Genomic DNA, 224,016 nt, shown 5'->3' with positions numbered 1-224,016 from the left:
ACAACCTCCCCTCTCTCTCTTTCTTCACCCTCTTCCCCTCTCTATCTATCTCACTCTCTATCTCTCTCTCTCCCACTCATCTCTCTTCCCTCCTGCTTCATTCAGCTCTGATGTCTGTGTCCAGTCAGTATTGGTGGAGGGCTTATTTCATAGTGCATACCGCTACTGCTGCTACTGCTCAGAGCTTCGGATGCACAGACACATGAATACTGTGATTTTACCCGTTGAAAATGAGACGTAAAGCATATAAACGGTAAGCAGAGGAGATTGAGGGAAGCATACGTTCATGAGTGGGTGTGCGTGTGAGAGAAAAAGCTGCCATACCATTTACACGTAGTGATTGGGAATTCTTTGCTGTGGGTCTTATTGCGTGCTTTGTGGTGCTTTGCCTTGTTGCTAATCTGACTCTCTGTGAAAGAACCAGTGATGAGATGATGAGGGGAAATTGCCGGGCATTCAAAGAGCTCCAAATTATATGTTTGTATGCAGTACAGGAAGTGGACTGGCATGTGTATTTGTCTGTGCTGTGCGTTACTGAGAGATCTCCCAGTTAGTTGGATAATGGATATGGTTATTAGAGGTATGTTAACAATTATTTTTCTCTTTGCCCATTGAGTTCATTTGTATCGTGAATGAGATTACGCTGGGAATTATATAATAGGCTAAGCATGTTATCTGTCATTCAGTGACACCTCTGTAGCTTTACAAAAATGGTACCAAGAGAGACCATGAGGGAGGAATGTGTGACATGAAACAAAGTTGTTATTATCTTCACCTGAATCATTCCTCTTTTCATGTGTCCAAACTCATGACGACAATATTTTTGACGGAACATGGGAGATTGGTTAATATTTTATTTTGCAAAACGCTGAGTGAATTAGAACGCTATTTCCAGCTCTCCATCAAATTTACAATGTTGTCTTCAGCACATTGTGACCATAACATCTTAGGAGTTAATTGTCTTCACCTCAAGAATTAACTTTGAGGTGGGAAATTGATTGATTGAGATGATGTCCATTTGCCACTAGTAAATTAAATGGGCAATCTTCAGTTACTACATCGATTTCTGAATGATATATACCCATTGATTCTTGAAGAATATAATGTACAATGCTTCATGATCTTAATTCAAAATGTCGTAACACATCAGAAACCAAAATATAAGCTTGTTTTACTCCAATGTTTGTAAACAACGTAAATGTAAACAAACACCGTACGGCCTCCAGACATGGTTAAAACTATCATTGTGATATCATGAATGCATCCATGGCTCTGTCTATGAATTGATGGGTGGTAACAGCAGTTCCATTTCTCCAGCACCATCTGTTTACCAAAACAGTGGCTGGGTGTTCGCTTTTGTTGTTGTTTCTACCACAGATTGCCCCTTTACAACAAAAAGCACCTTTGCATGGATTGAATCCAGAGGGATATTTGGAATCTCTGAAGTGTTTCACCAACAGCCCGAGGTGATGCATCTAATTTATCCACTCAAACAGGGAAACAGCGTTGACCTCACTGTGATGTTCCTAGTGCCATGACAAAGGTAGTTGACACCAAGGTGAAGGCTCAAAATGTAAGCGGTGTGTTCAGTGCGACCGAACTGTGTTTAAAGTTTCATTCAATGGAAACGGTACTGTACCGAACGACCAGTTGAATAGTGGTGTGATTATGGTGGTCCAGAAAGCGATTGTGTACAGCACGAGATTTGCGATTTCAAATGGTCACACCCACATTGATCAAGCAACACCTCGCCAGACGCCACGCCCACCAAGCGGGAACAAACGTACCTCAAAGGCTGTTTAATAAGAACGGAGAACCGGGCACACCATTTTGTGGAAATGTGTTGTTCAGTACAAACTGCACGTAACATAGCAAACACTGTACTGAACGCACCACAGAACCACTGTATTACTGCAGTGCTCCACTACCTGAATAGTGAAGGAGGAGATTAACAGTACACCACATCTATTAGCTCTCCCTATCATATGATGTTAGTGTCCCGAGTCGTCGATACACACCGTACACATTTTCTAACAACAACAATAACAACACTGGCGTTGTATGAACTGCCCCCGAGTGGGTGAGGGCCCCCCCCCCCCTTAAATGATTTAGATGCACTATTGTAAAGTGGCTGTTCCACTGGATGTCAGAAGGTGAATTCACCAATTTGTAAGTCGCTCTGGATAAGAGCGTCTGCTAAATGACTTAAATGTAAATGTAAATGTGTCTTACCACATTCTCTTCATTAGATGTTCACATCAGCCACAGGACAGTAAACTGTAGTTCTATTCTCCTGAGACTAAGGCCTCACACCAACAGTTGCGCTCCGAGGCCAAGTTAAGCCAGGCTTCTTTTATTTAGACTTTGAGATATATGCTTGTGTATTGTTGTGGGTACAGTACACTGTTAGTCTTTCCACTTGAACAGTGTGAGGAGTAGCATTAAGCTAGGGGGTTGGTGTTTACCTAGCCTGGAGCAGTGTACTGAATGTACTGAATGGTACAACCTCCTCTCACTCTCACTCTCTCTCTCTCTCTCTCTCTCTCTCTCTCTCTCTCTCTCTCTCTCTCTCTCTCTCTCTCTCTCTCTCTCTCTCTCTAACAATATGTCTCTCTAACACTCTCAATTCAATTCCAGGGGCTTTATTGGCATGGGAAACACATGTTAACATTGCCAAAGCAAGTGAGGTAGATAATATACAAATGTGCAATAAACAATACAAATGAACAGTAAACATTACACTCACAGAAGTTCCAAAAGAATAAAGACATTTCAAATGTTATATTATACATATATATATATATATATATATATATATATATATATATATATATATATATATATATATATACAGTGTTGTAACGATGTACAAATGGTTAAAGTTGCTCTCACTCTCTGTCTAACTCTCCCTCTCTAACACTCGCTCTGTCTAATTCTCTTTCGCTCTATCTAACCCTCCCTCTCTATCTCTGTCTAACACTCTCCCTCTCTACCTCTGTCTAACACTCTCTATGTCTAACAGTCTACTCTCTCTCTTTCTCTGTCTAACACTCTTTCTCTCTCTCTCTCTCTCTCTCTCTCTCTCTCAATTCAATTCATATCAATTCAAGGCATTTTATTGGCATGGGAAACATGTGTTAACATTGCCAAAGGAAGTGAGGTAGATAATATACAGAGGTGAAATAAACAATAAAAATTAACAGTAAGCATTACAAATACAGAAGTTTCAAAACAATAAAGACATTGCAAATGTAATATTATATATATATATATATATATATATATATATATATATATATATATATATATATATATATATATACAGTGTTGTAACAATGTACAAATGGTTAAGGGTACACAAGGGAAAATAAATAAGCATAAATATGGGTTGTATTTACAATGGTGTGTGTTCTTCACTGGTTGCCCTTTTCTCGTGGCAACAGGTCACAAATCTTGCTGCTATGATGGCACACTGTGGAATTCCACCCAGTAGGTATGGGAGTTTATCTAAATTGGATTTGTTTTCAAATTCTTTGTGGATCTGTGTAATCTGAGGGAAATATGTCTCTCTAATATGGTCATACATTGGGCAGGAGGTTAGGAAGTGTAGCTCAGTTTCCACCTCATTTTTGGGCAGTGTGCACATAGCCTGTCTTCTCTTGAGAGCCATGTCTGCCTACGGTGGCCTTTCTCAATAGCAAGGCTATGCTCACCGAGTCTGTACATAGTCAAAGCCTTCCTTTGGGTTTGGGTCAGTCACAGTGGTCAGGTATTCTGCCACTGTGTACTCTCTGTTGAGTGCCAAATAGCATTCTAGTTTGCTCTGTTTTTTGTTAATTCTTTCCAATGTGTCAAGTAATTATCTTTTTGTTTTCTCATGAATTGGTTGGGTCTAATTGTGTTGCTGTCCTGGGGCTCTGTGGGGAGTGCTTGTGTTTGTGAACAGATCCCCAGGACCAGCTTGCTTAGGGGACTCTTCTCCAGGTTCATCTCTCTGTAGGTGATGGATTTGTTATGGTAGTTTTGGGAATCGCTTCCTTTTAGGTGGTTTTAGAATTTAACGGCTATTTTCTGGATTTTGATAATTAGTGGGTATCGGCCTAATTCTGCTCTGTATGCATTATTTGGTGTTCTACGTTGTACACGAAGGATATTTTTGCAGAATTCTGCATGTAGAGGCTCAATTTGGTGTTTGTCCCATTTTGTGAAGTCTTGGTTGGTGAGCGGACCCCAGATCTCACAACCATAAAGGGCAATGGTCTCTATGACTGATTCAAGTATTTTTAGCCAGATCCTAATTGGTATGTTGAATTTTATGTTCCTTTTGATGGCATAGAATGCCCTTCTTGCCTTGTCTCTCAGATCGTTCACAGCTTTGTGGAAGTTACCTGTGGCGCTGATGTTTAGGCCAAGGTATGTATCGTTTTTTGTGTGCTCTAGGGAAACAGTGTCTAGATGGAATTTGTATTTGTGGTCCTGGCAACTGGACCTTTTTTGGAACACCATTATTTTGGTCTTACTGAGATTTACTGTCAGGGCCCAGTTCTGACAGAATCTGTGCAGAAGATCTAGGTGCTGCTGTAGGCCCTCCTTGGTTGGTGACAGAAGCACCAGATCATCAGCAAACTGTAGACATTTGACTTCGGATTCTAGTAGGGTGAGGCCGGGTGCTGCAGACTTTTCTAGTGCCCGCGCCAATTCGTTGATATATATGTTGAAGAGGGTGGGGCTTAAGCTGCATCCTTGTCTCACCCCACAGCCCTGTGTGAAGAAATGTGTGTTTTTTGCCAATTTTTACAGCACACTTGTTGTTTGTGTACATGGATTTTATAATGTTGTATGTTTTTCCCCCAACACCACTTTCCATCCATTTGTATAGCAGACCCTCATGCCAAATTTAAGGCATTTTTGTTTGGTTGTCAATTAAGGTGTGCAGGGTGAATACATGGTCTGTTGTACGGTAATTTGGTAAAAAGCCAATTTGACATCTGCTCAGTACGTTGTTTTCATTGAGGAAATGTACGAGTCTGCTGTTAATGATAATGCAGAGGATTTTCTCAAGGTTACTGTTGATGCATATCCCACGGTAGTTATTGGGGTCAAATTTGTCTCCACTTTTGTGGATTGGGGTGATCAGTCCTTGGTTCCAAGTATTGGGGAAGATGCAAGAGCTAAGGATGATGTAAAGAGTTTTAGTATAGCCAATTGGAATTTGTTGTCTGTATATTTTATAATTTCATTAAGGATACCATCAACACCACAGGCCTTTTTGGGTTGGAGGGTTTTTATTTTGTCCTGTAACTCATTCAAGGTAATTGGAGAATCCAGTGGGTTCTGGTAGTCTTTAATAGTTGATTCTAAGATTTGTATTTGATAATGTATATGTTTTTGCTCTTTCTTCTTTGTTATAGAGCCAAAAAGATTGGAGAAGTGGTTTACCCATACATCTCCATTTTGGATAGATAATTCTTCATGTTGTTGCTTGTTTAGTGTTTTCCGATTTTCCCAGAATTGGTTAGAGTCTATGGATGCTTCAATTACATTGAGCTGATTTCTGACATGCTGTTCCTTCATCAAACCATTTGTCATTGTTGTTCATTTTCTTCGGTTTTCTATTTGAGATTTTTTTATTTGATAGGGAAGCTGAGAGGTCAAATATATTGTTCAGATTTTCTACTGACAAGTTTACACCTTCACTATTACAGTAGAACGTTTTACCCAGGAAATTGTCTAAAAGGGATTGAATTAGCTGTTGCCTAATTGATTTTTGGTAGATTTCCAAACTGCATTCCTTCCATCTATAGCATTTCCTAATGTTACTCAGTTCCTTTGGCTTTGATGCCTCATGAATGAGTATTGCTCTGTAACTCTCTCTCTCTCTCTCTCTCTCTCTCTCTCTCTCTCTCACACACTCTCCCTCTCTCTCTCTCTCCCTCGCTCTCTCTCTCTAACACTCTCTCACTCTTATTATTTCCAATTGGATGAGATCTGATGTTTATAAAAGCAATTTGTGTGGTCTGGCATCTGGAGGAGGTTGATGAGAAAAAATTGGACTCGGAACTCCAGGGTTATGGTTTGGTTACACATCCCATCGAATCTGGTGAGAGTTACTAAACAAATCAATTTCTATTTATTGAGGATTTGTCTGACAGGTACAATACATCTAGTCTGGCTTTCTCACTCAACCACCCACGCACAGCCACGCACAGCCACACACAGCCACACACAGCCACACACAGCCACACACAGCCACACACAGCCCCAGAGTTCCGCCCCCTTCCATTACAGCTGTTTGATCCAAACAAAGAGAGGTCTCTACCCCCCAGGAAAAAAATTAATTTGAGTGAACCAATTTTCGGAGTGAATATTGCATTTACAAAGGCCTCTTGTCCAGACCAGTGTGACACAGCTCTCTCTGCACTGTAAGTCACACATTCCAAAATGTCATTTTAACTAAGGGCTCACAGTATTTGCCATTGACAGGAATCCCATAAAGTAAGTTTATTAACCTTAACACGTATTGACATTTGTGAATTAATGGGTTGCCAGATTTGAATAAATTCTGAGCCCCCGTTAGGAATGAGCCAGTCAGTAGTCTTTGGAATTACAAATACAGTTGAAGTCGGTCAGTTAGGATCACCTCTTTATTTTAAGAATGTGAAATGTCAGAATAATAGTAGAGAGAATGATTTATTTCAGCTTTTATTTATTTCATCACATTCCCAGTGGGTCAGTTTACATTTCAGTTTACAATTAGTATTTGGTTTCATTGTCTTTAAATTGTTTAACTTGGTTAAACATTTTTGGTAGCCTTCCACAAGCTTCCCACAATAAGTTGGGTGAATTTTGGGCCCATTCCTCCTGACAGAGCTGGTGTAACTGAGTCAGGTTTGTAGGCCTCCTTGCTCACACACACTTTTTCAGTTCTGCCCACACATTTTCTATAGGATTGAGGTCAGGACTTTGTGATGGCCACTCCAATGACTCTAACCTAAGTGTTTGTAAACTTCCGACTTCAACTGTAAATGCCCAGTCCCTCCTCCTCCATCTCATCTCCATCCCATACTACCTGTGCTCCTGTTAACTGCCTACATGTCAGTCCTAGGACAAATATAGCCAATTGGAAATGTGTCCAACTGTCACAGAGCCATTTGACCAGCATGTCAGAGAGCAGATAGGAAGCAGGGGAACCAGAACACCCTAGCAAAGCCTGACATCTCTGGATAGCTGGTTCTCTCTCTCTCTCTCTCTCTCTCTCTCTCTCTCTCTCTCTCTCTCTCTCTCTCTCTCTCTCTCTCTCTCTCTCTCTAAGGGAATGCTGACTCCTCCAAAGACAGAGGTACAGAGGCTTCCCTCCACCCCCTTTCCCAGCCCAGCACAGGGCTTTTGTAGGGGAAATATATACAGCTGTGGATTCACGACCTCTGGATTGGGCTGATGAAGTGAAAAGGGTTTTTGAATGTAAAAGCCTTTGCTGAAGAGCCAAATGTGAATGTCACGCTCCTCCGCTGTGCTGCACTGTGCAGAGGAGATACAGGATACCCCCACTGCTGGTTGTAAACTAAAACATGCATATCCGTCATTCTTTAGGTTTTCAGTAACTTCCTTGTCTTATTGGTGCTCAGTATATGTAATTGCTAGCAACAATGCATGCTGAATTTGGGTGGTCTGTTCACAGTTTGTGAAAGTCTACCCACCCTTTTGCACAGTCTTTACATTTTGCTGCCTTTAAATTACATCTACACATTGTGTTCCTACCTTTTTGAGTATGTCCTCACATCCCAAAGTTATTACTTGTGTAATTTTGACGAATAAAAATGGATAAATGTTGCCCTGTGCAAAGTTGGTAGAATCTAATTCACAAGATTTACAGCTGTAATGGCTGCCTTCCCCATCAAGTATTAACTCTGGGATGTGAAGACACACGCAATCACACGCAATCTTTTATTTGTATTCATTTGGAAGATTTCTTTATTTTTCTTTCACTTTCAAAATGTAGAGTAGGTTGTGTAGATAGGTAGGGTAAAAATCTAATGTATTATATTGTTAGATACATTAAGAGTGCAAGGGGTGTGTAGACTTTCCCTAGTGACTGGTGTTGTCTTGGCAACCTCAGGATCAGTAAGGATTTTACACAGTATCAAATCAGATTCCTCTCGGGTTAGGCAGCATGCAGAGACGAGTTCAATTATTTTCACCTTTCTCCAAACCAGGGTTTGCAATGAATCACAATATTATACAGACAATATGGTGATGGATACCTGGGTTCAATCTTGGTTAACTTAGATGTTGTCTTTTGAAGCAACAGAGACAGAGACAGAGACAGAGACAGAGACAGAGACAGAGACAGAGAGAGAGAGAGAGAGAGAGAGAGAGAGAGAGAGAGAGAATTCGACTCAACCAAATCATGAGAAAACAAATATGTTTTCAAATATGAGAAACAAATATATATATATATACAGTACCAGTCAAAAAGTTGGACAAACCTACTCATTCCAGGGTTTTTCTTTATTTTTTTACTATTTTCTACATTGTGGAAATTAGTGAAGATATCAAAACTATGAAATAACACATATAGAATAATGTAGTAACCCAAAAGTTATTAAACAAATCTAAATATATTTTATATTTGAGACTCTTCAGAGTAGCCACCCTTTCTCTTCCAGCTTCACCTGGAATGTTTTTCCAACAGTCTTGAAGAAGTTCCCACATATGCTGAGCACTTGTTGGCTGCTTTTCCTTCATTCTGCGGTCCAACTCATCCCATCTCAATTGGGTTGAAGTCTTGAAATTGTGGAGGCCAGGTCATCCATCACTCTCCTTCTTGGTTAAATAACCCTTACACGGCCTGGAGGTGTGTTGGGTCATTGTCCTGTTAAAAAACAAATGATAGTCCCACTAAGCCCAAACCAGATGGGAAGTACCGCTGTAGGCATGCTGGTTAAGTGTCCCTTGAGTTCTAAATAAATCACTGACAGTGTCATCAGAAAAACACCCCCACACCATTACACCTCCTCCTCCATGCTTGATGGTGGGAATCACACATGCGGAGATCATCCGTTCATCCACTCTGCATCTCACATAGACACGAAGGTTGGAACCAAAAATAAACAATTTGTACTCATCAGACAAAAGGACAGATTTCCACCGGTCTATGTCCATTGTTCGTGTTTCTTGGCCCAAACAAGTCTCTTCTTCTTATTGGTGTCCTTCAGGAGTGGTTTCTTTGCAGCAATTCGATCATGAAGGCCTGATTCACGCAGTCTCCTCTGAACAGTTGATGTTGAGATGTGTCTGTTACTTGAACTCTGTGAAGCATTTATTTGGGCTGCCATTTCTGAGGCTGGTAACTCTACTGAGCTTGTCCTCTGCAGCAGAGCTAACTCTGGGTCTTCCTTTCCTGTGGAGCCAATTTCATCATAAAGCTTGATGGTTTTTGCGACTGCACTTGAAGAAACTTTCAAAGTTCTTGAAATGTTCTGGATTGACTGAACTTTATGTCTTAAAGTAATGATAGACTGGCATTTCTTTTTGCTTATTTGAGCTGTTCTTGACATAATATGGACTTGATATTTTACATGATTCCATGTGTTATTTCATAGTTTTGATGTCTTCACTATTATTCCACAATGTAGAAAATAGTAAAAATAAAGAAAAACCCTGGAATGAGTAGGTTTCACTGTTTTCCCTCTTTTTAATTTCCAGAGCCATCCTGACAGATAAGAGCAGTCAGGAACGTCAGGACTCAGGAGGGAGAGAAAGTTTAGCCCTCCTGACAGATAAGAGCAGTCAGGAACGTCAGGACTCGGGAGGGAGAGAAAGTTTAGCCCTCCTGACAGATAAGAGAAAGCTCATGCTGCTTTGGATCCTTTCCCAGCAGAGCATCTCTTCTCTCCTTTAGCCCTACAGTAGATGGTTCAACTTCCTCCCTTCTTACTCTCTCTAGCCTAGACTTCCTCTCTGCTGAATATCTGTGTTTCTACAGATCTTGAAGGAAGTTGGTTATACTTCATCAGCAGAGAACAAATGGAGCAGGAGAGAGGAAGAAGGCAGATTAGGTCTGTAAAGCACTCCATGTCATATTGTTCACGAGAAATGTGAGGCAGGGCTGAAGTGCCTGTCCTAGCTAAACCTACTTGGTTCTGGAGGCTGTTGATAGTTTCAAAGCTTTTTCTTCCTGTATCGGAAACACTGTTAATTGAAATCAATTTCAAGGATTGTCGTCTCAGTCTAGCAGAATAATAATACAGAGTGTTTATATAATCCTGTTTCACTGTATGACGTGGCTAACCAGTACTAACCAGTACTAACCAGTACTAACCAGTACTAACCAGTATGGGTATGAGGTGGGCATATCCCACTGGGGTCACAGCCAGGGGATCAGCCATTATTGATTGCTACCCTGGAGCAATTAGGGTTAATTGCCTTGCTCAAGGGCACAACTGCAGATTTCTTTCCTTGTGGCTCAGGGATTCTATCCAGCAACCTTTCGGTAACTGGCCCAACATATTTAAATATTTATTTGACCTTTATTTAACTAGGCAAGTCAGTTAAGAACATTTTTTCCCTTGTGGCTCAGGGATTCTATCCAGCAACCTTTCGGTAACTGGCCCAACATATTTAAATATCTATTTATTTATTTTACCTTTATTTAACCAGGCAAGTCAGTTAAGAACAAATTCTTATTTTCAATGACGGCCTGGGAACAGTTAACTGCCTGTTCAGGGGCAGAACGACAGATTTGTACCTTGTCAGCTCGGTAACCTTCCGTTTACTAGTCCAACGCTCTAACCACTAGGCTACCCTGCCGCCCTCTGTCTGTGTTGTACAGCCAATTCTTATGGTCACATAGCAATAACAATAACCATTGGAGTTGACTATACTGCACAAACAAATCTGGAATCAGACTGTGTTAATCGGTGTTGTTGCTGGGCAACAGGATAATAAGGATGGAGGATATGAACAGTTGGTGTTCAACTTTCCAGATGGTCATTGACTGGAAAGACTGGCCGTCCTCATAAGTTTCCCCACAATTCACAACCTTAATTTGTCTGGTTAATGACTCCTGTGATATTTTTTATTGCTGCAAATTTGAATCTTATCTTTTTATGTGGTATTTCAAACATCGTTATAATGTCTTTAACAACTTTTTCATTGTGATGAAATTTGGCGATTTTGTCAAAACTTTGTTCTAACTAATTAGTGAAGCTATTCTTTTCAAATTGTGCTTCAATATGTCTAAGATCCTGTGCCAGATATTGTAAAGGGACAGATGCTATGCAGAAACCAGTGTAGAGGACATCACTGAATACACAGCATGACAAAGTGATTTTAAATTGGACTGTGTGAACCAACAGTATAGAGCTGCAAGTAGAAAACCACACACCTCTTAGACAGGAGCCAAGTACTTCCTGTAATTTCCATCCATTTAAAGCGCCTCCCTCCAAGGCTCAACACTCAATCTGTGCCTAGCCATATGGAGATGGTTCCTCGAGGCAAGATGTTCAATTTTGCCATGGCATGAATGGCAGGGCCGCAGGGCAAACTGGTCTTGATGCTGTTAGAACGTTGACTCTTCATTGGAGACCTCTCCAGAGGGAGCATGTGGCTCAGTGAGATTGATTAGATTGGTTTTCCTTTAAGGTTTTCCAATCTAACCAATCTCATAGAGCCACATGCTTCCTCTGGAGAGGTGTCAGAGACTGATCCAGTTCTCGATGTGCTTGTCACAACTCTACACACTGACACCTCTACACACTGACACCTCTACACAATGACACCTCGACATACTGACACCTCTACACACTGACACCTCTACACAATGACACCTCTACATACTGACACCTCTACACACTGACACCTCTACACACTGACACCTCTACACACTGACACCTCTACACAATGACACCTCTACACACTGACAACTCTACACAATGACACATCTACACAATGACACCTCTACACACTGACACCTCTACACAATGACACCTCTACACACTGACACCTCTACACACTGACACTGACACCTCTACATACTGACACCTCTACACACTGACACCTCTACACACGGACACCTCTTACTACACAGGGCGGTAGTCATTTAGGCAGGTTACCTTTGATTTCTTGAGCACAGGGACTATGGTGGTCTGCTTGAAACATGTAGCTATTACAGACTTGGTCCGGGAGAGGTTGAAAATGTCAGTGAAGACACTTGTCAGTTGGTCCAGGCATTCTCTGAGTACTGCCTTGATCAGCCTGTTGCATGATGACGAGGAACATCATGGCCCGGTCCTAGATGACTTTGTAGAGTGGTGTGAGGAATTACACTTGGTCCTTAATACCAACAATACAACTTCAGGAAGTGCACAACACCTACCTCTGCAACATCTACAAGAGGTCAGAATATAGAGATTGTAGAGGAATACAAATACCTGGGTGTCCTCTTGGACAATAAGCTTCAGTGGAGTAAATGTTCAGACCTGATCCACAGAAAGAGCTAACAGAGACTGTACTTTCTCAAAAGCTGGGATCTTTTAATGTAGACTGTACTATACTGACTGTGTTTTACAAATCTTTCATTGAGATTATTTTGAACTTTTTGTATTGTTTGTTGGTTAGGCAATGCCACTGTCAGCCATAGAAATATGCTGAGAAGGATTATCACCACAGCAAGCAAGGTACTTGGAGTCAAACAGATAGGCCTGGATGAGATCTTTAAGGTCAGGGCCCTCCGTAAGGCTCACAAAGTCATTTTAGACCCATGCCACCCCCTGTACTCAAACTTTGAACTACTCCCCTCTGGGCGTAGGTATAGGGCACCCCTCAGCAGGAAAAACAGAACTAGAAAATAATTTGTGCCAGGTGTGATATCCCTTCTAAATAGCTCGGGCTGATGTTCCTATCGACTCAGTAAGGCCAGCAGGCTGATGTTCCTATCGACTCAGTAAGACCAGCAGGCTAATGTTCCTATCGACTCAGTAAGGCCAGCATGCTAGTCTTTAAAAAAGAAATATTGGTATGTAACTGCTATGAAAGTTGTATTGTCAATTTTGTTTTGTATTTAAATGCCACTTTAAATGTGTACATGACACTGCAACAACATTTCCCAATGGGGACAATAAAGTCAGTAAGTAAGTAAGTACACGTCCTGGTAATAAAGTTTTAAAGGTCTTGCTTTCATCGGCTACGGAGAGAGTGATCACACAGTCATCCGGAACAGGTGGTGCTCTCATGCATGCTTCAGTGTTGCTTGCCTTGAAGCGAGCATAAAAGGCAATAAGCCCGTCTGGTAGGCTTGCGTAACTAGGCAGCTGACGGCTGGCTTTCCCTTTTTGTAGTCGGTGTAGTTGGATTCAATCTTAGTCGTGCATTGTTGCTTTGCCGAAGTGTCCGGATTAGTGTCCCGCTCCTTGAAAGCTGAAGCTCTAGCCTTTAGCTCGGTGAGGATGTTGCCTATAATTCATAGCTTCTGGTTGGTATAAGTACGTATGGTCCCTGTTTGGACAACGTCATCGATGCACTTATTGCTGAAGCCTGTGACTGAGGTGGTATACTCCTCAATGGCATTGGATGAATCTTGGAACACAGCCATGTGTTCTGGGATTACTCAGGGTCAGCCATAGTAGTACTCAAGGTCAGCCATAGTAGTACTCAGGGTAAGCCATAGTAGTACTCAGGGTCATCCAGAGTAGTACTCAGGGTCAGCCATAGTAGTACTCAGGGTCAGCCATAGTAGTACTCAGGGTCAGCCATAGTAGTACTCAGGGTCCGCCATAGTAGTACTCAGGGTCAGCCATAGTAGTACTCAGGGTCAGCCATAGTAGTACTCAGGGTAAGCCATAGTAGTACTCAGGGTCAGCCATAGTAGTACTCAGGTAGTACTCAGGGTCAGCCATAGTAGTACTCAGGGTAAGCCATAGTAGTACATAGTAGTACTCAGGGTAAGCCATAGTAGTACTCAGGGTCAGCCATAGTAGTACTCAGGGTCAGCCATAGTAGTACTCAGGGTCAGCCATAGTAGTACTCAGGGTAAGCCATAGTAGTACTCAGGGTCAGCCATAGTAGTACTCAGGGTAAGCCATAGTAGTACTCAGGGTCAGCCATAGTAGTACTCAGGGTAAGCCATAGTAGTACTTAGGGTAAGCCATAGTAGTACTTAGGGGCAGCCATTGTAGCACTTAAGCCCCCCAGACAATCACATACACAACAAACACACAAACACACACTTACCCTTGGCCTCTTTGTGACAGGCATGCAGTTTCAAAGGCAGGGATGAGGCATGAGGGAGTATTAGTGAGTTTAGTGAGTTTAGCGATGAGTCACCACAGCACGGGAGAACTATTTATTATGAACAATTTCCTCCCAATGAGCTTCAAGTGTTACAATAACACAATGTGAGGGATTCCCTCCTCGTTATGGTAGACCTCTATGGTTTATCTCTATAATGCAGATGCTCATCAAGCATCATCATCCTCCACCTGATCCACAAGTAACTAAATTCAAACATGGCCGATACACTTGTGTTTCTTAAACAATATACCAGACCTGGGTTCAAGTAGTATTTTAAATATTTCTAATACCTTGATGAACGTTTGGTTAAACCTGCCTGGAGTGACAGATTGGGATGGTTGTGCACTTTTGGAACTATGCCTTTGGGTTCCATTGCATTTGACAAATTGATTTTTAAATACTAGTTGAACCCAGGTATACAACTTGCAATTCAAGGACTATGATCAAATTAAACAGATGATGTGGGCTGCTTGTCGTGGCTACTCACAACATCATTAATGTTCTTCTTCTCGTGGATAGAGCTTGCTGTGAGGATGTGGTTTCTTCAGAGAACATTCGAAAAATAGAGAACATGAAAAAATGCAGATACTGTATGTATATTGCATGCATTATTTGACAATTAAAATAATAAAAATACAACCACACATGTGCATGTAAAAATAATTTGAGGACAACAGAAAAAACTTCAGATAACATATTTCCATTGTGGTCCTCAATGGAACATCAGATACTCCACTTTGGGATGTGAACATTGAGTTGTATTTTTCCCCAGGCATTGCACAATTCCCTAGTCTCATATTGTCAATTTTTATTCATTTAACTAGGCAAGTCAGTTAACAACAAATTCTTATTTTCAATAACAGCCTAGGAACAGTGGGTTAACAGGCTGTTCAGGGGCAGAACGACAGTTTCGTACCTTGTCAGCTCGGGGATTTGAACTTGCAACCTTCCAGTTACTGATCCACCACTCTAACCACTAGGCTACCCTGCCGATTAGTAACGACTCTGCTGACAAGATCCACCTTGTCAGCTCGGGGGAATACGATTTGGGGGAATACATGGGGGAATACACGGGGAATACAAATACCTTCCATGTTACTAAATCCAAGTACATGGGGGAATACACTACATGGTGAACCACTAGGTGAAGTACATGGGGGAATACCCTGGGGGAATACACGGGGGAATACATAATACACGGGGGAATACACGGGGAATACTCTGCTGACAAGATCCACGGGGAATGGGGGAATTGGTTATTGCCTTACACGGGGGGAATGAATACACGGGGAATACGGGGAATACGGGGGGAATACACGGGGAATACGGGGGAATACATGGTGGGGAAGTACACGGGGGAATACACGGGGGAATACATGGTGAAGTACATGGGGGAATACGCGGGGGAATACACGGGGGAATACACGGGGGAATACACGGGGGAATACGCGGGGGAATACACGGGGAATACATGGAATACACGGAATACACGGGGAATACACACGGGGGAATACACGGGGAATACACGGGGGAATACGCGGGGGAATACACGGGGGAATACACGGGGGAATACATGGGGGAATACACGGGGGAATACATGGTGAAGTACACGGGGGAATACACGGGGGAATACACGGGGGAATACACGGGGAATACATGGGGGAATACATGGGGGAATACGCGGGGGAATACACGGGGGAATACACGGGGGAATACACGGGGGAATACATGGGGGAATACACGGGGGAATACATGGGGGAATACACAAGAGAAACGTACTGGAGTTTTGCATCACAATCCACTTCTGTGCTTTGCCCACAGAAAATATTGAAAAAAGTTGGACGAAAACTTTTTTAAATTCATGCAATTCGTACAGCCAACATTTCATAATGTTGTTTTCACATTGATATACATATACACAGTTTTTGCATTGATTTACAGCAGGTGCATGTACTCATTTTTGGTTTGTTCTCATACTTACACCAGTGTCCTTACAATGTAAGTACTGTAGATATTATTACCTAGTACAAGGGTTGGCAACAGGCAACCTGCAGGCCGAGTTCAGCCCGCAAGTGCAAAAAATGTGCTTCATTTTAGGAAATCTGTTCCTAAGTCGTCCCACAAACTAACAAAAAAGATAGATTTTTGATCATGTCTCAATGTAATCAAGGTATGAAATTATTGTTATTTTCAAATACAATCTCTATTTTTAATAATTATGTCCCCCCCCCGCCCCCGACTATTCGCTCCGACAGAAATTGGCCCGCGCTGAACCCAGTTGACCTCTGACCTTGTACCTACAACTGTTATACTCCATCATGTAAAGTGGGATGGCTACTCAGCCAGTACGTTTTGTGGTCGTTATGAAGTCAATCTGGTTCCTTGAATAAGATTTGAACTGTTTTCGATGAAAGGCCCACACACTCTCTAGGCTATAAAGAGTGATTACATTGTGGGCATTAACATTTCAGGCGTCCATTTGATCATTTATAAATATATCTGGGAGGTAGCTCGATCTCACCTCCCATGACTCATAGACACCAAATAACCTCCTGACGCTGGCACCAGGCACCACACTTAGATGGATGGCGCATTGCAGACCAGTGCATCTGAATTAAACAGTGTTTATATTTCATTAACACAAAGAGCCACGAGAGCTGCTCTCTCTGAGAATAGAATGAGAACGTTATGATTTTACAAATGTCACAATGGTGGACACACAGGGAGGGAGTCACAATAGGGGCCACACAGCGAGGGAGTCACAATGGCGGACACACAGGGAGGGCGTCACAATAGCGCACACACAGCGAGGGAGTCACAATAGCGCACACACAGCGAGGGAGTCACAATGGCGGACACACAGGGAGGGAGTCACAATAGGGGACACACAGCGAGGGAGTCACAATGGCGGACACACAGGGAGGGCGTCACAATAGGGGACACACAGGGAGGGAGTCACAATAGGGGACACACAGGGAGGGAGTCACAATAGCGGACACACAGGGAGGGAGTCACAATAGCAGACACACAGGGAGGGAGTCACAATAGCGGACACACAGGGAGGGAGTCACAATGGCGGACACACAGGGAGGGCGTCACAATAGCGGACACACAGGGAGGGAGTCACAATGGCGGACACACAGGGAGGGCGTCACAATAGCGCACACACAGGGAGGGAGTCACAATAGCGGACACACAGGGAGGGAGTCACAATGGCGGACACACAGGGAGGGAGTCACAATAGCACTGGGGAGTAAAGGGGAATGAGGGGGGGGCGGGTAGCTACAAGCACAACTGCTTACTCCAGCAACTACATAGTTCCGACCTCTCACACTGCAGCTGACAGATAAGCCACAGCTAGCGTCCGTATTCAGCCTCTATCCCAGCTCCTCTTTGTCTTCTACCCGGCAGTGTCAAAGCGAGATTAAAATACAATAAGTAGTGGCGTCTTTGGAGCGAATGAGGCAGGCGACAAACATTAATTTTGCCTCGGTGTTCTGCCAGGCCCCGATAAAGTTTTACTGCAGCCCTGTTAATATTTACACTGAGGCTTTGGCTCTTTAAGCACAGTGATAACACTTTCCCAGGGATATGTAGAACTTCTTTGTCATGATATTATCAGGTTAATAGGTGCCTGTTGTTGGCCGGAGTATCGTTTATCGGGTGAATTGCTAGACATTTACAGTATCTAGGCCTATTTTGTTTGTGCTGTTATTTCAATAAGATACTATCTGAGTGATGGGGAGTACTAAGTGGAGTCACAAATTTACACTTGACGTTTGTTTCGAAATTCCCTCTTGTATTTCAACTTCGTTTATGCCTTCAACCTCTTGAAATCTTGAAAAGAGACCATTAGTGGAGAGATTTGGTTTACTAACTGTCAAAAGCACACAATGGCGGAAGGTTCCTTTTGACAAATCACTCACTGTAGTCCAGATCCTGGAGTTGGGACGAGCATTAAGACTGGTGTCATTGTGAATTATCTACAGCCTGAAGTTTCTCTTTCATTTTTGAAATTTGAATTAACCGAATTAGAGTGAATTAGAGTTGGTACTGATCCATCACATTCAGAGAAACCAGTGTTGAATAAATCTGTGTTGAAAAAATAATAATATGTGAACGAAATCTGTTTAAAAAACATCTGTGTTAACTTAATAGAAAATTACTCAAGTTCAAGTGAAAATAATAATTGAAAAAAAGTCTAAAAGTATTTGGTTTTAAATATACTTAAGTATCAAAAGTAAATGGAATTGCTCAAATATACTTAAGTATCAAATTAAATCAAATGAATTTATATAGCCCTTCGTACATCAACTGATATCTCAAAGTGCTGTACAGAAACCCAGCCTAAAACCCCAAACAGCAAGCAATGCAGGTGTAGAAGCACGGATCAAAGTAAAAGTAGAAATCATTTCTTATATTAAGCAAACCAGAAGGCACACACTCCAACACGTACTTGACAAACAAAGCGTTTGTTTTTAGTGAGGCCGCCAGATCAGAGGCAGTGGGGACAACCAGGGATGTTCCCTTGATAAGTGCTTGAATTGTCTTTCTAAGCATTCAAAACGTAAAGAGTACCTTTGGGTGTAAGGGAAAATTAATGAAATTAAAAATCCATCATTTTCTTTAGGAAAAAAAAAGACTACATAAGTAGTACTTCAAAGTATTTTTTACTTAAGTACTTTATACCACTGGAAATGAGTGATAGAGGATTCAGTGTTAGAGAAATGAGTGATAGAGGAATCAGTGTTAGAGAAATGAGTGATAGAGGATTCAGTGTTAGAGAAATGAGTGATAGAGGAATCAGTGTTAAAGAAATGAGTGATAGAGGAATCAGTGTTAGAGAAATGAGTGATAGAGGAATCAGTGTTAGAGAAATGAGTGATAGAGGAATCAGTGTTAGAGACATGAGTGATAGAGGAATCAGTGTTAGAGAAATGAGTGATAGAGGAATCAGTGTTAGAGAAATGGGTGATAGAGGAATCAGTGTTAGAGAAATGAGTGATAGAGGAATCAGTGTTAGAGAAATGAGTGATAGAGGATTCAGTGTTAGAGAAATGAGTGATAGAGGAATCAGTGTTAGAGAAATGAGTGATAGAGGAATCAGTGTTAGAGAAATGAGTGATAGAGGAATCAGTGTTAGAGAAATGAGTGATAGAGGAATCAGTGTTAGAGAAAATTAATGATAGAGGAAAATGAGTCAGTGTTAGAGAAATGAGTGATAGAGGAATCAGTGTTAGAGAAATGAGTGATAGAGGAATCAGTGTTAGAGAAATGAGTGATAGAGGAATCAGTGTTAGAGAAATGAGTGATAGAGGAATCAGTGTTAGAGAAATGAGTGATAGAGGAATCAGTGTTAGAGAAATGAGTGATAGAGGAATCAGTGTTAGAGAAATGAGTGATAGAGGAATCAGTGTTAGAGAAATGAGTGATAGAGGAATCAGTGTTAGAGAAATGAGTGATAGAGGAATCAGTGTTAGAGAAATGAGTGATAGAGGAATCAGTGTTAGAGAAATGAGTGATAGAGGAATCAGTGTTAGAGAAATGAGTGATAGAGGAATCAGTGTTAGAGAAATGAGTGATAGAGGAATCAGTGTTAGAGAAATGAGTGATAGAGGAATCAGTGTTAGAGAAATGAGTGATAGAGGAATCAGTGTTAGAGAAATGAGTGATAGAGGAATCAGTGTTAGAGAAATGAGTGATAGAGGAATCAGTGTTAGAGAAATGAGTGATAGAGGAATCAGTGTTAGAGAAATGAGTGATAGAGGAATCAGTGTTAGAGAAATGAGTGATAGAGGAATCAGTGTTAGAGAAATGAGTGATAGAGGAATCAGTGTTAGAGAAATGAGTGATAGAGGAATCAGTGTTAGAGAAATGAGTGATAGAGGAATCAGTGTTAGAGAAATGAGTGATAGAGGAATCAGTGTTAGAGAAATGAGTGATAGAGGAATCAGTGTTAGAGAAATGAGTGATAGAGGAATCAGTGTTAGAGAAATGAGTGATAGAGGAATCAGTGTTAGAGAAATGAGTGATAGAGGAATCAGTGTTAGAGAAATGAGTGATAGAGGAATCAGTGTTAGAGAAATGAGTGATAGAGGAATCAGTGTTAGAGAAATGAGTGATAGAGGAATCAGTGTTAGAGAAATGAGTGATAGAGGAATCAGTGTTAGAGAAATGAGTGATAGAGGAATCAGTGTTAGAGAAATGAGTGATAGAGGAATCAGTGTTAGAGAAATGAGTGATAGAGGAATCAGTGTTAGAGAAATGAGTGATAGAGGAATCAGTGTTAGAGAAATGAGATGATAGTGTTAGAGAAATGAGTGTTAGAGAAATGAGTGATAGAGGAATCAGTGTTAGAGAAATGAGTGATAGAGGAATCAGTGTTAGAGAAATGAGTGATAGAGGAATCAGTGGAAATAAGATGTCTGATCACCTCCCACCCTTCAAGCTCCTCTTTGTCCTGTGTTAGTATCATCTCGTAAACCATGCAGTCAATACTGCCAACATTAGCCTAGCAGCAAAGCAGCAGGCCATCTCTACTTTCATTTACCTCCATCTCACAGTTAGTCAACCAGACCTTTCCCTACTACTCTGCATTTCCAGGGAGACAGTGACAAGGTTATAAATGCTAGCTAGCTCCTCCACTGATATAACAGTCAGCCCTGGTGGACCGTGATGAATAGACACACAATACAAGTAGGTTCTGTCAGCTCTGTAATGCTGATTTATAGGGGAATAACCTGCCAGGCCATTTAATCGATGCTTCATAGGATTTAGCTGTTTGTGGATGCGTTCTGTTGATGATTACGAATTGGACAAAGGGAGAGATATGAAAGGGGAACTCATCAAGTGGCACATCGGAGCCTTTGGAGGAAGTACTAATCTTACCTTTGACCTTCATAGAGATCATCTGTGAAGAATGTGAGCTTGTTCAAAAAAGAGCAAATGAATGCATGAGTTCACAGCACCTAAAAGCTAGTCGTAGTAATGTATAACATATACAATTTAATCTGTGACTGCAGCGCTGTTTCTGTGATCTGTTGGCAGGGTCAACACAGATAGACAACTGCTATCTGACTCCACAGGCAAGACTTATGGCCTGAGTGGTTGAGGTTAGACGTCACACTCTGCATCAGCATTATTGGGAATCGACTAGGAAACACATGAAAGTGAATGCAGAGCGAAGAATATGAAAAAGATATATATTGGGAAAACAGCACTCAAAGCCGGGAGAAATGGTTGCAAGCATCAGAAAAGAAGGTAAGATGGAAGTTTCCACTTTTAAAAGCCACCCTTTTCATTTCATTCGATCATATCCACTTCAAGACAAGAATCCACTTCATTCATTTTATTTATTAAACCCATAAACTATGTAAAATGCTGTGGTAGAAAAAGTACCCAATTGTCATACTTGAGTAAAAGTAAAGATACCTTAACATAATTGTGATAGTCACTCAGTAAAATACTACTTGAGTAAAAGTCTAAAAGTATTTGATTTTAAATATACTTAAGTATTAAAAGTAAATGTAATTTTAAAAATGTACTTAAATATCAAAAGTAAAAGTATAAATTATTTCAAATTCCTTAAATATTGACGATTTTCTTGCTTTTTAAATTTACGGATAGTCAGGGGCACACTCCAACACTCAGAAATAGTTTTTCAAATTAAGCATTCGTGTTTAGTGAGTCGGGCAAATCAAAGGCAGTAGAGATGAGCAGGGATGTTCTCTTCATGAGTGCGTAAGTTGGACCATTGTCACGCCCTGGTCGAAGTATTTTGTGTTTGTCTTCATTTATTTGGTCAGGCCAGGGTGTGGCATGGGTTTTTGTATGTGGTGTGTTTTGTATTGGGATTGTAGCTTAGTGGGGTGTTCTAGATACGTCTATGGCTGTCTGAAGTGGTTCTCAATCAGAGGCAGGTGTTTATCGTTGTCTCTGATTGGGAACCATATTTAGGCAGCCATATTCTTTGAGTGTTTCGTGGGTGATTGTCCTTAGTGTCCTGATGTCCCTGGTCTGTGTTTATTTACACTAGTATAGGCTGTTTTCGTTACGTTTGTTGTTTTGTAATTTAGTCGTGTTCACGTCAGTTTATTAAACATGGATTGCAATCTACACGACGCATTTTTGGTCCAACTCTCCTTCACACCTAGAAAACCGTAACAACCATTTTCCTGTCTTGCTAAGCATTCAAAATGTAACAAGTACTTATGGATGTCAGGGAAAATGCATGGAATAGAAAATACATAATTTTCTTCAGGGACATAGTGAAGTAAAGGTAAAGGTGGTCAAATATAAATAGTAAAGTAAAGATACCCAAAAAAACCTACTTAAGTAGTACTTTAAAGTATTTAAGTAGTAATATAAAGTACTTATGTACTTTAGACCACTGTTCAAATTTAATCTCAATTAAAAGCCCTTGTCATGGTACCAATTTCATTACATCAGTCTCTTATTCATTTAACACCTTATTTCTGTGTCAACTATTCAGATAATGAAAACAAGCAACCTTGAAAAGCTGATGTTGTGCTATATGTTACCAAATACAGTCTATGATGTTTCCCAATGTCAGTATACTAATTAGTGTTTTATGCCACAGAAATCAATGCAATGTGCATACTGTGCCTGCCAATCACTTACTGCTTTCAGTGACAGTCTTGTAAAGACTTTGTTGGAAATGCAAGGGCTAGCCTAGCATGCCAGAGTCTGGGTTTAACCCACAACTTCAGTCCCCAAGACACCTATCATAAGGTCCAGACTGGCAGGCATAACGTGCTTACAGTAGACTTAAAGCTGCAATATGTGACCCAACTAAATTCACATAGAAATGTGGGTTATAGATCTGTCATTCTCATTGAAAGCAAGTCTAAGAAGTGGTAGATATGTTGCTATTTCTATTCTCTTCCCGTTCTTAAGTTTCATTTTTGTACTCCAGCTTCAAACAGTTGAAAGTACAATCTTTTTGTTTCTGGGACATATATTTCACAGCGGTTTAGATGGTACAGTGATTCTCTACACTCTACTTGCTTGTGTTGTCATATAAACTCATATTAGGCAAACTATTTTAATTTTTGCAACCAGGAAATGGCGGAGCGATTCCTGCATAGCGCATCTTTCACGGACGTATTTCCTACAACCTCACTGCAGTTTTGAATACCATGCATCAATAATTTGTAAGCAGACAGAGTCAAGCCTTTGTCCTACATCATTCTAATGCACTGTAATGTCCTTAATCTTTCAAGCTGGTTAGGCGTGTCAATCTATTTCTGCAATAGCCAACCAGGCTGTGAGAGAGTCACATGATCCCTTAAAAGGGTCCGTCCTCTGAGTTTGGCGCTGGACTGCTGTGACATGAGACCAGTGTGGCACTGGCAGTGTGATAGTGAACCTCTCCAGGAGTATTGTCTCTGAGCCAGAATCTAAATCCCCAGAGAAAACTGCCCCCTGTTCTTCATTCCCTTTCCCACCTACTTCATTCCCAGCCTCTCTTTTTCTTTGTCTGTGTATGTCTTTGTCTCTCACTCAAGCACACACACACACACACACACACACACACACACATTCTCTCTCTCATTTACCATAGAAGGTCAGAGAAACTCATTACGTCAGAGAAACTTATTAACTCATGCACTCTCCAGATAGAAATTCTCAGTATTCTCCTATAGATACATACTGTACACAATCTATATAAAACCAAACATATTCACCAACCAAGCCCCATAACTCCATTCACATCCTTCCTCCTACACACACAAATCCCTCATGGTGCTGATAGAATCAGAATCTCTTCCTGGTTTGCCAGTGATTTCATGCTGGAGAGGTGTGTAACGGGAGTGACCCATTACAGAATTGTGAACTGGTTCCTGCTCCCTGGCTGTCAGTGGAAAATCATTAGCGCTCTAGCTTCCATCCATCAATACATACCCACAGGCCTTCCTTGGCTGGGTATTTTCACACCAGCTGAATTAGATTTCACCTCCATTTCATGCCTCTCTCTTTCGCTCTTATCTAAGTCCGATTGTGTTTTTATTTTTACCCTTTATTTAACTAAGTCAGTTCTGAACAAATTCATGTCATGCAACCATACTGTAAACAATTAATACCTTTTGAGAATGTCAAATGTATATTTTTAATCACACTTCAGAAGACAGTCAATATGTAGATGACATATTGTATAATTATCAATACATGTGCGGAAACATTTTGTTTAGGTCATGAATATCTAACGTATGTTATGTCTAGTCATGAACTTGAATTTGTACATAAAGAATATTTAGCATTGCTCACATCCATGGTTGTGGAGTAATTGATTACAGTTACATGCGTGAAAAAATACATAATAACACTTTTCTGTTTTATCAATTATAATTAATTCAACATTGAAAAAATGCGGTAGTTTAAATTTGTTCGACCTTAGCGAGCCTGACCACAAGTCCGAGACCACTATGATGTCAGAGACCACTATGATGTCAGAGACCACTATGATGTCAGAGACCACTATGATGTCAGAGACTAGTATGATGTCAGAGACCACTATGATGACACACCAAATGCATTTGATGGATCTTTTTTGTTTTCTTCTAATGCCTCTTAAGGGGAAAGTAATCCAAAAGCAACTGAAAGTAATCAGATTACATGACTGATTTTGGGTAATCCAAAAGTTAGGTTACTGATTACAATTTCGGACATGTAACTAGTAACTAACAGATTACATTTAGAATATAACCTCCCCAACCCTGCTCACAGCCTGAATTAAGACCTAATGATACCATGAGCTGTTTTGACCTCGTTGTCTGTCTGCCTGTCACTCTACTTCCTGCCTAGTTCTCTACATGATCACAAGGATGATCTTCGCAAGCGTCTGTCTTACACCACCCACAAACTAGAGATGGTGGAGTCTGAGTTTGACTCCACCCGTCAGTACCTGGAGACGGAACTCCGTCGAGCCCAGGAAGAGTTGGAGAAATTCACTGACAAACTACGCAGGTATGTCAGTCCCATTACACTATGTCATTCCTGTTACACCATGTCAGTCCCGTTACACCATTTCAGTCCTGTTACACCATGTCATTCCTGTTACACCATCTCAGTCCTGTTACAACATGTCAGTCCTGTTACAACGTGTCATTCCTGTTACACCATGTCAGTCCCATTACAACATGTCAGTCCTGTTACACCATCTCAGTCCCATTACAACATGTCAGTCCTGTTACAACGTGTCATTCCTGTTACACCATGTCAGTCCTGTTACAACATGTCAGTCCTGTTACACCATCTCAGTCCCGTAACAACATGTCAGTCCTGTTACACCATCTCAGTCCTGTTACAACATGTCAGTCCTGTTACAACATCTCAGTCCTGTTACAACATCTCAGTCCTGTTACAACATCTCAGTCCTGTTACACCATGTCAGTCCTGTTACAACATGTCAGTCCTGTTACACCATCTCAGTCCCGTAACAACATGTCAGTCCTGTTACACCATCTCAGTCCTGTTACACCATCTCAGTCCCATTACAACATGTCAGTCCTGTTACAACGTGTCAGTCCTGTTACAACATGTCAGTCCTGTTACACCATCTCAGTCCTGTTACACCATCTCAGTCCCATTACAACATGTCAGTCCTGTTACAACGTGTCAGTCCTGTTACAACATGTCAGTCCTGTTACAACATCTTTAGTATCTTACCACAGCTGTTGTGTCTAACAAATCGGGACTGTGTCATCGTTCATCTTAACTCAATGAGTCAATGTATTTACACATCTACTAATTCAACTGAATCTGCATTGGGAATAATCTAATGCAAGGTTCTCCAACTATTGTCTGTGATTCCTCCCTGCAGTAACATACCTTGATTCAACTAATCAATGTCTTCAGTCCAGACCATAATTAGCTAAATCATCTGTGTTACTGCAGAGCTGAATCAAAAGCCAGTAACTATGAAAGGTAAAGCAATTTACAACCAAATTACTTATGTAGCCAGTGGCTTTTCATTTCCCTAAATTACCCCTCATTTGAGCTAGATACAGAGAAAAAATATGTTTTGATTTGGAAGTTACCATAGTTACTTAAAGTAATAAACATAACAAATTACTTAGGGCAGACGGGGACAATTCTAACACATTTTGGAGTTGTTTAAAATAAAATATGTATTTACAATAAAATTTCACACAAACAATTTACATTTCTCTGCAAATTTTTAGAGACCTGTGTAAAATGTGGATTCTTCACAATTATATCTTTAAGACCCAAAGTCAGAAAATGTCCTGATGTTACAATTAACCCCAATAGCACGGTTAGCTGTAACAGTATATGGGACAGTTGTACAAACGTCTTCAATTGTCAAAATGACGTGTAGTATAACAATTCCACTGATATTTGGATGAAATTACACTACATTTAATTTTTTTAAATGTACTTTGATCTTTTAGGGATGCCATAGTTTAATATTATATTCTGTATTAGTTGTCAAAATGTTCTTAGTTGCACTGCCAAAGTTGCCATAAAGCAGTGGAAATGTGCTATAAATATATGAATGTATCTCTATATTATATAATTCTAGATGAGAGTAAGTTGCGTTAACACTGCGTTAAAACCAACCCCAAGCATAGGAGCCTTTACTTATTAATTAAAGTCAATACTAATCAAAAGATCATATCTTATTGATAAAAATGATATATGTTTAGATACGTGGAGAATGTTCCACAGATCAAAAATCCAAAAAGAGAAATAACCTTATTGATTAATTTGAAAAAATTCTTCATAGACATGTGGAGACACTAATCAAGCATTGGCACATTGAATAAAACCTTTTGTTTCTAATTTGAGTTATTTAACCTGTTACAACTAACCTGTGTTACAATTGTCCAATGTATCCCCCTGCAATAGCAATATCAATTGAACTTGTGACAGTGAACAAATGAAGCATACAGAACATGTTCTGAGAGAAATCATTGTTGACGTAACCTCCAGGCCCACTTCAGTTCTAAAGCGACGTCATTTCTTCTATAACATACGTTTTTTTTTTTACAATGGATCTCCACAGCTGCTTCGTTAATGGGGTCAAAAATGTTACAATGTATCCAAACCCCCCATGAGACCAGGGCCAGTGATAATGGATCTCCACAGCTGCTTCGTCAATGGGGTCAAAAATGTTACAATGTATCCAAACCCCCATGAGACCAGGGCCAGTGATAATGGATCTCCACAGCTGCTTCATCAATGGGGTCAAAAATGTTACAATGTATCCAAACCCCCATGAGACCAGGGCCAGTGATAATGGATCTCCACAGCTGATAATGGATCTTCGTCAATGGGGTCAAAAATGTTACAATGTATCCAAACCCCCCATGAGACCAGGGCCAGTGATAATGGATCTCCACAGCTGCTTCGTCAATGGGGTCAAAAATGTTACAATGTATAATGGATCTCCAAACCCCCATGAGACCAGGGCCAGTGATAATGGATCTCCACAGCTGCTTGGGGTCAAAAATGTTACAATGTATCCAAACCCCCATGAGACCAGGGCCAGTGATAATGGATCTCCACAGCTCAAATGGGGTCAAAAATGTTACAATGTATCCAAACCCCCATGAGACCAGGGCCAGTGATAATGGATCTCCACAGCTGCTTCGTCAATGGGGTCAAAAATGTTACAATGTATCCAAACCCCCATGAGACCAGGGCCAGTGATAATGGATCTCCACAGCTGCTTCGTCAATGGGGTCAAAAATGTTACAATGTATCCAAACCCCCATGAGACCAGGGCCAGTGATAATGGATCTCCACAGCTGCTTCGTCAATGGGGTCAAAAATGTTACAATGTATCCAAACCCCCATGAGACCAGGGCCAGTGATAATGGATCTCCACAGCTGCTTCGTCAATGGGGTCAAAAATGTTACAATGTATCCAAACCCCCCATGAGACCAGGGCCAGTGATAATGGATCTCCACAGCTGCTTCGTCAATGGGGTCAAAAATGTTACAATGTATCCAAACCCCCATGAGACCAGGGCCAGTGATAATGGATCTCCACAGCTGCTTCGTCAATGGGGTCAAAAATGTTACAATGTATCCAAACCCCCCATGAGACCAGGGCCAGTGATAATGGCATGCAGCACTGTGTGGTTTAAAAAAAGAGATAGTAGCCTAATGCTGGTAATGATTGAACTAATGGAAAGTGGAGATGGAAGAGCAGCTTATTCCAAAACCCACTAATGTTTTGGAAGCCGACCAGAAACAGTGTTTTGTGCAAGGAAATACACCTCGCGCTGAAACGTTGCCAAAATTCCTCCGCTCATTCATGAGTCATGCGTCAGTCCTATGGGTTTGATTATGCATTCTTCATCGGCTTTTCTCCCCCCTCCCCCACCCACACAAAAAAAAAAGCGAAAGGAATTCAAAATTCTGCTTTGATCACATGAAATTGTTTTTTCCATGCTTCCTTTGTGAGGCTAGGATTCTCGTCCAAAAATAATTACTGTACAGTATAAATAGTGCAGTACAGACAACCAGAGATATCCATTGAATAATTTTAAAATCCAAATCCATTGCTTTGGATTTTCATATTCATCATCTTTAAAAAAAAAGTCAATGAATACTTGGTTTTGAAAGCATGTTCATTCTCTGACTTACATTGCCAATGTTTCACCAATATGTACTCTTTCCTGTCATGCAGGATCCAGAGCAGTTATGCAGCTCAACAGAGGATCAATCAAGACCTGGAGGACAAGGTGCACAGGACGGTAAGACACCTGTTTCAGCAATACTGTACACCACACTGCTTTAGCCATACACCACACTGCTACAGCCATACACCACACTGCTTTAGCCGTACATCACACTGGTTCAGCCATACACTACACTGCTACAGCCATACACTACACTGCTTCAGCCATACACTACACTGCTACAGCCATACACTACACTGCTACAGCCATACACTACACTGCTACAGCCATACACTACACTGCTTCAGCCATACACTACACTGCTACAGCCATACACTACACTGCTACAGCCATACACTACACTGCTACAGCCATACACCACACTGCTACAGCCATACACTACACTGCTACAGCCATACACCACACTGCTACAGCCATACACCACACTGCTACAGCCATACACCACACTGCTTCAGCCATACACTACACTGCTACAACCATACACTACACTGCTTCAGCCATACACCACACTGCTTCAGCCATACACTACACTGCTTCAGCCATACACTACACTGCTACATACACTACACTGCTACAGCCATACACCACACTGCTTCAGCCATACACTACACTGCTACAGCCATACACTACACTGCTTCAGCCATACACTACACTGCTACAGCCATACACTACACTGCTTCAGCCATACACCACACTGCTACAGCCATACACTACACTGCTTCAGCCATACACCACACTGCTACAGCCATACACCACACTGCTACAGCCATACACCACACTGCTACAGCTATACACCACACTGCTACAACCATACTGTACACCACACTGCTACAGCTATACACCACACTGCTTCAGCCATACACTACACTGCTACAACCATACACTACACTGCTTCAGCCATACACCACACTGCTACAGCCATACACCACACTGCTACAGCCATACACCACACTGCTACAGCTATACACCACACTGCTACAACCATACTGTACACCACACTGCTACAGCTATACACCACACTGCTTCAGCCATACACTACACTGCTACAGCCATACACTACACTGCTTCAGCCATACACTACACTGCTTCAGCCATACACCACACTGCTACAGCCATACACTACACTGCTACAGCCATACACCACACTGCTACAGCCATACACCACACTGCTACAGCCATACACCACACTGCTACAGCTATACACCACACTGCTTCAGCCATACACCACACTGCTTCAGACATACATTGAAGCCCACTCCTATACCACACAGTCAGTGGAAGCTAGTGGGAGGAGCTATAGAGGGACAGGCTCATTGTAATGGCTGGAATTATTTAAATGGAACGGAGTCAAACATGTGGTTTCCATATATTTGATGTGTTTGATACCATTCCATTCCAGCCATTACAATGAGCCCGTCCTCCTATAGCTCCTCCTACCAGCTTCCTCTGCACACCGTGTTGGCACCTTTGGGACTTTTCGATTGGTTCCGCCAGTCAAACTCAATCATGCAGAACTAAAGTAACATCAACCTTCCCATTTGACATCATTGAGCTGATATGCATTGGGTACTGACCTAAAATCAACTCTATTGTTGCTGTCAGTTTGTTGCAAGTTGCCAGCAGCATGGTGTCAGCCTCTGACACTCTATGCTGGTGTCAACGAAACAGCTCAGATACACCATCTCATCTTAGTTCTCCTGGAAACAGACATCCAAGACCAGCCTACATCCGACAGTGTGGGTTGCCAATGGCTCTCCTACAGCCCTTTCCTAACTTATAGGCTATTGAACTAAAGTGCATTCCATTTAGCCAGAATTGTGAAGGACTAGTCTTGTTTATACCAGAAAGACAATTTGAATTGGCAACATTCCGACCTTAATTGGCATTCCGACCTTAATTGGCATTCCAACCTTAATTGGCATTCCGACCTTAATTGGCATTCCGACCTTAAAGTTACTGTGCGTTGCATCACCTTATGCGCCCATAAAGTCCTGTTGCTTAAGCAGCCACTTCTTTACCCCATCTCTTCACAGCTGGGATGGAGGGGCATTAATGAGATGCTGGTATTGACAATACTGGGATAGATTTGTTGTGTCCTAATGATCCCTGTAAGTACCTCAGCTCTCACTCACTTTGTTCTCATAAATAATGTAGGAGGTGTACAGAGGCTTGCTCTGCTCTCCCCGTCAGCCATTCCAGTCGTTCCCTGGGGTCCTGCAGCTCGTCACGTCAATAAAGCATCTAAGGAATAAGAGATCTATAAAGCAGCTGGCCAGGAATATCTTTATAAGGCAGCTGGACAGGCAGCTCTCTATAAGACAGCTTTCCATAAGACAGTCAGTCAAGTAGCTCTCTATAAGACAGCTGTCTATAAGACAGTCGATCAGGCAGCTTGCAATAAGACAGTTCTCTATAAAACAGCTCTCTATAAGACAGTTGGTCAGGCAGCTCTCTATGAGACAGGTCTCTACCAGATAGCTCTCTATAAGGCAGCTCTTTAAAATGCAGCTCTCTATAAGACAGTTCTCTATAAGACAGCGCTCTAAAATCTAGCTCTCTATAAAACAACTCTCTGTAAGACAGCTCTCAATAAGATAGCTTTATAAAACAGCTCTCTAATAGGCAGTCAATCAGACTGCTCTCTACAACACAGCTCTCAATAAGACAGCTCTCTATAAGACAGCTCTCTATAAGACAGCTCTCTAAGATAGCGCTCTAAAATACAGCTCTCTATAAAACAGCTCTCTATAAGACATCTCTCAATAAGACAGCCCTCTAAAATACAGCTCTCTATAAAACAGCTCTCTATAAAACAGCTCTCTATAAAACAGCTCTCTATAAAACAGCTCTCTATAATACAGCTCTCTATAAAACAGCTCTCTATAAAACAGCTCTCTATAAAACAGCTCTCTATAAGACATCTCTCAATAAGACAGCTCTCTAAAATACAGCTCTCTATAAAACAGCTCTCTATAAAACAGCTCTCTATAAAACAGCTCTCTATAAGACAGTTCTCAATAAGATAGCTCTATAAAACAGCTTTCTAATAGGCAGTCGATCAGACAGCTCTCTATAACACAGCTCTCTATAACACAGCTCTCCAAGAGGCAGTCGTTCAGGCAGTTCTCTATAAGACAGTGGGTCAGGCAGCTCGCAATAAGACAGCTCTCTATAAGACAGTTATCCATAAGACAGGTTTCTATAAGCTAGTCGGTAAGGCAGATCTCTATAGGACAGTCCTCTACAAGGCGGCTCTCTGTAAGACTGTCCTCTATAAGAAAGCTCTCTATAAGACAGCTCTCTATAATGCAGCTCTCTAAAATACAGCTCTCTATAAGAAAGCTCTATAAAAGAGCTCTCTATTAGAAGGTTCTCTATAAGACAGTGTTCTATAAGGCAGCTCTCTAAAATACAGCTCTCTGTAAGACTGCTCTCTATAAGACAGCTCTCTATAAGACAGCTCTCTATAAGATAGCGCTCTAAAATACAGCTCTCTATAAAACAGCTCTCTATAAGACAGCTCTCTAAAATACAGCTCTCTATAAAACAGCTCTATAAAACAGCTCTCTATAAAACAGCTCTCTATAAGACATCTCTCAATAAGACAGCTCTCTAAAATACAGCTCTCTGTAAGACTGCTCTCTATAAGACAATTCTCTATAAAGCAGCTCTCTAAGAGGCAGTCGGTCAGGCAGCTCTCTATACGGCAGCTCTCTAAAGTACACTTCCCTGTGTGGCAGCTCTCTATAAGACAGTTCTCTATGAAACAGTTCTCTATAAGACAGTTCTCTTTGAAACAGTTCTCTATAAGACAGTTCTCTTTGAAACAGTTCTCTATAAGACAGTTCTCTTTGAAACAGTTCTCTATAAGACAGTTCTCTTTGAAACAGTTCTCTATAAGATTGCTTTCCAAGAGGCCGTCATTCAGGCAGCTCTCTATAAGACATCTCTGTTTAGGACAGTTTTCTACAAACCAGCTCTCTATAAGACAGCTCTCTATGAGACATCTCTGTTTAGGACAGTTTTCTATAAACCAGCTCTCTATAAGACAGCTCTCTATGAGACATCTCTGTTTAGGACAGTTTTCTATAAACCAGCTCTCTATAAGACAGCTCTCTATAAGACATCTCTGTTTAGGACAGTTTTCTATAAACCAGCTCTCTATAAGACAGCTCTCTATGAGACATCTCTGTTTAGGACAGTTTTCTATAAACCAGCTCTCTATAAGACAGCTCTCTATAAGACATCTCTGTTTAGGACAGTTTTCTATAAACCAGCTCTCTATAAGACAGCTCTCTATAAGACATCTCTGTTTAGGACAGTTTTCTATAAACCAGCTCTCTATAAGACAGCTCTCTATGAGACATCTCTGTTTAGGACAGTTTTCTATAAACCAGCTCTCTATAAGACAGCTCTCTATAAGACATCTCTGTTTAGGACAGTTTTCTATAAACCAGCTCTCTATAAGACAGCTCTCTATGAGACAGTTCTCTATAAAATAGTTCTCTATTAAATAGCTCTCTATAAGTCAGTCGGTCAGACAGCTCTCTATAGAACAGCGCTCTATAAGGCAGTTCTCTATTAAACAGCTCTCTATAAGTCAGTCGGTCAGACAGCTCTCTATAGGACAGCGCTCTATCAGGCAGCTCTCTATAAGACAGCTCTCTATACAGCTGCTCTATAAGACAGCTCTCTATACAACTGCTCTCTATAAGGCAGCTCTCTATAAGACAGCTGTCTATACAGCTGCTCTCTATAAGGCAGTTCTCTATACAGCTGCTCTCTATAAGACAGCTCTCTATAAGACAGTCCCCAGGCATCTCTCTATATGACAGCTCTCTTTAAGGCAGCTCTCCATAAGACAGTTCTCTATAAGGCAGCTCTCTATAAGACAGTCCCCAGGCATCTCTCTATATGACAGCTCTCTTTAAGGCAGCTCTCCATAAGACAGTTCTCTATAAGGCAGCTCTCTATAAGACAGTCCGCAGGCATATCTCTATATGACAGCTCTCTTTAAGGCAGCTCTCCATAAGACAGTTCTCTATAAGACAGCTCTTTATAATACAGGCGGTCAGGCAGCTCTCTATATGCATCACACCCTAGTGAGTCGAGAAATCGTGTTTACCTCCCCTCTCACCATTCCAATTAGATTTAAATTCCGCTTGGTAAATAAACAAGTCGATGGCTTGATAGTTATTGGTTCACAGGTCTCCACGGCCTTATGTGACATTTACAATGGAGTTCTTTGAATATTTTATAGCGTTTAAACACAAAAAGGCTATCAAATATTAATGTTGATGATGAGGCTGACCTGTTTCTCAGGGTCAAGCACGAGTGCATTAAAAAAAGGGACAGCTCCATCTCTGTCTCACTGAGCAACACACAGAGCATAGAGAACACCACACACACCCTAATCTCTCGTGGACAGACTACATAACATAAATGGTATCTTTAACGTCAGTCAAAAGATTGCTGGACGTGACAACTAACGAGCGACAGTAGTTCTAGTGCTTTGATCTTCCGTCACTGGTTATTTGGATGTATAAGGTTTGTTGGAGGTGGTGGGTGCGGAGTTTCAAGCAGAACGTTTTTGGAAAGGGGGTGGGGCTTTGGCTGAGTTTCTGTTTTAGGCTAGTGGAGACTTAGCTAATCTCATTAGTGTATTTTCTCATGCATCTTCTCCGGAACCTAATCGAGCACCTGATGTAATTACGCAAGATTTTTGGGGTGGTTTCCGAGATTACACACACTCAACCACCCGTCACACACTCAACCACCCGTCACACACTCAACCACCCGTCTCACTCACTCTCACACACACACACACACACACACACACACACACACACACACACACACACACACACACACACACACACACACACACACACACACACACACACACACACACACACACACACACACACACACACACACACACACACACACACACACACACACACACACACACACACACACACACACACAAATCATCTATAAGCATGTCACAATGGTGTCAAACGGGTGACATAACAATTACCACAGTATAGCGAATTGTCAAAATGTGACATAATGCACTATGTATGTTTATACCCCATTTATAGAGTGTGACTTACGCTCACTAGATGATTTGTGAAGCATTCATGTAGTGCTTATGAAGCCTTTATGTATGCTATATAAAATCATTATAAGGTGTACTTTGTTTAAAGTAGGACCCATTATAACATAGGCATAAACAACCAACAACAACTATCATGTAAAAAAAAAACTATCCCAAAAATGTATGAGGAAAATGATAAGAGTAAAAACACCTGAGAAGGGTTTAATGATTATTCCATACTCCTGCTGAATTGAGGTGGGGCGGTCTCTCTCAGTGATTGGCTACTGTATGTGGTCTTTGGTGTGAGATCTTAGATGAGAACTCCGGTATAAATCGATCGAAACACACGCAGTCTCATGGGGAGAGGCCCCTCTCTTGCCACTCTCAAAGTAGTTACATGATCAGAGACACAGCACAATCAATGCCCAAAGTGATTGACCTGCCATGGAACCTTGTTAGAAAACTATTACTCCCCCTGTCTCCCCAGTCGAGAGCTCCCCTTTCCCATCCGTTCCTCCTTCAGACACCGAAGACAATGTCATTACTGTTCAAGATGAGTCCGGGGCCACGCTACAGGTCCATATTTAAGACGTATCATGATTAAAACTATATATTTTTTTTTTATCTCATCAGAACAGAAATTTGAGTCACCATGGCTCCCTATCTGTGAGGACGTTTTAATAGAAGACGACCGTGTGTGAAATTCATTTAGTTTCCCAATCACCTCTTCTTTCCTCAGGCAACTGTTCATACAGGAGATAGTGATTTGACTAGTTCCAAAAGTATGGCCATCAAAGCACAACCAACGCGCAACATTGTCTCAACGTTGATTCCAGCCATCCCTATTTGTGGGCTACATGTTTTGTATTCTATCCATTGGTGCTGAGGTATAAGACGACATGACCGATTTTGAACATTGATCTAAGAAAACTCTATAATTTACACCAATTCTATAGTGTTTGTGTATTAGTCGTTGTTTCTTCACCCATCGCTTAGCCGGGATTTTTGTAAGGTCTGAGTAATCCTCATTGCATTGTCATACGGAGAAAAGACAAGGGCCGAAAAATGAATCACAAATCATATTCTGTCACGCACACTTCTTTTGTATTCCAGTTGTGAAATTATTGGTGGTTGGCTTTTCAAAATAATAGTCTGTCTAGCGACCTTGGTGTAACTAATCACTAGTAAAGGAAATAGTAAAGGATTTTGTCACTGGTTCACACCTCAGCTCTTTTGGGCTTTCCTTGTGGCCGCGGACCCCGGCATCGTCGCTGTCCTCCCTTCTCTCCTTACGTCTCCCGCCAAGGAAGGTGATCCTGTCCTGCCAGGATTTCTTCCCAAGTCCAGGATCCCTTCCCGTCCAGAATCTCCTCCCAAGTCCATGTTACTCTCTTCTCCTGGGCACGCTGCTTGGTCATGTTGAGAAGGAATATTCTGTTACGTTTGCTAGAATAAATGTCTGACCAAGGCACAGCAGATGTTGAGTTCCACATTATTTAATAGAAAGTGAAACTAAGCAAAGACAAAAACAAATAAAAAATAAACTAACAACGAACCGAGACAACAGAGATGCTATGTGCACTAACTCAAAACAATATCCCATAAACACAGGTGGAAAAAACAGCTACTTAAATATGATACCCAATTAGAGACAACAATTACGAGCTGCCTCTAATTGGGAATCATACACAATAACCGACATAGAAAAACAAACCTAGAACCCCACATAGAAATAATAAACTAGTGTTGTGTCTTTGGCTATGCCGGATTAAGTGATATGACATGCTATTCTATAAAATAATGTCTCCATAATTAATATTACCTGATTGAGCTAATCATGTAAATGTAATTAACTAGAGAGTCGGGCACCACAAAATAATATTTATAGAGATCTTCCGAATAAACTCTTAAAGACCTGGTAATATTTTACATCAATAGCAGTCTATAGCAGTCAATCTGAAAGTTGTAAATTCTTGGTTATCTGCACGAATCCTGGCTCACAAGTTGAATCAGCAATACAAAATTGGGTTTAATTATTTATTTACTAAATACCTAACTAATCACAAAGAATTACACATACACGTAATTAAATCATAACTTGATTACAAATTACATCATAAAGGAAAACGTCCCTAGCGGGTGGAACAGATATGACAGTTGGTTACACAAAAGAAAAGGGGCTGGGTTTGAGTGAAAGAGCGGGAAGACTGAGGAACAAAGGGCGAAGCTGTGCTATCGTAAATACAGTATCTCATGCATTCTAAATTACCGCCCATTTGGAAAAGGAAAATGCAATAAATATTTACTCTGAGCTGCGCTTCTGTAGGTTGGTGGTAGATGGAAGGCCGTGTTGCCCAACCGTGTCCTTTGAAGAATGTCTCTGCTGGTAAATTGGATACGTTGTAGTAACGTTGTTGTGAGTCCTGTGTGGCTCAGTTGGTAGAGCATGGCGCTTGCAACGCCAAGCGTCGTGGGTTCGATTCCCACTGGGGCCACCCATATGTAAAAGTAGTGGCCCCAGCCGACTTGTAAGTCGCTTTGGACAAAAGCGTCTGCTAAATGGGATATATTATTATATTAGGTAGACGGGATACTCTGTATGTTCCTCCCTAACCCTCGTTTGCAGCGGCTGTTGCTAACTCAATGGCTAGGAGGTATCACTTCTGTAGTGAATAAGAGTTCAAAGTTCATACCATTCGCAACCAGTTCACTCTGATGTTGGCTTTGTTCTGTAGTTATTATCTGAACCATTCTGACATAGGACCGTCGTCCTCACGTCCTCGGAACAGGAGGTTATATTGTCGTTAAGGGCTTATATAGGAAGGGAGAGGAGGGCGCGTTTGAAAAGTTTTATAGCCCATGTCCCTTCACAGGACCGGGCCACTGATTGAGCAGAGCCCTATCTTATGAAAACCCAAATCTCACATTTTAGAAGCTAAAATCACATTTCATCCCGAATAATAATTAATAATAAATAATCACGAATAATTTCATATTCAAACATTTAAATTGAACAACAATTCCATGTGAATCCAATAACTCTGATATGTAGACTTTCCACTGTAGAGTTTATGTCATCTTATCATTGATGAGAATGTCTCAGATATCAACCGAACTAACATCATATTCATTAACCTCTCTGGCCCACCCGGGACGCAACCGCACCCCTGCCGACAATAAATGCAAATGCGCTACGCCAAATGCTAATAGTACTCGTTAAAACTCAAACGTTCATTAAAATTCACATACAGGGTAGTCAATGCAAGCTACACTCGTTGTGAATCAAGCCAACGAGTCAGATTTGTAAAATGCTTTTCGGCGAAAGCATGAGTAGCTATTATCTGATAGCAGGCAACACGCCGAAATAACGGAAGGGACGTAAACAAAGGAATTAGCGTAGCCGGCGCTACACAAAACGCAGAAATAAAATATAAAACATTCATTACCTTTGACGAGATTCTTTGTTGGCACTCCTATATGTCCCATAAACATCACAATTGGGTCTTTTTTTCGATTAAATCGGTCCTTGTGTACCCAAAATGTCAATTTATGAACACCGTCATAAAAAGTTGCCTATAAACTTTGACAAAACACTTCAAACTACTTCTGCAATCCAACTTTAGGTATTACTAAACGTTAATAAACGATCAAATTGATCACGGAGCGATTTGTATTCAATAAGCACGAGTTTGGGTAACGTAACTAACTTTTCCGGTTCCATTGTTTACAGCTGTGGACTTGACAACCGGATGTGGCTATTACTCAGATGACCAAGGATTTAGTTAAATCGAAATCACAACACTGGCGACATTGTGTGGAAGCAGTAGGAACTGTAATCTCACTCTTAATTATTTTTCCTTCCAATAGACAATACATGGGCTGGCGGATTGATTTTTTCTTCGTCGATTTAGTGACCAGGTTTTCTGGCGATTTTGACCACGGAACTCGTTCTGTTATAGTCACAGACACCATTGAACCAGGTCTAGAAACTTCAGAGTGTTTTCTATGCACACATACTAATCATATGCATATACTATATTCCTGGCATGAGTAGCAGGACGTTGAAATGTTGCGCGATCTTTAACAGAATGTTGAAAAAAGTAGCCCGATCTCTAAGAGACCACCTCATATGTTCAATTGGTCGGATTACCAGAATATAATTAATTTTCCCCCACCTTCTGATGTTCCCAAAATCTCTATGTTAACCAAGGGTTTTACAAATGTAACATCAGTAGGGTAGAGAGAGGAAAGAGGGGGGAAAGAGGTATTTATGACTGTCATAAACCTACTCCCAGGCCAATGTCATGACACTAGACTAACCCCCCAGTCACGCCCTGACCTACTCTACCATAGAAAATAAGGATGGTCAGGATGTGACAGCATGTGAATCTATGATATAAATGATGGAGAAATCTGATTATTTTGATGCACAGTCAAAAAGGAACAACATTGCTGTGGACAGAATTGCAGAATCTCCACATGGACGGAGTCTGAGGACAAAGTGAGGGAAATTATCTCTGAGAAACTGAAGAGGTAGAGCGCTCCCACAGGACTGGTAAACCCACCACCTGCCTAGGTGACAGGCCCAGGCTGATAGTGGTCAAGTTCCTGAGGTTCAAGGACAAGGAAGCGGAACGTACATCTTCCTCAACCAGGACTATCCTGAAACTCCAAACGAGGAAAGAACTCACCAGTGAAAGCTTCCAGAGTGCTTGGGGACATTGCTTACATCTGCTATGACAGCCTCATAGTCCACCCTCCTTCCCAAAAGCCAGGAAGGGATGAGAGACCCGAGCCTTATGGGTTCGTAGCTTCAACCCAAAAGCACACACACACACACACACTTACGCACACTTACAACTGATTAATGGACTGCTGAATGTTTGTTTTTTATCTTTCCTGGTTTGCTCTTTACCATATTACTTCAATCTCTGAGAAGCTTCAAAGGAAAGGGCTAAAAATAGCCCATAGTAATATACAGTATGTAGCCTTAGAAATAAGGTTCATGAAATCAATAACTTGCTAACATCAGATAACACTAGTACATTAACCATTTCTGAGACTCATTTACATAATCCCTTTGATGATACAGCAGAAGCAATACAAGGATATAACATCTAAAGAAGAGACAGTAATGCTTATGGGAAGGTGTCTCTGTATATATTCAGAGCCATATCCCTGTAATGCTTAGAGAAGATCTCATGTCAAGCATTATCAAATTGTTGTGGTTGCAGGTTCACCTGCCTCATCTAAAGCCTATTATTTTGGAGTGCTGCCATAGGCCACCAAATGCTAACAGTCAGTATTTAAATAATGTGTGTGAAATGCTTGATAGTATATGTGATGTAAACAGAGAGGTCTACTTTCTAGCTGTCCGCTCAAGAGGAAGCTTCTCACTGTAACCAGTGCCTGTAATCTGGAACAGGTTATTAATCAACCTACAGTTAAAGTCAGAAGTTTACAAACACCTTAGCCAAATACATTTAAACTCCGTTTTTCACAATTCCTGACAATTAATCCTAGTAAACTATTCCCATTTTAGGTCAGTTATAATCATCACTTTATTTTAAGAATGTGAAATGTCAGAATATTAGGAGAGATAATTTTATTTCAGCATTTATTTCTTTCATCACATTCCCAGTGGGTCAGATGTTTACATACACTCAATTAGTATTGGATAGCATTGCCTTTAAATTGTTTACCTTGGGTCAAAAGTTTCAGGTAGCCTTCCACAACCTTCCACCAATAAATTAATTTTGGCCCATTCCACTTGACAGAGCTGGTGTAACTGAGTCAGGTTTGTAGGCCTCCTTGCACGCACACTCTTTTTCAGTTCTGCCCACACATTTTCTATAGGATTGAGATCAGGGTTTTGTGATGGACACTCCAATACCTTGACTTTGTTGTCCTTAAGCCATTTTGCCACAACTTTGTAAGTATGCTTGTGGTCAATGTCAATTTGGAAGACCCATTTGCGACCAAGATTTAACTTCCTGACTGATGTCTTGAGATGTTGCTTCAGTATATCCACATAATTTTCCTGCTTCATGATGCCATCTATTTTGTGAAGTGCACCAGTCCCTCCTGCAGCAAAGCACCCCCACAACATGATGCTGCCACCCCCGTGCTGAACGGTTGGAATGATGATCTTCAGCTTGCAAGCCTCCCCATTCTCCTCCAAACATAACGATGGTCATTATGGCCAAACAGTTATATTTTTGTTTCATCAGACCAGAGGACATTTCTCAAAAAAAGTAAAATCTTTGTCCCCATGTGCAGTTGCAAACCGTAGTCTGGCTTTTTTTATGGTGGTTTTGGAGCAGTGGCTTCTTCCTTGCTGAGCGGCCATTCAGGTTATATCGATATAGGACTCGTTTTACTGTGGTTATAGATACTTTTGTACCTGTTTAGTCCAGCATCATCACAAGGTGCTGTTGTTCTGGGATTGATTTGCACTTTTCACACCAAAGTATGTTCATCTCTAGGAGACAGAATCGTCTCCTTCCTGAGCGGTAGGACGGCTGCGTGGTCCCATGGTGTTTATACTTGCGTACTATTGTTTGTACAGATGAACGTGGTACCTTCAGGCATTTGGAAATTGCTCCCAAGGATAAACCAGACTTGTGGAGGTCTACAATGTTTTGTCTGAGGTCTTGGCTGATTTCTTTTGACTTTCCCATGATATCAAGCAATTGGGCACTGAGTTTGAAGGTAGGCCTTGAAATACATTCACAGGTAAACCTCCAATTGACTCAAAGCATGTCAATTAGCCTATCAGAAGCTTCTAAAGCCATGACAACATTTTCTGGAATTTTCCAAGCTGTTTAAAGGCACAGTCAATTTTGTGCATGTAAACCTCTTACCCACTGGAATTGTGATACAGTGAATTATAAGTGAAATAATCTGTCTGTAAACAATTGTTGGAAAAATCCCTTCTGTCATGCACAAAGTAGATGTCCTAACCGACTTGCTAAAACTATAAATTGTTAACAAGAAATTTGTGGAGTGGTTGAAAAACTAGTTTTAATGACTCCAACCTAAGTGTATGTCAACTTCCGACTTCAACTGTACCAGGTTGTTTACAAACACTACAGGAACAAGATCATCCATGTGTATTGATCACATTTTTACTAATACTGTAAAACTTTGTTCTAAAACTGTATCCATACCCATTGGATACAGTGATCACAATATAGTGGCTATATCCAGAAAAGACAAAGTTCCCAAAAATATTTTTCTGTGACTCTTATGTGGATTATGTTAAACATATTTGTTGGTCTGATGCTAGTAATAAGGAGCATCTAGACAACTGCACTTTGTGAATTTATGATATTGCTTCTTTCAATTATTGATAAACATGCACCTTTTAATTAATAAACTCGCTGTTAGAACTGTTAAGGCTCCATGGATTGATGAGGAATTGAACAATTGTATGGCTGCACATCTTACTGCAAATTGAGAAATTATGTGACAACAAAAAGAAAAAGAAACTGTATTATGAAGCCAACATCAATGATATAAAGAATGAGGGAAAACTATTTTGGAGTACTTTAAATGAAATTATGGGCAGAAAGACAAATTTAACTCCATCGTTCATAGAATCAGATGGCTTATTTTAATCATTACTTAATTGGCAAAGTGGACAAACTTAGGCAGGAAATGTCAACAACGAATAATGAGCGATCATATTAATGCATTAAAAAGGTAAAAAATGAAAGATAGGCATTATAATTCTGAATATTCTAAAGTAGTGTGGGAAAGGTGGATAAATTGATATTGAACAATAATGACGAACCTGGCATTGACAACTTAGATGGAAAGCTAATGAGGATGGTAGCTGATTCTATAGCCACTCCTATCTATCATATCTTTAATCTGAGCCTGGAGGAAAGTGTTTGTCCTCAGGCCTGGGGGGAAGCCAAAGTCATTCCGCTACCCAAAGCGGCCTTTACTGATTTTAACAGCAGACCTATTCACTTGCTAACAGCTCTTAGCAAACTGTTGGAAAAAATGTGTTTAACCAAATACAATGCTATTTCTCGATAAACAAATTAACAACAGACTTTCAGCATGCTTATAGAGAAGGGCATTCAACATGTACTGCACTGACACATATGACTGATGATTGGTTGAAAGAAATTGATAATAAGAGGATGGTGGGAGCTGTACTGTTAGATTTCAGTGTAGCCTTTGAAATTATTGACCATAACCCGTTGTTGAGAAAAATTACACTACCAGTCAAAAGTTTCAGAACACCTACTCATTCGAGGGATTTTCTTTACTTGCACTATTTTCTACATTGTAGAATAATAGTGAAGACATCAAACGATGAAATAACACATATGGAGTCATGTAGTATCCAAAAACATATTAATTAAACAAATCAAAATATATGTTATATTTTAGATTGTTCAAATAGCCACCCTTTTTCTTTATGACTGCTTTGCACATGCTTGATTGGAGTCCACCTGTGGTAAATTCAATTGATTGGACATGATTAGGAAAGGCACACACCTGTCTATATAAGGTCACACAGTTGACAGTGCATATCAGAGCAAAAACCAAGTCATAAGGTTGAAGGAATTGTACGTAGAGCTCCGAGACAGGATTGTGTCAAGGCACAGATCTGAGGAAGGTTACCTATTTATTTATGCAACATTGAAGGTCCCCAAGAACAGAGTGGCCTCAATCATTCTTAAATGGAAGAAGTTTGGAACCACCAAGACTCTTCTTAGAGCTGGCTGCCAGCCAAACTGAGCAATCAGGGGAGAAGGGCCTTGGTCAGGGAGGTGACCAAGATCCCGATGGTCACTCTGACAGAGCTCCAGAGTTCCTCTGTGGAGTTTTGAGAACATTCCAGAAGGACAACCATCTCTGAATCACTGAGTGCCCAGACGGAAGCCACTCCTCAGTAAAAGGCACATGACAGCCTGCTTGGAGTTTGCCAAAAAGGCACATAAAGGACAATCAGACCATGAGAAACAAGATTCTCTGGTCTGATGAAACCAAGATTGAACTCTTTGGCCTGAATGCCAAGCGTCACCTCTGGTGGAAACCTGTCACCATCTCTACAGTGAAGCATGGTGGTGGCAGCGTCATGCTGTGGGGATGTTTTTCAGCTGCAGGGACTGGGAGACTAGTCAGGTTTGAGGCTGAAAGGGAAAGAAAAAATATTTAAGTGCCTTTGAACAGGGTATGGTAGTAGGTGCCAGGCGCAACGGTTTGTGTCAAGAACTGCAAAGCTGTTGGGTTTATCATGCTCAGCAGTTTGCCGAAAAGATATCCAGCCAACTTGACACAGCAGTGTTCCAACAGTTGTCTCAAGTTGGCTGGTTGGCTGGTACTCACAAAAAATCATTCTTTAACCTGTCTCTTCTCCTTCATCTACACTGATTGAAGTGGATTTTACAAGTGACTTCATTGGAGTCAATATAGGCCAGCATCCCTGTGGAATGCTTTCGACACCTTGTAAAGTCCATGCCCCGATGGCATTGAGGCTGTTCTGATTAAGGGTGTGTGTGTGTGCTTTCCTAGACCTCGACTAAGCAGGCAGCTCCCGGCCCTACTCACACTGCAGTGGATGGTTCAGAGACACTTCATCCATAATAACAGTTCTCATCAGTGTGTGTTGCATTTCTGCCATGCTCACTAGTATGCCAGAAGTGCATGTTTTCTGAGTCACAGATTTCTCAAGGTGCCATTCACTGTGTTCTCATTAGTCAAAGCTTTTCAATGAAAACAAAGCATCATTATGATTTGTTCAGCGAAAAAAGTCACATGCTAGTTGAGTTTCCATTGTATTGATGTTGCTACTCGAGGTGCCAAAAATATCAGAGAGGATTTGATGATATGCTGAAATGTTTGACTTGATCTTCTTAAATCATCCCGTTGTTTTTTTCCCCCGAGCCTCTTGCTCGCCGTCTTCACATTTGACTTACCAGAATGCGTTACCCCTCATCCATTAACTGGGCTTGTCGTCGATTGATGGACATATCTCAAACAGCTATCAAACTGGACCTAGATAAAGATATGAACTTCTTCAACAAATACTGTCTCTCAACCTAAGAATTGAAATTGTGCCAAAAGGGGAAAAGAAAATCTAATGTTCAGTTGAAGCACATCAAACTTTAAATTAAATTGATTTTATGTCACATATGGCCTCTCCTTTAGGGACTTGTAGATATTTCACAAAATATTTTACCGATTGAGCATTTAAAACTTTAGGGCAGGTGGTTATTTATGAGACGCTTGGAAATCCTTTTTCTTAAGGTTAGAAATTGTATTTTTTCCACAGAAGCCTATATAACCTTGTGTGTTTCTCTCCCCTTTCCCAACTTGGGGTGGCAGGTAGCCTAGTGGTTAGAGCGTAGAGGCGGCAGGTAGCCAAGTGGTTAGAGCGTAGAGGCGGCAGGTAGCCAAGTGGTTAGAGCGTAGAGGTGGCAGGTAGCCTAGTGGTTAGAGCGTAGAGGTGGCAGGTAGCCTAGTGGTTAGAGCGTAGAGGTGGCAGGTAGCCAAGTGGTTAGAGCGTAGAGGTGGCAGGTAGCCTAGTGGTTAGAGCGTAGAGGCGGCAGGTAGCCTAGTGGTTAGAGCGTAGAGGTGGCAGGTAGCCAAGTGGTTAGAGCGTAGAGGCGGCAGGTAGCCTAGTGGTTAGAGCGTAGAGGTGGCAGGTAGCCAAGTGGTTAGAGCGTAGAGGTGGCAGGTAGCCAAGTGGTTAGAGCGTAGAGGCGGCAGGTAGCCTAGTGGTTAGAGCGTAGAGGTGGCAGGTAGCCAAGTGGTTAGAGCGTAGAGGTGGCAGGTAGCCAAGTGGTTAGAGCGTAGAGGCGGCAGGTAGCCTAGTGGTTAGAGCGTAGAGGTGGCAGGTAGCCAAGTGGTTAGAGCGTAGAGGCGGCAGGTAGCCTAGTGGTTAGAGCGTAGAGGTGGCAGGTAGCCTAGTGGTTAGAGCGTAGAGGTGGCAGGTAGCCAAGTGGTTAGAGCGTAGAGGTGGCAGGTAGCCTAGTGGTTAGAGCGTAGAGGCGGCAGGTAGCCTAGTGGTTAGAGCGTAGAGGTGGCAGGTAGCCAAGTGGTTAGAGCGTAGAGGCGGCAGGTAGCCTAGTGGTTAGAGCGTAGAGAGGGCAGGTAGCCAAGTGGTTAGAGCGTAGAGGTGGCAGGTAGCCAAGTGGTTAGAGCGTAGAGGTGGCAGGTAGCCAAGTGGTTAGAGCGTAGAGGTGGCAGGTAGCCAAGTGGTTAGAGAGTAGAGGTGGCAGGTAGCCTAGTGGTTAGAGCGTAGAGAGGGCAGGTAGCCAAGTGGTTAGAGCGTAGAGCGTAGAGGTGGCAGGTAGCCAAGTGGTTAGAGCGTAGAGGTGGCAGGTAGCCAAGTGGTTAGAGCGTAGAGGCGGCAGGTTGCCAAGTGGTTAGAGCGTAGAGGTGGCAGGTAGCCAAGTGGTTAGAGCGTAGAGGCGGCAGGTAGCCAAGTGGTTAGAGCGTAGAGGCGGCAGGTAGCCAAGTGGTTAGAGCGTAGAGGTGGCAGGTAGCCAAGTGGTTAGAGCGTAGAGGCGGCAGGTAGCCAAGTGGTTAGAGCGTAGAGGTGGCAGGTAGCCAAGTGGTTAGAGCGTAGAGGCGGCAGGTAGCCAAGTGGTTAGAGCGTAGAGGCGGCAGGTAGCCAAGTGGTTAGAGCGTAGAGGCGGCAGGTAGCCAAGTGGTTAGAGCGTAGAGGCGGCAGGTAGCCAAGTGGTTAGAGCGTAGAGGCGGCAGGTAGCCAAGTGGTTAGAGCGTAGAGGTGGCAGGTAGCCAAGTGGTTAGAGCGTAGAGGCGGCAGGTAGCCTAGTGGTTAGAGCGTAGAGGTGGCAGGTAGCCAAGTGGTTAGAGCGTAGAGGTGGCAGGTAGCCAAGTGGTTAGAGCGTAGAGGTGGCAGGTAGCCAAGTGGTTAGAGCGTAGAGGCGGCAGGTAGCCTGTGGTTAGAGCGTAGAGGTGGCAGGTAGCCAAGTGGTTAGAGCGTAGAGGCGGCAGGTAGCCAAGTGGTTAGAGCGTAGAGGCGGCAGGTAGCCAAGTGGTTAGAGCGTAGAGGTGGCAGGTAGCCAAGTGGTTAGAGCGTAGAGGTGGCAGGTAGCCAAGTGGTTAGAGCGTAGAGGCGGCAGGTAGCCAAGTGGTTAGAGCGTAGAGGCGGCAGGTAGCCAAGTGGTTAGAGCGTAGAGGCGGCAGGTAGCCAAGTGGTTAGAGCGTAGAGGCGGCAGGTAGCCAAGTGGTTAGAGCGTAGAGGCGGCAGGTAGCCAAGTGGTTAGAGCGTAGAGGTGGCAGGTAGCCAAGTGGTTAGAGCGTAGAGGTGGCAGGTAGCCAAGTGGTTAGAGCGTAGAGGTGGCAGGTAGCCAAGTGGTTAGAGCGTAGAGGTGGCAGGTAGCCAAGTGGTTAGAGAGTAGAGGTGGCAGGTAGCCTAGTGGTTAGAGCGTAGAGAGGGCAGGTAGCCAAGTGGTTAGAGCGTAGAGGTGGCAGGTAGCCAAGTGGTTAGAGCGTAGAGGTGGCAGGTAGCCAAGTGGTTAGAGCGTAGAGGCGGCAGGTTGCCAAGTGGTTAGAGCGTAGAGGTGGCAGGTAGCCAAGTGGTTAGAGCGTAGAGGCGGCAGGTAGCCAAGTGGTTAGAGCGTAGAGGCGGCAGGTAGCCAAGTGGTTAGAGCGTAGAGGTGGCAGGTAGCCAAGTGGTTAGAGCGTAGAGGTGGCAGGTAGCCAAGTGGTTAGAGCGTAGAGGTGGCAGGTAGCCAAGTGGTTAGAGCGTAGAGGCGGCAGGTAGCCTAGTGGTTAGAGCGTAGAGGTGGCAGGTAGCCAAGTGGTTAGAGCGTAGAGGCGGCAGGTAGCCAAGTGGTTAGAGCGTAGAGGCGGCAGGTAGCCTAGTGGTTAGAGCGTAGAGGCGGCAGGTAGCCTAGTGGTTAGAGCGTAGAGGCGGCAGGTAGCCTAGTGGTTAGAGCGTAGAGGCGGCAGGTAGCCTAGTGGTTAGAGCGTAGAGGCGGCAGGTAGCCTAGTGGTTAGAGCGTAGAGGCGGCAGGTAGCCAAGTGGTTAGAGCGTAGAGGTGGCAGGTAGCCAAGTGGTTAGAGCGTAGAGGCGGCAGGTAGCCAAGTGGTTAGAGCGTAGAGGCGGCAGGTAGCCAAGTGGTTAGAGCGTAGAGGTGGCAGGTAGCCTAGTGGTTAGAGCGTAGAGGCGGCAGGTAGCCAAGTGGTTAGAGCGTAGAGGTGGCAGGTAGCCAAGTGGTTAGAGCGTAGAGGTGGCAGGTAGCCAAGTGGTTAGAGCGTAGAGGCGGCAGGTAGCCAAGTGTTTAGAGCGTAGAGGCGGCAGGTAGCCAAGTGGTTAGAGCGTAGAGGCGGCAGGTAGCCAAGTGGTTAGAGCGTAGAGGCGGCAGGTAGCCAAGTGGTTAGAGCGTAGAGGCGGCAGGTAGCCAAGTGGTTAGAGCGTAGAGGCGGCAGTTAGCCAAGTGGTTAGAGCGTAGAGGCGGCAGGTAGCCAAGTGGTTAGAGCGTAGAGGCGGCAGGTAGCCAAGTGGTTAGAGCGTAGAGGCGGCAGGTAGCCAAGTGGTTAGAGCGTAGAGGCGGCAGGTAGCCTAGTGGTTAGAGCGTAGAGGCGGCAGGTAGCCAAGTGGTTAGAGCGTAGAGGTGGCAGGTAGCCAAGTGGTTAGAGCGTAGAGGCGGCAGGTAGCCTAGTGGTTAGAGCATTGGGCCAGTAATCAAAAGGTTGCTAGATTAAACCCTCAACTGACAAGGTAAAAATAGGTTGTTCTGCCCCTGAACAAGGCAGTTAACCCACTGTTCCGAGGCCATCATTGTAAATAAGAATTTGTTCTTAACTGGCTTGCCTAGTTAAATAAACTTGTAAGTCGCTTTGGACAAAAGCGTCTGCTAAATGGGATATATTATTATATTATTATATTATAAACAAAAAATGTTTTCTCCCCTCCCCCAACTTCAGTGTTTGTTGGCCTGGAGAAGATAGCAGTTCAACGGTGACAGACAGACAGCCTAAACGGCATGTGGAAATCACAATACCGCAGTCATTCACAAAACAGGTTCTTTCTCACCCAACACACATTTGTACTTATTTCGACCCTCTCCTCTCAAAATCATTACAGGAAAACAGAACCTGGAAGTCAGACCTTGTTTATCTTACTATTAAATCATTACAGGAAAACAGAACCTGGAAGTCAGACCTTGTTTATCTTACTATTAAATCATTACAGGAAAACAGAACCTGGAAGTCAGACCTTGTTTATCTTACTATTCAATCATTACAGGAAAACAGAACCTGGAAGTCAGACCTTGTTTATCTTACTATTCAATCATTACAGGAAAACAGAACCTGGAAGTCAGACCTTGTTTATCTTACTATTAAATCATTACAGGAAAACAGAACCTGGAAGTCAGACCTTGTTTATCTTACTATTCAATCATTACAGGAAAACAGAACCTGGAAGTCAGACCTTGTTTATCTTACTATTAAATCATTACAGGAAAACAGAACCTGGAAGTCAGACCTTGTTTATCTTACTATTTCATTAGAATGTTACATCATACGGCGAGAGGAATCAATATCTGTTGGGTTTGTGCAAAACAGGGTACCATTTTGATTTGAAAGGTTGTCATGGAAACCACTTCGCCCAATCCTGCGGCAGTGGTTGGATGGGAAGGTGAGGGGAAATGTCTAATTGCCCTGTGCTCTGACCCTAATAACAGTCAGTCACAATTCGTGTCAATGTGACCTTCGGCATCGTTATATTGTACAGTAGGAAATGGAGCAGGACACGACTCAATCTAGGAGTAATTCTCGCTTCATTGTCACCCACGGAGCGTTCTATTCAGCAGAGAGGACAAAATGTAACCTTGGTCATTACAAATTGTTTGGTTGTTACCTTAGTCTATACAGAGCCAATCTGGATGTAGATACAATAGCAATTTACGAGTGAGGTTGGTGTTATCTATTCTCATCATGTTTCCTCATCTCACGGTTTACGCAAGGAATGGCTGACTCAGATTTGATTAAAATGACGGTGCATGAGCCATTTGTCAATCTGATGTCAAGAGATAAAAGTTTTCATTGTTCCCTTGGGATTGTAATATATAAATAAACCCACTGAAAAACACAGTTTAGCTACAAATTGACAAGAATATCACAAGTGAGGGAGATAGATTACATCTGCATGTCAGAATACAATCTTTCGATATTCATCTATAAACCCAGTAGTCTTCTGGATTTGTCATATATGGGGGATTCCAAGGCAGCGGGAGTGGAAAGTATTTTGGGGTATCAGGTTGTTTTGGCAACTTTCACAAAAAAACTTAATTGGGAGGAAGGATGTTTGAAAAGCTTTTAAGATTTGTATGACAAATCAATTTTGAGAAAATCATGATGAAAGTGGACATTTTAGGCCCTTTTTAGATACAGTACATGCCTCCTGTAAGACCATATGATCTTTGAACTGTACATGAAACAGACAACATCTTGGTGTCCAGACTCCTTATAGTGTGCTCTAAAATATGGACTATGTCTTGATTATTAAATACAATTTCCCACATTCCTTTATTAAACATGAACCCTTTACACTCGTGGGAATTGGTCTATATGGATAGGGCTACATGGAAAGGTTTCTTCCAGAGGAACTATGGAAAGCATATGCATACCCATGGTAGCAATCAAAAGACAAAGGTTTGAAGGTTACAGCAATGAATGTTATTTTTACTGTGCTTTTCGACACATTTGTTTATTACTAAATCTGAAAATACTCTGGATACATTCAGTAACATGCTAAGAATATTCTTGGGAAATTTGGGGTAGATGAAACACAAGACAATAAAATGACAAGGGTTTGAGTGAGAGGTCTAACAGGAGTCTTCAAGTGGCCACACAACTCTCCAAAGTGTGCACAGTTTCTGTGTAATTTCAATATGCAATTTTATGACTCAAAGAAGAGTCTTCAACTGTAAGGTGCTATTTTTTTCTTAGCTGTGCCATTGAGGAACTAGATAAAGCAAGCACACTTGAAGTAGTTTTCTTTTGAAAACAGCCCTGCATCCCCACTTTCACACAATGTTTACACATTCCAAAAATGGTCCATTATAAATCGCAATCAGCGGGTGGACATCATTTGAAAGCATGTTCTATTGCCAACATGGAAGTTACAAGATAGGATCTCAAAGTGTTAGGCAATTCAGAGAAGCAGATCGTCATTTTAGTGCACATAGAATAGTCACGACTTGTGCATGCAGATGTGTGTTCCCGCCAAATTTCTCACAATACAACAAACATAGACTCATTCTGTTCAGAACAACCCAGGGTATGACGCTGTGTCATATTGAAACGCTATTTAGCGTGCACCAGCGCTAGCTATTTCACATCCGTTACACTTGTATGACATCAAAGCAGTATTTATTGTAATCATTAACGTTTCATCTTTCAAAATAATCATCTTTATTTACAGCATTTCCCTCACTCAGACAACAAATAATGTGCCAAAGTTGCCCGTTAGCAGGAGGGAGGGAGGCATCTTGTCGCAAGCGGTGTTCAAGTTCAGAACAGCTACCAGTCAAAACCAATACTATGCTGTGAAGCGGTTGTTTTAAGACGTACTGTTTGTAAAACCACAGTGAATGGGAAAGTGGATTCAAAGGGAACTCGCAATCCTAAAGAAGGGCTGTGATTTGTTGTTAATTTATTCAACATGGTTATTATTTTTTTGTCTCATCAACAATGTCTAATATTTTAGACATTGTTCGTAACAATATACTCTTCTAAAACGTCAGAGTGAGCTCTCTGGTACTTTTAAATGATATGACACATTTGATATGGAAATTGACATTACAGGTCATTATCTGGTAAAAGATAATACAAAGAAAAAAACAATGCATTTCTGTTCAAAATGTTGTATCAGGACTGCCCGAATGTAACTAATTTGTTTATTAATAACTTTTCATGATCAGAATTGTGTGCTCTCCTCAAACAATAGCTTAGTATTCTTTCACTGTAATAGCTACTGTAAATTGGGCAGTGCAGTTAGATTAACAAGAATTTAAGCTTTCTGCCAATATCTTGTTACTTACAACCTCATGCTAATTACATTAGCCTACGTTAGTTTAACCGTGCCGCGGACAGGACACAGATCCTGAAGAAGTTTTAAACTCTTAGAGGTTCATGTGAAAATGTGCATTTTAGAATCTAGACATATTCCATATGTTAGAGTACACGATAAGGAGGATAATGACACCAAGATGTTGTCTGTATCATGTACGGTCATACAGGAGGCATGTATAGGTCTAAAAAGGGCCTACAATTGCCAATTTCATCCCGATTTTCTCAACAATGCAGTAGTTTGTGATGGGCTTCGGGGGACACATACAAGGTAATGAGCAGTCTTTCTCACTGCAACATTCTAACATTATATTAATACATTTCAGATACGCTAAAAAATATATATATTTGGTTGTGTTTATGAAGGCCTTGGGTAACAGAATATGATTTGTATTTTATTTTATATAACACAATAGCATTTTCATTCATTTACGTTACTGTAGGCTGCATGTAAAAACAAAACAAAAAAAACAATTCAAGGGTTCAATCAATTTTATTTGTGGAGTGTCTTTGTTAGAATTATGAAACCGAATGCATATGTTTGGAACACGGAAACTACTCCTTTTTAAAACAACAAAAAATCTAAATAAATATCCCAACCACCAAGACGCACGGTCAAGACACGTGTTCAAATTATGAAAACATCAGTAGCCTAAACAACATTATAAGCGCCAAGTGGTCTTGATAAATAGTGAAACTCAGCACGAAATCAATAACGGCATTATGATGAATATACAGTTGGTATAGAAAGTCAAAATGTTCACCATTTGTTGCCTAACAGCCCGAAATGAAAACACATAAAATTATTATTTTCTCGGCATTATTTACACACAGCGCGCCCTGTTCTTCATTCACAATTGAGGATTGCAAAATAAGGCTTCCATCACTCATCAACTCACCCATATTCTCCCCATTCATTTATTTCATCTGTTGCTTTACAGTGCCTTAGGAAAGTATTCAGACTCCTTGACTTTTTACACATTTTGATACATTACAGGCTTATTCTAATGGATTCTACACAATCAGAGAGTCTACACAATCTATACATAATGACAAAGTGATAAACCATTTTGTAGAAATGTTTGCAAATGTATTAAAAGTATTAAATAAGGCAAATGTAAAAAGAAATACCTTATTTACATAAGGCAAATGTATTAAAAGTAAAGAAGTACTTATTTACATAAGGCAAATGTATTTAAAGAAATACCTTATTTACATAAGTATTTGGACCCTTTGCATTGAGACTCGAAATTGAGCTCAGGTGCATCCTGTTGCCATTGATCATCCTTGAGATGTTTCTACAACTTGATTAGAGTCCACCTGTGGTAAATTCAATTGATTGGACATGATTTGGAAAGGCACACACCTGTCTATATAAGGTCCCACAGTTGACAGTGCATGTCAGAGTAAAAACCAAGCCATGCGGTAGAAGGATTTGTCTGTAGAGCTCCGAGACGGGATTGTGTTGAGGCACAGATCAGGGGAAGGGTACCAAATTCTTAATTGGAAGTAGTTTGGAACCATCAAGAATCTTCCTAGAGCTAGCCGCCCGGCCAAACTAAGCAATAGGGAGATGACCAAGAATTCGATGGAGCTCCGAGACACGTCTGGAAGAAACCTGTCACCATTCCTACGGTGAAGCATGGTAGTGGAAGCATCATGCTGTGGGGATGTTTTTCAGCAACACGGACTGGAAGACTAATCAGGATTGAGGGAAAGATGAACAGAGCAAAGTATAGAGAGATCACTGATGGGAACCGGACCTCAGACCGGGGTGAAGGTTCACCTTCCCACAGGACAGCGACCCAAAGCACACAACCAAGACACACAACCAAGACAACGCAGGAGTGGCTTCGGGACAAGTCTCTGAATGTCCTTGAGTGGCCCAGCCAGAGCCCGGACTTAACCCCAATTAACCCCTGAAAATAGCTGTGCAGCAACGCTCCCCATCCAACCTGACAAAGCTTGAGAGGATCTGCAGAGTAGAATGAGATAAACTCTCCAAATACAGGTGTGCCAAGCTTGTAGCCTCATTCCCAAGAAGACTCGATGCTGTAATCACTGCCAAAGGTGCTTCAACAAAAGTACTGAGTAAAGGATCTGAATACTTATGTAATATTTCAGTTTATTTTTTATTTTTTATAAATAAGCCAAAAATGATAAAAACCTGTTTTTGCTTTGTCATTAAAAAAACAATTGAATCCATTTCTGAAAAACAGCTGTAATGTAACAAAATGTGGAAAAAGTCAAGGGGTCTGAATACTTTTGGAAGGCACTGTATGTGTGAAATTAGTTTCGATATAGTTTATGTTCACTTTCGAGGCAATTATCGGGGAAATTATTACCTGTACACTGCACTTTCAACTGTCGGAAGAATGAGCGGAGCAAGCCCCACTGTCGGGAGAAGGAGGGGCAACAGGGGAAAACCATTAGAAAAATGACATGCACTCCTGAAACTGCTTATAACTCCCGTTCTGTTTGTGAAATTAAGATTCTAACACTGACCGTGTGTTATACAGACTTATTTGGGAAAAGTCAAGGAAATGGCAGAGTAATAAAAAATAAAAAATGATGACCAGTCAAAATGACTGCTTTGGCCGTTCTAGTGTTAAGTTCCTTTTGAGAGTTGGACTGAATGAGACTGCCAAAGACTATCCAGAGTGAAGATTACATCCAGAGGAATGAATGATAAAGACTATCCAGAGTGAAATATGATTACAATGTGAAACGTCATGATTATGATTAATGTGGAACGTCATAGGAATGAATGAGACTGCCAAAGACCAACCAGAGTGAAATATGATGACAATGTGGTACATCATAGGAATGAATGAGACTGCCAAAGACCAACCAGAGTGAAATATGATGACAATGTGGTACATGAAAATATGATGACAATGTGGAACATCATAGGAATGAATGAGACTGCCAAAGACTATCCAGAGTGAAATATGATTGCAATGTGGAACATCATAGGAATGAATGAGACTGCCAAAGACTATCCAGAGTGAAATATGATTACAATGTGGAACGTCATAGGAATGAATTGAGACTGCCAAAGACCATCCAGAGTGAAATATGATTGCAATGTGGAACGTCATAGGAATGAATTGAGACTGCCAAAGACCATCCAGAGTGAAATATGATTACAATGTGGAACAACATCCCAGAACATCCCAGAGCTGATTAATAAGAGGCTTACAGAATGGATTTGGATATCAATACCAACCTATTGCTCAAACTGACATTAATTGACTTGTATTTAATTTATCTTCCACCCCTGAATTTCAAAACAATTATGACTATTGTGCGTCGGGGACTTGATGATGCATCTTTTGTCAAATCCTGCCACACAACAGGATGTTGAAAATGATTGAGTGAGGGGAGAAAGCATCTAGTAACCGTTTCTTGTTTTAGGCTAAATCACAGGAAATATTAAGGTGTCAGGTTTCGGGGCAAAAAATGACAGTCGCTGCAACCGCAATACAAGAAGCTTTAATTTCTCAGGGCTCCAAGATTGCTACTTTCTCTCACCCTGGCAGCGTAATTGATTTGATATGGGCGCTGGCCAATGTAATCTTCCTTTAATTACGACCTGCTACTGGCAGAGAAAGAGCGTGAACCCCTGACTGACTGCTCTCCACCTCTTCTCTCATTCGTTTTCCCCTGCTTTCCTTTGACTTTCTCTTCCTCTCCTTTCACTTCCCCTTCTCCCTCTTCTTGGTCTCTCAATTCCTAATTTCCTCTCTTTCTCTCCTCTTTCCACCTCTCCTCTGTGATTTAGTCCCAGCACCATGAGGATGAGAAAAGAGCGCTGAGTCGAGAGATTATTGTCCTCAACAATCACCTCATGGAGGCCAAGATCACCATTGAAAAGCTCAGAGAGGACAATGTGAGTATATAGCCAGCCATTGCGCAAAATCCTTACTTCATGAGTTTTTGAAGGGATTCACTGAAAAAACTACACACCCAATTAGACCAAAGCCTGGTGATGGCCTTGCCTACCATGCCAACTCTAACATTAACATCAAAATCTCAGTACATTTTCATCATCACAACTTCTTCATTCTTTAAATTGCTAGAGTAAGATGTACAGTAGTGACCCTCAAATCAACAGGGCCTGATCAGCACAGTTTTCTCTGGGCGGATGAATTTGTTCGGTAATCGATAGTGTGTTCGTTCCTTTGATTGTGTTCTCCCTAAGTGGAGGCTTGCCTTGTGAGACCCTCAACTTTAAATGGAAGTCAACTTTTGGGTTGTCACAAGAGACTCGAGAGAGAGAAGAACAGATAAAGACTAGTAGTCAATTTGTAATATCATTTTTGAGGACACTATTTTTTGTTTGTCGAGCATTGGTGTGTACGCAAATGCCACACGCTGAAATTACTGTTTGGTCCCATTCTACTCTGATGTACAAATACCATGAAATGACATGGAATTTACATTTATTTGTACATTTAATATAACTGCAAAGCAATTATTGTAGTAACCCATTTTAAATAGATTTAGGTCAGTTACTCCCATTACAATTAATACTGTTCTTAAGTTTGCATGGCACCCCAACCTATGACTCAACAACAGTGTCTATCTTTCCCATGCTAGGACCTGTACAGAAAGGACTGTAACCTGGCAGCACAGCTCCTACAGTGCTCCAAGTCACACCACAGAGCCCACAAGCTATCTGAGGTGAGTTCTGATCTGCTGTACACTCACTCACTGCTAACAAACAGCCCCGTCTCAAATGCTGTTCTGTCAGGCTCTTGATGGCCACTTAATTCTCCCCCTGTTGATTTGACCATACAACTGAGCACAACAGAGGACACACTGTCTCCAACAACATCTAGTCCACACAAAGGGGAAGTAAGAAGTGAAGCATGAGCGAAAATCCTCATCAATTCCCTTAGAAATGCCTCACAGACATGGGACGATTTCTTCAACGTAATGACAAGCATATATGGGCCAAGTAGCAAAGCTGCTACAGAATGAAATTGAAGGAGTTACTGAAATACAGTAAGATAACAGGGACCACAGCGGTTGTTATCGATTGACACATTCAGCTGTCAATAACAGGGATTGTTTTTTGAAAGCACATCCCTCTGAGTCAACTGAAAGTGAGACACAGCAATAGTAATGAATGTCAATGACCAATTCCCGGAGAATTGACTAATCCGTTAAAAAATGCAGCGGTGAATATAGCTGAGCGCGATCAAAGGGATGCTGCATGATTCTCATTGGGACTTAACTCTGCTAATTACCAGCCAGATAAATTGATCGGTGTGCAGATGAGCCCCTCAGGAAAGCTGCTGAACACGGCATGTTGGAGGCGCTAGTTAACCCTGCAGTCTCACCTGCTTCCCCACTCAATTCTCAATGGGGTAGGCAGGCTGCTAAAAATACAGCTGAAGTCGGTTGGAGTTTACATACACTTAGGTTGGAGTCATTAAAACCAGTTTACATACACTTAGGTTGGAGTCATTAAAACTAGTTTACATACACTTAGTTGGAGTCATTAAAACTAGTTTACATACACTTAGGTTGGAGTCATTAAAACTCATTTTTCAACCACTCCACAAATTTCTTGTTAACAAACTATAGTTTGGGCAAGTTGGTTAGGACATCTACTTTGACCATGACACAAGTCATTTTTCCAACAATTGTTTACAGACATATTATTTCACTTCTAACTCACTGTATCACAATTCCAGTGGGTCAGAAGTTTGCATACACTAAGTTGACTGTGCCTTTAAACAGCTTGGAAAATTCCAGAAAATGATGTCATGGCTTTAGAAGCTTCTGATAGGCTAATAGACATCCTTTGAGTCAATTGGAGGTGTACCTGTGAATGTATTTTAAGGCCTACCTTCAAACTCAGTGCTTCTTTGCTTGACATCATAGGAAAATCAAAAGAAATCAGCCAAGACCTCAGAAAAAAATGGTGGACCTTCACAAGTATGGTTCATCCTTGGGAGCAATTTCCAAACACCTGAAGAAACCACGTTCATCTGTACAAACAATAGTACACAAGTATAAACACCATGGGACCACGCAGCCATCATACCACTCAGGAAGAAGACGCGTTCTGTCTCCTAGAGATGAACGTACTTCAACAGTTGCTCCGTACTTTTAAAACAATAATGTTATTTTCCTGCCGAGCGTCTATTGTCAACCAAAAAGCAACATTGGGTACATCATATTTTTCTCTCTTTTTTTAACCTGTAGCTCTATGTTTGATAGTGGAGGGAAGGGAAGCGACAGGAGACCCAGAGAGCGGGGGAGAGGAGACACAGAGAGCGGGGGAGAGGAGACACAGAGAGCGGGGGAGAGGAGACGCAGAGAGCGGGGGAGAGGAGACACAGAGAGCGGGGGAGAGGAGACACAGAGAGCGGGGAGAGGAGACACAGAGAGCAGGGGAGAGGAGACACAGAGAGTGGGGGAGAGGAGACACAGAGAGCGGGGAGAGGAGACACAGAGAGAGGGGGGAGAGGAGACACAGAGTGTGGGGGAGAGGAGACACAGAGAGGGGGAGAGGAGACACAGAGAGCGGGGGAGAGGAGACACAGAGAGCGGGGGAGAGGAGACACAGAGAGCGGGGGGAGAGGAGACACAGAGAGCGGGGGAGAGGAGACACAGAGAGGGGGAGAAGAGACACAGAGAGCGGGGGAGAGGAGACACAGAGAGCGGGGAGAAGAGACACAGAGAGCGGGGGAGAGGAGACACAGAGAGGGGGGGAGAAGAGACACAGAGAGCGGGGGAGAGGAGACACAGAGAGCGGGGGAGAAGAGACACAGAGAGGGGGAGAGGAGACACAGAGAGGGGGGAGAGGAGACACAGAGAGGGGGAGAGGAGACACAGAGAGCAGGGAGAGGAGACACAGAGGGGGAGAGGAGACACAGAGAGCGGGGAGAGGAGACACAGAGAGCGGGGGAGAGGAGACACAGAGAGGGGGAGAAGAGACACAGAGAGCGGGGGAGAGGAGACACAGAGAGCGGGGAGAGGAGACACAGAGAGTGGGGGAGAGGAGACACAGAGAGCGGGGGAGAGGAGACACAGAGAGCGGGGAAGAGGAGACACAGAGAGGGGGAGAGGAGACACAGAGAGCGGGGGAGAGGAGGAGACACAGAGAGCGGGGGAGGGAGACACAGAGAGCGGGGAGAGGACACACAGAGAGCAGGGAGAGGAGACACAGAGCGGGGGAGAGGAGACACAGAGGCAGGGGAGAGGAGACACAGAGAGCAGGGAGACACAGAGAGGGGGGAGAAGAGAGAGAGCGGGGGAGGGGACAAATAGAGCGGGGGAGAGGAGACACAGAGAGCGGGGGAGAGGAGACACAGAGAGCACAGGGGGGGGGAGAGGAGACACAGAGAGCGGGGGAGAGGAGACACAGAGGAGAGGAGACACAGAGAGCGGGGGAGAGGAGACACAGAGAGCGGGGGGAGAGGAGACACAGAGAGCAGGGGGAGGGAGACACAGAGAGCGGGGAGAGGGAGACACAGAGAGAGAGGAGACACAGAGAGCGGGGGAGAGGAGACACAGAGAGCGGGGGAGAGGAGACACAGAGAGCAGGGGGAGGGGAGACACAGAGAGCGGGGAGAGGAGACACAGAGAGCGGGGGAGAGGAGACACAGAGAGCGGGGGGAGAGGAGACACAGAGAGCGGGGGAGAGGAGACACAGAGAGCGGGGGAGAGGAGACACAGAGGGCAGGGGGAGAGGAGACACAGAGAGCGGGGGAGAGGAGACACAGAGAGCGGGGGAGAGGAGACACAGAGAGCAGGGGAGAGGAGACACAGAGAGCGGGGTAGAGGAGACACAGAGAGCGGGGGAGAGGAGACACAGAGAGCGGGGGAGAGGAGACACAGAGAGTGGGGGAGAGGAGACACAGAGTGTGGGAGAGGAGACACAGAGAGCGGGGGAGAGGAGACACAGAGAGCGGGGGGAGAGGAGACACAGAGAGCGGGGAGAGGAGACACAGAGAGCGGGGGAGGGGACACAGAGAGGGGGGAGAAGAGACACAGAGAGCGGGGGAGAGGAGACACAGAGAGCGGGGGAGAAGAGACACAGAGAGGGGGGAGAGGAGACACAGAGAGGGGGGGAGGGGAGAGGTGGGGGAGACACAGAGAGCGGGGAGAGGAGACACAGAGAGCGGGGAGAAGAGACACAGAGACACAGAGAGGAGACACAGGGGGGGAGAGGAGACACAGAGAGGGGGAGAGGAGACACAGAGAGCAGGGGAGAGGAGACACAGAGAGCGGGGGAGAGGAGACACAGAGAGCAGGGGAGAGGAGACACAGAGAGCGGGGAGGGAGACACAGAGAGAGAAGAGACACAGAGAGCGGGGGAGAGGAGACACAGAGAGCGGGGGAGAGGAGACACAGAGAGTGGGGGAGAGGAGACACAGAGAGCGGGGAGAGGAGACACAGAGAGCGGGGGAAGAGGAGACACAGAGAGGGGGGAGAGGAGACACAGAGAGCGGGGAGAGGAGACACAGAGAGGGGGGAGAAGAGACACAGAGAGCGGGGGAGAGGAGACACAGAGAGCGGGGAGAGGAGACACAGAGAGCAGGGGAGAGGAGACACAGAGAGCGGGGGAGAGGAGACACAGAGAGCAGGGGAGAGGAGACACAGAGAGCGGGGGAGAGGAGACACAGAGAGAGAAGAGACACAGAGAGCGGGGGAGAGGAGACACATAGAGCGGGGGAGAGGAGACACAGAGAGCGGGGAGAGGAGACACAGAGAGCGGGGGAGAGGAGACACAGAGAGGGGGAGAGGAGACACAGAGAGCGGGGGAGGGAGACAGAGGTGGGAGACACAGAGAGCGGGGAGAGGAGACACAGAGAGTGGGGAGAGGAGACACAGAGAGCGGGGGAGGGGAGACACAGAGAGAGAGGAGACAGAGAGGCGGGGGAGAGGAGACACAGAGAGCGGGGGGAGAGGAGACACAGAGAGCGGGGAGAGGAGACACAGAGAGCAGGGGAGAGGAGACACAGAGAGCGGGGGAGAGGAGACACAGAGAGCGGGGAGAGGAGACACAGAGAGCGGGGAGAGGAGACACAGAGAGCGGGGGAGAGGAGACACAGAGAGCGGGGAGAGGAGACACAGAGAGCGGGGAGAGGAGACACAGAGAGCGAGGGAGAGGAGACACAGAGAGCGGGGAGAGGAGACACAGAGAGCGGGGGAGAAGAGACACAGAGAGCGGGGGAGAGGAGACACAGAGAGCGGGGGAGAGGAGACACAGAGAGTGGGGGAGAGGAGACACAGAGTGTGGGAGTAGGAGACACAGAGAGCGGGGAGTTGCACAGAGGTTAGGGAGAGGGAGACACAGGGCGGGGAGAGGAGTTCACAGAGTAGCTGGGGAGAGGAGACACAGAGGGACAGTTGACACAGAGAGCGGGGGGAGAGGAGACACAGTTAGCGGGGGAGAGGAGACACAGAGAGCGGGGAGAGGAGACACAGAGAGCATGGGAGAGGTTAGCACAGAGGGGGGGACAGTTGACACAGAGAGCGGGGGAGAGGAGACACAGAGGGGACAGTTGCAGACAAGAGAGCAGAGGGACAGTTGCGGGGGAAGGTTACAGAGGGCAGGGGACAGTTGCACAGAGAGTTAGAGAGACACAGTTGCGGGGAGAAGTTAGACACAGAGGCGGGGGAGAGGACACAGAGAGCGGGGGAGATGAAGAGACACAGAGAGCGGGGAGAGGAGACACAGAGGGGGGGAGAGGAGACACAGAGAGCGGGGGAGAGGAGACACAGAGAGCGGGGAGAGGAGACACAGAGGGCAGGGGGAGGGAGACAGAGAGTGTGGGAGAGGAGACACAGAGAGAGGGAGACACAGAGAGCGGGGAGAGCACAGTTGGGAGAGGGGACACAGAGAGTGGGGGAGAGGAGACACTGTTAGCAGAGGAGACAGAGAGCGGGGGAGAGGAGACACAGAGTTAGGGAGAGGAGACACAGAGAGCGGGGAGAGGAGACACAGAGAGCAGGGAGAGGAGACAGAGAGCGGGGGAGAGTATGAGCGGGGGTTACACAGAGAGCAGGGAGGGAGACAGTCGGGGGATGGAGACACAGTTAGCAGGGAGGGGACACAGTCAGATGGAGACACAGTTAGCGGGGAGAGGGACACAGAGAGCAGATGTACACAGAGAGCGGGGGAGAAGGACAGTTGAGGAGACAGTTAGCAGAGGGACACAGTCGTATGCAGAGGAGACTGAGAGCAGGGAGGGGACACAGAGAGCGGGGGATGTAATGAGAGCAGAGAGGACAGTCAGAGAGCGGGGGGAGTAGATGAGAGCGGGGGAGAGGTACACAGAGAGCGGGGAGAGGAGACACAGAGGGGACAGTCATACAGAGACTGTTAGCAGAGGGACAGTCGGGGAGATGAGACACAGAGAGCAGGGAGGGAGACACAGAGGGCAGGGGGAGAGGAGACAGAGGGGGGGACAGGAGACCCAGAGAGCGGGGGGAGAGGAGACACAGTTGTAGAGGAGACACTGAGAGCGGGGGAGAGGGACAGAGAGCGGGGGATGAGACACTGTTAGCAGGGGGAGGGAGACAGTCATATGCACACAGTTAGCAGAGGGGACACAGAGATGCGGGGGAGGGAGACAGTCGGGGGAGAGGAGACACAGAGAGCGGGGAGAGGGGGGCACAGTCACAGGGAGCGGGGGAGAGGAGACTGTTAGAGGAGACACAGAGGGCAGGGGAGAGGAGACACAGAGAGCGGGGGAGAGGAGACACAGAGAGCGGGGAGAAGAGACACAGAGATGCAGAGGAGACACAGAGAGTGGGGGAGAGGGACAGAGAGCGGGGAGAAGAGACACAGAGAGCGGGGGAGAGGAGACAGAGAGGGGGGACAGTCACAGAGAGCTGGGGAGAAGAGACACAGAGACAGTCAGACACAGAGAGCAGAGGGGACAGAGAGCGGGGGAGAAGAGACTGTTAGCAGGGGAGGGAGACACAGAGAGCGGGGGAGAGGAGACTGAGGGCAGGGGGAGAGGAGACACAGGGAGCGGGGAGAAACTGTTAGAGGAGACAGAAGGGGGACAGGAGACACAGAGACTGGGGAGAGGAGACACAGAGTGTGGGAGAGGAGACACAGAGAGCGGGGAGAGGAGACACAGTTAGCAGGGGAGAGGAGACACAGAGGGCAGGGGAGAAGAGACTGAGAGCGGGGGAGAGGGACAGAGAGCGGGGGAGAGGAGACACAGAGGGCAGGGGGAGAGGAGACAGAGAGTGTGGGAGAGGAGACACAGAGGGGGAGAGGAGACACAGAGAGCGGGGGAGAGGAGACTGAGTGTGGGAGAGGAGACACAGACAGTCACAGAGAGCGGGGGAGAGTTAGACACAGAGGGCAGGGACAGAGACACAGAGAGCGGGGGGAGAGGAGACACAGAGAGCGGGGGAGAGTTAGGGCAGGGGGAGAGGAGACAGTCAGTGTGGGAGTTAGACACAGAGGAGGAGACACAGAGAGCGGGGGAGCACAGTTAGCAGGGGGAGGGGACAGAGAGTGTGGGAGAGGAGACACAGAGAGCATGGGAGAGGAGACACAGAGAGTGGGTGAAGAGAAGAGAGACACCCCCCCCTTCATTAGAATGAAGACCAGCCTAAACTTTTGTTCTTTTTGTGGCTGTCCAGTGAATACAAGGGGAGTTCTATGTACTGTTAGCAAAGGGGACAGTCATATGTACTGTTAGCAGAGGAGACAGTTGCATGTAAGGTTAGCAGAGGGGACAGTTGCATGTAAGGTTAGCAGAGGGGACAGTTGTATGTAATGTTAGCAGAGGGGACAGTTGCATGTAATGTTAGCAGAGGGGACAGTTGCATGTAATGTTAGCAGAGGGGACAGTCGTATGCACTGTTAGCAGAGGGGACAGTCGTATGCACTGTTAGCAGAGCGAATAGTTGTATGCACTGTTAGCAGAGGGGACAGTTGCATGTAATGTTAGCAGAGGGGACAGTTGCATGTAAGGTTAGCAGAGGGGACAGTCAGATGTAATGTTAGCAGAGGGGACAGTTGTACAAACTGTTAGCAGAGGGGACAGTCGTATGCACTGTTAGCAGAGGGGACAGGTGCATGTAATGTTAGCAGAGGGGACAGTTGCATGTAATGTTAGCAGAGGGGACAGTCAGATGTAATGTTAGCAGAGGGGACAGTCAGATGTAATGTTAGCAGAGGGGACAGTTGTACAGACTGTTAGCAGAGGGGACAGTCGTATGCACTGTTAGCAGAGGGGACAGTTGCATGTAATGATAGCAGAGGGGACAGTCAGATGTAATGTTAGAAGAGGGGACAGTTGTACAAACTGTTAGTAGAGGGGACAGTCATATGTACTGTTAGCAGAGGGGACAGTCGTATGCACTGTTAGCAGAGGGGACAGTTGCATGTAATGTTAGCAGAGGGGACAGTTGCATGTAAGGTTAGCAGAGGGGACAGTCAGATGTAATGTTAGCAGAGGGGACAGTTGTACAAACTGTTAGCAGAGGGGACAGTCGTATGCACTGTTAGCAGAGGGGACAGTTGCATGTAATGTTAGCAGAGGGGACAGTCAGATGTAATGTTAGCAGAGGGGACAGTCAGATGTAATTTTAGAAGAGGGGACAGTTGTACAAACTGTTAGTAGAGGGGACAGTCATATGTACTGTTAGCAGAGGGGACAGTCGTATGCACTGTTAGCAGAGGGGACAGTTGCATGTAATGTTAGCAGAGGGGACAGTCAGATGTAATGTTAGCAGAGGGGACAGTCAGATGTAATGTTAGCAGAGGGGACAGTTGTACAGACTGTTAGCAGAGGGGACAGTCGTATGCACTGTTATCAGAGGGGACAGATGCATGTAATGATAGCAGAGGGGACAGTCAGATGTAATGTTAGAAGAGGGGACAGTTGTACAAACTGTTAGTAGAGGGGACAGTCATATGCACTGTTAGCAGAGGGGACAGTCATATGCACTGTTAGCAGAGGGGACAGTCGTATGCACTGTTAGCAGAGGGGACAGTCGTATGCACTGTTAGCAGAGGGGACAGTCATATGCACTGTTAGCAGAGGGGACAGTCATATGCACTGTTAGCAGAAGGGACAGTCATATGTACTGTTAGCAGAGGGGACAGTCGTACAAACTGTTAGCAGAAGGGACAGTCATATGCACTGTTAGCAGAGGGGACAGTCGTACAAACTGTTAGCAGAAGGGACAGTCATATGCACTGTTAGCAGAGGGGACAGTCGTACAAACTGTTAGCAGAGGGGACAGTCGTATGCACTGTTAGCAGAGGGGACAGTCGTATGCACTGTTAGCAGAGGGGACAGTCGTATGCACTGTTAGCAGAAGGGACAGTCATATGTACTGTTAGCAGAGGGGACAGTCGTACAAACTGTTAGCAGAAGGGACAGTCATATGCACTGTTAGCAGAGGGGACAGTCGTACAAACTGTTAGCAGAAGGGACAGTCATATGCACTGTTAGCAGAGGGGACAGTCATATGCACTGTTAGCAGAGGGGACAGTCATATGCACTGTTAGCAGAGGGGACAGTCGTATGCACTGTTAGCAGAGGGGACAGTCATATGTACTGTTAGCAGAGGGGACAGTCGTACAAACTGTTAGCAGAAGGGACAGTCATATGCACTGTTAGCAGAGGGGACAGTCGTATGCACTGTTAGCAGAGGGGACAGTTGTATGCACTGTTAGCAGAGGGGACAGTCGTATGCACTGTTAGCAGAGTGGACAGTCGTACAAACTGTTAGCAGAGGGGACAGTCGTATGCACTGTTAGCAGAGGGGACAGTCGTACAAACTGTTAACAGAAGGGACAGTCATATGCACTGTTAGCAGAGGGGACAGTCATATGTACTGTTGGCAGAGGGGACAGTCGTACAAACTGTTAGCAGAAGGGACAGTCATATGCACTGTTAGCAGAGGGGACAGTCGTACAAACTGTTAGCAGAAGGGACAGTCATATGCACTGTTAGCAGAGGGGACAGTCGTATGCACTGTTAGCAGAGGGGACAGTCGTACAAACTGTTAGCAGAAGGGACAGTCATATGCACTGTTAGCAGAGGGGACAGTCGTATGCACTGTTAGCAGAGGGGACAGTTGTATGCACTGTTAGCAGAGGGGACAGTCGTATGCACTGTTAGCAGAGTGGACAGTCGTATGTACAAACTGTTAGCAGAGGGGACAGTCGTATGCACTGTTAGCAGAGGGGACAGTCATATGTAAACTGTTAACAGAAGGGACAGTCATATGCACTGTTAGCAGAGGGGACAGTCATATGTACTGTTGGCAGAGGGGACAGTCGTACAAACTGTTAGCAGAAGGGACAGTCATATGCACTGTTAGCAGAGGGGACAGTCATATGTACTGTTAGCAGAAGGGACAGTCATATGCACTGTTAGCAGAGGGGACAGTCATATGTACTGTTAGCAGAAGGGACAGTCATATGTACTGTTAGCAGAGGGGACAGTCATATGTACTGTTAGCAGAGGGGACAGTCGTATGTACTGTTAGCAAAGGGGACAGTCGTATGCACTGTTAGCAGAGGGGACAGTCGTATGCACTGTTAGCAGAGGGGACAGTCGTATGTACTGTTAGCAGAGGGGACAGTCGTACAAACTGTTAGCAGAAGGGACAGTCATACAAACTGTTAGCAGAGGGGACAGTCGTATGCACTGTTAGCAGAGGGGACAGTCGTACAAACTGTTAGCAGAAGGGACAGTCATATGCACTGTTAGCAGAGGGGACAGTCGTATGCACTGTTAGCAGAGGGGACAGTTGTATGCACTGTTAGCAGAGGGGACAGTTGTATGCACTGTTAGCAGAGGGGACAGTCGTACAAACTGTTAGCAGAAGGGACAGTCATATGTACTGTTAGCAGAGGGGACAGTCGTATGTACTGTTAGCAGAGGGGACAGTCGTATGCACTGTTAGCAGAGGGGACAGTCGTACAAACTGTTAGCAGAAGGGACAGTCATATGCACTGTTAGCAGAGGGGACAGTCGTATGCACTGTTTGCAGAGGGGACAGTCGTATGCACTGTTAGCAGAGGGGACAGTCGTATGCACTGTTAGCAGAGGGGACAGTCGTACAAACTGTTAGCAGAAGGGACAGTCGTATGTACTGTTAGCAGAGGGGACAGTCGTATGCACTGTTAGCAGAGGGGACAGTTGTATGCACTGCTAGCAGAGGGAACAGTTGTATGTAATGTTCTCAGAGGAGAGAGTTGTGTGTGTGTGTGTGTGTGTGTGTGCGTGAGTGCGTGCGTGTGTGTGTGTGTTGATGTACCTGTGTCCATGCTGGTGGATGTAACCTCAAACTCAGCGACGTTAACAACTGAGGTATAAGAAGACAAGCTCCTTAATAAAGCCCAGGAGTGGAGGGGTTGTGAAAGTCCCACCGGGTCTCTGAGCTGGACTGAGTAAACACGAGAATAAATTACTTCTCTAAACTCTAGATTGGAGCCTAGGGAACAGCGTTGATAAAACAGCTGTGCGGATGTGGTGAGCATTCCATAACAGCAAGTTTGTGAATATGTATGGGGAGATATGATAGTGGTTGTCAGACAGCATGGTCAATTAAGGAATATTTTGTTGGTCGATAAAGATTCGCTGGAAAAATCTTTAAAACATTACTTTGTTAGAGTAGTAAGTCCTCCTTTATGTTATTTATTGCTGTAATTTCTGAATCAACTTCTCTTCAATGAACTCCCATTTATTCATGTTTGTCTATCCATGTCTTTCTCCTTTCTGTCGTTTAATATTTCTCCTCAACGCCCCTTTCTACTTCTCTCTCTCCAGCTGCCCATTGACTTCCAGGAGCGGGTGAGCTCCCACATGGAGAAGCAAGGCCGGGGTGTCACCATGGCGCTGTGCCACTCGCCCTACTCCGACGCTGTGCCCACCGCCGTCATTGCCAAGGTGCTAGAGAAGCCGGAGCCGGGCAGCAGCATCCCCAACACCCGTTCACCCAGCCCCCAGCCATTGGAGGATGAGGGCCATGACCATAACTTTGTGCCCGCTAGCGCGGGCGGCGGCACCGAAAGCCTCCGGCGCCGCACAGCTTACCGCACATCGGACCTGTACTGCAGCGACACAGCCCTCTACTGCCCCGAGCGCTGGCAGGAGCGCAGACAGAGCGTGGATGTCCATGCCCGCCCCATGGGTCTCCTCCTCCAGTCCCAGAACTCCACAGACTCCAACCCCGAGGAGGAAGCCTTCCATTCGGGTAACTTCTCCCATCACGGGGCCCACTCTTTCCATGGAGAGTTTGCTGCGGGCTCCTTGAGGGCCTCTAGCTCCTACTCCAGCTTCAGCCAGGCATCGGAAGACGAGAAGGGCGGGGAAGGCTGCGGCGGTGGCCCCAGTAGCACCATGTCCTCCTCCCACCATGGGCTCTACATGGACTGGCGGGATGGAGGTTACGGCGAGCGAAAGAGCACCTCATCCTATGAGAAGGACAGCCCTCCTGGCCACAGTGTCTTCCCCAAATCCCACAGCTTCCAGCACATGGCAATGCCACCTTCCCCCAGCCCTGCGAAAGGCGGCGGTGGCTCTTCACCGGCTTACGTATGCACAGCATCCTGCGGCTACAGTGAGCCATACCACTCGCCGCTCATCGCATCGTCACACAGTGTGGGCTCAGCCCAGGGAGGAGGACCCCGGGGTGTGGAGCGCTCCGATAGTCAGGCCAGCATGGTCAGCATGGGTGTCCCCACCGAGGAGGAACTGACTGGACGCTGGAGGCAGCTGAGCGTAGAGGACATCAACTCGTACTCCTTCAACCGCAACCCTGGCCGTGTGTCTCCCTACAGCTTCTCCGAGCAGCACTTTGCCATGGGCCCGGCCAAGATTAAACTGGGGCCTCTCTACAGCAGCTTCCATGAGGGGGACGACAACGTCTTCCTCCACAGCCATGTGCTGGACCAGTGCTTGGCTGCTGCTGCCAGTGGTGGCCTCTCACCCAGCCCCAGTCCCAGTCCCAAACACCCCAGCCTGGGCCTGCGGGGCAAGCCGGACAATCCCCCGCCCCTGTACAGAGCCACGGTAGACAGCCAGGACTCAGAGTGCAGCCTGCAGTTCCTCTCAGGGAGCCTTAAGGATAAGGAGAGCGGGGCTGCTGGAGCGGCAGGGGGGAGCATGAACAAGGAATACGTGGGCGTGAGCCCCAACAGCTCAGCTGAGTCCTTACATCACCAAAGCTCCCTGGAAGCCTCCAGTCTGCAGCACTGCCAGAGGGAGAGAATGAGGCCCAGCCCGGCACTTCCCAAAAAGAGTTCTCAACAATACCAAACATTTGGAAGCACAGGAACAGGACTGAGCAGGAAGGACAGTCTGACCAAGGCCCAGCTGTACGGCACCCTCCTGAATTGAACCGCTCGGTAACACTTTAATTGGACCTGACAGGTATAATGCATCATGATGTGGTTATAATGCATTGTAAGACTTGTCATAAGCACGTATGACCCCCCTTAGAAATTCTTAATATTATCTCAATGACAAGATGATAGCAATTTTGAAAATGTGTTTCATGAAAGGACATAACAAACTGTAAACCTTGTAATAAGACATGAAAGCTCATACGTGCTTACAACAAGTAATGAAGCATTATACCTGCCGGCTTTAAGTAGTGTAACCAACAGCTTCTCCTCTTATGCATGATGATTGTGTAGGTCTCCATGTTTCTGGTGGCAAACACACAGTTGGTGTGGATGTGAGATGTTCTTGTAATCCGGCGAAGGCACGTTTCAGGCTGTATGAGAAGCTATACAGCTGTTGTTGTTGTTTTTGGCTGTTTGTTTATGTCATGATACGGTGTAGTTATCAGAGATAACAGCCACTAGATTTCCGTACCTGTTACTATAATTTAATTATGCCAATGTGCTTTCATCAATTGAAAGCCCTTAATCTATTTTATGAGAATTTGTAAGATTTCTTGTTTGCATAAAATAGACACAGACCAGTCTTTCAATAATAGGTAATAGAATTTATTCTCGGAGCGCGCTACCACTTAAACACGTACAGCAGTTTATATACAGATCATGACGCCATTTTACTGCTTTAACAGAATCCCCTCCTCTCGACCGGGACAAAGTAAGGTTGAAAAGTTCATTCTAACTTACTAACACACTCCCAGATAACTTTTGACCCCTCAACATTATCGATCACCACTGAACTGACAGTTATAATTAAAAGAAAACCTAGGAATGCACTCACTGCCTTATCTAAAAACCCCAGAGCTAGGTTTCAGTTGGGTCAACCATAGGCTAACGACCTTATGTGTTTACACAGTTCACAACCCATTTGTTCCTGCCTAGTTGGAATGGTGTTCATTAACTTTTTATTACTCCTTGTCCTGTCACACAATTCCTTCTTATGAACTCATTTTGTCAATCACTTATAAAACAGTATAAGTTTACCTAGATACAATTCTATTTAAAATGGGGATATTGTTTATCCATTTATCCATAATAAATCCATAATAAATTCAACAGTACCGTTTCTTACAGTATATCATCCCTTAGTCTCTCAGACAGCCATTCAACAAGCTCAGAGCTATTTTGTGGAAGGCTCATAAGTCAAATGATCCCTTAACCTTAACAATGACAGCATTGAGGCAGTAACTACTGTACATGCACTATTAGCATTTGAAGTCTGTCAGTAAAACATGCCATTTAGTACCAAGCACATTGGTATCCTTTAGTACAGAGCCCATTGGTATCCTTTAGTACCAAGCACATTGGTATCCTTTAGTAGACTGACTATTAGAACTTCATTAGCATGGCATAACCCCAACTAAAGGCTATCCATTATGTATATGATGTCCTGCTTCCATGGCCTCATTTTCTCATCGACAAACTGCATGTTAATTATGCATATATGAATGGACTGGTTCTTCTAGGCAGAAAGTCATGGATATCTCCTGAACATTAGAGAGGCACTACAGAAATAAATGTTTATTTCTCTCACTCAATTAGCATATTAATACTCAGGAGGAACAGGTCTGAAAAATAAATTCGGTGTGTATTGGAATTAGATAAATCAAAGACAGATTTAAAATACATATACTGTCGGTAACACAATATCAAAGACATTGTAAATACAACAACTGTAAAGTTGGTGGCGCAGTATGGGATATTTTCCTGCCGATAATACTAACAATATAAAAAGGTATAAATGTAATATAAATATAATATATTTACAATATGATTGGCAGGAATGTACCCCCACAGAGCAGACATTGACAAGAGATAAATGATTTAAAAAGCTGCACAGCAGGTTGTCCAATATTCCATGTATCCAGGCTAGTGTTACTCTGTATGAATATTACATGTAGGAATTTGGCCCAAAGCACCCAACGTTTTAATGCCCAAATTGAAAAAAAAGCATGAATTCAAATGCTGTTGCTTGAATTTATGAATACCCAACAACTAGTAAGTACATTTTGCCTTAATTCTGTTCAGTAGCTAGTCTAGTCCTTTACTACAAGTCTGACAGTGGTATTTGTGTGTGTGTGTATCTACAGTATATCACAAAAGTGAGTACACCCCTCACTTTTTTTGCCAGCGGTTTAGACATTAATGGCTGTGTGTTGAGTTATTTTGAGGGGACAGCAAATTTACACTGTTATACAAGCTGTACACTCACTACTTTACATTGTAGCAGAGTGTCATTTCTTCAGTGTTGTCACATGAAAAGGTATACGCCAATATTTGCAAAAATGTGAGGGGTGTACTCACTTTTGTGATATACTGTATATATATATATATATATATATGTGTGTGTGTGTGTGTATATATGTATGTGTGTGTGTGTATATATATTTATGAATGTTTGTGTGTGTATATATATATATGTGTGTGTGTATGTATGTATATGTATACAGTGCCTATAGAAATTCTACAACCCCCTTTGGATTTCATCACATTTTATTGTCTTACAAAGTGGCATTAAAAAATGATTTAATTGTATTTATTTGGTCAACAATCCACACAAAATACTCTCAGCTCAGTTTTGTTGTTGTTGATTAATGGGGGAGGAAAAAAAACACTAATATACCTTGATTGATAAGTATTCACTCCCCCCCCCCACCTGAGTCAATACGTGATAGAATAACCTTTGGCAGTGATTACAGTTGTGAGTCTTCTTGGGTTAGTCTCATAAGAGCATTGCATACCAGGATTGTGCAATATTTGCACATTTTCCTTTTCAAAATCTTTCAAGCCCTGTTATGGTGTGGGGTATCATTGCTGGACAACCATTTTCAAGTCTTGCCATAGATTTTCCAAAACTATATTCCTTCGCTGTGTTTTTGTTGTTGTTGCAATATTACTTTAGTGCCTTGTTGCATATATATGCATGTATTGGAACATTTTTATTCTGTATATTTGTATTCTTCTTTTTACTCTTTCATTTAGAGTTGAAATCTGAAGTTTACATAAACTTAGGTTGGAGTCATTAAAACTCGTTTTTCAACCACTCCACAAATCTCTTGTTAACAAACTATAGTTTTGGCAAGTCGGTTAGGACATCTACTTTGTGCATGACACGAGTGATTTTTCCAACAATTGTTTACAGACAGATTATTTCACTTATAATTCACTTTATCACAATTCCAGTGGGTCAGAAGTTGACTGTGCCTATAAACAGCTTGGAAAATTCCAGAAAATGATGTCATGGCTTTAGAAGCTTCTGATTGAAATCATTTGAGCCAATTGGAGGTGAATACACCTGTGGGTGTATTTCAAGGCCTACCTTCAAACTCAGTGCCACTTTGCTTGACATCATGGGAAAATCCAAAGAAATCAGCCAAGACCTCATAAAACAATTGTAGACCTCCACAAGTCTGTTTCATCCTTGGGAGCAATTTCCAAACACCTGAAGGTACCACTTCTGTACAAACAATAGTACGCAAGTATAAACACCATGGGACCAGGCAGCTGTCATACCGCTCAGGAAGGAGACGCATTCTGTCTCCTAGAGATGAAGGTACGAAAAATGGTGCGAGAAGTGCAAATCAATCCCAGAACAACAGCAAATGACCTTGTGAAGATGCTGGAAGAAACGGGCACAAAAGTATCTATATCCACAGGAAAACGAGTCCTATATCGACATAACTTGAAAGGCCGCTCAGCAATGAAGAAGCAACTGCTCCAAAACCGCCATAAACTAGCCAGACTACGGTTTGCAACTGCACATGGGGACAAAGATTGTACTTTCTTGTGAAATGTCCTCTGGTCTGATGAAACAAAAATATAACTGTTTGGCCATAATGACCATTGATATGTTTGGAGGAAAATGGGGAGGCTTGCAAGCCGAAGAACACCATCCCAACCATGAAGCACAGGGATGGCAGCATCATGTTGTGGGGGTGCTTTGCTGCAGGAGGGACTGGTGCACTTGACAAAATAGATGGCATCATGAAGATGAAAAATTATGTGGATACCTTGAAGAAACATCTCAAGACATCAGTCAGGAAGTTAAAGCTTGGTCACAAATGTGTCTTCCAAATGGAAAATGATCCCAAGCATACTTCCAAAATTGTGGCAAAATGGCTTAAGGACAACAAAGTCAAGGTACTGGAGTGGCCATCACAAAGCTCTGACCTCAACCCTATAGACAATCTGTGGGCAGAACTGAAAAAGCACATGCGAGCAAGGAGGCCTACAAACCTGACTCAGTTACACCAGCTCTGTCAGGGGGAATGGGCCAAAATTCACCCAACTTATTGTGGGAAGCTTGTGGAAGGCTACACAAAACGTTTGACCCAAGTGAAACAATTTAAAGGCAATGCTACCAAGTACTAATTGAGTGTATGTAAACTTCTGACCCACTGGGAATGTGATGAAAGAAATAAAAGCTGAAATAAATAATTCCCTCTCCTATTACTCTGACATTTCACATTCTTAAAATAAAGTGGTTATCCTAACTGACCAAAGACAGGGAATTTTTACTAGGAGTAAATGTCAGGAATTGTGAAAAAATGAGTTTCAATGTATTTGGCTAAGGTGTATGTAAACCTCTGACTTCAACTGTAGGTCATTATTGTGGAGTCACTCCATTGTTGTTGCGCCATCGTCAGTTTTCTTCCATCACAACCATTGAACTCTGTAGCTGTTATAAAATCACCAATGGCCTCATGGTAACATCCCTAAGCAGTTTCCTTCCTGTCCTGCAGCTCAGTTCAAAAGGACGACTGCATCGTTGATGTGTCTGGGTGGTTTAATACATCATCCACTAAATAGTTATTAACTTGACCATGCTTGAAGATATATTCAATGTCTGATTTGTTATTGCTACCCATCTACCAATCACTGTGCTTTTTATGAGGCTTTCAAAAAGCTCCTTGGTCTTAGGAGTTGAATCTGTGCTTGAAATTCCATACTTGACTAAGGAACCTTACAGATGTTATATGGGGGACAGAGGGAGGGGTTGTCATTTAAAAATCATGTCAACCCCTATCATCTCACACAGAGTGAGTCCATACAACTTATGATTTGTTAAGCCACATTTTATTTCTGAACTAATTAAGGCTTGCCTAAACAAAGGGGTTGAATACTTATGCAATGACTATATTTTAGTTCAGTTATTGCATATTATTATTGGTAAAAAAAAAATGTAGAATCAAATGTTAACTTTGACATTTTGGAGTATTTTGTGTAGCTCAATTACAAAACATTACAATTAAATCTATTTCAATCGCACTTTGTGACGCAACAAAATGTGAAAAAAGTTCAAGGGGGTGTACACTTTCATTAGGCCCTATATGTTGTTAATAATATTTCAAACAGACCATTAATATAGCAGACAGATTTTCTACTCTACAATCTTGAACATTGTCGGCAGCAGCCACATTGATCTCTAACCAAAACAAAGCACTTCTTGCTCTGACAAGTCCTTTCACTGTGGCGATTTATTTTGGGAATTAACTTCCCCCAAAACTTTATGACCGAGATACATTGTTCATGCCCTGGTCTCAGGATACCATCTGGGGGACGTGAAGACCCCCAAAATAGTGCTGAAGCCAGGGACAGAGAGGGCAAAGAGGCGATGCCTCCCCTCTATGCCCTGGCGTCACTGTAGCTCTTCCACCAGGCGTCCATTTTGGTTCTTTGTGTCCATTTTCGCAGAGGTGACATTGTGAACAGACCTGATGATTTCCCTAAAGAGCAACAGTACTTCAATCTTAACTGCTGTACAGAAGGGTACGAGATTCTGACCCCGATAGACAGAGTATTTTTGTTGTGGATGTAACATAAGAAAATATAAATAATATATGTCATTATTACTATTGATATTTTTATCCCGGTTAAGTCGATGCTCTATAAATAAATAAATATCCACCTGGTCTGTTCTACCTCAAACTCCGTACGACAAATTACTTTTCAAGGAACAACAGGGCAGCTGGTTGTTTGATGCATGTTTCTATATTTTTGTTGTATGTTTATTTACCTAATAAAGAGGAGTATTGGACTGACACTTTGTGATCACCTATCATAATTATACACTGAGTGTACACAACATTAAGAACACCTTCCTACTATTGAGTTGCCCTCAAAAAACATCTACAAGGTGTCGAAAGCTCTCCACAGAGATGTGTTGAATCCAGTGCTTCCCAAAGGTGTGTCAAGTTGGCTTGATGTCCTTGGGGTGGTGGACCATACTTGAAACACACTGGAAACTGTTGAGCGTGAAAAACCCAGAAGCATTGCAGTTCTTGATACAAACCGATACGCCTGGCACCTACTACCAGTGGTTTAAAGTACTTAAGTAAAAATACTTTAAAGTACTACTTAAGTAGTTTTGTGGGGTATCTGTACTTTACTATTTATATTTTTGACTACTTTTTCTTGACTACATTCCTAAAGAAAATAATGTACTTTTTACTCCATACATTTTCCTTGACACCCAAATGTACTTGTTACATCTTGAATGCTAAGCAGGACAGGAAAGTGGTCCAATTCACACACTTATCAACAGAACATCCCTGGTCATCCCTACTGCCTCTGATCTGGAGAACTCACTAAACACACATGTTTCATTTGTAAATTATGTTGGAGTGTTGGAGTGTGCCCCCAGCTATCTGTAAATTTAAAAAAAACAAGAAAATGGTGCCTTACCGTTTGCTTAATATAAGGAATAACAAATTATTTATACTTTTACTTTGATACTTAAGTATATTTTATTTTAGTAATTATATTTACTTTTGATACTATATTTTAAACCAAATACTTTTAGACTTTTACTCAAGTAGAATTTTACAGGGTGACTTGCTTTTACTTGAATCATTTTCTATTAAGGTATTTTTACTTTTACTCAAATATGATAATTGTGTACTTTTTCCACCACTGTCTACTATCATACCCCCTTCAAAGACACATACATTTTCTGTCTTGCACACTCACCCTCTGAATGGCACACATACACAATCCATGTCTCAATTGTCTCAAGGCTTAAAAATCCATCTTTAACCCGTCTCCTCCCCTTCATCTACACTGATTGAAGTGGATTTAACAAGTGACATCAATCACCAATAATACACCTGCAGATGTAATCAATGCCACCTGGTACAGAATCTCTGGCCTTTAGGAATATTTCTTCAGATTGACAAATTGGACTGTGACAGGCATTGACATTCTTTTGATACGTGTCTCTTTAATATTCTACCTGTAGCCGGGCGGGTAGGAGCGTTGGCCCAGTAACCCGAAAGGTTGCTGGATTGAATCCCAGAGCTGACAAGGTAAAAATCTGTTGTTCTGCCCCCTGAACAAGAAAGTTAACCCACTGTTCCCCAGGCACCGAAGACATGGATGTCGGTTAAGGCAGCCCCCGCACCTCTCTGATTCAGAGGCTGGGTTAAATGTGGAAGACACATTTCAGTTGAATGCATTCAGTTGAATACATTCAGTTGTACAACTGACTAGGTATCCCCCCTTTCTTTCTCATACAAAGCTTTTTTGTTGTGTTGGAGCCAGGCGCTTTACTTGCAGGGGGGACATGACCCCAATATTAGAAACGGGCTAATTTGACTCCCTCCCCCTAAGTAAAATCCCCACTGTAAGTGCCAGGCAACTACTGGCTTTGCACCGCATTGACTCAGCACCAAATTTTCAGTTGCGCTCGGTCACCCAGAGCTCGTTTGTGATAAAGGGAAAAAGAGCTGAGCACGGCTTGTAAGGAGAACAAAGAAACAAGCAATTTCTCCTCTCTTTCCCATTTCATCGGTCTGCAATGTTTTTGCTTTGGTCTGCAGTTAGTTTAGCAGCTTCACACCACATGCTCTCTTTCTTTCTTTTTGTGGTGTGAGAAGTACGTGGTGGAGAAGTAGCTAGCTATATTCACGAGCTCTCCAATGTATAAATGTTTTTAAAGTGTATAACATGTAACCATTTCATAAATGTATTCCTTTGTTGTTGTGTAACTAGCGAACTATAGGTGATATTGTGTAAAAAGAAGTGTTTTATACAGAGTGATGCAATGCTAGGTTGGCTATTTTAGCGAGGCTAACATTAGCTAGCTAGCTAAGCTAGCACCAAACCTAGCACAGTATCTGAGTCTTCCCCTTTTCTACTTCACTTTCAGATGAGCTGCACTCAGTGAGTCAGTGGTCACCCTTAGTGAAAAAGAAGCTAGTGCCCTTAATGTAGGTACCAATGCCAAAGAGGAGAAAAGACAGAAGATCTAGCTGGTCTGTCATAATATAATAGAAACAGTAGATCTAACTTATATGTTGTAAAATAATAAAGACAGATGTAGCTGGTCTGTAGTAATATAATAGAAACAGTAGATCTAGCTTGTCTGGCATAATATAATTGACAGGACATGAGATTTCTTTAGAGGGAGTGCCGAGGACTAAGTAAATGAGTAAATGTCTACATAGCTAGCTAGCTTGCTATGTTCACTCCAGGGCCTGAAACTCCCAGCGACGATTGAACATCCACTAAGAAAAGTCAGCAAAAATTTAAAAACAACATCAATGGAGAAGTCAACATACAAGTGTAAGTAAAAACTAATCCAATTCAGTTAGAAATTGTGCTACTAATGCACATGACGGCACAAACGTGTCTCGTAAAAAGTAAATATGTTTTTGTTTGGTTATCTTTTGAAAATTGTTGAAATAAAAGATCTTCCTTCTTCAGAATTTCCAGCTAGGCAGGCTAACGTTAGTTAGCTAATTTTCTAGCTATCATACAGTAAGCGTATATTAAAATAAGTAGACGTGCACTCATAATTGACTGTAGCGCATATAAAAGCACAGAGAGAGAGAGAGAGAGAGAGAGAGAGAGAGAGAGAGAGAGCTGCCAGGATTGCCATTTTAGTGGTTTTCCCTCCAAATTGGGCTACTTTGAAAATTACATTGTGGGTGAAAATGTATTGGTCACGGTTTAAGGATTTTTGGGCTACTTCTAAGTTCCACTGTGGCCGGTGTGGCATTTCTCTTTTATATTTCACTGTGACCTGCTGCTGCTGACTATCAGGCAGTGAGGCCGGCTGTTGCTGAGTGAGTGGTGTGGAGGGCCGGAGAGGTGTGTGTTGAGAGAGCACTGCAGCATAGTCCACTATTGGCTGACTCACATGAGTGAGAGGAGACCGAGCAGCACAAGCTGTGAACTTTTTACCAGTTGTAGGTAGGCTAATTCACTTCTCATTATGCGCAAGTGGACATTGGAAATGGAAGGTATGGAACTCCCTTGCATGCTTCTGTTATGGGGAAAAGTCCTCAATGATACTGACATTAAATGTGGAGAATGATACATTTGCATCTGTTGGCCATCAAGTACATCAAATATATGCCATTGTAGGCTACTGTAGGCCAGGGTTTCCCAAACTCAGTTATTTGGATGAGCTGTGTCGTGTTAGTGGGGGGGGGGGGACCCTGCTGCACCATCTCCATTGGGTTGAGGTCAGGTGATTGTGGAGGCCAGGTCATCTGGTGCAGCACTCCATCACTCTCCTTCTTGGTCAAATAGCCCTTATACAGCCTGGAGGTGTGTTGGGTCATTGTCCTGTTGAAAAACAATTGATAGTCCCACTAAGTGCAAACCAGATGGGATGGCGCATCACTGCAGAATGCTGTGGTAGCCATGCTGGTTAAGGGTGCCTTGAATTCTAAATAAATCACGACAGTGCAATTTATTTGATTCAGTGATTGAAATTACGACCCCGTCCTCAGTAGCCTATTCCAGCAGGCTATTGGGAAAAATAAGCACTTCTTACCTCGAAATACACTAATTATTTCAACATGAATAGCTTGGTCTGTTAATTTGAACTAAGCAATCCGCTAAATCGTTCAGGTAACATCTTTCAGCCTGAGCACTGCCAATGTTGAGGTGGGCCATCATTGTAAATTAGAATTTGTTCTTAACTGACTTGTCTATTAAATAAAGTTTAAATTAAATAAAACATTAAATTAAAAAGGTACAGGGAGAGGACGAACAGAATTTGGAATTTGAGTTCCAGAATTTGGAATTCCCAGTTTGGTAAAGTATGTTGCAGCACACAGATTAGAACTATAGGTTCAACTCATCACAGCTGACTGTAGCCCAAGCGCTGTAACAAATGTTGTTGCCTCCATTCTGATTTCATTTGACTGTCATGGAGGTTGAATAAGTGGCTGCTCTCAACAATGACACAAAGCAGACTGAACCAAGCAGGAGAAGCTGGATACCACAGATAGGAAAACAACAAATCACATGATATCATAACGTTTATATTTCACCCAGCAAGAATGTTAGGAAAGTTTGCTTGCCAAAGTCTTTTAGGATCCAATAACTACTTTCTCAGTTCTTAGATGAGTCTATGACTTTCACATTTCTTGAACAAATTTCTGTATTAGTAGAGACCATATTGGTAGAATACACAAGTTGCTGAATATAGAGAGTAATTCTGACTTGCTATGTAACTGGGTCAGTGTCTGAATAAGGCAGATAGGCTTGAGCTGGATCCATACTCGCTACTGTCTGATAATAATAATAAACTCACAAAGCCAATGCTTTTAACAGTTTACCCTTTGAAATGTTCATTCAAAAACGTGTCTTTGATCCTCTGCACTGTAACGTAGCCTGACTGCATTTTACCCACCATGCAAGATTATGGCAGCCTAAACAACAGCAGTCGAGCCCTTTGGGAGTGACATACTTAAAACCCAACATTTCCATAAAAAGCCTTTGTGTTGCCATCTTTCGCGTTGCCACTTTGCGCAGTGTTGTAGGCAAGCATACCTCTTTCGTATACAACGACCACACACAGTACAACACATGACAATTAATTTAGAATAGGTTGTAAAATGGAATGAAACACTTTTTTTTATAGCTGTGCCAGAGGTTGATCACACCGTTCATCTACAATATGAGTGAACATCCTATACACTAATTCCTAAGTAAGCTATGTTACAATACACATACAGTCCATTTGATTGAAGTTATGATATGAGCTAACTAATGGACAACTGACAGCAGTTTGATAAACAGGCAAGTCTTGAATGGAAGCGAATGTCAGTGTGACTAAGTGACGAAGTGTCATGTTAACATCCCTTAGCAGTTTCTTCTTCCGGCAGCTCAGATAGGAAGGACGGCTGAATGTTTGCAGTGTCTGGGTGTTATAATTAAATCCCCAAAGAAGAAAATCATCTATGAGAGCTCTCGGAGTCATTCTCCTTACCCTCTTCTGTGTCAATCGCTGCGAGATCCTGATCTCGTCACCCCAGTCACACTTCGTCACCGCAACGGGCAGCACAGGGTGCAGAGACACTAGCAGGCCTGCTGGTGTGAGTGCAGCCGTATTCAGCATCAGTGTGCTCTGCTGGTCGTGGAAGTGGACTGTGCCCCGTGACCAGTATGGACCCATCTGGAGAGGAAGTCACACAGCACAGCATAGGCCTCCACCTAAACCCCCATTAGCAACACACTAAAATCAATTAATAGACTATACACTGAGTGTACAAAACATTAAGGACACCTGCTCTTTCCATGACATAGACTGAACAGGTGAATCCAGGTGTAAGCTAGGATCCTATATTGATCTCCCTTGTTAAATCCACTTCAGTCAGTGTAGATGAAGGGGAGGAGACAGGTTAAAGAAGGATTTTTAAGACTTGGTGCAACTCAATAAGCTGGAGACTCATCTCCCTCACTAGCTTTAAGCTTTAAGCAAGTCAGAGCAGCTCACAGATCACTGCACCTGTACATAGCCCATCTGTAAATAGCCCATCCAACTACCTCATCCCCATACTGTTATTTATTTGATTTATTTTGCTCCTTTGAACCCCAGTATCTCTACTTGCACCCTCATCTTCTGCACATCTATCACTCCAGTGTTTAATTGCTAAACTGTAATTATTTCGCCGCTATGGCCTATTTATTGCCTTACCTCCCTCATTTTCACACACTGTATATAGACTTGTTCTATTGTATTATTGACTGTATGTTTATTCCATGTGCAACTCTGTGTTGTTGTTTGTGTCTCACTGCTTTGCTTTATCTTGGCCAGGTCGCAGTTGTAAATGAGAACTTGTTCTCAACTAGCCTACCTGGTTAAATAAAGGTGAAATAAATTAAATAAAAAATATTAGGAAAGTGTCTTTAATGTTTTGTACACTCAGTGTACATTGCAAATGGCCCAGGCTCACATTGTCCACTTTTAGTCAGACACTTGCAGTGCACAAAATAATTATAAATGTTGGCTATTCTTGCAAAACAAGTTTGCGATACTGAAGATCAAGATTGCGTTGAGGTTGTAATCCTGTACTGCCTGCCTGAGATTCCCCCTTACGCTACTATGTAAAGCCATTAGACTAGCTTGTGAAAAAGCCCTATATAAATCCAATAAATTATTATTACTGTGGCATTGCATATACAGCACAAAGTTTACTTTATTAATGATGTCATCACATGAGGTTTCAAGACATAGACTTCCCATACTATTGTGAGTAATAGGCATCTCAGTGCTGTTTTGCATATAACCCGTAAACTGGGGAAATAACATGCATAAACAAATAAATGACATGTTTATTATGCTTATGTGTAACGAATCTCCTCTTCATCTGAGGAAGAGTAAGAAGGATCAGACCAATATGCAGCGTGGTAAGTGTCCGTCATAATTTATTGACTGAACGCACAAAAACAAAATAACAAAGTGAAATGGAAGAAACAAAACAGTTCTGTAAGGTGACATCCACTAAACAGAAAATAACCACCCACAAACAAGAGTGGGAAAACAGGCTACCGAAGTATGGTTCTCAATCAGAGACAACGATTGACAGCTGCCTCTGATTGGGAACCATACCAGGCCAAACACATAGAAATACCAAACATAGAACTAAAACATCGAATGCCCACCCCAACTCACGCCCTGACCTACCTAAAATAGAAACATACAAAAGGAACTAAGGTCAGGACGTGACATTATGCTTGTTTATTGTAGCTTTTTTTTACACAACGGATCCATGTTGAAACTTTAGTGACAGCTAAACATGTTTTCTTACATTGGCATGAGAGCATGCTACGGGTTACTCACTCATTAGACAAATATTGACAGAAGAAAACTCAGCAGGTTCTTTCAATATTCATATCACACATCTGAATGTCACTTTCTCTCTGTGACTCATTAGCGTTATTGTTTCTGGGTAACCATGTTTGTTTATAGAGTACTGTAAATGACAGGCCGGAAGGACCACTGCTATCATCTATAGATCTGTGTGTGGAGCGTATGGATCTCTCACAGCCTAATCACCACTGACCTTGTGTCCCTCATACCGCCTCGTCATTCTGTATGGCCGCTGTGCAGACAATAGGGCCATGTAGTTGTCATTGGTGTGCGCTACAAAGGAGTCTTCCTTGAGGTAAAGGGCTAGGCTGGGGCACATGTACAGCTCCTGGATTCATTCAACTGAATGGTAGAAGGTCAGAGAACATTCAACTGGCTTGGCATTCATACTCAATAATACTGTATTTTCTGCCACAAAAAAAGTGTAATTGACTTAAATAGTCAATTTGGTCCAACACTTATATACATTACAGGGAGAGGAATAATTGTGTATTATGGAAGACAAAACAAGTGAGAGCTTTAAGATAGATACTGTACATTCCAGTATTAATAGTTATTTCTTTGCTCCTTAATTTAAAAAAAAAATAATTCACCTTTATTTAACCAGGTAAGCTAGTTGGTAACCTACCTGGGACCTGGCCAAGATAAAGCAAAGCAGTGCGACACAAACAACAGAGTTACACATGGAATAAACAAGCGTACAGTCAGTAACAGAATAGAAAAAAAAGAATGTATATATACACGGTGTGTGCAAATGGCGTGAGAAGGTAAGGCAATAAATAGGCCATAGTAGCGAAGTAATTACAATTTAGCAAATTAACACTGGAGTGATAGATGAGCAGATGGTGATGTGCAAGTAGAAATACTGGTGTGCAAAAGAGCAGAAAAGTAAATAAAACGATATGGGTATGAGGTAGGTAGATTCGGTGGGCTATTTACAGATGGGCTACATACAGCTGCAGCAATCGGTTAGCTGTTCAGATAGCTGATGTTTAAAATTAGTGAGGGAAATATAAGACTCCAGCTTCAGAGATGTTTGCAATTAGTTCCAATCATTGGCAGCAGAGAACTGGAAGGAAAGGCGGCCAACAAAGCAGGTGTTGGCTTTGGGGATGACCAGTGAGATATACCTGTTGGAGCGCGTGCTACGGGTGGGTGTTGTTATCGTGACCAGTGAGCTGAGATAAGGTGGAGCTTTACCTAGCAAATACTTATAGATGACCTGAAGCCAGTGGGTCTGGCGAGGTCCAGCCGACTAGAGCATACAGGTCGCAGTGGTGGGTGGTATAAGGGGCTTTGGTGATAAAATGGATGGCACTGTGATAGACTGCATCCAGTTTGCCGAGTAGGGTATATGACATCGCCAAAGTCGGGGATCGGTAGGATAGTCAGTTTTACAAGGGTGTGTTTGGAGGCTTTGTTGTGAAATAGGAAGCCGATTCTAGATTTAATTTTGGATTGGAGATGTTTAATATGAGTCTGTAAGGAGAGTTTACAGTCTAGTCAGACACCTAGGTATTTGTAGTTGTCCACATATTCTAAGTCAGAACTGTCCAGAGTAGTGATGCTAGTCGGGCGGGCGGGTGCGGGCAGCGAACGGTTGAAAAGCATGCATTTTGTTTTACTTGTTGTGACTAGGGTGGGCATTCTATGTTCCTTTTTCTATGTTTTTGTATTTCTTTGTTTTTGGCCGGGTATGGTTCTCAATCAGGGACAGCTGTCTATCGTTGTCTCTGATTGAGAAGCATACTTCGGTAGCTCTTGCCCACATGGGTTTTGTGGGTAGTTGCTTTCTGTTTTGTACCTGACGGAGCTGTTTCGGTTGTTCTTTTTGTTACTTTGTATTTAGTGTTCAGTTCTATTTAATAAATCACGAACCACGCTGCGCTTTGGTCCTCACCTTCTTCCATTGAAACATGTTTGGAGGTTAGTTAACACAGTGTCCAAAGAAGGGCCAGATGTATACAGAATGGTGTCATCTGCATAGAGGTGGATCAGGGAATCACCAGCAGCAACAGCAACATCGTTGATATATACAGAGAAAAGAGTCTGCCCGAGAATTGAACCCTGTGGCAGGCCACTCGATTTCATCTCTGCGTTATATTGGCATCGAACATGTCACCCTCCCTAGGAGAGGGGGTGACCTTGATAATTTATTGTTAAAACGAGAGGCTGCCTGGATCTTTAATTTAAAGACCCTTGCTCCCTTCGGTCTCAACGTAGACTTTGATCTGAAGCCATTCTTGTGATTATTGTGACTCTGCCATTGTTTGTAAGCTTTTGTAGTCAAATTAATTTATGATCGTATGCTATCCATTTGTTGTTTGTATGCTGTTCTTTGTATGCCATTTTAATATTTGATAATTAACCAATGATATTAGGCCACTCTTGGCCATGATTACAGACACCTGTGTCTTTTGACACACTACATAAACGAGTCATACCGCAGTGTTCGTGATTATACCCTGATGAAGACAGCTTGGCTGTCGAAAACGTTGGTAATTACATTTTTGCATCTGAGCTCTCTTTAATTTTCAAACCTCCATAGAGACTGCCAGAGGTCCGGACAACAGGCCCTCCGATTTGACACACTGAACTCTGTCTGAGAAGTAGTTGGTGAGCCAGGCGAGGCAGTCATTTGAGAAACCAAGGCTGTTGAGTCTGCCGATAAGAATATTGACAGTCGAAAGTCTTGGCCAGGTCGATGAAGACGGCTGCAAAGTACTGTCTTTTATCGATGGCGGTTATAATATTATTTAGTACCTTGAGCGTGGCTGAGGTGGACCTATGACCGGCTCAAAAACTGGATTGCACAGTGGAGAAGGTAAGGTGGGATTCAAAATGATCAGTGATCTGTTTATTAACTTGTCTTTCAAAGACTTTAGAAAGGCAGGGCAGGATGGATATAGGTCTATAAGTTTGGGTCTAGAGTGTCACCCCCTTTGAAGAGGGGGATGACCGCAGGAGCTTTCCAATCTTTAGGGATCTCGGACGATACGAAAGAGAGGTTGAACAGACTGGTAATAGGGGTTGCAACAATGGTGGCGGATGATTTTAGAAAGAGAGGGTCCAGATTGTCAAGCCCAGCTGATTTGTACAGGTCCAGGTTTTGCAGCTCTTTCAGAACATCTGCTATCTGGATTTAGGTGAAGGAGAAGCTGGGAGGCTTGGGCAAGTAGCTGTGGGGGAAGTGCGTAGCTGTTGGCTGGGGTAGGGGTAGCCAGGAGGAAAGCATGACCAGCCGTAGAGAAAAGCTTATTGAAATTCTCGATTATTGTGGATTTATCGGTGTTGACAGTAATACCTAGCCTCAGTGCAGTGGGCAGCTGGGAGGAGGTATTATTCTCCATGGACTTTACAGTGTCCCAGTTAGAGCTACAGGATGCAAAAAAAGGAGCAGATTTCCGGGCGTGGTAGAATAGATTCAGGGCATGGGTATGGTGGGGTGCGGGTACAGTGGAGGTAAACCCAGGCACCGAGTGATGATAAGAGAGGTTGCATCTCTGGATGGGCTAGTTATGCTGGGTGAGGTCACCGCATGTGTGGGAGGTGGGACAAAGGAGGTAATCTGAGGCATGTTGAGTGGGACTAGGGGCTCCGCAGTAAACTAAGACAATAATAACTATCCTAAACAACAGTGTACAAGGCATTTGACATTTGAGAAAGACATAAAGCGAGGCATAAAGCAATCACACGTGTTGATTGGGAGAGCTAGCTAAGACAACAACGGGTAAGACAACAACAGCTAATCAGCTAAGACAACAACAACAGGTAAAATGGTGATGAATGGGCAGAGAGGGTCGGTTAACTACAGTATGTTTGCACGGACAACATGGCTGAGGTGAAACAAGCTACGTCATGTCCAAAGAACTGGGAAGGTACTAACTGATAGAACTGGGGAAGTACTATCTGAAATTGTCCAATACGAAATGTTAATTTTACATCCGTTGCAAAACATTTTGTTACAGTATGCCCTACTGAACATGTCCGTGGTCTTACATACATGGTAGATCTGTTTGGAGACCTTAGCAATGGTTTGGAAGTCCCATGCGATGAGCGTGCGCACCGCAGAGTCCTGGCTGACTGAGTCACTGCTGGTCACAAACTCCCTGCCCCCGGTCAGGAATAGAATGGCCAAAGTTTGCAGAATTCCTGCTCTGTACACCCTCTGAGAAGATAATGTAGGGCATAAATAGAATAAATAAAACATGCTGGTGAAGCTTGGCTCTTCTAGCAGATATGACAATTCCATATTCTCTGCAACCTGTATTGACACCTTATCTCAGTTTGAACTCATACCAAAAAGGGGTACATTGCACCATAGAGTAGATCAGCATGCCTTGACAATGTTGTTAGCCCTATGAATTACTCTCTCTGTCTTGGTGACTGAAGAGCCACAGAGAGATCAGACCTGGGTTCAAATATCTTTCAGAGTGATTGTCTGATAGAGCCTGCTTCTAGTGCCAGATGGACAAGGTTTGCACTTTTATGGCTATTCCATTGGTTCCATTGTGAAATGATTCTAAAGAAAACAAATACTGTTTGAATTCAGATCTAACAGAAATAGGCCTACAGTGCTGGGGAGAAGAGAGGGTTAATGATGCAGCTGACCTTGCAGGTATGGGCGTCCCAAGCCTTGACTTCTGCACTGTAACCCCCAGACAGGAACACTTCGGGGTCATTGGGCTACACAGCCAAGCACATCACCTTGAACTGGTCCCCCACCTTCACGATCTGCTGTCTTGAGGAACCAAACAGAAACCTCCATAAGACCTCCCCAGAGAACCTCTAACAGACGTGTTGCAAACAGGAGACAAGTACAGAACGTTACAGCTTTGATTAAGCATATATGACAGAGAAAATGGACACAACATCATTTTGAAAGTCATTAATCAATTTGCGTCCTCTCAAATGTATAAGTATGAAACTTGAGTGGTCGTCTTTGAAGTCGAGGCGTTTATCGTTGTCACTCGCCGTCCCATACCGCCGAATTCTACCTCGGTCGACGTTATTACGCTGTCAGATTGAACGTCATGTGCAATCACCTTTATGTATGTCAGTGCACAATATCTATGTTTTTGTAATTTTCCAGGATTTGACTAATGATACAGTGGCCTTCGCGAGGATTACCATAGAGCTGCTACCATTAATCATGATCAACATGAAACTAGAAGAAAGCCTCTTTACAGGGACAATGACAGTAGCTGCTGTCCTGTAAATGTTTTTCCCGACATTTTGAAAATTCGAATAGAAATAAGATTGCTTGCTAGGGTGTATTTCCAAACAACTACCTTGTGTTCTATAAAAACTGCTGGACCTAATGACCTAAGAAAAATACTTATTTGCAAAAACCTTACAGTGTTAAATAAAAATGCATTGGTTGAAGTGTTTCCATTACCCATTCAGGCATATTACACATTAATAAATTGGCGACAGTCTGCATGCCCTCCCACCTATCTTTCATATCTCAGGTAGCCCGTAACAGCCAGCATGTATAGAATGCAATCATTTACTAATATTTGAAATATTCTAGTAATTCTCATGTGCTAATATATTGCCACTGTCCGTGCCATGGTGAAACTTGCACTCCTGTAGATATGAAATAATTGGATTGTGAAACTTGCCAGCCAACCAGAAAAGTAAGGCAAAGCACTTCAGGAATTCTTGAAAGTCAGGACAATCCTTGTCCAGCGAAGAAACATATTTATAGTTGAGAAAATTGCAAATTTAGCAAGCAGTCAGCATTTAGAATTAAATGTGGAGGGGAGCCTTATAGTTATGCTGTGACATCACGTGCCCTGCGTACCTTCAAAAGGATTTGGCAATCATCATTTATTTGAAAGACACAGTTTCCATCATAATTTATCACAATAAAGAAAGTTAAACAAAATAAAAATCCACCCCTGTCGAACGGAAAAAAATGTTGTCCATCTTAAGAAAATGTCTCTTATATCTGGTCTAAGACACTGCACCTCAGTACATAAGGTATCACTGCAGTACCTGGTTCGAATCCAGGCTGAATCACATCCGGCAGTGATTGGGAGTCCCATAGGGCAGCGCACAATTGGCCCAGCATTGTCCGTGTTTGGCTGGGGTAGGCCGTCATTGTAAATAAGAATGTGTTCTGAACTGACTTGCCTAGTTAAATAAATAAAATAAAATGTAAATATTTTACATTTACATTTAAGTCATTTAGCAGACGCTCTTATCCAGAGCGACTTACAAATTGGTGAATTCACCTTCTGACATCCAGTGGAACAGCCACTTTACAATAGTTCTAAATCATTAATAAAATTAATCCTATCCTAGGTATTCCTTGAAGAGGTGGGGTTTCAGGTGTAATCAAAGCTGTAACGTATCCCCCCAAAAATCTGTTTTTTTACACTGCTTTTGTTGAAAAGCAATCAATGGAAACATAAACCTGTCTAGTGAGGGCTTCACTCTTCAGTTTGAAAGAAGTGTGTGTGTGTGTGTTTGTGGGGGGGGGGGTAAAACAAGGAAAATTCAAGACATTTCACCTGTCCTTACAAGGAAAAATGCTATATTAGGCTTAGGGGTTAAGTTTAGAATTAGGTTAGATTTAGGGTTAGGAGTTAGGGTTCGGTTTAGTTAAAAAAAGAAAAGAGGATTTGGAAGGAAATTTGTTTTTGGATCAGCACCAGGATAGTACAACAAATATATAGTGCCTTCGGAAAGTATTCAGACCCCTTGACATGTTCCACATTTTGTTATGTTACAGCCTTATTCTAAAATGGATTAAATAAATAAAAATCCTCATCAATCTACAGACAATACCCATAAAGACAAAATGAAAACAGGTTTTTAGATTTTTTTGTGCAAATGTATTAAAAATTAAAAACAGAAATACCTTATTAACATAAGTATTCAGACCCTTTGCTATGAGACTGGAAATTGAGCTCAGGTGCATCCTGTATCCATTGATCATCCTTGAGATGTTTCTACAACTTGATTGGAGTCCACCTGTCGTAAATTAAATTGGAAAGGCACACACCTGTCAATATAAGGTCACACAGTTGACAGTGCATGTCAGAGCAAAAACCAAGCTATGAGGTCAACGGAATTGTCCGTAGAGCTACGAGACAGGATTGTGTCGAGGCACAGATCTGGGGAATGGTACCAAACTATTTATGTAGCATTGAAGGTCCCCAAGAAGTGGCCTCCATCATTCTTAAATGGAAGAAGTGTGGAACCACCAAGACTCTTCCTGGAGCTGGCCTGGCCGCCCGGCCAAACTGAGCAATTGGGAGAGAAGGGCCTGTGGTGGCCAAGAACCCGATGGTCACTCTGACAGAGCTCCAGAGTTCCTCTGTGGGGATGGGAGAACCTTCCAGAAAGACAACCATCTCTGCAGCACTCCCCCAATCAGGCCTTTATGGTAGAGTGGCCGGATGGGAACCACTCCTCAGTAAAGGGCACATGACAGCCCGCTTGGAGTTTGCCAAAAAGCAACTAAAGGACTCTCAGACCATGAGAAACAAGATTATCTGGTCTGATGAAACCAAGATTGAATTCTTTGGCCTGAATGTCATGAGTCACATCTGGAGAAAACCTGGCACCATCCCTATGGTGAAGCATGGTGGTGGCAGCATCATGCTGTGGGGATGTTTTTCAGCAGCAGGGACTGGGAGACTAGTCAGGATCAAGGGAAAGATGAACAGAGCAAAGTACAGAGAGATCCTTGATGAAAACCTGCTCCAGAGCGCTCAAGACCTCAGACTGGGGCGAAAGTTCACCTTCCAATAGGATAACAACCCTAAGCACACAGTCAAGACAACGCAGGGGTAGCGTCGTGAATGCAGGGGTGGCTTCTCTGAATGTCGTTGAGTGGCCCAGCCAGAGCCCAGACTTGAAACTGATCCAACATCTTTGGAGAGACCCTGAAAATAGCTGTGCAGCGATGCTCCCCATCCAACCTGACAGAGCTAGAGAGGATCTGCAGAGAAGAATGGGAGAAACTCCCCAAATACAGGTGTGTCAAGCTTGTACCATCATACCGAAGAAGATTCGAGGCTGTGTTCACTGCAAAAGGTGCTAAGACAAAGTACTGAGTAACGGGTCTGAATACTTACGTGAATGTGATATTTCTGCTTTTTATTTGTAATAAATTTGCAAGCATTTCTAAAAACCTGTTTTTTCTTTGTCATTATGGGGTATTGTGTTTAGATCGATGAGGATTTAAAATATATATATAATTTAGAATAAGGCTGTAACGTTAAAAAAACGTCAAGGGGTCTGACTACTTCCTGAATGCACTGTACTGTGAGCACCAAACGTTTTGGGACAGTGACACATCACTTTGGGTGACAATGACTATGGGGTTAAAGGACACACTGTCAGCTTTAATATAAGGGTATTTTCATCCATATCGGGTGTACCCTTTAGAAATGACATACTTAACTTTTTACTACTTTAATACACATAAGGGAATTTTTCCCAATACTGTTGGTCCCCTAAAATGGAGCTATGTACAAAAAGTGATGTTATTTCTAAACGGTTCAGCCGATATGGAAAAAAATACCCTAAAATTACAGTCTGACAGTCTGCAATGTAACCTCATAGTCATTGTATCATTTCAAATCCAAAGTGCTGTAGTACAGAGCCAAAACAACAACACATCTGTCACTGTGCCAATACTTTTGGAGCTCAGTGTGTGTGTGTGTGTGTGTGTGTGTGTGTGTGTGTGTGTGTGTGTGTGTGTGTGTGTGTGTGTGTGTGTGTGTGTGTGTGTGTGTGTGTGTGTGTGTGTGTGTGTGTGTGTGTGTGTGTGTGTGTGTGTGCGCACGCACGTGTGTGTATGTGTGCACGTGTGTGTGCACACGTGTGTGTGTGTAGATGAGAAGAGCCCTGCATCTGTCTCTCTCGGCTGTGAACTGATTCCCCTGGCCACTTCAATCCCCCCTGCTCTGCCCTCTCTGATCCAAAATCCAGCAAAGCAATTACCCTGTCAGTGTCCCATCCGAGACCAGGGACCAGCGCTGACACACCACCGGCAGCCACTAGCCGTATCACTATTTAGAATCAGTGTTAGCCACCGTCGCTGGCTGCTATGCTAACAACATGCCGTTTCTGTGTACTCTACAAGCCCAGGCAACACAGTTGATGGATGTTAAAACAGATTATAAAACAGACATAGGTCTACCTGATCATACGCAGACTTATTATTATTGGGGGGGTCTTTGAGGGTGACTGCCAAGTCTTGTTAGAAATAGACCTATAAACTAGAGCAGAGCTGTGTACTGCACATGTACGCTGAGTGAACAAAACATTAAGGACACCTGATTTTTCCATGACATTGACTGACCAGGTGAATCCAGGTGAAAGCTATGATCCCTTATTGATGTTACTTGTTAAATCAACTTCAATCAGTGGAGATGAAGGGGAGGAGACAGGTTAAAGAAGGATTTTTAAGCCTTGAGACATGGATTTTGTGTGTGCCATTCAGAGGGTGAGTTGGCAAGACAACAATTAAAGTGCCTTTGGTAGTAGGTATGGCAGCAGGAGCCAGGCGCTCCGGCTTGTGTCAAGAACTGCAACACTGATGGGTCTTTCAAGCTCAACAGTTTCCTGTGTGTATCAAGAATGGTCCAACACCCAAAGGATATCCAGTCAACTTGACACAACTGTGGGAAGCATTGGAGTCAACATGCTTTCAACACCTTGTAGAGATTTGGTCTAGACAATGTAGCAAAATAAGGAAAGAGTGGGTTCTGAAAATGAAATTGCCAAGACAACATTTGTGGTTGTTGGTACCGTATCCAGAACCAACCATCTTATTTGCTTTTATTTAATATTTTCATGTGCGGTTGTCTTGTCACGTCTTGAGCTATTGAGATCAATCTAATATATAAATTGCATTTTCTCTCTCCGGTTGCACATTTTGCTGAAAGCATTTATCCTGTTCAATATAGGAATGCTTTACGTGGACTTGCATCTCTTGTGGAGAGTTATGGCAGGATTTGATTTGAGGCTATAAATATTGGGCAAATTACATTGAGCAATATGCCCATGCTTCTCTCTACTGAATGGATTCCTTTGAAAACAAGCTGATTAAAACAAGACAAATTGTGTTGTTACTTTACAGCATTGGGTGTAATCGTCAACTCAGCAGAGCTTTCAAATTCATGAGGCACATATATGATTGGTAACGTTCCAAGATATTTACAACGAAGAACTGGAGCTATACAGTCATCTCAGTTATTACAATGGAGGAGGATAATACTCTAGAATAGTGGTTCCCAACCTTTTTCGGTTAATGTACCACCAAGTACATTTTGCTCTGCCCGGAGTACCCCTCATATGCATTTTACAAGTAGGCCTATGGTCTCATTAATCTTCTCAAGTACCCTCTGTGGACTGGGGTGGCAGGTGGCCTAGTGGTTAGAGCATTGGGCCAGTAACCAAAAGGTTGCTAGATCAAATCCCCAAGCGGACAAGGTACAAATCTGATGTTCTACCCCTGAACAAGGCAGTTAACCCCCTAGGCCATGATTGTCAATAAGAATTTGTTCTTAACTTGCCAAGGTTGGGAACTACTGCCTTGGGTTTCAAACATTGTACAATGTGTCAGTGATACTTAACTAAAGTATGATGTATTTAACAAAAGATCAACTCGATCCAGGAATCACAGAAGCATGCCGTGATATTTTTGGATCTATGCCTTTAACCATGTCGAACAAATTAGTCTTTGAAAACCAAAAGCAGCTTTTATCTCACACAAGTAAAAAAAAAAATTGCTAATTTAAACTGACAAAGAAGTGATGATATAAAGATGTGTAAAAAAAAAAGAGAATCCACTGTTTTGGCCAGAGGGTGTCTGCAAGCGTTTTCTTATATAATTATAGCGATGTTGAGCTTCTAAACAAAACCAAAACATTGAGGGACTTAAATATAATTAATCCTGAAAGGGTGCGACATTCAGAGTAAAAACCTGCAGGGGGACCATTCCAGACTACGCCCAGGCATCAGCCCTGTCAAAGGCTATGTAACATGTACCCCAGGGCCAAGCTTCTCCTCATTAATTCATCTAACACACAAAATCCATCACCGGTGTTAAATACCCCCTCCCCAGTGTTAAATACCCCTCCCCGGTGTTAAATACCCCCTCACCAGTGTTAAATACCCCCTCCCCGGTGTTAAATACCCCCTCCCCGGTGTTAAATACCCCCTCCCCAGTGTTAAATACCCCCTCACCAGTGTTAAATACCCCCTCCCCGGTGTTAAATACCCCCTCCCAGTGTTAAATACCCCTCCCCGGTTTAAATACCCCCTCACCAGTGTTAAATACCCCCTCACCAGTGTTAAATACCCCCTCACCAGTGTTAAATACCCCCTCCCCAGTGTTAAATACCCCTCCCCGGTGTTAAATACCCCCTCCCAGGTGTTAAATACCCCCTCCCCAGTGTTAAATACCCCCTCCCAGTGTTAAATACCCCCTCCCCTGTGTTAAATACCCCCTCACCGGTGTTAAATACCCCCTCCCCGGTGTTAAATACCCCCTTCCCGGTGTTAAATACCCATCCCCGGTGTTAAATACCACCTCACCAGTGTTAAATACCCCCTCACCAGTGTTAAATACCCCCTCACCAGTGTTAAATACCCCCTCCCCGGTGTTAAATACCCCCTCCCCGGTGTTAAATACCCCCTCACCAGTGTTAAATACCCCCTCCCCAGTGTTAAATACCCCCTCACCAGTGTTAAATACCCCCTCCCCGGTGTTAAATACCCCCTCACCAGTGTTAAATACCCCCTCACCAGTGTTAAATACCCCTCACCAGTGTTAAATACCCCCTCACCAGTGTTAAATACCCCTCACCAGTGTTAAATACCCCTCACCGGTGTTAAATACCCCCTCACCGGTGTTAAATACCCCCTCCCCGGTGTTAAATACCCCCTCCCCGGTGTTAAATACCCCCTCCCCGGTGTTAATACCCCCTCTCCAGTGTTAAATACCCCCTCCCTGGTGTTAAATACCCCCTCCCCGGTGTTAAATACCCCCTCACCGGTGTTAAATACCCCCTCACCAGTGTTAAATACCCCCTCACCAGTGTTAAATACCCCCTCACCAGTGCTAAATACCCCTCCCCATGTTAAATACCCCCTCCCCGATGTTAAATACCCCCTCCCCGGTGTTAAATACCCCCTCTCCAGTGTTAAATACCCCCTCCCCGATGTTAAATACCCCCTCACCGTTGTTAAATACCCCCTCCCCGGTGTTAAATACCCCCTCCCCGGTGTTAAATACCCCCTCCCCGGTGTTAAATACCCCCTCCCCAGTGTTAAATACCCCTCCCCAGTGTTAAATACCCCTCCCCAGGTGTTAAATACCCCCTCACCAGTGTTAAATACCCCTCCCCGGTGTTAAATACCCCCTCACCAGTGTTAAATACCCCCTCACCAGTGTTAAATACCCCCTCACCAGTGTTAAATACCCCCTCCCCGGTGTTAAATACCCCCTCCCCAGTGTTAAATACCCCCTCCCCGGTGTTAAATACCCCCTCACCAGTGTTAAATACCCCCTCCCCGGTGTTAAATACCCCCTGACCGGTGTTAAATATCCCCTCCCCAGTGTTAAATACCCCCTCCCCGGTGTTAAATACCCCCTCACCAGTGTTAAATACCCCCTCACCAGTGTTAAATACCCCCTCACCAGTGTTAAATACCCCCTCCCCAGTGTTAAATACCCCCTCACCAGTGTTAAATACCCCCTCCCCGGTGTTAAATACCCCCTCCCCGGTGTTAAATACCCCCTCACCAGTGTTAAATACCCCCTCCCCGGTGTTAAAATACCCCCTCCCCAGTGTTAAATATCCCCTCACCAGTGTTAAATATCCCCTCACCAGTGTTAAATACCCCCTCACCAGTGTTAAATACCCCCTCCCCGGTGTTAAATACCCCCTCACCAGTGTTAAATACCCCTCCCCAGTGTTAAATACCCCCTCACCAGTGTTAAATACCCCCTCCCCGGTGTTAAATACCCCCTCACCAGTGTTAAAGACCAAGGTTACTATAGTAAACAAAAAAACGGAAATAAAATAAAAACTACAATTGGAAAAACAATTTTGTAAACTGAAATAGAAACTAAAAACATTTGAAAAACAAACCATACTGAAACTATTATCTTCGACTGCAAAACTAACTAAATGAAACGGTTTAGTTTTAGTTTTTTTTATTCTAATCTTTGACAAATATCAAATGGGGTTTTCAGGCTTTTTTTGCTAATGGGGTTTTCAGGCTTTTTTTGCTAATGGGGTTTTCAAGCTTTTGAATCTGGTGGGTAAATGCTGCCAATAGATGCAGATGTTTCAAATAGGCCTAGCTTTTGCATCACTATCACAAGCTATCACTAACTAACAGGGCATAAATCTGAGGGCGAGCACGGTGCATGACTTGAGACAAGCTAGAACAGCATGTGATGTTGTTGGAGCCGTTTGTAATCCACACTGACCAACTTCAAACTGACAACAAGTCACGGTCTGATGTGGTGTCGTGCTTTCTCAACTTTGAGACACACTTGCAGTCAACTACTGTTGCAAAACAGTTGGCACAGGTCCTGCTAAAGTCACTGCGTGAGTGCTTTGGTTGCATACTGATTCCCCCTGGCAGCCAACATCAACACAAACCCTGCAGCACCTTGTCTGATGGACCCAAGTGTGTCTCTGCCACTTTGGTCAACAAAGATGGAGACACTGATGAGGCAAGCAGAGTCTTTTGCACTTCAGCAAATTTGACAGTACAGCCGTGGAGCAGCAGGACGCCAGGGATATGCCAGCCCGATTAATCCAGCAAGCTTCTCGACCAGATTGCTTTAGGAATATAGCTTCCTCGCATCGAAGATTGTGTCTAAGGTCACCGTCTAGCCGGAGGGTCAACCTGGCAGGGCATTAAGTACTCTGTGTGAGCTGTGGAAATACCTGGAAGAGGTAAAGGGGGACATCACTGCCTCATTGCCTGCATGCGTACTGGGTCAGCGGTCCAACAACCACCACGCATCACTATATAACGCTCCCTAAACAACTTCTGCGAGCAGGCCTTTCTAATCGACCTGGCCCGGGTATCCTAGAAGGATATTGACCTCATCCCATCAGTAGAGGATGCCTGGTTGCTCTTCAAAAGTGCTTTCCTCTCCATCTTAAATAAGCATGCCCCGTTCAAAAAATGTGTAACTAAGAACAGATATAGCCCTTGGTTCACACCAGACTTGACTGCCCTTGACCAGCACAAAAACATCCTGTGGCGTTCTGCATTAGCATCGAATAGCCCCTGCAATATGCATCTTTTCAGGGGAGTCAGGAACCAATAAACTCAGTAAGTTAGAAAAGCTAAGGCTAGATTTTTCAAGCAAAAATTTGCATCCTGTAGCACTAATTCCAAAAAGTTTTGGGACACTGTGAAGTCCATGAAGAATAAGAGCTCCTCCTCCCAGCTGCCCACTGCACTGAGGATAGAAAACACTGTCACCACCGATAAATCTATGATAATCGATCATTTCAATAAGCATTTTCCACGGCTGGCCATGCTTTCCGTCTGGCTACCCCTACCCTGGCCAACATCTCAGCAACCCTTGCAGCAACTTTCCCAACCCCCCTCCTCTTCTCCTTCACCCAAATCCAGACAGCAGATGTTCTGAAAGAACTGCAAAATCTGGATCCCTACAAATCAGCTGGGCTAGACAATCTGGACCCTATCTTTCTAAAAATTATCCGCTGAAATTGTTGCAACCCCTATTACTACCCTATTCAACCTCTCTTTCGTATCGTCTGAGATTCCCAAAGATTGGAAAACTGCCACAGTCATGGGTGCACCTCAGCCACGCTCAAGGTCCTAAACGATATCATAACCGCCATCGATAAAAGACAGTACTGTGCAGTCGTCTTCATCGACCTGGCCAAAGCTTTCGACGCTGTCAATCACCGCATTCTTATCGGCAGACTCAATAGCCTTGGCTTCTCAAATGACTGCCTCGCCTGGTTCACCAACGACTTCTCAGATAGAGTTCAGTGTGTCAAATCGGAGGGCCTGTTGTCCGGACCTCTGGCAGTCTCTATGGGGATGCCACAGGGTTCAATTCTCAGGCCAACTCTTTTCTCTGTATACATCAATGATGTCGCTCTTGCTGCTGGTGATTCTCTGATCCAACTCTATCCAGATGACACCATTCTGTATACATCTGGTCCTTCTTTGGACACTGTACTAACAAACCTCCAAACGAGCTTTAACGCCATACAACACTCCTTCCGTGGCCTACAACTGCTTTTAAATGCTAGCAAAACTAAGTGCATGCTCTTCAACCGATTGCTGCCCACACCCTCCCGCCCAACCAGCATCACTACTCTGGACGGTTCTGACCTAGAATATGTGGACAACTACAAATACCTAGGTGTCTGGTTAGACTGTAATCTCTCCTTCCAGACTCACATTAAGCATCTCCAATCCAAAATTAAATCTAGAATCGGCTTCCTATTTCGCAACAAAGCCTCCTTCACTCCTGCTGCCAAACATACCCTCGTAAAACTGACTATCCTTGACTTTGGCGATGTAATTTACAAAATAGCCTCCAACACTCTACTCAGCAAACTGGATGTAGTCTATCACAGTGCCTTCCGTTTTAACACCAAAGCCCCATATACTAACCACCACTGCGACCTGTATGCTCTCGCTGGCTGGCCCTCACTACATATCCATCGCCAAACTCACTGGCTCCAAGTCATCTATAATTCTCCAGCAGGTATATTGCACTGGTCATACCCAAAGCCAACACTTAATTTGGCTGCCTTTCCTTCCAGTTCTCTGCTGCCAATGACTGGAACAAATTGCAAAATTCTCTGAAGCTGGAGTCTTATATTTCCATCTCTAACTTTAAGCATCAGCTGTCCGATCACTGTATCTGTACACAGCCCATCTGTAAATAGCACACACAACTACCTCCTCCCCATATTGTTATTTATCCTCTTGCTCTTTTGCACCCCAGTATCTCTACTTGAACATCATCATCTGCACATCTATCACTCGATTATTAATGCTAAATTGTAATTATTTTCGCCTCTAGGGCCTATTTATTGCCTACCTCCCTACTCTTCTACATTTGCACACACTGTACATACATTTTTCAATTTTGATTTTCTTTTGTGTTTTTGACTGTACCTTTGTTTATGTGTAACTCTGTGTTGTTTTTGTCGCGCTGCTTTGCTTTATCTTGGCCAGGTCGCAGTTGTAAATGAGAACTTATTCTCAACTGGCCTACCTGATTAAATAAAGGTGAAATAAAAATAAATAATGACTAAAAATGTTTACAGAATCACCTCTGCAGTTTCAAGGATGGCTGTGCATCCAGATCCACTGGATCTGCTTTCTGCCCATGCATCCCAAGCGTTCAGGAAGAGAATATTCTCTGTCTGTGGACAACTGTCATCCGGCTTGAGATTCCGAGCGACCACCTTTCTGGAACGCAGAATCTTCTTGAAGATAAAACAGAAAATCTTGTTTGGTTGAACAAAAACAAAAAAACACTCACGCACACACAAGCTGGCTGTGAACTGATAGATTTAAGTCGCTCTGGATAAGAGCATCTGCTAAATGACTTAAATGTAAATGTAAATGATTTGCAGAGAATTGTTTTATTGCTTACAGTGCCTTTGGAAAGTATTCTGACCTCTTGACTTTTTCCATATATTGTCAGGGAGATGACCAAGAAACCTGATGGTCACTCTGACAGGGCTCTATAGTTCCTCTGTGGAGATGGGAGAACCTTCCAGAAGGACAACCATCTCTGTAGCACTCCACCAATCAGGCCTTTATGGTAGAGTGGCCACTCCTCAATAAAAAGCACATGACCCGCTTGGAGTTTGCATAAAGGCGCCTAAAGACTCTCAGATCATGAGAAACAAGATTCTCTGGTCTGATGAAACCAAGACTGAGCTCTTTGGCCTGAATGCCAAGCGTCACATCTGGAGGAAACCTTGCACCACCCCTATGGTGAAGCATGGTGGTAGCAGCATCATGCTGTGGGGATGTTCTTCTACGGCAGGGACCGGGAGACTAGTCAGGATCGAGGCAGAAATGAACGGAGCAAAGTACAGAGAGATCCTTGATGAAAACCTGCTCCAGAGTGCTCAGGGACTCAGACAGGGGCGAAGGTTCACCATCCAACAAGCACACAGTCAAGACAAAGCAGGAGTGGCTTCGTGACAAGTCTCGGAATCTCCTTGAGTAGCCCAGCCAGAGCACAGACTAGAACCCAAAAATAACTGTGCAGCAACACTCCTCATCCAATCCTACAAAGCCTGAGAGGATCTGCAGAGAATGGGAGAAACTCCCCAAATACAGGTGTGCCAAGCTTGTAGTGTCATACCCAAGAACACTTGAGGCTGTAATCGCTGCCAAAGGTGCTTCAACAAAGTACTGAGTAAAGGGTCTGAATACTTATGTAAATGTGAAAATTCAAGTGACGTCACCGATTGAAATGCTATTTGGCGCGCACCACCGCTGACTAGCTAGCCGTTTCACATCCGTTACATGTAGATGGGTGAAGAAAATATATTTCATCCATTTTGAATTCAGGCTGTAACACAACAAAACGTGGAATACGTCAAGGGGTATGAATACTTTCTGAAGGCACTGAGTGTTTCCCCTTTCATTTACATATGGTGTTAGCTAGTTACTGGGTAGTTAGGTCTTCAGCTGGCATGGAACAAATGGGGGGACGGTTCGTTCAAAACTCAGATCCAGTTGTCAAGTCAACACATCCGTCAGTGCTGCTGTGAACTACATCACCTCAAACATGCCAAACGGGAGATGTATACATTTTTTTTAAATCATTGATTCAATGTTGTTTGAGTTGCTTTGTGTATCAACAAATTTGCTTGAGAGATGATTTTACTGCAATACTGCTCACTGCATCAAAGTTGCTTGGCATAGGCACTTCAAACAGCTGTCAGTCAAGGCGAGCTCATGAATATAAAAAATAACTAGAGACAAGGGACTCTCTTCCCAGCTAGCACATAACGTTCTGAGAACCATATGTTTCTTAGAGCTTGGTGAGAGTGGGGTTGTCCTATGGTTATTTTGTATACAACCTTCCCACAACTTTCTGTGCAGGACAGTTTCTTGGCTTTGGAACATTCTCAGCACATTAAAAGAACTTGACCAAAAAAAACCCGTTATTTTCTTGGTATTTCATTACTTTAATAGAACATTTCCCAAACGTTTGAACATGGTTGCATTTAATTAACATTTTGGTAATGTTCTAGGAACGTTCTCCAACTGGTTTGACATTGGGAAAGTTCTCAAATAGTTCAGAGAACTTTAAGAAACAACGTTCTTCTATGGGAATTTCAATACTTCAGCATAACGTTTCTTACAAGTTTCCTCATGGAAACAAAACTCTTTATCCTCTAATCTTTTTAGTGTGTTCAGGTGTGTTGGCCACGTCCACTAATTGGTCACACTTGACCTTTGAAATGGGGTCAATTTGAATACACTAAAAAGGACAGCTTTGTATGCGTAAAAAAATGGAGTAGTGGACTAATTCCATAGATAGAGAACAGAATCTCACTGATGCTGTGTCACAATAAAAAAAAATGGTGTTTGCATGATTAATGTCAAAGGAAATTAATGTCCATGTGTCCTATCTGTGCTTGGAGTGTTATTAAAAGTCTTATTGAAGCATTCAGTGAAAGTTTTAAGAGAATTTGTCAACAACCTATTGGTTAATAAAACCTCCCAGGAAAATACTTTCAAGCAAACAGAGTAAACGTTGTCAGAACCACCCTGCAAAACTAAAAAGAAATGTTCCCAGAATATGCAAAATGTTCACTTCTGTTCTAAGATTATTATTTTTTTAAAACATTACGTTTTACCGGTCAGGAAACAATCAGCAAAGTTTGTGGGAAATTTCTTCTGGCGTGTGGCCAGGAAGGGTGGATTTCCTGTCTTCGCCTTTAATGGCTGTCCCCTCATGGTGATGTGGGAGAGATCTTAGATCTGTCATTGAGATTCAAAGTTAATGTTTGGGGCGATAATGAGAAGTCAGAATCATTTGCATAATAAATAAGGCCTTTCACGTTTTAATTAAGAAACGTTAATTAGCTTAGCGAAGTTGGAAGATAAGGGGAGGAGACCGTTTCCTGTGCTAGAGCTGGTCTCTGAACTCCTAATATAAAGCCAGTAAACATTAAAAGCTGTCTGATCCTCAACTCTGGCCTACATGCAATGTCGATCTTGCCATGTAAATCTTGGAGGGGCAAACAAAAATATATATTTTTGATGCATGCCAGCCAAGCCACTACACAACACTAAACAATACATGAATTGCACTATAATGGTGATAAATGGTTCCCACAAACTGTCCCAACAGCAGCACTTTCTTTTCAGCACCATGGAGTGAATCCTTACCACCGCTACACATGGCTATCAGCAGAGCCTTGTCTGGCAGCGAAACAGTTCATTCAGCCTCATTTACTGCCTTTTTAAAAAACATAGCTGATATGGCTGACTTGATTAATAAACAAATGTGGTTTCTACTGACAATTGAGATGTACAAACTATGGCATAAGGGGATGACGAGCGCATAAGAGGCCATCTGTAATTTGGATGAAGACATTAATGAGTGAGCTAGGACGGACATAGTCAATATAACTATTTGTTTAGCACTTTTGAAATGTACAGCGACAGAATTCAGAACATGGGCCGTTATTCAGTATTCTCCCTGTACACCAGGTCAGAACCATAGGATAAATAAAGGGGGCGTATATGCAGACAATTAAAGCTCTTACAATATTCGATGATGACATTTCTCTCAAGCAGGCTATAGGCTATATGTGCACCTCCAATTCAGAACAGTAGGCTACATTATGAGGGGGAAAGGGACCAAATTATTAGGGTGAGGCACATGGGCACAACAGCTTAATACACAACACACACTTAGCATTGCTTTCTTAGAAACAGTATACATAAAGTGCCTTCGGAAAGCATTCGGACCCTTTGATTTTCCTCACATTTTGATAAGTTACTGCCTTAATCTAAAATTGGTCAATTATGTTTTTCCCTCATCAATCTACACACAATACTACATAATGACAAGGGAAAAACAGGTTTTTAGAAATGTTTGCAGATTTATTAAAAATAAAACAGAAATATTACATTTACATAAGTATTCAGAACCTTTAGTCAGTACTTTGTTGAAGCATCTTTAAAAGAGATTACAGACTCGAGTCTTCCTGAGTATGACGCTTTAAGCTTGGCACACCTGTATTTGAGGAGATTTTCCCATTTTTCTCTGCATATCCTCTCAAGCTCTGTCAGGTTGGATGGGGCGCATTGCTGCACAGCTTTTTTCAGGTCTCTCCAGAGATGTTTGATCGGTTTCAAGTACGGGCTCTGGCTGGGTGACTCAAGAACATTCAGAGTCTTGTCATGAAGCCACTCCTGCGTTGTCTTGGGTGTGTGCTTGGAGTCGTTGTCAGACAGGGGCGAAGGTGAATCTTCGCCCCTGTCTGAGGTCCTGAGCGCTCTGGAGCAGGTTTTCATTAAAGATCTCTCTGTTCTTTGCTCCGTTCATCTCGGCCTCAATTATGACTAGTCTCCCAGTCCCTGCTGCTGAAAAACATCCCCACAGCATGATGCTGCCACCACCATGCTTCACCGTAGGGATAGTGGCAGGTTTCCTCCAAATGTGACGCTTGGCATTCATGAGTCTTTTGGTGACTTTTGGCAAACTCAAGCGGGCTGGCTGTCATGTGCCTTTTACTGAGGAGTGGATTCTGTCAGGCCACTCTACCATAAAGGCCTGATTAGTAGAGTGCTGCAGAGATGGTCATCCTTCTAGAAGGTTCTCACATCTCCACAGAGGAACTCTAGAGTTCTGTCAGAGTGACCATTGGGTTCTTGATTACCTCCCTAACCAAGGCTCTTCTCCCCTGATTGCTCCATTTGGCTGGGCGGCTAGCTCAATTACTTCGACCTCATGGCTTGGTTTTTGCTCTTATATAGACAGGTGTGTGCCTTTCCAAATCATGTCCAATCAATTTAATGTACCACAGGTGGACTCCAGTCAAGTTGTAGAAACATCTCAAGGATTATCATTGGAAACAGGATGCACCTGAGTTCAATTTCAAGTCACATAGCAAAGGGTCTGAATACTTCTTCATTTTTAATACATTTGCAACAATTTCTAAAAACCTGTTTTCGCTTTGTAATTATGGGGTATTATGTGTAGATTGCTGAGGATACAATACATGTTTGGACTCACCTTTTGCTGTGCTCACTTAAACAGGAAGGTGTCGTGGTGGTCCTTCTTGTGTGGTCTAGAAAGAGGCCTGAATAGTAAAAATAAAGAAAAACCCTTGAATGAGTAGGTGTGTCCAAACTTTTGACTTGTATTGTATATATATATATATATATATATATATATATAATTATTTTTTTATGTGGGGGGGCTAGGCAGATGTGGCTCAAAACAGGTGGGGCTCTGAATGATGCATCATGCCTACATGATAAGAGAGAGAGAACATTGAAGATAGTTGGGGGCTAAAACAAACATCATAACAAGCTTTACAAAAAGCCGGGCACTAGTAGTTGATCTACATACCATATTATGACCCAATCAAATACATTCTTACAAGGTATAATCTTCCAATGGCTGGCTGAAGAAAAAAGCATAATGAAGCCAAAAACAAAAGCATAAACGTAAACGTAAGATAGTGGATGCTTACGACGTAGGGGTCCACTATCTTACATTTGGTGGCAGCAGTGGGATCCAGGTCTGGGGGGGGGGGGAACTTTGTGCCCTGCGAAGTCTACACAGCTCCTGTTGTAAACTTATACCTGCAGGCTTGTCTTCTGCCAGTCGCTTTCAATCCCATTGGTCCATGAACAGCTTGGAAAAGCCAAAGCAGCAGCTGCCACTTCTCACTAATGCCCTTCAAATGAAATTAATTTATTCAACTCTCCATCCCTCCATCCATCCATCTCTCCCTCACTCTCTCTCTCTCTCGCTACTGAACTGTGACAGTCACTCTGTGGGCCAAATACGACAGCCTTAGGACTCAACAAATTGAATGAATGGGACAGAGCTTCTTGAGACGGATGAAACACTTAAGAGTTCTTTGAAAGGTGGAAACATGGTACCATTGCATGAATATAAATGGCAGAGTATTTGTTGAGGTACCTCACTCTAGACCATTGAGGTCAGAGGTTCAGATAATGTAAGTGCGGGTTCTCTAACAGCTAGTCAGACAGCCAAGAGCTGTGCTGTTTTGATTGAGGGCCCATCCTCTAAACAACCCAGCCTTCCTCGTTGCGGTTGAGAGCCTCTACATTATTGAAGAGCATCAAGAGCCTATGAATCACATCTGTTGATTACGAGCTGATGTTCCTAACACAAGCACACCACTCCGGCTCTACTGCCCCGGCTCTGCTATTAACATATATATGAATTTGTGACTGTCAGAGCAGACATAACAAACACCGCTGCATTGATATTCTAATTATCTCAATACCTCGGGTGTGGCCGTTCACCAGAATGCGTCATCACGACGAACATAAATCTAGTACTACGGGCCATTGCGGCTGAGGATTCTCAGGCATGGCAAGGGAGCCTAGTCTCCCTGCCTGCCAGATAAAGGTGCACAGCATACCGGTATTCAAGAGTGCTGGCCTGCCAAAGGAAAGGTTGACAGACAGAGCCCAAAGGTCATGCCAAATGGTCATCAAGAATCCTTATTGTAATTTTCTGTTGCAAGTCACAACTAAACTGAGGTAAACATTATATTATTTTCAAGAATGTTCTCAGAGTATCTGTGGGATACCGTTCCCTAAAAGCCCAACGAGAACGTCCTCTTATGTCCTTAGGACATCCCCTGTTTGCTGGGACAGTCATTGGGTCACTGGTCCCTTGTTGAGTTAATACACTCTTTTACCAATAAAAGGAAGGGTAAACAGGAGAAGATGTCACAGCAGGCTGGTGATTGTGGGTTGGTGGTTGGTTGGGGGTGTGTGGGCATGCTGGCTTCTGCCTGTGGATATGCTATCGATCACCACTCCGAGCTACCAGGGTATTTAATGGGAGGGCGAAGCAATTATCTAGGGGCTTTATTGGCAGATTGGACAGCCGCACGGGGAGAGGAGGTGCACACTGCAGCGACTCACTATGGGGATGAATGTGGTGACCTAAGAGTTGACTAATCATGGGGATGTGGTGACCTAAGAGATGACTCATCATGGGGATGTGGTGACCTAAGAGTTGACTCATCATGGGGATGTGGTGACCTAAGAGATGACTCAACATGGGGATGTGGTAACCTAAGAGATGACTCATCATGGGGATGTGGTGACCTAAGAGATGACTCATCATGGGGATGTGGTGACCTAAGAAATGACTCATCATGGGGATGTGGTGACCTAAGAGTTGACTCATCATGGGGATGTGGTGACCTAAGAGATGACTCATCATGGGGATGTGGTGACCTAAGAGATGACTCATCATGGGGATGTGGTGACCTGAGATGACTCATCATGGGGATGTGGTGACCTAAGAGATGACTCATCATGGGGATGTGGTGACCTAAGAGATGACTCATCATGGGGATGTGGTGACCTAAGAGATGACTCATCATGGGGATGTGGTGACCTAAGAGATGACTCATCATGGGGATGTGGTGACCTAAGAGATGACTCATCATGGGGATGGGTGACCTAAGAGATGACTCATCATGGGGATGTGGTGACCTAAGAGATGACTCATCATGGGGATGTGGTGACCTAAGAGATGACTCATCATGGGGATGTGGTGACCTAAGAGATGACTCATCATGGGGATGTGGTGACCTAAGAGATGACTCATCATGGGGATGTGGTGACCTAAGAGATGACTCATCATGGGGATGTGGTGACCTAAGAGATGACTCATCATGGGGATGTGGTGACCTAAGAGATGACTCATCATGGGGATGTGGTGACCTAAGAGATGACTCATCATGGGGATGTGGTGACCTAAGAGATGACTCATCATGGGGATGTGGTGACCTAAGAGATGACTCATCATGGGGATGTGGTGACCTAAGAGATGACTCATCATGGGGATGTGGTGACCTAAGAGATGACTCATCATGGGGATGTGGTGACCTAAGAGATGACTCAACATGGGGATGTGGTGAGATGACCTAAGAGATGACTCATCATGGGGATGTGGTGACCTAAGAGATGACTCATCATGGGGATGTGGTGACCTAAGAGATGACTCATCATGGGGATGTGGTGACCTAAGAGATGACTCATCATGGGGATGTGGTGACCTAAGAGATGACTCCTAAGAGATGACTCATCATGGGGATGTGGTGACCTAAGAGATGACTCATCATGGGGATGTGGTGACCTAAGAGATGACTCAACATGGGAATGAATGACTCATCATGGGGATGGCCTAAGAGATGACTCAACATGGGGATGTGGTGACCTAAGAGATGACTCATCATGGGGATGTGGTGACCTAAGAGATGACTCAACATGGGGATGTGGTGACCTAAGAGATGACTCATCATGGGGATGTGGTGACCTAAGAGATGACTCATCATGGGGATGTGGTGACCTAAGAGATGACTCATCATGGGGATGTGGTGACCTAAGAGATGACTCAACATGGGGATGTGGTGACCTAAGAGATGACTCATCATGGGGATGTGGTGACCTAAGAGATGACTCATCATGGGGATGTGGTGACCTAAGAGATGACTCATCATGGGGATGTGGTGACCTAAGAGATGACTCAACATGGGGATGTGGTGACCTAAGAGATGACTCATGGGGATGTGGTGACATGGGGATGTGGTGACCTAAGAGATGACTCATCATGGGGATGACCTGAGATGACTCATCATGGGGATGTGGATGATGACTCATCATGGGGATGTGGTGACCTCAGAGATGACTCAACATGGGAATGAATGTGGAGGCCTAAGAGATGACTCATCATGGGGATGTGGTGACCTAAGAGATGACTCATCATGGGGATGTGGTGACCTCAGAGATGACTCAACATGGGAATGAATGTGGAGGCCTAAGAGATGACTCAACATGGGAATGAATGTGGAGGCCTAAGAGATGACTCATCATGGGGATGTGGTGACCTAAGAGATGACTCATCATGGGGATGTGGTGACCTAAGAGATGACTCAACATGGGGATGTGGTGACCTAAGAGATGACTCATCATGGGGATGTGGTGACCTAAGAGATGACTCAACATGGGAATGAATGTGGAGGCCTAAGAGATGGAGCACCACTGGGAGCTTTAAAACATTGTCCTACTCAATGGTGTCTTGTTTGTTGAGAAAACAATTAAGTGTGTTTACAGTTGATAAAACACGCTTAAAAAGGTCCAACACAGCCATTCATATCTCAATATCAAATCCTTTCTGGGTAACAATTAAATGTGATTATCTTCAATTAAAATGGTCAAAAAGAAACAAGAAAAATGCTTCTTAGCAAAGAGCAATTTCTCAAGGAAGAATTTTGCTAGGACTGCCTGGGGAGTGGTCTGAGGGCAGGTGAACACTGAATAATAGCTGATATTGGCAGAGGTGTTGAACTCTTTCTTATTGGTCTATTAACTCATTTACTGCCTGGCAATGTCACCAGGCATGCCAAAACTCCATCCTACCAAAACAGGCTGTGATTTCAGGCAGTATTTTCAAACAGCTCTTACACTAAAAGGGCATTATCATAATTTCAACATTTTACAGTATTATTCCAACCTCATAATGTGAAGATATATATAAAAACAGAGGAAAAATCACAATTTCAAATGCACTGAGCTTTTAAGAAAATAGGATAACATGCATTAAGGGGATGGATCACTTCAAAGAGGATCTTTACAAGATTTCCCATTAACCTTGGCTATTAGAAGGTTTTTAAGTGCACAATCTGATCACCTACACACTTATCAAATGCCAATTGTCTTAACGATTTTCCATAATTGGGTTAGGGTTAGTTCTTTCCCCCACATATGGCATTTTCCAATGGTCTAATATACAAAATCAGATGTTAGACCTTGGAGAATCTGTGGTACATTGACTTCAGAAAGTATTCATACCCCTTGACTTATTACAGCCTGAATGCAAAATGGATTAAATATATATTTCCTCCTCACCCATCTACACACAATGCCCCTATAATGACAAAGTGTAAAAAATTTATTTTAGACATTTTTGCAAATGTATTGCAAATGAAATACAGAAATATCTAATTTACATAAGTATTCACAGCCCTGAGTCAATACTTTGTAGAAGCACCTTTGGTGCCAATTAAAGCTTTGAGTAGCCTTGGGTATGTCTGTGTCAGCTTTGAGTAGCCTTGGGTATGTCTGTGTTACAGCTTTGAGTAGCCTTGGGTATGTCTGTGTCAGCTTTGAGTAGACTTGGGTATTTCTGTGTTACAGCTTTGAGTAGCCTTGGGTATGTCTGTGTCAGCTTTGAGTAGCCTTGGGTATGTCTGTGTTACAGCTTTGAGTAGCCTTGGGTATGTCTGTGTCAGCTTTGAGTAGCCTTGGGTATGTCTGTATCAGATTCGCACATCTTTATTTTATATATTTTATATTTATATATTAATATATTTTCAGCCATTTTTCCTTGCAAATTTCTTCAAGCTCTGTTAAGTTAGATGGGGAGCGGAGCTGAACAGCAATTCTCAAGTCTTTCCAAAGAACTTTCACATTCTTGTTCTGAAGCCATTCCACCGTTGCTTTGTTTAATGCCTGGGGCCATTGTCTTGTTGGAATGTAAATCTTCCTCAGTCTAAGGTCGTTTTGCACTGTGAAGCAGGTTCTCATCAGGGATTTGGCTGCATTTGTCTCCATTCATTGTTTCCTCCATTGTTACCAGTCTCCCAGTCCCTGCTGCCACCACCATGCTTCACGGTAGGGATGGTGCCACCATCATGCTTCACGGTAGGGATGGTGCCAGGTTTCCTCCAGACGTGACGCTTGGCAGCCCTTCAGTGCCGATTGCTCAGTTTGGCCGGGCAGCCAGCTCTAGGATAAGTCTTGGTGGTTCCACACTTCTTCCATTTAAGAATGATGGAGGCCACTTCTTGGGGACCTTCATTGCTACATAAATGTTTTGGTACCCATCCCCAGATCTGTGCCTCGACACAATCCTGTCTCGTAGCTCTACGGACAAATGTCGTTGACCTCATAGCTTGGGTTTTTGCTCTGACATGCACCGTCAACTGTGTGACCTTATCTAGACAGGTGTGTGCCTTTCCAATTGAATTTACCACAGGTGGACTCCAATCAAGTTGTAGAAACATCTCAAGGATGAGCAATGGATACAGGATGCACCTGAGCTCAATTTCAAGTCTCATAGCAAAGGGTCTGAATACTTATTTAGATAAGATATTTCTGTTGTTTTTTTTTAATACATTTGCAAAAAATATATTAAAATGCTTTTTCATTATGGGGTATAATGTGTAGATTGCGGAGAGAATTTTTTTTTAATCAATTTTAGAATAAGGCATGTTTTTCCACTAATATAAAATACCAGTGACTTCCATTGTTCCACAGAGAGCGTTCCTCACCTGTCTCCACTGCAGTTACCATGGCTGTGTTGTCAAAGAAGCCAGTGAGGAGGCGTCGCCCACAGGGGAACCAACAGACATCTCGCACCGCCCGTGAGTGGGAGGAGTATACCATTAGGCACCACCCACTCTCTGCACATTCCCAAATCTGCAGCACATGGGGTGTGTTCATTAGTGAACACCGTAGCAACATATTTTCCTATGAAAACAAGAGTTTCTTATTGGACAAATTCAAGTAGGGCTCTCACCGTTTGGTTCTTAGTGTTTGGTTCTGTTTGGTTCCTAGTGAATACACCCTTGAACACAGTGCAGTGGTTAATTAGACATTAGTCAGGCACTTTATCAGTTGTAATGGGAATTCGCATTCACGGCACAGAGAGAGCACAAAGAGGCTTTTCATCACATTATTCTGTATCAGAAAATTAATGTTCTTTAAGAAGGTGTTGCATTCACACTACGGCTAAATAATCAGCAATATGGGGGCTTTCAGTCTTTGTTACCAGAGCCTGGACAATTTCTCTATAAATGACATGGGGGGGAAATAAAAATGCTCTATAATACATTGATACTCATTAGTTTCTTTTGCAGTTCTTCACTTCAAATAAAACCGGCCTTCATTAAAAAGGGTCCCCTCGGTTCTTTTATTCAACAAGTTGGGACATATTCTTTCCCACCTCTGGTGTAACAACCATTTTAGCACTGAAACACATAGAGGCCTACTCACAATGGTGATAAACTCTGTTATTCGAACGATGAGGGTAAACACCTTACAGCTGCACCACCCGTTTTTGGCTATGACATCACACAGAGCAGGGCAACTTCCTGCTTAGAGACATCATCATCAACATAAACAATAACAACAGGATTCAAATATGCCAAGATGGACACTACTGGCATATTGTAACATGTGCCCTTTCTGAAGGCATCCATTTTGTTGTTGTTGATTTCTTAAAGAGGAAGTTGCCTGCCCCACTGTCAAATTGCTAAGTCTACCTATAATGTTTATGCAGGAGGGATATTAAAACAACTCTCCACTGTAGAGCAAGCATCTTCAAAAGGCATTTGCCTCTAAGAGCGCATTGGCTCAAGGGTTTTATGCTAAATTAAGTCCACAAACAAACCCTCAAACTAACTACAAAACATGTCTGCCTAGATCAACGGCTTTGGCATTTGCTGGACAGCTAGCTACAAAACATGTCTGCCTAGATCAACGGCTTTGGCATTTGTTGGACAGCTAGCTACAAAACATGTCTGCCTCCTAGATTAACGGCTTTGGTGGACAGCCAGAGCTATTTGTGATGGATCTTCGCTGTCAGAGGCAGAGTCTGTGATGATATGACAGGACCACAGGTTTAATAAGTCCTGTCCGTCTCTTTTCATCTTGAGGTGCTCTACCGTCTCATCTAGTGCGATCAGGTACCTAAAGACAACTGAAGCTAGCCACAGCCGTTAGTGTCTTTCCACACAGTTATTTTATTTTACCAAGAGGAAAAGGAAAGATACTAAGCATGAGGGATCTGAAAGGTAACATCTACTACAAGGTGTTTAACATCCACAGTTGAGTGACATCTATTACAAGTTGCATAAGAGATCCAAAAAAATGACATGCTCTTTTCAGATGGAGTGAATGAATGTCAACATGAAGGCAATCGAGGTAATGGAGGAAATCCACACCTAGTAGGATCACGCTGAGATAATGATCTGGCGAGCTGGCAGCGACCTAGAAACCGGAGTAAAATCCATGGGCTGGTGTACTGCACAGACAATCTCACATCCCCTTTACTGGCTCCCACATCGGGAGCCTCAGGGAGCCACACAGTCCTTTAGGATGGCAGTGGATTACTTTAGAGGTGGATAGAGGACAATCCGAACCTCTGTATTCGCCTCTCACTTTGGCTGGGAAACAAACAAACACATATACAACACAAACTGATAGGCCTGCATTAAAAGGGACAGTTTGGGTATATCATGTTTAACATGCTTATTGAATTTTTATTATCTTCTCTTGACATTCTCATTATTTATGTTGATGAATACAGTATATTGGATTATGTAGCCTGCATTTTTATGTCTATAGTAGCTTATGTTCTAACTTTGGGATTTGCTATTTCCGCATTTTTTATTACAATGTACTTTTTTCTGCTGCTAACACTGATAATATTAGAAAAAGCCTTTAATGTTTTTTGCATCTGGATCACACTGCCCTTGATATGCACTCAGTTTATTAGGTACACCACCACGTTCGCGAAAATTGTTCACTCCTCTTTACAGTGAGTTACGTGGCCGTGGCTTGCTATAGAAAGCAGGCAGACAGGCATTGAGGCATTCAGTTACTGTTCGATTGAACGTTAGAATGGGCAAAAACGAGTGACCTAAGCGACATTGAGTGTGGCATGAGTGTTGCTGTCAGGCACACCGGTTCTAGTATCTCAGAAACAGACGGCCTCCTGGGCTTTTCACACACGACAGTGTCTAAGGTTTACCGGGATTGGACAAACAAAAAACATCCAGTCAGCGGCAGTCCTGTGGGTGAAAACAGCTCGTTGATGAGAGGTTGAAGGAGAAGGACAAGAATAACAGAGGCATCTGCCAGTCCCTTTGGTCTAAGCTCCCTGGGCAATGTTCTAAAGTTGAGTGGCTGGTCTCCTGTGGGTGAAGGCTGAAATGAAAGATGAGAAGTTTCTATGCCCTAGCATATCCACACCCAGAGAGGGGCTGTGAAGATCTACAGTATGAGTCAGTTCTGTCTCCCTCTATTTCACGATTGAACGCGGTACTGTACTGTACGGAGCATAAAGCGAGAAAGGCATGACTGCTCCCATACTTCACAGAGAGAGAGAGAGTCAACAGAATGTGTGACACATCAATCCAGGAACAAGCTATAACAAAACAGAATTCCCAAGAACCTTATGGGAATATTTTGGAAATTTAAAGCCGTAATAAAGGACATTTTGAGGGAATGCCTGAGCAAAAATTAAGACACAAATAGAGCAGAAAATAACTGGAGTAAAATAACTACACAACGCTATATCCATCCCTATCATGAACAACATCAACAGTAACATCTAAAGAAGTGTCGCATACTAGTCTTTGTAAGGGAAACACTGCCATCTTAAGCATACATTCTGACAGTAGGCATACATGTGTACTGTGGAGAATGAATGCTTGACGGTTTGCAACATTTTCCATTTTACTGGTCACTTCAAGTCTTTGTAAATGACTCATTCTTTAAAATCAGCCTCCTAATGTGCTCTAAGTAATTAAAATACAATTGGTATTCATGCTATCCACCTAAATACTGGCAAAAAAAACCTACTGTAACCATGGTGACTGTCTACAGCTACAATCATAACTCTTCCCTGTCACCCAAAGTATTTGTTACATTTTGAATGCTTAGCAGGACAGGAAAATGGTCTAATTCAAACACTTTTCAATAAAAAAATCCCTGGTCATCCCTATTGTTTCTTATCTGGCAGAATCACTAAACATGAATGCTTCATTTGTAAATGATGTCTGAGTGTTGGAGTGTGCCCCTGGCTTTCCGGAAATACAAAAAAAAACATCTGGTTTGCTTAATAATATAAGGAATTTGAAATTATTTTTCTTTTACTTTTACTTTTGATACTTAAGTATATTTAAACTTAAAAACTTTTAGACTTTTACTCAAGTAGTATTTTACTTGCCGACTTTCACTCAAGTAATTCTCTAGTAGGGCAACTTTACTTTGACTTTTTCCACAACTGCCTGTGTCCCCTACAGTCATGTCCTGCCTTCATCATCTTGGCTCATGTCTTTGTTTGGGTTTAATTGGATGAACATTACAATATTTACACATTGCATATTCCAATTGGATGCCCCATTCAAATAATTTGTGAGATTGATCCACTTAAGACCGTTTATCATACGAACAATAAATATTGATCTGAGTAAATTCATTTCTATCCTCAAATAGGTTTTCTTTAAATAATTGGATAAAGGAATCCAATATGAATATAGTGTCATTAACTGATTTGATGCCAAGATACAGACACACAAATACCTCACAAGCCGTGCCATCTGTTTCTAAACTAGTTTGCCAGGTGCCAGAGGAGGAGGGAGCCTTGCAGCGGTACACTTGTACTCCTGAATGAATAGAAAAGACTCATCATGAATATTTAAATTGTTAATTATACCGAGCCAATTGGATAGCAAGCAGCTAATGCTCTCTGGCACTGTGCGGGGGACCCAATTTCCTCTGGATCTAAATATTGAAATATTTTGTTGTCTGCACCTGCAGCACTTGACCTTTGAGAAGATGAATAGATTGCATTTTAGTAATTTAGCAGACACTCTTATCCAGAGTGATTTACAGTTACCTAGGTGGGACAACCACATACACTACACGACCAAAAGTATGTTGACACCTGCTCGTCAAACATCTCATTCCAGAATCATGGGCATTAATATGGAGTTGGTCCAGCCTTTGCTGCTATAACAGCCTCCACTTTTCTGTGAAGGCTTTCCACTAGATGTTGTAACATTGCTGTGGGGACTTGCTTTCATTCAGCCACAAGAGCATTAGTGAGGTCGGACACTGATGTCGGGCGATTAGGCCTGGTTCGCAGTTGGCATTCCAATTCATCCCAAAGGTGTTCCATAGGGTTGAGGTCAGGGCTCTGTACAGGCCAATCTAAAAAATTCAAATATACTGTATAGATATATATTATTTTGTTGATCAATCTAATATTTATATATATCTTAATTCCATTCTTTTACATTTAGATTTGTGTGTATTGTTGTGAATCATTTTTAGATAATACTGCACTGTTAGATACTACTGCACTGTTAGATACTGTTGGAGCTAGGAACAGAAGCTTTTCACTACACCCGCAATAACATCTGCTAAATATGTCTATGTGACCAATAAAATTTGATTTGATTATAGTTCTTCCACACCAATCTCAACAAACCATTTCTGTATGGACCTCGCTTTGTGCACGGGGGCATTGTCATGCTGAAACAGGAACGGGCCTTCCCCAAACTGTTGCCACAAAGCTGGGAGTACAGAATGGTCTAGATTGTCATTGTATGCTGTAGCGTTAACATTTCCCTCCACTGGAACTATGGGCCTAGCCCGAATCATGAAAAACAGCCTCAAACCATTTTTCCTCCTCCACCAAACCACCAAATTAGCTGTTATTCTGAAGTGGAAACATCTAGGAACAGCAATGGTTCAACCACAAAGTAGTAGGCCACACTCCCCATGCGCAATGCCAAGCATCGTCTGGAGTGGTGTAAAGCTCACCGCCATTCTGGAGCAGTGGAAACGCATTCTCTGGAATGATGAATCAGCTTCACCATCTGGCAGTTCGATGAATGAATCTGGGTTTGGCGGATGCCAGGAGAACGCTACCTGCCCAAATACATAGTGCCAACTATAAAGTTTGGTGGATTAGGAATAATGGTCTGGGGCTGTTTTTCATGGTTTGAGCTAGGCCCCTTAGTTCCAGTGACGGGAAATCTTAACGCTATACAGCATACAATGACATTCTAGATGATTCTGTGCTTCCAACTTTGTTGGCCTTTTCCTATTTCAGTATCACAATGCCCCTGTGCATAAAGCGAGGTCCATACAGAAATGATTTGTTTAGATCGGTGTGGAAGAACTTGACTGGCCTGCACAGAGCCCTGACCTTAACTCCATGGAACACCTTTGGGATGAATTGGAACGCCGACTGTGAGCCAGGCCTAATCGCCAAACATCAGTCCCCCACCTTACTAATGCTCTTGTGGCTGAATGAAAGCAAGTCTCTGCAGCAATGTTCTAACATCTAGTGGAAAGCCTTCCCAGAAGAGTGGAGGCTGTTATAGCAGCAAAATGGGGTCTAACTCCATATTAATGCCCATGGCATTGGAATGAAATGCTCGACGAGCAGGTATCCACATACTTTTGACTATGTATGGTAGCTACCAGCAAAGTCAGTGATAGTAGGAGGGGGGGTGTGGGGGGGTGTTAGTTAACGGAAGGCAAGGGTGTTATTTATTCATTTTATTTAATGGGGGAAAGGTGGAGGGGGTTCCGAGGGGAGGGGCTGTGGGAGTTTTTCAGATACTCTCTGAAGAGGTAGGTTTTCAGACGATTTTCAGAAGATGTGCAGGGACGCTGCTGTCCTAGCTTCAGGGGGAAGCTGGTTCCACCATTGGGGTTCCAGGACAGAGAAGAGCTTTGACTGGGCTGAGTGGGAGCTGCATTCCTGTAGGGGGTTGAGGGCTAAGAGACCAGAGGTGGCAGAACGGAGTGCTCGGGTTGTGGTGCAGGGTTTGAGCATAGCCTGAAGGTAGGGAGGGGCAGTTCCTCTTGCTGCTCCAAAGCGCGCATTGTAGTGGATGCACACTTTGACTGAAAGCCAGTGGACTGCGTGGAGGAGCAGGGTGGTGAACTTGGGAAGGTTGAACACCAGGCAGGCGTGTGGTGTTCTGGATAAGTTGCAAGGGTTTGTGGGTTTGATGGCGCAAGCCAGGAGAAAAATGTTTTGCAACAGGAAACAGAAATACATTTTTCTTATTGGTAAAGTTCGGCTCGTCCTTCCAGGTTTCATTCCGTTTTCCTCCATTTGGTGCCTAATGAATACAACCCTGGTGAAATGTGGTATGGAGGAGTACAGGAAAGGATAGCCCATAGGTCCTGACACACATTGTTCTGACAGTGACACAGGAGTTTCTAAAGGCAGCATGTCTCTGTCTGTCTCCATCTCACTGCAAGAGGGTTATCATCCAGCTTACCACTGAGCCACTTCAATTGAATGTCAGATAACCTGTACACTGTGATTACCCACTTACCTGCCCCTTGGACTGACACAAGTCTGAAATGATGCCGTGTGTCGGCTATGATTTATGCTAGCACGCGTATGACCAAAAACATGGAGCACTCGCTCACACAGACAGACAGATACAGACACACACTTTGCCACATCCATTCCCATGGTCACCATCCTTATCCTCACAGTTACCTTGACAGTCTTGTCCATGGAGGCAGACAGTAGGAGATGGTCAGTAACCTGGAGACAGTGGACCTGTCAGACATGACGTTGGTTTCCAAAGACGTTGGTTCTTCTCTCTCTCCTGGTGTGGCCAACCTCTGGGGAATGTATGGCCTGACACCAAGTGCTGCAGCCTGATGCCTCTTCACTTTTGGAGAGTAGGGTATGGTTTTGAGTTTGAACATGATCATGGAGTTGGAGAGTAGGGTATGGTTTTGAGTTTGAACATGATCATGGAGTTGGAGAGTAGGGTATGGTTTTGAGTTTGAACATGGGAGTTGGAGAGTAGGGTATGGTTTTGAGTTTGAACATGATCATGGAGTTGGAGAGTAGGGTATGGTTTTGAGTTTGAACATGATCATGGAGTTGGAGAGTAGCGTGGTTTTGATTTGGTTTTGAGTTTGAACATGATCATGGAGTTGGAGAGTAGCATGATCATGGTTTTGAGTTTGAACATGATCATGGAGTTGGAGAGTAGGGTATGGTTTTTGAGTTTGAACATGATCATGGAGTTGGAGAGTAGGGTATGGTTTTGAGTTTGAACATGATCATGGAGTTGGAGAGTAGGGTATGGTTTTGAGTTTGAACATGATCATGGAGTTGGAGAGTAGGGTATGGTTTTGAGTTTGAACATGATCATGGAGTTGGAGAGTAGGGTATGGTTTTGAGTTTGAACATGATCATGGAGTTGGAGAGTAGGGTATGGTTTTGAGTTTGAACATGATCATGGAGTTGGAGAGTAGGGTATGGTTTTGAGTTTGAACATGATCATGGAGTTGGAGAGTAGGGTATGGTTTTGAGTTTGAACATGATCATGGAGTTGGAGAGTAGCGTATGGTTTTGAGTTTGAACATGATCATGGAGTTGGAGAGTAGGGTATGGTTTTGAGTTTGAACATGATCATGGTTGGAGAGTTGGTTTTGAGTTTGAACATGATCATGGAGTTGGAGAGTAGCGTATGGTTTTGAGTTTGAACATGATCATGGAGTTGGAGAGTAGGGTATGGTTTTGAGTTTGAACATGATCATGGAGTTGGAGAGTAGGGTATGGTTTTGAGTTTGAACATGATCATGGAGTTGGAGAGTAGGGTATGGTTTTGAGTTTGAACATGATCATGGTTGGAGAGTTATGGTTTTGAGTTTGAACATGATCACTGGTTTTGATTTGAACATGATCATGGAGTTGGAGACCATGATCATGGAGTTGGAGAGTAGGGTATGGTTTTGAGTTTGAACATGGGAGGGGAGTTTGATGATTCTCCATGGAGTTGGAGAGTAGGGTATGGTTTTGAGTTTGAACATGTCATGGAGTTGGAGAGTAGGGTATGGTTTTGAGTTTGAACATGATCATGGAGTTGGAGAGTAGGGTATGGTTTTGAGTTTGAACTGTCCCACCACCACATGATCAAGTTGGAGAGTAGGGTATGGTTTTGAGTTTGAACATGATCATTGTCCATGGATTCAAGATGTTTGTAGTGGGGTTTGAACATGATCTGGAGTTGGAGAGTAATGGTCCATGGAAGTTAGAACCCAACGATTTCTGGTTTCTTTGGGAAGGCCTGATATCATCCATGGGAGTTTGAACATGATCATGGAGTTGGAGGAGGTTTTGAGTTTGAACATGATCATGGAGTTGGAGAGTAGCGTCCCCCTCCTGAACATCCTGGTTGGAGAGTAGGGTATGGTTTTGAGTTTGAAATGATCTGGAGTTGGAGAGTAGCATAGGCCACTAGTGAGGTCATTTTTGTCCTTTCTCCTCATAGGCCACTAGTGAGGTCATTGTCCTTTCTCCTCATAGGCCACTGATCATGGAGTTGGAGTGAGGTCATTGTCCTTTCTCCTCATTGGAGGCCACTGGAGTTGGAGGTCATTGTCCTTTTTGAACATGATCATGGAGTTGGAGAGTCCTCACTAGGCCACTAGTGAGGTCATTGTCCCACCACCACCAACGCTCCTCATAGGCCACTAGTGAGGTGATATCATTGTCCGCCTTTCTCATCTCAGAATCCTCAGGCCACTAGTGAGGTCATTGTCCTTTCTCCTCATAGGCCACTAGTGAGGTCATTGTCCTTTCTCCTCATAGGCCACTAGTGAGGTCATTGTCCTTTCTCCTCATAGGCCACTAGTGAGGTAATTGTCCTTTCTCCTCCTCATAGGCCACTAGTGAGGTCATTGTCCTTTCTCCTCATAGGCCACTCATTGTCCTTTCTCCTCATAGGCCACTAGTGAGGTCATTGTCCTTTCTCCTCATAGGCCACTAGTGAGGTCATTGTCCTTTCTCCTCATAGGCCACTAGTGAGGTCATTGTCCTTTCTCCTCATAGGCCACTAGTGAGGTCATTGTCCTTTCTCCTCATAGGCCACTAGTGAGGTCATTGTCCTTTCTCCTCATAGGCCACTAGTGAGGTCATTGTCCTTTCTCCTCATAGGCCACTAGTGAGGTCATTGTCCTTTCTCCTCATAGGCCACTAGTGAGGTCATTGTCCTTTCTCCTCATAGGCCACTAGTGAGGTCATTGTCCTTTCTCCTCATAGGCCACTAGTGAGGTCATTGTCCTTTCTCCTCATAGGCCACTAGTGAGGTCATTGTCCTTTCTCCTCATAGGCCACTAGTGAGGTCATTGTCCTTTCTCCTCATAGGCCACTAGTGAGGTCATTGTCCTTTCTCCTCATAGGCCACTAGTGAGGTCATTGTCCTTTCTCCTCATAGGCCACTAGTGAGGTCATTGTCCTTTCTCCTCATAGGCCACTAGTGAGGTCATTGTCCTTTCTCCTCATAGGCCACTAGTGAGGTCATTGTCCTTTCTCCTCATAGGCCACTAGTGAGGTCATTGTCCTTTCCTCAGAACCTTGTGGGATGTCAATTAAAGAACACATAGACAGGTTTAGAGCCGTTTCAAATAATCCTGCTCTACTACAAACTCTGTCCATCTGCAATTCCCTCTCTAATTCCATCCACTCTGGATAAGCAATAACTTAATAAGAGACACTATTAGAGTGACACCTGCTGGAGTGAAGTATAGCACACCAGTCTAAAATCTATTCTATATAGAGGGTACAAAACATTAGGAACATCTGTTCTTTCCATGAAATAAACTGACCAGGTGAAAGCTATGATCCTTTTTTGATGTCCCCCGTTAAATTCACTGCAAATCAGTGTAGACGAAGGGGAGGAGACAAGTTAAATACAGATTTTCAAGCCTTAAGAAACAATTGAGATATGGATTGTGTATGTGCCCCATTCAGAGGGTGAATGGGCAAGAAAAAGGATTTAAGAGCCTTTGAAAGGGATATGGCAATAGGTGACAGGCACACCAGTTTGAGTGTGTCAAGAACTGCAACACTTCACCCTCAACAGTTTCCTGTGTGTATCAAGAATGCTCCAACACCCAAAGGACATCCAGCCAACTTTTTTATTTTACCTTTATTTTACTAGGCAAGACAGTTAAGAACAAATTCTTGTTTTCAATGATGGCCTGGGAACAGTGGGTTAACTGTCTGTTCAGGGGCAGAACGACAGATTTGTACCTTGTCAGCTCGGGGATTTGAACTTGCAACCTTTTGATTACTAGTCCAACGCTCTAACCACTAGGCTACCCTTTACTCCACTGTGGGAAGCATTGGAGTCAACATGGGCCAGCATCCCTGTGGAACGCTTTTGATACCTTGTAAATGCTCCGATGAATTGTGGCTGCTCTGAGGGCAAAGGGAGGTGCAAAGCAATAAGGCAGGTGTTCCTAATGTTTTGTACACTCAGGAATTTTGTACAGATCCTTGTGACGTTTAAAAAATATATATTTTACCTTTATTTAACTAGGAAAGTCAGTTAAAAACAATTTCTTATTTTCAATGACAGCCGGTTAACTGCCTTGTTCAGGGGCAGAATGACAGATTATTACCTTGGAGATTTGATCTTGTAACCTACTGGTTACAAGTCCAACGCTCTAACCACTAGGCTACCTTCTGCCCCATGGGGCTGTGCATTATCATGCTGAAACATGAGATGATGGTGGTGGATGAATGGCACGACAAGATCTATTCACGGTATCTCTGCGCATTCACATTGCCATCTGATAAAATGTAAATGCGTTTGTTTCTGCGTAGCTTATGCTTGCCCATACCTTAACCTCACCGCCACCATGGGGCACTCTGTTCACAATGTTGACATCAGCAAACCACTAGCCCACACTACACCATGCACGTGGTCTGCTGTTGTGAGGCCGGTTGGACGTACTGCCAAATTCTCTAAAACGATGTTGGAGGCGTCATATGGTAGAGAAATTAATATTAAATTATCTGCCAACAGCTCTGGTGGACATTCCTGCAGTCAGCATTCCAATTGCACGCTCCCTCAACTTGAGACATCTGTGGCATTGTGTTGTGTGACAAAACTTCAGATTTTAGAATGGCCTTTTATTGTCCCCTGCACAAGGTGCACCTGTGTAAAGATCATGCTGTTTAATCAGCTTCTTGATATTGGCTACAAGGGACCAGTAAACGGTAAAACTTCTGTGACTGAGGACAGGTCTTCTGAACAAGACTCACAAACGGTTGGCCACCATATAATCAGGTAAGCTCAATTCTTACTTATAGTTCAAGTTTGTGTGATTTGCTTCAGGAGTTCTTCCTCAGCAATAGAAGCACCAAGGAGGTCTCTCCAAATTTTAAACGAACTGAAAGATATTGGGAGCTTTTGAATTCAATAAATGCATGCATGCATGTCAAGGAAAAAAGCTTTGGGGGTTGCAATAGTTAAGTAAAGAGTAAGTAGAAATATTTGTGTGGGCATTGTGGATTGGAAGTTGTGTGCTTCATCGGTGTCGGGTGGCTTAGTTGGGTGGAGCCGTTCACTTGCTCTGTTCAGGTGGTTCATTTTACTGGCATGATTGGCCTGTCTGCATTGGGATTGTTTTGTCTGATTCTATCTGACGGGACAGGTCTGTTCAGGATCTGTCTGGGTTTGTGCGCAAACACAGCCCATTCAGCTTGATCAGTTGGTCCGAGTTGGGTGAGTCATTCAGTTCATCCGGCTCGTTGTGCAGCTCATCTGGAGAACTTTTTCAGTCTTGTTCAGTGCATCTGTTTGCCCTGCTGGCTGGTGTGCTTGATTCACTTTGGAGTGGCGGCTGTCTGTCTGCATGGTCAGCACAAATGAATAGGAAAATCCTACGAATGGGTAGGACACTCAGAATACTGCTTCGGCTCAATTAAGCGAAGGTCTGCCTGGGTGAGTGTGTAGCCTAACGGTAACGCTTTGACCCGATTTGGCAAAGGTCTGTTTTGGTAGGTGAAAAATCCTGTGTAATAACGCCTCCTTGTGTTGGGGGAAGTGTATCAGGGAGAAGCAGAATTTGCAGGCCGCTTTAGGAAAAAACGTGAGTAAAAGTGTGAAAGTGAGTGTGAAAGTTGCCTGTCCTTGGTGGGGAGGGATTGCACAACCTTCCTGAGACCTCACTTAAGTGTGGCCTGGCAGGAAGGACACATTTGATCCTGCACTAGGAGAGGGGAGTGTGAATGATACAGTGCCTTGCAAAAAGTATTCATCCTTGGTGTTTTTCCTATTTTGTTGCATTACAATCTGTAATTTAAATGGAATTTTATTTGGATTTCATGAAATGGATATACACAAAATAGTCCAAATTGGTGAAGTGAAATGAAAAAAAAAAAATTCTAAAAATTCTAAAAAATACAAAACGGTAAAGTGGTGCGTGCATATGTATTCACCCCTTTTGCTATGAAGCCCCTAAATAAGATCTGGTGCAACCAAACACCTTCAGAAGTCACATGATTAGTTAAATAAAGTGCACCTGTGTGCAATCTAAGTGTCACATGATCTCAGTATATTATATATCCACTTGTTCTGAAAGGCCACAGGGTCTCCAACACCACAAAGCAAGGGGCACCACCAAGCAAGCAGCACAATGAAGATCAAGGAGCTCTCCAAACAGGTCAGGGACAAAGTTGTGGAGAAGTACAAATCAGGGTTGGGTTATAAAAAAATATCAGAAAATTTTAACATCCCACGGAGCACCATTAAATCCATTATAAAAAAATTGGAAAGAATATGGCACCACAACAAACCTGCCAAGAGAGGGCCACCCACCAAAACTCACAGATCAGGCAAGGAGGGCATTAATCAGAGAGGCAACAAAGAACAAAGAGACCAAAGATAACACTGAAGGAGCTTCAAAGCTCCACAGTGGAGATTGGAGTATCTGTCCATAGGACAACTTTAAGCCGTACACTCCACAGAGCTGGGCTTTACAGAAGAGTGGCCAGAAAAAAGCCATTGCTTAAAGAAAAAAAATAAGCAAACACGTTTGGTGTTCGCCAAAAGGCATGTGGGAGACTCCCCAAACATATGGAAGAAGGTACCCTGGACAGATGAGACTAAAATTGAGCTTTTTTTGTGAATGATTTTGGTAACGTGGGTTATCAATAATAGTGATATTTGAGGTGATTTACTAGAATAAGACATTAAGTCATCCGTATTCTCCAGTAATACATTTGCAGACATAGTATAGTATAGGTTCTAAGACAAGGTATAATTAGTGCCGTGTCTAATTATTATCCGGGGAAGTGGGTAGCCCAACCTTGGAAAATAGTTAGTAGAAGGTGTGTATTATAGAAGGGAGGGGTAACAATGAATTAGCAAAGAGGTTACTAAACCTAAAATTAACTTTAAAATGTTTGAGTTAGTTTATGAACATTGTGGTGGTTGGCAAAACAATCAGAGACAACCACAGGGCCCTGTGAACCCATGGGCGGGGCCTAATCAGGGGGACGAGGGATGCCCGGAGAATCCTACAGGGGAGGGTCAGCTAATCAAGAACCTATGCTGCAGGTTCAAAGAGAGAACAGAGGCACACCCACGATGATAGATACTGGAGCCACTTAAGTCCAAATTATGCCTCTCATCTCCCCAAGTCTGGAAAATATGCCAAAAATATAGGAGTCTCAGGACAAACACAGCTAATTCCAATGACAGCTCCAGTTTGTCTAACAGCTGATGGTAGATCAACAATTATCCCTATTATAGTGTCAGAACAAACTCTGATTAAGTTAAGGGAAGAGATGTAGACTAGTGAAGGTAACAAAAGACAGTCAATTGGAAATTAAGAATTTCGAACTTGAATTGTTTGGCTTGATTAAGAATTGGCTGATGTATTTTCAGGTTAATCTTTAAATAATAGATGTTTAATGAGTGTGAAGCTGTGGTTAGTGATAAAAATATAGTCATTGATAAGGAGGATTGATGTAAAAGTAATGAGTGTTGACAGTATCTGAATGGTAATATGTTATTAGTGCCTTTATATAGCACTCTAACGATGCGATATTTTAGTAATTTGAAAAGCTGAGGTTTCAATACAAGGGTAAAGGATGAGTATAGGGATTGAGCATTGAGATTGTAAAAATGGATTAGCTGCGGTTGAAAGCAAGCAGATAGTGGAACATTTGAAGTAGAGGTATGAGAAACATTCTTCGACCATTTTTGATTATTGTGGCTTGGTTTTATAGTTATAAAATCTGTTTCCATTACGTGGAGCAGTGTCCAGTAATACAAGTAGAGTGAAATAAGGATTGACTGTCAAGCTGATTAGACAGCACCAACTTGTTGAAGGGTCTACATTTGCTAAATAACAGTCTTGTATTTTACTAACCTAATACAACAGGTTAAACTGAAAAGATTACTGGAAAGGGGTTTTCGGATTGTTTATTTTCAATTCAGTTTTTAAAATGGGTATGCAGTAGGATGGAAATGTTTTGAAAGGTTTTGAAATGGTTTCGGAAGGTCAGGGATAGAAAAGGGAGAGGAGATATTTTAATGGTGTCGAATGCCCTGTATCCTCACTTTCTGATGAGGCCTGATCAATCTCATTAGAAATTATCGAAACCGGTGGGATTTCATTAGAAAATGAATGAAAAACACCAGTTTCAAATTCAAATTCAAATTGCACCATTACTTTGAGATACTATTATTTCCTTAGGGACTTGTAAAAAAATGTAATTCTAAAGTTGATTAGTTATTCGAATCTGTTTATTTTTTTTTAACATGATGTTTTTGAATCACGTGTTCAAAGGAAAAATGACCAGTTCCCTGGGGTCCTGGTCTTTGGGTAAATCTATAATATGTACTTTGTTCAGTCTGCATATAGAAGGGAAAATATATGTCATAAAGGGATGACAGTTACTTCAAATGGATTGTAATAAATGTATTGATGATTTTTTGTTTTTTGTTTTTGTTTCCATACAAATTTCACCAGATTGCGATTTATGGAGTGTGGGATTCTAGGAGGGATTAGGGTGATAACTTTATGATCTGGTAACTCTTCCGAGAGGTCGCCAGTAGAATAAAGGAGTTATCATAGACTGTGACGTCAGATCGTGTCTTAACGCATGGTTAGAATAATTTGACCACAGTGTGTGTAAACCTCAAAACCCTCTCTAACCGGCTGGAGAAAGAGCGACAAAGGCGTGAAATACAACAGTGACTTTTATCACTTCTATCTGAGTCTACACACTGCCAACAGTTTGGACTAACTATGCATTGAGATACTGATCTTTCATTACCAGGCCACTTATGACAGGAAAACCGGGACAAAGGGGGGCTGTAATGAGAATAGTTATTACTGGCACTAAAAGGTTTTGTTTATAAATGTACATTTTAATAGGGATGATGTGTGCTAAGTTGAGAAGGTTGAATTGGAGTTAACTAAGGACTGTTATTCTGAATTTGGGTTGGATAATTCATTAAATGTTTTAGTAATGATTTGGATATAGCAAGAGAGAGTTGCTTTTGAACGGTGAGGGTTGGGGGAACTGTTTAAAAGTATTAGGCCTAGGGAAGCTCTGGAAACCTTATCTATCCTTTGATAGGGATGTTGTTAGAACTTACTGGATGATAGCTTGGTTTAACTTCTTGGTGACAGGGGGCAGTATTGAGTAGCTTGGATGAATAAGTTGCCCAGAGTAAACTGCCTGCTACTCTGTCCCAGATGCTAATATATGCATATTAGTAGTAGTATTGGATAGAAAACACTCTAAAGTTTCTAAAACGGTTTGAATGATGTCTGTGAGTATAACAGAACTCATATGGCAGGTGAAAACCTGAGACAAATTCAACCAGGAAGTGGGAAATCTGAGGTTTGTAGTTTCATTTAAGTGATTGCCTATCCAATATGCTGTGTCTATGGGGCCAGATTGCACTTCCCAAGGCTTCCAGCAGATGTCAACAGTCTTTAGAAAGTTGTTTGAGGCTTCTATTGTGGAAGGGGGTCGAATAAGAGCTGTTTCAACAAGTGGACTGGGCTGTGGCCATATCAGTTGTTTACTGCGCGGTCACGCAGGCGCACCGTTCCTTCTTTTTCCTCTGTAATGAATACGCTATTGTCCGGTTGGAATATTATTGAAGATGTATTATAAAAAGACCCTAAGGATTGATTGTAAAGATCGTTTGACATGTTTCTACAAACTGTAATGGAACTCTTTTGACTTTTCGTCTGGATTTTGCGCTCGCGCATTGTGCCTTTGGAATAGTGAACTAAACGCACAAACAAAACTGAGGTATTTGGAATTTGGACGTAACAAAACGAAAATTTCTTATGGAAGTGGGAGTCCTGGGAGTACATTCCGACGAAGATCAGCAAAGGTAATTGAAGATTTATAATGCTATTTATGACTTTTTGACTCCACAACTTGGCGGGTAACTGTATGGCTTACTTTTGTGGCTGAACGCTGTTCTCAGATTATTGAATTGTGCTTTTGCCGTAAAGCTTTTTTGAAATCTGACAGCGGTTGCATTAAAACAAGTTTATCTTCCATTCTATGTAAAACATGTATCTTTCATCAAAGTTTATGATGAGTATATCTGTTATTCGATGTGGCTCTCTGCAATTTCTCCGGGTGTTTTGGAGGCATTTCTGAACATGGTGCCAATGTAAACTGAGGTTTTTGGATATAAATATCAACTTGATCGAACAACACATACATGTATTGTGTAACATTGAGTCCTGGGAGTGTCATCTGATGAAGATCGTCAAAGGTTAGTGAATAATTTAATCTATATTTCTGCTTTTTGTGACACCTCTCTTTGGTTGGAAAATGGCTGAATGATTTCTGTGACTAGTTGCTGACCTAACATAATGATATGTTCTGCTTTCGCTGAAAAGCCTTTTTAAAATCGGACACTGTGGTTGGATTAACGAGAAGTGTGTCTTTAATGGTGTAAAATACTTATATGGTTGAGGAATTTTAATTGAGATTTCTGTTGTTTTGAGTTTGGCGCGCTGCAATTTCATTGGCTGTTGGCGAGGTGGGATGCTAGCGTCCCGAACGATCCCAGAGAGGTTTTAACATAAAGGTTGTTTTTTTTGTTTTGTTTTACTATGTCATCAGAATGTTTTGTTAACTTGTTGTCACGACTTCCGCCGAAGTCGGTCCCTGTCCTTGTTTGGGCGGCGTTCGGTGGTCGACGTCACCGGCCTTCTAGCCATCGCCAATCCACTTTTCATTTTCCATTTGTTTTGTCTTTGTTTTACACACCTGGTTTCAATTCCCCAGTTACATGTTCATTATTTAACCCTCTGTTTTCCCCATGGTTTATGTGCGTGTTTGTTTTTTGTAAGTTCGGTCCATTGTTTGTGGGCCTAGTGTTACTTCATGTATTTTGATATTTTTAGTAAATTTCCTTGTGTTACTCATCTCTGCTGTCCTGTGCCTGACTCCTCTGCACCAGCTACACCCAGATACTTACAATTGTATTGATAAATAGAGATGGCAGGATGATATGATATAATTAATTGCATATAATGTTTATAGTCTTCAGTGTTGGTCTGGTCCACACACAGTACTCCTTACAGCACCTGCAGTGGTAAAGATCGCCATGTCTCTCCTCGATGGGTGCATAGTTCTCACGTGAAGTAAGGTCCAGCTGTATAATGGGTTGAAGACACCATGAGAGAGAGAGAGAGAGAGAGAGAGAGAGAGAGAGAGAGAGAGAGAGAGAGAGAGAGAGAGAGAGAGAGAGAGAGAGAGAGAGAGAGAGAGAGAGAGAGAGAGAGAGAGAGAGAGAGACTTGATTCCAGTCTAGACATGCAGATGGGTTGGATCAGAGTTACGCTATTGAGGCAATCTACCTCTCATCCATTTTAACAATTTTAGCTCCAGTTTCTCATTCACATTGGTGAGTCAGGATCAAATATCTCCTTTCACATATAGTGTTAAAGCATTTGCATTTCTTAACCTCGGTCAAGGCTATCTCAGTTATGTAGAATACAAGAAAAATAATAAAACAATTAAAACAATGAACTAAATATCATAAACCCTTATAATGTCAATCTCAATATGATACCTAAACACATTGCCCTCCCTCACTGACACCTCTCGGACAACTATATTTGACATAAGTGAAAAACCTGTCAGAGGATTGAGGACAAAGCCTATGTCACATACATGTCTAGGTGAAGAGATATTCAGAAGGTCTAACATCATTTATCATTCAGCAACTGTTACATTAAGTACATGGTTATATTCTGTTATACTCTGCTCCAGTTTCAACTGTTCTGCCTGTGGCTCTGGAATCCTGACCTGTTCACCGGACGTGCTACCTGTCCCAGACCTGCTGTTTTCAACTCTCTAGATACAACAGGAGTGGTAGAGATACTCTTAATGATCGGCTATGAAAAGCCAACTGACATTTACTCCTGAGGTGCTGACTTGCTGCACCCTCGACAACTACTGTGATTATTAATTTTTGACCATGCTGGTCATTTTTGAACATTTGAACATCTTGGCCATGTTCTGTTATAATTTCCACCCGGCACAGCCAGAAGAGGACTGGTCACCCCTCATAGCCTGGTTCCTCACTAGGTTTCATCCTAGGTTTTGGCCATTCTAGGGAGTTTTTCCTAGCCACCGTGCTTCTACACCTGCATTGCTTGCTGTTTGGGGTTTTAGGCTGGGTTTCTGTACAGCACTTTGAGATATCAGCTGATGTACGAAGGGCTATACAAATAAAATTGATTTGATCTATGCATAGCCACTTTACAAACTCTACCTACATGTACAGAATTACCTGTTACCACCGACACGGTTCCTCCCGCACATTGACTCTGTACGGGTACCCCCTGTATATAGCCCCACTATTGTTATTTACTGCTGCTCTTTAATGATTTGTTATTCTTCTCTCTTACTTTTTGGAGGGATTTTCTTAAAACTGCATTGTTGATTAAGGGCTTGCAAGTAAGCATTTCACTGTAAGATCTATGTCTGTTTTATTTGACAAATACATAAAAAAAAAAAAATGTATGCACCTAAAATGTGGATGCGACCCGCCAACCCAATCTTAAAGAATCCCCTCTGTCCATTGCCCATTCACCTTAGTTAGCTAGCTGGCTATTACGCTGCGTTCATAACCAAGTAGGAAGGTGGTATTTGCTACATAAGACTGAGAGAAAAAACTGTCAAACAGGTCACTGATAGTGGACAACTCTCATCCCCGAGTTTATTACCTGCACCTCTCTGACATCATTGTCAACAAATAAACAAAGCATGGTGACACAGTTGTTTATGGTAAGAACTAAAAACAAATTGTTGATACAAAATGGATTCTGCTTAACTTCCTTTTGATTTATAAAGTTAAGCAGGTCCGAATGTACTTTTTTTATTAGCAAAACAATCAAGGCTTCTAAAGACGTTTTGACGGAATTTCCCAGTTCAAAACGTGGATGCACCAAAATTGCATTTACGGCTACACACTTAGCATTAGCGAACATGAACCCGCAAGCTGGCTACGCGCTGAAGCCAGGCACAACAGCTCAATCACAGATACAGTCGAACAATGAGCTATGGGTTAGTTATACAAATCTTTGGCTCTATGGTTAGCCACAGTAGTTAGCTAGCTTTGTAACTCAACCAAGAAGCTGCATAGCAATATCTTCCTGTGTCTATAGCAGATATGCCACTACAACATATATGTCACTAGTACCATGACGGGGGGATAATCGCAGTAGCTAACGCTACTTTACAATTCAGTGGTTCAGGAGAAAGTACAGTAAATGTATGTAGGTCATCACTTTTGTCCGGTACCAAATGTGTGAAGCCTGTGCAGGAACCCATTGATCCACATCTTCGAAATAAAAGTTGTAATTATATCTCAAGCTCTTTACATTAGCGCACAGGGCTTGGTAACTTTTATTTTGAAATCAGTCAGTCGGAACCAAAACAATTCCGACAAGCATCGTCGACGTTTTAAACAGACTTACATTGTCGTTTACGCATTTCTCTTTATGTCCTTCTCATTCAAAGTAACTGGATTTTTCTCTTTGACATGACAACAATACTATAACCTATCTTATTACGATAAATAAATTCACAGTGGAACTGAATAGATAAAGTACTTGTTTGTTAGGGGATACATTTGCCCTGAACACTTCCCAGCCAACAAGCAGGCTGATGCAAGTGGAATGAGTTGATTTTACCGGCGTCATAGAATCTGAAAGGTGCGTGCATTTGCATTATTTTGAAACATTTGGAATATTTCAAAATCTAAACTATTTTGAATATTTCCTTTGATGTACTCGTGTTTATTTAAAAAACATCCTATCAAACAGAAAGCCACTGTCATGGCGTGGTAGAGTAGATTAGAACAACGTTATGGCAAACATATGGGCTAACCACCATGCTAAGCTAGCTTTAACAGTGGAGATAGAGAGGTTCTTGAATCACAACATATGCACCTTAAACCTTCCTTTCTGTTCAGGTGGCTTCATGGACCATAGCAAAACTAGATATCTATTGCTGTTCATTGTGGAAATGATTTCAAACCACCCCTGACAGCAATGTGTGTTTTGTTGATTTTAAATACCCCATACATTAGGTAGCTAGTCATTTTAGTGGACAAACTACTAAACACATTTCGGAGATTTTAGTTCTGAGTTAACCAAGATTAGCTAGCTACTTTCTCTAGCACAGGGAACTGAAAACCCTGGCCTTATCTTTACCATGCAAAATGTAATCTTATGACAAGACATACTAGATAGCTTGTTAACTAATGCAATGGCATGTGTACATTTACATTACATTTAAGTCATTTAGCAGACGCTCTTATCCAGAGCGACTTACAAATTGGTACTACTTGACGTAAACTACTGTATATGAAATTGTGTAACACAATCTTGTATCTCTTAGGTCCTGACCAAGTTGAAGATGACAGACTGTCTGGGAGACGGGGCTGGGGATATGACCCCAATGGACCTATATGAGAAACTAACATCACAAGGAGACACGGTCCGAACTCTGAAAACTGAAAAGGCTGCAAAAGTGAGCTTTTAGAATGATTTATTCCATTTATTTTTGCAGGATAAAATTGAGATGCACCATCTCGTTTTCAAGTGTCCCCCCAAAAAAATACAATACTTAGTAACAAGAATAATATGGCATACACTAACGGTCCATGAACAATGAAATCAAAATAAAACGGCATAAAAAAAGTTGTAAAACTAATAATAGGCCTACAACTAACAAACTACTGCTACATCTAATATAAAACGAAGTACCTATAACATATACATATTTACAAATATCTTCACATGGGGATGTTTTCTATTAGTTTTAAGAACACAACCAGTGTGTTCTTATACTGTATCATGTCATAATAAGTGGCTAAGTGTTGTGCAATACAGTCCCGATACAACACTGGTCATATCATCTTCGTATAGTGAATTATTCCATGATCATGATAATGATCCACCGTGATGTTATTGTATTACCTTTTATCTTATATTGTTTTTGGATTGCAGGCTGATATTGACGCTGCTGTACAGTTGCTGCTGAAGCTAAAAGTGGACTACAAGCAGGTAACAGGTCAGGACTACAAGACTGGATGTCCACCCTCAGAATGCGTTGTTTCACAAGACAACGGGCCAGCTGCAGATGGGGAGGACATGGTCGACCCCTGGAACGTCTCCACCACCAACGCCAAAGGAGTGGACTACGACAAGCTGATAGGTCAGAGGGGAAAGCATAATGTTAGATCTCTGGGCAGAATCCGAATTTATGCACAGCGCACGCTTCACTTGATAATTGTGTAAATCATGCATTGATGGAAGAATTGTCCGAGTTATGTATGAATCTTCAAGTTAGGAGTTGGGCCTCTGTGAAAATGAATGAGCCTTGTGAGATATGTCAATATCTCACACGTTGCTGTAAACTTGCTTCGAACACATGGACGTTATTGAATGTCAAACTCTTAAAAAAATAAAAAAATAAAATGTCAGAGCATAATTAATGGTATGGGTAGATTGTGTACTGACGTTTCTTTTCAGTGAGGTTTGGCAGTAGCAAGATTGACCAAGAGCTGGTGGACAGAATAGAGAGAGTCTCGGGACAGAAGGCACACCGGTTTTTACGCAGAGGAATCTTCTTCTCTCACAGGTCAGTTATGTTAGTCAGTTATTTGAATGTACTCTAGAGGGTGGTCCATCTGCCCATCTGCCTTTGTCTATCTGTCTGGGATTGAGCATGAGCAATTGATACCACGTAGTAAACATATAGTCTTAATCTGCTCTCAATTTGTCTTGGGGTCATTTTAGGGTGTGTCATATGCTGTAACTCTGTGTTGTTTGTCTTTTTCCAGAGATATGCACCAGGTTCTGGATGCGTATGAGAAGAACAAGTCTTTCTACCTCTACACGGGCAGAGGACCCTCCTCAGATGCCTTGCACATGGGCCACCTCATCCCTTTCATCTTTACAAAGTGAGTCTGTTGGTATACGTAGCCACGGTTGGGATCTATTCCATTTCCCTTCCAGTCAATTCAGAAAGTATAGAAGAGAATTGGACATCCAGTGTAGTTCCCGAATTGACTGGAATTAGAATGGAATTGACCCCGACCCTGATTAGTATTAGTGAGATGGAGGGACTTGACACTATTAAGAACCACCAAAAGTTCTCCCTACACTATGGAACATCCCTGACCCTTTGTCCTTGACCCTTTGTCACAGACCGGGAAACACTCTAGAACCTACCCACTGTATAACAAACTGCCTATAATAACAGATACAGTACTTTATAACACACTGCCTATAATAACAGATACTGTATAACACACTGCCTATAATAACAAATACAGTACTTTATAACACACTGCCTATAATAACAGATACTGTATAACACACTGACTATAATAACAGATACAGTACTGTATAACACACTGCCTATAATAACAGATACTGTATAACACACTGCTATAATAACAGATATAATAACAGATACAGTACTGTATAACACACTGCCTATAATAACAGATACAGTACTGTATAACACACTGCCTATAATAACAGATACAGTTATAACACACTGCCTATAATAACAGATACAGTACTGTATAACACACTGCCTATAATAACAGATACAGTACTGTATAACACACTGCCTATAATAACAGATACTGTATAACACACTGCCTATAATAACAGATACAGTACTGTATAACACACTGCCTATAATAACAGATACTGTATAACACACTGCCTATAATAATACAGATACTGTATAACACACTGCCTATAATAACAGATACTGTATAACACACTGCCTATAATAACAGATATACTGTATAACACACTGCCTATAATAACAGATACAGTACTGTATAACACACTGCCTATAATAACAGATACTGTATAACTGCCTATAATAACAGATACTGTATAACACACTGCCTATAATAACAGATACTGTATAACACACTGCCTATAATAACAGATACTGTATAACACACTGCCTATAATAACAGATACTGTATAACACACTGCCTATAATAACAGATACTGTATAACACACTGCCTATAATAACAGATACTGTATAACACACTGCCTATAATAACAGATACTGTATAACACACTGCCTATAATAACAGATACTACTGTATAATAACACACTGCCTATAATAACAGATACTGTATAACACACTGCCTATAATAACAAATACCTATAATAACAGATACTGTATAACACACTGCCTATAATAACAGATACTGTATAACACACTGCCTATAATAACAGATACTGTATAAAACACTGCCTATAATAACAGATACTGTATAACACACTGCCTATAATAACAGATACTGTATAACACACTGCCTATAATAACAGATACTGTATAACACACTGTCTATAATAACATACTGTATAACACACTGCCTATAATAACAGATATAATAACACTGTATAACACTGACTATAATAACACTGTGTAAAACACTGACTATAATAACACTGTGTAAAACACTGACTATAATAACACTGTGTAAAACACTGACTATAATAACATACTGTGTAAAACACTGACTATAATAACATGCTGTGTAAAACACTGACTATAATAACATACTGTGTAAAACACTGACTATAATAACATACTGTGTAAAACACTGTCTATAATAACATACTGTGTAAAACACTGCCTATAATAACATACTGTATAAAACACTGACTATAATAACATACTGTGTAAAACACTGCCTATAATAACATACTGTATAAAACACTGACTATAATAACAGATACAGTACTGTATAACACACTGCCTATAATAACAGATACAGTACTGTATAACACACTGCCTATAATAACAGATACAGTACTGTATAACACACTGCCTATAATAACAGATACTGTATAACACACTGCCTATAATAACAGATACTGTATAACACACTGCCTATAATAACAGATACTGTATAACACACTGCCTATAATAACAGATACTGTATAACACACTGCCTATAATAACAAATACTATATAACACACTGCCTATAATAACAAATACTGTATAACACACTGCCTATAATAACAAATACTGTATAACACACTGCCTATAATAACAAATACTGTATAAAACACTGCCTATAATAACATATACTGTATAACACACTGCCTATAATAACAGATACTGCATAACACTGTCTATAATAACATACTGTATAAAACACTGCTTATAATAGCAGATACTGTATAAAACACTGCCTATAATAACAGATACAGTATAACACACTGCATATAATAACAGATACTGTATTAAACACTGCCTATAATAACAGATACTGTATAACACACTGCCTATAATAACAGATACTGTATAAAACACTGCCTATAATAACAGATACTGTATAAAACACTGCCTATAATAACAGATACTGTATAACACACTGCCTATAATAACAGATACTGCATAACACTGTCTATAATAACATACTGTATAAAACACTGACTATAATAACATACTGTGTAAAACACTGACTATAATAACATACTGTGTAAAACACTGCCTATAATAACATACTGTGTAAAACACTGACTATAATAACATACTGTATAAAACACTGCCTATAATAACATACTGTATAAAACACTGTCTATAATAACATACTGTGTAAAACACTGTCTATAATAACATACTGTGTAAAACACTGTCTATAATAACATACTGTGTAAAACACTGTCTATAATAACATACTGTGTAAAACACTGTCTATAATAACATACTGTGTAAAACACTGACTATAATAACATACTGTATAAAACACTGTCTATAATAACATGCTGTGTAAAACACTGACTATAATAACATACTGTATAAAACACTGACTATAATAACATACTGTGTAAAACACTGACTATAATAACATACTGTGTAAAACACTGACTATAATAACATACTGTGTAAAACACTGACTATAATAACATACTGTGTAAAACACTGACTATAATAACATACTGTATAAAACACTGACTATAATAACATACTGTATAAAACACTGACTATAATAACATACTGTGTAAAACACTGACTATAATAACATGCTGTGTAAAACACTGACTATAATAACATGCTGTGTAAAACACTGACTATAATAACATACTGTGTAAAACACTGACTATAATAACATACTGTGTAAAACACTGCCTATAATAACATACTGTGTAAAACACTGCCTATAATAACATACTGTGTAAAACACTGACTATAATAACATACTGTGTAAAACACTGCCTATAATAACATACTGTATAAAATACTGCCTATAATAACATACTGTGTAAAACACTGTCTATAATAACATACTGTGTAAAACACTGTCTATAATAACATACTGTATAAAACACTGCCTATAATAACATACTGTATAAAACACTGCCTATAATAACATACTGTGTAAAACACTGCCTATAATAACATACTGTGTAAAACACTGACTATAATAACATACTGTGTAAAACACTGCCTATAATAACATACTGTGTAAAACACTGCCTATAATAACAGATACTGTATAAAACACTGCCTATAATAACATACTGTATAAAACACTGCCTATAATAACATACTGTATAAAACACTGACTATAATAACATACTGTATAAAACACTGACTATAATAACATACTGTATAAAACACTGACTATAATAACATACTGTATAAAACACTGACTATAATAACATACTGTGTAAAACACTGACTATAATAACATACTGTATAAAACACTGACTATAACATACTGTATAAAACACTGACTATAATAACATACTGTGTAAAACACTGACTATAATAACATACTGTGTAAAACACTGACTATAATAACATACTGTGTAAAACACTGACTATAATAACATACTGTGTAAAACACTGACTATAATAACAGATACAGTACTGTATAACACACTGCCTATAATAACAGATACAGTACTGTATAACACACTGCCTATAATAACAGATACTGTATAACACACTGCCTATAATAACAGATACTGTATAACACACTGCCTATAATAACAGATACTGTATAACACACTGCCTATAATAACAGATACTGTATAACACACTGCCTATAATAACAAATACTGTATAACACACTGCCTATAATAACAAATACTGTATAACACACTGCCTATAATAACAAATACTGTATAAAACACTGCCTATAATAACATATACTGTATAACACACTGCCTATAATAACAGATACTGCATAACACTGTCTATAATAACATACTGTATAAAACACTGCTTATAATAGCAGATACTGTATAAAACACTGCCTATAATAACAGATACAGTATAACACACTGCCTATAATAACAGATACTGTATTAAACACTGCCTATAATAACAGATACTGTATAACACACTGCCTATAATAACAGATACTGTATAACACACTGCCTATAATAACAGATACTGTATTAAACACTGCCTATAATAACAGATACTGTATAACACACTGCCTATAATAGATACTGTAGAAAACACTGCCTATAATAACAGATACTGTATAACACACTGCCTATAATAACAGATACTGCATAACACTGTCTATAATAACATACTGTGTAAAACACTGCTTATAATAGCAGATACTGTATAACACACTGCCTATAATAGCAGATACTGTATAACACACTGCCTATAATAACAGATACTGTGTAAAACACTGCCTATAATAACAGATACTGTATAACACACTGCCTATAATAACAGATACTGTATAACACACTGCCTATAATAACAGATACTGTATAACACACTGTCTATAATAACATACTGTATAACACACTGTCTATAATAACACTGTATAACACTGACTATAATAACACTGTGTAAAACACTGACTATAATAACACTGTGTAAAACACTGACTATAATAACACTGTGTAAAACACTGACTATAATAACATACTGTGTAAAACACTGACTATAATAACATGCTGTGTAAAACACTGACTATAATAACATACTGTGTAAAACACTGACTATAATAACATACTGTGTAAAACACTGTCTATAATAACATACTGTGTAAAACACTGCCTATAATAACATACTGTATAAAACACTGACTATAATAACATACTGTGTAAAACACTGCCTATAATAACATACTGTATAAAACACTGACTATAATAACAGATACAGTACTGTATAACACACTGCCTATAATAACAGATACAGTACTGTATAACACACTGCCTATAATAACAGATACAGTACTGTATAACACACTGCCTATAATAACAGATACTGTATAACACACTGCCTATAATAACAGATACTGTATAACACACTGCCTATAATAACAGATACTGTATAACACACTGCCTATAATAACAGATACTGTATAACACACTGCCTATAATAACAAATACTATATAACACACTGCCTATAATAACAAATACTGTATAACACACTGCCTATAATAACAAATACTGTATAACACACTGCCTATAATAACAAATACTGTATAAAACACTGCCTATAATAACATATACTGTATAACACACTGCCTATAATAACAGATACTGCATAACACTGTCTATAATAACATACTGTATAAAACACTGCTTATAATAGCAGATACTGTATAAAACACTGCCTATAATAACAGATACAGTATAACACACTGCATATAATAACAGATACTGTATTAAACACTGCCTATAATAACAGATACTGTATAACACACTGCCTATAATAACAGATACTGTATAAAACACTGCCTATAATAACAGATACTGTATAAAACACTGCCTATAATAACAGATACTGTATAACACACTGCCTATAATAACAGATACTGCATAACACTGTCTATAATAACATACTGTATAAAACACTGACTATAATAACATACTGTGTAAAACACTGACTATAATAACATACTGTGTAAAACACTGCCTATAATAACATACTGTGTAAAACACTGACTATAATAACATACTGTATAAAACACTGCCTATAATAACATACTGTATAAAACACTGTCTATAATAACATACTGTGTAAAACACTGTCTATAATAACATACTGTGTAAAACACTGTCTATAATAACATACTGTGTAAAACACTGTCTATAATAACATACTGTGTAAAACACTGTCTATAATAACATACTGTGTAAAACACTGACTATAATAACATACTGTATAAAACACTGTCTATAATAACATGCTGTGTAAAACACTGACTATAATAACATACTGTATAAAACACTGACTATAATAACATACTGTGTAAAACACTGACTATAATAACATACTGTGTAAAACACTGACTATAATAACATACTGTGTAAAACACTGACTATAATAACATACTGTGTAAAACACTGACTATAATAACATACTGTATAAAACACTGACTATAATAACATACTGTATAAAACACTGACTATAATAACATACTGTGTAAAACACTGACTATAATAACATGCTGTGTAAAACACTGACTATAATAACATGCTGTGTAAAACACTGACTATAATAACATACTGTGTAAAACACTGACTATAATAACATACTGTGTAAAACACTGCCTATAATAACATACTGTGTAAAACACTGCCTATAATAACATACTGTGTAAAACACTGACTATAATAACATACTGTGTAAAACACTGCCTATAATAACATACTGTATAAAATACTGCCTATAATAACATACTGTGTAAAACACTGTCTATAATAACATACTGTGTAAAACACTGTCTATAATAACATACTGTATAAAACACTGCCTATAATAACATACTGTATAAAACACTGCCTATAATAACATACTGTGTAAAACACTGCCTATAATAACATACTGTAAAACACTGACTATAATAACATACTGTGTAAAACACTGCCTATAATAACATACTGTGTAAAACACTGCCTATAATAACAGATACTGTATAAAACACTGCCTATAATAACATACTGTATAAAACACTGCCTATAATAACATACTGTATAAAACACTGACTATAATAACATACTGTATAAAACACTGACTATAATAACATACTGTATAAAACACTGACTATAATAACATACTGTATAAAACACTGACTATAATAACACTGTGTAAAACACTGACTATAATAACATACTGTATAAAACACTGTCTATAAAAACATACTGTATAAAACACTGACTATAATAACACTGTAAAACACTGCCTATAATAACAGATACTGTATAAAACACTGCCTATAATAACATACTGTATAAAACACTGCCTATAATAACAGATACTGCATAACACTGTCTATAATAACATACTGTATAAAACACTGACTATAATAACATACTGTGTAAATAACACTGACTATAATAACACTGTAAAACACTGTCTATAATAACATACTGTGTAAAACACTGACTATAATAACATACTGTGACTATAATAACATACTGACTATAATAACATACTGTGTAAAACACTGACTATAATAACATACTGTATAACACACTGACTATAATAACATACTGTGTAAAACACTGACTATAATAACATACTGTATAACACACTGACTATAATAACATACTGTGTAAAACACTGACTATAATAACATACTGTATAATAACATACTGTGTACTGACTATAATAACATACTGTGTAAAACACTGACTATAATAACATACTGTATAAAACACTGACTATAATAACATACTGTGTAAAACACTGACTATAATAACATACTGTATAAAACACTGACTATAATAACATACTGTGTAAAACACTGACTATAATAACATACTGTGTAAAACACTGACTATAATAACATACTGTGTAAAACACTGTCTATAATAACATACTGTATAAAACACTGACTATAATAACATACTGTGTAAAACACTGACTATAATAACATACTGTGTAAAACACTGACTATAATAACATACTGTATAAAACACTGACTATAATAACATACTGTGTAAAACACTGACTATAATAACATACTGTGTAAAACACTGACTATAATAACATACTGTATAAAACACTGACTATAACATACTGTATAAAACACTGACTATAATAACATACTGTGTAAAACACTGACTATAATAACATACTGTATAAAACACTGACTATAATAACATACTGTGTAAAACACTGCCTATAATAACATACTGTGTAAAACACTGACTATAATAACATACTGTGTAAAACACTGTCTATAATAACATACTGTATAAAACACTGACTATAATAACATACTGTATAAAACACTGACTATAATAACAGACACTGTATAACACACTGCCTATAATAACAGATACAGTACTGTATAACACACTGCCTATAATAACAAATACTGTATAACACACTGCCTATAATAACAGATACAGTATAATAACAAATACTGTATAACACACTGCCTACAAATTTATAACACACTGCCTATAATAACAGATACTGTATAACACACTGCCTATAATAACAAATACAGTACTTTATAACACACTGCCTATAATAACAGATACTGTATAACACACTGCCTATAATAACAGATACTGTATAACACACTGCCTATAATAACAAATACAGTACTTTATAACACACTGCCTATAATAACAGATACTGTATAACACACTGCCTACAATAACAGATACTGTATAAAACACTGCCTATAATAACATATACTGTATAACACACTGCCTATAATAACAAATACAGTACTTTATAACACTGCCTATAATAACAAATACAGTACTTTATAACACACTGCCTATAATAACAAATACAGTACTTTATAACACACTGCCTATAATAACAGATACTGTATACACACTGCCTATAATAACAGATACTGTATACACACTGCCTATAATAACAGATACTGTATAAAACACTGCCTATAATAACAGATACTGTATAACACACTGCCTATAATAACAGATACTGTATAACACACTGCCTATAATAACAGATACTGTATAACACACTGTCTATAATAATATACTGTGTAAAACACTGTCTATAATAACATACTGTGTAAAACACTGACTATAATAACATACTGTGTAAAACACTGCCTATAATAACAGATACTGTATACACACTGCCTATAATAACAGATACTGTATAACACACTGCCTATAATAACATACTGTATAACCTAAACCCCAGTGTTTCAAGTCATGTATGTAGAAGAAAGGTTGACTTCGTGATTTAAGGTCGATCGAATGGCAGTAGATTCAGATCAGAGTTGAGAGTAAAGTGTTTTTGCTCTACCTGTTCCCAGATGGCTGCAGGACACGTTTGACATCCCGCTGGTGATCCAGCTGACGGATGATGAGAAGTACCTGTGGAAGGACCTGTCCCTGGAGGACTGTCACCGTTACACTATGGAGAACGCCAAGGACATCATCGCCTGCGGCTTCGACATCAACAAGACCTTCATCTTCTCTGATCTGGACTACATGGGGTATGTAACTAAATCACAGACCCCTCTGTCTCACGACGTCTCTGGGCACTTATCCAGGAAGCTGATCAAGGATCAGATCCCCTCTGGCCATCTAACGCTATACATTATAATCTAAAAGGCTGATCCTAGATTGACTGATGCTTTGTGGATATGGGCACTGGGTCTCATATATCTAAGAGGTGCAGGGACTCTACTGTGTGTTTTAGAACTATTAAATATTAGTGGTTTTAGAATTCCCTCATCATGCTCTTTGTGCATTTATACATCATGGGAGTACTAAAGAAAAGTTATTTCAAAAAAAATATATATATATTTATATAAAAAAAAAAATTTTTTTTTTTTTTTTTTAAATAACTTATATATATATACTGCTCAAAAAAATAAAGGGAACACTTAAACAACACAATGTAACTCCAAGTCAATCACACTGTCCACTTAGGAAGCAACACTGATTGACAATAAATTTCACATGCTGTTGTGCAAATGGAATAGACAACAGGTGGAAATTATAGGCAATTAGCAAGACACCCCCAATAAAGGAGTGGTTCTCCAGGTGGTGACCACAGACCACTTCTCAGTTCCTATGCTTCCTGGCTGATGTTTTGGTCACTTTTGAATGCTGGCGGTGCTTTCAATCTAGTGGTAGCATGAGACGTAGTCTACAAGCCACACAAGTGGCTCAGGTAGTGCAGCTCATCCAAGATGGCACATCAATGCGAGCTGTGGCAAGAAGGTTTGCTGTGTCTGTCAGCGTAAGTGTCCAGAGCATGGAGGCGCTACCAGAAGACAGGTCAGTACATCAGGAGATGCGGAGGAGGCCGTAGGAGGGCAACAACCCAGCAGCAGGACCGCTACCTCCGCCTTTGTGCAAGGAGGAGCAGGATGAGCACTGCCAGAGCCCTGCAAAATGACCTCCAGCAGGCCACAAATGTGCATGTGTCTGTTTCTGACCATTTGAGCAGACTCCATGAACGTGGTATGAGGGCCCGACGTCCACAGGTGGGGGTTGTGCTTACAGCCCAACACCGTGCAGGACGTTTGACATTTGCCAGAGAACACCAAGATTGGCAAATTCGCCACTGGCGCCCTGTGCTCTTCACAGATGAAAGCAGGTTCACACTGAGCACGTGACAGAGTCTGGAGACGCCGTGGAGAACGTTCTGTTGCCTGCAACATCCTCCAGCATGACTGGTTTGGCGGTGGGTCAGTCATGGTGTGGGGTGGCATTTCTTTGGGGAGCCGCACAGACCTCCATGTGCTCGCCAGAGGTAGCCTGACTGCCATTAGGTACCGAGATGAGTTCCTCAGACCCCTTGTGAGACCATATACTGGTGCGGTTGGCCCTGGGTTCCTCCTAATGCAAGACAATGCTAGACCTCGTGGCTGGAGTGCGTCAGCAGTTCCTGCAAGAGGAAGGCATTGATGCTATGGACTTGCCCGCCCGTTCCTCAGACCTGAATCAAATTGAGCACATCTGGGACATCATGTCTCGCTCCATCCACCAACGCCACGTTGCACCACAGACTGTCCAGGAGTTGGCGGATGCTTTAGTCCAGGTCTGGGAGGAGATCCCTCAGGAGACCATCCGCCACCTTATCAGGAGCATGCCCAGGCGTTGTAGGGAGGTCATACAGGCACGTGGAGGCCACACACACTACTGAGCCTCATTTTGACTTGTTTTAAGGACATTACATCAAAGTTAGATCAGCCTATAGTGTGGTTTACCACTTTAATTTTGAGTGTGACTCCAAATCCAGACCTCCATGGGTTGATACATTTGATTTCCATTGATTATTTTTGTGATTTTGTTGTCAGCACATTCAACTATGTAAAGAAAAAAGTATTTAATAAGAATATTTCATTCATTCAGATCGAGGATGTGTTATTTGAGTGTTCCCTTTATTTTTTTGAGCATTGTGTATATATATTAATCCCATGTCTGTTCACTGATCTCCCAGAAGGTGGTGCTATAGTGCAGTCAATATTTAGATAGTAGGCTACATTGCTCTCAACCTTTCACTCATGAGCCTTCTGTCATCATAATTCTTCGCCATAATTATTTTCTGTGTGGGGTATGAGACTGGGAGATACCTGATGGTTATCCTTCAATAGAAGTAGCTCACGGTGACAAATACTTTACCTATTTAAATGCATCTGATTCCTACTAGTGGTAATTATTTTTATATATAAATTCAGCAAAAAAATAAACGTCCTCTCACTGTCAACTGTTTATTTTCAGCAAACCTAACATGTGTAAATATTTGTATGAACATAACAAGATTTAACAACAGACATAAACTGAACAAGTTCCACAGTCATGTGACTGACAGAAATGTTATGTGTCCCTGAACAAAGAGGGGGGGTGGGGTCAAAATCAAAAGTAACACAGTCAGTATCTGGTGTGGCCACCAGCTGCATTAAGTACTGCAGTGCATCTCCTCATGGACTGCACCAGATTTGCTAGTTGTTGCTGTGAGATGTTACCCCACTCTTCCACCAAGGCACCTGCAGGTTCCAGGACATTTGTGGGGGGAATAGCCCTAGCCCTAACCCTCTGTCCAACAGGTCCCAGACGTGCTCAATGGGATTGAGATCCGGGCTCTTCGCTGGCCATGGCAGAACACTGACATTCCTGTCTTGCAGGAAATCACACACCGAACTAGCAGTATGAGGGGGGAGGATGTCTTCCCTGTAACACACAGCATTGAGATTGCCTGCAATAACAAGAAACTCCGATGATGCTCCGATGATGCTGTGACACACCGCCCCAGACCATGATGGACCCTCCACCTCCAAATCGATCCCGCTCCAGAGTACAGGCCTCGGCGTAACGCTCATTCCTTCAACGATAAACGCGAAGGACGATCAGCTGTCCGTCCTGTCTCCCTGTAGCGCTGTCTTCGGCGTCTCACAGTACGGACATGGCCATTTATTGCCCTGGCCACATCTGCAGTCCTCATGCCTCCTTGCAGCATGTCTAAGGCACGTTCACGCAGATGAGCAGGGACCATGGGCATCTTTCTTTTGGTGTTTTTCGGAGTCAGTCGAAAGGCCTCTTTAGTGTCCTAAGTTTTCATAACCGTGACCTTAATTGCCTACTGTCTGTAAGCTGCTAGTGTCTTAACGACCGTTCCACAGGTGCATGTTCATTAATTGTTTATGGTTCATTGAACAAGCATGGAAAACAGTGTTTAAACCCTTTACAATGAAGATCTGTGAAGTTATTTGGATTTTTATGAATTATCTTTGAAAGACAGTCTTGAAAAAGGGAAATTTCTTTTTTTGCTCAGTTTATATATATTTTTTACCCTTTATTTAACTAGGCAAGTCAGTTAAGAACAAATTCTTACTCCTAATGAGGTTGGCATGTCAGCTATGTTGCCTTTTTTGCTGATTGTTTTGTCTCTACAGGGCGTCCCCAGACTTCTACAGGAATGTGGTGAAAGTTCAGAAGCATGTGACTTTCAACCAGGTCAAAGGCATTTTTGGATTTGGCGACAGTGACTGTATCGGTAAGAGAGAAGACTTGTAGGAATTGAGTCAACACCTGTTGAGGAATTATACAAATGCCGGGATTTCACTTTCATTATGAATGAGCACTTTCTGAGTAGCATAGTGTTGCTACAAGGGTCATATTCACTAGAAACCTAAAGCGTGAAAAAAACTAACTCAAACAAAGAGGGACTAAGAAACACTAATTTTCTGATGCAAAATGTTGTTTTACTATGGTGTGCACTAATGAATACAGCCCAGGTGAATGCTTTTTAAAAGCCAAGTATTCCTCCCTCTCTCACCCATCCTAGGAAAGATTGCCTTCCCCGCCATCCAGGCCGCTCCGTCGTTCAGTAGCTCTTTCCCTCAGATCTTCAAGGGCAGAAAAGATGTCCAGTGTCTCATTCCCTGTGCCATAGACCAGGTCAGTCAAGCATCACAGCACAACCAGGACACACTGTCTGCTAACCTGTAACAACCAGGACACACTGTCTGCTGACCTGTAACAGCTAGGACACTGTCTGCTAACCTTTAACAACCAGAGCACTGTCTGCGAAAGATTTAACAGTTAATTTTAGAAATTGGCTGCTTTGACTGATCATCTACACTACTCTGACTAGTGGCAACTGATTAACCTCAACCTCTCTCCCTACAGACTATGCTTGTGACTTTATTTTCATTTAGCCAGAATAAAATCCTGCAAGGTTAAAATCAGAAGGATCTGAGTAGCAGGGTCTGACAGCATGTCACTGAGAGAGTAAAGAACTATAATGTTCAGTCTGATGTGTTTAAGTTCATTGGGACTCAATGCAGCGTTACATCTAGAGCACTATAACGGTTTTTATAACGATATATCCATCCTCTACCCCCTTAAGGACCCTTACTTCCGGATGACCCGGGATGTGGCCCCCAGGATCGGCTACCCCAAGCCTGCCCTGTTGCACTCTACCTTCTTTCCAGCGCTGCAGGGGGCCCAGACCAAGATGTCCGCCAGTGACGCCAACTCCTCCATCTTCCTCACAGACACGCCCAAGCAGATCAAAAATAAGGTGACACTGAAGCTTTCTAATACCCTGTTGCCCACTCGAACTATACTGGCTCGGGTATTTTATTTTTAACTCGTCCTTTCTATCAATAGTGAATGCTTAACCAGATTGGCACAGTACAGCCCAGCGTAGTAGTGTAAAAGAGGTCACTTGACAATGTAAAACGGGGCTTTATAGCTAAATACAGTACATTTAATTTATTACCTCCACATGGCAGTCAAACACAGTCACCTGATAAAGGTTTACAGGAAACGAGAGGGGAAAAACTGTAATTCATGTTCGAGTTGTCATTTTTGCTGTCATCACCTAGGTGAACAAGCACGCCTTCTCCGGGGGGAAAGACACGGTAGAGGAGCACAGGAAATATGGCGGCAACCCCGATGTGGATGTGTCCTTTATGTACCTGACCTTCTTCCTGGAGGACGATGAGCAGCTGGAGAAAATCCGACAGGTGGGGGGGGGGGAGCGTGCTGCCGGACAAGTGCCAGCGAACCCAATGCACTTGGACTGGAACAATAGACAGACATGGATCAACATTTTTACAGTATTGCTGTCAAGGTTTAGAATCTGGTGTTATATTCACAGCCACACTGTCCTACATCTTGAATTGTGTATATTTATTTTACCTAGCTACATAGCCCTACATTTGAATTGGTGTTTTTAACCCAAACAACCATACTATCAATGACTACCCTCACAGTTGAAAAATAACCTGATCTTTATAGGAAGAAAGCAAACTTAAGTTTTCTATTTGGTATCAAAACTCTTGTACGCAGCGGGACATTTCATGTCTGTTTTCTGCAAATCTCTCCAAATGAACACTGATGCTTTGTGTGTGTCAGTCTTATCCGAATGATTAGCTGTCTAGATTTCCTGAAAACAAAGCTAGATTTCTAGCCTGGTCACTCCCCAATGATGTGCTGTAGCCATGCCATGTTTGGCCTGGCAAAGAGGAGTGGCTAAAGCACAAACAGACTGGACCACCAGGCTAATGATTTCCAGGAAATAAAGTTCTATGCTGTATTGTGTCATAAGTATAATAATCCCACTCATTGCTGTGTTGTATCTCTGTCTCCAGGACTACGCCAGTGGAGCCCTGCTAACCGGTGAGCTGAAGAAGCGTCTGATAGAGACCCTGCAGCCAATGATCACATCCCATCAAGAGAGACGCAAGCAGGTCACAGAAGAGACCGTCAAGCAGTTCATGACCCCGAGACCTCTAAATTATAGTTTCTAGCCCGTGCGTAGCCAGTTTTATTCATGTGCTAAGTCCTGACACAATGTTGGAGGTCGTCCTGGTTAAAACTCAGCAGGGGAGTGTTCAGCAGAGCACAACGTTGTGTAACGTTCAGATATAAATGTTTTGTAGAATAGATGTGCCTCTGACATGTAGAATAAAGGAATCGTTTCTATTCTATTCATGACATTTCTATCTGCAACGTTCCACAACCTCCTACTGGATGTGGCCCAGGTCTCATCACATGCGCCATACTAGAAACATGAAACTGAAATGTGTCAATGACATATCCCCATGCTGAGCAGTTTGTGTCTAATGATTAACCAATTATGATATGGCTTCACATCAAACTTACCAAGCATTGACAAAGGAAGTCTTATTTTGGTTTGTGCTAACAGCAATACCATTGGATGAATAAAATAATGTCTGTCTTGTGAATCTTTATTCAGTCATTAAATATATTTTATTTTTTCACTTTACACTGCTGAAATGTTTGTGCGTGTTAAAACTCCCTTATATGTTTCACTCACAGCAAAATCAGATGCGCTAAGTTTTGTTTTGTCTCAAACACAATCACACGTACAGGATCATCAGTACATGTGGTATACAGAGAATGACTTGCAGTATTTTTGAGAACTGGGAGTTTAGACAGTACCATTAAATACTGTCCAAGTCAAGGACAAATAATTGATACTGCTTGGATACAGTAACAAAGCAAAGTTGATAAATTCCTAGCCTCAGCTCCCGGGCTTTGCTCACTTTCATACTGAAGGTGAGGTGAAAGCCTGTGGCAGAAGTTAATCAATTCCTAAATACTGATGATGGACCCCCAGTATACTGCTGGATGGTGGCCCTACTTCAAAGACTCTTGTTTCCGAGCTGCCGACAGGAGCGATATGAACAGTGGGATAATTATTTGGGCAGGATCAACAAGTAACTTTCATTAATACAGTATTCAGGAAAAACTTCATATTTTCTAAGCCACGTTGTCCGTCAGCTTCAGTTCTAGCCATTGAAATCAAGTGATCCTGCGGTGTAAAATACACCCCTGTTATGTTCTAAGGTCAGTGAGGGAATGTTGTGTAAAAAGTAGGTAAGTCAAAATAATGGAAGTAAGTTTCTGTAGTACTATTAGGCCCAATCAGAACTCAACCATAAAACTGTTTTAGCTTATTATTCATTTTCAATTCATATTTTCCCTTGAAATACTATGCAGGAATATTTAAAATAAATCTTACTGAGGAATTGTAGTTTCCCCTTATAGGGCAGTATGGCACTATATAAAAATCACATAGCAGCAACTGAGGCAAAGGTGAATAATGATACAACAAACAATGGATTGAGTGTTATTCTAGTCATGGAAAACAATTAAAATAGAATCCCATCACCCAAGTCTTCAAAGACAAGGTTGGATTCATTAGTGCAGACCGTGTCCAAATTTGTTCTCGGCCCAGTAGTTCCTATTTCAGTCCATTCGGCACCTAATGAACAACCAAAGCCTTTAAATTCAAGTTTTCGGTCGGAGGAGGCGCACAACCACCTCGTACATGGCGAACACGGACATGTTGACAGGGAAGGCCCGTATGCAATTGAGGCCCAGGCCTTTGAAGAGAACACCAGGCCCCTCAGTGCGTATGCTCTGTGCGATGCAGTGGAAGAAACCTGTGTATCTCCTCTTGCCCATACCGTCCACCTGCAGACGGGATTTGATCACGTCCATGGGTGTCCCTATGCACCAGCCACACATCCCTGACAGTCCACCAGCAAGCAGAACCACATTCCACTCTGGGGGGGAGGAGAGACACCAGATAATCAACACTAAATGATCCTGAATCATGATGACCAATTGCAAAAGCAACCATGTACACTTAAGAGGACAGAAGCATACGAGATACAGAAGCATACGCTTTGGAAGATTCTTACAGAGTGAAGCTGTGTGTTTACCTGGCTGGGTGTTCCCAGGTGCTGTGTGTTTACCTGGCTGGGTGTTCTCAGGTGCTGTGTGTTTACCTGGCTGGGTGTTCTCAGGTGCTGTGTGTTTACCTGGCTGGGTGTTCTCAGGTGCTGTGTGTTTACCTGGCTGGGTGTTCTCAGGTGGGGATAGCTGCTCACAGATAACGTGGTAAATAGTGAAGTAGGTGGCAAAAGAGGGGCCGTCTCGCAGGGCGAGGGCACCAGCTCCCTTGTACAGTCCGAGGAAGCCCTCTTCACGAGCGATGGTCAGCAGACAGTGCATTGGGCCGCGATACTTGGGTTGCTGAGCGTCCAAGCCTTGGTGTACCATCTGACACTGCATCCGTACTTTTACTATGTCAGCTGGTGCCATTACAGATACCTTAAAGAGGACAAGGGAACGATTACTCAAAGGTGTTGTGGTATGATGTCATCAGGGTCGTGTTTCAGCCCATTTGGTTCCTAGTGAATATGATCCAGTTTTGCTTAGGGGAACTTTTATTTTTTTAGTTCCCCTAATTAAATTGACTGAAACTTACCAATATTTGCCATGCCAAGCAACCATGTCATGTCACATTGCAACAGTATAGACTAATATACTAGTTATAAGTAGACTACCTGGGCAACACCTCCTGACAACCCGGACAAGAAGAAGTCCACTTTGGCTGGCAGAAAATCCAAACCTGTGGAGGTGGATCGTAGTTGATGTAAACACTGCAGGACATTCCTGTAGACGCCAAACACTACAGAGGAGCTAATGGACACAGTGGTGACTGGCATGGACATGCCCCTGTAGAATCCACTCACCTGTGGAAGAGACACAGCTTTCAGCCCCAAGTCCAAACTACAGCGCTTCATATATAATTGTATTTACTTTGCCACCATGGCCTTTTTTTGCCTTTACCTCCCTTATCTCACCTCATTTGCTCACATCGTATATAGACTTGTTTATACTGTATTATTGACTGTATGTTTGTTTTACTCCATGTGTAACTCTGTGTCGAACTGCTTTGCTTTATCCTGGCCAGGTCGCAATTGTAAATGAGAACTTGTTCTCAACTTGCCTACCTGGTTAAATAAAGATGAAATAAAAAATAAAAAAATAAAATGCCACTTAGACACTCACCCCTTCTGTCTTCCACGTAGTATGAATACATTGCCAAACTCCTGTGAATCTCCTTTGTGTCTGTATTCTCACCTGCCGAAAGGTAATCGAGTCAAAGGTTATTGAGTTTGATAATTGTACACTGTTAAACATTAGTGAAATAAGCACAGACAACTAATGAAGCTCGCTCACATAAAACTTACCTTCACTGTGTCCAAAGGATACCCCACAGCCACTCCAAAGGCTCCTGTAGGCACAAGTCATATTCATCACATTATGTAACGAACTCACTGAAAATGTTTTCACCTATTTCACATTATAAGCTGGCCTATAGCCTCGCTTATACAAAAACACATTACAGTAACGTTATTTAACTCACCTCCAACGGAACCAGCAACGAAATCTGCCAAATGCATATTTTCCTCCTTGGGGGGGGGTCAACTCAATTCATTTAGATGGCTGCCTGCTAAAAGCTAGTTAGCCAAGCTATGATGCTTTTCTAGATAACACGAGTCACGACCTTCAATTTTGATCTAAATATCATTTAATATGATTCTCCTCGTCGATTCACTGTCAGGTGAATTAGGTATACGTCGCATCAGAAAATGTTTACTAAAGCTTTCTACACAGAGATCTAACGTGACCATAGACGACCTACACAGCTATGGTAGCTAGCTACTGTCAAACATCAAAATGCTACACCGGCATTGTGTCACATTGAATTATGACTCGTTGTGCAACAAACAGCCTGAGCCAAATTCTGGGTTTGAGTAAACATCACCGAGCTGTAACAGGCATATTGAGTTAATTGGAAAATATAAATGTAGTATATTATTTAAACATAAAGAATAATTGTGTATGAATTAGAGATTGTTTGTAGATCCATATATATTTTTTTATTTTGCCTTCATTTTCCCAGGTCTCTTTTCAGGGATTCTGGAAAAACGAGACAATACTTGTCCGTCAAACTTGAGCTTACAAATTACATTTAGGGGAATTTTATGAGGGAAAGATAAGTTATTGGAATTTTCTAAATACTTTCAATGTGATTAATTTCCATGTCGAGTCTATGTCTGGAAATGCCCTTGTCAGGAGCAAAGGATCCCAATTTCAAACTCCCAAAAAGTGTTTACAAAAAAAATATGTAATAATGGATATTAACTAAAAAGGGATTTCATGTAGTTTCTTGCAATAGCCCTCTGTGACTTTAAATAATATTTATCTCAAAACTATGATTCCTAATGTGTCGAGGCACATATCTGGGGAATGGTAACAAAAAATGTGTGCAGCATTAAAGTTCGACAAGAACACAGTGGCCTCCATCATTCTTGAATGGAAGAAGTTTGAAACCACCAAGACTCTTTCTAGAGCTGGCCACAGGCCAAACTGAGCAATTGGGGGAGAAAGGCCTTGGTCAGGGAGGTGACCAAGAACACGATGGTCACTCTGACAGAGCTCTAGAGTTTCTCTGTGGAGATGGGAGAACCTTCCAGAAGGATTACCATCTCTACAGCACTCCAACAATCAGGCCTTAACGATAGAGTGGCCAGATGGAAGCCACTCATCAGTAAAAAGCACATGACAGCACATTTGGAATTTGCCAAAAGGCACCTAAAGACTCTCAGACCATGAGAAACAAGATTCTCTGGTCTGATGAAACCAAGATTCAACTCTTTGGCCTGAATGCCAAGTGTCACGTCTGGAGGAAACCTGGCACCATCCCTACGGTGAAGCATGGTGGTGGCAGCATCATGCTGTGGGTATGTTTTTCAATGGTAGGGACAGGAAGACCATTCAGGATTGAGGTAAAGATGAACGGAGCAATGTACAGAGAGATCCCTGATGAAAACCTGCTCCAGTGAGCTCAGGACCTCAGACTGGGGTGAAGGTTCATCATCCAACAGGACAACGACACTAAGCACGCAGCCAAGACAATGCAGGAGTGGCTTCGGGACAAGCCTCTGAATGTCCTTGAGTGAACCAGCCAGAGCCCAGACTTACACCCAATCGAACATCTCCAGAGACCTGAAAATAGCAGCACAACAACACTCCCCATCCAACCTGACAGAGCTTGAGATGGTCTGCAGAGGAAAATGGGAGATTCTCCCCAAATATAGGTGTGCCAAGCTTGTAGCATCACACCCAAATAGACTCAAGGCTGCAAAAAGTGCTTCAACAAAGTACTGAGTAAAGGGTCTGAAAACTTAAGTATATGTGATATTTCAGCTTTTTTTCCCTATAAATTAGCAAAAATGTCAAAGACACTGTTTTTGCTTTGTCATCATGGGGTATTGTGTGTAAATTGATGAGGAAGAAAAGTTTTTAATCAATTTGAGAATAATGAAAAAGTCAAAGGGTCTGAATACTTTCCGAATGCACTGTACCAGTACCAGTACCAGTCAAAAGTTTGGACACATCCACTCATTCAAGTTTAATTATTTATTTTTTTAAACTATTTTCTGCATTGTAGAATAGTAGTGAATACATAAAACTATGAAATAACACATATGGAGTATATATAGTAACCAAAAAAGTGTTAAACAAATCCAGATATATGATATATTTGAGATACTTCAAAGTAGCCCACTGTTGTCTTGATGACAGCTTTGCACACTTGCCAATTTTGTTCTGTCTTTCTGGTGGATTCAAATGAAATTCTCAACCAACATTCTATGCATAAGGTGAATTCACCAATTTGTAAGTCGCTCTGGATAAGAGCGTCTGCCAAATGACTTAAATGTAAATGTAAATGTATGGCTTGTTTTAAATAAAACAAGCTCTCGAAAGTGAGAGGTTGTAATCTGAATACAGGGGAAAAGGCCATTCTTGAACATGGGGTGCTAGAGAACCAGTTCGGATTTAAGTATAACTTTTGTATGACTGAAGCCTTTACTGAGAGGTCTAATGCTTTAATATTTAATCATTTCTGCCCTCCGAATTCATATTGATTAAATAAAATAAAATGTTATTTGTCACATGCACCGAATACAACAGCCTTACAGTGAAATGCTTACTTACAAGCCCTTAACCAAAAATGCAGTTTTAAGAAAATACCTTTAAAAAAGTATGAGATAAAAGTAAAAAATAATTAAAGATAAGCAGTAAAATAACAATAGCGAGGGTATTTACAGGGGGTACCGGTACAGAGTCAATGTGTGGAGGCACCGGTGTCGAGGTAATTGAGGTAATATATACATGTAGGTGGAGTTATTAAAGTGACTATGCATAGATAATAACAGAGAGTAGCAGCAGTGTAGAAGAGGGGGGGGTGGCGTAGCCATATGCAAATAGTCTGGCTAGCCATTTGATTAGATGTTCAGGAGTCTTATGGCTTGGGAGTAGAAGCTGTTTAGAAGCCTCTTGGACCGAGACTTGGCGCTCTGGTACTGCCATGCGATAGCAGAGAGAACAGTCTATGACTAGGGTGGCTGGAGTCTTTGACAATTCTTAGGGCCTTCCTCTGACACCGCCTGAAATAGAGGTCCTGGATGGCAGGAAGCTGGCCCCGGTGATGAACTGGGCCGTACCCTCTGTAGTGCCTTGCGGTTAGAGGCCAAGCAGTTGCCATACCAGGCAGTGATGCAACCAGTCAGGATGCTCTTGATCGTGTAGCTGTAAAACCTTTTGAGGATCTGAGGACCCATGCCAAATATTCTCAGTCTCATGAGGGGGAATAGGTTTTGTTGTGCCCTCTTCACGACAATCTTGGTGTGCTTGGACCATGATAGTTTGTTGGTGATGTGGACACCAAGGTACTTGAAGCTCTCAACCTGCTCCACTACAGCCCCGTCGATGAAACTGGGGGCGTGCTCGGGCCTCCTTTTTCTGTAGTCCACAATCAACTCCTTTGTCTTGATCACATTGAGGGAGAGGAAGTTGTCCTTGCACCAAACGGTCAGGTCTTATCGTTGTCGGTGATCAGGCCTACCACTGTTGTCATCAGCAAACTTAATGATGGTGTTGGAGTCATGCTTGGCCGTGTTGTCATGAGTGAACAATGAGTACAGGAGGGGACTAAGCCTGTACCCCTGAGGGGGCCCTATGTTGAGGATCAGCGTGGCGGGTGTGTTGTTACCTACCCTTACCACCTGGGGGCGGCCTGTCAGGAAGTCCAGGATCCAGTTGCAGAGGGAGGTGTTTAGTCCCAGGGTCCTTAGCTTAGTGATGAGCGTGGAGGGCACTATGGTATTGAACGCTGAACTGTAGTCAATGAATAGCATTCTCACATAGGTGTTCCTTTTGTCTAGGTGTGAAAGGGCGGTGTAGAGTGCAATAGAGATTTCATCATCTGTGGATCTGTTGGGGCGATATGCAAATTGGAGTGGGTCTAGGGTTTCTGGGATAATGGCATTGACGTGAGCCATGACCAGCCTTTCAAAGCAATTCATGTCTATAGACATGAGTGCTACGGGTCGGTAGTCATTTAGGCAGGTTACCTTAGTGTTCTTGGGCACAGGGACGATGATGGTCTGCTTGAAACATGTTGCTATTACAGACTCAGACAGGGAGAGGTTGAAAATGATATGAATAGGCCCACTTTGTCAGGTTTGCCGTTCCAAATAAAATTGAATCTTTTTTGCTCATATAATTTAAAAAACCAGTCGCAAGGTGTAGGCAAGGTCATAAGCAACTAGCTAGACTGGGATTTGACTAAACAGTTAATCTGGGTGATTTTTCCACACATCAACAGGTATTTTCCTTTCCATGGTGGCAAAATCTTTATATTAAAATGTATTGTAGTGAGACATTTTCTTTCTTTTTGAAACCGAGTACAGTTGAAGTCGGAAGTTTACATACACCTTAGCCAAATGCAATTAAACTCAGTTTTTCACAATTCCTGACATTTAATCCTAGTAAAAATCCCCTGTCTTAGGTCAGTTAGGATAACCACTTTAATAGTAGGGAGAATGATTTATTTCAGCTTTTATTTCTTTCATCACATTCCCAATGGGTCAGAAGTTTACATACATTCAATTAGTATTTGGTAGTATTGCTTTTAAATTGTTTAACTTGGGTCAAACGTTTTGGGTAGCCTTCCACAAGCTTCCCAAAATAAGTTGGGTGAATTTTGTCCCATTTATCCTGACAGTGCTGGTATAACTGAGTCAGGTTTGTAGGCCTCCTTGCTCGCACACCCTTTTTCAGTTCTGCCCACAAATTTCCTATAGGATTGAGGTCAGGCCTTTGTGATGGACACTCCAATACCTTGACTTTGATGTCCTTAAGCCATTTTTCCACAACTTTGGAAGTATGCTTGGGGTCATTGTCCATTTGGAAGACCAATTTGAGACCAAGTTTTAACTTCCTGATTGATGTCTTGAGATGTTGCTTCAATATATCCACATAATTTTCCATCTTCATGATGCCATCTATTTTATGAAGTGCACCTGTCCCTCCTGCAGAACAGCATCCCCACAACATGATGCTGTCACCCCCATGTTTCACGGTTGGGATGGTGTTCTTCGGCTTGCAAGCCTCGACCTTTTTCCTCCAAACATAACGTTGAACATTATGGCCAAACAGTTCTATTTTGTTTCATCAGACCTCCAAAAAATATGATGTTTATGCCCATGTGCAGTTGCAAACCTTAGTATGGCTTTTTTATTGTGGTTTTGGAGCAGTCTTCTTCCTTGCTGAGTGGTCTTTCAGGTTATGTCAATATATGACTCATTTTACTGTGGATATAGATATTTTTGTACCTGTTTCCTCCAGCATCTTCACAATGTCCTTTGCTGTTATTCTGGGATTGATTTGCGCTTTTCGCACCAAAGTACGTTCATCTTTAGGAGACAGAACATGACTCCTTCCTGTGGGGTATGACGGCTACGTGGTCCCATGGTGTTTATACTTGCATACTATTGTTTGTACAGATGAATGTGATACCATCGGGCGTTTAGAAATTGCTCCCAAGGATGAACCAGACTTGTGGTGGTCTAACAATTTTTGTCTGAGGTCTTGGCTGATTTCTTTTGAATTCTCCATGATGTCAAGCAAAGAGGCACTGAGTTTGTAGGTAGGCCTTGAAATACATGTAAACTTCCGACTTCAGATGAAGCTCTGAATCCACGATATGGCAGACGTTATAACACATACGCTTTCTCTAAAACAGGTTATGGGTAATAATATCTATGGCTGCAATGAAATCTAGCAGTACAGCTCCCACAATCCTCTTATTATCAATTTATTTAAACAAATCATCAGTCATTTGTTTCAGTGCAGTACATGTTGAGTGCCCTTCTCTGTGAGCATGCTGAAAGTCTGTTGTTAATTTGTTTACAAAGAAGTAGCATTGTATTTGGTCAAAAACCATTTTTTCCAACAGTTTGTTAAGAGCTGGCAGGAAGCTGATAGGTCTGCTGTTAGAACCAGTAAAGGCTGTTTTACCCCTCTTGGGTAGAGGAATGACTTTGGCTTCCCTCCAGGCCTGAGGACAAAGACCTTCCTCTCAGCTCAGATTAAAGATATGAATGTCAGGAGTGTCTATAGAGTCAGCTACCATCCTCAGTAGCTTTCCATCTAAGTTAACAACGCTAGGAAGTTTGTCATTATTGATCGATAACAACAATTTTTCCACCTCTCCCACACTAACTTTACAAAATATTTAAAGAACAACTGGTTCTTTGAGTTTAGGCTAGCAAGACTCAAGGATGCTATGAGTTAGGATATCAGGACCTGCTTAGACAAAGCAATTGTAACAGTAGACCAAACAATTGCAATATTGTATGTTGGAAAATAAATGCATGCAGTATTGTCATTATAATAAGTATCATATTAAATTGTATTTGTCACCTGCTACATAAACAACAGGTGTAAACTAACAGAGAAATGCTTGTTTACAGGTTCTTCCCAACAATGTAGGGAGAGAGTAGACAACAGGTGTAAACTAATAGTGAAATGCTTATTTAGGGGCCCTTCCCAACAATGTAGAGAGAGAGTAACAGGAGGAATAAATACACAATGAGTAACAATAACTTGGCTAAATACACAGGGCACCGGAATCGACGTGCAATGGTACAAAGTAATTGAGGTAGATATGTACATGTAGGTAGGGGTAAAGTGACTAGACAACAGGATAGATAATAAGCAGTAGCAGCAGCGTATGGGATGAGTCCAAAGAGTTAATGCAACAACAACAAAAAGCGTTCAATGCAAATTGTCCTGGTAGCTATTTGGTCAAATGTTTAGCAGTCTTAATATGGTTTGGGTGGTAAAACCTGTTCAGGGTCCAGTTGGTTCCACACGTGGTGCATTGGTACCGCTTGCCGTGCGGAAGCAGAGAGAACAGTCTATGCCTTGGGGTTGGCTGCAGTGCCTTGCTGTCGGATGCCAAGCAGTTGCCATACTAAGCGGTGATGCAGCCAGTCAAGATCCTCTCAATGGTGCAGCTGTAGAACTTTTTGAGGTTCTGAGGGGTCATGCCAAATCTGTTCAGCTACCTGAGGAGGAAGAGGCTTTGTAATGTCTTCTTCGTGACTGTGTTGGTGTCTGTGAACCATGTTAATTCTTTAGTGATGTGGACACCGAGGAACGAAGCTCTCGGCAAGCTCCACTGGAGCCCCATCATTATGGATCAGGGCGTGCTTGGACTTCCTGTAGTCCATGATCAGCTCCGTTGTCTTGTTGACATTGAGGGAGAAGTTGTTGCCCAGGCACCACACTGCCAGGTCACTGACCTCCTCCCTGTAGGCTGTCTCATTGTCGTCGGTGATCAGGCCTACCACCATCGTGTCGTCAGCAAACTTTATGATGTGTTGGAGTCATGCGCGACCACACATTCGTGGGTGAACATGGAGTACACCTCTGAGGGGCAACCCGTGTTGAGGGACAGCGTGGCGGATATGTTGTTGCCTACCCTAGCTACATGGGGGCTGCCCGTCAGGAAGTCCTGAGCTTACTGGTGAGCTTGGAGGGCACTATGGTGTTGAACGCTGAGCCATAGTCAATGAACAGCATTCTCACATAGGTGTTACTCTTGTCCACGGGAGAGGGCCATGTGGAGTGCAATAGAGCTTTCTTCATCTTTTAATTTTACCTTTATTTTACTAGGCAAGTTAGTTAAGAACAAATTCTTATTTTCAATGACGGCCTAGGAACAGTGGGTTAACTGCCAGTTCAGGGGCAGAACGACAGATTTGTACCTTGTCAGTTCGGGTGTTTGAACTTGCAACCTTTCGGTTACTAGTCCAACGCTCTAACCACTAGGCTACCCTGTGGATCTGTTGGGGAGGTATGTGAATTTGAGTGGGTCCAGGGTGTCCGAGATGATGGTGTTGATGTGAGCCATGGCCAGCCTATCAAAGCATTTCATGGCTACAGATCTGATTGTTATGGGGCGAAAGTCATTTAGACAGGTTACCTTGGTGTTTTTGGGCACAGGAACTATGGTGGTCTGCTTGAAACATGTAGTTATTACAGACTCTGGCAGGGAGAAGTTGAAAATGTCAGTGAAGAGACTTGCCAGGCAGTCAGTGCATGCTCTGCCTACGCGTCCTGATAATTCATCTGGCCCCGCGGACTTGTGATATGTGTGAATCCAATCAGTTTCCCACATTGCTTCAAAACGGGGACTGTGAAGCAACACAAACATTGGCACAGACACATGCATACACACATACACGATAACATACGCACTATACATACACATGGATTTAGTACTGTACATATGTGGTAGTGGTGGTGTAGGGGCCTGAGGGTACACAGTGTGTTGTGAAATCTGTGAATGTATTTTAATGTTTTTAAAACTGTATAAACTGCCTTAATTTTGCTGCTTAGGCAGCAGCTAATGGGGATCCATAATAAATACAAATACAAACTTCACATTAAATGTTTTTGTTGAAATTACATGGAAACAACATTGATTCAATCAGGGTTTTCCCAGTGGGTCTCTCTCACTCTGTCAATTAAATTCAAACAGCTTTATTGGCATGGGAAACATATATTTACATTGCCAAAGCAATTGAAATAGATAAAAACAAAAGTGAAATAAACAATATAATTTAAAATACATTATCTCTCTCTCTCTGTCCCCCTCTCTCTCTCTCTCTCTCTGTCTCTCTGCCCCCCTCTCTCTCTGTCTCTCTGTCCCCCCCCCTCTCTCTCTGTCTCTCTGTGGCTCTCTGTCCCCCCCTCTCTCTTCCTCTCTCTCTGTCTCTCTGTCTCTCTGTCCCCCCCCACCCTCTCTCTCTCTGTCTCTCTGTCACTCTGCCCCCCCCTCTCTTACTCTCTCTCAAGTGATAAAATTGGATACCAGTTATGACAACATGGGCATGGCGAGCAGGGGAGGGTCAGGTATCAGTGACTCAGGAAGTCTTATTGTCGATGTATAAGCCAAAAGGATGACACGTCTGGTAGGAAAACAAACAAGCACTGTTGAAATGCCCCAATGCCTCAACATCCCAATGGATAAAATACACCAACAAATATTCACAGAAGTCTAAAGAAACTATAGTATTAAACCTAAAAAAAACGAAGTACCTTTGGTCACTTTCAAGAATACAGCTGGATATGCAAATATACACTAGCTACAATGTAAATATTTTTGCAGCTCAAAAAAAGAAAAGTGCAACAATAACCATATATATTTTTTAATGTTAACATACAGTTAGGTTTTTTTCCAGATTGTTTTTTCAGAATGTCTAAAATGCTAGATGTTGCAATCTTGTGTGTCATTTGTCTTGGTTAATATTTTACCATATTTTCCCGTAACATCTGGTCTATGATCTGTTTTGATACTTGGGTACTATAGAGTACCAGGAGTAAATGGTTAGACTAGGTTGGGGAGAGCTGATCATAAATCAGTTGTTTGGATCAGAAAGTATTGTGGTCGGTGCTTTTGATCATAACCCGTGGAAAATCAACTCGAGCCAATCAGCGTGCGGGGCGGTAGGGGTGTTGTCTTAATCACAGTGATCTGATTGGGCTAAATGCTTGGTTTAAAAGGGGCTTTGAATCTCACGGGATACAGTCAGAAATAGAAACAGCGTGCGGAAGGAAGACAGCTGGTGGTGGTAGCTAGGTAGTGAACTGTGGAGCGCGTCAATTCAATAATCAAATCATACACATTAAGCTACTTAGCGATCTGTCTTATTCCCGAGCTTACCTGGGTACTGTCATCAACAGCCCTTCGCAAACTCGCTTTTATTCAAGAGGAGACGAGAACTAGCCACTTTACGTTACTGTATCTAGCAATTCAGCTATCCTTTACCGTTACAGATGCAGCCATCAAACTACAGGTCGAAACTGATAGTTAACTAAATTATTCGTCTAGTTTGAAGCAATACACGATTGTAGCTAGCTTTTGCACCAAGCCAGACCTTTGAATTAGCCCCGTGTGCTACGGAGAAATACAGACTTATTGAGAGCTAGCTTTTGACTAATTCAAAGACTCTGAGGGAATGGACTTTACATTGGACTTTGCAGCAGGATGCATAGGAGGTAAGTTAATTAACGTTAGTTAGAAAGCATACCCGTGGATAGATTGCTTCAATGCTTGCTACGTGGCAGCACGGAGTCATGTTTGCAAAATGCATCAGGTTGGAAACGCTTTGAATAAATGATTCATGAGTTTGGCTAGCAAAGCTAGTTAGCCAATGCAGAAGTGTGCCTAGTGATGGCGCAAGTTTGCCCCCAAAAATTTACATTTCATGAATGGAAAATTACAGAGTACTGTTCATTGTCTAATACACTTTCTTGCCCCTATTGTTGTGAGAATTCCTATATTAATTGTGCTTTGCTGGCTGAACCTGTTTTCTTAGAATCACAAAATATATCTTTGTGCAACTTTATACTCGCAGCCAGACAATTCCATTCATTCCAAACCATGTACTGTGAGTGTTTAAAACTGGGCAGTCCCTCTCAAGCACCAATTACATTAGCGACATACAAATTCAACATCACATAATCAAAAATGGTGACTATAACGAGCGGACTTGGTACATTCTTCAGATTTACCAGGGTACACAGAATACCCCCTAAACTAAACCAGGTGTGGTTTTAACCCTTGGGCGTTGTGAAATTGGACCTCTGTAGCATTTTACCGGTTAATTAGATTTGTACTACATTGTTAAAATTCTTATCCACAGAAAGTCAATTCCTAACTTCGTATCAATATGTATCATTGCTTTAGTTAACCCCATCTCAATTAATGAATGTCAGCTTAGCCAGAAAGTGTATCAATAAGTCTATGATTGGGGGTTATTGTGATACTGTCTCGGCTACTAATAATGTCTTGAAAGTGGGGGTCAGACAAATGTTCTCTAGGGTCACCTTTCTGCAATGGGTCATTCCTACGAAACAATTCTAAAGTGTAATTTTTCATGTCCTTTTGAGTCACTGCGATTTGGATCTGTACTGATCAATTTAATGCATTTTGATTCGATTTTATTCAACTACAATTTCCACAATTCTCATTACTAAAACAATTTCATAAAAAAAAAACATTGCTCCCCTAATGAAAAGGCCCGAGTTAAACATAACACTGGGAAAAAAACATTTATACTGAACAAAAATATAAATGCAACATTTTCAAAGACTTTGCTGAGTTAAAGTTCATTTAAGGAAATCATTCAATTGAAATAAATTCCCTAAACCCTAATCTATGGATTTCACATGACTGGGCAGCAATGGGTGGGCCTATGCCCTCCAATAGGCAGCCAGGTCAACTCACAAGGGAGCCCGGCCCAGCCTATCAGAATGAGCTTTATTACAGACAGAAATACTTCTCAGAACCCCAATTTGAGCTTTTTAGCCGTTTTGTTGAGAAGACCAAGTGGGGTGAAGGCAGAGTTTGAGAATAAGAACCTCCTGAAGGCAAATAAATGAACTTGTGCTCATCTAAAGATGACTACTCCGAAATGATGCATCATGGGTGAATACATTTTTATTTAACTGGAGTGTTTACAGGAACTTAGTGTTACCAAAATGAGATGTCCAGACACTGTTTGTAAATAAATATTATAGTAACACTTCAACTAGTATACCCTTTTTTTTCTTCCTGGACAGACTACAGCAACATATTTTGTTTTATTCAAATAAGTTAGGTTTTTCTGAAGTAAAATGACCTGCGAATTGAGTCTGGATGAATTTCAGTAATGTAAATTTGGGGGAAAAATGTAAAATAATTCAGGCAAAAGTATTAAAAAAAATTATATATATATATTACTTTAAAAATCTAAAATTGTATTGGTTGCATATGAAATTGTGCAGGTGCAGTGAAATAACTTGTTTGTACACAACACACACAGAAGGACAATTGATTTTTGCAGATGCATCATGGGTTTTGTAACTCATGTTTTAAAACTGGTTTCATGAGAATCACATGAATGCACCACTGCCTCACTCAAACACCAAGCTAGAACACCTACAAGTGCCCCTAACCTGAAACGGCCCTAGTTATGGTTTTATCCTGTGATGTACAGGTGGGTGTCACACAGTATTGCGTTTTCTTCTCGCTAACAATGTCAAGGACACGTGTTCAGTACAGTGAACAGCTGATGGGCAGTCCAGAGAAGACTGTTTGTTCTTGTGTAATGCACTTGATATTCAAACATGCACCCACCACCACTGAACGTGTTATAACTTGCATCAGGTCTAGGCTCAAAGACTGAGTATTAAACGGTGTCTCTATCCTGTTTACTGTACCTATACTTGTACTTAGTTACCACTCTTTCTCCAAGTTGTCAGGGTTTGTAATTGTTTCACATTAGCTTTAGACCACATTACATATCAACCTCATCCAACAAGCAAAGTGCTGATTAATTGTTAATCTTTGTCACTTCCAGGTGCTGCCGGTGTCTTGGTCGGGCATCCTTTTGACACTGTAAAGGTGGGTTTGTTTTATCTGGTTGGCAAGTGCCTGGCACGTGTCATCTTTTATTTATTTTTTAGAAATCACACTGAAATGTAATTCCTATTTAGCTACTGTGGGGTTTATCAAGGCTCCTCAAAAGGGCACATTTGAATATAGCTTAGATGACCCAAAGTGTTTGATAAAGTATGAAATATTCATGCTCTCTCCCAATCAAAACGTTTCAGAACAGCATTTCTCAGCTATTACTTACATATAGCAAACTGCACTTTTTTTTTCCCCCGGACCCCACACACACACACACACGTGGGTATTTTGCCTGGTTTTCTGACCTAGTCATATCTACACACTGCTGTTTAAAAAGTAGAGCACATAACATTCTTAACCCAGTGTCTTACTGCAACACAATGTTCTTGGAACGGAACAGACATCCCCTCCTAATTAGCTCATGAACCAGAGATGGAGCTGTTGTCTCTGTATGGCATGCTGGCAGAGCATGTTGAAGCTTGCTGAGCAACAGTATGTGCACACAACAAACAATTACTTATCTAGAAGCATGACAGGTTTCTGTCTGTTATAGTTGACATTTCAAGATATGCGCTTTTTTTTTTTTTTTTTTTTTTTTTTTTTTTGTATGAGTGAGTGTATAGCCTTAAGCTCAGCTGACCCCTACACTCATCATATGCATTACCCAAATATAGTTTTGATTAACACCTAAGCCACATGATATGTTGGAGCTGTGACGGCATAGGTCATTGGAAAGCTCTGTGAATAAACAGTCGAGTTATACACTTCATTGGGTCATAGACTCTACAAGGTGTCAAGTTCTACAGGGATTCTGACCCATGTTGAGTCCAATGCTTCCCACTGTTGTTAAGTTGTCAGGATGTCCGTTGGGTGGTGGACCATTCTTAATACACACAGGAAACTTGGGTTTACGGTATGTCACCCCGGTTCTTTGGAGGTGAGGGAGACCTCTCACTATGGGACACGCCTTCTTTATGGGTCATTGGTTGAAGCCTTATTCAATCACACCAATCAGAGCTTTGTGGGTGTATGCCACTGCTCTGGTTTCCTCATTCTAAGAACTTCCTCTTACACAAGTCAGAGAACATTATGTTCACAGTGCCCCTTATGTGGCAATTCCTCTAGTGGAATGTTCTCGGAGACTGCAATCCCCAACAACTGTACGCCTTGGCGATAGCCTCCAATGGGAGAGGTGTTTGGACAAAGCAGGGTTGGCAAAGCAAACAGTTGGTCATAGTTTCAGAATGGCCTAGTACTGTCCATGTAGATGCGCTGGGCGCGCACCGGACACAATGTGTTAAGGTGCCGCTACTCTGGAGAAGAGCACGGCGGAGGGTGGAAGGGGAAGAGGTCAGTGGCTTGAATGACCTTTGGAAATGAACGCAACGTTAGGACGTATTATAACCTTGAAGTAGTTGGGGGGGGGGGGGGGGGAGCAAACTGAGTGCATGAAGGATGGACCGAGCATTCGTGAAGGTCGCTAGCGCGATTGGCCAAGGCGAAAAACGGGGTTGACATGTATGTCACCGTTGACCTATTGTCTGACCTGACAAGGACATGTTGGCCCTGTAGGAATGGACAAAAGTGCCTGAGGGAAAATAACAGTTTAGAGCTAGAACGTGGATATGGGCTGTACTCAGTCTGACCATACGCCGTTCACTATATGCCCTTTGTGGACTGCCCCCCCTCATATCCCTATAGTGAAGCATCTATTTGTCACTACTTTGCATGTGAAGACTGTCCCAGTAGGGCAGCCCCGCGTCAGTGGGGATTGAAGTGCCGATACCGATAGACACTTCGCTGAGAGAAGCACGTACCTGTGGATAGACTAGCTCAAGCAGAGTGAGGTCACCCACAGCTGGATAGCTGAGTTAAGGAGACCAAGCAGAACCACTACAATCATGGAGCCAAGGAAGCTTCAGACACATCTAGTATGTGGCTGATGTTGCTGTGCAATACAGGCAATGGTGAAAATGTCACTCCATGGTGAGGGCTGGGGAGGCTGGCTCCTGTGCTACACCTATGCTGTGTGTAAACAAACGTGTGACTTGAGGCAGGACTCCAGAGGAGACTATGGTCGTTGAGGTCAGGAGTTCTGCCAGCTTATCAAGGCCCTGTGCCTTGCGCTAGGTGTGCTGATTCTTCCCAACAAATGGCGCCAAGGGGGTATCCACTGCTAATTGCTTGGAGTAATGTCCTGAGGCACCGCGTTGCTGGTGAGCGGACTGTCTGTCCCAGGGTCAGAGCTACAGGAGAAGGCTGAGACTTCTTGGGGATCCTCCAGTTCTGTGAGGGAGGACTCCTTGTGACGACCTGTGTGAATGTGGGCTTCTGGAGATTCAGGGCTTGCTTCTGGGGATTCAGGGCTTGCTTCTGTGGTAACAGGGAGCCCAGCGCCTCACTCGCCTTTTCTTAGAATTTAACCTGGCCTGGTGGGATCGATCTGTCCATTCAGGTAGGGCAGCGCATCTGATTGCCTTCGAAGAAAGGTCAGTTATTGACTCCTGCCCTACCTCTTCAGTCTGGCTGGGTAGCACAAACTGAGCAGAGGAGAAATTCTTCAGTGGTGTAATCCATCTGCGGGTGCTGCCTAATGTGGCAAGAGACATGCCGTCGTCCTCACATCCGGCTTCGTCGGCATGTCCACTCCCTGGTAAAAGTGGGGATTCTCCGAATCAGCCTGAAGCGCAGACTGAGGGGATGCCTAAAGTAGCTTCTCCCTCTGGGACTTCGTTGTCAACTGAGTTGTCCTCGCGCAGGTATGAGGCCTGGGCAATATCAAACCAAATTTATTTATATAGCCCTTCGTACATCAGCTGATATCTCAAAGTGCTGTACAGAAACCCAGCCTGAAACCCAGCCTAAAACCCCAAACGGCAAGCAATGTAGGTGTAGAAGCACGGTGGCTAGGAAAAACTCTCTAGAAAGGCTGAAACCTAGAGGAACCAGGCTATGTGGTGTGTCCAGTCCTCTTCTGACTGTGTCGGGTGGAGATTATAACAGAACATGGCCAAGATGTTCATAAATGACCAGCATGGTCCAATAATAAGGCAGAACAGTTGAAACTGGAGCAGCAGCACGGCTAGGTGGACTGGGGACAACAAGGAGTCATCATGCCAGGTAGTCCTGAGGCATGGTCCTAGGGCTCAGGTCCTCTGAGAGAGAAAGAGAATTAAAGAGAGCACACTTAAATTCACACAGGACACCGAATAGGACAGGAGAAGTACTCCAGATATAACAAACTGACCCTAGCCCCGACACAAACTACTGCAGCATAAATACTGGAGGCTGAGACAGGAGGGGTCAGGAGACACTGTGGCCCCATCCGAGGACACCCCCGGACAGGGCCAAACAGGAAGGATATAACCCCACCCACTTTGCCAAAGCACAGCCCCCACACCACTAGAGGGATATCTTCAACCACCAACTAACCATCCTGAGACAATACTTTCCATGTTCTTCATGTCTAAGGACACGAGTCCAGCTGAGCGCAATGCACACAACTAGCGGGGTCGATGGGAGCCTCCATAGCGTATTCAACGCAGTGGCAAATAGTACAGCGCGTACGGGAATCCGTCCCGGACGTGTAATGCCTGCAGTTGCCAGGGTGAGCGTTGCTAAGCTTTTGCTGCTTTTTCTCCCCTTTCCCTGAGACATGGCCAGTAAGCCTGTTGGACATTGCGTTTCAACAGCACGGACAAAAGCAAATGGAATTACCTGGGGGCTAGCTAGCCACTCCACGCGCTGCTCCTACAATGGGAATTTGGGAGAGACACTGGGTAATGTGAGCTTGAGCCAGGTAAGCAGAAACAGACAGCTTTATTTAGCAGGGTGGTGAGAAATAAATGGCGTCTTTAAATTGTCAGTGTAGTGAATTCGCTGGCTTTCTTTACCTGAGTGTAGATAGCCAGCTAGCTGAGCCGTCGTGTGGTATATAAAGTTGCCGACTCGGTCTGTAAACCAAGTAACTTGAGGTAGAACGAACAGCTGAGTTCTTTCACAGGGGAATGAAAAAAGGTGCTTCAATGGTGGGGTAACACACTGAAGAAACACAAACGCTCATGCTAGCCAAACAAACCGAATGGGGCTTTAGCCCAGAGATTGCTAGCTAAAACATCAGTGGTGCGGTTAGCCCACTAGCGAGCCAAGATACACGAAAGTTCAGCTAGCTAACTCCGAAAGTGGGAACCGACAGAGCTAGAGAACCCGGGTAGAAGTAGCTAAAATTTGTGGGAACCTGCTATTAGCAGGATGCTAAAGCAGTGCAGCTAGCTAGCTAACGATGCCAATTGTGTGTATCCCAGGCAACAGGTGTACAGTATCTAGCCGATGACAAAAAGTGCTGCTAACTGAGGTAACTTCACGCTGTAAAGTGAAGCTGAAGCTAGCAGCATTCCTGAAAAATAGAAAACAAGCCACTCAATGCTATGTGTTGGGGTAGTAACCCACACCGAAAGGAACTGTTAAGTTGAGAGCTAGTTTACTGAATAAAGCTGCTTATCGGGCTAGTAACCAGATGGACTCGAGGCTAAGAATGAGGAAACCAGTGCAGTGTGTTATAAGACACACACACTGCTTTGATTGGCCTGTTATGCGGGATTGAATAAGGCTTCAAATAATGACCCGCAAAAGGGGCCGTGTCCCATAGTGAGATGGCACCTACTACCATACCCCGTTCAAAGGCACTTAAATATTTTGTCTTGCGCATTCACCCCCAATGTCACACATACACAATCCATGTCTCAATTATCTCAAGGCTTAAAAATGATTATTTCACCTGTCCCCCCCCCCCCCCTTTTAACAAGGGATCATAGCTTTCACCTGGATTCACCTGGTCAGGTTGTTTTGTACACTCAGTGTATCTGCAGGTGTTTTTCTGTTTGTTTTTCCGTTTCACATTTTAGGGGTTTGCATTTTTGAATGCTATGGATCCCCCTGTATACAAGATTCTACTTCCAACCTGCCGGTAAACATATATTTTTTTTGAAGGCAGTGTGCAAGGTATTTTTTAAAGTACATTTCTTTTAAAGTTATACCAAACATGGCAATACAGTTTGCATGAGAGGCTATTTTGAGCCTAATAATCAGGTTTAATTTGTTTTTAATGATGCAATTTACAAGGTTTTTACTGAAATGTTTATCTTCTCATACGATTAGTCTTCTAAAAGCTGTAATTTGCAGACACTGAATCTTGAAATATTTTTTGCTGTGTACTCGTAATAATCTCTAAGCGTACAAGTTAACACGTATCAGGATATTTGTACTTGATATTTTGACAATTTGAGTCAAACTTTTATTTAAAAAAAATAATAATAATATTCTGAGTACAGACGTGTGGAGGGACACTGTTTGTTTTATCCCTGAACAGGGAGGGCTGTCTTTAACAGCATAAGTGTCACTGTGTTTTAGATGAGGGATATACAACCTCTGCACGGATGTGACCTAGCTAGTAAGTACGGTCTAGGTCTTTTTCTCCCCTGTGTTTTTGTTTTTGTGTTGTGGGGGGAAAAAAAATCTTCCAGACTTTTAAATAAGTAGCACAAAATACTTAAACATTTGTCACCCAAATCTACTCTTATATTGTAGTACATTAGTCTTTTTAGTTGTGTATATTCTCTTTTTCCTATGCATTTTATGTGTGATTGTCTTTATTGTTATTAAATGTGGCGATATTGTCTTCTGTGCTTTTTCGCTAACATTGAGGATTCCATTTTCAGGTACGACTCCAAGTTCAGAGTGTGGACAGACCTCTGTACCGCGGCACATATCATTGCTTCCAGTCTATCGTAAGGCAAGAGTCGGTGAGTACGACCGCTACCGTTACGGAATCAAGTCAGAAACTGTTGACATTGCGATTGCGTTTTAGAATTGTTGGCTTTATGAAAGCATGTTTCACTCCATCAGCAACGAGCTGAGAAGCTGCAGCATTTCTAGCGTTGTCTGACAAGTGATATTCCGCTCAAAATAGTCTAGGTATGTTGTGCACGTGTTTATACATGGCATAAATGAAGACGAATGAAAATAGACCTATAAGCATGATGGTCAAATGTGTTGACGTTGACTGATATTTCCATCAATTAATTAATTAAGCGGTATTTTCGCAATGGGATTGTATTTTCTTTTTTATCCCGGACAATTTGGCCAGCAATTGTTTTGTTTTTTTAAATCGTCTGTTCATATAATTTATTTTGGTCAAAAGCCGGCAATTACCAGCTAACGGAAACCCTGGTGTGTGGGTAGTCATCAGTGGTGAAATCCTTTCATTCAAATTGATGTGTTTTGGGAGGTAGTTGGCACTGCAGTCCATGAGATATTGCCATGTGCTCTGTGCAGTGCCAACTGCTGTTGTACCATTGGTTAGAACAGGGCTCTACTCAGAAGGGTTTCTCATTAGTCTTGTGCTTCAATCATAGAGAATGATAGTGGCCAAAAGGCTGTTTTTAGCATGGGCAGCTCCATTGAGGGCTTCCACCATTTTAAAGTTGTCAACTGGGTGGGAATTCCTATGGGTTGTAAACCTCAATGGTGCTGCTAATGCTGTCAGACGCTATAATGGCACATACTGTATGTCAAGATGAGTCCTCTATCTATCTCTATGGCTTCAATACAGAGGTCAGTCTAGCAGAGAGCCTATTGGCCAGTCTGGGGGGGAGGAGGTTGGGAAAGACATACCAGTAGCTAAGGTCAATCGGGGTGTTACGCCTGCTGCGTGGCTAAATTAAGAGAACCACCTTGTCACTTGAGCCGGTTAAGTATTAGGTTAAGGCTGTCAGTATTATAGTGGAATAGCCGCTTTGTATTTTAGCCTTATAGTATTGCCTAATGAAGAGTATGTCCTTAAGCAACATTTTGTTGTGGTGAAAGTGTGATTTGGCTGTGGCAAACTACTACTGTGTGTTTGTGCCAAGTTCTTCAGCTTCATTCAACTTAAATTACCATGTTACGTCCCCTCGCTCTTTCTGTCCCCTCGCTCTTTCTGTCCCCTCGCTCTTTCTGTCCCCTCGCTCTTTCTGTCCCCTCGCTCTTTCTGTCCCCTCGCTCTTTCTGTCCCCTCGCTCTTTCTGTGTGTCCACAGATGACGGGTCTGTACAAAGGCATTGGCTCCCCCATGATGGGTCTGACCTTCATCAACGCCATTGTGTTCGGTGTCCAGGGCAACGCCATGCGCAGGCTGGGCCACGACACGCCGCTCAACCAGTTCCTGGCCGGGGCGTCGGCGGGCGCGTTGCAGAGCGTCATTTGCTGCCCCATGGAGCTGGCCAAGACGCGCATGCAGCTGCAGGGGTTGGGTGAGAGGAAGTCCAAGCAGAAGCTGTACAAGAACTCTCTGGACTGCCTGGTGCGCATCTACCGGAAGGAGGGCTTCCGCGGTATCAACCGGGGTATGGTGACCACGCTAGTCCGCGAGACACCGGGTTTCGGGATCTACTTCCTTACCTACGATGTACTGACGCGCTCTCTGGGCTGCGAACCCGATGACCCCTACATGATCCTCAAGTTGCTGTTTGCCGGAGGCATGTCGGGCATTTCCTCGTGGATCTCCACCTACCCTGTGGACGTCATAAAGTCCCGGCTCCAGGCGGACGGCGTGGGCGGCCACAACAAGTACAATGGCATCGCTGACTGTGTGCGTCAGAGCCTGAAGCGGGAGGGCTGGCGGGTGTTCACGCACGGCCTCACCTCCACGCTGCTCCGTGCGTTCCCTGTCAACGCCACAACCTTCGCCACCGTGACTTTGTTCCTCATGTATATGCGAGACGATGAGGGCGCCGTCAATGACTGCGAGCCCCAGCATGCCCACTCCTCTGTCACTGTGAACCAACAGCAGGCCCAGCCCTCAAGCTTGTGAATGGGAGAAGGTGGTGTTTCTGCTCTGGTGACCCTTATTGGGTTGGAAGTGGTCCCACAATGCACCAGCTAATAAGCGGATGTGACTTGACCGCTCAACGTCAGGCTCACGAAGGCTATTTTTACAAGATGTATGTTCAGATGGTAAACCGCGCTTGTAAATACTTGTCCCATTTTGACCCCTAGTTTTGTACAGAGCACACTTTTTTATATATATATATATAATTGTTTAGTCTTTTTGAGAACTAATTGGGGAAAGAAACTAGCAGTGAAAAAGCACAAATGTCTGAGCTAGTCATCCCTTATGCATGTATATGTGTGCACAGCTGAGTATATTTGTCTGAAGGGCTTGTGGTAATGACTGGAGTAGTATCAAACGCATGGTTTCCAGGCGTTTGACACTGTTCCATTTGTTCCGTTCCGGCCATTTATTATGATCCGTTTTCCCTTCAGCAGCCGCCACTGGTCTGAAGGTATGTACATATACTCTACTGTACATGAAGCTTTACTATTAAAATACTCATTTAGTAGAGTCCTCGCCAGGGATTCCAAACTAAGGGTCCATTCACACAGCTTGGGGGGGAACTCATCCAGAAAGGAAGCCATTTTATTGGTTCTAATCAATGATTCTGCCGGCTAGGACCAATGAAATTACTTCCTTTGCATGGATTTTTACGGCGAGCAGTGTGAATGCACCCATAGGTCAGAGTGAAGATTCTCTCAAGTAACTGTTTAAAATCTCCCCTGTTGGAATGACACTGGGTCTCTGCATTACCTGGTTCCTGATTTTAAATGACTCTTGGCTGAATTTACACAGGTCGCCCAATTCTGATCTTTTGCCCAATTGTTGGTGAAAGAGCTGATCTGTTTGTTCAAAATACCAGTTGTTGCCAAATAGATCAGAATTGTGCTGCCTGGGTATAAGCAGCCTTCGTTCTTCTCGATAATCCTAAAGTTAAACAGTCATGGATTTCAACTCTGTCTTGTCTCAGACCTTGTAAAGGTGACGCATTATGTCTCATTTTATTGAAAGATTCAGCATTAACTGAAATATTTGCTGATGAGTGCTGAAATGTCATGCATGAAGTGCAGCGCAAAAATGATAATCGTTTTGATAGTACAATAGAATTGTACTTTATTTGAGGCGGCATAGTCCCTAGCAGTATAAATCTACAGCCTGATTGTTAAATTTTGGGCAAAAGTAGTACAATTTTTTTTTTTTTTTTACAAACAAACATGATATTGACTCTACATCTCTTTTATTTTCTAAATTATTCTACAAGTATGATATATGTGAAAGTAATCTCTTGAATATTGCGTCTTTTCACGTACAGATTTGAATTGCAACCGTGTGGTTCACAAGAACGTGTCACATAACTAGTTTCTATATGGTTGACGACACTGCTTGTACAGAGATGTGTTACTCATGATGTATTTATACTGTGAATTTGGGTCAGTGCTTTCGCTCCCTCGTCTTGTTTCTTTTATAGCACCTAGACATTCGAGGGCAACTCGACTAAATGGAATGCTGCCTCCTTTCTGTTTTACTGTGATGTAAAATGACCATTCGGAGCTAGATATTTGGTCAGAAGAGCACAAGTGCTTGACGAGGCCAGTTACTCTTAATTTGTACGTGTCATATTTGTTCTGTATCGGTTGTAATGTCTTACAACCAAAGCAATATGTGGAAAAAACATGTCAGAATAAAACTGATATGAATCTTTGTTGTGTCTTTTCAAGCCACGGTAACTGAAAGAGTAGCATTGTCTGTATTTCTGCCCAAGGCCAGGATTCAATACGATCGCCATTTTTAAGGTCATTTCCGATTTTGAGCTGACATACAGCGATGGGTCTACTGAACATTGCTTTTAAAAAGGTGCGTTGTCATCAACAACGCGATCGTAATGTGTGTAAGGCTAAGCCTGATGCTGTGTTTCATAACCTCCTAGTAAATGGCAGCATACGGACTGGGAATAAATCAACTTGAACGTTCCTCCCAACTGTAGTTTCCCCACTGGTAATTACGTCTTATCCCGAGCCCCTACTCCTCCCACATGCTGACCTCTGCTAAAGAAATGCCTTTAACAGCAGAAACAAAATATTATTCACTGATCTTTTAATATAGTTTTGGAACACCATTATTTGTTTGAGTGTGATAGCTGTGCTTTCACTTTATGGTTGACAGTTTGTTTGCCATTAGCCAATTGACATTCTCAAAGTGTTTAAAGCATTTGAAGGCACACAACTCGTTGCTCGTAGTTTACAGCCCAGGCAAAGCTCTTCTCTGTCCCAGGAACCCCAATGGTGGAACCAGCTTCCCCCAGAAGCTAGGACAGCATATTCATAGTCTGGAAAAACTCACCTACAGTGGGGAGAACAAGTATTTGATACACTGACGATTTTGAGTGTGTGGGACGGGTGTCTTTTATACAGGTAATGAGTGGAGAACAGGAGGGCTTCTTAAAGGAAAACTAACAGGTCTGTGAGAGCCAGAAATCTTACTGGTTGGTTGCATACTTACGTCATGCAATAAAATGCAAATTACTTAATCATACAATGTGATTTTTCTGGATGTTTGTTTTAGATTCCGATTCTCACAGTTGAAGTGTACCTATGATAAAACATGACAGACTTCTACATGCTTTGTAAGTAGGAAACACTGCCGATTTTGCAGGTTATCAAGTACTTGTTCTCCCCCACTATAATGTGATATGTGGTTGTCCCAGCTAGCTACATTTTTTTTTTTAAAGATGAATGCCTTAGTTTAAGTTCTGGATTAGAGCGTCTGCTAAATGTGATACCTTGTTGATCAGTGCATATCAGTATCCAGCTACCATATGTTAAATCATAGTATAGGTACCCCTCAAACTGAAGGGGACAGGCACAGTTCTAGAACAAGATTTTGAAGACAAAAAAGGTCCAAGAATGTGTTTTAATTTTTTTATTCTAGGGCAAAACAAGGAAATAATTTCTGAAATGGTGGTTTGGAGAAAGGAGTCGTGTGTGTGTGTGTACGTGGATAGGGCTTTGTTACCATCAACAAGTCAAAGTACAATCCCTTTCTCAAACACAGCACTGTTATATTCAGACCCTTGACAGAGTTATGGGCTATATCAATCCATAGTGCATGCTCGTTCCCAGAGTCTTCTTATGTAATGTAATTGTACTTATATGCAATTGTTATAAAGACTGGAATGCAACCAGTGTAAGTGCAGGTAACAGCAGTCGACCAATGACGTGTCCTAGAGTCACTTCTTGTGGTTCAGACAGACTACTAATCTCGCTTGCCAGACTCCTGGAATTCCACCCCTAGAATGTGGGAAAGACAACGGCTGTGCGAAGACACTACAGACAAGGTTGAAATTGCATGTTATCTGCTACAGTCAAATATTGAACAAACAGGATATGAATCTAACATTAAGAAATCTAGGAGTATGAACTTCATTTTGTGTACTTATATCTGTCAATGTGTTTTGACTGAATCATGTCAAATACTTTTGTGAATTTTGTTTTGGAATAAAGCAATTTCGTTATAGAAAAATAGTGCATTTTTATTCCTGCAATCGAAACCATATTTGACCTCTACAAAAGAACTTTTATTTGAACAGAAATGGTAACTTCAATAATTTGTTCAACAAAACAAACGCAGTGACACATTGTACTCCCAATGTGCATCCACCATACTGTACATTCACCTTAGTGTCCGTCAAGTCTTATTTCAGTGTGCAATAAACATTTACAGTAAGGCTGGGCCTTGTTCATTAGGGAACACAACTGAAAACATTTTGCAATCGGGAATGAAAATGACTTTCTTATTGGGCAAATCCAGGTAATCCCTCCCTGTTTCAGTCCCTTTCCTATTGGACAAGTCCAGGTAATCACGCCCTATTTGAGTCTGTTTTATTCCATTTGGTGCCACAATTGCAGGCCATGATGCCGTTAGAGGTCCCGTTTGAGGGAAATTGTCCTTCGGGGTCAGTTGTAGGATCATCTCACTCTCCCCAAATCCTAACCAGTAACCATTAGGGAAGAAAAAGGGCAAAACTGAACTAAGATAAGTGCCAATGGGGAACTAGGCAGTGATGGCTGGCTAAAGGCTGCACTTCCTGGCTGTGTTGGTGTAACAGGAGTAGCGTAGGCAGTGGTAGATCTCCTCGGCTCTGGGGCAGCTCACACGCCCCCTTTTGGAGAGCCTTGACATAGCTACAAGTCGAGGGGAGGGGCAGTGTTTATACCATAGAATCTGGATGGATGAATGGATTCTAGTTCTATTGTTAGACATAGCAAGTATCGTACTAAATTCTGTTTGATTTCCTGATGGTGGCTTCAATATTCCTCATATTGTTGCTATCATCAATTCTGGGGTACTTTCGTGGCTGAATGACTATCCTGTTGGTTGCATGGTCTTTCCACTTCAACACATCGGAATTGAAATGCAATTGGAATGGAAGTGTACTTGAATCCACTGCTGCTTTGACGTGTCAATGCACTGATGTACCGGCGATATGTTTGTATTGTGGTATGGTGCTTTTCTTGGCCAGGGCTTATTTGAAAAGAGGTCAATCTCAATGTGTCTTTTGTTTACTTTTTTTGTTATCAAATGTATTATAAATGAAAGCTTACAGAGATGCCCAATTAATTTGACTGCCCCTACCTGCTGACCAGGTGGCCCAACAATCTGAACCTATGGCTCATGTTGTATTCGGCGCATGTGACAAATAACATTTTATTTTATTTTATTTGTTGAAGGTTTTGACAGCTGACGCAGGGCAGCGTCTGGTAGAGGAGCAGCATCTGCTGCCTGTGATCTTTTGACTCATATAGTAGAAAGGTCATGTTGAACCCTGTCTGATCTTTCTACTCTTACATGTATTATTTTATCAAACTTCCTTGAACATTTTTGTGATACTGTCACACTGTCACAATCACAAACTGTCACAATCAAACAAAAGTGAGCATACTTTAGAAATCTAGAAAATCAGGAATTGAACCCACAGGAAGTATTCCAGCCAACTGGTTCTGTTCAAAAGTGAATGTGTGCCCTCCCTCACCTTGTTTGCTGCAGTCCTTCTCCACGATGAGATCAAAAGGGCCCTGCAGGCTGGTTACTCTCTCCACCAACCGTTTGCTGTTTGTCATCCCGGCCAGCTCCGATTGACTCTGCCTATCCACCACTGCGGTTACTGACCACAAAGTCGACGCCATCCAGCGAGCACACGTGGGCTGTAATGGCGTGGCGTTGGCGTAGACTGGACACCAGTACAGAGACGCGGTCCGACGGCTCCGACGACGAGGCAGGGGGCTCGCTTAGAGCGGCAGCCTGACAGATGGAGCTCTGAGCCTGTGTTTCTGAGGAGGTATCCTGGGGAAAGACACAACATAGACATTTAGGGATAAATCAAATGAACAAGATACTGTGAAATAGTACTACTTCTGAAATCCAGACCCTGGAAGATTCTATTCTTCTATTGAAATCTAAGTGTAGCCTAGGGTGATGAAAATGGTAGAACAACAGTTGTTTATTAAACTGTGTACTGATTCAAACATCTGCTGTTTATAGTAACTCAATATCCATTGGTACGTGATACTAAGTGAATCTATTGCCGTTTAATAGCAGTTTAGTAATTGGATTAGCATCTGACCTCTATCATCTGAGCTACAACATCTGAGCAATATCATCTGAGCTATATCATCTGAGCTATATCATCTGAGCTATATCATCTTTGCTATAACATCTGAGCTCCAGTTAAAGTCGGAAGTTTACATACACCTTAGCCAAATACATTTAATCTCAGTTTTTCACAATTCCGGGCATTTAATCCTCGTAGAAATTCCCTGTCTTGGGTCAGTTAGGATCACCACTTAATTTGAAGAATGTGAAATGTCAGAATAATAGTAAAGAGAATTATTTATTTCAGATTTTATTTCTTTCATCACAGTCCCAGTGGGTCAGCAGTTTACATACACTCAATTAGTATTTGGTAGCATTGCCATTAAAATGTTTAACTTGGGTCAAACATTTTGGGTAGCCTTCCACAAACTTCCCACAATATGTTGGGTGAATTTTGTCCCATTCTCCTGACAGAGCTGGTTTAATATGTGAGTGGGACATTGGGAAGTTGGTGTTTGGGGAATTCAGTGAGGCCATGAACCCACATGTTCCTTTACACAAGGACCTTGAGTTCTGCCAGCAAGGAACTGTTTACTCTGTCCTTTTCTTAGTGTACCTAAGATCAGTGCCAATGGGGAACTAGGCAGTGATGGCTGACTAAAGGCTGCACTTCCTGGCTGTGTCATCATCCAAATGCTCTCTAGAAAACTTCAGACAGGCCTGGACATGTACTGGCTTAAACAGGGGGACACGTCTGGCACTGCAGGATTTGAGTCCCTGGCGGCGTAGTGTGTTACTGATGGTAGGCTTTGTTACTTTGGTCCCAGCTCTCTGCAGGTCATTCACTAGGTCCCCCCGTGTGGTTCTGGGATTTTTGCTTACCGTTCTTGTGATCATTTTGACCCCACGGGGTGAGATCTTGCATGGAGCCCCAGGCCGAGGGAGATTATGAGTGGTCTTGTATGTCTTCCATTTCCTAATAATTGCTCCCACAGTTGATTTCTTCAAACCAAGCTGCTTACCTATTGCAGATTCAGTCTTCCCAGCCTGGTGCAGGTCTACAATTTTGTTTCTGGTGTCCTTTGACAGCTCTTTGGTCTTGGCCATAGTGGAGTTTGGAGTGTAACTGTTTGAGGTTGTGGACAGGTCTCTTTTATTCTGATAACAAGTTCAAACAGGTGCCATTAATACAGGTAACGAGTGGAAGACAGAGGAGCCTCTTAAAGAAGAACTTACAGGTCTGTGAGAGCCAGAAATGTTGCTTGTTTGTAGGTGACCAAATACTTATTTTCCACCATAATTTGCAAATAAATTCATTAAAATCCTACAATGTGATTTTCTGGATTGTTTTTCTCATTTTGCCTGTCATAGTTGAAGTGTACCTATGATGAAAATTACCGGCCTCTCATCTTTTCAAGTGGGAGAACTTACACAATTGGTGGCTGACTAAATACTTTTTTGCCCTACTGTATTTTGTGAAGTGCACCACCAAACCTGACCAAGTTATTTAAAGGCAATTTAGTGTATATAACCTTCTGACCCACTGGAATTGTGATGCAGTGAATAATAAGTGAAATAATCTGTCTGTAAACAATTGTTGGAAAAATTACTTAGGACATCTACTTTGTACATGACACAACCAACTTGCCAAAACTAGTTTGTTAACAAGAAATTTGTGGAGTGGTTGAAAAACTAGTTTTAATGACTCCAACCTAAGTGTATGTAAACTTCCGACTTCAACTGTATATCATCTTTGCTATATCTGAGCGATATAATCTTTGCTATATCTGAGCTCTATTGGAGCTATATCATCTGAGCTATATCTGAGCTCTATTGGAGCTCTATCATCTGAGCTATATCTGAGATGTATCATCTGGGCTATATCATGTCACCTATGTCTTATCAGTACATTATCACATTATCTGAGGCTATTTACTTGAGGACAACAGAGACGGACTGCTCCTCAGACAGGAAGGCCTGCTGGGGGAGCCTCTGGTGACACTCTCTTCCTGCTGCTTCTCTCTAGGCCCCCTCACGGAGCTCCCCGAAAAGGTCCTGCAGGTTCCATTAGGGTCTCTAGGCCCCACTACAGAGCTCGCTGAGGAGGCTCTGGTAGCTCCACTAGGGGGCGCCTGCTGCTGTGGACCTTTAAACACAGAGTAATTCTGTTGCTGTGCCTCAGTTGGCCTGCAGAGGGAAGAAAACACCTCCGTTTTTATGTGGTGACTGTGAAAGTCAGTGTGTGTGTGTGTGTGTGTGTGTCCTCCTCAGTGAATTTCATAAAAATCGAAATAGTGAAACATTTAAAAAGTTATATTTTTAAAATGGGGATAAACATACACAAATTTGTGCAACAGAAACTAATTTGCAACTTTTGGACTAATGATTACACCCTAATGATTACATATCTCCACCCTGTTGATCCTCAACACTGGGGCCCCACAAGGGTGCGTTCTCAACCCTCTCCTGTACTCCCTGTTCACCCATGACTGCATAGCCATGCATGCCTCCAACTCAATCATCAAGTTTGCAGACGACACTACAGTAGTAGGTTTGATTACCAACAACGACGAGACGGCCTACAGGGAGGTGGTGAGGGCCCTCGGAGTGTGGTGTCAGGAACATAATCTCACACTCAACAAAACAAAGGAGATGATCGTGGACTTCAGGAAACAGCAGAGGGAGCACCCCTCTATCCACATCGACGGGACAGTAGTGGAGAAGGTGTAAAGTTTTAAGTTCCTCGACGTACACATCACGGACAAACTGAAATGGTCCACCCACACAGACAGCGTGGTGAAGAAGGCGCAACAGCGCCTCTTCAACCTCAGGAGGCTGAAGAAATTTGGCTTGTCACCAAAAACACACAAACTTCTACAGATGCACAATTGAGAGCATCCTGTTGGGTTGTATCACCGCCTGGTACGGCAAGCTCCGCCCACAGCACATCACCGAGGGCAAACTACCTGCCCTCTAGGACACCTACATTACCTGATGTCACAGGAAGGCCAATAAGATCATCAAGGACAACTACCACCCGAGCCACTGTCTGTTCACCCCACTATCATCCAGAAGGCGAGGTCAGTACAGGTGCATCAAAGCTGGGACCGAGAGACTGAAAAACAGCTTCTATTTCAAGGACATCAGACTGTTAAACAGCCATCACTAACATGCCAACATGCTGCCAACATACTGACTCAAATCTCTAGCCACTTTAAGAATAAAACATTTGTTGTAATAAATGTATCACTAGTCACTTTAAACAATGCCACTTTATATATTGTTTACATACTCATCTCAAATGTATATACTGTACTCTATACCATCTACTGCATCTTGCCTATGCTGTTCGGCTATCGCTCATCCATATGTTTATATGTACATATTCTTATTCATTCCTTTACACTTGTGTGTAATAGGGAGTAGTTGTGAAATTGTTATATTACTTGTTAGATATTACTGCACGGTCGGAACTAGAAGTACGAGCATTTCGCTACACTCGCATTAACATTTACTAACCATGTGTATGTGACCAATACAATTATTTAATTTGTAGTGTGCAAGGCAATATTGAATGTGTCACCTTGATTACAAAAAATTATCTCGACCTGTGCACCTGTTGTAAACTTGAATTCATAGGCTAGGTTTAAAAAAAAATATATATATATATATATATATATATATTTAACCTTTATTTAACTAGGCAAGTCAGTTGAGAACCAATTTGATTTACAATGACGGCCTACCAAAAGGTAAAATGCCTCCTGCATGGAAGGGGGCTGTGATTAAAAATAAAAAATAGGACAAAAAAAACACATCATGACGAGAGACCACAACACTACATAAAGAGAGACCTAAGACAACAACACAGCATGGCAGCAACACATGACACCAGCATAGTAGCAACACAACATGGCAGGAGCACAGCACGGTAGCAGCACAAAACATTGTACAAACATTATTGGGCACAGGCAACAGCACAAAGGCAAGAAGGTAGAGACAACAATACATCACGTGAAGCAGACACAACTGTCAGTAAGAGTGTTGATGACGGAGTCTTTGAATTAAGAAATGGAGATAGAACTGTCCAGTTTGAGTGATTTTTGCAGCTCGTTCAAGTCCCTAGCTGCAGCGAAATTAAAAGAGGAGCGACCCAGGGATGTGTCTGCTTTGGGGACCTTTAACAGAATGTGACTGGCAGAACAGGTGTTGTACGTGGAGTTTGAGGGCTGCAGTAGGTAACTCAGATAGGGGGGAGTGAGGCCTAAGAGGGTTCTATAAATAAGCATCAATCAGTGGGTCTTGCGACAGGTATAGAGTTGTTCAGGGAATTTTTTATCAATAATGACTAATTATGTATACATTTCAATCAGGACTGACTAATCAGAATACTATTATGTTACTGTATATGTACTAATCAGAATACTATTATGTTACTGTATATGTATTGTGAGCGGACCAAGTAATTGTGCGTCACTCTAAAGCGGGAAGGTGGAATAAACGAGTCAGGAGTAGGTTTTCTTGATTGAACACAGTTCTCTATTGAGGGCATTTGGTCAACACAAACACTCCAACATAATCAATGAAAATCTCCCAAGGAAAAACATACATCTTCTCCAGATGAAACAGGAACACAATAGGATTATCTTTAAACTACAACAAAAGTCACGGGATTGTCACCGTCTTAGTGGTTCTTCATGGCTAGCTCCTCTCTCTCGGTGGCCATCTTCCAGAGATAGTTTCCCCCTCCCCTCTCTGCTGGTTCCATTCTCTCTTATAGGGGAAGGAGAGTATGTCATTAATACAGTCAGCTGTGCTTAATTGGCTTTGGTTACCTTGTCTCCCATGCCTTGTTGGGCTACTATCCGTGAGCCCAGCCTGCCCTCTGGTGGTCCTTCCACAGTATGAATTTTCTTTTTAATCCAAGTATTGAATATAATGTGTGTAAATAAAATCAAGAATTAGAACAATGACTGTCTGTACCATGGTCGAAATGAATGAATTTATAGCCAGACTGGCTAGAAGGCTTATCTACACAAGCTGGCCTTGGCTCGGTCATAAATGATCCTTATCCCCATCCCGGATCACTAAGCTGGCTCATTAGCATAACGGTCATAAATGATAAAATTAAAATAATGGGCTCTCAAGAGCCTTTTCTTAACAACACTGTCATCTCAGATTTTCAAAATATGCTTTTGAACCAATTTGTGTACAAAGCCATTTTTGTACTGTAGTTTACGCAACATTTTCACAAAAGCCAGATAACCAAATAAATAAAATCATTTACCTTTAAGACTTCTGATGTTTTCAATGAGGAGACTCCCAGCCACATACCAAATGCGCAGTGTTTCCTGAAAGTCTTGTGTAGGAGAAATCGTTCCGTTTTCTACATTGCGCCTGGCTACCGAAATGCAGTCACCTACATGTGAAACTTTTTCCGGATTAACTACATAATATCGACCGAAACATGGCAAATGTTGTTTGGTTGACTTTTGACATGCACTGGGCTCTGTCCATTTTTGACTACAAACACCGGGCGGAAGAAATGTGGTCTCTTATGGTCACTTCCAAATTCTTATGAATTGACAGAAAGGGCAGTTTAATTCCTTTAAGCCATATAAGGAGTATTAAAACAGAGCCTCAAAAATCCTTGTCATTCCTGGATGCCAAGTCATCTTGGTTTTGCCTGAAGCTCACGTTAAAGGGCACGTTTGTATTTCTGGACACAAGAGTGTTTTCTGTGGTCTGTTATATGCATCGAGCATCTGGTGGTTTAAAATCTTCCAAAAATGATGGCCACCATAAGTGTAAGAGGTGGTAAAGAACCATACAGCCATTGTACTGGAGCGGAGATGACACGGGCTAGTACTGAAACTGACGTCATTTTCAGTTTATAACCTGTGGTAAAATGTATAATGGGCAGTAATCTTGTGAATAAATGCTGCTGGTTGACTTTAAGACTGGGCTCTGTCCATTTTTATACAAATAAGATACAAATTCTTATGAAATGACAGGAATTTTAATTGGTCATCTGTAATGCTGTGGTCTGTCCTATCAGGAGCATTGGTGGAAAATCTGATGGCAGAATGGTAAAGAACCTCTAGCCGCTTGAGAGCACCCTTACCTGTCGATCTATAAATTACGTCTCCGTAATCTAGCATTGGTAGGATGGTCATCTGAATCAGGGTTAGTTTGGCAGCTGGAGTGAAGAGGAGCGATTACGATAGAGGAATCCAAGTTTAGATGTAACTTCGATATGTGCTGAGAGAAAGACAATGTATCGTCTAGACATACTCCCAAGTACTTGTATGAGGTGACAAGCTCAAGCTCTAAACAAACTATAGTTTTGGCAAGTCGGTTAGGACATCTACTGTGTGCATGACACAAGTACATTTTCCAACTATTGTTTACAGAAAGATTATTTCACTTATAATTCACTGCATCACAATTTCAGTGCATCAGAAGTTTACATACACTAAGTTGACTGTGCAGAGCTGTTGACAGCTTGGAAAATGGCTTTAGAAGCTTCTGTTAGGCTAATTGACATCATTTGTGTCATATGGCGGTGTACATGTGGATGTATTTCAAGGCCTACCTTCAAACTCAGTGCCTCTTTGCTTGACATCATGGGAAAATCAAAAGAAATCAGTCAAGAACTGATAGACCTCCACAAGTCTGCTTCAACCTTGGGAGCAATTTGTACAAACAATAGTTCACAAGTATAAACACCATGGGACGACGGCTGTGTCGTCCCATGGTGTCTCCTAGAGATGAAAAGTACAAATCAATCCCAGAACAATAGCAAATTACCTAGTGACGACGCTGGAGGAAACAAGTACAAAAGTATCTATATCCAGAGTATAACAAGTCCTATAATCGACATAACCTGAAAGGCCGCTCAGCAAGGAAGAAGCCACTGCTCCAAAACTGCCATAAAAAAAAGCCAGACTACGGTTTGCAACTACACATGTGGACAAAGATCGTACTTTTTGGAAAAATGTCCTCTGGTCTGATGAAACAAAAATAGAACTGTTTGGCCATAATGACCATTGTTATGTTTGGAGGAAAAAGGGGGAGGCTTGCAAGCCGAAGAACAACGTCCCAATCTTGAAGCACGGGGGTGGCAGCATCATGTTGTGGGGGTGCTTTGCTGCAGGAGGGACTGGTGCACTTCACAAAATAGATGGCATCATGAGGGAAGAACATTATGTGGATATATTGAAGCAACATCTCAAGACATCAGTCAGGAAGTTAAAGCTGGGTCGCAAATGGGTCTTCCAAATGGACAATGACCCAAAGCATACTTCCAAAATTGTGGCAAAACGGCTTAAGGACAACAAAGTCAAGGTATTGGAGTGTCCATCACAAAGCCCTGACCTCAGTCCTATAGAGAATTTGTGGGCAGAACTGAAAAAGCGTGTGCGAGCAAGGAGGCCCACAAACCGGACTCAGTTACACCAGCTCTGTCAGGAGGATTGGGCCAAAATTCACCCAACTTATTGTTCGAAGCTTGTGGAAGGCTACCCAAAACGTTTGACAATTTAAAGGCAATGCTACCAAATACTAATTGACTGTATGTAAACTTCTGACCCACTGGGAATGTGATGAAAGAAATAAATCACTCTCTACTATTATTCTAACATTTCACATTGTTTAAAAAAAGTGGTGATCCTTACTGACCTAAGACAGGGAATTTTTACTAGGATTAAATGTCAGGAATTGTGAAAAACTGAGTTTAAATGTATTTGGTTAAGGTGTATGTAAACTTCAGACTTCAACTGTATGTTGCTAATGTAAATTGAGAAGAGTGTGGGGCCTAGGATTGAGCCTTGGGGTACTCCCTTGGTGACAGGCAGTGGCTGAGACAGCAGATGTTCTGACTTTATGTACTGCACTCTTTGAGAGAGGTAGTTAGCAAACCAGGCCAAAGACCCCTCAGAGACACCAATACTCCTTAACTGGCCCACAAGAATGGAATGGTCTACCGTATCAAAAGCTTTGGCCAAGTCAATAAAAATAGCAGCACAACATTGTTAGTTTTTCCTAGCCACCGTGCTTCTACGCCGATATTGCTTGCTGTTTGGGGTTTTAGGGCTTCATACATTTTTGTTGTTGATTGAATTGAATTCTTAGAATCAAGGGCAATGGTAACATAATTTTGGACCTTTAAGGTTGCACGGACACATCCATAACCTGAGAGGAAACCAGATTGCATACCAGAGATAATACTATAGACATCAAGAAAGCCAGTCATTTGATTATTGACAAGTTTTTCCAACACTTTTGATAAACAAGGCAAAATAGAAATTGGCCTATAACATTTAAGATCAGCTTGATCGCCCCCTTTGAATAAAGGACGCACCGTGGCTGCCTTCCAAGCAATGGGAACCTCCCCAGAGAGGAGAGACAGGCTTGGCAATGATAGGGGCAGCAGCCTTAAATAAGGCTCTAAACCATCTGACCCAGATGGTTTTTTGGAGTCAAGTTTTAGGAGCTCCTTTAGCACCTCAGACAAAGTACCTGCCTGCAGGGAGAAACTTTGTAACGGGGCAGGGGGAAAAAAGGGAGGAACATCAGGATTAGTCGCATTAGAATGGGTGGGAGATGAGGAAATGTTGGATGGGCAATGAGGCATGGCTGAGTCAAATAGGAATCCTGACTTAATGAAGTGGTGATTAAAGAGCTCAGCCATGTGCTCCTTGTCAGTAACAACCACATCATCAACATTAAGGGATATGAGCAGCTGAGGAGGAGGGTTTATTCTGCAGGTCTTTAACCGTTTTCCAGAACTTCTTGAGGTTAGACCCACAGAGAGAGAACTGGCCTTCCAGATAGCCTGAGAGCACTTATTTCCCATTTGCCTGAACGAGAGCCAGTCAGCCTGAGTATGCGTGTGCCGAGCCTTTCGCCAAATGCAATTGTTGAGGTGGAGTAACTCTGCCAGATCACGGTCGACCCAGGGTCTGAACCTGTTTTTAATTCTACATTTTTTTATGGGGGTGTGTTTGTTAACAATACCACTGAAAATAGAAAAAAAGAAGGTCCAAGCGTCTTCGACGCCAATTTACAGAGGCCATGTCATGAAGGAAGGCTTACTCTTTGAAGGTTTTTAGCAAGCGTCTTTGACAAATCAGGACAGGTCGTTTCACTGAGCAGCCATTACCAACACAGGCTGTAAAACAGTGATCACATTACAGAAACACCTGACTGATACCTATCAGGATTATTTGTGAAGATAACGTCAAGGAGAGTAGCCTTTTCTGGTTGTTTGGTGTCATACCTTGTGGGATTTGTAATAATCTGAGATTATTAAGATTTAGGGAGTCTCATTGCTTTAGGACTTGGTCAGATGGTTTAAGCATTTAAATTCAGATTTAGTGTAAGGGGCCAGGAGAGAGCTTAGGGAAGGTAGGGTACAGGCCGGTGCTGATGTAGGACGATAACACCAAGCAACAGTCAACAATGATCTATTTGAAAGTGTAATGCTTAAAACCAGCAAATCAAATAATTTGGGGACAGATTTGGTGGAGACAACCGAGCAATGAAAAAAAGTTGTTCCTTGATAAAGATTGATAAAGATTGCCACTCCACCACATTTGGAAGATCTGTCTTGCTGAAAAAGATTATATATAACCAGAAAGGTCAACATCAATGTTCAAAACACTCTTTCTGAATCACGTCTCAGTAATGACCAACACATTTGGATTGGAGCTGTGAACCCACACTTTCAATTGATCAAGTTTAGATAATAAGCTTCTAGTTTTAACGTGCAGAAAACCCAGGCTTTTACTAGAGCAGAAATCAGTGAAGCACACATCAGAATTGGGGCTAGCAACAGTAGATGGTCCAGGGTGTACATGCACATTTCCAGATATCTTCAGCGGTAGTAGCCACCTCATGATCACTCATGCTGCCAAACATACTGTTGTAAAACTGACCATCCTACCGATCCTCGACTTCGGCGATGTCATTTACAAAATAGCCTCCAATTACCTACTCAATAATTTGGATGCAGTCTATCACAGTGCCATCCGTTTTGTCACCAAAGCCCCATATACTACCCACCATTGCGACCTGTACGCTCTCGTTGGCTGGCCCTCGCTTCATACTCGTCGCCAAACCCACTGGCTCCAGGTCATCTACAAGACCCTCTTAGGTAAAGTCCCCCCTTTTCTCAGCTCGCTGGTCACCATAGCAGCACTCACCTGTAGCACGCACTCCAGCAGGTATATCTCTCTGGTCACCCCCAAAACCAATTCTTCCTTTGGCCGCCTCTCCTTCCAGTTCTCTGTTGCCAATGACTGGAACGAACTACAAAAATCTCTGAAACTGGAAACACTTATCTCCCTCACTAGCTTTAAGCACCAGCTGTCAGAGCAGCTCACAGATTACTGCACATGTACATAGCCCATCTATAATTTAGCCCAAACAACCTCTCCCCCTACTGTATTTATTTATTTTGCTCCTTAGCACCCCATTATTTCTATCTCTACGTTGCACATTCTTCCACTGCAAATCTACCATTCCAGTGTTTTACTTTCTGTATTGTATTTACTTTGTCACCATGGCCTATTTATTGCCTTTACCTCCCTTATCTCACCTCATTTGCTCACATTGTATATAGACTTGTTTATACTGTATTATTGACTGTATTTTTCTTTTACTCCATGTGTAAGTCTGTGTTGTATGTCTCGAACTGCTTTGCTTTATCTTGGCCAGGTCGCAATTGTAAATGAGAACATGTTCTCAACTTGCCTACCTAGTTAAATAAAGGTGAAATAAACACAAAATGATACAGGGGAAATTAGAGTATCATGTAGTAGCCTAAAACTATCAATGTTACATTGAGCTGGGTGAATGGAATATGAATGACAGTCATCCAATATGTTGTAATAGAAATAAGGCCATGCTCATTAAAAAAATCCTCATCCCTCATCTTAAATGGCAATGACCACCACTGGTGTGTGTGTGTGTGTGTGTGTGTTGGGGTGTCAGTTTGTGTGTGTGTGCATAGAGTAGAGAGGGTCAGCAGTATTATGTCTTGGGGGTGGAAGCTGTCAGGGTCCTGTGTGTTCCAGACTTGGTGCACTGGAATCACTTTACCATGAGAGAACAATCTATGGCTTGTGTCGCTGGAGTCTTTGAAAAAATGTTGGGCCTTCCTCTGACTCTGCCTGGTATAGAGGTCCAGGATAGCAGGGAGCTCGGTCCTAGTGATGTACTTAGCCGTACTCACCACCCTGTGAAACGCCTTGTGGTCGGGTGCCTTGCAGATGCCGTACCAAGCGGTGACTGCCCCTTGTCTTCTGTTTCTAGGCCCATCCCTCCCCCCCCGTGTCATCGATGGCAAGCCAGCGTACATCGATGGCGTCCCTAGGGTGGGGGGGGTACTGTCACGCCCTGATCTGTTTCACCTGTCCTTGTGCTTGTCTCCCCCCCCCCAGGCGTTGCCCATCTTCCCTATTATCCCCTGTGTAGTTATACCTGTGTTCTCTGTCTGTTTGTTGCCAGTTCGTCTTGTTCATTCAAGCTAACCAGCATTTCCCTGTCAGCTCCTATAATTTCCCAGCCTCTCTTTTCTCGTCCTCCTGTCCTGACCCTGTACCCACCCGTTTGACCTCTCTGCCTGCCCCTGAGCCTGCCTGCCGCCCTGTACCTTCACTCCACCTCTGGATTAATGAGTCCGCCTGCCGTCCAGTACCTTTGCCTTACCCTGGATTTTCGACCCCTGCCTGCCTTGACCTGTCCTTCCCTGCCCCTGTTGCCACAATAAACATTGTTACTTCGACAGTCTGCATCTGGGTCTTACCTTGAATCCTGATAGTAATGTTTGGGAAAGATTTGGTGATGATTGACTAGAAATTCTAGTGTCACAAGACAGGGACTTCAAATAGGCCTATGGCACGTCAAAGGAACTGTAGCTTACCGTTCAGATGGATTAAATGGAAACTGAAATCTGGACCATGACTGTAGATCTATAACCTCTCACATAGCCTTAATAATAACTCCTCTGGAATTAAGCATTTCTTGCAGTAAAATTATTCACCAAATGTAGGCGACATTTTGACTTGGGAAAGGGATTGGAGAATAGGCTTGGGCGATATACCTTTTATACCGTATACCGGTGGGATGATTTTCAATACCGTTTAAAAAAAAAGAAGAAACAAGTATTTGTATAATGTTTTTGTTGTTTAAATAGCTCCCTTTGGGTGCACATTTGGTTATACTGTATAGCCTGGTATGGTACAGAAATGGTATGACGGTATGAAAATCTGGATACAGCCCAACCCTAGTCGAAAAATATGATTTATTTCTTTCAGCCTCTTGAGAGAATGCAAGGTTCTATATTTATCAGCATCATGAAAACTGATAGTATTTCAATCACATAAAATATGCATTCAAGCCGAACTGAAATCTTATCAGAAATATGTTGGGTTGTTTTCACCAGTTTTCAATTTTGCATAGAACATCTTTCTACTTTTTTTGAATTATTGAATTTTATCCCCAATCTCTACACGTCAATGCTCTGCGAAAGTAGCAGAGATGACAGAAAAAAAAATTACGATGTCAACTAGATTGAATCACTTTATAACATTATTCTGGTGAGCAGTTTATTTCGTATTCTAGGTCAACATACAGTGCCTTGGGAAGGTATTCAGCCCCTTGACTTTTTCCACATTTTGTTACGTTACAGCCTTATTCTAAAATGGATTAAATTAAATAAATTCCTCAGCAATCTACACATAATAACCAATAATGACAAAGTGAAAACAGGTTTTTAGACATTTTTGAAAATAAAAGTATTCAGACCCTTTGCCATGAGACTCGAAATTAAGCTCAGGGGCATCTTGTTTCCATTGATCATCCTTGATATGTTTCTACAACTTGATTGGAGTCCACATGTGGTAAATTCAATTGATTGGACATGATATGGAAAGACACACGTGTCTATATCAAGGTCCCACAGTTGACAGGTCATGTCAGAGCAAAAACTAAGCCATGAGGTTGAAGGAATTGTCCGTAGAACTCCGAGATGAAAACCTGCTTCAGAGCACTCAGGACCTCAGACTGGGGTGAAGGTTCTCCTTCCAACAGGACAAGGACCCTAAGCACACAGCCAAGACAAAGCAGGAGTGGCTTTGGGAAAAGTCTCCTTGAGGGGCCCATCTAGAGCCCAGACCTGAACCCTATTGAACATCTCTGGAGAGACCTGAAAATAGCTGTGCAGCAACGCTTCCCATCCAATCAGACAGCATGAGAGAATTTGCAGAGAAGAATGGGAGAAACTTCCCAAATATAGGTGTGCCACGCTTAGCGTCATACCCAAGAAAACTGAAGGCTGTAATTGCTGCCAAAGGTGCTTCAACAAACTGATAAGTAAAGGGTCTGAATACGTATGTGTAATTTTCCTTTTTTTTTCTTTTTAGAAATTAGCAAGAATGTCAAAACATTATTTTTTTCATTATGGGGTATTGCGTGTAGATTTATGAAGAAAAAAAGATTTCAACACATTTTAGAATAAGGCTGTAAGCCTAACAAAATGTGGAAACAGTTAAGGCTCTGTATACTGAAAGAAGAGAAGTTGCATGTAAGTTGACTAACAAATAGCCTTCCAAAATGTTGGAAATTATAAGCAGAAACATATCTAAATCAGGCAAAAAAAAAGTCCTGTACCCCCTGTCAAAAAACCGTTCCGCCGTCTCGAACTGTAGCCCACAGCTCATTTTCTATATAAGCGTGTCAGGGTCGGTTGCAAGGCCTCAAATGATCACTTTCATAGTTGGGCGGTTGCGGATGGGTTATTAGCAATTGCAGGTGGGTGCAGGTGAAGAAACAGCTGACTCGCGTACTACTTATGTGGACACCGAGGAACTTGAAGCTCAATGTGGATGGGGACGTTTCTCGCCCCTCCATTTCTTTGTGCATCTTGGATCAGCTCCATTGAAAGTGCATCTTAGTCAAGGACAAGTTTAACCTCTGTCCGGGAATCCGGCCCTAAGATTCATAGGAACCACTGAAATCCTGATAAACAACTGTACCTGAGAGAAGACGTCCATGTTGTGGTTTTGCTTGTAGACCGTTTTAAAATTGCCAGTCACAGCAAGGCTTCCCACGACTTTAGGTAAACCCCCTGCACCTCAAAACCTGTCACACAGGGAGATACAATGTGTGTGTGTGTGTGTCAGTTACGCCCAAGCCTCTTGATCCAGCAGTGGCCTCTTTGACCAAATCAAAACGCTTGAGTGCTGGGTCAGGCACACCAAAAGAAAACACGTTGCGCAACAGGAAATGAAACTGAGCATTCTTATTCAACAAGGTCAGATAGTATCTCCCTGTTCCAGAAACACTTTTCTTCTGTTACGTGCTCAGTGAACACTATCCTAGTCATGTACTATATGACTACTTCTACCTGCTGTTTCCAGAACCCTCCGAAAGACAGAGGTCAGAGAGGCTGGAGCAGAGGGTCACCATACTAGGGCGTCAACAAACAGAGAAGGTAGCCGAGCAGGGACAGTCATCGTTGGACATCATCTGACCGGAACAGAGATTGGGAAGACATCGTCAAAGCCATGTAAACTTCATTTTGACGGTCAGAAGAAACCATGTTCAACAGTCATTGTAATGCCTGTTTGATGCTTAGCTTGAACTGTAAAAGAGTAAAAGAGAATTGAGGTATTAAAGTTCACACACCTTATTCTGAGGTGAAGAGAATCACACACATAACATGGTGATAGGAGGTTACAGCAATTATCTAACAATCCGTGCCACTGCATGCTTTAACTTCCTGGTAACTTGTTACTTTAGCTTCCTGGTAACTTGTTACTTTAGCTTCCTGGTAACTTGTTACCGGGAAAATCGACATCACTGAGGAGCATTGACTGTGAGAGGAAATATAACTAACAATGAATCATCATCATCATTTGAATAGATGTTAACCTTCGGTAACACAGGGGATGATCTCTCAAACAAATAAATATATTTCAGACATTTTTGCATTTGTATCATTGGTATTCTACATAAGTCTAAATCTTTAGTTAGAAGACCACTCTGACCATTCTGAACCCTTAAGCACTTTCCACAAGTTCTTTGTCTTGGGCAAAGTCATGTATACAATTGTGTGATGAATAGTCTTGTTTGTCAAAAAAAACAACCGCAGCTGGTTCAGACAGGAAACCTAAGTGATGCATCAGCTGATAGCATCAGTTGATATTGCACCAGTTAGATCATCCCTCTACGTTAATACCGCGGTCTATTTAGTCCGCTAGGCTCTGCACACACTCTGATGGCTGCCCGGGTGTTCTTGATGCCATGCTGTGGCAGTAATGTGTTTCTCACCATGTCACCAGGTAACCTGTATTTAGAACTAGGCAAGTCAGTTAAGAACAGTTAGGGGGAAATAAAAATCTTATTTACAAAGACGGCCTACACCGGCCAAATGTGCGCCACCCTATGGGACTCCCAATCACAGCCGGTTGTGATACAGCCTGGGTTCAAACAGGGCGTCTGTAGTGATGCCTCGAGCACTGAGATGCAGTGCCTTAGACCGCTGCACCTCTAGGGAGCCAATCATATGTGTTTTCCTCTTTTTTCATCAGCCACCTGTTTGGTTCTGTGTTTGGTTCCTACGGGGGGATTGGTATAGCATACCTTGCTCTCTGCCTTTAATTATTATTATAATCTTATGATGCATGCTCTGGCAGTGAGCTACGCCAAGGTGCAGAGCCCATCTCCAAGACTATCATATATTGCATGTATTGTAATCTTTTCTAATAAATGGTTCATCAAACACGTGGCTGACCTGAGGTGTCTCTGAGAAAACAGGTGCTGTCCTAAAAGAGGCCGGTCTGAATGGGAAATGAAAATAAAATCGATATTATACAAGCAGTCTGCGAGCATGTTGCCATGCCGACAACAGGTAGCTAGGAGACAGACTATGGTTCAAGGTTTATACATGTACATTATATTACACCTCTCAATATTCTGACTCAGTATGGTATCATGAAGCAATAAGCCACGAGGGGGTGTGTTATATGGCCAATATACAACGGCTATGGGCTGTTCTTAGGCACGACGCAACTGCTTTTTCAGCCCTTTCCATAGGTTATGGATGTGATTCAGATCTGGACTCTTCACTGGCCACTCCAGAACACTCCAGAACACTCCAGAACACCCCAGAACACTCCAACGTTTCTTCTTGAACCTTTCCAGGGTGCTTTTGATGTGTTTGGAGTTGTTGTCCAACTGGATGACCCACAACCTTCAAAAGAGAGAAAGATTTTGGGTTGAACATTGCATTTCAAAACACCTCGATAATCTGTTGATTTCATGATTTCTTGCACACATTCAATTCCCCAAGTACCAGAGGCAGCAAAGCAACCCCACAGCATTATTGATCCTCCCTCCATAATTGATTGTAGGGAGGGTGTTATTTTCTTTGAAATCTTAATTTGGCGATGGTTTGGGGCGATGTTTAAGAAGAGATGCTGAACTGTTCTGGAGTGGCCAGCAAAGAGTCCAGATCTGAATAACATCCAAAAACCTATGGCTTGATCTGAAGACAGCAGTTGGTGGAGGGCACCCCTGAAATATTGAAAAAAGGTGCAGCAAGCTCATTGATGGCTACAAGAAGCAGTGTATGCAGTTATCTTGGCCAAAGGCTGTGCAACCAAGTACTAGCTCTGGGGTGACAATAATAGTGTTTTTATTTTCTAAATAAAAAATTTAAACTTGAATTTAATAAAATCGGTTCTGCAATGCTGAAAACAAGATGTTGTGACCAAAGTTGATCCAATTTCAACTTATTTTAGAAGTAATAGGAAATTATTTAAGAAAAGTGCCAATATATTTGCCCGCAACTGTATATATACAGTATATCTCAGTTTTAACTGATTGTGGTTTAGTTGTTTGTGAACGGGAAACTAGGGGACACATTTAGTTGGAGTGAACCTGGATGTCAAGACACAAATGATGTCCCATTTGGATTGAACCATTTCCTAGGTCCCCTGCCTGAGTTTTGGGAGTCCGGGCCTTCTGTAAGGCCTCCTGGCATTCCATCTTTAAGACAGAGAACGAAGGAGACATGATGGTGGAAGAAGCAGGCAGGGGAGCTCACCTCGTTCTCAATGTTAGGATTGGTGAGAACAGAGCTCCACCCTTGGAGGTCAAAGGTGAAGTCAGAGCCGAGATCTTCGTCCTCTTCCCTTCCGGATCGGCTACCAGGTGTGTGAACATGCTCTTCCTCTGGAAACTAAAGGAGGGAGTGAACGAGCCAGAGATTTTCAGCACCTGAGCAGACTCCTGCAGCGCTACTGGTTTTACCTGGTCCGCCATATTTGTTTTTGTAAAACTTTCACTTGACACTATTGACTCATTCCTCTCTGAACACGTTTTGGGGCTATCTGTCCGGACAGTGATGTTCTCTGGTTTAGGGATGTCTGGGATGTCTGGAATGGTCATCTGGAGGAAGGCCTTGTCATCTCCAAACAGGTCAATGCTCTCGTGCTCGGCTAGTTATAAAGTGTTGGGCTTTAAGTTGAGTGGACGTCATGGCGTCTCAAAGTCTGCTTTGTCGTCCATATCATCATCCCTCATGTCATTGTCGTCATCCTCAAAGACTTCATCTCAACTAGGGCTGCCAATGGCTCTGCCACTACCCCCATGCCAGCACATTAATGGGTGAAGAAGAGGATTGTTGCTTCTGAGGAGGTTTGTGATGTTCACAATGACTTTCACAGTATGGAGAACCAATGTTTGCATCAACATTGGGAGATTGAGAAGCAGGATAGGGAAAGTCCTTATCCATTTCTATGGAGAAATTCACCAGGAATGGCTGACCCTCATCCAGTGGTTCATCCAGCGATTCAACCGGTGGTTCAGGTGTAAGTGAACGGTCCTTTATGGTGGTGACAGTGGTGGGTCCAGGCCAGGGGTCATACAGAGAACTGCCCGGGTCAGGGTGCAAGGATGGAGGAAAACTGGACAAAAGCTCTGTCACTTTGGCTAAAATTACACATAGGCACTCGGTCCTCTGTCTCAGGGTCGCAATTTGCGGTCAGCAACACACTTGGGCAAGTAAGACATAGCCTCCAGTTCCCCTGACTTGGGCTCATGTTCAGCAGTTGAGGCCAACTTGGTTGAGATAGATTTGTTCTGCAGCAGCAATGTAGCGTGCTGGTTTGGTAACCAAAACCTTCTTCTCCTTGGTTGGGGATTGGACCTTTGAGCTGTCACTCTTATTGTTAAGCATGATCAAGTCACAATCCATGTCCATGATTGGCTGGTCACCGGTGGAGGGGCATGGTGCTTTCAACCTGTCAGATAAAACAAAAATGGCATCAATCAATCTATCAAGATTTGTTCTAATTTCTTCCGAAAAATATTTGGTCGTAGTCCGGACAACTTTTATAGATGTTGCACAAGCTATTGTATCATAATGAAAGTAACGGACCTATCACTTCCCTAGTATGACACATGAAGATAGACTACCGGTTCAGAGCATTGGCCCAATAACCGAAAGGTCGCTGGTTTAAGTTCCCGAGCTTGCAAGGTGGAAAAATCTGCCATTCTGCCCTTGAGTGAGGCTGCTAACCACCAACAATTGGGTGCTGATGGTGTGGATGTTGATTAAGGCAAACCCCCTGCACCTTTCTGATTCAGAGGGGTTGGGTTGAATGCATTTATTTATTTATTTTTTACCTTTATTTAACTAGTCAAGTTAGTTAAGAACAAATTCTTATTTTCAATGACAGCCTTCAGTTGTGCAACTGAATAGGTACCCCTCTATCCCTTTATATTAACAAAAAGACATTTGAAACATACAGTGCCTTCAAAAGTATTCATCCCCCATGGCATTTTTCCTATTTTGTTGCATTACAAACTAATTTAAATAGATTTTTATTTGGATTTCATATAAAGGACATACACTAAATAGTCCAAATTGGTGAAGTGAAATGAAAAAAATTACTTGTTTCAAAAGATGCAACAAAAAACAATTACGGAAAAGTGGTGCGTGCATATGTACTCACTCCGTTTGCTATGAAGCCCCTAAATAAGATCTGGGGCAACCAATTACCTTCAGAAGTCACATAATTAGTTAAATAAAGTCTACCTGTGTGGAATCTAAGAGTCACATGATCTCAGTATATATACACAACTTCTGAAAGGCTCCAGAGTCTGCAACACCACTAAGCAAGGGGCACCACCAAGCAAGCGGCACCATGAATAGGAGCTCTCCAAACTGGTCAGGGACATAGTTGTGGAGAAGTACAGACCAGGGTTGGGTTATAAAAAAATATCAGAAACTTTGAACATCCCATGGAAAACCATTACATCCATTATTAATAAATGGAAAGAATATGGCACCACAACAAACCTGCCAAAAGAGGGCTGCCCACCAAAACTCACAGACCAGGCAAGGAGGACATTAATCAGAGAGGCAACAAAGATCCAAAGATAATCCTGAAGGAGCTGCAAAGCTGCAAAGCTCCACAGCGGAGATTGGAGTATCTGTCCATAAGAAGAGTGGCTTAAAGATAACCAAACGTGTTTGCTTATTTTTTTCACCAAAAGGCATGTGGGAGACTCCCTAAATATATGGAAGAAAGTACTCTGGTTAGATGAGACAAAAATTGAGCTTTTTGGCCATCAAGGAAAATGCTATGTCTGGAGCAAACCCAACACTTCTCACCCCAAGAACCACATCCCCACAGTGAAGCACGATGGTGGCAGCATCATGCTATGGGCATGTTTTCATTGGCAGGGACTGTGAAACTGGTCAGAATTAAAGGAATGATGGATGGCGCTAAATACAGGGAAATTCTTGAGCGAAACCTGTTTGAGTCTTCCAGAGATATGAGACTGGGATGGAGGTTTCAGCAGGACAATGATCCTTTAGCATACTGCAAAAGCAGCACTCGAGTAATTTAATGGGAAACATTTAAATGTATTGGAATGGACTAGTCAAAGCCCAGACCTCAATCCAAGAGAATCTGTGGTATTACTTAGAGATTGCTGTATACCAGCAGAACCCATCCAACTTGAAGGAGCTGGAGCAGTTTTGCCTTGAAGAACGGGCAGAAATCACAGTGCCTAGATGTGCCAAGCAAATAGAGAAATACCCCAAGAGACTTGCAGCTGTAATTGCTGCAAAAGGTGGCTGGCTCTACAATGTATTGACTTTGGAGGGGGGCGGGGGCAGAATAGGCATGCACGCTCAAGTTTTTTTGTCTTATTTCTTGTTTGTTTCACAATTTTAAAAAACATTTAACATCTTCAAAGTGGTAGGAATGTTGTATAAATCAAATGATACAACCCCCCCAAAAATCTATTTTAATTCCAGGTTGTAAGGCAACAAAATAGGAAAAATGCCAAGTGGGGTGAATATTTTCGCAAGCCACTGTAAGAGGCTTTGAAAGAGGCCACAGTGCCAGATGCCAACCCTACTCAGCACCAACTTTTCATATCAATGACACCTGTATTTGACCTGCAAGTGATGCAGACATAGTGGGCCCAGAGTGGAGCAGCAGGGCACAAGAGAACTGGAAGCTCGAAGCTGAGGTGTGAGAGAAGGATTAGATGGGGCGTAAAGTTATGCTGGCATCTCCAAGCTAAGAGCGGGAGGAGAAAAGATCAGGGTCCTCAGTGGTCTTCTAAAAACGAAGAACCTGAGTGTCCCTCTATGTGTGCAGACACAGACAGACAGACAAAAAATCCAATTGTATTAGTCACATGCGCCGAATACAACAGGTAAATACAACCTCACAGAGAAATACTTATGTACGAGCCCTTAACCAACAATGCAGTTAAAAAAAATATTAATAAGAATAAGAAATAAAAGTAACAAGTAATTAAAGAGCAGCAGTAAAATAACAATACTAAGACAACTGTATATACAGGTAAAGAGTCAATGTGCGGGGGCACCAGTTAGTTGAGGTAATATGTACATGTAGGTAGGGTTATTAAAGTGACTATGCATAGATGATAACAACAGAGAGTAGCAGCGGTGTATTAACGGGGGGTGGCTACAATGCAAATAGTCTGGGTAGATATTTGATTAGCTGATCAGGAGTCTTATGGCTTTGGGGTAGAAGCTGTTGAGAAGTCTCTTGGACCTAGACTTGGCGCTCCGGTACCACTTGCCGTGCGGTAGCAGAGTGAGCAGTCTATGACTAGGGTGGCTGGAGTCTTTGACAATTTTTAGGGCCTTCCTCTGACACTGCCTGGTATAGAGGTCCTGGATGGTAAGAAGCTTGGCCGCAGTGATATACTGGGCCGCACGCACTACCCTCTGTAGTGCCTTGCAGTCAGAGGCCGAGCAGTTGCCATACCAGGCAATGATGCAACCACTCAGGATGTTCTCAATGGTGCAGCTTTAGAACCTTTTGAGGATCTGAGGACCCATGCCAAATATTTTCAGTCTCCTGAGGGGAAATAGGTTTTGTCGTGCCCTCTTCACAGCTGTGTGCTTGGACCATGTTAGTTTGTTGGTGATGTGGACACCAAGGAACGGGGGCGTGCTTGGTCCTCTTTTTCCTGTAGTCCACAATCATCTCCTTTGTCTTGATCACATTGAAGGAAGAGGTTGTTGTCCTGGAACCACATGGCCAGGTCTCTGACCTCCTCCCTATAGGCGGTCTCGTCGTTGTCGGTGATCAGGCCTACCACTGTTGTGTCATCTGCAAACTTAATGATGGTGTTGGAGTCGTGCAGCCATGAGTGAACAGGGAGTACGGGAGGGGACTGAGCACGCACCCCTGAGGGGCCTCTGTGTTGAGGATCAGCGTGTTTGGATGTGTTGTTACCTACCCTTACCACCTGGGGGCGGTCTGTCAGGAAATCCAGTATCCAGTTGCAGTGCGAGATGTATAGTCCCAGGGTCTGAGCTGGGAAAGGTCAGTGTGGAGTACAATAGAGATTCCATCATCTGTGGATCTGTTAGGGTGGTATGCAAATTGAGTGGGTCTAGGCTTCCTGGGATAATGGTGTTGATGTGAGCCATGACCAGCCTTTCAAAGCAATTTATGGCAACAGATGTGAGTGCTACGGGTCGGTAGTCATTTAGCAGGTTACCTTAGTGTTCTTGGGCACAAGGACTAACGTGGTCTGCTTAAAACATTGGTATTACATGTATTACATATTATTATTTGGGGTATGTACGTACGGTCACTGTTGGGACGACGTCATCGATGCACTTATTGATGAAGCGAATGCTGCTTGGCGACCTAAACTGGAACATGCTTAACACCCCAGCCATTCTACAATCTAAACTTGATGCCCTCAATCTCACACAAATGTTCAATGAACCTACAAGGTACCTCTCCAAAGCCTTAAACATGGGCACCCTCATAGATATCATCCTAACCAACTTACCCTCTAAATACACCTCTGCTGTCTTCAACCAAGATCTCAGCGATCACTGCCTCATTGCCTGCATCCGTAATGGGTCAGCGGTCAAACGACCTCTACTCATCACTGTCAAACGCTCCCTGAAACACTTCAGCGAGCAGGCCTTTCTAATCGACCTGGCCGGGGTATCCTGGAAGGATATTGATCTCATCCCATCAGTAGAGGATGCCTGGATATTTTTTTAAATGCCTTCCTAACCATCTTAAATAAACATGCCCCATTCAAGAAATTTAGAACCAGGAACAGATATAGCCCTTGGTTCTCAAATCAAATCAAATGTATTTATATAGCCCTTCGTACATCAGCTGATATCTCAAAGTGCTGTACAGAAACCCAGCCTAAAACCCCAAACAGCAAGCAATGGAGGTGTAGAAGCACGGTGGTTAGGAAAAACTCCCTAGAAAGGCCAAAACCTAGGAAGAAACCTAGAGAGGAACCAGGCTATGTGGGGTGGCCAGTCCTCTTCTGGCTGTGCCGGGTAGAGATTATAACAGAACATAGCCAAGATGTTCAAATGTTCATAAATGACCAGCATGGTCGAATAATAATAAGGTAGAACAGTTGAAACTGGAGCAGCAGCACGGCCAGGTGGACTGGGGACAGCAAGGAGTCATCATGTCAGGTAGTCCTGGGGCATGGTCCTAGGGCTCAGGTCCTCCGAGAGAGAGAAGGAGAGAATTAGAGAACGCACACTTAGATTCACACAGGACACCGAATTGGACAGGAGAAGTACTCCAGATATAACAAACTGACCCCAGCCCCCTGACACATAAACTACTGCAGCATAAATACTGGAGGCTGAGACATCAGGGGTCAGGAGACACTGTGGCCCCATCCGAGGACACCCCCGGACAGGGCCAAACAGGAAGGATATAACCCCACCCACTTTGCCAAAGCACAGCCCCCACACCACTAGAGGGATATCTTCAACCACCAACTTACCATCCTGAGACAAAGCTGAGTATAGCCCGTAAAGATCTCCGCCATGGCACAACCCAAGGGGGGGCGCCAACCCAGACAGGATGACCACATCAGTGAATCAACCCACTCAGGTGACGCACCCCTTCCAGGGACGGCATGAGAGAGCCCCAGTAAGCCAGTGACTCAGCCCCTGTAATAGGGTTAGAGGCAGAGAATCCCAGTGGAAAAAGGGGAACCGGCCAGGCAGAGACAGCAAGGGTGGTTTGTTGCTCCAGAGCCTTTCCGTTCATCTTCCCACTCCTGGGCCAGACTACACTCAATCATATGACCCACTGAAGAGATGAGTCTTCAGTAAAGACTTAAAGGTTGAGACCGAGTTTGCGTCTCTGACATGGGTAGGCAGACCGTTCCATAAAAATGGAGCTCTATAGGAGAAAGCCCTGCCTCCAGCTGTTTGCTTAGAAATTCTAGGGACAATTAGGAGGCCTGCGTCTTGTGACCGTAGCGTACGTATAGGTATGTACGGCAGGACCAAATCAGAGAGACAGGTAGGAGCAAGCCCATGTAATGCTTTGTAGGTTAGCAGTAAAACATTGAAATCAGCCCTTGCTTTGACAGGAAGCCAGTGTAGGGAGGCTAGCACTGGAGTAATATGATCAAATTTTTTGGTTCTAGTCAGGATTCTAGCAGCCGTATTTAGCACTAACTGAAGTTTATTTAGTGCTTTATCCGGGTAGCCGGAAAAGTAGAGCATTGCAGTAGTCTAACCTAGAAGTGACAAAAGCATGGATTATTTTTTCTGCATCATTTTTGGACAAAGTTTCTGATTTTTGCAATGTTACGTAGATGGAAAAAAGCTGTCCTTGAAATGGTCTTGATATGTTCTTCAAAAGAGAGATCAGGGTCCAGAGTAACGCTGAGGTCCTTCACAGTTTTATTTGAGACGACTGTACAACCATTAAGATTAATTGTCAGATTCAACAGAAGATCTCTTTGTTTCTTGGGACCTAGAACAAGCATCTCTGTTTTGTCCAAGTTTAAAAGTAGAAAGTTTGCAGCCATCCACTTCCTTATGTCTGAAACACATGCTTCTAGCAAGGGCAATTTTGGGGCTTCACCATGTTTCATTGAAATGTACAGCTGTGTGTCATCCGCATAGCAGTGAAAGTTAACATTTATGTTTTCGAATAACATCCCCAAGAGGTAAAATATATAGTGAAAACAATAGTGGTCCTAAAATGGAACCTTGAGGAACACCGAAATTTACAGTTGATTTGTCAGAGGACAAACCATTCAGAGACAAACTATCTTTCCGACAGATAAGATCTAAACCAGGCCAGAACTTGTCCGTGTAGACCAATTTGGGTTTCCAATCTCTCCAAAAGAATGTGGTGATCGATGGTATCAAAAGCAGCACTAAGGTCTAGGAACACGAGGACAGATGCAGAGCCTCGGTCCGATGCCATTAAAATGTCATTTACCACCTTCACAAGTGCTGTCTCAGTGCTATGATGGGGTCTAAAACCAGACTGAAGCATTTCGTATACATTGTTTGTCTTCAGGAAGGCAGTGAGTTGCTGCGCAACAGCCTTTTCTAAGAATTTTGAGAGGAATGGAAGATTCGATATTGGCCGATAGTTTTTTTATATTTTCTGGGTCAAGGTTTGGCTTTTTCAAGAGAGGCTTTATTACTGCCACTTTTAGTGAGTTTGGTACACATCCGGTGGATAGAGAGACGTTTATTATGTTCAACATAGGAGGGCCAAGCACAGGAAGCAGCTCTTTCAGTAGTTTAGTTGGAATAGGGTCCAGTATGCAGCTTGAAGGTTTAGAGGCCATGATTATTTTCATCATTGTGTCAAGAGATATAGTACTAAAACACTTGAGCGTCTCTCTTGATCCTAGGTCCAGGCAGAGTTGTGCAGACTCAGGACAACTGAGCTTTGAAGGAATACGCAGATTTAAAGAGGAGTCTGTAATTTGCTTTCTAATAATCATAATTTTTTCCTCAAAGAAGTTCATGAATTTATCACTGCTAAAGTGAAAGTCATCCTCTCTTGGGGAATGCTGCTTTTTAGTTAGCTTTGTGACAGTATCAAAAAGGAATTTCGGATTGTTCATATTTTCCTCAATTAAGTTAGAAAAATAGGATGATCGAGCAGCAGTAAGGGCTCTTCGGTACTGCACGGTACTGTCTTTCCAAACTAGACGGAAGACTTCCAGTTTGGTGTGGCGCCATTTCCGTTCCAATTTTCTGGAAGCTTGCTTCAGAGCTCGGGTATTTTCTGTGTACCAGGGAGCTAGTTTCTTATGAGAAATGTTTTTAGTTTTTAGTGGTGCAACTGCATCTAGGGTATTGCGCAAGGTTAAATTGAGTTCCTCAGTTAGGTGGTTAACTGATTTTTGTCCTCTGGCGTCATTGGGTAGACAGAGGGAATCTGGAAGGACATCAAGGAATCTTTGTGTTGTCTGTGAATTTATAGCACGACTTTTGATGTTCCTTGGTTGGGGTCTGAGCAGATTATTTGTTGCAATTGCAAACGTAATAAAATGGTGGTCCGATAGTCCAGGATTATGAGGAAAAACATTAAGATCCACAACATTTATTCCATGGGACAAAACTAGGTCCAGCGTATGACTGTGACAGTGAGTGGGTCCCAGTCATACGCTGGCCCTTAGCCAACACAAAAACATCCTATGGCGTTCTGCATTAGCATCGAACAGCCCCCGTGATATGCAGCTGTTCAGGGAAGCTAGAAACCATTATACACAGGCAGTTAGAAAAGGCTAGCTTTTTCAAGCAGAAATTTGCTTCTTGCAAAACTAACTCAAAAAAGTTCTGAGACACTGTAAAGTCCATGGAGAATAAGAACACCTCCTCCCAGCTGCCCACTGCACTGAAGATAGGAAACACTGTCACCACTGATAAATCCACCATAATTGAGAATTTCAACGGCTGGCCATGCTTTCCACCTGGCTACTCCTACCCCGGTCAACAGCACTGTACCCCCCACAGCAACTCGCCCAAGCCTTCCCCATTTCTCCTTCTCCCAAATCCATTCAGCTGATGTTCTGAAAGAGCTGCAAAATCTGGACCGCCACAAATCAGCCGGGCTAGACAATCTGGACCCTTTCTTTCTAAAATGATCTGCCGAAATTGTTGCCACCCCTATTACTAGCCTGCCTGTTCAACCTCTCTTTCGTGTCATCTGAGATTCCCAAAGATTGGAAAGCAGCTGCGGTCATCCCCCTCTTCAAAGGGGGGGACACTCTTGACCCAAACTGCTACAGACCTATATCTATCCTACCATGCCTTTCTAAGGTCTTCGAAAGCCAAGTCAACAAACAGATTACCGACCATTTCGAATCTCACCATACCTTCTCTGCTATGCAATCTGGTTTCAGAGCTGGTCATGGGTGCACCTCAGCCACGCTCAAAGTCCTAAATGATATCTTAACCGCCATCGATAAGAAACATTACTGTGCAGCCGTATTCATTGATCTGGCCAAGGCTTTCGACTCTGTCAATCACCACATCCTCATCGGCAGACTCGACAGCCTTGGTTTCTCAAATGATTGCCTCGCCTGGTTCACCAACGACTTCTCTGACAGAGTTCAGTGTGTCAAATTGGAGGATCTGCTGTCCGGACCTCTGGCAGTCTCTATGGGGGTGCCACAGGGTTCAATTCTTGGACCGACTCTCTTCTCTGTATACATCAATGAGGTTGCTCTTGCTGCTGGTGAGTCTCTGATCCACCTCTACGCAGACAACACCATTCTGTGTACTTCTGGCCCTTCTTTGGACACTCTGTTAACAACCCTCCAGGCAAGCTTCAATGCCATACAACTCTCCTTCCGTGGCCTCCAATTGCTTTTAAATACAAGTAAAACTAAATGCATGCTCTTCAACCGATCGCTACCTGCACCTGCCCGCCTGTACTCTGGACGGCTCTGACTTAGAATACGTGGACAACTACAAATATTAGGTGTCTGGTTAGACTGTAAACTCTCCTTCCAGACCCATATCAAACATCTCCAATCCAAAGTTATTAAATCTAGAATTGGCTTCCTATTTCGCAACAAAGCATCCTTCACTCATGCTGCCAAACATACCCTTGTAAAACTGACCATCCTACCAATCCTCGACTTTGGCGATGTCATTTACAAAATAGCCTCCAATACCCTACTCAACAAATTGGATGCAGTCTATCACAGTGCAATCCGTTTTGTCACCAAAGCCCCATATACTACCCACCATTGCGACCTGTACGCTCTCATTGGCTGGGCCTCGCTTCATACTCGTCGCCAAACCCACTGGCTCCATGTCATCTACAAGACCCTGCTAGGTAAAGTCCCCCCTTATCTCAGCTCGCTGGTCACCATAGCATCTCCCACCTGTAGCACACGCTCCAGCAGGTATATCTCTCTAGTCACCACCAAAACCAATTCTTTCTTTGGCCGCCTCTCCTTCCAGTTCTCTGCTGCCAATGACTGGAACGAACTACAAAAATCTCTGAAACTGGAAACACTTATCTCCCTCACTAGCTTTAAGCACCAACTGTCAGAGCAGCTCACAGATTACTGCACCTGTACATAGCCCACCTATAATTCTGCCCAAACAACTCCCTCTTTCCCTACTGTATTTTATTTATTTATTTATTTTGCTCCTTTGCACCCCATTATTTTCATTTCTACTTTGCACATTCTTCCATTGCAAATCTACCATTCCAGTGTTTTACTTGCTATATTGTATTTACTTTGCCACCATGGCCTTTTTTTGCTTTTACCTCCCTTATCTCACCTCATTTGCTCACATCGTATTTAGATTTGTTTATACTGTATTATTGACTGTATGTTTGTTTTACTCCATGTGTAACTCTGTGTCATTGTATGTGTCGAACTGCTTTGCTTTATCATGGCCAGGTCGCAATTGTAATTGAGAACTTGTTCTCAACTTGCCTACCTGGTTAAATAAAGGTGAAATAAAATAAAATAAAAAATGACTGATGTGGCGTATTCCTCAATGCTATCGGAAAAATCCCGGAACATATTCCAGTCCGTGCTAGCATAAGTCATGTAGCTTAGCATCTGCTTCATCGGACCACTTTTTTATTGATCGACTCAATGGTACTTCCTGCTTTAATTTTTGCTTGTAAGCAGGAATCAGGAGGTCAGAATTATGGTCAGATTTGCCAAATGGAGGACGAGGAAGAGCTTTGTATGTGTCTCTGTGTGTGGAGTAAAGCTGATCCAGAGTTTTTTCCCTCTGGTTGCACATTTAACATGCTGATAGACATTTGGTAAGACGGATTTAAGTTTCCCTGCTTTAAAGTCACCGGCTACTAGGAGCGCCGCCTCTAGGTGAGCGTTTTCCTGTTTGCTTATGGCGGAATACAGCTCATTGAGTGCAGTCTTAGTGCCAGCCTCTGACTGTGGTGGTATATAGACAGCTATGAAAAACACAGATGAAAACTCTAGGTTAATAATGTGGTCTACAGCTTATCAGGAGATACTCTACCTCAGGCGAGCAAAACCTTGAGACTTCCTTAGATATCGTGCACAAGCTGTTATTTACAAAAATACATAGTCCGCCGCCCATTGTCTTACCAGAGGCTGCTGTTCTATCCTGCTGATACAGCGTTTAACCAGCCAGCTGAATGTTGATAATGTTGTCGTTCAGCCACGACTCCGTGAAGCATAAGATATTACAGTTTTGAATGTTCTGTTGGTAGTTTAATCTTCCACGTAGGTCATTGATTTTATTTTCCAAAGATTGCACGTTTGCTGGCAGAATGGAAGGAAGTCGGGCTTTATTCGATCGCCTATGAATTCTCAGAAGGCAGCCTGCCCTCTGGCCCCGTTTTCTCCACCTCACGCAAATGACCGGGATCTGGGCCTGTTGCCGGGAAAGCAGTATATCATTCACGTCGGGCTCGTCAGACTCGTTATTAAAGGAAGAAAATTATTCTGCCAGTCCTCGGTGATTAATCGCAGATCTGATGTCCAGAAGTTCTTTCCGGTCATAAGAGACGGTTGCAGCAACATTATGTGCAAAATAATTTTATAAAATAAGATACAAACAACGCATAGAAACTAACAAAAAAACACAATTGGTGAGGAATACGTAAAACGTCAGCCTTGTTCTCCGGTGCCATCTTGCTAGATAGATAAATGGATGGATGCACTCTGTTCGCAACGTTGACATCAGCAAACCGCTCTACCACACGATTACCCGTGGTCTGCGGTTGTGAGGCCGGTTGGACGTACTGCCAAATGATCTAAAACAACATTGGAGGTGGCATTTGGTAGAGAAATTAACATTAAATTCTCTGGCAACTTATCTGGTGGACATTCTTGCAGTCAGCATGCCAATTTCACACATCCTCAAAATTTCAGAAATCTGTGGCATTGTGTGGTGTGACAAAACTGCACATTTTAGAGTGGCCTTTTATTGTCCTCAGCTGTCACGGCTGGCTAGGTGTGTAGCGAGGAAACAGGCGCAGAGAGGTCCAGGGGAAAAGTGCACTTTAACACGGCACCAAAATGAAATGCCCGACACGCAGGGCGCAAACACTGACCAACCCAAACCAACGGGTAACATGTTACAGAGCACGAACAGCACCAAACAATACAATGTGAACATCAAAATAATCCCGCACAACAAAAGGGCGGGTTCCATACGCTAAATAGGGAAGACAATCAATCAAGCGCACACAAAATGGGAACAGGTGTAACAAATGAGAAAAAACTAACCAAAAAGAAAAAGGGATCGGTGGCGGCTCGTAGGCCGGTGACGACGACCGCCGAGCACCACCCGAACAAGCGTGGGAGCCAACTTCGGCGGGAGTCGTGACATCAGCAGAAGGTGCACTTGTCAAATGATCATGATCACCTAAATATAAGCTCGAAAATCAGGCAGATTTGAAAATTCCAAAAACAATGAATTTATTCTTCTTTGTTCTTCGGTTTAAGCAAAAGAACATTGCATATGTCATGGCAAAATGCATATAATTGCAGTAAATTAGCTTTAAAACTGAAGAAAAAAAATGCTCAGGTCCAAAATGTGTGGAATGCAGGAAATTAGCTTTTAAACTGTAAAAATGTCTCTAAGCCTTAGCAGAGTTGCCAACAACCGGATGTTCTGGTTTTTAGGGATACAGCTATCTTCAACCTAGCTTCCTTTTCAGCTGAAAACCGGACGTGGAATCTCCGCTCAGGTGTTTCTCTTGCGCCTGCTACGTTAAGTTACTCAGCTCCATGGAGAAATGTGTAGAATTGAAGAAAATTGGCGAAAAACCCACAAAAAACACCAAGATGTGTGTCATTAAAATGTTCTCTAAAATTCAGCTGCGCCGACGAGCCCTTTGCCACACCCACCACCTAAGTCCCCTTTTTGATCCAGAAAAAAAAACACAGTGATGTGATGCTTTTAATCATAATTATATGGTGATGCCTTTCTTGGATGGACAAGACAGTTAAATTGCATTCTATTCTTGGATGGAGAAAAATTGACTAGCCAGCCACATGTCAACATCCATGTGATGGAAGACAGCCAGGACAGTATCCCACTGTGGTGCCTCACTAATGGATCAAGAGCATTCACCTGATGCTTGGTAGAGCACAGCAGAGCACAGCAGTAGTGGGAGTGTTGCCTCCCCTTCCACTCTAGTTAAAACAAGCCGTATTAGTACAGCTGACACAGAGAGGTCTTGAGCAGGTCTCCCCAATAGGTGGCCCACGGGTCATTTTATTTTGGCTTCCCAAGTTTTTTCGTCCTTGGAAATAAAAGACTGTAATAGTACCAGGAAATGGGCTCAAAGAAATTTTTATTTCGGAATACTGCTCAAGTATTGTCACGCATAAATAGGTGGCCCACGGGTCATTTTATTTTGGCTTCCCAAGTTTTTTCGTTCTTGGAAATAAAAGACTGTAATAGTACCAGGAAATGAGCTCAAAGTAATTTTTATTTCAGGAAATACTGCTCAAGTATTGTCACGCATAAATAGATATGCACACTGTATGTGATCGTATCCCAATATTATCATGGTTTGAAATTATGCTGTTTTTGTCAAATACTAAATCTTTTTGGGATTCTTTGCAGTGTAGAAATGATTTATTACTATGCTCCCGCCCCCAGACCACCTGGTCAAGGAAAAATCTGCCCACTGCTGAATGTAATTGGGGACCCCTGGTATAGAGTGAGCTCAATAGGGGAAGTGGCTTAGTCATGAGTCGTCGTAGATCACCTCTTGGCAAACACATTTAATGATATAGCTGTGAACTACACTAAGGGAGACACAAAACGTGGCCATGGTTAGAGAACACAATATACAGGACATTTTAGTGTTTGTCAACATGAGGCCCCAATAAACTAGCCTTGTAAAACAGCCTGATTGATATGCTCACCATTCTGTTTTAATTGAAGTATGAGGCAACAGGTATGTTCAAACAACAAAGCCAACACCACGCCACTGTCTTGGTAAACAGCTGAGGGATAGGGCTTGAGAAATGGAACCACTACATTTTATAGACAAAGCTATGGATGCAAGGACTGACCATCAATGAGTTTAAAATTATAGTTTTAACCATGTTTTAAGAATATTTGGTGGTTGTTTACAATTACAGTGTTTACAAACAATGGAGCAAAACAAGCTTATATTTTTGGTTCTGATGGCTTAGGACAGCAGAACTAAGATCATACTATTACTCAATGAGTATACCAATCATCAGAAACACCTTCCTAATATTGAGTTGGATTTAACAAGTGACATTAGTAAAGGACCATAGCTTTCAACTGGATTCACCTGGTCAGATGTAATGGAACAAACAGGTGTTCCTAATGTTTCGTATACTCAGTGTATATGATTAATTAAAAACACAAAAAAATGGATGTACCAATCCCAGATTGCCCCTTGAAGGACTGATTCAATCATAACAGGTAAATGCTTTGCTAGAATAACTCATAAAAACCATTACTTCCTGTAAAATAATCATGAAGTTCAGCTTAGTTTGTTTCTGTTTCACACTTCAAATCTTTGTTTTGCTGGGGAAATTAATCATATTGTGCATTCATGCAGCACAATCAGACATTGTGTTTGACTGATTTAATAATATCCTAAGCAATCGCAATGCTTATTTACAGAAGGGGATAAAAAAGAGAAAAACAAAGCTAATCCACTAAACGGTTTGTTTACAACTGCCTGAAAGAGACATTATACACCAGAATTTCAATTTCTCAGAAATGTTCAATCCTCCAAAGTAGTTTAATGTCAATAGGAGTCTATATCCCACCCCATTAAGGGTTTAAAAAGTCCCCTATTGTCATCCTTGATTAAAAGATAACTTCATAGAAAATGACTCAAATAAAAGTGAGTCACCCAATAAAATACTACTTGAGTAAAAGTCTAAAAGTATTTATTTTAAATATACTTAAGTATCAAAAGTAAATGTAAATGCAAAAATATACTTAAGTATCAAAAGAACAAATATAAATAATCCCCAAATTCCTCATATGAAGCAAACCAGATGGCACAATTTTCTAGTTTTTTAAAATGTATTTATGGATAGACAGGGGCACACTCCAACACTCATGTTTAATGAGCCCTCCAGATCAGAGGCAGTAGTGTTGACCAGGGATGTTCTCTATATAAAAGTGTGTGAATTGGACCATTTTCCTGTCATACTAAGCACTTTTGGGTGTAATGGAACAAGTATGGAATAAGAAGTACATTATTTCATTTAGGAAAGTAGTGGAATAAAAGTAAAAGTAGTCAGAAATATAAATAGTAAAATACAGATACCCCCAACTTAAGTAGTACTTTAAAATATTTTTACTTAAGTATTTACAGGGCTCAATTCTCGGGCCGACTCTCTTCTCTGTATACATCAATGATGTCGCTCTTGCAGCTGGTGATACTCTGATCCACCTCTACGCAGACGACACCATTCTGTATACTTCTGGCCCTTTGTTGGACACTGTGTTAACTAACCTCCAGACGAGCTTCAATGCCATACAACTCTCCTTCCATGGCCTCCAACTGCTCTTAAATGCTAGTATAACTAAATGCATGCACTTCAACCGATCACTACCCACACCTGCCCGCCCGTCCAGCATCACTACTCGGGACGGCTCTGACTTAGAATATGTAGATAACTACAAATACCTAGGTGTCTGATTAGACTGTAAACTCTCCTTCCAGACTCACATTAAACATCTCCAATCCAAAATTAAATCTAGAATCCGCCTCCAATTTCGCAAAGAAAGCATCCTTCACTCATGCTCCCAAACATACCCTCGTAAAATTGACCATCTTACCGATCCTCGACTTCGGTGATGTCATTTATAAAATAGCCTCCAACACTCTACTCAACAAATTGGATGCATTCTATCACAGTGCCATCCGTTTTGTCACCAAAGCCCCATATACTACCCGCCACTGCGACCTATACGCTCTCGTTGGCTGGCCCTCGCTTCACTCTCGTCGCCAAACCCACTGGCTCCAGGTCATCTACAAGTCTCTGCTAGGTAAAGCCTCGCCTTATCTCAGCTCACTGGTCACCATAGCAGCACCCACTCGTAGCACGCGCCCCAGCAGGTATATCTCACTGGTTACCCCCAAAGCCAATTCATCCTTTGGCCGCCTTTCCTTCCAGTTCTCTGCTGCCAATGACTGGAATGAACTGCAATAATCACTGAAGCTGGAGACTCATATCTCACTCACTAGCTTTAAGCACCAGCTGTCAGAGCAGCTCACAGATCACTGCACCTGTACATAGCCAATCTGTAAACAGCCCATCTATCTACCTACCTCATCCCCATACTGTATTTATTTATCTTGCTCATTTGCACCCCAGTATCTCTACTTGCACATTCATCTTCTGTACATCTACCATTCCAGTGTTTAATTTCTATATTGTAATTACTTCGCCAACATGGCCTATTTATTGCCTTAAATCCCTTATTTTCTTTTTTTCTACTATATTATTGACTGTATGTTTTGTTTATTCCATGTGTAAATCTGTGTTGTTGTATGTGTCGAACTGCTATGCTTTATCTTGGCCAGGTTGCAGTTGCAAAAGAGAACTTGTACTCAACTTGCCTACCTGGTTAAAAGGTGAAATATATATTTTTTAATTACACCACTGCACTCAATTGGTCTAATGTCAATATGAGTCCATATCCCACTCCAGCAGTCTAGTGTCAATATGAGTCCATATCCCACTACAGTAGTCTAGTGTCAATATGAGTCCATATTCCACCCCAGCAGTCTAGTGTCAATATGAGTCCATATCCCACTCCAGTAGTCTATGGTCAATATGAGTCCATATCCCACTCCAGTAGTCTAGTGTCAATATGAGTCCATATCCCACTCCAGTAGTCTAAGGTCAATATGAGTCCATATCCCACTCCAGTAGTCTAGTGTCAATATGAGTCCATATTCCACCCCAGCAGTCTAATGTCAATATGAGTCCATATCCCAGTCCAGCAGTCTAAGGTCAATATGAGTCCATATCCCACTCCAGTAGTCTAGTGTCAATATGAGTCCATATTCCACCCCAGCAGTCTAAGGTCAATATGAGTCCATATCCCACTCCAGTAGTCTAAGGTCAATATGAGTCCATATCCCACCCCAGCAGTCTAAGGTCAATATGAGTCCATATCCCACCCCAGCAGTCTTAGGTCAATATGAGTCCATATCCCACTCCAGTAGTCTAGTGTCAATATGAGTCCATATCCCACTCCAGTAGTCTAAGGTCAATATGAGTCCATATCCCACCCCAGCAGTCTAAGGTCAATATGAGTCCATATTCCACCCCAGCAGTCTAATGTCAATATGAGTCCATATCCCACTCCTGTAGTCTTGTGTCAATATGAGTCCATATTCCACCCCAGCAGTCTAAGGTAAATATGAGTCCATATCCCACTCCAGCAGTCTTAGGTCAATATGAGTCCATATCCCAGTCCAGTAGTCTAAGGTCAATATGAGTCCATATCCCAGTCCAGTAGTCTAAGGTCAATATGAGTCCATATCCCACTCCAGTAGTCTAGTGTCAATATGAGTCCATATCCCACCCCAGCAGTCTAAGGTTAATATGAGTCCATATCCCACTCCAGCAGTCTAAGGTTAATATGAGTCCATATCCCACTCCAGTAGTCTAGTGTCAATATGAGTCCATATTCCACCCCAGCAGTCTAAGGTCAATAAGAGTCCATCTTCTCCACTGTTGATTTGGATCCGAGACATGGACTCACCTTGACATCTAAATACTTTGAGGTCTGAAAACATCTGACAAAATGATATTTGGGAATTTAACGTCTCTTCAATGTCTTATTCCTATTTACCCCATATTTACGCGCGAAGTCAATCTGATTCTTCACTTCCCTTTAAATTCAAGTCCTACCTTGGATCTGCCTAACCTACTCAAATCTCAAATCTATAGGCCAATCTATAGGCCAATTAAAATGACAGATGCAGATGATGCAGATGATGGAGCTGACCTGTTGCACCCTTGATAACTACTGTGATTATTATTATTTGACCATGCCGGTCATTTATGAACATTTGAACATCTTGGCCATGTTCTGTTATAATCTCCACCCGGAACAGCCAGAAGAGGACTGGCCACCCCTCATAGCCTGGTTCCTCTCTAAGTTTCTTCCAAGGTTGTGGCCTTTTCTAGGGTGTTTTTCCTAGCCACCGTGCTTCTACACCTGCATTGCTTGCTTTTTGGGGTTTTAGGCTGGGTTTCTGTACAGCACTTTGACATATCAGCTGATGTAAGAAGGGCTATATAAATACATTTGATTTGATTCATTGGTAAGAGGAAACAAAGATTTCTGGTGTTCATTGGTAAGAGGAAACAAACAATGCACCGGGCGAGACCCGTAAACAATGCACCGGGCGAGACCCGTAAACAATGCACCGGGCGTGACCCGTATACAATGCACCGGGCGAGACCCGTAAACAATGCACCGGGCGTGACCCGTATACAATGCACCGGGCGAGACCCGTAAACAATGCACCGGGCGAGACCCGTAAACAATGCACCGGGCGAGACCCGTAAACAATGCACCGGGCGAGACCCGTAAACAATGCACCGGGCGAGACCCGTAAACAATGCACCGGGCGAGACCCGTATACAATGCACCGGGCGTGACCCGTAAACAATGCACCGGGCGTGACCCGTATACAATGCACCGGGCGAGACCCGTAAACAATGCACCGGGCGAGACCCGTAAACAATGCACCGGGCGAGACCCGTAAACAATGCACCGGGCGAGACCCGTAAACAATGCACCGGGCGTGACCCGTATACAATGCACCGGGCGAGACCCGTATACAATGCACCGGGCGAGACCCGTATACAATGCACCGGGCGAGATCCGTAAACAATGCACCGGGCGTGACCCGTAAACAATGCACCGGGCGAGACCCGTAAACAATGCACCGGGCGAGACCCGTAAACAATGCACCGGGCGAGACCCGTATACAATGCACCGGGCGAGACCTGTAGTAACAATTGCACAATACTACATGGGACGAGACCTGTAATAAGAGGTTTATCCTCGCTCTTTTGTTTGGGTTACATTGTTTTTGTATACGTGTTTGTTTTGGGTTTCGTCCCTGTACCTTTTCATGGCATGTTGTATTTTTGGGTAGAGTATTAAAAACCTCTTACTACGTATTCCTGCGCCTGTCTCCAATCATTTATACAACTTGACAGGTGTTCATTGGTAAGGGGGAAACAAAGCAAAAAGATCATGTTAGGAGAAGAGAGGCCCCTCTATGCTCATCACAGACGCAACAAGGTGTCAGGCTCCCATCTCTTCCACTCTACTCTTCTCCTCTCTTCTCTCTAGCTCAGCCTGTTCGTGCATATCTAGGTCACCCAGGCCTAGCCTACTTAGAGCTTCCTAGACTTATGTAATAATTCAGAGAAACGTTACATAAGCGGGGGAGAGACAGCCTGCCTGCCTGCCCTGTGTGTGTCTCTCTCTTTCTCCATCATAAAAGAAAAGGGGGGGATGAAAAATGCAGCGTGTTTGTGCACCGAGCCACAGAGAGAGAGGGCTTCAAATGAAAAGGGTGACTTTGCCTTTGACATGTTTTTTTTCTCCTGCCCATGTCATTGGTTTTAAAGGAGAGGTTCACCTTGCCCTTGGTTTTAAAGGAGAGGTTCGCCCTGCCCTCGTCATTGGTTTTAAAGGAGAGGTTCACCTTGCCCTTGTCATTGGTTTTAAAGGAGAGGTTCACCTTGCCCTTGTCATTGGTTTTAAAGGAGAGGTTCACCTTGCCCTTGTCATTGGTTTTAAAGGAGAGGTTCACCTTGCCCTTGTCATTGGTTTTAAAGGAGAGGTTCGCCCTGCCCTCATCATTGGTTTTAAAGGAGAGGTTCACCTTGCCCTCGTCATTGGTTTAAATGGTGAGGTTCGCCTTGCCCTCATCATTGGTTTATAAGGAGAGGTTCGCCTGCCCTCATCATTGGTTTTATTGGTGAGGGTGTGCCTTGCCCTCGTCTACGGTTTAAATGGAGAGGTTCGCACTGCCCTTGTCATTGGTTTTAATGGTGAGGGTGTGCCTTGCCCTCGTCTACGGTTTAATGGAGAGGTTCGCCCAGCCCTTGTCATTGGTTTTAAAGGAGAGGTTCACCCTGCCCTCGTCATTTATTTTAAAGGAGAGGTTCGCCTTGCCCTCGTCATTGGTTTAAATGGTGAGGTTTGCCTTGCCCTCGTCATTGGTTTATAAGGAGAGGTTCGCCTGCCCTCTTCATTGGTTTTAAAGCAGAGGTTCGCCTGCCCTCGTCATTGGTTTTATTGGTGAGGGTGTTCCTTGCCCTCGTCTACGGTTTAAATGGAGAGGTTCGCACTGCCCTTGTCATTGGTTTTAATGGTGAGGGTGTGCCTTGCCCTCGTCTACGGTTTAATGGAGAGGTTCGTCCTGCCCTTGTCATTGGTTTTAAGAGAGGTTCGCCCTGCCCTCGTCATTGGTTTTAAAGGAGAGGTTCGCCCTGCCCTCGTCATTGGTTTTAACCTCTTGAAACTCTGGGGGCGCTATTTCATTTTTGGATGAAAAACGTTCCCGTTTTAAACAAGATATTTTGTCACAAAAAGATGCTCGACTATGCATATAATTGATAGCTTTGGAAAGAAAACACTCTGAATTTTCCAGAACTGCAAAGATATTGTCTGTGGGTGCCCTAGAACGGGAGCTACAGGCAAAACCAAGATGAAACGGCAACCAGGAAACCAGCAGGATTTTTGAGGCTCCGTTTTCCATTGTCTCCTTATATGGCTGTGAATGCGAGAGGAATGAGCCTGCCCTTTCTGTCGTTTCCCCAAGGTGTCTGCAGCATTGTGACGTATTTGTAGGCATATCATTGGAAGATTGACCATAAGAAACTACATTTTCCAGGTGTCCGCCCGGTGTCCTCCGTCGAAATTGGTGCGTCTTTTTCAGCTGCTGGTATTTTTCCATGCGATTCTGAGGGGAAAGCAGGCTTCCACAAACTGCATATCAATGAAGAGATATGTGAAAAAACACCTTGAGGATTGATTCTAAACAACGTTTGCCATGTTTCGGTCGATATTATGGAGTTAATTCGGAAAAAGTTTGACGTTTTGGTGACTGAATTTTCGGTTCGTTTCGGTAGCAAACGGAGCGATTTCTCCTACACAAAGATTCTTTCAGGAAAAACTGAACATTTGCTATGTAACTGAGAGTCTCCTCATTGAAAACATCCGAAGCTCTTCAAAGGTAAATTATTTTATTTATTTGGTTATCTGGTTTTTGTGAAAATGTTGCGTGCTAAATGCTACTCAAAATGCTAAGCTAGCTTAGCATACTCTTACACAAATTAGTGATTTGCTATGGTTCAAAAGCATATTTTGAAAATCTGAGATGACAGTGTTGTTAAGAAAAGGCTAAGCTTGAGAGCAGGCGCATTATTTTCATTTTATTTGCGATTTTCAGAAATCGTTAACGTTGCGTTATGCCAATGAGCCTGAGGCTTTATTCACGATCCCGGACCCGGGATGGGGAGTATCAAGAGGTTAAAGGAGAGGTTCACCCTGCCCCCGTCATTGGTTTTAAAGGAGAGGTTTGCCTGCCCTTGTTATTGGTTTTAATGGTGAGGGTGTGCCTTGCCCTCGTCTACGGTTTAATGGAGAGGTTCGCCCTGCCCTTGTCATTGGTTTTAAGAGAGGTTCGCCTGCCCACGTTATTGGTTTTAACCTCTCTGATCTACCGATCCCGGATACGGGATTGAATTCAACAACATACGGTGTTCGCCACAAATAGTCATATTAAACATTCATGAAAATACAAGTGTCTCACATGCTTCAAAAGCCTAGAATCTTGCTAATCCAACTGCGTTGTCATATTTAAAAAATAATTTATTGCGAAAGAATAGGCTGCGATTATCTGAGCACAGACCCCCATATCAAACTACTTATTCAACCAGCACTTGCGTAACAAAGTCACAGATTGCATTGAAATAAATTGTTTACCTTTGAAGATCTTGCTCTGGTTGCAATCCCAAGGCTCATTGTTATACAATGAATGGTCGTTTGTTCGGTTAAATCCATTTTTTATAGCTTAACACGAAACATTTTGTGAACGCTTATCTCGTCAAAGTAACGTCCAACGTAAAGAGACTCTCTTTTCCTCGTCCTTTCCCTCTCTAACCAGTCATGTTTGGTTTCCTTGCAATCAACTCTTTGTTTGGAACACAATGAACCCTGATGGGTCATTTTGCGGGACCTATTGACATGGAAAAACCGATTGGAAGACAACACATAAGGAGCCCATTGTGCACCAATTATATGACCACTGTCTCGTTGATTGACTATTTTAACCCAATGACCACTGATCTTCTTGAAATCTAGCTGGGTAGATAGCCAATGAGCAGATGTAAATGGAAATATCCCATGATTCATTGTTGTAAGACAAACCTATACACTGGACGCTGGCGTAAAGACCGTTCTTTCGCCATTGCCAATTGAACCGTGAAGGAGTGAATCTAATTACGCACAGACGTTTTCCAGTAATTTGCTTCTTCAACTGTTTATTTCACAAATATAATAGCAAATAAGTCAAAGAAAGCTACCTCTAAGACTAGATATACAAATGGAGAAACAATTTTACAAGAGATTGATCGGGAAAGTGAGACAGATATGGCAGAGATTGAAGAGGACTCCATTAGCTCCCATAGTTTTGATTCTGAAACTGAGGCATATTTTTTGAATGGAGAGGACATTGTTTTGGACTGGTAAGTTGTTTGACTTTAATATAAAATATTATTAGTGATTGTTTTTACATTTTATTTGCAATATATAGCCATGTAATGAAATGGCTAACGTACACGTTAGTTTGTCATTGTGAGTGAGTGTCTGTTTCTTTGAGAACGCATGGTCTACCCAAATGCCCTATTTGAGGTAGGCCCATTTCACTTTGGCAATTGATGTGGAACAGCACTTTATATACATGTTTATTATAGCTGTTTTTACATTTTATTTGCAATATATAGCGATGTAATGAAATGGCTAAAGTACACGTTAGCTTGTCATTGTGAGTGAGGGTCTGTTTCTTTGAGAACGCATGGTCTACCCAAATGCCCTATTTGAGGCAGGCCCACATCAATGGCCAAAGTGAAATGGAACAGCACTTTATGTTCCCTGTACTCCCTGTACTCTATATGTATGTTTATTATAGCTGTTGATACAGGGCTCATATGTGAAACTATTCTAACCTTGCCATCGTCATTGGTTTCAAAGGTGACGGCAGGAGGGGAGAGAAGAGCAGGGCAGGCGAACGAACGAACGCAAAGGCCTTTACGATTTAGGCCATGTAACTAAGCCCTGGATAATGTCATCGGACCTCTGAATGTGCTGAGAGTCAATCGGCCGAGAGAGAGAGAGAGAAAATAGGGCAGTTGAGCTCCTCTTATCAAAGCCCCCCATTGGAAAAATGATTATAAGGATAGCGGATTGGTCTGAGGAAAATATAAACGGTGGTGAAATCAAGGTACCCTCCATTCAGATAATTTCCTTTTCAAACTGTTGAAACAGCAGTTCATTGCGAGCAATACATGCAAGGCCTATTGTGAAGTTGTTTGTGAATAACACTTTGGTGAGATGGATGACCACAAATACGTCCTTGTCTAAATGTACCTGTTTGTGATGTTGACAATGTGACAGGGAACAGGCCCACGGAACATGGGGGCTTATTTGTTGGCCCAAATCTCCATGGTGATTCAGTATCAAACAAGAGAACCGGCTGGCACGACGTCTTGTTAACCTGTGGAGGAAACGCTCTGAAATAGCTGTGATGTTTCACATGAAATAGATCCCTAGCAACAACGGAAAACAACGTTTCCTACAACAATGTACCAACGTCTATTTCCCCACCATGCTAAGGATAATTTGTATCATTAGTCAAATATGATAATCAGAGAGATAAGCACATGCTGACATTTACCTTTCATTCAAAGACAATAGCTGATATTCAGCGCCTTAAGAGCGCTAAGTTTGTTTCAGCAGGTGGTCTAGTTCTTTCTTTATGCAAGTACAGTCATCCGATCATGGCACTGTAGCCTAAATTCTCCCTTATGTGTCTCAAACTGACCCAGTAGCTTAAGCACAGGACTTTCCGTCTTTCCACACTAATCTTCGACCCAATTCCCGGGATTTGGACAGCGTCAGAGGTGTTGAGCAAGTTAGCAAATGGTACAAATATTTTCCAGTTACCTTTTACTGAAATTAGTATTATAACATACTGCTGTACGGAATCAGATGTTTTGTGCTCTGTGTGAATTGGATCTTGTACTGGTAAAACAAACTAGGCATCTCATGGGGACCTTAGTTGCCTCAAAGGGACATGACAAATCAAAACATGCTGGTGCCATTGAGAGTTTAGCACTTGATAATAGAGGAAGCAAGTGTAGTAGTACACAGTGGGGCTTTCTAGGACACCAACCACCGCTACAGCGCTTTGTTCCTGCTCCATTCAGTCTTATTCAATTAGGACACAGCGTAGCACAACATTTTGCAATGGAAAAGGAAATTAGTGTTTCCTACTGAACAAGTTCAAGTAGTCCCGCCCCGTGGCTCAAGTCAGTTTTGCTCCATGTTGCTCCTAATGACGAGGCTACGACCCAGGTGTGTGACACACAAGGCTGACCCTCTGTGTACCTTTTCTATCTTCTGTCAATGAGGATCAGATCCCACGGAAGAAGAGATACCCAAATCCTTTTGAGCTGACAGAAAACACACAAAAGCCATTTCTACTAGGTCAGCAGAAAGATATAGTACATCTCCAGCAGTATGTGGATACGCCTTCAAATTGGTGGATTCAGCTATTTCAGCCACACCGGTTGCTGAAAAGTGAATAAAATCGAGCACACAGCCATGCACTCGCCATAGACAGACATCAGCAGTATGAATGGTATGGAGACACGCCTTCAAATGAGTGCATTCAGCTATTTCAGCCACACCCGTTGCTGACAGGCGAATAAAATCGAGCGTACCGTATATCATGATAACCTATAGACCACACTATCTACCTAGAGAGTTTTTATCTGTATTTTTCATAGCTGTCTACATACCACCACAGACTGATGCTGGCACTAATTGATGCTGGCACAATTCCACCATAAGCAAACAGGAAAACTCTCACCCAGAGGTGGCGCTCCTAGTGGCCGGGGACTATAATGCAGGGAACATTACCAAAATTCTATCAGCATGTTAAATGTGCAACCAGAGGTGGAAAAAACTGGACCACTTTCAGTCCATACACAGAGACGCATACAAAGCTCTCCCTCGCCCTCCATTTGACAAATCTGACCATAATAATTAGGGATGCATGATATATCTGATGAACATATCGGAATTGTCCGATATTAGCAAAAAATTCCATTATCGGTATCAGCCGATGTCTAGTTTAAGGCCGGTGTGCAAAACTGATGTCAAAGCAGACGTGAATCCCTATATAACATAAGTACATGACGTAATGACGCCATGTAAAATGTTGCGCTGTACGTGCAACACAGCATTCCTAAACTAGTGTATGTGGATCGAGCAGTCAACAAGACGAGCAGTCATTTGAAAAAAACTAAATTTAAACGAGACAACTCCAAGGCAAAACCCATTAAAGCCAAGATAATGGAATTCATTGCTCTTGACAATCAACCATTCTCTGTCGTGGGTGATGTTGGCTTTCGCTGACTGGTTGAGCACCGGTACACACTGTCAAGTGCGCTATTTTTCAGATGTTGCCCTACTGGAAGTTACACAGTAATAGCGTCACTGCTATTAGCTTCACCACATACATACTATGGAATGCCGTTTGTGTCACGTTCTGACCATAGATCTTGTGTATTTTCCTTGTTTTAGTGTTGGTCAAGACGTGAACAGGGTGGGCATTCTATGTTGTGTGTCTGGTTTGTCTATTTCTATGTTTGGCCTGATATGGTTCTCAATCAGAGGCAGGTGTTAGTCATTGTCTCTGATTGGGAACCATATTTAGGTAGCCTGTTTTGTGTTGGGTTTTGTGGGTGGTTTTTTCCTGTCTTTGTGTTTTATGCACCAGTTAGGACTGTTTCGGTTTTCATGTTTATTGGTTTGTATCCTGTTCATGTTTGAGTTACCTTATTAAATTATCATGAACTCTGACCACGCTGCGTTTTGGTCCGCCTCTCCTTCCCAGGAAGAAAGCCGTTCCAGTTTGCGTCTTTGCGTGTCAAAGAAAATACAGTAGCACTGTCAAAGCTGTACAAAAAAAAGTTTGCAAACACCGGCCACGAACGATGTGTTTACAATACCGCGTTGGAAATAAAGCATAATTTGTTTGACCGCAACTTCTGGGGTAGCTAGCTTTAGCTTGGTACCTAGCTAGCACCAATACAACCAGCCTGAAAATAATGACCCGTAGAAACTGCTATCATTTTCATTATTCTAAGCAATGATTTAGGAATCCTTGTGAGTAAGTATTATCTAGGTTGCCACTTGTTGTTCGCCTATTGAAATTGAACTTCAGTTCATGAAAATAAATAGCTAGCCAGCTACTTAACCCTGTTGCCCAAAGCTAATGTTATAAGCAGCCAGATAGTTTCATCTGGTTAGTGAGGCTCGACCAGACCGGGTTATGTGTTGTGAAACTAGCCACAATAAGGATTAGACAATAGTGGAATTTGCGGTTTGCCTTCAAAATAAAAGTATGTCATTGACAGTGATGCAAATGAATACAAATAGTAGAATTATGCCATACTTGTATTTTGAAGGCTAACTGCAAAGTCCACTATTGTGGCTAATCCTTATTTTTGCTAACTTCACAAATGGGTCCGACCATTAATCAAATAAGAACTATCTTATAAATGAAGGTTATGATGACACCTAGCTATATAGCTAACTATAGCAACTGAAACAGATTGTTTTGCTATGTTTTTGGGGAAGACCATTGTTTGTGTCCATGAGCTAGCTAGCTTTTTTTTATGACCAGCACTGTAGGTGCGTGAGACAACTTTACCAGCATCATAGCATGCGTATTGATGAATCTTTGTGACATATGAAATATGAGTGATAGTGTAATCAATGTGTAATAACTATGCAAAAAATGTATGAACGTGTTCAATTATTATGTGACGTGCAATCATATTCAGGTCCTGATTGGTCAACAAGCTTATTTGACACATCAAATAGTGTTATTTCAAACAGCGTTCCATAGAAATCCTGGTTGAGAATGAAACGACTGAACAAATGAACAATGAAACAGCACAGCAAGTAAGTGAAAGAAATAGGTTTTGAATATGTTTTACTGGTAATGGGGACATATGTAAATGCCAGCAAAATACATTTTTGGTCAGTGTGGTGTGGTGTGTGTGTGTGTAACCTTTATTTAACTTGGCAAGTCAGTTAAGAACAAATTCTTATTTACGGCCTACCCCGGCCAAACCCGGACGATGCTGGGCCAATTGTGCACTGCCCTATGGGACTCCCAATCATGACCGGCTGTAATACAGCCTGGATTCGAACCAGGGACTGTAGTGACACCTTTTGCACTGAGATGTAGTCCCTTAGACTGCTGCGTTTACTAGAATGCTTAAAAGGCCGCTAAAATTTTAAGTATTGGTTATCTGTATCGTTTTTTGGTGAAAAGAAAATATTGGATATCAGTATCAGCCAAAGATGTAATATCGGTGCATCACTAATGAGTATATCCTCCTAATTCCTGCTTACAAGCAAAAATTTAAGTAGGAAGCATCAGTGACTCGATCAATAAAAAGTGGTCAGATGAAGCAGATGCTAAGCTACAGGACTGTTTTGCTAGCACAGACTGGAATATGTTTCGGGATTCCTCATAAAGCATTGAGAAATACGCCACATCAGTCATTGGCTTCATCAATAAGTGCATCGATGACATCGTCCCTACAGTGACCATACGTACATACCCCAACCAGAAGCCATGGAGTACCGGCAACATCCACACTAAGCTAAACGCTAGAGCTGCCACTTTCAAGGAGAGTGACTCTTACCCGGAAGCTTATAAGAAATCCCACTATGCCCTCCGATGAACCATCAAACAGGCAAAGAGTCAATACAGGACTAAGATCGAAATGCACTACACCGGCTCTGACACTCGTTGGATGTGGCAGGGCTTGCAAACCATTACAGACTAAAAAGGGAAGCACAGCCGAGAGCTGCCCAGTGACACGAGCCTACCAGACGAGCTAAACTACTTCTATGCTTGCTTTGAGGCAAATAACACTGAAACATGCACGAGAGCACCAGCTGCTCCAGCTGGTGTGATCACGCTCTCTGCAGCTGATGTGAGTAAGACCTTTAAACAGGTCAACATGCAAAAGGCCGCAGGGCCAGATGGATTACAAGAACGTGTACTACGAGCATGTGCTGACCAACTGGCAAGTGTCTTCACTGACAATTTCAACCTCTTCCTGTCCGAGTCAGTAATACCAACATGTTTTAAGCAGACCACCATAGTCCCTCTGTGCCCAAGAACACTAAGGTAACCTGCCTAAA

General features: G+C 42.5%; 4 protein-coding genes and 1 pseudogene across 8 annotated transcripts; 3 read left to right on the top strand and 2 right to left on the bottom strand.

The window, feature by feature from the left end:
• Window positions 1-21,478: 21,478 nt before the first annotated feature.
• Window positions 21,479-69,503, top strand: LOC135507432 (brain-enriched guanylate kinase-associated protein-like). The gene is made up of 6 exons (XM_064926973.1): window positions 21,479-21,549; window positions 25,114-25,275; window positions 28,967-29,033; window positions 55,937-56,044; window positions 56,755-56,838; window positions 67,932-69,503. The coding sequence occupies exons 1-6, from the start codon at window positions 21,479-21,481 to the stop codon at window positions 69,501-69,503; spliced, it is 2,064 nt and encodes a 687-aa protein (XP_064783045.1).
• An 8,524-nt stretch (window positions 69,504-78,027) lies between these two features.
• On the bottom strand, window positions 78,028-110,429 carry LOC135507522 (WD repeat-containing protein 25-like; annotated as a pseudogene).
• A 20,237-nt stretch (window positions 110,430-130,666) lies between these two features.
• LOC135508461 (tryptophan--tRNA ligase, cytoplasmic-like) lies at window positions 130,667-148,789 on the top strand. Its single transcript, XM_064928661.1, has 11 exons — window positions 130,667-130,772; window positions 131,461-131,592; window positions 132,072-132,279; window positions 132,597-132,705; window positions 132,908-133,027; window positions 142,353-142,535; window positions 145,947-146,047; window positions 146,339-146,451; window positions 146,903-147,076; window positions 147,384-147,524; window positions 148,152-148,789. Exons 2-11 carry the CDS (start codon window positions 131,479-131,481, stop codon window positions 148,308-148,310), a joined length of 1,422 nt encoding a protein of 473 aa, XP_064784733.1. The 5' UTR covers window positions 130,667-130,772; window positions 131,461-131,478; the 3' UTR covers window positions 148,311-148,789.
• A 71-nt stretch (window positions 148,790-148,860) lies between these two features.
• On the bottom strand, window positions 148,861-152,072 carry slc25a47b (solute carrier family 25 member 47b). Of its 2 annotated transcripts, none has more exons than XM_064928662.1 (6): window positions 151,748-152,072; window positions 151,572-151,615; window positions 151,390-151,461; window positions 150,882-151,070; window positions 150,288-150,645; window positions 148,861-150,095 (listed from the first exon to the last, which is right to left on the bottom strand). In XM_064928662.1, exons 1-6 carry the CDS (start codon window positions 151,782-151,784, stop codon window positions 149,818-149,820), a joined length of 978 nt encoding a protein of 325 aa, XP_064784734.1. In that variant the 5' UTR covers window positions 151,785-152,072; the 3' UTR covers window positions 148,861-149,817. The 2 variants fall into 2 exon arrangements, with proteins under 2 accessions (XP_064784734.1, XP_064784735.1); XM_064928663.1 differs by having other exon boundaries at window positions 150,387-150,645.
• A 9,271-nt stretch (window positions 152,073-161,343) lies between these two features.
• Window positions 161,344-175,589, top strand: LOC135508460 (mitochondrial basic amino acids transporter-like). Of its 4 annotated transcripts, XM_064928659.1 has the most exons (6): window positions 161,344-161,802; window positions 164,148-164,191; window positions 169,105-169,166; window positions 169,610-169,649; window positions 169,918-170,001; window positions 171,276-175,589. In XM_064928659.1, the coding sequence occupies exon 6, from the start codon at window positions 171,276-171,278 to the stop codon at window positions 172,047-172,049; it is 774 nt and encodes a 257-aa protein (XP_064784731.1). In that variant the 5' UTR covers window positions 161,344-161,802; window positions 164,148-164,191; window positions 169,105-169,166; window positions 169,610-169,649; window positions 169,918-170,001; the 3' UTR covers window positions 172,050-175,589. The 4 variants fall into 4 exon arrangements, with proteins under 4 accessions (XP_064784731.1, XP_064784732.1, XP_064784729.1 ...); XM_064928660.1 differs by lacking the exon at window positions 169,610-169,649; XM_064928657.1 differs by lacking the exons at window positions 169,105-169,166; window positions 169,610-169,649.
• The last annotated feature ends 48,427 nt before the right edge of the window (window positions 175,590-224,016 follow it).

The sequence above is a fragment of the Oncorhynchus masou genome, chromosome 21, assembly GCF_036934945.1.
Source record: "Oncorhynchus masou masou isolate Uvic2021 chromosome 21, UVic_Omas_1.1, whole genome shotgun sequence".
Classification (NCBI taxonomy): Eukaryota; Metazoa; Chordata; class Actinopteri; order Salmoniformes; family Salmonidae; genus Oncorhynchus; species Oncorhynchus masou.
Note: the sequence above shows the minus strand (reverse complement) of the source record. Positions and strands in the feature narration are given on the sequence as shown.

Excerpts from the sequence above, each read along its gene's own strand:
- LOC135507432 (XM_064926973.1), top strand. The coding sequence starts at position 21,479 with ATGAAAAAGATATATATTGGGAAAACAGCACTCAAAGCCGGGAGAAAT. Across the intron at positions 21,550-25,113 it reads TGCAAGCATCAGAAAAGAAG|TTCTCTACATGATCACAAGG; the intron begins GTAAGATGGAAG and ends CTTCCTGCCTAG. Across the intron at positions 25,276-28,966 it reads TTCACTGACAAACTACGCAG|GATCCAGAGCAGTTATGCAG; the intron begins GTATGTCAGTCC and ends CCTGTCATGCAG.
- LOC135508461 (XM_064928661.1), top strand. The coding sequence starts at position 131,479 with ATGACAGACTGTCTGGGAGACGGGGCTGGGGATATGACCCCAATGGAC. Across the intron at positions 132,280-132,596 it reads GGACTACGACAAGCTGATAG|TGAGGTTTGGCAGTAGCAAG; the intron begins GTCAGAGGGGAA and ends GTTTCTTTTCAG. Across the intron at positions 147,525-148,151 it reads AGCTGGAGAAAATCCGACAG|GACTACGCCAGTGGAGCCCT; the intron begins GTGGGGGGGGGG and ends CTCTGTCTCCAG.
- slc25a47b (XM_064928662.1), bottom strand. The coding sequence starts at position 151,784 with ATGCATTTGGCAGATTTCGTTGCTGGTTCCGTTGGAG. Across the intron at positions 151,616-151,747 it reads CGTTGCTGGTTCCGTTGGAG|GAGCCTTTGGAGTGGCTGTG; the intron begins GTGAGTTAAATA and ends TTGTGCCTACAG. Across the intron at positions 151,462-151,571 it reads ATCCTTTGGACACAGTGAAG|GTGAGAATACAGACACAAAG; the intron begins GTAAGTTTTATG and ends ACCTTTCGGCAG.
- LOC135508460 (XM_064928656.1), top strand. The coding sequence starts at position 167,856 with ATGGCCAGTAAGCCTGTTGGACATTGCGTTTCAACAGCACGGACAAAA. Across the intron at positions 168,000-169,917 it reads GTAATGTGAGCTTGAGCCAG|GTACGACTCCAAGTTCAGAG; the intron begins GTAAGCAGAAAC and ends TTCCATTTTCAG. Across the intron at positions 170,002-171,275 it reads CTATCGTAAGGCAAGAGTCG|ATGACGGGTCTGTACAAAGG; the intron begins GTGAGTACGACC and ends GTGTGTCCACAG.